The 256,239-nt window shown below is 38.6% G+C and overlaps 3 protein-coding genes and 1 non-coding gene across 8 annotated transcripts in view; 1 reads left to right on the forward strand and 3 right to left on the reverse strand.

Moving 5' to 3' along the window:
* The window catches only part of ABRACL (ABRA C-terminal like), a 14,265-nt gene extending 7,995 nt beyond the window's left edge, over positions 1–6,270 (reverse strand). The window contains exons 1-2 of the mRNA XM_007531492.3: positions 6,003–6,270; positions 1,053–1,118 (exon numbers count right to left, since the gene is read on the reverse strand). Of these exons, the coding sequence (XP_007531554.1) occupies positions 1,053–1,113 (61 nt within the window). The 5' untranslated portion in view covers positions 1,114–1,118; positions 6,003–6,270. The remainder of the gene's footprint in view (positions 1–1,052; positions 1,119–6,002) is intronic.
* A 29,942-nt stretch (positions 6,271–36,212) lies between these two features.
* On the forward strand, positions 36,213–124,067 carry REPS1 (RALBP1 associated Eps domain containing 1). 5 transcript variants are annotated; one of them, XM_007531493.3, is made up of 20 exons: positions 36,213–36,949; positions 70,834–70,957; positions 73,891–74,087; positions 74,252–74,405; positions 74,947–75,071; positions 75,613–75,775; positions 75,992–76,055; positions 77,855–78,009; positions 96,109–96,230; positions 99,459–99,539; positions 105,807–105,894; positions 107,667–107,768; positions 110,882–110,954; positions 113,306–113,424; positions 114,610–114,674; positions 117,922–118,107; positions 118,850–118,945; positions 120,245–120,393; positions 121,829–121,934; positions 123,802–124,067. In XM_007531493.3, exons 1-20 carry the CDS (start codon positions 36,797–36,799, stop codon positions 123,868–123,870), a joined length of 2,391 nt encoding a protein of 796 aa, XP_007531555.1. In that variant the 5' UTR covers positions 36,213–36,796; the 3' UTR covers positions 123,871–124,067. The 5 variants fall into 5 exon arrangements, with proteins under 5 accessions (XP_007531555.1, XP_007531556.1, XP_060046358.1 ...); XM_007531494.3 differs by having other exon boundaries at positions 110,885–110,954; XM_060190375.1 differs by having other exon boundaries at positions 99,462–99,539.
* A 2,620-nt stretch (positions 124,068–126,687) lies between these two features.
* ECT2L (epithelial cell transforming 2 like) lies at positions 126,688–243,013 on the reverse strand. The gene is made up of 22 exons (XM_060190376.1): positions 242,932–243,013; positions 223,595–223,717; positions 222,307–222,419; positions 192,072–192,234; positions 187,068–187,320; positions 181,559–181,727; positions 180,469–180,607; positions 174,239–174,407; positions 167,786–167,914; positions 166,583–166,675; positions 162,967–163,149; positions 160,206–160,309; positions 158,413–158,538; positions 154,330–154,413; positions 149,356–149,570; positions 148,341–148,488; positions 144,999–145,072; positions 144,744–144,900; positions 143,262–143,327; positions 142,922–143,010; positions 130,220–130,392; positions 126,688–127,498 (listed from the first exon to the last, which is right to left on the reverse strand). Exons 2-22 carry the CDS (start codon positions 223,694–223,696, stop codon positions 127,371–127,373), a joined length of 2,877 nt encoding a protein of 958 aa, XP_060046359.1. The 5' UTR covers positions 223,697–223,717; positions 242,932–243,013; the 3' UTR covers positions 126,688–127,370.
* Positions 243,014–246,425: 3,412 nt separating this feature from the next.
* Positions 246,426–255,782, reverse strand: LOC103121101 (uncharacterized). Its single transcript, XR_009549577.1, has 3 exons — positions 255,627–255,782; positions 252,661–252,683; positions 246,426–246,995 (listed from the first exon to the last, which is right to left on the reverse strand). It is a non-coding gene; the product is annotated as an uncharacterized LOC103121101 (transcript).
* Between the last annotated feature and the right edge of the window lie 457 nt (positions 255,783–256,239).

Here is a 256,239-nt window from a genome sequence, read left to right on the forward strand (position 1 = left end):
AGACCATACCAACACAAAACAAAACAAAATAAAATACCCTGCCTAAGGATAGCTTATTTTAGTTATATGAACCTGGTTACACAAAACTCAAGATTTTGGAAAAATAAAGTCAATTTAGTACAGTTTCAATATGAGTCCCTATCACTTAGAAATCTAAAATATTGACAAGATAAAATAGAAAAAAAGTTTAATGGTATAACAGGGGTGAGGAAATATATCACTCATTCAGTAGGGTGAACACCATGGTGTACATAGGGACTGAGTTCAGGCCCCAGCACCATACAAGAGCACCTAGATATCAGTGGTACTATGCTGCCTCTCCCTCTCTAATTCTATTTGTCTCTGTCTATCCATTGAAATGAAAAATAATATAAATATCAGCCCAGGAGCAATGAACTACAGCAGTAAGACACCTCATACCACCCCCAGTACTGGGGGTGAAAGCTGCATTTAATTTTTTTTAATAAAATAACATGACAAAAAATTGATTTAATCACTAGATTTTAAGGACAACCAAGTAGGTGGTGTATAGAATTTTCTTTCTATCAAAGATTAACAAAATAACTAAGCAATTCTTTGCATCAGAATCACAATAACCTAATGTCTTTTCTTCTCCATAAATCACTTCAAAGTTGAAGCAGTTCTCACCTCGGTCCGGGAATAGTACTGGACAGAAACCCCATTATAGGTTTATACAAAAAGTTGGCTATTCTTGGTAGTAAACTTGGGGGAAAATACTGTAGCTATGTTGGAATACTTTTTTTGAAGGGAGGGGTGTACAGATCAAATCCAATGCCTCATATATGTAAGATATGTGTTCTTTCTCTAAGTTACATCCCCAGTCCCTAGAATACTTACTCTTTAAAATTTATTATATTTTTATTAGTAATATAATAGTAATTTATAATATTACAAGATAACAAGAGTATAATTCTACCACCAAAGTTCTGTGTCCCCACTCCCCTTCAATGCTAACCACCATAGTTCTCCCAAGAAATATGGGATTACCATATATACATTTTTCTTTTTTTCAAGTTCATAAGAATACTTACTTTTTGAACCCAAACGGTGAATCTCTTCCACTAAGAGATTAACCTCATGATCCACATTCATTGCTTCTGAAGAAGAAAAAATACGTCTGTATTATAATTTCGATGATTCACTAAGCACATCTTATCAAAGTCAATAGTCTCCTTCTCTGATGGAACATTATGACCATTAATTTACCACATTCCTGTTTTTTTAAAACGCACTTCAAGCATAGTACTTCGGTACCTCCATCCCCCCACTATCTTTATAACACCTGGACTGATGCCATTCATATTTTACAGAATTGCACTCTATTTGAATGCTAACTCCATCTTCTCTGTCATGCTCTGCCTAGCACCCAAAATACAAAAGATGAATGACTCAGGACAAGTTCTCAGATAACTCCCCATCCAGAACAGGAAAACGATATGAAATAATCAGAAATGGCACAAGTAATCTTCGAGTGGTGGATCTAAGGCACAGAGGAGGAAGCTGCTGTTTATGTGCTCACCAAAGATATGATAGAGGTCAAGGAAAGGACTGGGAAAGCATATTCCATGCAGAGGGAAGGATGTATGCAAAAGGACAGAAGCATAGGAGAAAAAGCATACCACAGGTGAGGTTGATCATAAGCCAGTATTTAGATATACCCAGATAAATCAGGAGACTGTAGATGTGCAGGAAGGCAGATCTGGAGAAAGGCTGCATCACACACATGGTGAGTATCCTTCCAGGGACAGTGTGCAGTGCAAACTGACTACAGTGGAGAACTTGAGAGGACCATTTAATCCAGAACTAACAGCAAGCAGCTGAGACTTATTGCGGTTCAGTAAATGCTCTACAGACCAGGATCTCAATCCCCTGTACTGTACTTGGCTATCACTACATGAATCTACTGCATCTTTCTTTCACAAGACCTTCACTCTTAAATCTCCAACCTATATTCATGTTACTTTGACTACGAAAAAGCATGAAAGAGAAACGCCATAATGTTGTTCAGATGTGGATTGAATCTGGAACCTCTAAGACCTCAGCATACAAATTCTGTGTTCTAAGAGCCTAAATTATCTCCCCTGCTCTATTTCATTGTCTTGGGCTATTGCTTTGAGTCTAACTCTCACATATTCAGACTCAGCTTAGCTCTAACTTCCTCCAGGCAGCCTTCCCTGAAACATGGAAGGAGAGCTCCCCCAAGTGTGTTCCCATAGTATTGTGTGTCCTCTGCATTTCACTCAACTGCAATAACTAGTTTACAAGGTTTGAGCTCTTTGCTTCAGGCATCTGTCTGTAACGACTGCTGTTGGATCATGTCTGACACCCAAAGCAGAGGTTCAATAAATATGTTTGATGGATTAAATAAATAAGCAAAGGTATGAGAGGGTATTGGATTAAACCTGTGGGAGTTGCTGCTATAAAGCTGTTGATTCAAGTGAGGTAGAAAGAAGTTCTCAGAGGAAGAGCACTCAGCAACAAAAAGGGAAGGGGAATCTGTAAAGCACCTATTGAGAATGAAAGGAAATAGACACTAGCAAGAAAACCGGAAAGAGGTGGCAGATGTAGAAAAGAGTACCCCCACTGAAAGTCAAAGAAGTAAAGGAAGAAGAGACAATTATTAACAGCGAAAACAACATGGGGGTCAGAAAATATAGACAACTAGGCAGAAAGTTCATTGATTTAGTCTGTTTTCAAATCATGTTTTCCAGATCAAATAAGAGACTAAAAATGAGGCTTGCATGTATGGTGCGCTTTAGATAATGATTTGGAAGAAACCACCTACTCTCTGTGGATTGAAATTAATTCCTGGTAACTGTTTAAAACCCAGAGTGACATTTATGTTTGATTGATACTGATTGGGAACCCAGATTTTTGATCAGCTGATCACTAAAGGTACTGCAACATTATGTGTGAATATTATAAGCATATACTGAAATAAAACTCAAAATAATAGGTTAATTAATCTATGTAAAATCCTGTATCAAAAATCAGTGTCAAAGAAACAAACAAAAAAAAAAAAAAACCAAGTCAGGCTGTTAAGTGTGCAGAGACTCAAGTTCAAGGCCCTGGTTGCCACCTGCAGGGGGAAAGCTTCAAGAGTTGTGAAGCAGGGCTACAGGTGTCTCTGTCTCTTTCTCTCCCAACCTCAATTTCTCTCTCTATCCAATAATAAATAAAAATATTTAAAATAAAAAAACTATAGCATCCCAGAGGGATAGATAAAGAACAGGGAAGTTTCCAATGGAGGGAATGGGACATGGAACCCTACTGTTGGGAACCATATGGAATTATACCCCTGTTATCTTACAATCCTGTTAACCATTATTATTTATATATATATATATATATATATATATATATATATATGTCTCAAAGTTTTAGAGTTTTTGTTGTTATTGGTTTGTTTTTGCCTAGCACACATTCCCCATTCCAAAGCCATCAATCTAATTTTATTTTGAATTGAGCTTTTCCTTTCTACTCTAAATCCATTTGTCTTTTGGAAGAGCCCTGCACTGAACTCCAGTGGCAGTTCAGGCCAAAAAAGATGGTTTGGGGATAAGACAGACAAGCCCATCTGGAATAATGAATTTCAGCCCAGGATTTTGCCAGGACTATTAAAGACTCTCCTACTAGGAGAGTTTACAGACATTGATATAAATGACTACCAAGGAAGAGTCTGACAGGAATAAAGTTAACACAACACGTTGAGCCACAAAACTATGATAAAGCTTAAACCTGGACTTCCCAGTTACATTAATGATCCCATCTGTACTCCTATTGCTGGTTCTGATTGAGTTGCTGCTACTTACACTCTAGGAAACCTAGAACTATTTTCCTTTTTTTTTTTAACATTTATTTATTTATTCCCTTTTGTTGCCCTTGTTTTATTGTTGTAGTTATTGTTGTTGTTGTTGTTATTGATGTCGTTGTTGGCTAGGACAGAGAGAAACGGAGAGAGGAGGGGAAGACAGAGACGGGGAGAGAAAGACACCTGCAGACCTGCTTCACCGCCTGTGAAGCGACTCCCCTGTGGGGAGCCGGGGGCTCGAACCAGGATCCTTACGCCGGTCCACGTGCGCTTAACCCGCTGCGCTACCTCTCGACTCTCCCATTTTTCTAAAAATCAGTAAAAGACCTGCTTTTTTTTTTTTTAAGTATGTATGTGAAGTCTTTTGTGTTGTTCTATCAGGCACAATGAATAGCTGTCAGAGAAAGAGAGACTGGGAAGAGAAAAAAATTATCTAACAATTGAAACTGCCTTATGATGATTAAAATGTACACACTGTTATTGGAAGCATTAATGCAGATATAGAAGTGGGTCTGTGAGTATTGACAAATACAATTATCCCCCACGAGATAGAGGTAGCATGAAATGTATAAGGGGATTACATCTTCTCTTCATCTTTCATGCTCTGTGCTTTTCCTTCACTATAAAAAGATATCTCCTAATCAGTTTTCCACTACTTCCACCAACCACCAACAGCCCACAAATAAGAGCTGTTTTACTACATCATTCACTATGTTTTCCTTCTTTCCTACTAATTATGAAAAAATGCACTAAATAAAACTGAGTTACATGGAATATTTATACTGAATAAAGGAGAAAAGCTCCCTGCCTGAACCCTAATAAGTAGGAAAATAACACAAATGTGAACAATTGCTAACATACGTACTTTGGTTTCTTTGGTGCCAAAGGGGGAAATACTTATTGTAGCAGTCTTTGAGAGGTCCATGACATTATATGACAGAAGCCTGAGACTGCAGTGAGAAAGATCAAGAACAATGAACTGAGAGGCTATAAACAGATCCTGTTTAAAAGGGGAAAAAGAGCTCACCAATGTGAGGAGGAGGATGGGTGAGGCATGGCAGATGCTAGTGAGGTTCTAGTGACATTCTAATTGTGCATTGTGCTGTGAGAATCACAAAGAAAGTGGAATGTCTTCCAGTCATATGGTAAAATATCACACCATATATATATCTATATCTATATAACATGTAAAGACCCTCTTAGAGGGTTTTTGGTTTGGGTTTTGTTAAGTTTGGAAGCATTACATCGAGACTGTCTAATTCCCAAGGAATAAAACCTATTGGAGTGGGCGCGTTGGGGATCAGAAGCCAATTTTATGTCCTACGGCTAGTCACGTTTGTCCAACCCCCTTCGCAAACCCTGACTAGTGGCAGGCAGCTGGTGCAGGTCAAAGAATGACTGTGTTCCTTCCTGCTTCCGCGTGGGCACGCACACACACCATATTTGGTTATCTTCTCTCCAAGTTTGGGAGCTTGCCCAGAAGGGGCTAAGAGACCCTGTCCTCCTCAGATCACCATGCAGCCAAAGAGGAGAGGAGCGCCAACCTAGCCTCGCAGAGCAGGGCCACAGAGCGGCCTCTCCGGAGAGCTTCTACTCCTGAAAACCTTTGTCTCCACAACTCGCGCGCTCACCAACAGCCTGGGCGCCCCCGCGCAATGAGACAGAGGGCGGTCACCCCGCTTCAACCAAGCCCCTGGCTAGCTCGTTACTGCACCACCTCCTACACACAACCCTTAGCGCACAGAGCCACGCCCACCGCGGGTGCGGCTAGTCCGATGCAGAGACCACCGAGTAGTAGCTCAGGGGCGCGCCCCTCCGTCGAACCCAGTCACTTTCCGCCCAGTCCCCCTGAGCCTCCACCAAGAGCAAATCCGACACGTCGCACGGGTTCAAAATCACTCTGCTCGCTTTCCTGTCCATTCTCTCCCCCCACCCGGCCCGCAGGCCGTCACGTGAATCGATTGAGGAAGTCGGATGGTGGAGTGGGGGCAGAGGGGCGCGCCCACTGGGTTTCAGCACCTCACCCCCACCCCTCTCACCACCCCGCCCATAAAAATCTCCAGGCGCCTCAGCCCCCTCCCAGCCCTTGCTCTCCACCTGCAGTCCACGACTCCCCCGCCCAGTAGCCCCATCCAGCCTATGCCCGCGTCTAACCAGGGTGCTCACTCACCTCTCTGCCTTCTTTTCTTTTCCAGTGAAAACACCGGTGCAGCCCGGAGGCACTGATTATCCTCCTCTTAGCTTCCTGGCTGAACAAGGAAGTGGTGGAAGCAAAGAGAAGACTGATGGGGAGGTGGAGTGCCGTGGGGGCTGGGGTGCGGTGGGGGGAGAGTTAAGAGTTTCAGCTCTCAGAAGGGACCGCCCACACGCCCTGAGGCAAGCCTATGAGGAAGAATCTTGCCAGAGGAGATGCTGAATAAGGGGGCAGAGTCCAGATAGATGGCTGAGCGTCTGCTGCTTCTAGGAATACTTTCCAGAGTTTAGATTACTGCAGCTTTTCCACTGCGCCACCCGAAGCCAGTGACTCTCAACCCGCAGTTTCTGATTCTGCGAGCTGATTTACTGCCTGGGCCGTTGTTTCAACAGAAGAAATCAGGCGCCCCCAATGTGCAGGAGGATGCTGAAATATTTTATAAGGAACTAGATATTGGTTCTGAAGCCTGAGAGCAGGAGCTGTATACAGTAGGATGGTCTGATTGGCCAGCCAAAAAAAATGCACACTTGAAAAAAAAAATTCTGGGGACTGGGTGGTGGTGCACCTGGTTGAGCGCACACATTACAACGCACAAGGACCCAGGTTCGAGCCCCTGGTCCCCACTTGCAGGGGCGAAGCTTTGCGAGTGATGAAGCAGGGCTGCAGTTGTCTCTCTCTCTCTCTCCCCTCCCCTCGATTTCTGTTTCTAACAAATAAATATTTTTTAAAGTTAAAAAAAAATCTACTGAGATAATCATAGTCTTTAATCCTGCTTCAACTTTTTTTTTTAGATTGTATTTAGTTGTTATTAAATAGAGACAAAAATTGAGAAGGGTGAAGAGATGGAAAAAGGCAAAGAGATACCTGTAGCCCTGGGGCTTAAACCCGAGGCCTTGCGCACTGTAGTGTGTGCATTTAATCAGGTGCACCACTCACCACCTGGCCCCATTCCTGCTTCAATTTCAATATTGTTTTCCTCCCTCTTTTGTTCATTATTTCCTACATTTAACTGCAAAATTAAATAGTTACACTCCGTATGTCTTAGTCACTATTGTTTTAATCTGTGGGAGGAGGTGTTGTGAGAAGAATGGAATTAAGATCTGTTCAAACCCCAGACCATTCAACATCCCTTCCCAAACTGTATTCTATTAATATTATCTTTTTGTAGTTAACACCTATCACATTGAGCTTAATGTTGAATGAGTCTCAGTTCCCTACCACCAAAGATTACTCTTCCACTATGGATTGAAATGTTTGTTCTACCTGGAGTCCCACTAGAAAAGAATCCCTACTGAGAGAAGGGATTCAAAATATTCCTAGGACAGAGATTGCATGAATACAATTACCAATACCATTCCTTACAGCTGACTGGATTAAGAGTAATCATTTAACCCAAGAGAGGTTCATTATCATAGGTAATGACTTGGAATAAATATTGTAGTTCTCACCAAGCAGAAACTCTGGTAACCGGATAAGTCAATCAGAATCTCCTTTGGAAACTGAAAAAGGAGAATGCAAAGAACTGCCTGTCCCATACAATGGCCAAAGCTGAGAGGCAGTAGAGAAATGAGACTCTGGAAAACAGTAATCAGAAACCATGAGGATGACATAGTCTATGGGGGTTGGAACAAGCAGCAAAAACAGTAGACAGCAACTCTAAAAGATGAGGCCCAGCCATAGCACATCCAAATTCCTAAGGCTCCATGAGGCTTCATTCCCTTCCCAAACTGTGATATATTAACCTTTTATACCAAGCATGTGTGACTTTGGGCATGCCCCTTGATGTTATCTTTCATACGACCTAAGATTACTCCTTTAAATGGTTTGACTCCTGGGGGTCGGGCAGTAGTGCAATGGGTTAAGCGCACAAGGACCAGAGTGAGGATTCTGGTTTGAGCCCCAGCTCCCCACCTGCAGGGTTGGAGAGTCACTTCAGGGGAAGCAGCCCTGCAGATGTCTACCTTTCTCTCCCTCTCTCTGTCTTCCCCTCCTCTCTCAATTTCTTTCTGTCCTACCCAACAACAATAACAAGTGCAACAAAATGGGGGGAAATGACCTCCAGGAGCAGTGGATTGTAGTGCAGGCACCGAGCCCCAGTGTTTACCTTGGAGACAAAAAAAAAAAAAAAGTTGGATTTCTCTTGTCAGATGAGGTTTAACATAATTGAAAGGTCCTTTGAGCTTTGTTTCCCACTCAAAACTGAAGTTATATTTATATCTTTCAAAGTGTATGTACAGTATATACATATATAAGCATATATATATATATACATATACATACTTTGAAATACAGATATTTACAGGGTGGGGGTAGATAGCATAATGGTTATGCATACAGATTCTCATGCCTAAGGCTCTAAAGGCCCAGGTTCAATCCTTCACACCACCATAAACCAAAGCTAAGCAGTACTCTGGTAAAAATAAATGAAATAACTAAATTAAATTAAAATCAAAATTTACCTAGCAGGACCTAGCAATTTTGAGTCTTCATTCAAACAGTATCCATCTGAAGTGAATAACTGTCTAAAGTGCTCAGCAGCTTTATGTAACTAGTGACCACTGTGTTAGTCATTGTAACTATAAACATTTCTAGAAGACAGCATGACACATTGACTAATAACTTCATGTGCCTGCAGCCAGTAGGTTGAGAGCAAAACTTGCATGTATAAGGTCCCCAGTTTGATCCCTATACCACATATGTAAAAGTAATACTCTGGCTTTCTAGGTAATAAATAATTTTTTAATGAAATTTCAGCTGAACTTACTGGCATGCACCTATAGTCCCAGCTACTTGCCAATCAGGTGTCCACACTGAGTTTAGCATCAGTATGGTGACCTCCTGGGGCCAGGGGTCTATCAGGGTGTGTAAAATGGAGTGAACTGGCCCAGGTTGGAAGTGGAGCAGGTCAAAATTCCCATGCTGGTCAGCAAAAACAAATTTTCATATTAATGCAGCAAGAATTATAATAACATATTTAAAGGTCCATAGAAAACTGCCTCGTGGTCCGAGAGGTGGCGCAGTGATAAAACTTTGGACTCTCAAACATGAGGTCCCAAGTTCGATCCCCGGCAGCACATGTGCCAGCGTAACATCTGGTTCTTTCTCTCTCCTCCTATCTTTTTCATAAATAAATAAAATATTTTAAAAAAGAAAAGAAAACTGCCTCTATTGTAAGAAATAGGAAAAATATTTGCAAAGGAATATTATATTTTGGGTCCACATTGAGTTTACATAACATGTTACAGTGTGCAAGGGCCCAGCCCCCACTTACAGGGCGAAGCTTCACAAAAGGTGAAGCAATACTGCAGGTATCCCTCTCTCTTGCTCTCTATCTATCCTTTCCCTCTCAAATTCAGTGTCATAAAAAAAAATTATGTTTTTGCTTTATTTTACTTTTACTTTAACCACTGTACTGTTCAGCTCTGACTTATGATAGTTCTGGGGATTGAGTTTAGGAGTTCAGAGGCATGAAAGTCTTTTTGCATAACCTATTAAACTATCTCCTCAACCCAAGAACAATAATTCTATACTAAGTAAATTATCCAGTAGAAAAAATATTAAGATGCACCAAGAGATAGGGGAGTTTTTATAGCAGTGCTATTCATAATATTTCTTAACTAGAATTACCCAGGAGCCAATAATATTAGAATGAATAATAAATGATGGAATAGTCCAATAACGGAAAATTAGCCACCAAGAATAGCCTTCAACTGCATGCAACAATATAAATGAGTTACATACTCTGTATTCAATGAAGTGTACCTACTATTCCTTTTACATAAAGTTTTTAAAGGAGGTTAAATTAATCAGTGATGCTAGAAATAAGAATAGTGGTTGTTGGGAGGTGGTGAACAACAACAGACAGGACATGGGAGAGACCTTTGGGATGCTAATAATGTCTGCTTACTGATCTGTATACTGGAAAAATTGGTATTTTGTTTTGAGAATTAATTAAATGATTACTTATGGTTAAAACTTTGTCCCTGGTGCTATATAGTTTTCATATTTTATTTGTTTATTAAGGAAAAAGAGATAAAGAAGTAAAGATAAAGAAAGAAAAGCAAAAGCACTATTCAGCTCTGGCTTAATAACCAGGTATTGTTGGGAATGGAACATGGGAGTTCAGAGCCTCAGGCATGAAAGTTTACTTAAATGATATATTCTTTTTTAATATAACATTTTTAATAGAGAATAGAGGGTAATGACCAAACAAAATATTTTTCCAAGAATGTAAAAATTATTTAATAACAGGCAATTTAATTCTCTATTGGCAGTGGTTACTAAATTTTATCTCATTGTTTAAAATGAGATTTCTCATTTGGATTTGTCATCCTAGTTCAGACTAATTTCACTTGTGCTTTTATTAACATTGATAGCAGTAGTAATATTAGTGGTAATTCAGTATCACACAAAAAAGTAAAAGTAAAAATTATGCCTTCAGTAAATAGTGGAAATAAGGATTACATATACAGCTAGTGAAGTGTTTTCCAAGAATGCAGTTTTCTCACACAAATAGAAATCAATTTAATACAGCATTTTACTAGAACAAAGAAGAAAATTCACATAATTATCTCAACAAATGTAGAAAATTCATTAGTAAGTCCATTCATTTATAGTTAATAGACTTTTGAAGGGTGTTGTCAAGACCACTCGGTGGGGAAAGAATAGTGGTTGGTAGGCTAGTGAACATACACTAGAAAAAGAATTAATTACGTCTCTATCTCACATCTTATATAGAAAATTTTAAGTGGGTCAAAAATACGTGAATTTATCATTAGACTGCCTGTTATATATATAAGTGCATAAACCACAGAAATATTTTTCTCTGTTTCTCCCTCTCTATCTCCCCTCCCCTCTCAATTTCTCTCTGTCTCTATCTAATAATAATTAAATAAAAACTTAAAAAATATTTACCTAACCATAGGTAAATATTAAAAAAAAAAAAAAAGACTTTCCTGTCTGAGCCATGATCCTTCAAAGTTCCATGTGCAATCCACCCCCATCAGCCAGTGTTGAGCAGCACTCAACACACACACAAACCAGAACAGTTAATGAGAAATCACTTTTATGAGTCAGAGCACAGTGTCTATGTGCATGTTTTTACCTTGAGTACTGATTTCTAGTTACTGAAACATTTCCATCTACTTCCTTCTGAGAATGTTTCAGAGAGTTGTTGCAAAGTTAAGACTCTTGTCTCTTTCTGGATGCCCCAGACTTTCTAAATGACTTCTAAATATGCATACATTCAGATTCATTCTTTGTGTTATAAACTTCTGTGGGTTTTGAAAAACGTACTTTGTTAGGCTGGAAAGCATAGTGTTATTTATCCACCTTTAAGGTAATCTATGAATTAGGATCACCACCCTAAAAATTCTGTGTTTACTCTTCAATCCTACACTCTCTGACTCCCACCAAGAACCCCTGGCGATCTCTAGTCTGTTTACCATCTCTAAAGTTTTGGCTTTTACAACATCCATAGTCATACAGTATTTAGTCTTATAAAATTAGTCTTTATTTTATCTATGGGCATTTATGGTCCATCCATCTTAACATGGCTTGATAACTCATCTCTTTGGAGCACTGAGTACTACTGCATATTATAAATGGACATACTATAGTTTGTTTATTCCTTTACTTATTGAAGGAAATTCTGTTTACTTCCAGTTTGGGGAGATTGTAAATAAAAGTATGATAAACTTTCTGTATATTTTTTGCATGTTGATCTTTTGAAATTAGTTGGGTAAGTACTTAAGTTTACAGTTTCTCAGTTGCATGGTCAGACTATATATCACCAACAAGAAACTGCATACCATTTTTATAGATGGCCCTACCCTTTGTATTTCCATAAGCAACACTTGAGTATTACTAAGCACCACAAATAGCTGGTTGTAGGGAAATTGTGAGGGATGTGGTAGAGCCTGGCAGGGCTTGACATGAAGAGTGCATCTATCCTGTCAGTCTCTACCGAGAGGTTGAGCAAGAAAGGACAGGAGTAACCCCAAAGATTTGCCTCATCTTATCAGACTCCCTGCCTCACAAAGCACCCTGCATTTTTCTGCCTCCAGGAGCTTGGCATTCCTTAAAAAATTAAGCCAGCTGCCCCTGCTCCACCCTGCATTCCTGATAGTATGGCCTATCTATAATCATTGTTTTGCCTGAAAGATGCCCATCCATTCCATTCCTTTGAACTATCTTCTTTCTACCCTCAAGACCCTCCCTGCCTGCAGGGTATTATTAATCCTACCAGTTAAAACCCTCACAACAGTTGCTAAGGAAATTCTTTCCTTTCCAGCCCCTTTTGCCTTTCTCCTCCCCTTTCCTAGCCATTTCTGTTTCTGACTTGCCACTTCTGGGTCTGCCCTTTAAAAGCTTTGGCTTTCTGATATTACATTGCCTTGCCACCACAAGTCTGTTCCTGAGTCATCTCCCTTGCATAGTTGAATAAGTAGCAGCCCAGGCTGGCTCCGGTTGAGTTCTCTCCAACCCAGAGAGTACACGCCCAGGAAGAGGCAACCCCACACTAGCCTGGCAGCTTGTCTTACCATTTTAAGTCATTTCAACAAGTATGTGTTGGTTAAATTTTGTGCAATGGTAATCCATATTCAAAATATTAAAACCATAGGTGGATTTACAATTGAGTCATTTTTTATAGATGTTTTCCTCCACATAATGACTTTTTTTCAACCTCAAAATCACGACATCTCTTACACTCATCTCTATGGGTAGACCATATAGAATAGCATTGATTATTTACTTCAACATGGATTTAGGTCAACTAAATTTTAATGTGGACCATTTGTTATCTTTGAGAAGACAATAGTGAAATTCAACTGAGAAGGCTTTGTGGCCACAATAAGCACCTGAAGTGGCATGAACCACATTTACCATAGTGTCTTGAAAATGAAATCCATCTGGTTCCTGCAATTACTATTATATTCTCATTACTACTCTGACTGCTACTATTACAACTGCTATCACCACCTCTACCACTCAAGTCTATAGTTATTTCTTGAAAACTACACTCCTTCCGTTATTAAATTTTGAACTGTGCCGATCTTTTTCACCCAACCAGTCCTATGAAAAACCCTTCATATTCATTACATTTCTCCCAGCATGATTTTTTTTCTCAAAGGAACATGGTGAGATAGACATTTGCATAGGTAACCTAAATAGTTACAACTCACTGGCTTCCTATTATTTATTTTATTATTACTAATACCTTGCATTTGCTTAGAGCTTTAGATACTATACAGTGCTGACTTCACAGATATTCTTTCACTTGTTGCTTCTGAGAGCAGCTTTCTGAGATAGACAAGGCATGCTTGTTAGCTCAGATTTCATCCAAGTGAGGTAATCTGGTTCCAGTTACAAACAGGCATGGACAGATCTAGGGCTTGAGTATTTTCCCAACCCAAAGTTATTATTTTCTTCAGTAAACTGGGCACAAAATGAATTGTGAGATTAAATGATGACCACAAGTAGTCTGGGATATTCATTCTTTCTGGTCCCTCCACAACAGTTCCTGGGTAGCAGAGATCTTGAAAGACAGTTATGTTGAAACTTAGGTCTCTAAAAAAAAGAAAGAAATTGAAAGGAAAAAAGAAAAAGAAAGTATTTTTAAGGTATAAGTTTTCATGACCTAGGATTCAACATTTTCAGATATCACACCAAAAGTACAACCAAAAAAAATAGATTAACTCAATTTCTTCAGAGTTAAGAATGCGGTAGCGGGGCAGTAGTGCAGTGGGTTAAGCACAGGTGGTGCAAAGTGCAAGGACCAGCATAAGGATCCTAGTTCAAGCCCCTGGCTCCCCACCTGCAGGGGAGTCACTTCGCAAGTGGTGAATCAGGTCTGCTGGTGTCTATCTTTCTCTCTCCCTCTGTCTTCCCCTTTTCTCTCCATTTCTCTCAGTCCTATACAATAATGAGGGCAACAATAAAAAAAAAAGTTAAGAATGTTGGCACTAGCAAAAATGCCATTCCCTGTTAAAAGCAGAGTGGAAAGAAATCCTTAAAAATCATGTGTCATAAAGATCTATACCCGCAATATAAAAATAACTTCCCACTTAACTAATCCAAGTTTAAATCGGCAAAGAAAAAAAATCCTGTGGAGGCAGGGATATGGAGCAGCAGCAGCTGTTTCCCACCTCTCCTCTCCTAGGTAAACTAGGAATACCAAAGGAGACCACCTGGGACGGCAACAAGACAGGGAGACTTGAGGAACCCACCAAATCACAAGTGAGTGCAAACACATGTGGCTAATGGACAGAGAGGAGCCTAGGGAGAGATTAAGTGGCTGGTTATAGTCGGGCAGTTTACCAGTTGTGACACCACCTCCAGTCGGTATCACCAACAAAATGACATCTGAAGGGAGGAAAGGACTCCCCTAAGAATAACCAAATGTAACTGTGAGTCTCCATTGATACTGCCTTCAGAATCTGGGGCAGCAGCAGAGAGGCTCTTTGCTGACACCAGGGGACAGAGAACTAATGAGGAAATTCAGAAGATGTATACCTCAGTGGCTATAGGTGGGGCTGAGAGAGTCTCTTTGCATAACGGATGTATGATCTCTGCCTACCCTGCTTTATCTCTTGGACAGGAGTCAATGATTAAGCTAAGAAGCCTACTTATAGTTTAAAAGCCCTCATGCTCCCATAGCCCTACAGGGAAGAAAAAGCACAAAAGAGGTTTTTAAACCATTGAGCTCCAACTCAGGGATTAAAATAATATTGAAACAACTGTCAATTTCCACAACTGTGAACCCTTTAATTACCTTACTTAGACACAAGTCAATCCAGGCAAGACTTATCAGTAATTTCAAAAGTACTGAGAGAGGTTCAATAAGCTCAGAAGGTACCAAACAGAATTAACGCGGACTTAAAGACACTAAGACATATCCTATATAGAATGGGAAGGAATAAGAATAAAGAAAGGATCCTGAAGGGTGCAAGAAAAAACAGATTCACCTACAGAGGAAAACCCATAAGATTAGCAGCAGACTTCTCCATACAAACACCACAGGTCAGAAGAGAATGGCAAGTTATCTATTGGGTGCTCAATGAGAAAGGATTTCAACTAAGACTACTGTATCCTGCTAAACTGTCATTCAGACTAGATGGAGACATAAAAACCTTCTCAGACAAGCAACAGTTGAAGGAATCAACTACCACCAAGCCTGCCCTGAAAGAAGTTCTGAAAGATCTCCTAGAAACAGTCAGAACACTGTAAATAGGCCATATATCAGAACATCCAAAAACTCTACAAGAATGGCGTTATATCTTCACTCTTTGATATCAATAAATGTCAATGGCCTGAATTCACCTCTTAAAAGTCACAGAGTAGGAAGATGGATGAGAAAATACAACCCAACAATATGCTGTCTACAAGAAACCCAACTAACTCAACAAGACAAACACTGACTCAAAGTGAAAGGATGGAAAACTATCATACAAGCCAATGACCCACAAAAATGAGCAGGAACAGCTATTCTCATATCTGACATGATACACTTTAACATAGATAAGATTAAAAAAGATATGAAAGGACACTACTTAATGCTCAGAGGATCAGTCAATCAAGAGGACTTAACAATTATTAACATCTATGCACCCAATGAGAAGCCATCTAAATACATCAAACTTCTACTGAAAGAGCTACAGCAATACATTAATAGCAACACAGTCATAGTAGGGGACTTCAACACCCCACTCTCTCCACTTCACAGATCATCCAGGCAGAGAATCAATACAGACATAAGGGAGCTAAGTAAAGAGATAGATAAACTAGAACTATTGGACATTTTCAGAGTCATTCATCCCAAGAAACTGGAATACACATTCTACTCAAGTCCACATGGATCATTCTCAAGGATAGACCATATGTTAGGCCACAAAGACAGCATCAGAAATTCAAGAGCATTGAAATCATCCCAAGCATCTTCTCAGACCACAGTGGAATTAAACTAACAATTAACAATCAACAAAAGATTAGTAATAGTCCCAAAATGTGGAAGCTCAACAGTACACTTCTTAACAACCTTTGGGTCAAAGAGGAAATAAAGGAAGAAATCAAAATGTTTTGAGAGTTCAATGAAAATGAAGACACAAGCTATCAAAATATTTGGGACACAGCTAAGGCAGTACTGAGAGGGAAGTTCATAGCCATAGGAGCACACATTAGGAAACAAGAAAAAGCACAAATAAACAGCCTGGTTGCACATCTTAAAGACCTAGAAGTAGAAGAACAAAAGAACCCTAAAGCAAACAGAAGGACAGAAATCACTAAAGTTAGGGCAGAAATCAATAACATTGCAAATAAGAAAACCATACAAAAGATCAATGAAAGTAAATGTTGGTTCTTTGAAAGAGTGAACAAAATCAACAAACCTTTAGCCAGACTCACAAAACAAAAAGGGGAGAACACCCAAATAAATCAGATCATAAATGAAAGAGGAGATATCACAACAGACACCGCAGAAATTCTGCATATCATGGGAGGCTTCTATGAACAGTTATATGCCATCAAGCTAGAGAACCTGGAAGAAATGGACAATTTCCTAGATACCTATGAACTACCAAAACTAAGTAAAGAGGCAGTAGATAACATGAACAGGCCCATCACAGCTAATGAATTTGAAACAGTTAACAAAAACCTTCCCAAAAATAGAAGTCCTGGACCAGATGGTTTTACAAATGAATTCTACAAAACCTTCAAAGAAGAACTAATACCTCTACTTTGAAAAGTCTTCCAAAAGATTGAAGACACTGGAATACTCCCTTCCAGCTTCTATGAAGCCAGCGTCACTCTGATACCAAAAGCAGACAGGGACACAACCAAAAAAGAAAACTACAGATCAATATCTCTGATGAACATAGATGAGAAAATATTGAACAAAATTCTAGCCAACTGGATTCAGCAGTATATTAAAAAGATTGTTCATCATGACCAAGTGGGGTTTGTCCCAGGCATGCAAGGTTAGTTTAATATATGTAAATTAATCAATGTGATCTACCACATCAACAAAAGCAAGACCAAATACCACATGGTCATATCAACGTGTGCAGAGAAAGCCTTTGACAAAATACAACATCCCTTTATGATCAAAACACTACAAAAAATGGGAATAGATGGAAAATTCCTCAAGATAGTGGAGTCTGTACATAGCAAACCTACAGCCAACATCATACTCAATGGTGAAAAACTGGAAGCATTTCCCCTCAGATCAGGTACTAGACAGGGCTGCGCACTATCACCATTACTATTCAACATAGTGTTGGAAGTTCTTGCCATAGCAATCAGGCAGGAGCAAGGAATTAAAGGGATACAGATTGGAAGAGAAGAAGTCAAACTCTCCCTATTTGCAGATGGCATGATAGTATACGTAGAAAACCCTAAGGAACCCAGCAAGAAGCTTTTGTAAATCATGAGGCAATACAGTAAGGTGTCAGGCTAGAATATTAACATTCAAAAGTCAGTGCCATTCCTCTTTTTAAACACTAAGTTAGAAGAAGTAGAAAAGTAGAAATCTATTCCTTTTTATAGCAACAAAAACAATAAAATATCTAGGAATAAACCTAGCCAAAGAAGTGAAAGACTTGTGTACTGAAAATTATGAGTCACTGCTTAAGGAAATAGAAAAAGACACAAAGAAGTGGAAATATATTCCATGTTCATGGGTTGGAGGAGTTAACATCATCAAAATGAATATACTACCCAGAGCCATATGCAAATTTAATGCTATCCCCATCAAGAGCCCAAACACATTTTTTAGGAGAGTAGAACAAATGCTACAAATGTTTATCTGGAACCAGAAAAGACCTAGAATTGCCAAAACAATCTTGAGAAGAAAGAACAGAACTGGAGGCATCACACTTCCAGATCTCACATTGTATTATAGGGCCATTGTCATCGAAACTGCTTGGTACAGGAACATGAATAGACACACTGACCAGTGGAATAGAATTGAGAGCCCCGAAGTAAGCCCTCACACCTATGGACATCTAATCTTTGACAAAGGTGCATAGACTATTCAATGGGGAAAGCAGAGTTTCTTCAACAAATGGTGTTGGAAACAATGAGTTGAAACATGTAGAAGAATGAAACTGAATCACTATATTTCACCAAATACAAAAGTAAATTCCAAGTGGATCAAGGACTTGGATGTTGACCACAAACTAACAGATACTTAAAGGAAAATATTGGCAGAACTCTTTTCTGAATAAATTTGAAGGACATCTTGAATGAAATGAATCCAATTACAAAGAAGACTAAGGTAAGCATAAACCTATGGGACTATGTCAAATTAAAAAGCTTCTGCACAGCAAAAGAATCCACTACCCAAACCAAGAGACCCCTCACAGAATGGGAGAAGATCTTTATATGCCATACATCAGACAAAAGAGGCTAATAACCAGAATATATAAAGAGCTTGCGAACTCAACCACAAGAAAACAAACTACCCCATCCAAAAATGAGGAGAGGACATGGACAGAATTTTCACCACAGAAGAGATCCAAAAGGCTGAGAAACACATGAAAAAATGCTCCAAGTCTTTGATTATCAGAGAAACACAAATAAAGACAACAATGAGATACCAACCACTTCACTCCTGTGACAATGTCATACATTAGAAAAGGTAGCAGCAGTAAATGCTGGAGAGAATGTGGGGTCAAAGGAACCCTCCTACACTGCTCGTGGGAATGTAAGTTGGTAACTTGGATCCACCTGCATATCAGATTTCAGGCTCAGGCAAAAAACAAAAACAAAACAAAACAAAACAAAACAAAAAAGCACTAGTATAGCCACAGGGCCTTTGGAATATAACTAAAATATGCCTACTAGTTATCTACAAAACAGAGACCCCACTCCCCACTCTTTATCTGCACTATTCCACCCTTTAGGTCCATGATTGTTCAACAATTTATTTGATTTTGTATGTTAACTCTCTTTTCAACCACAAGGTTCCAGATGCTAGCATGATGCTAACCAGACTTCCTTGGACAGACAACCCCACCAATGTGTCCTGGAGCTCTGCTTCCCCAGAGCCCTTCCCCACTAGGGAAAGAGAAAGAGAAAGACAGGCTGGGAGTATGGATCAATGCCCATGTTCAGCGGGGAAGCAATTCCAGAAGCCAGACCTTCAACCTTCTGCATCCCACAAGGACCTTGGGTCCATACTCCCAGAGGGTTAAAGAATAGGAAAGCTATCAGGGGAGGGGAGGGGATGCAGAGTTTTGGTAGTGGAAATTGTGTAAAGTTGTATCCCTCTTATCCTATAGTTTAGTCAATGTTTCCTTTTTATAAATAATTTTTTTAAAGGATATAAAGCAGAGGGAGTCAGGCGGTAGCACAGCAGGTTAAGTGCAGGCAGTGCAAAGTGCAAGGACTGGCATCAGGATCCCAGTTTGAGCCCTTGGCTCCCCACCTGCAGGGGAGTTGCTTCACAAGCAGTGAAGCAGGTCTGCAGGTGTCTTTCTCTCCCCTCTCCTCCGCTCTCCATTTCTCTCTGTCCTACTCAACAATGACATCAATAACAACAGCAATAATAACTACAACAATAAGGCAACAAGGGCAACAAAATGAATAAACAAAAAAATATTTTTTTAAAAAGATATAAAGCAGAACAAATTGTTGAATAATCAGGAACCTAAAGGGGATAATATAGTAGATGAGATTTGAGGGAGGTCTCCATTTTGGAAAAAGTTAGTAGGTCTATTTTAGATATATTCCAACGGGCCCATGACTTTACTAATTTTTGCCTGAGCCCCACAGATAACATGCAGGTGGGCTAAAAGTATTGTCTGGGGAGATGGTATCAGAGTTGTGAATAGGACTAGAAAGCTGGATCAGGGAAGAGAGTAGTTCCCAAATATGGGAAAAGTATAGAAATGCCTTCAGTTGTAAATCAGATTGATCTCATCTGGGGCCATATTCAGCACAGGAGCCTGTGAAAACTCTGCATCCCTGTAGGTCTGAGCTCATATTCCATGGTCATAGCTAGGAACATTCTAGGCTGCACTCATTTCAGGACCCATCTTCCTCAAATGGCAGAGTATGTAGACCCAGCCTCCCTTCTAAGAATGGGGCAGTCCCCACCTTGTTGTTCCATATTGAGGGCAAGGTTGTAGAGACCCACAAAAGGGTCCACAATGTTGTTCCTGATGGAGATAACCAGTGGTGGTGGAGAAAGTGATCTGTTAAGAGGTCTAGGCCCATCATGTCTGTATGGGAATCCCAGGATTCCCTGGGCCCCAGATGATAGTGACCATGTTAGTGACCAAAAGAGCCATCATTAAAGTATGCTGGTCTCTTGCCCAACCCAGCTTTTGTTGTCCTTACTTTATCTGACAAGGTTAGCCTTAAAAGTGATTGAGGAAAGTGAAATAAGAAGTAGGTGAAGAGGGTATCAAGGTCCAAGTAGAAACTATTCGATTATTTAAATCTGTTGACTTTCACTCTGCCTTCCTCTCTGTTTCTCTATGTGAGGTTTTCAGCTTCTCTCAGACCACTCCAGAATCCTTAGGTCAGAATCCTTAGAGTCTCTATGGAAGAGAGCCTGTTAGAAAGGCAGACCCTCAGACTTCCTACAACAGTCAGCATTACATTAGAATCTGAGATGCCATGCTCAGAGTCATCTCGTACCTTCCTGTCAGGTTAATTTGCTGAAGCTGCAGCTTTAACCATACTACAGACCCACTCAAACCATTAGTGTCTTTCTAAGGTCAATTAAGTCAAACATATACTTTTCATCAGGCTTTTTAAAAAACTCCCACAACTTGGCCTGTACAGATTCCTGACCACCCCAATATTGTTTTTGAGAAACATGAATCGTGAAATTGAGTCTTAGTCTGCTCCTGTGTCTTGTCCAAAGTACAGTGTAGGGATGAAGTAGACACTCATTCTTGTTAAGTGAATGTTTAATTAGTGCTTTCTGTGTGTCCTGCATGCAACTTGTACCTTCTCTCCCAGGACTGATATCACCAAATTTCTACATTCCTGCCTCTGGTTTTAATGTTCCTGCTGTCTGACAAGTCTCCCCTTCTGCCATGTCTTTGTCTACGGAAATCCGGGGTCCAGCTTGAATGCCAGCTCTTGCATGTGTTACATAAAGTTGAGATGTCCCAGTTGTATAGTCTGGCTTCAGTCTTTTCTGTCTGTGTCCTTGGGGAAGAAAACGAACCTCTGTTTTCTAATCTGAAAAATTAGTGATACTAACATCAACTTGCAATGGTTATTGTAATGATTTTTTAAAAAAGAGAGAGACTTTTTTCCCTGCCACTGGGGTTATTACTAGGATTCAATTCCTGCATGAATCTTATCTGCTCTTGATGAAGGGTAAAAGGGACACAGAGTTGGAGATAAAAAGATACAGAAAAAGGCAGAATTTGGGAGTCGGGCTGTAGCGCAGCGGGTTAAGCGCAGGTGGCGCAAAGCACAAGGACCGGCAGAAGGATCCCGGTTCGAACCCCGGCTCCCCACCTGCAGGGGAGTCGCTTCACAGGCGGTGAAGCAGGTCTGCAGGTGTCTGTCTTTCTCTCCTCCTCTCTGTCTTCCCCTCCTCTCTCCATTTCTCTCTGTCCTATCCAACAACGACAACAACAATAATAACTACAACAATAAAACAACAAGGGCAACAAAAGGGAATAAATAAATAAAAATAAAATATTTAAAAAAAAAAAAAAAGAAAAAGGCAGAATTTTAAAGCATCATTCCTAATTGCAAAAAACATGTTTAGGGGAAATGAACTCAGGAAATATGACAAGCACAGCCTTGCTGCCTTCATTCTATTCCTCTCTGCCCCTAATGTGTCATCCCTCTTGGGAGTTTTCTGGCACATTGGGCTTCTTTTAGGACAGTTCTCATAACTCTTCAGCTTATGAAATGCAAACATCATCATCAACTTTGAAAGTCAATAAGTTCATTGAAGTTTAAGTTCTCCAACCATCTAGTAAATCCCCCACACTTCCTTTTGTTTTTGAAAATCCTCAGTGTATGTTCTCCTACCCTCTTCCAGTTCTAATTTCTCTAATCCAAATTATGTTTTATGTTGCATGGACATTCAACTATTTCCACCCAAGAGACATAGAAGAGCTCCGTTTCTTTTAATTCACTCATTCACCAAACTTCACAAATGTGAGGTATGTGATGAGTATCAGACTTAACCAATAGTTTACAAATGAAATAATAATCTCTGATACAATATGCAATTACCCAAAGTCTCTTTACACTCCTGCCTCTGGAATTGCTCACTGGCTCCTCTCCCAGGGCTCCAGCTTCCCATCTGTTTGCTTGGCACTATATACAAGCAAACAAGGTTCTCAGGATCCAGAGCCTCCAAGACCCTCCTTAATTACGCAGAGCAGTTTAACTTTCTAGTCCAAACTCAAAGGACTCATTAATGTGCATTGCTGAAAAGTGCACCTTCATCTCTGACTCTTGAGTTGCCGGAAAGATCTGCAAAAGCTTTAGATTTTTTCCTTTTTTTTTTTTTTTGTTCTTTCTCCACCACTAAAATCTAACAACAAAAGCAAGACTTAAGTGGTTCAGTTTCTCAGTGAGGTGAATGATGACAACTTTCTCAAGAATACAAAAGTTGCTATAGTCTATTGTTTTAAATATCATATTTAATTAGATTTATTTTGGAATTTGTCCCATAGTCGTTTTGCCTTAGATGACTGTAAAGTTCTTGAGAGTGGACAATGTCTTATTCATTTTGTATGCTTTGCAATGCTTGGCACCAAGCCTGGCAGAGAGTGGGCACTCACAATTTCTTAGTTTAATTGTTTGGTTGACTATCTAACCTCTTGACTCATCTCAGGGATATTTAAAATGAAAGCTTGGTTATGTAAACTAACTATCTTAGCAACTGTGAGCAGCATTATTATTATTTTTTTTACCATTCCACCAAAATTTAAACAACTTTTAGAGAAGTAGTATTAAAAAACTAATTTTATTGAGTGCATATAATTGCCAACATTTATATTTTAATTCCATTGTGTTTATCGTGAAACTTACATCTGTAATTTTGCACTCAGTATTAATGCCTCTAGATCATATTATATTGAAAGAAGCCACTAAATGATGTGAAAATTGGACTGAGGAGACAGCATATGGTTATGTAAAAGATTCTCGTAGTCGCCTCATTGGTTTCAAATTGGGTGCATGGTGATTTTAATTATATGCTTTCAGTGAATCTATACAATACTAAATAATTTTCATCACAATGAGTGAAATATAATAATTTAATGACATTTTATAATTTGTAGATCATTGTTTTAGGAGATATAAATAGTGTGTATAAAATTATTCCTCTTACAAAGTAAGTATTTCAGTCTCAAAGTTTACTAAAGTTTTCTTTTTTCTCCATAATTTTCTGCTATCAAGAAAATTATTTTCTTATGAAAAAAAATGAACACATTAGGACCTTGCCCTCAACATGGATCAACAATGGTAGAGAATGTTCCATCCTCTGAAGGAAGGCTGGACAACATACTTTATCTTCGACCTGAGGAAGATGGGTTCTGAAATTGGGGCATCTTGGAATATTCCTAAGTATGACCACAGAATGTGAGCTCAGACTTACATCAACAATGACAGGTGTTGGAGAGGTAGTGGAGAAAAGGGAACTCTGCTACACTGCTAGTGGGAATGCAAACTGCTACAGCCCCTTTAGAAGACTACAGGCAGTTCTTGAACAAACAAAAATGAAATTGTTATGATCCAGCAATACCACTCTTGGGTATTTATCCAATTGACACTGAAACACTAATTCAAAGGGACATCTGCACCCTATGTTCACAGCTGCATTATTCACAATGGCCGAAGAGTAGGAGCAGCCTAAAAGCCCATTACCTGATGACTGACTAAAGAAGTTGTGGGATATATATTCCATGAAATATTACTCTGTGATCAAAAAGACAATATTGTGTCATTTGGGACAAAATAGATGGAACTGGAGGTGATTATGCTTAGTAAAGAGGTAAAAGACAACTACTAGATGGTTTCACTCATATGGAATCTAGAAATCTGATTTACATGAAATCACCAAAAAAAAGTCCAAACCAAACAGAAGCAAGCAAACTGTAAGACTTATAAGAACTACGGTGGTTATCTTAGGAGGTTGAAGGGTAGGGATATGAAACTTTGGTGGTGGTGTGGTGTGGAACTATACATTGTAATATTATAATCTTGTAACCAACTATTAATAACAAAAAATATTTAGGGGCCGGGTGGTGGCACACCTGTTTGAGCGCATGTATTATAACGTGCAAGGACCTGGGTTCGAGCCCCTGGTCCCCACCTGCAGGGGGAACGCTTTACGAGTGGTGAAGCATGGCTGCAGGTGTCTCTTTGTCTCTCTCCCTCTCTGTCACCCCCCTCCCTCTTGATTTCTGGCTGTCTATATCTAATAAATAAAGATAATAATAAAAATATTTTAAAATAAATACGTAAAAGTGCTATTGCAGGAAATGTGGGGCTTGTCTATTCTGGAGCTATAGCAAGTAACATACAAGTAACTTGGAATTCTAAGTTGAAATCACTTTATCTTGGTAAAAACCAGATTTTGCTACTGGCCTAGCAAAAATCCACATTGAAGATTTTTGCTTTATGACAGGATAAGGGCCAGTAAGATGGCTCACCTAAGTAGGGTGCCTACAGTGCCATTCATGGCCCAGGTTTGAGTTCTCAGTACATCACATGGGAGTGCTAAGGCATCTGGAGAGGTTTTGGTGCTATAGTGTCTTCCCTTTCTTTATCTCTCTCTCTCTCTGTCTGAAAATGTTAGCTCAGAGCATTGAAATTGCACATGTGCACAGTTCAGCAACTCCAAAAATAAACAAACAAATAAATATCAGTATAAATTTGTTTTAAACAGTCCAAGAAAATAGTTAAACTTATATTCTGTCCTGAAACTTAGTTATGTTCTGATTTTAAAAATAATTCTAAAGGCACATTTTGAAAGACTGAAATGAATTTGTATTCCGAAATTCATAAATACAATGGTGACTAACAAGAGGTAGAATATAATTCTCCTTTCATTAAATGTAGATAGGTCAGTCACCCTGACTTACCTGTCATTAAAACAATGCATTGAAATGATGCTGCATAGTTTTTGTGTTGATCTCTTAGAACATTTGCTCTTCAGTTACTTATTCTCAAGCCATCTGTAAATTCCCAAAAAGAGACTGGCTCCTAGCACTGAAAGTGGCTCTATGCAGTGACTCCCCTTACCCCACTGAAAAAGGCAGCCTTGAGTAGTAAAGCCCTAGAGGTGACTAGCACTGAAAGTGGCTCTATGCAGTGACTCCCCTTACCCCACTGAAAAAGGCAGCCTTGAGTAGTAAATCCCTAGAGGTGACTAAATAAATAAATAAAATAAAAATGCTAAGCAAATGGAGAGTCACAAGATGGTCCAGGAGATAGTTCTAGAAATGCTCCCAGACAGCTAGCACTAACTCCTATCCTGCCCTTGTGAGTGAGTCATCTTGAACATCTAGTTCAGTCAAACTTTCAGATGACTCTACACATAAGATGCCACAAAAGATAAATACCTGCCTAACCAAGTCCTTCCAAAACAAATCCCTGATTCACAAAATGTTGTATGGGGTTCAATTTTGACAGTGACATGTTTTGAAATAATAGTTAAGCAAATTACCTTCCTAGATCAGTCTCTGTTCTAAGAAGCAGTCCCCTAGCCCCGAAGTTCTATTAGACCAGTGTAATGACTAATGGGGAATTGTGTTGGTGCATGAGAGGTTGAAGAAGAAAAATTGCAAGTGATTTCATGATAACACCCAGATGTTCTTTCTGAGACTCCAGATGGGACCAGCTATTTGACATTCCTCAACTGAGACATAGAAACAAAACCACACTAATCACCAAACAGGAATCAGAGGACAGCACAAGCACAAGCACACGATTTTCAATCCTTTTTCTATCACAATAAAAAAATCACAAGACCTGACCTCCTTTCTCCACTTTCATATGCCCCTGAGGCATCTGGAGAAGAGCAGATAAAAGAGGAAGAAAAATGAAAGGTTGAACAGTCAAATGAAAGAGACTGGATTACTTAAATGATTATACTTTAACAGAAAGATCCTGAGTTGTGATAACTGCCAGAATTAAGTTCAACTCCACACTGCTATGGTTGAAAATTATATTCATTAGAGAAAATTTAAAAGCTACATATGGTGTTTGATCCTACTATTCCTATGTACCTGTACTTAAGTAATTACTTTTTAAAAAGGAAAGTAGATTTTAAACCTTAAATGTTTGTTGGCTCTAACACTTAATGAATATGCCAAACTCTATTGGGTAGTATGCCAGCTCCCCCTGGCTTCTGCTTAACCAAGCACCGGTATGCCTGTATAGGGATTGGTTTGATCCCATTCAAAGCAGTCTATTTACATAAATCACTTTTATATTTACATAAAGCACCACACTCCCTCCAGGGCATTAGTGGTTCAGTGGTAGAATTCTCGCCTGCTCCGCCCCCTCTCCTAGTCACACCCTGATTTTCACCAGTCACTTTTCTCTCCACCCTCTCTACATCACATCCTGTTTACACCCTACTTGGAAAGTATATAAGCCTCAGGCTTTAAAAGTCTTTTGCATAGCCATTTTTCTGTCTCCTGAGCCCAAAATATTTTTCTGTCTTTCTATGCAAAAATGCTTCATGATGTGGTAATAGATAGCATAATGGTTATGCAAACAGACACTCATGCTTGAGGCTCCATCAAGTCCCAGGTTCAATCCCCTGCATCACCATAAGCCAGAGCTGAGCAGTGCTCTGGTTAAAAAAAAAATGCTTCATGATTTTTCTGACAATATGTGTGTATGTGTATGCTTATATCACCTATTTGATCTTGTAGAGGATAAATAATGTGTATGTATAATATACAGTAAGTACATACCTACAAAATATAAAACATGGCTCTATATTTGATATTGTATGCCTATCTTTTTATGTGTATTATAAACTGTGTTGAGCAGAATATTCACCAAAATGTTAGAGGTTGCCTGTGGACTGCAGGATTCCAAGCAAGTTTTTTTTTAATTCTTTTTTGTGTTACTTTGACATTTATAAAAATCAAAAGCCATAAATTCTGATTACCAATAGGTAACTATACTCCTTTCTAAATTCTACATCAATCAATTGAGAGGCATTCATTGAATACACAGAGTGTCCAACATGTAAATTAGATGTTTTATCCAACTCCAAATCTTCAAGGGTTCCACAGCTCATTCAATAACAACTTTTAATCCACATCATGTTGTCTTTCCATAGTATCAGTTTTAGTTTCATAGAATAAAAATGATTGTTCTGCATTTATAATTAAATTGTTTATGTAACATTCAGTCCAACTGTAGTGGTTATAAGCAGGACAGGTTGATATGTATTAACTAACTCAATAGGTATTGAAGTGTGTGGTTTAGGTTTAGGTTTAGGTCGGTTACCCCCAGGGAACACACTGAAATGGAGATCTAGGTACTTGAAGTCTACTTCTAGTACACCCCCAAGGACACGAAGAAAGTTCATTATTAGACAGAGTGGGAGAACTCAATGAAGTAACAATAGAGGCTTCCAGCAAGAGCTCTAAAGTGGAAATGGTCCTTCAAAATTATTCCAAAACAACCTTAGGCTCCCACATCTGCTGACTAGCTCCTGGATATGAGTTGTGCAGAAAGCAGAGGGATAGCCTTGGGTGATACTATGTCCTTCTCCTAAAGGCAATTCCTAGAGAGGAATTCAGCTGAAAAACAAGTGAGATTCCAACAGTCCAAGACAGCTGAATGGATGGGTGCCTCATCCCAGAGCTGGGAGGATGTACATAAACTGGGCAGCATACGACAACTATCACAGTCCATACTCAACACTCCTCAGATTCACTTGCTACATATAATATATTTACCCCTGTGAGAACAACACATCCTGGGTTCTTATGGGTCTCACTTTTTGGATCATTTTATAAGAGGAAGGCTAGGAGAAGGAACTATTGGTGCATTTGCCACAATTACAGCTTAGTTCAAGGCCTGGTTTAATACATATTGTCTCCTCACTCTAGACTCCTCTCACCCCCTCCCCCCAGCTAACATCTCAGCTATAGACCTTCATCTCTGAGTGGCCTGAGTCTCTTGTGACTAGGACCTTTTCAGATTGTGGTAGTTACATATGTCCATTTACCATCAAAATTGAGCAGTGTATCCCAGGATATATTGGATGGGAAACCCTTCCTGCCTCAACAGTGTAAAATAAACACTCTCCCTGCCCTCCTCCCATCTCACAGTTCCAATATCACTTTACTGAGGAACGCTTGATTGAGAGGACTTTTGTTGTCACAAGTATTTCCTCTTAATGAGCAGGTTCAGTGACCCATCAATGTGTTGTTTTGTTCTTTACTAATCTGTTGGGGAATCCCAAATCACAGGATAGGATTTGCAGATTTACCAGCTCTAATAGAAAGCCTCCTCAGAACAGTTTTCCCCCTCTGAGAACTAGGACCTGCAGATGTTTAAACCCTATCTGTCAGGCTGTGATGTGGAGAGATAGAGGAGATCCAGAGCAGAGAGGGAACACAATTCTTTATTCGCTGGCACCTCAGAGTTGGGTGAGAGCGCAGTGGTTCGGGCCACATGGAGCTAGCAAAAATGACCACCTCCTGCTATGCGCAGCACCCTTCCCTTGTGTCTATTCACTGAGGTGAAAAGCAGGCAAGAGAGAGAGGCGGAAGTAAGAGGGCTTTATAGAGCAAAAACCAGGAGTGATGAGTCGGGACAGGGTTGGTTGGGAAGGTACTCCGAGAATATTGTATTAACTCTCGTGGGAATTGGCAATAACCTGAGGGGACAACATGGCAGAACAGGCACTCCGAGAATATCATCTAACTCTCGTGGGAACTGGCAATAACCTGAGGGGACAAGATGGCAACTGTGACTGCATTTGCAAAATTTCCCAGCACCTATCAAGGAGGTAGCATGAAGACCAAACTTCTCCACTGGTTCCCTAAGGGCTAAGGCAAGTGAGGCCAGTCTTACTTTCACCTCTTGCTTCCCTGTCCCATGTAGTGGTATACAGGTTTGTTTCTTCTGAGTGTACATCATGTTCTCTAGACTATTCTTCCACAGAATACCCTCCCCACTATGGCCATACCACCCTGAACACACCCGATCTAGTCTGATGTTGGAAGCTAAGCAGGGTCGGGCCTGGTTAGTACTTGGATGGGAGCATACCCTCCCCAAATTAACCTATTTGTGATACCTTCAAAAAGATTTTTAAAAAGAAAAATAAAACATTCTAAAGGCCTGGGAGGTGGTACAGTGGATGAAGTTAAACTCTCAAGCATGCATTCCCGAGTTTGATTCCCGACAGTACATGTGCTAGAGTGATGCTCTTGTTTTCTCTCCACTACTCCACACCACTGCTGAATATATACATTTTAAAGCCATTCTATATACTCCAAGGCCACCTTCTGGATGGCATGGTCTGTGAGAGGTCTAGTGAGTGCCACGATCATGTGCCCACTTTTGCATGTCTGTTGCTTTAAAGTGTGTCTCTAGGGAGTTGGGCAGTGGTACAGAGGGTTAAGCTCATGTGGCACAAAGCGCAAGGATCCTGGTTTGAGCCTCCCGCTCCCCACCTGCAGGGGAGTTGCTTCACAGGCGGTGAAGCAGGTCTGCAGGTGTCTATCTTTCTCTCTCCCTCTCTGTCTTCCTCTTCTCTCTCCATTTCTCTCTGTCCTATACAACAACAACATCAATAACCACAACAATGTTAAACAACAAGGTCAACAAAAAGGAAAAAAAGTATTAAAAAATTTTAAAATAATAATAAATAAATAAAGTGTGCCTCTTAGTCTGAAGAATGTTATGCAAGTTGTGGTGATAAAAACACTCGTATCCCCTTAGATAGTAGAAAATCCTGTGAATAGGAAATGCAAACAAAAGCCCAGAATATATTCCATTAGGGTAAATCAACTTGTCATTATCAATTGCCAGATTAATCTCCTTGTGGGATGATGCTGTGTTGAGAACACAGTTTAGTACTGGCAGAAAGCTGGACTCAACAGTTGCTGGCAGGTTGGACATTAGCTGTGGTGAATGGAAACCTAAACTGTGGGCCCTGTGCATACCTTCCACTGAGGACGCAGTAGTTGTTCAGTTCTTGAATGCCTAAGTATTGGGGTGATGGAGGGTCATACAACTGGTCCGATCAGCTGATGACTCCTTCATTACAGATGCTTTCATATGGATGTGAACTCCAATATACCAAGATATTTATGTGTCATGTTTCTTCCCACATGCTCCCCACATCAGAGCTTCCTCATGCCTCCTCCATAATCTCTCAAATCTTTTCATCACATTCCAGCACTATCATTCTAACCATTTGTCACGTCTGAGGTTTTAATGTGAATTCTCTTTTAATATAATTTTTATTTATAAAAAGGAAACACTGACAAAAACCATAGAACAAGAGGAGTACATCTCCACACAATTCCCACCACCAGACCTCTGTATTCCATCCCCTCCCCTGATTGCTTTCCTATTCTTTTTTTAATATTTATTTATTCATTTATTCCCTTTTGTTGCCCTTGTTGTTTTATTGTTGTAGTTATTATTGTTGTTCTTATTGATGTCATCCTTGTTGGATAGGACAGAGAGAAATGGGGAGAGGAGGGGAAGACAGAAAGGGGAAGAGAAAGATAGACACCTGCAGACCTGCTTCACCGCCTGTGAAGCAACTTCCTGTAGGTGGGGAGCCAGGGCCTAGAACCAGGACCCTTATGCCTGTCCTTGTGCTTTGCAGCTTTCCTATTCTTTAACCTTCTGGGAGTATGGACCAAGGGACATTATCTGGCTTCTGTAATTGCTTCCCCATTGAACATGAGCATTGACAGGTCAATCCATAGCTTGTCTCTCTCTTTCCCTAGTGGGGTGGGGCTCTGGGGAAGCTGGGCTCCAGGACATATTGGTGGGGCCGTCAGCCCAGGGATGTCCAGTTGGCATCAAGGTAGCATCTGGAACCTGGGCTGAAAGCAGAGTTAACATATAAAGCCAAACAAATTGTTGACTAATCATGAACCTAAAGGCTCAAATAGTGCTGATGAAGATTTGAGGGTTTCTGTTTTGTATATAGTTAATAGACCTATTTTAGTTATATTCCAAAAGGCCCGTGAATATACTAGTGTTTTTGTTTATTTGTTTTGTGTTTCTGACCCTGATATCCAGGTGGACCCAAGTTATTGTCTGGGTAGATGATATCATGAATTCTTACTTTTATAACCTGTGAATGGCCAGATGTATTAACTCTCTCTTAATTGGGTGCCTCCTCACTAACACCTTTTATGGCCGTCCCCAAACTTAATTCCAAGTGTAACAGTTCTGTTCTGCAGAAGATACTGATAAGTGAGTAAAAAAAGGCAAGCCACAGGCATAGAGCATACTTGTAAATCACATATCTAATAATGTTTGCATCAGGAACACATAAAGGACTTTATGAAAGTCAACAAGCAGAAAAACTAGCAGTCCAAGTAAAAAATGAAATTTTTTTAAATAGGCACTTCACCTAAGAAAATATTCAGTTGACAAATATACACCTGAAAAAAAATTCTTCTTCATTTTATAAATTAAAACAAAAAATTTTTAATGTTGTCATTTGTGGTGGTTGGGGGGGGGTGAGACAGAGTAAAGCCATAGTGAAATACCATAAGCATGTTAGAATGATTCATGAGGATGTAGGAAAATTCAGATTCTAAAAATTATTATTTGGGGGAATGCAAAATTATACAGACATTTCAGAAAATAGTTTAGTAGTTTCTTTTAGTATCAAACATACATTCACCATATGACAAAATAATGCCACCTCTACATATTTACCGAAGGGGAAAAAATGAAAACTTGTATTTGCACAAAACCTATACATATATGTTTTGTTTAATAATCACCCCAAATTAGAAGCAATAAATTGTAGTTATTAACTATAGCAGAATACTATTTAGCAATAAAATAATGACTCCTATATAAGAAGGAATGGGGAAATTGTGGTTGCACTATGCTATATGAAGAAAATCTTTATTCAAAAGGGTACATACCATATGATCCCACTTATGTGACATTCTAGAAATGTCAAAAGTGTAAAAACAGAAAACATCGGTAATTGCTGTGGGCAAAAGGCTGAGCTGAGAAAGAAGAGATAGCACAAAGAAATCTGGACAGTTGCATGACTATGTGCACTCATTAAAAAAAAAAATCAGAGAACTGTATTCCAGAGGTAATGAATTTTAAATTTGTCTTTGAAACTAACTTAGAGGTTTCTATTTAAATGAAAGGTGGTACACTTGATATTTCCTGTACGCAGGCATCTTCAATTTTGTCAAACTCATTTATAAATCATCTACTTAGAGTAGCTTTGTCACTATAGTATTTCTTTTAAAATCAATATTGTCTTTAAAAAAAACCAGAGGACAAGCCTAGATATGACCTTAAAAGTCTCTAAATAAATTGGATTTTTGTTTTGTACACTGAAGTATAAATTTAAGTGACAAATACAGAGAAAAAGCTTCCACTTGAGAAAATATAAAACCTCCACACCAAATGACCCCACAGAGGGGTAGAGTGGGGTGGGAAGAAGCTCCCCTCTAAGGCTCCTAAAGCTATTGTCTGGGAAAGGGGATACTTATGTGTTTGTTTTGGCAAAGTCCCTCACAAATATGGGTGCTTCAGGAAAAAGGTCTATAGGCTAAGGAAGTGGTTACTAGTACTATGACTGTGTGTGTGTGTGTGTGTGTGTGTGTGTGTGTGTGTGTGTGTGTGTGTTGGTTTGCTTGTGTTTGTTGGTAAGCCCTTGGAGGATGAGATCTGAACAGTTCCTTTTAACATCCTTTTACCTCACCAGTGATCAATTCAATGATAGCATTTTGAGAGAGGAAGGACAATACATGAAGGAACTTAAAAATGTGTACAGACAGCTTCTCAAATTGAATAATCCCTGCAGATAAGATCATATAGTTCACTTTGTTGTTGGCACAAGATCTTCTTAAGTATATGCTTTGTTGTTGTTTTCATTTCAGGTAGAGACAGAAAGAGAAAGGGAAAATGCTAGAGTACAGCATCACTATGTGTGGAGTTTCTCATGGTATAGGAGTGTGACTTTGTGGTGTATTGACCTTGCTCATAGTAATGTGTGCACTGATTAGGTGAGCTATTTCCCAGCCCTCTAAGTTTAATTTTGAATATATGAAATATATCTCGGGATTGAGAAAGGAGAACCTAAAAGTTAAAATGAGCAGACTTAGTAAAGAGATGGGAGGTCCTTTAATAGCAAAAATATGAACTGAGAAGGAAGTTTCAGAATACCAGAACCTGCAAATGATGCATTCCTATAATCACTTTAGGTTGTTAAGGTGGAGTGGAGCTCCCTGGAACTAAGTGAGGCAACTAGATTAGAGGATTAATTAGGAAATTATTCATCATGTCACTTGTTCATTCATTCAGCAAATCATTTTTGATGAGCACTATGTGCCAAACACCAGTCATCAAAACTATTGCAAAAACCAAATATTCCCTGGTAAACACAGGGGAGGTAGCCAGAGCTCTTAACAGGGCTTGGGTAGTGATGCACCTGGTAAAGTGCTCATATTACCATGTATGAGGACCTGGGTTTAACCTCCTGTCCTCACCTGCAGAGGGGAAGCTTCACAAGTGGGAGAGCAGTGCCATAAGTCTCTCCACCCCACCCCACCCCCAGGGGAAAAAAAAAAGACTGCAAGGAGCACTGGAATTGTGCAGGCAGCAAGCCCCAATGATAACCCTGGGTGCAAGAAAAACCCACTATAAAATGGTGATTTTAGAGTTAAGGCCACTGGATTTGGGGAGGGGAAAGGACATAATGATTATGCAAAAGATTTTCATGCCTGAGAATCTAAGTTCCAAGTTGAATTCCCTTGCCACCATAAGCCAGAGCTAAGCAGTGCTGTAATAAAAATCATAAACAAATAAATAAACAGATGTTTTAGAAGACTGCTGGGTTTTGAATTCCAGGTTTTGTTACAGAAAAAACAAATGCAATTTAGAAACTATTTAGTCCAGGAATCAGTCGGTGGCACACCCGGTAGAGAACATGCATGAGGATACAGATTTAAGCTTCTGGTGCTCACTTGTAAGAAGCTTCCCATGCAGTTGATCAGTGCTGCAGGTGCCTCTTTTCTCAGTATATCTCTCTTTCTCTCACCTCTCTGTGTCTATAAGAAAATTGAAAAAGAAGAAAAATGACCACTTGGAGCTGTGAAGCTGCTGTGCAGCATCGAGCTCCAAAGATAATAACTCTAGTGGAAGAAAAAAAAAAAAAAACCTCTTTAGCCTATTTCTTTCTTCTTGTTTTTTTTTAATTTATTTCTTTATTGGGGAATTAATGTTTTACATTCAACAGTAAATACAATAGTTTGTACATGCATAACATTCCCCAGTTTCTTCTTGTCTTTTAAAATATTTATGTATTTATTGTGATATTGGGGATCAAACTAAGGACCTTGTGCTTTTGAATGTGACGCTCTAGTCACTGTGCCACCTTCCCAGGCTGCTATTTAGCCTATTTGTGCCTCAGTTTCCTCAGCTGTCAAATAAAAATACGAACAGTACTCACTTCATAGGGTTGTTGTAATTAATGTGGTAATTAGTATAATGTTTTAGGACAGTGCCAGAAATGCAGTAAGTACTCTATATAATTATTAGCTATTAAAATATAAACAGGTACAGACTTTAATATCATGCAGTGAAATGTGCCATGAAAACAATCCAGACAAGAGCTTGGTGGTAGGACTGTTTCAGAGCAGGTGCTAAGAGAAGAGCTCCCTGAGGAAGTCATTAACCAACAGGGATCTAAATGGGGTGAGAGACTAAGCCATGCAAAGTTTTGTGGAAGAGGATTTCCAAAGGCAAAACAAAAGCCTTGAAGGAGGAAAGACCTCCCTGACTTTAGAAATGTGGTACAAGGATGCTGAAGACAACTGTAAGTCAGTCTCCACCCTGTTTCTACCTAGATTGTTTACACCTATCGATTTACTGATTCACATTTTCCATTTCCACCTTTGGACAGAGACCACTGGTGAGGCTCTGATCACCTCAGGCAGGTGCTCTATAAGAGCCAAGTGAGCTGCCACTGTGACAAATTGAAAATTATATTCAGAGATGGGGTAACATGAGTTTAATGACATGCTGGACACATTAGAAAAAGGCTTAATTTAGAGTTCCTGGTCATTTATTTTTTAAAGGAAAATGATATATTAAACTATAGCTGTGAATATATTAATATCCTATTAAAGTCTGCAGTAATGAATGAAGAAATATTGACATTAAGTGACATGTGGAATACCCCCAGGAGAATTACAATTTCCCTTCCACATGAGCCATGGTAGATTTTGCTACCTAGGTGTTATATAAGTGCTTATACAGATTTTCAAGTGCTCTTTGGAGCATCAACAACAATAATAAATATAACAACAATAAAAACAAGGGCAACAAAAAGGAAATAAATAAATATTAAAAAAATAAGATAAAAGTCTAAGAATCTTCTCTCTCAGCAGCAGTTCTAATAGTGCAACTCTATGATTTTCCTTAAAAAAAAAAAAGAAGGAAATTAGGGGTAACAGGAGCTACTTCGTGTAGAGAACTGATGGTATAAATTTATAGAACGAAGTTCCTGATGACCAGAATGCCCAAATGCAAAGAATTGTTGCTAGTACTTCTCGGGAAAACACAACTTGGAATAAAAGTTAGTGTTATCTCAGTGTCAATGTCAATATGACGTTAACTATTGCAGATAATTGGGATATTCTCAGATCACCAGAGCACAAAGAAATAATGGATTTGCCTTCAGGAACATTTGACATTAAAAAGGTACAGGGACAGTAATAATAGCCAGAACCATGTTCCTTTGAATCACATGCTTATAAAATGTGCAGCGGCGGAAGCTTCAAAACAATCTACGTTCTCTTGATCTTAATGAGCTGCACACTGTTTTCCCGTTTGCCCCTGTTTTATGGAGGTCGCGGTCTGTCCACCTGGAGCTGAGGGCAGCGCGGCCATGCGCCGCAGGGCTCAGGCCGCCAGGGGGCGCTGCGGCCTCCTCTCCCAGGAGCGGCCGAGCCAGCCGGGTGGGTGTTTCTCTCTCCCTCTCGCGCTCTCTCCGCTCGGCCTCACATCCGGGTCTGGAGCGCGGCCGCCGCTGTCAGAGTTGGTGCGGGCGCGCCGGGGGCCGGGCCCGGCGCTGTAAATGGCGGCGGAGGGAGGCTTAGCGGCGGCCGCGCTGAACCTAGAGACCTCGCAACTTTAGACTCAGAGCCCCACAACTTTCTGGGAAGTGCTACCGCTCCAGGGGCGTGGACGGAAGGAGAAGCCGAGGCGGGAAGTCTTGGGGGCGAGGGGGAGGTGGGGAGGAAGCGGCCAGGAGCCGGGGAGCCTTGAACCCACGGCGGGGGCGGGGGCGGAGTCCGCCAGTTCGTCTGGCCGCCGCGGCCCCCAGCTTCCCTCCCCGTGGCCGCCGCTCCGAGAGTGCGCCGGGCCTCGCCAGCGGCGACGCGCCGACCTCCGCCGGCCGCTCGTCGCGCCCTCCGGGCCCCGCTGCTCGCTCGCGCCCCGTGCTCGGGAGGCCGGGGCTCCGGGCGCCGTCGGCGGCGACGCGCAGGCCGGGCCGGGCTCAGCCCTTGCGCTCCCGGGGTCTCGGGGCCGGGTCCCGAGTGTTGCCTGCGAGGCGGGGCGGCCGTGAGCTAGAGGCGAAGATGGAAGGCTTAACGCTGAGCGATGCGGAGCAGAAATACTACTCGGATCTCTTCTCCTACTGCGACATCGAGAGCACCAAGAAGGTGGCGGCCAACGGGCGGGTGCTGGAGCTGTTCCGGGCCGCGCAGCTGCCCAACGACGTGGTCCTGCAGGTAGCGCTGCCGCCCTGGCCTCTGACCGGCTCTGTGCTTCTGCCGGCCGCCGGGGGGGGGGGGCCGGGGGGGGAGCGCTTCCCGACGGCTCGGCCTCCGGCCGCTCAGCTTTGAGAGGTGGAAATGGGCGCCGCACCCCAAAGGGCCATCGGGGAGCAGGTCCTCCCGGGCTCCGCCGCTGCGGGCCGGGCTGCTGGTGCCGGGGCAGCCCGCACTCGCGCCGCGTTGGAGGGGGAGGGATCGCTCCTCGTAGACAAAAGTCGAGCACGGATGGATGCAGGGGGTGTCGGTCGGGGTCCGCTTGTTACGGGAGGGAGAGCCCGGGATTGCTCTCTCTCGGCTGCTCCGCAGAATCTCTGTTTTTCAGCCCTGGAAGAGCAAGTTCAGGTGAAGGATCATGGATTGTTAGTCGACTCTTCTTTGACCCCTAGATCCTGGTACTCGTAATAAAGTTACCACCAGTGTAGAGTAATTCGGTGGTGGTTGAATTAAGCGAGCAAATGCGATCAAGTGGGCTGTAGATTTTAGGAACCGAAGAGGCCGATTTTAGCAATAATTTCTATTCTTAGGGAAATTAAAAAATCTGAAGTCCTAGCTGGTAGTTTGCTCGCAGATACAACAACAACACGTGGCCCATGTAAACTGCATAGTTTTCCCATAGCTATTGGAGACCATTTGGTTGAACTTGTAGATTTAGGTTGGTAGAAAAGTACTCAGCAGCTGGAACTCAAATGTGCTTATTTGTCACTGTCTGTAGCATGAAAAGTGCAAAGAGAGTTATGTTTGCAAGTACACCCGTTTTTAAAATAGAAGACTTCCTAAAAATTCTTAGCTGATGTCTGTGGTGAGCATTAATGTTACTGCACAATGATTTGTAACTGGTAATGAGAGTCTGTCTTAAATAGCATATCAGGAGCACATTGTAAACTAAAACTGAATTTTTCCCTGTGATGTATTTACCTCAGAGAGCACTGAGCCAGTTTTGAGGCCTGTGCCTTTGACCTCACTTTGTTGTTAACTATTGTGTGACTTTGGGCTAGGAATAAGTGTGAAAACCTGAGAGTCAAGCTCCTTCTAACAAAAAGTTGTGGACAGTATAAAAATGTCCACATAGGCCTCTTTTAGTAGTCACCTGTGCATTGGCTATAGCTATGTTGAACGCATTTTATCTGTTTGCATGTACCTTACACTTTTTTTTTTAATCTTCAGAGGAAAAAGTTGGGTGTTTTACATACCATCAGCAGTCTCAAGTTCATGTTGCCAAAAAAGGACAAAGAGTAAATATTTTTGTTTTTGCCAACCACATACAGTTTCTGTTGTATCTTTGTTTCTCTGTTTTTATAACCTCTAAGAATGTGGACACTAGCCTGGAGGGATAGAGCACAGAACATTGCTGGAGGCACCTGGTACCTGCTGGACTCCTTCCCCCTACACCTATCAAACAGATAAATTTTAAAAACATTAAAATTTGGAGATTATTCTTTTTAAAAAAAATCATTTTATTTGTTATTGGGTTGAGACGGAAAGAAATTGAGATGGGGAAAGGGAGATAGAGGGGAAGAGACACCCGCAGCCCTGCTTGACCACTTGTGAAGCTTTCCCCCTGTAGGTGGGGACTAGGGGCTTGAACCTGGGTTCTTGTGTACTGTAATGCCTGTTCTTAACCAGGTGTGCCAGTGGCTGGCCCTAAGATTATTCTTATCTCAAAGGCAGACAACACAGTTTTTGTAGGGTGTTGAGCCCTGTTAAAGAATGGTGATGGCAGTGAGGGGTACTATGAACTCTGCTATGATTTAGAGTAAAAGTAATAGAAGGAAATCTGCTCCAGATGTACCCATTGATACTTCTCTTGGTAGAAATAATAAGCTATACCTTCAAGTCATTTGAGGACTAAAAATATATGGGGCTGGGGTGGAAATACTCTGAATTTAATTTTTAAAAAAATATATTTTGTTTCATTTTAATAAGAGATACAGAAAGGGAGACCAGAGCACTTCTCAGCTCTGGTTTATGGTGGTTGAATTTGGAACACTGGAGCCTCTGGCACAAAAGTCCTTTTTTTTTTTTTTTTCCATAATCATTATGTTATCTTCCTCACCTCTTGACTTTCTGACTTTTTAGTGACTCATGAAGAGTTTTTCACTTGAAATATATTCCTTAAGATTGGTATCAGTTAACTTTTGCTTGAAATGTTTTTTAAAAAAATATTTATTGCCCTTTTGTTGCCCTTGTTTTTTATTGTTACTGATGTCATTGTTGTTAGATAGGACCGAGAGAAATGGAGAGAGGAGGGGGAGAGAAAGATAGACACCTGCAGACCTGCTTCACCACTTGTGAAGCAACTTCTTTGCAAGTGGGGAGCCGGAGCCTCCAAGGGGGGGGCGGGGGAAGTGGACGACGACGACTCCAACCGGAATCTTTGAGTTTTGCCGCCACGTGCGCTGAACCCGCTGCGCTACTGCCCGACTCCTGCTTGAAATGTTTTTAATCCAAGCTGTTATTTTTATGTGTTCATCAATTTTATTAACAAAAAAAAAATCCCTTTCTCATAGAGTATAAATATCATAAATGTTAAGAAATAAGTTACAAGTTGAGAGCCATATAACTGAACCAGAACGCTTAGAATAAGTATACTAAATAGCATTGGGTGTTTTGAAGGCATTTTACTTAAAAATTGTCCAGAGGGGGGAAAAAAATTGTCCAGAGAACAAAAAAAAAAAAAGAGGCAAAAAGGGCATGACTTAATGAGGGTAAGGAGTTTGTGATTGCCTCAAAACAAGGCCTTTCATTGCTTCTGAATGCGAAATACTTGAGGCACTTCACAACAGTAAATTATCTTCTTATCAGTGAACAAATTGTGCAGCATTGAAGGGCATAAACAAGAGGAATAAAAGGCCATAGCTCACCTGGACCAATGCCTGCTCTGTCATGTGCACGACCCAGGTTGGAGACTGACCTTCACCTCATTGGAGGAATCTTTGAGTGCTATGTATCTCCTTTTGTGTGTCTTTATCTCAGCAAACTGAACTACAGCAGTGAACCCCCGGAAATGACAAAACAAAGCAAAACAAAAAAGGAGTAAGAAGCTCTCAACGACCTTATAAACTGTGGGCATATATATGTGTAACATAAAGCAGAATATGAATGCTACAGAATTATAAGGAAGGCATGGTCAGGAAAGGCCATTTAACTTATTTCACATGGATTTTACTGTGGAAGGAGGGCACTGGGTTCAAAATAACTTCCAGGCAGAGAGAAAACATGGCAGAAGAAAGTAATCTCGCTCTCCTTCTTAGTTTATTTTTTACTTATTTATTGGATAGAGGCAGAGAAATCGAGAGGGATGGGGAAGATAGCAAGTAAAAGAGAGAGAGAGACACCTGCAGCACTGCTTCACCACTTGTGAAGCTTTCCTCCTGCAGGTGGGGACTGAGGGCTTGAACCTAGGTCCTTGTGCTTTGTAACATGTGCTCAACCAGGTGCACCACCACCTGTCCCCTTTAAGATAGTAATCTCTTCAAGGACTAACCAATAGTTAAGTTTTCTTTAAGCTAGAGTATGTTTTGGGTATAAAGAAACAGAGTTTATTTAATAGAGACTGTTAGAAAAAACTAACAAGCAGAGATTTTTTTGTTTTTGTTTTACTTATTTTTATTTTTTATTAGTGATTTAATAATGATCAGAAAGATTGTGGGATAAGAGGGTTACAATTCTCTACAGTTCCCATCAGAATTCCACACCCCTCCATTAGAAGCCTCCCTGTTTTTTATCCCCCAGGGGTATGGACCAAAGATCTTTATGGGAAGCAGAAGGTGGAAGGTCTGGCTTCTGTAATTGTTTCCCCGCTGGACATGGGCATTGGCAGGTCAGTCCATACACCCAGCCTGTTTCTCTCTTTCCCTAAGTGGGACAGTGCTCTGGAGAGATGGGGTTCTAGGACACATTGTTAAGGTCATTTGCCCAGGGAAGTCAGGTTAGTGCCATGGTAGCATCTGCAACTTGGTGGCTGTGGCTTGGTGGGTTCCTGGAATGATCCTAGTCTTGTTGCGTTTTTACGTGATTGTCTTTGCTATTCCTGGTTGAGTCAGGACAGCCAAAGCTGCTGCTGCTCTTTTCAGAACCACCAAAAAAAATGCAGAGATTTCTCATTATAGATGACAGAGACACATTGAAAATTTTTTTACTTTGAATGGGGAAGAGAATAGAGACAGGCAAGGGGGCTTTTGCAGTGTTCTGGAATACTGGATATCCATACTAGATATCCAAACCAGGGGGCAGCAGTAAAATAGAAAAAGGGCTGGGTGTGTTACTGAAGGACTGCTATGCAAGGTGCATAGTCACTATGCAAGGTGCTTTGTGGCATAGTGTCTAGTTGAAGCCAGATTATCAAGACTAGGTGGAGAGTTTTGAACTAATTGTAAAGCTAACATGGAATTATAGGTGTAAAAGAAATGACAGGTAAACAGTGCTTTAGGAGACTTCTAGAAAGCAACTCGAAGGAAGTGAAGACAAATTGGGAACTGGTTCTTTTTTGCATTTATGAGGTAAGTAACAGGGTGCTGTTTCTTAAATGTGGATGTAGAGAGGCTGACTTTGTCCCTCAAAAGGGCATTTAGTACTCTTGTTTTAATTAGGACCCTAGGAGCACTTCTAGGGGATAGAGGTGTGAGATGCTACCGTATAGCCACCAAAGAGTAGAATAACTCCTGCAACAAAGACTTACCGGGCTTCCATTGTCTGTCATACAGAGACTGAGAAATCCTGTCCTGAATTTTTTTTTTAATTTTTTATTACTGATTTAATATTGGTTTACAAAATTATGAAGTAACTGGTATAATTCCGCACTATTCCCACCATCAGAGTTCTGTATTCTCATTCCCTCCATTGGAAACTGCAGTAGTTCTCGCAAGGTCACAGATATGGGTTGACTATTATTTCTGTAAATATATATATATTTGCCCATTTTCCAACTTTAGTGACACTAACATTAATAGTTTTTCTGATAACCCACTACCTTCGGACCAGCCCATTTGCCCATTTTCCTATTGTCCTGCCTTTTCTTGCTAAGTTATACTTAGCACCTGTTACAACTTCTGAGTGTCCTTCCTCTTTTCCTCTTTTCTCTCTGGGTCCTGATGGAATTAGAGTTTCAAGCTCTCTTGACCTGAGCTTTTGTGATGGCAGTAGGGCAGAAAGCTGAGGCTAGGGATACAAACGGAATTCCCTGGTGATATGTGGATGAGAGAAGAATAGCACAGGGATTATTATCTGGTGGATATACTACTCAAAAGTTAGAAAAGGGTGAGGAAGAGGGCCTGATTTTTAAAGAGATGTTGACTTTGATTACAGGTATTTTGAGAAGGCAACACAATGCTCCAGGAGATAGTAGAAATGAGTGGCGAAGTGTCTGAAGTGTCTGTCTTGAGTGTTGGTTCTTACAGTGTTTACATATTTAATCATCCATTTTCTCACCTGCTTGTCATAGGAGCAGAGGAGAGAGAGCTTCTTTTTCTCATAGATGTGTCAAGTCTTTCATGCATTAGTTTTCAGTGTTATTATCATCATTATTTTTTCGTTTTCTTTTTTAAAATTGTATTTTTGAGAGAGCTGTGAACGAGAGACACAAAGAGAAACACCACAGCACTGCTCAGCTCTGGCTTATGGTGGTGTTTGGGGGATTGAACCTGGGACTTTGAGAACCTCAAGCATTAAGAGTCTGTTTGCATAACCATTATGCTATCTCCCCTGTTCTTGTTGTATTATTATTATTTTTGTTGTTGTTTTAGCAGAGCACTGCTCAGCTCTGGCTTAGTGGCGTTGTAGGTGATTGAACCAGGGACCCCAGCCTCAGGCATGAAAGTCTTATGCTGTTTCACCTAATGTTTTCAGCATTTATTAAAAGTCATGAGACTGCTGAGTCATCTGGGGGAGGGGGATAAGTATAGTGAACAAAGAACAGGCCAGTGAACTGAAGGAAAGAGCTAGCATTTATTGAGTGCCTATTATGTTCTTCTTACTGAACGGATTATTTTTATGCAGGCACTCACTTTTGATCCATTACAGCCTACCTGTGAAATAGCTATATTTGTTGCTTTTTTATTAAGAACTTGATACAAGATAGATTAAGTACTTTTAATAATTTACTACTGTCTTATGCCACCTCTCATTTCTTTTTTTCTTTTATTATTCATGTGCTTCATTTGTCCATAGTTCTTGTGAAGCATAGAGTTTTAAAGATACTTGATTTTTTGAGTTGTATGTGAATTTTCTCTTTTTTTTATTGTAGTTATTGTTGGTGATACTGTCATTTTTGAATAGGACAGAGAGAAATGGAGAGAGGAGGGGAAGACAGGGGGAGAAAAAGACACCTGAAGACCTGCTTCACCGCCTGTGAAGCGACTACCCTGAAGGTGGGGAGTGTGGGGCTAGAACCCGGATCCTTACACCAGTCCTCACACTTTATGTCACGTGCGCTTAACCCACCGCACTACTGTCTGACTCCCCTGTGAATTTTCTCTGTAGTTTTATATGTGATAATGCCTTGAACAAAGCCACTTCAGAGAAGTAGGAAGATTCTTTCAGTTGGTCCCCTGAGCATACCGAGACAATTTTACATTACCTCAACTGTCAGACATCTTAAAGAATGTTCATTACACTTGTTTTTGAGTAGCATAGTAAAACCTGCTCTAACTTTAAGGGTTTGTTTTTGAAGACAGTATGTTAACAGGTAAAATAAACTAACACTTTATAGTATTGAGTATGAAGTTCCCTGGTGACATGCAGATGAGAGAATAGCACAGGGATTATTATCTGGTGGATATACTACTACTCACAGTTAGAAAAAGGTGAGTAAGAGGGCCTGATTTTTAAAGAGATGTTGAATTTGATCTCAGGTATTTTGAGAAGGCAACACAATGCTCCAGGAGAAAGGAGCAGGATTTAGAGAAGAAAAATGTGGCTCAGGGGATTTAATAAAGGAATATTGCTATCTGCTAAGCAAGAAAATACTGACTTAAATAACTTTTTTTTTCCAGTAGTAATTTTTTAATGGAAATATATGTTATTAGCCACACTAACTGATATGTTTCTAAGTTTTTACTTTAAACTTCAGTTTTGGGAAATGTTTCAAAATTGCATGTACACTTTGAATATACACTAAGTTGGTAACCTGGGTTCAAACCACGGATCACCTTGTGAGAGCTCCTGTAGGAGAGAGCTTCATGAAAGTTGCTGTGGTGTCTGTCTCCCCCTCTGTGTGTCTTTTTTGTTCCCACCCTTTATTTAGAGAAGGAAAGAAAAAAAATGGCAGACACTAAGCCCCAGTGATAACTCCGGTAGAAAAAATAGTTACAAACTTAATACAAGTAAAAGTCAGGTTTGATATACTGGGGTAGTAGTTTCTTTGTCTTTTAACTAACAATTTCTGAATCACTAAAATAATTGTAACAGACTTCAGAAATAGCCATGCCTAAATATACATACTCAGTTGAAAATTAGATTGTAGTTTTTCTCTAGTAAATAATATTTACTGTCAAATTTCTGTTTCCTATATTATGCTGTGCTGATTTTAATCTTTTTCTTTTTAGCTGACAGCCTACAGTTAATCTTAGTACTGGGTAACATGCTAAACATTTTGACAGAACTATGAAAGGGGTGTGATTGACTGGTATAAGGAGTATGAGAAACTTGAGAAGCAAATTGTGAGCCTACCTTTAAGCTAGCCTGTGACCTTGAATCTTTTATGTCTGTTTTTAGTTCTCACTACATTAAGTGATAGAATTGGATTTTTAAATTATTATTATAGTGTTGGCACGGACCATACTATTCAGCCATACCTTTAAAAAAAAGTAACACAGAGACATGAGATTAATCAGTCTGCTTTTTTGATATGAATCAGTTTCCTTTACATTCTCTCAGATTTGAAGGAAATCCCAAGACTGCTGAATAATGACGTGACAAAATAAAAAGAAAGGCCTTCTAAGTATCTGGTCAGAGACAGTGTGAATGTGTGTTAAGACTTGACATTTTGCATGTTTTCCATCATGTATATGTGCTTCATTTTTTAAAAAATTATCTTTATTTATTTATTGAATAGAGACAGCCAGAAATCGAGAGGGAAGGGGGTGATGGAGAGGGAGAGAAAAAGAGACACCTGTAGCCCTGCTTCACCACTTGTGAAGCTTTCCCCCTGCAGGTGGGGGTCAGGGGCTCAAACCTGGGTCCTTGTGCATTGTAACATGTGCACTCAACCAGGTGCGCCACCACCTGGTCCCATGTGTGCTTCCTTTTCTGTAGTCCTCCCAGGGACTATTTACCTCCCTTTTTAAAAAAAATTTAATTAATTAATTATTATTATTATTATTATTTTTGCCTCCAGGGTTATCTGGGGCTTGGTGCCTGCACTACAAATCCACTGCTCCTGGAAGCCATTTTTTTTCCTTTTGTTGCCCTTGTTGTTTTATCATTGTTATTATTATTGTTGTTATTACTGTTGTTGTTGTTGGATAGGACAGAGAGAAATGGAGGGTGGGAAGACAGAGGGGGAGAGAAAGATAGACACCTGTAGACTTGCTTCGGAGCTGGGGGCTCATGCCAGTCCTTGCACTTCAAGCCATGTGCACTTAACCTGCTGTGCTACCGCCAAGCCCCCCATTTCCCTTCTTTACTTACCTTTGTGTCAATAGAAAAAATTCAGTTCATCCTCTTCCATACTGTGTCTCAACTCATCCAGCCCCATGTCTCCTCCCTTGTCCCGTTCCCCCATCCCCAGCAGAGGCAGAAAGAGTGGAAGAGACACCATAGCACCAGAACTTCCTTCAGTGCTGTGGGGGCCTCGCTCAAGTCTGGGTGGCTCACTCGCTTGGCAAAGCAACACACTATCCAAGTGATCTGTTTAGCCAGCCCTTTTCCCAACTGTGTATTTCTTACCTGTGTGTCTACTTTCACACAGAACACTTCTGATTCTTCTCTGCAACACCATCTGGGTGTCCTATAATTTAAGTCATCTCTGATACTGTACAGAGATAACATCAGATCCCATAGATGAAGGACTCAGTTCTACTTCTTCTTCTAGTGTTTGCCCTTCTTCCATAGCCAGTCAACAGCGTCAGGTTGATTGAGCCTGATGTAAAGTTTCGAGACCTCCTTTGAATCTGGAGAGGTGGCAGTCGTTGACTTTGTGGGTCATAGTCTGTCTGGAGCCGCAGGGGCAATTCGGGTCGTCTCTGGCTCCCCAGCGATGGAACATAGCGGCGCACCGGCCATGGCCTGTTCGATAGCGATTGAGGAGGGCCCAATCATAACGTGCTAGGTCAAAGCCGGGTTGACGCTTGCACGGGTCTGTGATGAGGTGTTTGTTCTTTACCTCAGCTGACTGCCAGCTCTGTTTCCAAGAGACTGGAACAGAGAAGTTCAGTGTAGACGCAGGGGACCAGATTGGGTGACAAGACATCAAGCGTTGGACAGGGTGGGCGAAGATATCCGCGTATATTGGCAGGTCCGGTCGAGCGTAGACGTGGGAAATGAACTTAGATGATGCCGCATCCCGACGAATATCTGGCGGGGCAATGTTGCTAAGAACTGGCAGCCATGGAACCGGGGTGGAACGGATGGTTCCAGAAATTATCCTCATGGAGGAATGTAATTTGGAATCGACCAAGTGGATATGGGGGCTACGGAACCATACTGGGGCACAGTACTCTGCAGTGGAATAGCATAATGCCAGAGATGATGATCGCAGTGTGGAAGCGCTCGCGCCCCATGAGGAGCTGGCCAGTCTTGCAATGATGTTATTCCTCGTGCCCACCTTTGCTGCAGTTTTTATGAGATGTTCGTGAAATGACAGGGTGCGATCGAGAGTAACGCCAAGATAGACTGGCTGGGCTTCATGCCGGATTCTCGTATCGTCAAGCTGCACATTAAGCTCACACGAGGCCGAGGCATGGTGTAGATGGAAAACAGATGATACCGTTTTTGCAGTGCTAGGGATTAGTCTACAAGACTTCTACACACACAGTTCAGATACCAGTGAAGGCTCGGGCTGTCATCTGACCAACCATTTACCAAGGATGGGAGAGTTCACAATCTCTTCCTCAGGATTGAATAACTGGCTAGAACAGAATTCAGAGAGAGACACATATTTACTGACCCACTGTAAAAGGATATTATGTGGAATGCAGGTGAACTTCATGGGAAAGATGAGGAAGGCAAGATAGGTGGGAAGAGGTGTGGAGCTTTCCTCCACTGTCTTGGTAGCCATTCTTCAGTATCTCCCTATGTTCATCAGTTCATAAGCTCTACATACTTTGGGCACCGTTATGGAGGTTTTATCACATAGGCATGAACCATCATTAGCATGTTTAGCTCGTCTCAAGAGAAAGGGGGTATGTGGGAGGGAATGGCTACCTTTTAATCACAATGTGGTCTTTTTAGTAACCAGTCCTTGTCCAGGACCTCACCAAATGCCTCGCTAGGACAAAAGATACTCCTGTTACTCAGGGTATTTCAAGGGTTTAAGGAAATCTGTGTCAGGAAATGGGGTTAAAGATCAAATACTAGAATAAAAGATGTTTCTTGTGCTCTTATCAACCTGGAGATTAGGAAGGACAGAAATACAGTCATTGTGTTTGTTGACTTAGAGGTCATAAATAGTGAGTCAGTTTCATGGACTGATAGAAATGGAAGCCACACATGAGTGACTTGCGTGGTGGACCAGATGACATAGGGGCCCAGGAGCTGGAGACAGTGTTTCTAAATAGCTTTTAAAAGAAATGTGTAGACGTCTGGGAAGACAACCCCCATCAATGTGTCCTAGAGCCCCACCTCCCCGGGCCCCTACCCCCCTGGGAAAGAGACAGACAGACAGGCTGGGAGCATGGACCTACCTGCCAATATCCATGTTTAGCAGGGAAGCAGTAACAGAAGCCAGACCTTCTTTCCACCTTCTGCACCCCACAATGATCCTGTGTCCTTAATCCCAGAGGGATAAAGAACAGGAAAGCTTTCAAGGGAGAGATGGGATATGGATGGAGTTCTGGTGGTGGGAATTGTGTGAAATTGTACTCCTCTTATCCTATGGTCTTGTCAGTATTTCCATTTTATAAATAAAAACAATTTTAAAAATTGCATTTGAAAGGAAATATGTAGGTAGAATTTGGATGTATATGAGGACATAAAGGGAATAATTTTTGCTTCTTTTTTTGTGTAAGAAATACTGCATTGGGGGTTGAGTGGTGGCATATGTGGCTAAGCACACACATTACAGTGCTTAAGGACCCAGGTTCAAGTCCCTGGCCTCTTCCTGTAGGGGGGAAACTTTTTAAGTGGTGAAGCAATGTTGCATGTATCACTATCTCCCCATCACTCTCAATTTCTCTGTTTCTATACAAAATAAATAATTTTTTAAAAAAAAATATTGCAGCATTGTTTTAGTTATTAGGATTAGTAAAGAAAAGTTTGTTTATCTGTTTTTTTGATCTCTGGGGCTCAGTGCCTGCATGATTCCAACATTCCTCATTGAGTTTTGTTTTTTTCTTTCCTTTAGAGAAAAGACAGGAGGAAGAGAGATATAGATGGGGAGACACCATAGCACTGCTACACAGCTAATAAAACTTCTGCCCTGGTGCTCCCATATGGTTGTCCAGGGCTCAAACTCACTAGCTAGGAACGAGAAGTTCTTGAGAAAGCAGTACTAGTCAGGATCCTGACTACCCTGAGGTACAGTTCTTTGGTAAGAGAAGAGTCACTTCCTTAATTTTGAAAGGGGAGAGGAGGGGAAATACAAACAAACATGGATTTAGCAGAAAGTAGTTATAAACACTATATCTCTTTTTAATTTCTCTCATTAATTAATGTGCTGTGGTATAAAAATCTTGCTATATATGTTAAATTTATCTCAAGTATTTTCTTTTTGATACTGCTTTTATAAATTATGCTTCTATGAGCAGAGGTGTACTGTAGATCTCTTTGGATAGGTGTTTCTGTGTTCTTTGGGTAGACCTCTAATAGAGGGATTGTTGATTCATAGGGTAGATCCATTTCTGGCACTCTGAGGAACCTCCAGACTGTTTTCTGCAGTTTACATAAATCTCCCATTCCCATTAATGGTGTAGGAGTGTTCCTTTTTCTCCACATCTTCACCAGCACTTGTTGTTTGTCCTTTTCAGTGTATGATATTCTTACAAGTATGAAATGATATATCATTGTTGTCTTTGCATTTCTCTGGTAATCAGTGACCTTGAGCATTTGTTACATATCTGTTGGCCATCTGGATGTTGTCTTAGATGAAAATTGTATCCCATTCTCCCCATTTTTCTTTTCTTTTTTTTTTTCTCTCCAGGATTATCACTAGGGCTTGGTACCTGCACCAGTACTCCTGAAGACCATTTTTTCCATTTTGTTGCTCTTGTTATTGTTGTTTTTATTGTCTTATTGCTGTTGTTGTTGGGTGGGATAGAGAGAAATTGAGAGAGGAGGGGGAGAGAAAGATAGAAATCTGAAGACCTGCTTCACTATTTGTGAAGCAACCTTCCTGCAGGTGGGGAGCAGTGTTCAAACCCGGATCCTAGAGCTTCTCACCATGTGCGCTTAACCTACTGCACTACTGCCCTGCCCCCTCCCCATTTCTTAATTTGGGTTATTTATTTATTTGTTTAATTTAATTTAACAGATTAGTAGTTTCTCTTTCAATTTAGTTGACTGTTTTGGAGGGAAAGCATTCTCATAAATGCATTGCAGTAGGAAGAACATATCTTAGTCATGTCTACCCAGTCTCAAAAAGTTATTCACCAACTAATCCTTACATCTTACAATCTTGTCTCTGATTGTTCTCCCATGTCAGGTTTTTTTTTTTTCCCTTCTCCAATATGTTTCCTTTTGCATCTGCAGTACCCTTCCCCAGCTTCAGTGTTTCCACCCCACACTCCCCTCTTCAAAATGAGATTGAACTCTTACAAGCTTTGGAAATTTAATTTTGAATGACCTTATCTTGAGTCTTGTTTGCCTGCTTGTCCACCCCCCATTCCCTTTATAAGATTCATTCATTGAAAGAGAGAGAGAGAGAGACAGACCTCAACTCAGAGCCCCACTGGGGATCAACCTTGGGACCTTATGCATTCAAGTCCTATGCTCTGCCTCTGAATTACCCCCATATGAATTACCCCACTCACCCATTTATATGTGTTTTATACTGTATTGCTTTTCTGTTCATTCATGCCATTGCTTGCCTTACTTATGTTATCACTTAGTTGCTTTTTCAGTATATTGGCACTCCAACAATAGCATAAGCAAACTGAATTCAAAATTCAAGTTTAAATTCTTTTTTGACTTCATAATATCTAGAACAGTAAACACATGGTAGATGTTTAGAAAACATCACCAGTCTTTTAGAGCAAGCCAGTTACTTAGTATTTTTAATGTTTTTGCATTCATAGTCATTGATTGGGATTATAAACTAATGTAATTCTGGACTGCTCACTCATGAAAGTAAAAAGTGGGGGTAGTAAAAGTTGCAGTTTTAATATTCCATTGTCTAGCACTGTGGGTACTCTTTCTTTACCTCAATCAACATTCTGGGCATGAGAAGAGGAGGCAGCAAGAACAGAAAAAAAAATAACAACAACAACAGAGTTTGGAGCCTTTTTTTTGTTGGCTGAGGTTGCCAGTTTCTTCCTCCCATCCCCCAATTCAGAACCTCCTTCCCATTCCTTTTATAGTGACTATAAGGGGGAGGGGGGAATTAAAGTAGGACTTATGGCAACTAAGAAAATAAGTTATGGTAGAAATCTGGATATTTTGGCACTATAGCAAATAATTAAAGCACGACTTCTCTTGAGTTCCAGTATACACAGCAAGCAGAAAACCACAAATACATTTAGAAGAGGTACTAGGCACACTCACAGAATATCACACAGAGGTATCTTGGATTTTTGATACGTGTGTCATGTCAAAATTACAGATTCTTTTACTTGATATGGTAGGTATAAGGCTCACAGGAATAGAAGAAGTTGAGTCTTAGAATTCTTAAAAGTCTTCTGTGTTCTGTGCCTCTTAAAAAAAAAATTCTTGGGAGTCGGGCTGTAGCGCAGCGGGTTAAGCGCAGGTGGCGCAAAGCACAAGGACCGGCATAAGGATCCCGGTTCGAACCCGCGCTCCCCACCTGCAGGGGAGTCGCTTCACAGGCGGTGAAGCAGGTCTACAGGTGTCTATCTTTCTCTCCTCCTCTCTGTCTTCCCCTCCTCTCTCCATTTCTCTCTGTCCTATCCAACAACGACAACAACAATAATAACTACAACAATAAAACAACAAGGGCAACAAAAGGGAATAAATAAATAAAATAAATATTTTAAAAAAATTCTTAAGGGCTTAAGAATTAATAATGAGAGGAGAGTGAATCTATGGTTAGGCTTTTCTCTTTACTTCCCACAGTGCGGAACCCTGAGAGATCTTTTACTTCCCTATCATTATTTCTACCAAGTTCTCCTAAAACTTGATTCTGAAGAAAATCTAAATATAGCTGCCAAATGAAAATAACACTTATTTTACTAAGTTCAACATTAAATATGAAATGGCTCAACAATGACTTATAACTACCAAACTAATCTTTACGAAGCATTTCTGAACAGTGTCATATAATTTTTTTAGAAATCGACTTATGTGTTCTCTAGCAATTACAGAGAAACAAGTTTTAGGATGTAGGAAGTCCCTATTCTTCAGTAACAAAGCAGTTGGAGCTCTGCTAGTGCAAAAGTCAAAAAGGGCTGACTAGTTCAACTTTTCAGAGAAAATTTGAAAGACTTTGTAGACTTGAGAGAAAGAAAGGAGTCAAAGTTGACTCTGAACAAGAAAGTGTGACACATGAGGAAGATAGGATATAGAAACTTAGCTTCATTGTGAGCTAAAAGAAGAGATAATATCCACTAAGAAGCAATTCAGTGTCAATAACAAAGGGAGTTGGTAAAAAAAATTAAAAGATTTTAAAAAGAGGTACTAATTTTGGTGGCTAGGATAAATGTGAAATATAAGAATATCCTTTATAAAAGAAGGGAGGCTTGGGAGAAATTTGAAAGTTAGATTACTAGTTTAAGGAGAGTAGAGAAAGTAAAGACAATAGAGGTGAAATCTGAGCTTGTTATTTGAGTTTGTTATTTGACAGTAAGAGGAAAAAGAGAAATGGGGAGTTCGATGGGTGTGCAGGGTAAAACAGGTAATGCAGTAAGTAAAAAAGAAACACTATGTAGACAATAACTATAATACAGTATAATTCATAAGAACACAATGTCAATTTCAGTTGCCCATTAAGTACAAAAAGATCAACACAAATCAAGTATATATGAAACCATTTTTTACACATTTTTCAGGTTGTATTCAATGAATATTTTAAAATACACAGATGCTTCACCATCCCTTTGTATGAGTTGTATTCTTTGCAGTGACAGCTCAGTTAAATGCTACTGCAAAATGTTTAAGGCAAAATTTCTTCTAGTCATTATTTCTTCATTTTCTCATTCCTTTCCACTCCCCCCCTTCACTCCCTTTGTCTTCACCTGAGCACAGCTCTACACTGGTTTGTGGTGATACAGGGAATCAACCTGCAGTTTGACGCCTAAGGCATGGAAGCCTTTGCATAACCATTATGTTATATATAATACATCAGTTTTTCTCTTAACACTAAGTGGCTGTTTGTTAACTGTTACTTACTTTAAAATTTGTATTTTGCATTTAAAAAAAGAAGAAGAAAAGATAAATAAATGCCTAGGATGGGGCTTGGTGCTTGGCAGTACTGTATAGCTGATAGCTATTCCCATTAGTTCCTTAGTTATGTTACTTTTTAGAACACTCTAAATTTCACTGTTTGTTGGAGGTTGATAGTGTTACATTATATTTTATGTGTACATTAAGTACCAAGTTCATGTAAAAGCATTATTGTACAGGGATCATAATAAATTGTCAAGATAGAATAAGGAGGTCTTTAGCAAAGACAAAACCCTATACAAAACCCTAAAGTTATTTTGACATGCAGCTAAAAAAAAATCAAGTACTAATAAACAGGAAAGAACTGATGATGAGTCATTGTAAACTTCTGTTACATTCTTTTTGAATTGAGTAAAATGCCAGGGAGAAGATGATATATAATTTATCAGGTTTTTGTTTTCTTTTGTTTTTGTTTTTTGTTTTGCCACCAGTCTTATTGCTCAGTGCTTGCATGGTGAATCCACTGTTCCTGATGGCCACTTTCCCTTTTATTTTTTATTTGATAAACACAGAGAAAGATAGGGGGGAAAGAGACCTCTACAGTACTGCTCCACTGCTCCTGAAGCTTTCCCCTTGCCGGTGGGGAACCAGGCAGGTACTTAAACATGGGTCTTCAACACATCATAATGTGTGTGCTCTTTTTAAAAATTTTTTTCTATTTTCTATTTTTACTTTATTTTTTTTAATTTATTTTTTATTTAAGATAGGATAAATTAACAAAACCATAGGATAGGAGGGGTACAACTCCACACAATTCCCACCACCCAATCTCCATAACCCATCCCCTCCCCTGATAGTTTTCCCATTCTCTATCCCTCTGGGAGCATGGACACAGGGTCGTTGTGGGTTACAGAAGGTGGAAGGTCTGGCTTCTGTAATTGCTTCCCTGCTGAATATGGATGTTGACTAGTTGGTTCATATTCCCAATCTGCCTCCCTCTTTCCCTAGTAGGGTGGGGAAGCAGAGCTCCAGGACACATTGGTGGGGTCTTCAGTCCAGAGAAGCCTGGCTGGCATCCTGATGGCATCTGGAACCTGGGGGCTGAAAAGAGAGTTAACATACAAAGCCAAACAAATTGTTGAGCAATCATGGACCCAAAGGCTGGAATAGTGGAGAGGAAGTATGGGGGGGGGGGGGGTACTCACTGCAAACTCTAGTTTTTTAGGTATATGCTTTTAGGTATATATTTTGCACTAGTTTATGGATGTCTGTGAACATATGCTCTCTCTCACAGAAACTGGTGTATATCTAGGTTTTGGGGCTTTGTTAGAAAGTGAACCACCTGGGATGGAATTAGAGAATACTATGAAAGGAAAGGTCTCACCCGAGTAATGAAGCCGAAGGGTTGTCATTCCACACGTGAAGTCTCTAGACACAGTCTGAAGTGAAGCATGTTGAGGTGGCAATTGTTGTGTTGATTAGGTTGCGATTGGCAGATACAATATTATTTGATATGGATTGGGAGAGGCTTGTGGGAAAGTGGGCCCTATCCTAAGGTTCCAGGACTGGGGGAAATATAGGCTCTCTAGTGGAGATGTGAGGTTCCTGCTGTCTTAGGGTTCAAAAAGACATTCGATAGTTAATGTTATCATCACATTATTTGGTAATTGGGTTAACTTTGAAAAGTCCTTTTGTTAGGGTTTGCTGTACAGTACCCAGTATCTTGTGTATAGCTGTGCCACCGGTTGCTTCTGATCTACTTGGTCTAGGCTTTTGAGAGAGTCCGCGGATCAAATACACAGCCTATATATTAAAAAGATTCATTCTGTGTTTTAAAAACTTCGAGACATACAATTAATTTTCCACACTCATATTAATTAACTAGTGATTTATATGACTACACTTTACTAGGAGTGTACATAAACACCATTCCCACCACCAAAAGACTTTGTCCCACCCACCACCCCCACCCCCAACCCCACTGGCCCAGGAAGCCACATGTCCACCCTCCCCCTCACCACAGGGTTTTTACTTTGGTGGTCTACTTTCAATTTAGTCAGATCCTGCTTTTAGTTTGCCTTTCAGATCTTCTTTCTCAACTTCTGTTGATGAGTGGGATCATTCCATACTCATCTTTAACTTTCTGACTTAGCTCACTTAACATAATTCCTTCTAGCTCTGTCCAAGATGGGTCAGAGAAGGTGGGTTCACTGTTCTTGATAGCTGTATAGTATTCCATTGTGTATATATACCACAGTTTTCTCAGCTACTCATCTGTTGTTGGGCACCTGGGTTGCTTCCAGGTTTTAGCTATTATGAATTGTGCTGCTATGAACATAGGAGTACATACCTCTTTTTGGTTGGGTGTTATGGGTCCTTGCGGTATAACCCCAGGAGAGGAATTATTGGATCATATGGAAGGTCCACGTCTAGCCTTGTGAGAGTTCTTCAGCCTTGTGAGAGTTCTTCAGACTGCTCTCCAGAGAGGCTGGACCAATTTACATTCCCACCAGCAATGCAAAAGGGTTCCTCTGTCCCCACAGCCTCTCCAACATTTGTTGCTGCTATCTTTTTTGATGTATGCCATACTTATAGGAGTGAGGTTGTAACTCATTGTTGTCTTAATTTGCATTTCTCTGACAATCAGTGACCTGGAGCAGTTTTTCATATGTTTATTAGCCTTTTGGATCTCCTCTGAGGGGAATGTTTTGTTTATATCCTCTGCCCATTTTTGGATGGGGTCATTTGCTTTTTTGGTGCTAAGTTTGCTGAGCTCTTTGTATATTTTGGTGATTAGTTTCTTGTGTGATGTATGTCATGTGAAGATCTTCTCCCATTCTGTGAGGGGTCTCTTTGTTTGTTTAATAGTTTCTTTGGATGTGCAGAAGCTTTTCAGTTTGATGTAGTCCCATTGGTTTGTTTTTGTTTTAGACATCCTTGCAATTGGGTTTATTTTATCAAAGATGTCCTTGAGGTGTAGGTGGGAAAGTGTTTTACCAATGTTTTCCTCTAAGTATTTGATAGTTTCTGGTCTAACATCCAGGTCTTTGATCCATTTGGAGTTGGTTTTTGTTTCTGGTGAGATAAAGTGGTTCAATTTCATTCTTCTGCATGTTACAACCCAGTTTTCCCAGCACCATTTATTGAAGAGAGCCTCCTTCTTCCATTTAATCCTTTGGGCCCCCTTATCAAAGATTAGATGTCCATAGGTATGGGGGTTTAGTTCTGGGCTTTCAGTTCTGTTTCACTGGTCTGTGTGCCTATTTTTGTTCTAGTACCATGTTGTTTTGATGATGATGGCTTTATAATATAGTTTGAGATCTGGGAGTGTGATGCCTCCATTTCTGTTTCTTTTCCTCAAGATGGTTTTGGCTATTCTAGGTATTTTCGGGTTCGATATAAATGATTGTAGTGTTTGCTCTATTCTCTTAAAGAAGCTTGGTGGAACTTTGATGTTTATTGCATTAAATTCATATATGGCTCTGGGGAGAATATTCATTTTGATGATATTTATTCTTCCAATCCATGAGCATGGGATGTCTTTCCATTTCTTGGTATCCGTTTCTATTTCCTTGAGTAACGACTCATAGTTTTCAGTATACAAGTCTTTCACTTCTTTGGTCAGCTTTATTCCTAGGTATTTTATTGATTTTGCTGAAACAGTACATGGGAGTGATTTCTGGATATCTTCTTCAGATTTAGAGTTTGCATAAAGAAATGCCACTGATTTTTGTACATTGATTTTGAAGCCTGACACCTTGCTATATTGCCTAATAACTTCAAGTAGTTTCCTGCTGGATTCTTTAGGTTTTTCTATGTATACTATCATAGCAGATAGTGAGAGCTTGACTTCTTCCCTTCCAATCTGTATTCCTTTGATTACTTTCTCTTGCCTAATTGCTATGGCAAGAACTTCCACTACTATGTTGAAGAGTAATGGTGATAACGGACAGCCCTGTCTAATCCCCGATCTGAGGGAGAATGCTTTCAGTTTCTGTCCATTGAGTATGGTGTTGGCTGTAGATTTGCTATATATGGATTCCACTTTCTTGAGGAATTTCCCATTTATTCCCTTTTTTTGTAGGATTTTGAGCATGAATGGGTGTTGAATTTTGTCAAAGGCTTTCTCTGCTTCTATTGAGATAATCATGTGGTTTTTGGCTTTGCTTTTATTGATGTGGTGAATGACATTAATTGACTTACGGATGTTGAGCCAGCCTTGCATTCCTGGGATGAATCCCACTTGGTCATGATGAACAATTTTTTTGATGTGCTGCTGTATCCAGTTGGCCAAGATCTTGTTTAATATTTTGGCATCTGTGTTCATCAGAGATATTGGTCTGTAGTTTTCCAATTTTGTTGTGTCCCTATCTGGTTTTGGTATCAGGGTGATGTTGGCTTCATAGAAGGTGGGAGGAAGTATTTCTGTTTCTTCAAGCTTATGGAAAAGCTTAAGAAGTATGGGTACTAACTGTTACCTGAAAGTTTTGTAGAATTCGTGTGTGCTCTTTTTAAATTTTTTTTTCTATTTTCTATTTTTATTTTTTCGCTGGGGTTCGGTGCTTGCACTATGAATCCACTGCACCTGGAGGCCATTTTTTCCCATTTTGTTGCCCTTGTTGCCATTGATGTTGTTGTTGTTGTTGTTGGATAGGACAGAGAGAAATCTAGAGAGGAGGGGAGACAGGGAAGGAAGAGAAAGATACCTACAAACTTGCTTCACTGCTTGTGAAGTGATCCCCAAGCTGTTGGGGAGCCGGGGGCTGGAACTGGGATCCTTACACTGGTCCTTTGTGCTTCACACAATGTGCGCTAACCCACTTTGCTACTTCCCCACCCCCAATGTTTGTACTCTTTTTTTTTTTTTCCTCTCTGGGTCTCAGTGCCTGCACACAAATCCTCTGCTCCTGGAGGCCATTTTTCCCATTTTTGTTGCCCTTGTTGGTGTTATTTTTATTGTTGTTGTTGCTGGATAGGACAGAGAAATCGAGAGAGAAGGGGAAGACGAAAGGGAGAAAAAGACACCTGCAGACCTGCTTTACCACTTGTGATGCAAACCCCCCTTCAGGTGGGGAGCCAGGGGCTCCAAAGAGGATCCTTAATGCTGGTCCTTATGTTTTGCACTGTGTCAGCTTAACCTGCTGCACTACCGCCCAGCCCCCAATGTGTACTTTTATGGTGTACCACCACCTGCACCTATACTCACTTCTTTAGGGCTTATAATATTAGTTACATGAAAACATATGCTTTTTGTTCTTTTTGTTATTGTACTTGTTTTTTCTTTAAAAAGTTACTTGACTGGCTTGATGCTAAGGGCTGAATCTAGAGTTCACATATATGAAGCATAACCTCTAAAGATCACTGAGCTACATCCCTGGCTATCCACTACTCTTTTTGTTCTTCAGTTTATATTTATTTTGTAAGCTACAACTGGTTTCAGGACAAGTAGTGCTTTTTAGTCTGTGGATAAATTTTGTTCCTAAAATGTCAGTTATAAAATAAATATGGTATGCCAGATCACTTTCCTATTTTCTGTAATGGAACTCTTTCTATATAGAGAATAGTTGTCATTAAGGCATAAAAAATAATGAGATTTTTTTTCCTTCTACCAGAGTACTATAAAACTCTGGCATATGGTGGTGCAGGGGACTGAATCTGGAGCCTTGCATCCTCACACATGAGAGTCTTTTTGCATAATCATGCTCCCCTATGAGATACATTTTTAATAATAATAATCTTTTTATTATTAAAATATAGCATAAGGGAAGGACTTCCGGAGGCGGAGCTACGAGCAGCAGATCGCTTTCTCTCCTCCCCTCTCCTCTCCTCTCCTCTCCTCTCCTCTCCTCTCCTCTCCTCTCCTCTCCTCTCCTCTCCTCTCCCGGATCAACTAGGAATACCAAAAGAGACCACCCGGACCGAAACAAGGCAGGAGTAGAATGACCACAGAAACCCAGTAAATCACCCGTGAGTACAAACACGCGTGGCTGGTGACAGAGAGGAGAGAGGGGCCTAAGGAGAGACTAAGTGACTGCTAACAGTTCAACAGTTTGTCAGTGGAGACACCACCTCCAGTCTGCTCCACCAACAAGGGGACAGCTGAAGGGAGGAAAGGACTCCCCAGAGACTCACCAAGTGCAACTCTGAGTCTCCATTGCTACTACCCTCAGAATCTGGAGCAGCAACAGGGAGGGACACCAGGGTACAGAGATCAAACCGGGAAACTCAGGAGAACACCTATACCTCGGTGGCATAGCCGAGGGGCTGTGAAAGTCTCTTTGTATAACCACTGGATTATCTCTGCCACACCCTGCTTTATCTCTTGGTCAGGAGTCAGTGATTAAGCTAAGAAGCCTATTGATAGTTTAAAAGCCCTCAGGCTCCCATAGCCTACAGGGGAAAAAAAAAAAGGCTTTTACACCACTGAACTCCAACTCAGGGATTGAAAAAACTGTTAACTTATATAAAATGGTTAAAACAACAAGAAAAAATATTGGAGACTCGAACCAGGACAAGAGTCCAGCTAAAAGTCCTCCAGAGGGTGAAGCACAAAACAACGAGTTCAACATCCAAACATTAGCTAAGGAAATAATAACAGGAGTGAGTAAAGAATTTGAAAAAATTGTAATCAGAAATGCAGGAACAACAAATGAGAATATGGAAGAAAATTCTAATTATCTCATGGTTATTAGAGAGCTGAAAGCTGAAATCGCTGAGCTAAGAAGGCAACTAGCTGAACAAGCTAAAACAGTATCACAGCAGGGCAACAAAATAGATGAACTCCAGAAAGCAGTAGAGGGCAGAGTGAATAGAATCAATGAGGCTGAAGACAGAATTAGCAAGATTGAGGATGAATTAGAGACAACTAAAAAAGAAGTAAGAGATCTCAAAAAGAGATTAAGAGAGTCTGAAAACAACAACAGAGTCCTATGGGATGACTTCAAAAGAAACAATATACGCATTATTGGCTTACCAGAGGAAGAAAGAGAAGGGGAGGAAGAAAGCGTTCTCCAGGCCATAATAGCTGAAAATTTCTCTAGTCTAGACAACACCAAAGACATAAAGATTCAAGAAGCCCAGAGGGTCCCAAACAGAATTAACCCAGACCTAAAGACACCAAGACATGTCATACTTAGATTGGAAAGGAATAAGGATAAAGAAAGGATCCTCAAGGCTGCAAGAGAAAAACAAAGAGTCACCTACAAAGGAAAACCCATAAGATTAGCAGCAGACTTCTCCATACAAACACTACAGGCCAGAAGAGAATGGCAAGATATCTATCGAGTGTTCAATGAGAAAGGCTTTCAGCCAAGAATACTATATCCTGCTAGATTGTCATTCAGACTAGATGGAAGCATCAAAACCTTCTCAGACAAGCAACAGTTGAAGGAAGCAACCATCACCAAGCCTGCCCTGAAAGAAGTTCTGAAAGGTCTCCTATAAACAACCAGACCACCACAAATAGGACATATATCAAAACACTCTAAAACTCTACAAGAATGGCATTAAAATATCTTCAATCTTTGATATCAATAAATGTCAATGGCCTGAATTCACCTATTAAAAGACACAGAGTAGGAAGATGGATCAGAAAACACAACCCAACAATATGTTGTCTACAGGAAACTCACCTAACGCAACAAGACAAACACAGACTTAAAGTGAAAGGATGGAAAACTATCATTCAAGCCAATGGCCCACAAAAAAGGGCAGGAACAGCTATTCTCATATCTGACATGATAGACTTTAAAATAGATAAGATTAAAAAAGATAGGAATGGACACTACTTAATGCTCAGAGGATCAGTCAATCAAGAGGACTTAACAATTATTAGTATCTATGCACCCAATGAGAAGCCATCTAAATACATCAAACTTCTACTGAAAGAGCTACAGCAATATATTAACAGTAACACAATCATAGTAGGGGACTTCAACACCCACTATCTCAACTTGAAAGATCATCCAGGCAGAAAATCAGTAAAGACATAAGGGAGCTAAATGAAGAGATAGATAAACTAGAACTATTGGACATTTTCAGAGTCATTAATCCCAAGAAACTGGAATACACATTTTACTCAAATCCACATGGATCATTCTCAAGGATAGACCATATGTTAGGCCACAAAGACAGCATCAGCCTATTCAAGAGCACTGAAATCATCCCAAGCATCTTCTCAGACCACAGTGGAATTAAACTAACACTTAACAATCAACAAAAGATTAGTAACAGTCCCAAAATGTGGAAACTCAACAGTACACTTCTTAACAACTTCTGGGTCAAAAAGGAAATCAAAGAAGAAATCAAAATGTTTCGAGAGTTCAATGAAAATGAAGACACAAGCTATCAAAATATTTGGGACACAGCTAAAGCAGTCCTAAGAGGGAAGTTCATAGCTATACAAGCACACATTAGGAAACAAGAAAAGGCACAAATAAACAGCCTGATTGCACATCTCAAAGACCTAGAAGAAGAACAACAGAGGAATCCTAAAGCAACCAGAAGGACAGAAATTACTAAAGTAAGGGCAGAAATAAATAACATTAAGAATAGGAAAACCATACAAAAGATCAATGAAAGTAAATGTTGGTTCTTCGAAAGAGTAAACAAAATCGACAAACCTTTAGCCAGACTCACAAAACAAAATAGGGAGAAGACCCAAATAAATCGGATAGTAAATGAAAGAGGAGAAATCACAACAGACACTGCAGAAATTCAACATATCATGCGAGGCTTCTATGAACAACTATATGCCACCAAGCTAGAGAACCTGGAAGAAATGAATGATTTCCTAGATACCTACCAACTTCCAAAACTAAGTAAAGAGGAAGTGGATAACATGAACAGGCCCATCACAGCTAATGAAATTGAAACAGTTATCAAAAATCTCCCCAAAAATAAAAGTCCTGGACCAGATGGTTTTACAAATGAATTCTACAAAACATTCAAAGAAGAACTAATACCTCTACTTTTAAAAGTCTTCCAGAAGATTGAAGACACTGGAATACTCCCTGCCAGCTTCTATGAAGCCAACATCACTCTGATACCAAAAGCAGACAGGGACACAACCAAAAAAGGAAACTACAGACCAATATCTCTGATGAACATAGATGCGAAAATATTGAACAAAATTCTAGCCAACCGGATACAGCAGTATATCAAAAAAATTGTTCATCATGAGCGAGTGGGGTTTATCCCAGGCATGCAAGGTTGGTTTAATACACGTAAATCAATCAATGTGATCCACCACATCAACAATAGCAAGACCAAAAACCACATGGTCATATCAATAGATGCAGAGAAAGCCTTTGACAAAATACAACATCCCTTTATGATCAAAACACTACAAAAAATAGGAATAGACGGAAAATTCCTGAAGATAGTGGAGTCTATATATAGCAAACCTACAGCCAACATCATACTCAATGGTGAAAAACTGGAAGCATTTCCCCTCAGATCAGGTACTAGACAGGGCTGCCCACTATTACCATTACTATTCAACATAGTGTTGGAAGTTCTTGCCATAGCAATCAGGCAGGAGCAAGGAATTAAAGGCATACAGATTGGAAGAGAAGAAGTCAAACTCTCCTTATTTGCAGATGACATGATAGTATACATGGAAAAACCTAAGGAATCCAGCAAGAAGCTTTTGGAAATCATCAGGCAATACAGTAAGGTGTCAGGCTACAAAATTAACATTCAAAAGTCAGTGGCATTCCTCTATGCAAACACTAAGTTAGAAGAAATTGAAATCCAGAAATCAATTCCTTTTACTATAGCAACAAAAATAATAAAATATCTAGGAGTAAACCCAACCAAAGAAGTGAAAGACTTGTATACTGAAAATTATGAGTCACTACTCAAAGAAATTGAAAAAGACACAAAGAAGTGGAAAGACATTCCATGTTCATGGGTTGGAAGAATTAACATCATCAAAATGAATATATTACCCAGAGCCATCTACAAATTTAGTGCTATCCCCATCAAGATCCCAAGCACATTTTTTAGGAGAATAGAACAAATGCTACAAATGTTTATCTGGAACCAGAAAAGACCTAGAATTGCCAAAACAATCTTGAGAAAAAAGAACAGAACCGGAGGCATCACACTGCCAGATCTCAAACTGTATTATAGGGCCATTGTCATCAAAACTGCTTGGTACTGGAACATGAACAGACACACTGACCAGTGGAATAGAATTGAGAGCCCAGAAATGAGCCCCCACACCTATGGACATCTAATCTTTGACAAAGGGGCCCAGACTATTATATGGGGGAAGCAGAGTCTCTTCAACAAATGGTGTTGGAAACAATGGGTTGAAACATGCAGAAGAATGAAACTGAATCACTGTATTTCACCAAATACAAAAGTAAATTCCAAGTGGATCAAGGACTTGGATGTTAGACCACAAACTATCAGATACTTAGAGGAAAATATTGGCAGAACTTTTTTCCGGATAAATTTTAAAGACATTTTCAATGAAACGAATCCAATTACAAGGAAGACTAAGGCAAGTATAAACCTATGGGACTACATCAAATTAAAAAGCTTCTTCACAGCAAAAGAAACCACTATAGAAACCAAGAGACCCCTCACAGAATGGGAGAAGGTCTTTACATGCCATACATCAGATAAGAGTTTAATAACCAACATATATAAAGAGCTTGCCAGACTCAACAACAAGACAACAAATAACCCCATCCAAAAATGGGGGGAGGACTTGGACAGAATATTCACCACAGAAGAGATCCAAAAGGTCGAGAAACACATGAAAAAATGCTCCAAGTCTCTGATTGTCAGAGAAATGCAAATAAAGACAACAATGAGATATCACTTCACTCCTGTGAGAATGTCACACATCAGGAAAGGTAACAGCAGCAAATGCTGGAGAGGGTGTGGGGTCAAAGGAACCCTCCTGCACTGCTGGTGGGAATGTCAATTGGTCCAACCTCTGTGGAGAACAGTCTGGAGAACTCTCAGAAGGCTAGAAATGGACCTACCCTATGACCCTGCAATTCCCCTCCTGGGGATATATCCTAAGGAACCCAACACATCCATCCAAAAAGATCTGTGTACACATATGTTCTTGGCAGCACAATTTGTAATAGCCAAAACCTGGAAGCAACCCAGGTGTCCAACAAGAGATGAGTGGCTGAGCAAATTGTGGTATATATACACAATGGAATACTACTCAGATGTAAAAAATGGTGACTTCACCATTTTTAGCCAATCTTGGATGGACCTTGAAAAAATCATGTTGAGTGAAATAAGTCAGAAACAGAAGGATGAATATGGGATGATCTCACTCTCAGGCCGAAGTTGAAAAACAAGATCAGAAAAGAAAACACAAGTCGAACCTGAAATGGAATTGGAGTATTGCACCAAAGTAAAAGACTCTGGGGTGGGTGGGGAGAATACAGGTCCATGAAAAATGATGAATGAAATAGTGGGGGTTGTATTGTTAAATGGGAATCTGGGGGAATGTTATGCATGTAAAAAAAAAAAAAAAAAAGAAGAAGTAGAAACGCAAAGCAGAAATTGACTGAGTTTGGAGTATGGCACCAAAGTAAGAAAGCAGAAGTACACTAGGGTTTGCAGTGAGTACCTCCCTAATACTTCCTCTCTACTTTTCCAAGCTTTGGGTCCATGATTGCTCAACAATTTGTTTGGCTTTGTATGTTAACTCTCTTTTCAGTCACCAGGTTCCAGGTGTCATCAGGATGCCGGCCAGACTTCCCTGGATTGAAGACCCCACCAATATGTCCTGGAGCTCAGCTTCCCCAGAGACCCACCCTACTAGGGAAAGAGAGAGGCAGACTGGGAGTGTGGACCGACCAGTCAACGCCCATGTTCAGTGGGGAAGCAATTACAGAAGCCAGACCTTCTACCTTCTGCAACCCACAATGACCCTGGGTCCATGCTCCCAGAGGGATAGAGAATGGGAAAGCTATCGGGGGAGGGGGTGGGATATGGAGATTGGGTGGTGGGAATTGTGTGGAGTTGTACCCCTCCTACCCTATGGTTTTGTTAATTAATCCTTTCTTAAATAAAAAAAAAATTAAAAAAAAAAAAAGAAAAGGGAAAAGTGGCATGCCTGTAAAAAAAAATAAAAATAAAATAAAATATAGCATAAAATATGATAGAATTTTCACAAAGTAAAAATACTGATGCTTTAGTTTCACATCAGTTTGGAACTAGTTTTGTCAGGACATGGTTTAATAAGTGACTCAATTATCCCCACTTAATTTCCCAAGACAGTGAATTTTAATTAGTTATATTTTTGCTTACCATAACAATTCACACTTAAAATGCATCTGTGTCATTTTAAAGTGAGCACTTAGTTACTAATTTTACTTTTGCAAAAATAGATTTTTTTTTTAGTTAGATTATTTTCAGAGGATTGTTTTTTTTTTTTTTTGCCTCCAGGGTTATTGTTGGGGCTTGGTACCTGCACTACTAATCCACTGCTCCTGGAACCTTTTTTTTTTCCATTGTTGCTGCTGTTATTTTTGTCATTGTTGCTGCTGTTTGTGTTGGATAGGACAGAGAAATTTAAGAGGAGAAGACAGGGGGAGGAGAAACAGACACCTGCAGACCTGCTTCACCACTTACGAAATGACTTCCTACAGGTGGGGAGCCGGGGGCTCAAACCCGGATCCTTGCACCTGTCCTTGTGCTTCGTACTATGTGAGCTTAACCCTGTGCACTAATGCCTGGCCTTTGAGAGGAGTTTGTTTGTTTTTTGTTTTTGTTTTTTTGTAATTACAGGCTTGATAAGAAATTTACATTAAGCAAAATCATATTTGTACTAGAACACATTAGAAGCAGAAGCAGAATCCAGTCTATTTGCTTAGACTGAAACAACATGATTTACATATATTTGCATTGTGAGTAATTACTAAAACTTGATTCTTTGGGCTATCCTCCCAAAACTAGTAACTTTAAAAAATGATAACAAGGTAAAATTTTGTTTTGTTAATGGTTTAATAGGAGCTTCACACTGGTATATATTATACCAGGGGTTAAAGCCTGGGCCCCCACTCATGCAAGTCCTGCATTCTACCACTGAAACACTTCCCCACATCCCATATTATGATAGTTGATGATATGAATTTATCACTGGGCAAATAATACTTTATAAAACAATGCAGTGATTGAAAGCATGGGCTTCAATCCAAGCTCTGTTACTTGGCTGCATGTTCTAGAGCAAGATTACCAATGTGTCAATTTTCTCATCAATAAAACAATACCACATAAGGTTGTTAGAATGATTATATTAGTTAATATGTCACTAAATTTAAAACAGTATAAACACTTTGTATGTATGCCATTAATGTTAACAGTTATTAGAGTCATCATCATTGTCTATACTCACTATGCTTACCATGTTCTTCTTCTAGCGTTTGCCCTTCTTCCATAGCCAGTCAACAGCGTCAGGTTGAGCCTGATGTAAAGTTTCGAGACCTCCTTTGAATCTGGAGAGGTGGCAGTCGTTGACTATGTGGGTCATAGTCTGTCTGTCGCCGCAGGGGCAGTTCGGGTCGTCTCTTACCATGTAATAACTTGTAGTAGGCCATAGTCCAGCTTGGTGCATTTTCCTAATAGTGGAATAAATGGCAAAGAGTTCAGTGCACCGTATACACCAAAGAATTTTAGTGCTGAGTATACAGACATTTATTATGCAGCTTTAGATTCAATACTATCAGAACTTTATCATGTCCCACCACCAGTGTTCTGTATTCCCTCCATTAGAAGCTACAACAGTTCTCCTAAAGTTGCAGATAATGGGTTAGCGCTATTTCTACAACTATCTGTCTCTATTTATATATATTTGCCCTTTTTTTCCCCTGTGGTCCCATCTTCTTTTCTTTCCAAGTCATACATATACTTATTACTATATCCAAATGTCCCTTCTTTTTTCCTTTTCTCTCTCTGGGTCCTGATGAAATTGGAGTTCAGAGCCTTCTGGTCTTCTCCCTTTCTGGGAATATGGACCAAAATTCTTTATGGGGTATAGAAGGTGTTAGTAATGCAGAAGGTTGTAAGGCTTCTGTAATTTCTTTTGTGCTGGACATGGGCATTGGCACATGGTCTATCGATACCCCCAGCTGGTTTCTGTCTTTCCTTAATGGGGTAGGGCTCTGGAGAGGTGAGTTCCCAGGATACATTGGTGAGGCCTTCTGCCCACAGAAGTCAGGATGGAATCATAGTAGCATTTGCAACCTGGTGGCTGAAAGGCAGTAAAATATAAAGCAAGGTAAAGCAATAAAATTGAACAATAAACAGGGACCATTAAGTAGGAATAGAGCAGATGAGAATAAGGATCTTAGAGTAAAAAGAAGCTAGGAAGTCTATTTTAGGTATGTTCCGAGGGGCCCATGACTTTAGTAATTTTTGCTTGAGCTTGATAGCTAACATGGAGGTGAACTAAAAATATTGTCTGGGAAGATGGCGTCAGAGTTGAGAATAGGGCTAGAAAGCTGGTAGGGCAGAGAGTATCTCCCAAATTTGAAGAATATATATAAATGCAATTAACTGTTTACCACATGCATCTGACCTAAGGCCCATATATATTCGTTTTTAGCACAGTAGCCTGTGTAATCTCTGAGACTGTCAGTATGAGCTCACAGTGCAGGACCAGTCTTCCTCACTAGTGCTTCTTGGAACCTTACCTTTCTTTCCCTATCCCCCTAAGGAAAGTTAGAAATAGGCTGGTGATACGAATTGACCTACCAGTTCCCATGTCTAGCAGAGAAGCAGTCACAGAAGCCAGAACTCCCATGTTCTATATCCCAAGAAGAATTTTGGTCCATACTCCTAGATGGGTAAAAGATAGGGGAAATAGGGAGTCAGGTGGTAGTGTAGAGGGTTAAGTGCACATGGCACAAAGTACAAGGACTGGCATAAGGATCCCAGTTTGAACCCCTAGCTCCCCACCTGCAGGGGAGTCGCTTCACAGGTGCTGAAGTAGGTCTGCAGGTGTCTTATCTTTCTCTCCCCCTCTGTCTTCCCCTCCTCTCTCCATTTCTCTCTGTCTTATCTCACAATGATGACATCAATAACAACTAAAACAAGGGCAACAAAAGGGAAAATAAATAAAAATAAAATAAGTCTTAAAAAAAAAAGGGGAAGTAAACCAGAGGGCTCCATACCCCTATTCCACCAGGACCTAAAACTTTTGTCATCAGGAATATTGTTTTTATACCATCAATTGAAAGGGAAGCAAATTTGGAAAACACCAGAGGAAGCCAAGTATGATTTCACTTACCTGAGAGAGAAAAGGAAAAAAGGAAAGATAGTCAGAAGTAGTAATAGGTGTAGGAGTGGCTTAGAAAGAAAGTGAAAGCAGGACCATTGAAAAACTGGGGAAATATTTATATACATAGGTATGGATAGATATTTATACAGTCAGCCCACATCTGTGACCTTGGGAGAACTAGCACAGTTCCCAGTGGCAGGGATGGTGGCACAGAACTCTGGTGGTGGGAACCATATGGATTTTATACCCCTATTATCTTATAATTTTGTGAATCAATATTAAATCACTAAAAAATATAAATTGAAAAAATATGGTTGTGCATATGCCCTTTTTGATGTGTGTGTGTGTGTGTGTGTGTGTGTGTGTGTGTGTCCGTTGGATAAATTCCTAAAAGTGCAATTGCCAGGTCATGTGGTCATTTCTCCCATCCCCCCCAATCTGGGTTAAAAAGGGGCTCTGTGCCAACACTATGGATCCAGTGCTCCTGTTGGCTATTTTTTTCCACTTTTTTTCTATTTTATTTGATAAGTCAGAGAAAATTGAGGAATGGGGAAGGGAGAGAGAGAGAGAGAGATAGAGATGTCGAGAGAGCGAGTGCTAGCTCACCACTCGTGAATAGGGGCTCAAACCCCTAGTTCCTTGCACATGGTAATGTGTGCACTTAACCAGGTGTATCACCACCCAGACCAGTAATTTCATTTTATTTGCTTAAGGACTCTCCATACTGTCTTCAAAGGGCCTGCACCAGTTTGTATTCCTACCAGTGTATAGACTTTTTGTCTGGCTTCCTTTAATCCAGCATATATCTGGCGTGCTTTGTTTTATAAACAAAATTATATAATGTGTAATGATTGCTTATGGTATACCAAGTGGGCAGAACAAGTAGTTAAGGACAATTGTTACAACAAAATGCTTGCATACACTGCTAGGCTTTGTGATCTTCCTTGCTTAACTCTTCCCCCTTGCTTTCCTTATCATTCCCTAATCCTAACCTGCCTCTGTCCTTCTGGCCCTGTTAAATGTGCTTCTTACAGAAAGAAACAGGAACATCTTCTAGTGCACTTTAGTCACAAGACATAGTAACGTTTTCCTGTGCATGTTAACAAGGGTTGACATTTTATAACTATTGATATATGTTTTTGTTTGCAATTCTAGTAAGTGCTTTACTTAACATTACACCTTATAAATATGAATGCTCCTTAAGTGTTTTAAGGAAAAGATAATTAAAATACTCCTTCTGTAAGAATTTGTTCTTTTTGAGATAAAGATAAGGTATTTAGTGATTATTTTGCTTTAAGAGTATTTTATTTTTCCCAAAAGGTAGAATTATGACTTTAATCACTGAAATTTTAATTTTTTTATAAATCTTAGGAAAATTCAGGCAACCAAGGTTTGGGGGGGGTGCTAAACAGATTTTACTTGTACGTAAAGAAACATGCTCCATTTTTCTGTAAATAGCTATCACATTGATTAGCAGGCATTATCACAGAAACAAAATATTTTTAAAAGAGATCGCTGCATTTATATTTACAAAAAAAAATCCTAAACACAGACATGCATTTCTCTTTTATTAAGAGAACTTAAATTAAGGCAGTGACATTCTAGTAACGAACCATAGAAATTATTTCTGAGAGTATAGTCTTTGGTGACATTCTAAAACAGTGAAACTCTAAGTTAAAGCTTTATGTTTGCTTTGAAACCCATATTCACAGGCAATTGAGACCAACATAAACTGTCATCTACCGGGTTGAGTTCATCTGTCTAGGATATATTGTTCAGCCACTATCAACAATTCTGTGGAATAGGAATAGCAACACTAATGATTTACTTAAATAAATTATAAGTCTTCTCCTTAGGTTTTAGCAACAAGTTTGTGTCACAGAAAGATTTTTTTTTTTCTTAATTTACAGGCTTACCAGTTCTTACTTGCTTTCAGAGTACTTGTACTATATGCCTAGTACACATTGGCCCCAGCTTTTACAGTTATAATTTCATCTCATAACCAGAAAAACTCTTTTCTAGTCTCATACTTTTATTGCCAATATAGGAATAGTTATTGAATGACTATATCAGTGTAGACTTTTGTAAGTCTCCATACTTTATTTTCTTTTACTACTATTTTTTTTAAAGAGATTTATGTATTACAAGAGCAAGAGAAACCACAGCACACCCTGGTCATATGGGAGACCAGAGATCAAACCTGGAGTTTCAGGTTTGCAAAATATACCTCCCCAGTCACCAAAATCCCATGTTTAAAAATAGCAAAACAAACAAAATGTGTTCCTATCAAAGAAAATACTACTGTGACTCTGTAAAATACAGTTTGGAAAATAAAAGGGAAAACACCTTATGTGTATGATCGCTTTTAATTTTTTAAAAGTCGTTAAAATTGTGTATTCTGATCTTTTCCATTTAGTATGCTATTTTATGACTGCTACTTTAGATGAGTGTTTAATAGTCTCTTAGTTGTATAACACTGTTATGAAGAGGATTAGGTGGTATATTATTTCTTTAGGTAAATAAGAATAAATTGCTTATGGCCAGGCAGATAGTTCAGCAGACAGAATACAGATTTTGTAGAGGTGGCACATTTCATATGCCAGAGCAGTGAGTGCTCAGATTCTTCTGTCTCTTTTTATGAAATGAATAAACCTTTTTTTAAGAAAGAAAATTTTGTTACTTTAATGTAAAATCACTTGTATAAGGATTTTTAGTAAGTAGATGAATGAGATAACCTTATAGTAAGGTCACCACCTTTTTATTCTGAATCATATAAACCTGAATCTTAAGGAAGTTGCTTTTCATTGAAGACATATGTCAGCTATACATTTTGTTGCCATTATAAATAGAAGCTAGTTGTTTATTTGAACAGAGAATTATAGCCATAAGCCATTAATATTAACATTGTTTTTGTTTTGTTTTGCTTTTTTTATAGATTATGGAGCTTTGTGGTGCAACAAGACTTGGTTATTTTGGAAGAAGTCAGTTCTACATTGCTTTGAAGCTTGTAGCTGTAGCCCAGTCTGGTTTCCCTTTAAGAGTGGAAAGTATAAATACAGGTAGGTATGGAATATATTCATAACCAAAATGAAAATAGACTTCTAATCACAAATAAAGTAAAGTCAGTAGAATTGTTGAATTTTTCTGATGTTATAGTGCACAACCTTTAATAGTTTCATGATCTTAATATCATGCTTTTTTTAAATTTGTGAATTCCAGAAAAGTATATCTTAGACACTTTATGGCTTTATATATTTGCTATGTGTTAAATGATATTAATAGCTGTTAAAGTGGCAGTTTTTTAAAATTTACTAAAAATACTTTGAAATACATTTATCAGGGTAAATGCAGAATTCTAGTGACATCTTCATCTGTACCTTCTGTATTTTCTCCTTTTCTACAAACTTAATGCAAAGCTGCATATTCTTTGTGTTTTCTTGTTTTTTTTTGGGGGGGAAACTATGAAAAATACGAAATTTGAAATTAGAAAGTGTTAATCAAAACTTTCTGATAAAATATTAAAATACTGACAAACTAAAACCTAAATAATTACACATATCTAGTCTTCTTGTGTCACCTAGTATAGTTTTTCTGTACTTGGAATCCTGCTGATGGAGAAGTAGGTAGAGATTCTATAGACATGGGCACTTAAATACAGAATAGGGTGTCGAGCAGTAGCTCAGCGGGTTAAGCACACATGGTGCAAAGCACAAAGACGGGCGTAAGGATCCCAGTTCGAGCCCCCGGCTCCCCACCTGCAGGGAGGTCGCTTCGCAAGCGGTGAAACAGATCTGCATGTGTCTAATCTTTATCTCTCCCTCTCTGTTTTTCCCTCCTCTCTCCATTTCTCTCTGTCCTATCTAACAATGATGACATCAATAATAACAGCAATAATAATAACTACAGCAATGTTAAAAAAAAAAAACAAGGGCAACAAAAGGGAAGAAAATAGCCTCCAGAAGCAATGGATTCACAGTGTAGGCACTGAGCCCCAGCAATAACCCTGAAGGCAAAATAAAATAAAATAAAAAATAATGTGGTTTTCATAGGGAAAGTAGAAAAGAGAAAATTTGAAGATTTCTGTAGCTTTAGAATTCTTATATTTCTAGAACCACTTCTGTCTATTGAGTCATGTGCAAGTTTTCACTGTGGACTTTTAGGTTACCACATATTTTTAGAGTTGAGAGTTTACGTTGTATTCAGAATATTAAACATAAATACATAATGTGCTTAATATTTCCTTAGTGTAGAAATCCTAAACAAAACTGCGGGTAATCACCTATTGAAGGGAAATAAATACTTTCTTCTGAAATTGATTTTGCTATTGTATTCTAGTCTTTTATTTTTCTCTCTTCAAAATTGGATATAGAATATCTTCCTGAATTGTCTGAGTCAGACTAAAGTGGATAGGTATCTCCACTTTATATACCTTGTTCTGTGTCCTCAATGAGTAAACAGTACAAAATTTTATGTATTTCTTCCATAAAATTGTCTGAATTAGCCCAAATCTCAAGCTTATTGACTTAGTCTGTGCTTTACTTAGAACTCTGACATCTGGGAGTCTATATGACTAAACTACATAGGCTTTAGGGTCAGACCAATCTCAGTTCAGATCCTAATTGTCAGTGAACATGACATCTTAAGTCTCACTTTTTTTAACCTGTATAATAGAAACTTTGCAGGATTTATATGATTAACAGTATGAAATAAATTGCAACCATAGGATCTGATATTTTTTCCCTTCTTTTTTCTTTTTGTAACTTCTTGTGATTTAATACTGATTTACAACATTATGAGTTAACAGGGGTATAAGACTACACCATTCTCACCACCAGAGCTCTATGTCCCCTTTCCTTCCTCTGAAAACTACAGTAGTTCTCCCAAGGTCACAGATAGAGGTTGACTATCATTTCTGTAACTATATTTATGTACATTACCCCCCCCCCCCCTTTTTTCTATGATCCTGCCTTCTCCTCCTTTCTAAGTCACAAGTATACCTGTTACTATTTCCAGACATCCTCCTTTTCTCCTCTTCTCTCTCCGGGTCCTGATGAAATTGGAGTTCAGAGCCCACTGGTGATCTCCCCATAACACTTCTCCCTTTCTGGGTGTATGGACCAAAATTCCTTATGGGGTGCAGAAATCCTGACTTCTGTTATTCCTTCTCTGCTGGACATGAGTTTTGGCAAACAGTCTGTCGATAGCCCCAGCCGGTTTCTATCTTTCCCTAGTGGGGAGGGACTCTGGAGAGGTGAGGATCCAGGATACGTTGGTGAGGCCTTCTGCCTACAGAATTCAGGATGGAATCATAGTAGCATCTGCAACCTGGTGGCTAAAAAGCAGTAAGACATAAAGCAAGATTAAAGCAATAAAATTGAGCAATAAACAGGGACCATTAAGTAGGAATAGAGCAGATGAGAATAAGGATCTTAGAGTGAAAAGAAGCTAGGAAGTCTATTTTAGGTATGTTCCAAGAGGCCCATGACTTTAGTAATTTTTGCTTGAGCTTGATAGCTAACATGGAGGTGAACTAAAAATATTGTCTGGGAAGATGGCATCAGAGTTGAGAATAGGGCTAGAAAGCTGGTAGGGCAGAGAGTATCTCCCAAAGTTGAAGAATATATATAAATGCAATTAACTGTTTACCACATCCATCTGACATAGGACCCATATATATTCATATTTAGCACGGGAACCTGTGTAATCTCTGAGTCTAGGCTGCACTCATTTCAGGATCAATCTTCCTCGAGAGGCAGAGTAGGATAGCTTAGCCTTCCTTTGGAGAGTGGGGCAGTGCTGCTCTATATTGGGGGCAGCATCCTGGAGAGGCCCACAAGAGGGCTTATGATGATGTTCCTGATGGAAGTGACCAGTGATCAAGGAGAGGAGGAATCTAGTAGAAGTCTAAACCCATATTATCTATGTGGGAATCTGACATTTATTGGGCATGTATTACAACTATTGTCATTTTCCTTGTTTTTGTGCTTAATAGTAAAGGATCTTCCTCTGCCAAGATTTGTTGCTTCAAAGAATGAACAGGAGTCTCGCCCTGCAACCTCATATTCTTCAGACTCTGAAAATCAAGGATCTTACTCGGGTGTAATTCCTCCACCACCTGGCAGGGGACAGGTGAAAAAGGGATCCGTAAGCCATGATACTGTCCAGGCTCGTACATCTACAGATCAACAGGTATTTATGCATGTCAATGTAGCCTTTATAGATCTATACCGCAAACATTTATTTATATATTTTAGTAATGGAAACGTTACCTTAAAACTTACATTTTAGTATGAGCGTTTAACCAGGTGCACTATCCCAAAACTTATATTTTAAAAATAATGATTTTCTTCTAGGAACCTGCATCTCCAGTAGTTTCTCCACAGCAGTCCCCACCAACTTCTCCACACACATGGAGGAAGCACAGTCGCCATCCCAGTGGAGGAAATAGTGAAAGGTCACATGCAGGACCTGGGCCATTTTGGTCTCCTTTTGGTGAAGCACAATCAGGTATTTAGAAACTCTTAAGAAATAATAGCTGTATTTGTTAAGGATTATAAATCCAAAAGTCTTTTTTAAAGTTGCCTTTAAGACAGTGTTCAATTTTTAAGTAGAAACAAAAGCCAGCCTTGAAATTTTGTGAGCTGTATCACATTGAACAATAGTGTGTGCACTTAATAATATCTGTGACACTTAGATAAAACTTGAAGCATACATCTTAGGTGTATTGGATTCTCTTGAAGTACAATTCCTAAAATAAAAGTCAAATTAAATTAAAAGTAAAAGTACATTTTCTAAAATATTAAGTATATGTTGAATTTCATTATTGACAAGGAATGCACAATACTAGTTAAATGACTTAAAGAAAATAAAACGTTTTAATTGACAGGAAGTACTTCATTTTGGAAATTGTTAATGTCTCTCCATGGTTACAGCTTGAAAGAACATTTGTATGAGTATAATGATTTTTTGTTGTTGTTTTAATAATAAACCTGGTAGCAGTTTCTTTTTCTTCTTCAGAAGTGAGTTAGTTTGCTCATTCTGCTTGCAGGTTCTTCTGCAGGTGATGCTGTTTGGTCAGGGCACTCTCCACCTCCACCTCAAGAAAACTGGGTCAGTTTTGCAGATACTCCACCAACCAGTACTCTTTTAACCATGCATCCTGCTTCTGTCCAGGTGTGACATTTTATTGGTATTGCATTTTTATTTGCTTCATTCAGAGTACTGCTGCAATCATTTTTTTATATTTTGCTGTTGCAAATTATGTAAATGTAAGTTCGTGCTTTTTTTTTTTTTTTAATCTGCTCTTTGCCTCCCTCTTCCCTTTTTTTTTAAAGTCTCTTCTCATTGTAATGGTCCACTTAAAGTTTTGGCTGATTTCCTGTCTAATACATTTGAAATTAAATATGTTTCTGCATCTAGGAATATATTTGTTTGGCTTTTTTAGCACATTTTTCATAACTTTCTGTTGCTTACATATATTGCTGTCATCCTATACATTTATATAATCATTATGCAAAGCCTAAAGCCTTTGATAAATAACCTGATAATAACAGAAATGTGATTTGATGATGTGTTTGTGAAAATGTGTTTGTTTCTTATATCTTAAATATCCACAAAAGTAAGTTATATTTTCAAAGTCAAGTAACCTAGCAGTCTTGATCCATATTTATTATATAGGTAAATTCTGTACTGAGGAAAAAATGTTTTGTTACAGGACCAGACAACTGTACGAACTGTAGCATCAGCTACAACTGCCAATGAAATTCGTAGGCAATCCAGTAGTTATGATGATCCTTGGAAAATAACAGATGAACAGAGACAGTATTATGTAAATCAATTTAAAACCATTCAGCCTGATCTAAATGGATTTATTCCAGGTGAGTTGAAGAAATGGTTTTATTGGTCAGTTATAAAAGATAATTCTTAAATTATTTGTCTAGAAAGACAACCACTGGGGACTAAAAACATGGCATATATAGATGTTAAAGTTACCTTTTTTCCCCAGTTGAAAAGTCTTAAGTCTCTACCCCACATTTTGTTAGTGAATCTGTAAGTTGAGAATAACATTAAACAACACTGTTTTAATATTACAGGATCTTCAGCTAAAGAGTTTTTTACAAAATCAAAACTTCCTATTCTTGAACTTTCTCATATTTGGTAAGTGTAATATATCATTAGTTTGGTTTTGTGGGTGGTTTCAAAATATACTATTGGGCTGGGAAAAAAAACATTATGGTTACACAAAAATTTTTCATGCCTGAGGTTCTTAGATCCCAGGTTCATTCCCCAGCACCACCATAAGCCAGAGTTGAGCAGTGCTCTGGTGTCTCCCTCGCTCTCTCCCTCTCCCTCTTCTCTCTCTCTATCTCTCCTGTTAAAAAAAATATATTTAAAATTAGGAAAACTATTTTAGAGTAACTTTTTAAAGAATGTCTCCACTCAGTTTCTCTCATTCTTTAGAAAAGAAGTAAATTATACCAGTACACAAGTGTTTAAAAAAAATACTAAGCTTTGTCAGTTTGGCTAGATTTTTTATTTTATTTTATTTTGATAGGACAAAGAGAAATTTAGAGGGAAGGGGGTATAGAGAGGGAGAGAGACACATACCTATAGCACTGCTTTGCCACTGGTGAAGCTTTTCCCCTGCAGTTGAGGGGACTGGGTGGGGGGGGATTGAAACCAGCTCCTTTAATACTTAATCAAGTGCCCCCACTGCCCAGCCCCTAGTTATCTATTACTTACACAGAAGTACAGTTCTTGAAGGGAAAATGATTATGCTCATTCTATTTGGTTTTTAACAAGTTAGTAAGTCCTATGCCTCAGGTCCTATCTTGAGAGTTTTAATACCTAAAACTGGGGCAGAGGTGGGGTGGGATGGGGCTGTCAGGAACTAGCAAAAACAAAATGGAAGATGACAGCAGGATGGTACCACTGTTAATGTCAAGTCTTGTAGTTCTGTTAGATGCTTTGAAATGTATACATGGAGGCATTTGATAACAACAAAAGCAAAGTTTCTAAAAGTTTTGGTGATTTATTGAATAAGCTAACTATATTGACTCTACAAATGTGTACAGGTTAAAGGTATGAGGGTCTGGGTGGTGGCGCACTTGGTTGAGCACACGCTACAATGCACTAGGACCTGGATTCGAGCCCCCAGTCCCCACCTGCAAGGGGAAAGCCTCACAAATGGTGAAGCAGTGTTGCAGATGTCTCTCTGACTCCCTCTCTGTCTCCCCCTACCATCTCAATTTCTGGCTGTCTCTATCCAATAAATAAAGTTAATTAAATTTTTTTTAAAAGGTATGTGTATAGCTATTTTTTCAACATTTAAATATTTCAGAATTTCAGACCTACAGAAAACTTATTAAAAGTTTGCCTTAAATATATATATATAGGTTCATTATTTAAATTCTACGATTAACGGGTTGCTGTATTTGCTTTATTACATGTCTTATCTGTGGGATTTTATTTATTTGTTTATTTTTGTGGAATCAGAGCCTCATGAATGCACAACACACTGTGGGCTATTTTTCCATTTGGAGAGAAAGTCAGAGAGCAACACCACAGCAGCAGAGCATCCTTCATTACTATACCACCTCTCATGTGCTGCCAGGGCACAAATTTGGGCTTCATGAATAAAAATGTAGACACCCTACCTTGTGAACTATATCACCAGCCCATCCCTCCTCCCTCCAAAAAAAAAAAAAATCACTTTATTGAGGCAGTAGTGGTTTATAGGACAGTTATGACACACAGATAATAGTTCTTAAGTAATAGGTGTCTGTGTGTCAACCTTTTTATCATCATATACTATATACTGATGCCCTTTCCCAAACCCTACCTTATGGGATTTTTTTCAAAAGTTATTTGTCCTTTTTTTCTGGGAAAGTTTTTCTTTTGGGGACATAAAGGGATTCCTTGCAGAATATGGCTGTATTCATAAGTTTGTTTTCTAGGGAACTCTCAGACTTTGACAAAGATGGAGCATTGACACTGGATGAGTTTTGTGCTGCTTTTCATCTGGTAGTTGCTAGGAAGAATGGCTATGATTTACCAGAAAAACTCCCTGAAAGCTTAATGCCTAAGCTGATTGATTTGGAAGACTCAGCAGGTAAGGTTAGGAGCCAGACAGACCTGATTGTGTGCCTTGGTAAATGTAGTACTTGGCTTTTAGTGAAAAGGCAGGAGAGATGTTGAAACTTAGCTTAAGTGCTTAGATATTTCATCAACATATAGATGGGCCATCAGAATAGGATTTACCCTGTCTGCATGGGACAAGCTTCATGAGCTGTGAAGCAGTGCTGTGCACATGTTCCTCTTTCTCTTTTCCTCTCACCCTCTCACCCTCTCAGTTTCTCTCTATCAAGAAAAGCAAAAAAAAAAAAAAAAGAAAAGAAAAATAAACAGGATAAGATTTATAAACTATAGTGGAATTAATGGTTTGAAATAAAGAATATGTGCCACTGCTTCATTTTATACTGTGCCAGGTGGTGGCACACCTAATTGAGTGCTCTTGATACAGTGCTCAAGGATACAGATTCTAGGCCACAGTCCCCACCGCTAGGGGGAAAGCTTTGTGAGTGGTGAAGCAAGGCTGCAGGTGTCTCTCTGTCTCTCTCCCTATCACTCCCTTCCTTCTCAGTTTCTGTCTCTATCCAACAAATAAAGATAATTTTAAAAAATTCCTTTAAAAAGTTACTTTTGTGGAATTTGAAGAGCATTTTGGTGTCTTTTTTATTTGGCAACCTTTAATTGCATCAAAATCATCTGAAGGTTTTCGTTCTCAGCATCTTTCCATGCATCTTAATTTGTTTAAGGGAAATGACTAATTTATCATTTCACATTTGAAACCCTTTAAAAAGCTATGCATGTCTTCAGAACTCTACAGAAATCTAAAGATGTGGTTAGTGCTACTTTGTTATCCTGTTAATAAGGATGCTTTTATAAATGTTCACTGGTAGTTCTTTTTTTTTTTCTAGAAAAAAAGAATATAAGGAATAAAAAATGAGTTCATTTTTGTGGAACTCATAAATAAAAGCAAATTTAATAATGATTCTTAAATGAGGCTAAGCTAAACTAGTGCCTTCCATTTTCTTGCCTAAGTTCTCTTCAGTGTTAAAAGGAATTTGATTTTCAAATAGGAATTTTTATACTATATAGTCCCTTTTAACCCAGAAATGCATACACTTCAATACTATTGCCTAAATTTATACCAATGCAATCCTGTGCATGTTAACTGCTATCACAAAGAGAATAGTTTCTTTGGAGTTAAGAATCTGAATGTGTTTCTAGTTTTATGGATTATTGCGTGGCTTTGGGAAAGTTCTAATCCTTTGTTTATTGTGATTTTTCTTCTGTCTCTCCACTTGAAATGTGAACCCAGTGCCACTCACATTTAAGGACTTGATTTCGATGTTGACCTTTTATCACTTGTGGGTTGATTTAAAATTTTAGTGATAATGAGTAATTTTGGAAACATTATCCTTTGAAGGTTCTAGGATTTTTCTGATCATTTAGTTATTTGTTTGTTTCTAGTTAGCCTGTAACTTGAGCTGAAAGCTAAGTATTTTTGTTAAATAATTTTGCCTCAAAGTATTTTGATCCTAATTAACAAGTAAACAAAATGAACCTCTCAGTTTATTTGGTGCTAGTAAAGAAGAAGCAAGTTGTAGTAGCTACAGGCTTCTTTTATCATTGATTTTTAAATTGGGCCTTGTAGGTAATCCTTTAAAAATTGGTAGGATACTAATACAAGAAAATAAGCTTATTCTATTGTATGTCATTTCTAGAGACTTGTATGTTATCTTTTGCATTCATAATGGTGAATATTGCTTCTTGTATGTAGCCAGTGAACTTTTTTTCTTCCTTTCTTTCTTTTCAAATTAAACTGAAAAGCTGATTTTTTGGTAAACTTGATCTACTCCCTGGATTTAAGGTTCTTTCCTAAATATTTGTCTTTTTATACCTATACAATATGTTGATTAAAACACACCTGTATTTTTGCCTTCATATTTCTTTATACTGTTGCTCTAATTTTAACTTTAAAGGTCTCAATGGTTCATATGGTTTATCTTGTTCAAAATAATTTGGACTTCTGATCAAATTTTATTTTGAACACTCGGCTACACAATGTTAGATTCAAATCTGTTTTGCCTACTTGCAAGTGATAAATTTATAGTTCTCTTAATTTTGGACTAGGAAAACTGATTTTCTTTCTCTTACTTGTCCTAAGGCTTAGATGACAAAGTTCATTCTTGTGTATGTGATGCTAGGACCTCACACATGCATGATTTTACTGCTCTCAGGCTGAGATTTATTTATTTATTCATTTATCTATTTATTTATTCTTTTTCCATTTCAGATAGACACATAGAGACAGATGGAAAGGGAAAAATACCATAGCACCAGAACTTCCTCCTAGCATAATGGTTTCCCATGTCATACCAGATCTTGAACCTGGGTCCTTCTGCTGCAGCATGACAAACTGCATTCTCTGCCATTTGAGCTATCCTGGCTCCCTATAATATCCTCTGTATTGTGACACTGTGAAAACCGTCCGATCCAAGAGCATTTTATACATAGCTGTCCACTTATAAGTTTACAGTTAGGGCGACTTGGAGGTAGCTGCTGGTGTGAGCTCCAGCAAACAATGGCTTGTGATGTAGTATTCACTGGATAGGGTAGGATACTGGGCCGTCAGCAGGAGGGTGAATAAGGGGTCCTAAGTATGAGGAGATCAAAGAAACAGGAACACTCCCTTCCACCTTCTATGAACCTGATACACCCTGACACCAAAAGCAGATAGGGACACAACAAAAAAGGAAAACCATAGGCCAATATCTCTGATGAACATAGATGTCAAAATATTAAACAAGATCCTGGCCGACCAGATAAAGCAGTATATCAAAAAGATTGTTCATCACGACCAAGTAGGATTTATCCCAGGAATGCAAGGCTGGTTCAACATACATAAGTCAATCAGTGTCATTCACCACATCAATAAAAGTAAAACGAAAAACCACATGATTATCTCAATAGAAGCAGAGAAAGCCTTTGACAAAAATCCAATACCCATTCATGCTCAAAACACTACAAAAAATGGGAATAGATGGGAAATTCCTTAAGATAGTGGAGTCCATATATAGCAAACCTACAGCCAACATTATACTCAATATACAGAAGCTGAAAGCATTCCTCCTCAGATTGGGGACTAGACAGGGCTGTCCGTTATCACCATTATTCTTCAATATAGTATTGGAAGTTCTTGCCACAGCAATCAGGCAAAAGAAAGAAATCAAAGGAATACAGACTGGAAGGGAAGAAATCAAGCTCTCACTATTTGCAGATGATATCATAGTAAACATAGAAAAACCTAAAGAATTCAGCAGAAAACTACTGGAAGTCATTAGGCAATATAGCAAGGTGTCAGGCTACAAAATCAGTGTACAAAAATCAGTGGCATTTCTTTATGCAAACACTAAATCTGAAGAAGAAGACATCCAGAAATCACTCCCATTCACTGTTGCAGCAAAATCAACAAAATACCTAGGAGTAAAGCTGACCAAAGAAGTGAAAGACTTGTATACTAAAAACCATGAGTCATTATTCAAGGAAATAGAAACTGATACCAAGAAATGGAAAGACATCCCATGCTCATGGACTGGAAGAATTAATATCATCAAAATGAATATTCTCCCCAGAGCCATATATGAATTTAACGCAATACCCATCAAAGTTCCGCCAAGCTTCTTTAAGAGAATAGAGCAAAAATTACAGTCATTGATCTGGAACCAGGAAACACGTAGAATTGCTGAAACAATCTTGAGGAAAAGAAACAGAAATGGAGGCATCACACTCCCAGATCTCAAACTATATTATAAGGCCATCATCATTAAAACAGCCTGGTACTAGAACAAAAATAGGCACACAGACCAGTGGAATAGAGTTGAAAGCCCAGAACTAAACCCCCACACCTATGGACATCAGATCTTTGATAAGGGGTCCAAGGGCCCAATGTATTAAATGGAGGAAGGAGGCTCTCTTCAATAAATGGTGCTGGGAAAACTGGGTTGAAACATGCAGAAGAATGAAATTGAACCACCTTATCTCACCAGAAACAAAAATCAACTCCAAATGGATCAGGGACCTGTATGTTAGACCAGAAACTATCAAATACTTAGAGGAAAACGTTGGTAAAACACTTTCCCGTAAACCTCAAGGACATCTTTGATGAAACAAACCCAATTGCAAGAATGTCTAAAGCAGAAACAAACCAATGGGACTACATCAAATTGAAAAGCTTCTGCACAGCCAAAGAAACTATCACACAAAGAGAACTCCTCACAGAATGGGAGAAGATCTTCACATGACATATATCAGACAAGAGGCTAATCACCAAAATATACAAAGAGCTCAGCAAACTTAGCACCAAAAAAGCAAATGACCCCATCCAAAAATGGGAAGAGAATATGAACAAAACATTTACTACAGAAAAGCTCCAAAAGGCTAAGGAACGCATGAAAAATAGCTCCAGGTCGCTGATTGTCAGAGAAATGCAAATAAAGACAACATTGAGATACCTCCTCACTCCTGTGAGAATAGCATACATCAAAAAGGATAGCAGCAACAAATGCTGGAGAGGCTGTGGGGACAGAAGAACCCTTTTGCACTGCTGGTAGGAATGTAAATTGATCCAGGCTCTGTGGAGAGCAATCAGGAGAACTCTCACAAGGCTCGACATGGACCTTCCATATGACCAAGTAATTAATTCCTCTCCTGGGGATATACCCCAAGGACTCCATAACACCCAACCAAAAAGATATGTGTACATCTATGTTCATAGCAGCACAATTTGTAATATCTAAAACCTGGAAGCAACCCAGGTGCCCAACAACAGATGAGTGGCTGAGAAAGCTGTGGTATATATACACAATGGGATACTATGCAGCTATTAAGAACAATGAATCCACCTTCTCTGACCGATCTTGGACAGAGCTAGAAGGAATTATATTTAGTGAGCTAAGTCAGAAAGATAAAAGATGAGTATGGGATGATCCCACTCATCCACAGAAGTCGAGAAAGAATAACAGAAAGGGAACCTCAAATCAGGATCTGACTAAATTTGTAGTAGGGCACCAAAGTAAAAACCCTGGGTTGAGGGTGAGGGTGGATGCTCAGCTCATGGGGTTGGGGGGGGGGGGTAGAAGAGGGGGAATGCAATGGGGCACAGTGTTTTGGTGGTGGGAATGGTGTTTATGTACACTTCTATTTATTTGTAGTCATATAAATCACTAAGTAATATTAGAGGAGAAAAACTTATTGAATGTATCAAACATTTTAAAGCACAGACTGAGTCTTTTTACTACATAGGCTGAATCTTTGATATGTTGACTCTCTTAAAACCTTAGTCCAGGGAGAACAGAAGCCACCAGTGGCATAGCTATATACAAATAATGTCAAAGGACATAAAATATGGTGATGGTGTGTATGATACAGCAAATCCTAACAAAGGGATTTTTCAAAGTTAACCCAATTGCCAAACAATGAGATTATAGCAATAACTATCTATTGTCTTATTAAACCCTAAGACAGCAGGAACCTCCTGCTTCCTCTATAGAGCCTATATTTCCCCCAGTCCTGGAAACTCTATGATAGGGCTCACTTTCCTGCATGCTTCTCTCAAGTCACAACAAATTATATTGCATCTGCTGATCCCAACCTAATCAATGCAACGATTACCACCTCAGCATGCTTCATTTCAGACTGTGTACAGATACGTCAGGCATGGAATGCCAACCATTCACCCTCATTACTTGGGTGACACTTTTCCTTTCATGGTATTCTCAAATTCAATTCCAGGCAGTTCACTTCCTAACAAAGTCCCAAAACCTAGATATAGACCAGGTCCCGTGAGATAGAGCATATGTTCACATGTATCCATAAATTAGGACAAAATATATACCTGAAAGCAAAAGTACACAATAGTCTGCAGTGAGTCAGTATCATGTTCATAATGAAATAGTGTCTACTTAGACTTAGATAACCTCCTCACCTACTTCCTATTACAGTTCTCACTCCAAAGCTAACCTTATCAAAGCAAGGACTGCAAAAGCTGAATAAGGGCAAGAGACTAGCATACTTTAACGATGACTCTTCAGTCACTATCAGGTCATTCCATCAGCTGCAGCCCTAATCGGGGAGTCCTGAGATTCCCAAACAGGCATGATGGGCCTATAACTCAAATCCCTCTCTCCATTGTTACCAGTCATTTCTATCAGAAACAACAAAATAGACCCCTTTGTGGACCCCCATAGGACTTTACCCTCAACTTGGATCAACAGTGGTAGAGAATGTTCCATCCTCCAAAAGGAGGTTGGACAATATACTCTATGCTACACCTGTGGAAGATGGGTCAATATTGGGGCAGCATGGAGTGTTCCTACTCATGACCACAGAATGTGAGCTCAGATCTAGTGGGATGCAGAGGTCACACTGGCTCCTAAGCTAATTATGGGCCCCAAATCACATCAAATCTATAGGGTGTACAGTCAACAATATTTACACCCCTTTCCCATATTAGGGAGCAACTCTCTTCCCTGATCCATCTTTCTGGTTCTTTTTCCAGCCATGACATCATCTCCCCAAACAATAACTTGGATCCACTGGCCTATCAGATTTCAGGCTCAGGGGCAAAAAGAAAAAGGGAAAAAAAAACCCAAAAACTAGTATATCAGTAGGCCCTTTGTAGTTTAACTGAAATATGCCTACTAGCTATCTACAAAATAGAGAACCCCCCCCCCCAACTCTTCATCTGCACTATTCCAGCCCTTACGTCCATGATTGGTCGACAATTTATTTGGATTTGTATGTTAACTCTCTTGTCAACCACCAGGTTCCAGATGCTAGCATGATGCCGACCAGACTTCCCTGGATAGACAACCCCACCAATGTGTCCTGGAGCTCTGCTTCCCCATAACTCTTCCCAACTAGAGAAAGAGACAGTCTGGGAGTATGGATCGACCTGCCAATGCCCATGTTCAGTGGGGAAGCAATTACAGAAGCCAGACCTTCCACCTTCTGCATCTCACAATGACCTTGGGTCCATACTCCCAGAGGGTTAAAGAATAGGATAGCTATCAGGAGAGGGGATGGGATGCAGAGTTTTGGTAGTGGAAATTGTGTGAAGTTGTACCTCTCTTATCCTGTGGTTTTGTCAATGTTTCCTTTCTATAATAAAAAAATTTTTAAAAAAGGAAGTTTACAGTTAAAGGGGAGATACTCAAAACATTTCCGTTTGGCCTTATAATGTATCATAAGTGCCCTTTCTGTGGAGCCTTTCTGCTTTATAGGCTAAGATAATTTCTCTGATCTCAGAGCATCTCCTACATGCTTTTTATTATGTCACATATTATGTCCTGTTGTTACTACCACTGTGCTCTGAAATCCAAGTATCATATTCATTGTTGTATCTGTAGGACCTAGCAGTTAGCTTGCCTTGTCCTAACTTGTTCAGTAAATAATTACTAATGCTCAATGTATGCCATTTTTAAAATAGGTACTTCTTTCTTTGAAAATATAGTTGTTTGTGATATTTCAGCATACTAAAAAATTAGCAAAGCAAGTATTCTATTTTTACAATTTAACTCATACTGTATTGTGAATGTTGGTTACTTACGTCATTTTTTGCATAGCAGGTTACATTTCCTACAGTCATGGAAATGTGGAGTACATCTATATATTTTTCAATATAATTTGAAAAGCTTTACATAGCTAAATAGCAGATAAAATAGAGCAACTAAAGGTCATATGTACAAGTGCCTGTGTGGACCTTAATTAAAATACTAACATTTAGCTTCAGCACTGAATTTGGCAGGAAGATGGAAATAAAGCATATAGAAGCTCCTCTGCTGCAGCAGATGAAATTGGATTCTAGAAAAAAAATTTTTTTTTTTCCTTTAATGATGAGAGAAAGCTATACACAGAGAGAGCTACCAGAGCACTGTTCAGCTCTGGCTTATGGTGGTGCCAAGGATGGAACCTGGACCTTTGTAGCCTCAGGCATGAACTCTTTTGCATAGCTATTTTGCTGTCTCCACAGTCCAAATGTTCATCTTCTAAAAATGATAGCAAAAAAAAAAAAAAAGATTAAGGTGAGCTGGCCTGCTGCAATACGGTATCTTAAAGGGAAAGAAAGAGAAAAGAACAAGACGATGATATAATCCCTAAAGTCAGTTTCCAAAGAATCTTTACCTCTGTAGTGCAGTTGCTATTTTGTTTATGGGGTTTTTTGTTTGTTTGTTTGTTTTTGGCAAATCTTCAACTAGGCTAGAGTATCCTTGATAGGAAGTAACTGGATCAGTTTTGTTCATATTTCAATACCTAACACATTGAGAACATAAGGGCAGGCATAGCATTTTTGAAATGACAAAGGGATTGAGCTATTTATTTATTTATTTATTTATGCTGGGCTAGCGTGGGGGTGCCTCTTTTCAGGCACGTACTCTCTGGGTTGGAGAGAACTCAACCCGAGCCAGCCTGGACTGCTACTCACTCAGCAACATGAGAGAGATAACTCAGGAACAGACTCGTGGTGGCGAGGCAATGCAATATCTTTATTGATCAGAGAGCCAAGGCTTTTAAAAGGCATACTCGGAAGTGGCAAGTCGGAAACGGAAATGGCTAGGAAAGGGGCGGAGAAAGGCAAAAGGCAACTGTTGCGAGGGTTTTAACTGGTAGGATTAATACTACCCTGCAGGCAGTGAGGGTCTTGAGGGTAGAAAGAAGATAGATCAATGGAATGGGTGGGGATCTTTTAGGCAAAACATTGATTATGTAGATAGGCCATAGTATCAGGAATGTAGGATGCTTTGTGAGGCTCCTCACAATTTCCTGACCTCTCTCCCTTTCTTTTTATCTAATGGCCATAGTATCAGGAATGCAAGGTGCTTTGTGAGGCAGGGAGTCTAATAGACGGGGCAAACCTTTGGGGTTACTCCTGTCCCTCTTTGCTCAACTTCTCAGTAGAGAGAGAGACTGACAGGATGGACACACTCCTCAAGTCAAGCCCTGCCAAGTTTAACCACATCCTCTTAATTTCCCAACATATTTATTGATTGATTTTCCCACCAGGATATCAGTAGGGCTCACCTGCACTATCCTGGCAGTGATTGTTTTTCATTTTTCTTTTGATAGAGGTAAAAGAGAGACAGAGAGAAAGAGAGACAATTGCAGCACTGCTCCACCTCTTGTGATTCCTCCTTTGCAGGCAGAGGCTTAAACCTAGGTTCTTGCTCATGTGCACTGTACCCCTGCTCCTTGTTTTATTAAACTTTATAGTCTTCACACCACCACACTGCTCACAGGAGCACCTCAGTAAAATCTGGTTGAGTTGTTCAAAAGGAGAAAGAAACTTGCTCCCTCTTCTATGTTCAGTAATTACTTTTACACAGTGAATGTATTTATTTCATTGTTCTTGACAGAATGCATAACTTTTATCCACAAAGTCCTAGAGCTATTAGTATGAGTATTTTGAGAATCAGAGACTTTTTAATAGTTTACCAAGAGTCCATACTGAACACTAACTTGATATAAATTAAACACTGTTAAGTTTAATTTCCCATATACAGAAAGTTTTAACACATAGAAGTCTGTAAGTAATGCATGCAAGGTTAACTACTTTCATACAAGTCACATCCTTGATTTTTTTCATTATGATGTTGAACTTGTTTATACTTCATCACATACAAAGTTGTCATATTCTTTATTATATATGTATATATTTATGTTCTAATGGACAAGCCTTAATGTAACTAGTCTCAGTATTGATAACTTTTGTGTTAAATTTCTGACCTTACCATGAAAATAGTGCTGTAGTGAAGATAGTCAGAATTGTCTCAGGACTGTAGCGTATGACTTGCATGTAACTGGTTCAGAATTTGATCTTTGGCAGCACCAGTAGCCAGAACTAAGTGATACTGTGGTCAAAAAAATGAAATCTTTGTTACTGAAAATTTACTCTCTAAAGGCTTTTAGATGCAGAGGAAAAAAATAATAAAGATGTGTACTAATACTTATTTTTCCTCTAAAATTATTTTTCCCCTCCACACACCTACATTTAAAAAAATTTTTTTTTGCCTCCAGGGTTATTTTTGGGGCTCAATGCCTATACTACGAATCCACTGTTCTGAAGGCTATTTTTTCCCTTTTGTTGCCCTTATTTATAGTTGTTGTTATTACTATTGTTGTTGTTATTAGTTTTTGTTGGATAGGACAGGGAGAAATTGACAGAGGAGGGGAAGACAGAGGGGGAGAGAAAGATAAGACACCTACAGACCTGCTTCAACTGCTTGTGAAGCGACCCCCCTGCAGGTGGGGAGCTGTTGGCTCATACTGGATCCTTTGTGCCAGTCCTTGCGCTTAACCTGTTGAACTACCGTCAGGCCCCCCACGCCTACATTTTTAACACTAATATAATATCTCTCAAGCTAGTTGGACATTGTTGCTGATACAGTGGTACTGTTGCAGAAATTGGCAGAGGTAAAACATTTTATCTAACTACCCCCCAAAATTAGAATTTACATTCCTGGCAAAAACATTGACAGAGAAGGCTAGGTGATACAATAAAGAGCTAAAGATGTCATTAAAGGTGCTTTTAAAACCACTGTGGTATAAATATCAGAGGGTTAATAAGAGTCTTTGTGAATAATTGATGATACCCTTAATAATTTTTGCAGAATTGGACTTTTTTTCTTTACACTTGTGCTGTGAAAGTGAAAAATGAAGTGCAGGCTATCTGCCTTATTTTAGGAAGAGAATTCCATGGGAGAATGAAAACAGTCTCAATCAATCCAAATAGAAATGGGGACATTGTCTTCTTTTATATTTATATGTAGGCTCTCAGTAAATCTTAATCAGCTGAATTCATGCTTTCATTAATTTTATGACCATATTATTAACTCCCAAACTTAACATCTTAATATTCTTAGTTTTCTTTGTACTCATTTTCACTTACCACTGGCTATTGGTGGGGCCAGGGATTGAACCTGGGACCACTCCACATACAAGTAAAAAATAGTTACAAGATTACAAGATAGTAGGAGTACAACTCTGCACTATGCCCACCACCAGAGTTGTGGATTCCCAATCCCTCCATTGGAAGCTACAGCTATTCTCCCAAGGTTGCAGATACGTGTCAACTATTATTTCTACAACCTCTGTATATATTTGGCCTTTTTTCTTCCTTAGGGTCCCATTTTCTCTTCCTTTCCAAGTCACACATAAACCTACTATTACATCCTAATGACCCTTCCTTTTTCCTCCTCTCTGTCTCTCTCTCTCTCCCTCTCTCTCTCTGGTTTCTGATGGTGTTGGAGTTCAGAGCCATCTGGTCATCTTCCCCCTATTGCTTCTCCCCTACTGGAAGTATTGATCAGAACTATTTAGGGGGTGCAGAAGATAGGAGTTCTGGCTTCTGTAATTGCTTCTTTGCTGGACATAGTTGGTTAGCAGGTCGATCTAGTAGGGCTCTAGAGAGGTGAAGTTCTAGGACACGTTGGTGAGGTCATCTGCCCTGGGAAGTCAGGATGGAATCATGATAGCATCTGCAACTTAGTGACTGAAAGGCAGCAAGATACAAAGCAGAACAAAATGATTAATAAGCAGGAACAGAACAGATGAGAATAAGGATCTTAGGGTAAAAGGAATCTAGGAAGATCATTCTAGGCATCTTCCTAGTGACCTACTACTATTGTAGTTTTTTGCTTGAGTTTGATAGGTAACAGAGTTGGACAAAAATATTGTCTGAGAAGATGGTGTCAGTAGAGAAAAGGGCTAGAAAGTAGGAATAGGGCAGAGAGTAGCTCCTATTCTTGCGAAAAACAAACAAACAAATAAACTGAATAAACTTATTCTTTACCTCCATCCACATGATCCAGGACCTGTATTATATATTTATATTTAGCACAAGAGCTTATGTAACCTCTGATTCCCTGTTGGTCTGAACTCGAAGTTCATGGCTACATCTGGGAACATTGCAGGGTGTACTCATTTCAGGACCAGTCTTCCATGAGTGGCAGGACAGGATGACCTAGCCTCCATTCAGAGACTGGAGTAGTTCCCACCATTGCTGCTTTATACTGAGGGCAGGGTCCTGGGAAGGCCCACAAGAGGGCTTATGATGGCATTCTTGAAGGAAGTGACCACTGATGGTGAAGAGAAGGATCCATTAGAGGTCTAGGCTCATCGTATCTGTGTGGGAATCCAAGGATTCCCTAGCTAGGGCCCAACAAGATGGAGTAGTGTGATAATTGACCCAAAAGGCCATTAGTAAGTAAGCCAGTCTCTTGCCCTTATCCAACATTTGTAGTCCTCTCTTTGACATTCTTAGAGTTTCTCCTAGTTTAAGCATTGAGTGTCATTTGTTGCTCCCAATCAGAATTAGGTTTTTGGGATCTCTCTTCTTTGGGGCTTTCTGTTAGATTGCTAAGCTAGATAGTTTTGTGATCCATTAGAGAGTTATGATGACTTCATTAGGCACTATACTAGGATTCCAGATTTATTAGGTCTAAGTTTTATCACAGAGAGCCCTTTTAATGACTTTTTATTTTATTAATCACTTTTACTTTGAGTTCTATATTTGCCCTTTGTTTATGGATACATGTACAACTGTACCCCAGTCCCCTAAATTTTAGCCTGCATCTAGTCTCTGTAACTTTGTTGGATGATGTGCCATATAAATGGATCTAGGTAGTCCCATGTGTTAGGAAAGATCTCACCAGATTTGAGGAGTTGGGAGGTTGATATCTATGGCAACAGTCCAAAATAAGAATTCAGTAGCAGCATAACGTGGGATGGCATCACTAGTATCACTGATTTGGTTGAGGTCAGCAGAGGTATTATAGCGGTAAGGTATCAGAGAAGAAATACCAAGAAGTATGGGCATAGTCCTAGAGATTCCAGGACTAGGAGAAATGAAGATCTTAAAGAGAATGCAAAAGGTTTCTTGTAGTCTTAGAGTTTAAAATAGCAATAATGAATTATTATTATAACCAGGTTAATTGAGGGTTTCTTTTCTCCAAATATCCAATGGTCAGTGTGTACAGTAATATACTTGACCTCACTGCACTTTGTGCCCTTTAGTGGTATCAGAAAATCTGTATTTTAGATACTGACAGGGCCAAATAGCTTTGATCTCTCTGGCCTAAAGTTGTAGTTAACTTAGATGTTTTAAAAGATATATATATATTTGCTTCCAGGGTTGTCTCTAGGGCTTGGTGCCTGCACTCTAAATCCACTGCCCCCTGGAGGCTGTTTTTCCACTTTTGTTGTCCTTGCTGTTTATCATTGTTGTTATTGTTGTTGGATAGGACAGAGAAAAATGGAGAGAGGAGGGAAAAGGGGGGGAGGAGAGAAAGACACCTGCAGACCTGCTTCACTGCTTGTGAAGCAACCCCCCTGTAGATGGGGAGCCGGGGGCTCCAACCGAGATCCTTGCATCGGTCCTTGCACTTCACACCATTTGTGCTTGCTTAAGCCTCTGCGCTACTACCCAACCCCCCAGATATATTTTTAGAGCTTACAGTTTGAGCATCTTACAAATCAGAAACATTAAATATTAGGCTAAATATTTATGCTTAGCCAAGCTCGTATCTTTAATAATTATCTGTGATTGCTTTTGCACTATAACAACAGTAATTACAGAGATCATGTAACTTGAAAAGCCTAAAATATTTACTATTTTGACTCTTTGTAGAAAAAGGTTGCTGTTCTCTAACGTGAACAAAATTTTCATGTATTTCAGGGTTGTGCATACTCAGTAGAGTGCATAGTTAACCATGCTCAGGGACTTGGGTTCAAGCCCCCAGGCCCCTCCTGTAGTAGGGGAAGCCACACAGTGGAATAGTGCTTCAAGTGTCTTTCTCCCCATTTCTATCTCTATAAGAAAAAGGGTTGGGGTATCACCTCAGTGGATTCCTCATACAGCCAAGGGATAACCCTGAGAGTAAAAAAATAAATAAATAAAAATAAAGGGGGGAGGGGTAGGATGGAGAGACAGCTTAATAGTTGTGCAAAAGACTTTCTTGCATGAGCTTCTGAGGTCCCAGGTTCAATCCTCCACACCACCTAAACCAAAGCTGAGTAGTGCACTAGTCTCCCTCTATATGTATGTATGAATCTATGTATTTATGTATCTATCAACCTCTCTCACTCATTAAAAAGTAGACAATTTCTTTAAAAGAAAGAAAATATATCTTCATGTATTTCATACCCTTACAATATAAGAAGGCTTCATATAGTAAAAACGAAAGACAGGTTTCAGCTAACTGGATTTCTTTGATACTACACAAAAACTCAACAAATGATCTTTACTTCAAGGTTAGTTACAGTATGAAAGCTGAAGCCATGTTAATGAATTTTTACACTGTTTAACTGAAACCATTGGTTTGTCTTGCGCTTTGAATAAACTGAATGAATCCTTTACCCATGTATAGTTTTGCAACATAATACATTGATCCTTTCCTATATATCAATTCATTGAGTTATCGATCTTTGAAAACATTAGGACTTTTATTTAAAAATTCACTGCCGAATGTAAAACATTAATTTGACAGCTGTATTTATTGTCCAATGTAAAACTTTAATTCCCCAATAAATTAAATAAAATAAAAATTCACAAAAATAATGTCAATATATTTTATTTATTTTTATTAGTGATTTAATATTGATTTACAGAATTAAGAGACAAAAGGGATATAATTCCACACTGTTTCCCCTACCAGAGTTCTGTGTCCCCATTCCCTTTGTTGGAAACTGCGGTAGTTCTCCCAAGGTCACAGATAGTGGTTGACTATTATTTCTATAACTATTTATATTTATATATATTTGCACCCCCCTTTTTTTTTTTCTGTGATTCTGCCTGATAATAGTTTGGTGCCACTGCCTGATTTTTGCTGTTAAGTCATCACTTTTACTCATCTTTGCATGTATACCATCTGTGTAATTTTACTAGTCTTGGGAATTCCCAGAAGTCTAAGATTCAGTTTGAAACTGCCTGTACTAGCTTAATTATGGAGTGTGACTATTTGGGAGAATACAATTCCTATTCTCAGCGTCCACATGCTGAATCTGCTGCAACTTCATACCAGAGGCTTAAAGAGGTTCCTAGAATGAATTCTAAATCATATTTACCCTGAAGGGATGTAGAATACAATCTCACCCTAAATTTACTGATAGAAAATGTCATGAGAATAGAAGTCTAGGCAGCCAAACTAGTTACCTAGTTAGCTGAGGTTGACAGTTGAAATTTAAGTAGTAGACTTTAAATAAGCTCTTTTGAAAATTAATTCTCCTATAACTAATATTTTGTTTTTCTTTATTACTGCTTTATGAATCTCTTAAAGATGCCTCTACACTCATCATTCTCTTGACAGTTTCAATAAGCTGTCAAATTTATAGTCATTATCCTACTTTTATTAAATTCCTTCCCCTTTGTTAGCAAGGGGGAAAGTCCATAATTTAAAGTTTCAGTGCATTTTATTAATAATTAACAATGTTTTACAGAATAGGGTGAAGAGAACTTTGTAAAACTTTTTTTTTCCAAAATGAAGAACACAAAATGAAATTAATTAAGTATCTGAATGCCTAGTATGTATTGGGTTCTATGCTAGACACTAGGATGTTAAGGGTTTGCTTTTGAATAGATTGTTTAGGAATCTGAAGTGAAGTAGTACATTTAATGGCAAATGACTTTCTGATGAGAAACTTGGGTGCTGTTTTATTTGACTTGCCCATCGTTAAACATAGTAAGAGAGTGGCAGATATTAGAATCATATATTATGCATATTCTAAACATAAATACTCCCTGTTAAGTTGGCAGTTAATGGGATTTTTCAGCCTGTGGTTATTTTCAGAGCTGTTAAAAAAACTTGAAAGATTGAATTAAAATTCCATCTTTTTTTTTTTTGATCCATTTGCCATGAGAGTACTCACTGGCATAGCTTGTAGCTGCAGTATTTATTCAGAGATAATTCACAGATTATAACCCTACATCTGAAAAATTTTGATAAATTCTGGTCACTGTATACATTTCTGTTAAATTAGGACTAGAGACAAAGTGTTTAAAAATAACTCCAAGAACAGTTTTTCTGTTTTATTTTACATTGAAAATCATTCCTCTTTGCTTCATTCTCAAAGAGCATGTTTATATAAAGTTAAATGAGTTCATCAGTGAGCTGCACTTTTTTTTTTCTAAATGGGAAAATATAATTTAAAAGATGATTTTAGGGCTGGGTGGTGGCACTCGTTACCACTCCACAAGGACATGGGTTCAAGCCCCTAGTCCTCACCTATGGAGGAGGGGGCTTTCAGAAGCAGGGAAGTAGTGCTGCAGGTGTCTGTGTCTCCCCTTTCCTTCTCAATATCTCTTTGTTCTATCAAATTTAATATATGTGGTTTTTTTTAAAATACTATCAACTCATGTTTAATTAGTTGAAAATATAAGATGGTACCATGTGTTATTTTTAAAAAATGTAAAATTGTAATCATGGGTTTGTAGCTACCTCACTTTAGTCTGTATGTGTGAATCTAATGATAGAAATTCATTTCTTCTGAGCTCATTGACTTTACTTTTTGCCCAGGTCTGGGTAGTCTTCCTGTCCTTTTGTCATATGCTGCTTTCTTGTTACCATGGGAAGTTTATAGAAAAAAATGTAAGTGACTTAGTATAAACCTGTGGTCCCCAACGTATATTCCAAGAGAATACTGATTTGAAGAAAGGTTGAGGAGTAATTTTTTTTTTATTTAAGAAAGGATTAATTAACGAAACCATAGGGTAGGAGGGGTACAACTTCACACAATTCCCACCACCCAATCTCCATATTCCACCCCCTCCCCTGATAGCTTTCCCATTCTCTATCCCTCTGGGAGCATGGACCCAGGGTCATTGTGGGTTGCAGAAGGTAGAAGGTCTGGCTTCTGTAATTGCTTCCCCACTGAACATGGGCGTTGACTGATTGGTCCATACTCCCAGTCTGCCTCCCTCTTTCCCTAGTAGGGTGGGTCTCTGGGAAAGCTGAGCTCCAGGACACATTGGTGGGGTCTTCAATCCAGGGAAGCCTGGCCAGCATCCTGATGGCATCTGGAACCTGGTGACTGAAAAGAGAGTTAACATACAAAGCCAAACAAATTGTTGAGCAATCATGGATCCAAAGCTTAGAATAGTGGATAGGAAGGGTTAGGGAGGTACTCACTGCAAACTCTAGTGTACTTCTGCTTTCAGGTTTATATTTTGCAGTAGTTTATAGATACGTGTGAAGATACGCTCTCTCTCACAGAAACTGGTGTATATCTAGGTTTTGGGACTTTGTTAGAAAGCCTGAGATGAAATTAGAGTATACTATGAAAGGAAAGGTTGCACCTGAGTAATGAAGCTGAAGGGTTGTCATTCCACACGTGAAGTCTCTGGACACAGTCTGAAGTGAAGCATGTTGAGGTGGCAATCGTTGTGTTGGTTAGGTTGTGATCGGCGGATGCAATATTATTTGATATGGATTGGGAGAGGCATACGGGAAAGTGGGCCAACTATCGATTGTCTTTTTGAACCCTAAAACAGCAGGAACCTCACATCTCCACTATAGAGCCCCTACTTCCCCCAGTTGAGGAGTAATTTAAACAGTCTGTTTGCTTTAGGACATTACAAGTCTTAGACCTAAAAATAAAAATGTACGGAGGAGGGGCTGGGGAAACCGCATAATGGTTATGCAAAAGAGTCCCATGCCTGAGGCTCTTGAGGTCCCAGGTTCATCCCCAGCACTACTATAACTCATAGTTCAGGTATTAAAAAAAAAAAAAAAAGTATGTGGAAATCTTCCAACAGTTACCCCCAAATTTATTTGAATAGGAAGCCTATTTTTTTTCTGAGCACCTGGTACACTTGCACATCTCTATCCCTGTTACCAAAAAATGATTCAAAACAAGTTTCTTTTTGCATTATTTATATGCCACTTTTCTGTGTATTCCTAACTAGATTTTAATTTTGGGTACAGCTGTGTTTTTTAATAGACAACAAGTATCAGAAAAAACTATCTGGTTGTTAAAAGGTTTATTTTGGGAAAATAAGGAGAGGAAATTCAGATTATAATTTACACCTAGTGAAAAAAATATCCTAAACTAAGACACATTGTTTATAGAGAATTTCTCTATTTTTAAATTGCAGACGTTGGGGATCAGCCAGGTGAGGTAGGTTATTCAGGCTCTCCTGCAGAAGCACCTCCAAGCAAGTCACCATCAATGCCATCACTAAACCAGACTTGGCCTGAGCTGAATCAGAGCAGTGAGGTTAGCAAAGCTTCCCTTTTCTTTCTTTAATTTGAACTTTTTTAAGGTAAGAAGTTCCAAATAGTAATTTCAGTATATAGGTTGTCTATCATGATGCATATTTGAGAGAACATATCAGATATGACCGTGATAAATGTTTATATTTCTGTGACTGAGGTTTCAAAGTACTTTTTCCTTTATCATTGGTTTCTACCACTCATTCCAACTAAAACATGTGAATTCAATATTGCAGATGCATGAAGCTAGTAATTGATAAGGTAAAATGTCTTAGCCAAAACATCTCTAAGCCAGTGAGGGAGAAGAGCTAAGATTAAACAGAACTTCTCTGATGATCAGTTTACTACCCCTCCCACTTGTTACAGTGCCTACTCATTCTTGTAAGCAAGGGACAACTTAGTCTATTGATACTAATTTTCCTTTATTTAATGTAAAATGGAACCTTTTAACCTTGATTTAATGTAATGATGTGTCACATAAGATTAACCGCAACATGCAAAACGGAATTTGAAGTAAATAAAAACCGCATCTTTTACTTCACTATATAAGCAATATAAATAGGAGCACTCTCATTTGAATAAGGGAAAAAGATCTGAACTCTGTTTCTCCAAATCAACCCTGAAGTCCCTCTTTTAAACCTTAATGTTCTGTAGAACTTGGTTTGAAAACCACTGTTGTATGTTCTAGCTTGTGAGAATATTCTTTATGAACAGTTACTTTTTTTCTTACCTTTAAATAATGCTACAGATGCAAAAGTTTGTTGAATTTCAGGGGGGGTATCTAAACTTCTGTGCATTCTGTGGTCTTTTTAAAGCCAAAAAAGTACTGAATCAAAGAAACACTAGTTAATTTTGAGTAGTTAAAAAACAGTAATTAGCAGATTGAGTTTAAAGTAGTTTTGCCTTTTGAGACTAATAACAGACATCTGTGTCTAAGATGTAAAATCATACCATCAGGTGTAAAACCATTTTTACTATATGAACTTTTCTCAAGGGAGGAAGTAAGCTTAGAGGTTTTATGGAGTAGAATGTCAGTGTTCTTGAAACCATTGTTTTTACTGCATTTATTCATTTATCATTTTTTAAGCAGTGTCCTCTCAAAGAGCATTATTTTCCATTGATACCATTTCATAAATAAAGCAACTCTTCCTAAAACCTCAATTCTAATTTCTATAATCTATGCTCATTTAAAATACACTCACATTTTACCATTAAGACTAAGAGAAGTAGTTTCCAAATTCTGATTTCCATAATTATATTTTCCTCAAGCATTGGTAGCAGTTGTTATTGTTATTATTTTAGTGTTTGGTAGTAAAGTCATGAATGTCATAATTGCTTTATAATAATTTAGAAATCAAAATACTAATAAAAATTGGACTAGTTTTTGAGATATTTTAACATTTCTAAAGATGTATTCAGATGACATGGAATTTAAATTATATTTAATTTTCTCCTAGAAGCACTAGTATTCTTTGAACAAATATTTCTTCAACTTGTGTAAATATGAATGAGGTACTGTAGGGGATAACAAATAGTAGCAGTGAAAGTAATCCCTGTGATGAACATGTTTCATATGCTTGCTCCATTCAAAAATCACTTTACAAACTAGACCTTTAAGTCCTTACAAGCAAGCTTGTGACATAGTTAGTATTAAATTCACATTACAGATGTTAGAACTGAAACTCAGAAAGGTTAAATAATCTGCCTAAGGCTGTGCAGTATAAGTAGGATTTCAGTGGCCTGGTTCTGGAGCCCATCCTCTTAACCATCATACTAAAGTTAAAAAAGAAGAGTGTCTTTCTTCTCTCCAAATACCTTACATAGAGTCTTATAAAACCAACTTGGACTTCGTGCCACCAAATTGGTGCTTAGATTTTTTTTTTTTTAATTTGTGAAACTTCTAAACTTTTCTCCAGTTAATTAGAATTTAAAAAATTTCTTCTGAGCCATGCAACAGTAATTATTAAAATAATCATTTTAAGAAATACAAAAAGCCATTTTCCTGAATTAATATCCCATAATAAAAATTAATTATTTTAATTTTTATTTTGAAGCTAATCTATAAAATTTCATCATTGTGCCATTTTAGGGGTTATTTTTTACAAGTTATTCATTAATATTTTCTACATGTTCTAAAATCGAATATCACAATTTTAAATAGTAAGTTGAACTTTGAAGCATAAAAATGTATACTTTTCCATACTAAGCTGTAAGAGGGTTTTGTTTAATGGGGTAGGTGTGTCTGTGTGTAAACATTTGTATGTATATATTGTGTATGTGTAGATGTTTTTCCCTCTTCAGAGAATAACTGAAATTTGAATTATATTTTAGTGGTTATTTAATACAATTTTGATATAAAAATCCTATGCTATTTTATTGACAGGCTCTCCAAACCAAATGGAATATACTAAAATTAGTATTGTCCTGTCATTCCACTTATTTTAAGAGGCATGATATTTGTGTACATCTTTTGGAAAGAAGAATTTTAATATCAAATACATCTCCTATATATAACACATACTCAGATGCTTAATTTGCTCTCATATGGCTGCATTCTGATTTTTCTACTGCAACAGCATGGGGTGGAACGTGGGTGCCTGATTGGCAGTTCTGTCTTGTGGTCTGGCATAGTCCTATTTGTAGTGCTGATTGGAGGGGTCAACTTGCTACAAATTGACATAAGCTCAGCATATATTAGTTCCAGAATTCTTTGCATTTTGTCTCAGTTATCTTTTATTAAATATCTATACGTATGTATAAAATATGTGCACAAACATAATAGAATCATCTTTCAGGGGTCGCACTGGCAAGTCTCCCTGACTTGCTTTGTTTGATAAAAAATTTTGATCAACCATGTCAGTACACTGATATTTGAATTTTAAAAGGGTTTGAAGTTTTTTTTTCTGTAGTCAAGATAACCCTTTTTAAATTTTTACTCTTATCACCATTTGTCACTCTTCGTATATAATGTTGTGATTTTAATTTTATAAGACTTTGAATCTCTTCCATAGAGATTCCAGTAGCTTATTATACATTTGATTATGAATCTTACAAGATGGCCCAACATAGTTAAGTATAAAAGTGTTTATGGAAAAAGAGAAATTACAGAATTTTGTCACATCTGTGAAACACAACTTGCAGTGCAACCTCTGAATAACTGCTAAATCTTCTCCAGTGACCTTTTACTCCATCTTTCTCATCATGCTGACTTGTCTCTCCTCTGTCTGTTCAGCAGTGGGAGACATTTAGTGAACGCTCTTCAAGCTCACAAACTCTGACCCAATTTGATTCTAACATTGCACCAGCTGATCCTGTAAGTCAATCACTTAGCTTGCTTGTTTGAAATTAATTTTATTAACCCAAATTTCCATCCATTATGGTTTTTAGCTGATATGCATGATTTGGTGGAGTGCTTAGAGGGAAATGGTGGCAGGCTTTTCAATTTTTTGTGTGCTTAATGGCGGGAAGAAAAATTTACCATTCTTTATATTTTCTAGTTATTTTGGTGGTAGAAAACTGTATGTTTTAAAATCTGCTACATGTTCTCTCAGAAGCATTTTGTGATAGTTAAGTTGACCTTGTCATTTGCTAATTAAGTGTATGTCTAATAAACATATACTACTTATTTCAGTGTAATAGCGACTAGTAAGTATTGTTTTTTGTATGCTCACACATCATGTAGTGTGTAGATGTATGTAAATATACAGTGTCATCTTTTAACAGTACAGATGGTACAACTTTGACTTAACTGATTTAGTGTGTTGAATTCTGTTAAAGAGAATCAATCACATTCAGTAAACTATACAGTTGTTGGTCAAAGATTCCCAGTTGTGCAAAGGAGCCTCTGTCTTGTCTTACTGTGATTCATTGTGTTGCTTGGAAAATGCTACAAAGTTCACATTTTGATTTAAAAATCAGTTTTGTACCTATAAAATTAATTTCCTGTATGCCTCACCTGTCCCTCAAGTTATTTAAAAACTTCCAAACTTTAGCTATTAATCATTCATGGTTCACACCTGCTTTTTCTTTTCTTTTCTTTTTTCTTTCATTGAAAGGTTATGCTAATAAACACCCTTTTAAAAAGAAAGAAGTGGGAAGGGAAGAAAAGAGTAGTTTTTTTTTTTTTTCAATGAGTGAAGTGGAAATAAATACAAAATGACACAGAGATTCTTCTAGATATTTTGCGTCAAAGACAGACAGCATTTATTGATTAAGTGTAATAATGGTCTTGTTTCTTAATGTGAATTTAGATGTGGCATTTAAAGATATTTGTATATCTTTAACAGTTTTAATTAGTGGATCTTTAGTTTGTCATACTATTAAAGTATTTGAAATACAGAGGATGCTATTGTATTTGAATTCCAACAGATAATTTATGAAAGTGTTATGGATCTTTTAGTCTTCTATAGTCAGTTATTCAGGGTCACTTAATATGTAGAGTATCTTTGTCTTTTGCTTTCGATAATTTCAGGAGTGTAAATTTCCTAATCTCTGAAGAATAAAAGAGAAACCAAAAGACAATATTTAAAACTTATATGCTGTAATGTTTCTTGAGTAGTGAAAAGTGTTGTAAACTAAAGCAACTTTTGCTTTAGTTTTTAAGTTTCATTTCTCCATTAGAATCATGGTAGCGTACCTGGTCGAGTGCACATATTACAATATGCAAGGATCTGGATTCCAGCCCCTGGTCTCCACCTGCAGGGGAAAAACTTTACAAGTGGTGAAACAGTATTTCAGGTGTCTCTCTGTCTCTCTCCCTCTCTATTAACCACCCCCCTTCCCTCTCAATTTCTGTCTCTATTCAGTAAATAAAGAATAAAAATTTAAAAAATAAAGTTAATTTTATCTCAAGTACTTACTAAATTATTTTATTGGAAAGGAAGGTTGATACAGCAATAAAGAAACTAACTTTTCTGTAACCCTTGAGAGTAAAAATAATTATTCATAATATTAAGGATCTTTGTCAGGTCAGGAATGAACATAACATGAAAATACAGAACTAAAGAAACAAAATAAATTGCTTCATGAGTGGCAGGGAAATGTTTGACTTAATAGCAGTGTTCCTGAAAATAATATCTAAATTTATAAACTCCAACTCTAGTGTTGAAATTGATATGGCTCAGTACTTTCTTTTTCTAGCATGGCAGGAATTTGTAGAAGAGTAATAAATGATGAATTAAACTTGAATTTAGGCCTTTAGGTCTTGGATGAAAGTTTGAGTTGGCAGAAGTGGATAAGAGCATTCCAAGCAGAGAGAAAACCATGAACAAGATCAATTCATTTTGCTGAGAGTAAAAGTAGATATATATGTATGAGAGAATGATAGAGACTAAAGGATGTGGTTGAAATCAGACAGGAAAGGTCTATATGCTAGACCAAAGAACTAAACTGAATCTCAGAGACGCCAGGAAAAAAAAAGAAATACCATGGCAAGATAGGGGTGGGAGGGAAGATGGGGCTATCATCAGACAACAAGGTAAAGGATTAATGGGATCAGTAGAGAGCAATGATAAATCACAAAAGTTAAGGGATGCACTTCTAAGGCAGGATTGGATTTTGACAGGATAACAGGGTTTAAGACATGTGTGAGCATGATTGCCAGTTAAGTGCTAAATTGCATAAAATTATGTACAAATGAGTTATTGGCAGTAAATTCTCTTTTTAATATTTATTTTCTTTTGTTAATTCTCTTTTTAATATTTATTTTCTTTTGTTGCCCTTGTTTTTTTATTGTTGTAGTTATTGTTGTTGTTATTGATGTCATCGTTGTTGGATAGGACAGAGAGAAATGGAGAGAGGAAGGGAAGACAGAGAGGGGAAGAGAAAGACACCTGCAGACCTGCTTTACTGCCTGTGAAGCAACTCCCCTGCAGGTGAGGAGCCGGGGGCTCAAACTGGGATCCTTACTTTGCGCTTTGTCCTTGTGCTTTGCGCCCCTTGCACTTTACACCACGTACGCTTAACCTGTTGCGCTACCGCCTGACTCCCATTAGTAGTTTTTTTTTTTTAATTTTTGTTTTATTTATTGAATAGAGACAGAAATTGAGAGAGAAGAGAGCGATAAGGATAGAAAAAGAGACAATACCTGCAGCACTACATCACCACATACGAAGTTCCCCCCTAAAGCTGGGCATGGGCTTGAACCCAAGTCCTTGCACACTAGTGTGTACTTTCAATTAGGTCTGCCACTGCCTGACCCCTGGCAGTGAGATGGTTGTTGGGATTTTTTTGTTTGTTTGTTTGTTTGTTTGTTTTGTTTTGTTTTAGGATTTAGGTGGTTTGAATAGGTAAAAGTAGGAAATGGGCAGAGCTTATCAGTAAGTCTTCATACTTTTTTTTTCTCATTTTTAAACTTATGATTGCTAATTTAAAGCAGAGAAAGTATTGTTTTGGTGCCCTGTGACTAAGACTAAAGGTTTCATAAGCATTTATGATTGTTTTTCATTTGAATATTGAAATATTATAGTTGAAGTCAAATCTATGTCTTGCTGTACCTCATGGCTACAAATGAAACTTCTGATAGCTATATCTAGTCATCTGAGTTCCCAAGTTCAATCCCTAGTACCGTAAACCAGAGCTGAGCAGTGCTCTGGTAAACAAAAATAAAAACAAAGAAAAAAGTTCATGAAGAAATTGTCTTCTCCCAACTGCAGAATCCACTAGACTAAGGCAGTTTAGTTTTATGACAGCCAATAGTAGTATGACTAAAGTATGTTATACAAATTTAGAACAGAAGTATTTAAAGAATGAGTAGAGCATTCGTGATTTTCTGTCCTTCGAGTCATTATTATGACTTCTATTTATATTACTAGAAATATGTGAAAAGCTGTTTATTTCAAACTTTATAAAATCTTTATAGGGACAAGATGGTGGTACACCCAGTGAAGCAAACATGTTACCAAGGTGAAGGACCCAGGTCCAAACCCCTATCCTCACCTTAAAGGGGGAAGCTTTATGAGCATTGGGACATTGCTGAAGTGTCTATCTAACCTCTTTCTCTCCCTTTCAATCTGCCTCCCTCTATTTAAAAAAAATAAAAAATAAAAAGAAACCTTTATAGGGAGTTGGGCAGTAGCTCAGCAGGTTAAGCGCACAGGGCGTGAAGCGCAGGGACCAGCACAAGGATCCCGGTTCCAGCCCCCAGCTCCCCACCTGCAGTGGAGTTGCTTCACAAGCAGTGAAGCAGGTCTACAGGTGTTTGTCTCTCTCCCCTTCTCTATCTTCCCCTCCTCTCTCCATTTCTCTCTGTCCTATCCAACAACAATGACATCAATAATAATACTAACTACAGCAGTAAACAACAAGGGCAACAAAAGGGACTATTATTTAAAAAACCTTTATAAATCTGATCTTATACACTCAGGATATACTTTAGCTGAATATTATGAATTAAAGCATCTAACAAGTTTCTCTTGCTTTTTTGCCCTAGTTTGAGTTTGTTTGGGGTTTGGAGTAGAGCTTATTTTCTTACGAATTTTCACTTCCTTCTTATTTGACCTTATTAAATTTTGATTCTTATAGCCATTATTCCTGCTATTAAAAATATTATCTAAAATGTTTATTCCTGTAACCACATTTAAAATCATGTAACTTAATATCTTAAGTCTAATGTTTTTTTTTTCTGAAAGTGTTACATGATGTGGGAAATCTAAATTTTCATACATCTATAATATTCATTTTTATAATTTTAGAGTTGTAGAGAAATACTGGTTCAGATTGGTTCAATGATACATGAACCCTGTCTAGAATCTTATTGATGCAAGAACAGGAAATTACTGTGAATTGATCTGACAGTGTAATTGTAATACTTGATTCGTTAGAAATTGTTTGAATTTAGAGTTGCAAAGTAAGCCAAGAAGAGCTGTCAAACAAAGAGTATGCTAGAACTTTCTGTAACAGAGACTTCTTGGAAAATAATGTCACCAGAATAATATTCAACTTAAAACTGAAAGGCATTCTCTTTTTACTTTAATTTAATTAATTTATTATTGGATAGAGACAGAGAGAAATTGAGAAGGGAGAGGGAAAGAAACATCTGTAGCCCTGTTTCACCACTCACGTAGCTTTACCCCTGCAGGTAGAGACTGGAGGGCTTGAACCCAGGTCTTTGCTCATTGTAATACGTGCGCTTAACCAGGTGTACCACCACCTGCCCCCTTGACAGGTCATTTGCTTTCACACTAGATTCTGAGCTTAATTCATGACTAGATAATGTTAAATTTTTTTTGATAATGTGAAATTTAAATATATCAGGTTTAGTCTTTAGCTCTTAGAAAGCATGGAACTAACTGCTCATAGAAGGGGCTGAACCCCTGAAGTAATTGTTTTCACCTGGCCTCTTGGAATTTTAGTCAGATGTCTGATTCAGTTCCTCCCATGGGAGTTTCAGTTCCCAGAGAAAGATAACTATGTATTGTGGTGCATCATTCTCTTTTCTTTCTCCAAGAAGCTTCTGTTTGTCTTTTATCTACTCTTCCTTGTCTTTGCACTTCTACCAGTTCTTTATTCATAATTAGAATTGGCACTCATGAAGTTTCAGAATATCAGATTTACTACAATCATGAGAAAGGTTTTAAGTAAGTGTTAGAGTGGAGATCTCGCTCTTTCTCTCTTCCCCTCTTTTTTTATTTCTTTCAAAGTGCCTTTTCTCTTTCTCTTGTTATCCCTCTCTCACCCTATATCTAAAAGAAAATAGAAATCTCCAGGAACAGCCATGTAGGCATGCAGGTACTGAGCCCCAGCAGCAACCCAGGTGCTCCACCTCCCAAAAAAAGAAGGGGGTGGGGAAGCCTTTGTAGGTATTTTATGCTAAATATTAAATACCTCTATAGAACTAAGGTATAGAAAATATCTTTATGTGGAGCCAGGTGGTGGCACACCTGGTTGAGCTCACGTTACAATGTGCAAAGACCTGGTTTCAAGCCCTCCAGTCTCCACCTGCAGGAGGAATTCTTTGCAAGTGGTGAATCAGTGCCGCAGGTGTCTCTGTTTCTCTTCCTGTCACCTCCTTCCCTCTTGATTTCTAGCTGTCTCTATCCAATAAATAAATAAAAGTGAATTATCTCATTTAATCTTGGGACTGTTCATTGCAATCTCAGTGGTTTCAGTTTGTATAATTTCACCAGATCATTTCACACTTGCCTTCAAATATTGTTTAAAGCTGTATTGTTGCAAGATTCTTTTTTTTTTTAATAGATTTTGCTTTTAATATGCTAGAATTTATATACTTTACAGAGTCTTACCATTATTCTAATCCCTGGCTAGGGGACATCTTTTGAGTTTTTTGATTTTATATATATATTACAGAATTACATGTCATAGGGGTTTGAAGATTCTTTTTTCACCTAAATCTCTTTAGACACTCAAAAGTTAAGTGTACTTTATATAAAACTAAGTCAGATTACTAGGTAGGTATAATGAGCTTGATTTTTTTTTAAGTATAACACAAATAATTTTTATGTTTGCCTTAGTATGACTGAGAAAGTATTTCAAAGTTTTTCAAAGTATTGTTTTGATTTTCTCAAAATATCAACTCAGCATTTTTAAATACAAATTCTGTATTTCCTCTTACTGTTTTTAGGACACTGCTATTGTTCATCCAGTTCCCATTCGCATGACTCCAAGCAAAATTCACATGCAGGAAATGGAACTTAAAAGAACTGGCAGTGGTAAGAAAGCTGTTCCTGGGTTGTGTTTTAGTTTAATGCTCAACTAAAAATAAGTAAACTTGGTAGTAAACTAAAACATGCTAAGTATTATGTCAGTGCATATTTCTTTCATAGTTGCAGATCTTAGCAGTACTTTCTAAAGTCTACAATATATGTCTATATACTTGTATATTTTTAACTTGTAGTGTTTTTAAAATATTTTATTTATTCTGTTACTGGATAGAGACAGAGAAATTGAGAAGATAGGGGGTATAGAGAGGAAGAGACACAAAAAGACACCTACTTTACCACTTGTGAAGCTTTCCCCTAGTGGGTGGGAACAAGGACTTGAACCTGGGTCCTTGTGCACTGAAAAGCGTGTACTTAACCGGGTAAGTACACACCGCCTGACCCCTAACTTGTAGTTTTAAAAAGAAAATTAGGGCTGGGGAAATAACTCAGTTGGGAAGAATGCTGCTTTGTTATGTGTGTGACCCAGGTTCATGCCCAGCTCCTACCACACTGAAGGAGGCTTCAGTGCTGTGGTCACCTTCACTCTCTCTGCTTCTCTGCCTTCTTTGTATTTATCTAAAAATAAACATATGAAAAATAAGTCAATGTATTTAAATCATAAAGCTTTCAAAAAAGGATATTTAGAAAATGTGACTTTTCTATACCCAGTGGTAATATCTTGTCAATTGTACATATAAAGTAAGTTCAAATTTTAATAGAAGAGGTGCATTATCAAAATAAATTTTTGCTTTGATAATGTGTTTTCCTGAAACTCTTGTTATCTCATTTCAGATTAAACTTTTTAGTTAGGGCTTTTCAAAAGTAGATTCATGCTTATATGGTTTACCATCATACAAATTATTTTACAACCATTTGTGTGGTACTGTAAGGAGTATTTTAATGCAAAGTGACCTCATTCTAGAGTCTTTCCTATTGTGACAGAAAAAAAAATTCTATATAAACAAACCTAGATTTTCTTTCATTAAGATTAATATTTTGGGGGCAAGACAGTGGCACACCTGGTTACCTATTCACTTTACAGTGCACAAGGACCCAGGTTCAAGCCCCCAGTCCCTATCTGCAGGGGGAAAGCTTCACAGATGGTGAAGCAGTGTTGCAGGTGTCTCTGTCTCTTCCACTTTCTATCTTGCCCTCCTCTCTCAATTTCTGTCTCTATCCAATAATAAATAAATTAAATAAATAGAAATTTTTTTAAAGATTAATATTTGGGGGCCAACATGACAGCTCAGCTGGATAATGCACCTGCTTTTGTCATGTTCATGAAGCAGATTCAAGCCCTACTCTTACCACAGTGGCATAGGCTTAAGTGTTATAGTGTCTTTTCTTCCCTTCCTTTATCTCTCTGTTTCTGTCTATAAAAGTTGACCTGGAGCAGCAAAGTCCTGATTATATCAAATACTATTTTGTGGGGCCAGTGAGATGGTTCACCTGTTGGAGTGTATGCCTTACTGTGCATACAACACAGTTCAAACCCCTAACACATCACATGGGATATCTCTGGCTGTTTTTTTGTCTGAAAATAAATGTCAACCCAGAGCACTGAAATTGCACATGAACAAGGCCCAGGAAACAAAAGAATAGTACTAATAACATTTTGTATGATATCCTGTGGATTTGCCTGCTACTTTTTTGAGATATCTTAATGGTGAGGAAAGTGACTTAGTAGGTAGTACCTATCTAAATGAAGTCTTATTTTGTACTCTGTGGTTTGTGAATTTATTAATATATATCTTATTTTTTACCTATTAATTTTGTACTAGATCATACTAATCCCACTAGCCCATTACTTGTGAAAACTTCTGACCTTTCAGAAGAAAATAAAATAAATTCATCGGTGAAGTTTGCTTCTGCAAATACTGTAGGTAAGTAAAAAAAAATAGCATTATATATCCCATTTGGAGTTTATCAAGTCTGGATTTAGAGTCTGAATATGAGCAAGGTAAATGTATAGCAATTTCATATGTTTACTGAATGGAGAATAGTCAGTCTTTTTAAATCTGCTACCCTCAATATGTATAATGGTCACCATTGACCTAAGCCTGCTTTAGGATTGACCTGTTTGTCATCCTTTTCATTGAGTCAGATATAATGCATTAGCTTTTTCCTGTTTGTTTCTTATTTCACAAAAAGATGTGTATCTATTAGTTCAGCTAGTTAGTTAAGTACTATGTGACATACTGTATTCTGCAAAGAAAAGACTCAGCAGTAAACAAAACAGAAAAAAAATTTTTCATCCCAGTGAACACATAAGTAGATGTGAAGCTATATTCCCAAAATTTATGTAGAATAATAAATCAATAAAATTTTAAACTAAAAGACATTTTTTAATCCATCTGGAGCCAACAGGTTTACATTCTATAAGGTAGAAAAGAGAAAAAGAAGCAAGCTTAGTTCATATCTTGGGAAGTAATTAACAACACCCTTGATAAAAATAAAGCTGGGAAACAGTGAGAAAGGGTGATATTTTAAATAGCATAAGGAAGTACCAAAAAGATCCCATTTGAATTTAAGTAAAGAAGAGGTATTTGGAAAAAAGAAAAGAAAAGGTGTTTGGTTTTCTAAATGCATGAAGGAAGCACACTTCAGGCAGAGGGAGCAACAAACTTCTGTTGTTGCTGCTGCCAAGGCTTCACCACTCCAGAACTACTTTTTCAGATAGAAAGACAGAAGCAGTAGGGAAATGCTACAACCTTGAAGCTTCCTCCAGTGTAGTGGGGAACTGGACTTAGGTTTGAGTCCTATACACGACAGTGCAGGTTTGGGGTTGTTTTTTTTTGGACCAGCTCTGGCACTGGAGGTTGAACCTGGGAGCTCAGAGCCTCAGCCTCTGCTGTCTCCCCTGCCCACTATCAGATAAAATTTAAAGGTAGAACTAGTTAGTAAATTCTGGTAGACAGTAGTACAATAGTAACCAGGGAGTAATGCAAGACTTGCTTTTCATTGAGTGAGATGAAAAGCCATTAGAATGTTTTAATTCTTTGTTGTTGTTTGTTTTTAGAGACAGAGGGAAAGATTGAGTTATAGAAACCATAACACCAGTGCTTTCTTCAATGTGCTGGGGGCTAGGTTCAGACCTGGGTCATACATTTGCCAAAGCAGCAAACTACCCAAGTGAGCTAGTGGTCAGATTCTGACTTTCTTTTGTAACACCACAGGATTTGTTTACCTATGTGACAAAAAATTTTGAAAGAGGTTCCAAGGGAGACTTAAAGGACTTAGGCCTGAGAAACTGGGTGCAAAGGATAGAAGTCAGTTTGTTTGGGGAAAAAAAATAGGAATTTAGCTGTGGACCACTTAGCTTTGTGGTGCCAGTTAGAACTTCCAGATGGAGATAGATTAGTCTGGTCATCACTCCTGTACCAATTATATGATTCAGCAATTTGATAAGGATAAAAACAATATTAAGTGAAATAAAATCAAATAACCCATTCCTTCAATTAATAATTCTTAAAAGTATATAATATATAATAAAATAGTGCTTCTTAAAGTTATTCCTAGAGAGTATGTTTTAACTTTCCTGTCATGGCTAGGACTTCATTGCTCCAAGTTAACTTTTTCAGATAGAGAGGCAAGGAGGGAAAGACCCACAGCAGTGATGATTCCTCCAGTACATGGGGCCTGGGTTTGAACCTGGGTCACACACATACAAAGTAGGCTTACTATCCTGGTGAACTATTTTGACATTCCTGGTTTACCATTTTTTGTGTGTCAAAACTGCTAGTAAATTCGGAATTCTCTAAGTATTTGAGAAAATTTAAAGTGATATTTCCTTATGAGAAAAATTGGCATTTGGTTAGATATCTCACCTGAAAGCATACCTGGTTTGTTGTGCTTGAAAGCCAGGCTCAAGCACTAGCCCTCGTGGCAATGGGGAAAAGTTTGGTGTTGTGGTGTCTCTCTCTTTTTGTCTTTCTCTTACTGTCTGAAGAAGTTGACCCAGAGCAATGAAGCCCTGGCAACAGTAATGGGTGGAGAGGAGATTGATTGTGATCCTCTAGCTAATTAATCTAATTTTATTATTATGTAAGCACAATTTTAGTTGCAAATTTTCTCTTGTTTTCCAGATCAATTTAAAATTATACACCCAATACCAAAACTCCTGTACTGTCACACCAAATGGAACGCTTTACCTGTACCATCCCATCCCTTCATTTCCTTTGATTAATTCTGGTTTTTCCTTTCTTCTTCTTTCTTGTTTATTATTATTATTATTATTTTACTAGAGCAATACTCAGCTCTGGTGTATGGCAGTGCAGGGGTTGAACCTGGAACTTTAGAGCCTTAGGCATGAGAGTCTGTGTAACCATTATATCATCTACCTCTGCCCTATTTCTTTTAAAAATGACTTTTTTATTATAAAATTAATTTTAATTTATTTAAGCAAAAATAAAATTTATAATTGAGGGTCTGGCAATAGTGCACCTGGTTGAGTGTACATATTATAGTGTACAAGGACTCTTTTTAAACCCCCAGCCCCCACCTGCATGGAGGAAACTTCACAAGTGGTGAAACACTGCTACAGATGTCTCTCCCTCTCATCTCTCCCTTCCCTCTCAATTTCTGTTTCTATCCAAAGTAAATAAAAAATAATAAAATTTATATCTCACTATTCTACAAATAACCATGAATAACATTCGTCAGCCCTAATCCTCACTCTATACATATTAATTTCTATATAAAATAAAAATGTTATGTGTGTACTGTGTTGCAACCTTCAACCCTGTAACTGGTTTTTAATATTTAAATTAAAATTTTAGGTTATAGATTTCTTTGTAAAACACTGTTAAATAAACATGCCATAATTTGAGTCATAATAAATTCTTCATAGTGAATAACACTAGGTTGAAATGTCAGCCTTCAAGCAGTTTTTTTAATAATCTCATTTGAAACACTATTTCAGTTATTTGTGAAATTTGGGGTAGATGAATAAAAAGTAAAATGATTATTGTTAAATAAAACATATTTTATTATGCAGCAGATGGTTACAGTAGTTCAGACTCTTTTACCTCGGATCCAGAACAGATTGGGAACAATGTAACTCGTCAAAGGTTAGTATTTCTGTTGATAAAAGCTTAGAATATCTTGTTGCATTTCAGTATTTAAAGTAATAATTAGACACTTTTTTTTTCTATTAAGATCTTTAGATTTCTGAAGGGAGTTAGGTCTCATCTGTAAAATTGAAGTGATTTTTTAAATTATTTTCAGCTTTAATAGGACAAGGAATGGAATTCTTATCTTCATGACATGCAGGGGACATTTTAAAGAGACTGATACAGTGTTTTTTTTAGCAGAAATAGTTTATTATAGTCCTTTTATAGGTAAACAATGGAAATTTTTAGGTATGCAAATATGCAAATTTTCTTTTAATTTTTTTCCTTTTTTTAATATTTATGTATTCCCTTTTGTTGCCCTTGTTGTTTTGTTATAGTTGTTGTTGTTATTGATGTCGTTGTTGTTGGATAGGACAGAGTAAAATGGAGGACGAGAAGACGGGGAGAAAAAGACACCTGCAGACCTGATTCACCACTTGTGAAGTCACTCCCCTGCAGTTGGGGCAGCTGGGAGCTCCAACTGGATCCTAGTCCTTGCGCTTTGCACCACGTGCACTTAACCTGCTGCGCTACTGCCTGACTCCCTAATTTTTTTTTAATTGCCACCAGGGATATTGCTGGGTCTCCTGTCGGCCATTATTTACTCCCTCCCCCCTTTCTATTTTATTCAATAGAACAGAGAGAAATTGAGAGGCAAGGTGGAGATAGAGAGGGAAAGAGAAAGACACCTACTGACATGCTTCAAAATTAGTGAAGTGTCCCTGCTGCAGGTGGGGAGTGGGAGCTTGAACTTAGGTCCTTGCGTGGGTCCTTAACCAGGTGCACCACTGCTCAGTCCCCTGCAGATTTTCTTTTATAGACTTATTCTGCATTCTAAAATGCAGTGGCATACCCAGTTGAACACACATGATACCATGTGCAAGGACCTAGGTTCGAGCCCCTCCTCCCTACTTACAGTGGGCAAGTTTCACAAGTGGTGAATCAGGTCTTCAGGTTTCTCTCTTTCTCTATATAAATCTCCGTTCTCCTCTCAATTTCTCTCTGTCTTGTGAAAAAGAAAAATAGAAAGAAAGAAAAAAAAAAAGGCCACCAGAAGTGGTGGATTCCTAGTGCAAGCAGCAGCCTCAGCGATAACCTTGGTAAAAGGAAGGGAGAACCATCCTCAGCCAGGAAGTAAACTGGTAGAGCACTTACATCACTTTGTACAAGGCTGTAGGTTTGAGCAACCAGCCAACTTAAGGGGATGCTTCACAAGTGGTGAAGCAGTGCTGTGACATCTCATTCTATCAATATAGCTATCCCTCTCGTTATTCACCCTCTATCTAAAAAAGACTATCTGAGAAGGAGTGGTGGAATCTTGCAGGTATAAAACCTAATCAAAAGTCCTGGTATTACATTAAATTAAAAAATAAAGTAATATCAATAAATGATAAAAATGTCATCCAGAAGCATAGACCAGTGTTGGGAATATCTACCCATTTTGAGGGTCTGCTTTACTTAGAACCTTTCTGGTACAATCTAAAAAAAATAATATATATAGGCTAGAGTGAAAAATAGTAGTGGATTTATTTATAAGAGTTTCCCCACTAAAAACTGTGAGACTCTCTTTCTCCTCACTTTTTATATCTAGTATGTATCATTTTGCCACACATTTAGAAGACTTTTAAAAAGCTAGTCAAACAGTCTCTGGAGCTCGTATTACCATGTCAAAAGACTGCTGCTTCATAATATTCTTTCTGTATTTGAGTTCTGAGTCATCTTGAATTTTATTCTGCTTTTAATCCTTATAAGTAAGGATCAGATTACCAGAGTCCAGGAAACTCTTCAGAACATGGAAGACTGGTAGCAAACAGATGACTTTTTATAATGGGTCAAACCTTTAACCTCAAGTAGCTGAACCAGATTCTGTCTCAACTTTGTAAACTCCAAATTTTAAATATGTTGAGAGTTAACCATAATTGCAAGTAGAGTTTTTCCTTTGTGTAGCTTTTCAGGCTAATAGTACTTTGAGTAGTAAGCATTACTCTGCCTTTGAAATCTATCTTAAATTAACTGGCATTTATACCTTTCATTTCACATCATTTAAATTTTGATAAGTGTGTAAAAATATTTATAAAACACTTTTTAAGTGGAAAGCATATTTCATAAAACTATTTGCAAATATATATATTATTTGCCATTTTGCCACTTAATTTAGTAGACATCATAGATAGTACTTTTACTTTTATATCTGCTTGAGAAAATAATACACACTGTTATGATATTTACTGCTTTAACAAGTTTGAATGCAAAAAAAAAAAAATTCAGTGTTAGTAGCATGACTAATTGTAATGGGTTGAATTTTGCAGGTCTCATTCAGGAACCTCACCTGATCACACTGCGCCGCCACCTCCCCCTCCTAGACCGCAGCCCTCTCATTCTCGATCATCATCTTTAGATATGAATCGGACCTTTTCAGTCACCACAGGTAGGGATTAGAAAACCATTAAATATGCTATTATTTAATTTTAAAATTAAATATAAATATTTTATTTCCTTTTAAGATTTTTGATATCTAATGAAAAAAAATTGAATTATAAAGTTGTCAAGTGAGATTCTTTTTAATTTTTTTATTGTCTTTATTTATTGGATAGAGACAGCCAGAAATTGAGAGGAAAAGAGACAGAGAGACATCTGGAACACTGCATCACCACTTGTAAAGCTTTCTCCCTGCAGGTGAGGATCAGGGGCTCAAACCCCGGTCCATGTGTATTGTAACATGTGCACTCAACCAGGTATACCACTACCCAGCCCCCAAAAAAAGACCTTTTAATGACTGTTTAAAATATATTTGATGGGGCCTGGCAATGGTGCACCTAGCTGAGCACTATGTGCAAGGACCCAGTTTCAAGCCCCTATTTCATGAGCAGTGAAACAGATCTATAGATCTCTTTCTCTTTTCCTCTCTGTGTCCTCCTCCCCTCTCAACTTCTCTCTGTCCTTCCAAATAAAATATAAAGGAAAAACAACATGGCTGCTGAGAGTGGTAGATTCATAGTGCCAGTGCCAGAACCAACCCACAGCGTTAATACTGGTGGCCATAAGAAAGAAAGAAAAAATATATTTGAGCACAGATTACAAAGATAGAAGCCTCAAAGCTGTCATAAGAAGATTTTAAGAATGTTGTGGAGAAATCAAGAAGGAAATACCAACAAGTCTTAGTTTAACTGAATATGGAGAGGAAACAAAATAACAGTTCAAGGTTTAAATTTTATATAGCTGGCAGTACTGATGTTGATTGTATAAGTAGGACAGAATATGATGATGTTCTGTTTGAACATTATGAATTATGAATGGGGAGGAATAAAGAAGACATTCCACTATAGGTTTGGAAGGTAAGGAAAAGCCAGAGATATGGAAAGAAAAACAAGAATGTAGTTTTATGAAAACAGGAGCTGGTCAGAAGTACCTTATGTAATAGTACAAAAGAAATATTAAGATCCTTGAAAAACTGAGATGTAGCCATTAGGTCATATCAAGACAGCTTTTACACGATGACTTATGCCTTACTTTTCACACATTCTCAGAAATCTTTATCACTTGATCACATTCACTAGCTTATTACTAGTGAGGTAATTACACCTTTACTAAAAATACTTGTGTATTCACATAGGACAACAACAGGCTGGAGTTGTTGCCCATCCTCCTGCAGTGCCTCCAAGACCACAGCCGTCACAGGTAATTCTTCAACATATTCATCCTTAAACATTACTTATTGTCACTGTCATCAATTTGCTAGGGACTCGACTTTTTTTTAAAACTTTTATTAGTGACTTAATAGAGATTAGCAAGATTGTAAGATAATAGGTACAGTTCCACACAGTTCCCCCCACCAGAGTTCTGTGTCCCATCCCCTCTATTGGAAGCTTCCTATTCTTTATCTGTCTGGGAGTATGGACCAAAATTCTTTATAGGGTGCAGAAGGTAGAAAGTCTGGCTTCGGGGTTGGGCGGTGGTGCAGTGGGTTAAGCACATGTGGCGCAAAGCACAAGGACCAACGTAGGGATTCCAGTTCGAGCCCCCAGCTCCCCACCTGCAGGGGAGTCGCTTCACAAGTGGTGAAGCAGGTCTGCAGGTGTCTCTCTTTCTCTCCCCCTCTCTGTCTTCCCCTCCTCTCTCCATTTCTCTCTGTCCTATCCAACAACGAACAATGTCAGCAATGGCAATAATAATAACCACAAGGAGGCTACAACAAGGGCAACAAAAGGGGGAAAAAATGGCCTCCAGGAGTGGTGGATTCATGGTATAGGCACCGAGCCCAGCAATAACCCTGGAGGGAGGGAAAAAAAAAAAGTCTGGCTTCTCTAATTGCTTGTCTGCTGCATGTGGATGTTGCCAGGTCAATCCATACCCCCAGTCAGTTTCTATGTTCCCCTAGTGGGGTAGTAGGGTCCTGGAGAGGTGAGGTTCTGGGACACTTCAGTGGGGCTGTCTGCCCAGAGAACTAAGTGTGGCATCATGGTAGCATCTGCAACTTGGTGGCTGAAAGGTGGTAAATATATGTAGAAAATCATTCAATAAACAGGAATCCAGAGGTAGGAAGAGAGCAAATGAAACTAGGAATCTTCATGTGGAAAGAAGCTAAAAACTCTACTTTAGGTATGTTCAATGTGGCCATGACTTACAGTAGTTTTTATCTGAACCCGATAGCTAACATGCAGGTAGACTAAAAGTATTTATTGTCTGGGAAGATGGTGTCAGAGTTGAGAATATGAGTAGCAAGCTGGATTAAGGCAGAAAGTACCTCCCAAATTGAGAGTGGTATATAAATGCAAAATATTTATATTTATATACCACTAGCTGTTAACCCCATTGATCTGAGCTAAGGCCCATATATATTTATTTATTTATATTTAGCACAGAGAGAAGGGACTTGATTCTATTCTAGGATTATTTTTGAAGAACAGGAATTACCTGATTTCCATTTGTTTTTGTTTTTTGTCTGTTTTTAACCAGAGCACAACTCAGCTCTGGTTTATGATGACGGGAGGGGTGGAATCTAGAACTTCAGAACCTCAGGCAGGAAAGCTTTTTTGCGTAACCATTATGCTATATCCTCCACCCCTAATTTTCACTCTTAAAGAACATTTGTGGGAGTTGGGCGGTAGCACAGCAGATTAAGTGCATGTGGCACAAAGCGCAAGGACCAGCATAAGGATCCCAGTTTGAGCCCCCGGCTCCCCACCTGCAGGAGAGTCACTTCAGCAGCGGTGAAGCAGGTCTGCAGGTATCTATCTTTCTCTCTCCCCCTCTCTGTCTTCTCCTCCTCTCTCCATTTCTCTCTGTCCTATCCAACAATGACGACATCAATAACAATAATAACGACAACAACAATAAAAACAAGGGCAACAAAAAGGAAATAAATATTTTTTTTAAAGATGTGCTCTTATTAAAAAAAACATTTCTGGGAATTTATGTCTTTAGATAAAAAATACAGTAATGATATGAAGGTATTTTTGTTTTTTAAAGAAACTTAAAAGTTGATAATGTAGGACAGAGGAGGATTTAGTGGAAACAATAATAATTTTGAGAGATAAGAGGTATCCATTTATGCCTTGGATCTAGCAGTAACTCCGTGACCTCATGCATCTCTCTGAATGTTATTGCATCAGCAAAGGAAGTATTAGATGACATCTGCATCCTTGCCAGGTCAGACTTGTTTTGATCTGCAGAAAACTGTTATTCTCCAGGACTGATTTTGGACTACAGCTGTTAGTTTTATACAATTAAATGTTTTTGCCACAGCGAGTTTGGTTTGCTTTTCTGAATTAGAATCTCCATATGAAATCAGTTATTTGCAGTGGAAATTTTAATATTCTAGTACTTGTTTTAATTAAAACATACTTTTATTGCTATTTAATTGTGAAACCCAAAGAGCTAATCACTGAATTCAAAGGAGACAAATCTGTCAACAGCAATTATTAAGAAAAAAAAAAAACTGCTATGGTAGACATAGGGTATCCCTCACTTTTTCAAAAGTTTACATATTCCACTTGACTTTTGTGGCAAATGATATTACCTACATTGATACTTGCTTATCAGGTCATGCCACTTTTACTATGCATTAGTGTGATTTTAGGTTTTATGTATTGGTGTGATTTGGTAGGTTATTTGGGGGGGGGGTCTGGAAACTAAATTTTTCTTCTATATAAAATTTCCAATTTTCTCAAATCACACCTTTTTATCCTGTAATGAAGTCATAGAACATACTCTACTTTCTGATAGCTAAGATTTCAGATACCTAGATTTATAAAATATTTCAACAAAACCTTACTAAGCAGTAAAATGAGAGATAAGATTGAAAGAGGGTAAGTAAAATGAGGAAAGTGCTACAGTAATAATCACTAAAAAGAAGGAACCCTAAAGAGTAGGAATGACATCCACAAAGTCATAAAGATATGAGTTAGTGTTGAAGTAATCTTCAAAATAAAATAAGTTGTGGCTTGGGAGATGATGCAAATAAAGGACCAACAGAGGGGCAGGGTGGCGGCTCACTTAGTTAAGCACACACATTACCATGTGCAAGAACCTGGGTTCAAGCCCCAACTCCCTACCTGCAGAGGGAGAGCTTCACAATGTTGAAGAAAATTCTGCATGTCTCTACCTCCTCTCTTAATTTCTCCCTGTCCTATCAAATAAAGAAAAGAACCAACACATGGTCAGAACCTTTCCTCTCCTTTGATGTTCTCTATACCGTTAGAATTTTGTTAAAGTATCTTTTTTATACTGGAAGAAACTCATCTAATTTTTCTCAGTGTCTCAGCATTTCAGTTGTATCTTTTTAGAACAAATTGTTGCTATAACCCAACTCCTGGAATCTACAGATAATAAAACTGACTTTGTATTTTCAAAGAAAAAGAAAGCTATTCTGTGACACTGACATCCCAATAAAATGTTCACTCCTTTATTCTAATTCATTTTTCAGACTTCTGGTCCCATTGTGCATCGCCCAGTAGATGCTGATGGCCTAATGACTCACACCAGTACCTCACCTCAGCAGATACCAGAACAACCAAATTTTGCAGATTTCAGCCAATTTGAAGTATTTGCTGCATCAAATGTAAATGAAGAACAAGATGATGAAGCTGAGAAGCATTCAGAGGTCTTGCCGGTCAGTTTTCAAGGTCTTGTCTAATTTTATGCTAGGAATCTTCCTACATTATGCTCTGTAAACAGAGGAATCCTTAAAAGAGGAAGTAGTGGAGGAGACATTAATAAGTAAAATATCTTTTACTACTGTTTTTAGAACGTTTATATTAGATCAGTGTTTCTTAATTTTGTCTTTTTGTATTTTGTTGATCCTCAAACACCTGTTGATTATAATATAATACTTATTAAAATCAGAAGAGGGTAGGGCATAGCTGTCATGTGAAGACAGAAATCCTGCCATCTGGTCTTGGCTAAAACTCTGCTCTTGGGTTTGTATCTTAATACTAAGCTTCTGATTGTATGATTTGATAAAAGTTCCTATGCAGTAGGAGACTTTTTAGCTCTAAAGGCAGACAGACCAACAAGACCAGCATCACTTGAAGAAGGTAGCGGTAAACCTGAGGGAAAGTATAGACCATCTGGTAGATGTATCCCTCCCCCACCCCCAGCCACAAGCATCTCACAGTGTTGCAGCTGCTTGTTCAATCCTCCTCTGCTTCCTCAGATTTATTACTTTCCCTTCTCTGTTGTTCAGTAGTAGAGAATTGTCATTTACAACGGTTTCTCAAATTCCCTGTCTTCATCTTGAATTTATCTTCAGAATGAATATTTTTGTAACAGTTTATTATGATTTGCCACATAAACATATTTATGCATAATTGTATGTTACTTATATATAATTAACAAATCATATTCATCTATAGGTTGAAAAACCTTCAGATCCTGCAAGCTCTCTTAGAGTTGCCAAAACTGATAGTAAAATTGAAGAAAAAACAGCTGCTAGTACTCCTGCCAATGTGGTATGCCAGTCTTTAATTGAACATTGTGCACATGAAAAAATTTATCTGAGTGGCCAGGAAATAGCCCCTTCAGTAATGCAAGTACCTTGCTGTACATGAGGCCCTTGTTCAAACTAAGCACCATGAGTGGTGAAGCAAGGCTGCAGGTGTCTGTCTCTTTCCCTCTGTATATTTATAAATATCCAGTGGTTGTTCTAAGACAATATGTAAAAGGCAATGGGATGGGTTAAATTAACTTTCTAATATTTTGTCAGCTTTAAAATCACACAAAGTAAAAATGATCTAAAATAGTCTTTTTTTAAAGGAAAGTTCTGCTTTTATTTTTATTTCATTTTTTTATTTATTTGGATAGAGACAGAGAGAAATTGAGAGTAGAGAGGGAGAGAGACAGAAAGACACCTGTAGCCTTGCTTCACCACTCGTGAAGCTTCCCCCCTGCAGGTGGGGGATCAAAAGCTTGAACCTTGCAGGTCAGATGCTTTGTCCACTGTATAACCTTCCAGGCTGCCCATAAAATGTTTATTGTGAATTTTATTTTTGTTAGCTGATAGCAACAAACTTAAAATAGTACTAAAGTAAAACAGTTGACTCTTAAGAGTTAAGTAATTATATCTTTAATAAGGAAATAAATAGTTCTGTTCATTAAAATGGTGTTCTAGTGCTTTTAAGGAGAAATCTGCTGGTTTATTTAATGGATGCATATTTCTAGATATTCCTTCTTTATTCATTGAAGCAGTATATATTTATTATGAATCTGTTAAAATCATGACTATTATAGTCTTGAGAAATATTCAGACTTCGAGCTTATGTCCTCTTTTAAAAAATAAATATATATTTATATTTTATATTATAATTATATTACATTCACAATCATGATGTCAATTAGGAACATCCTTTCCCATTATAATTTTTTTTTATTGTTGTAGTTATTGTTGTCGTTGTTGTGGATAGGACAGAGAGAAATGGAGAGAGGAGGGGAAGACAGAGAGGGGGAGAGACAGACAGACACCTGCAGACCTGCTTCACCGCCTGGGAAGCGACTCCCCTGCAGGTGGGGAGCCGGGGGCTCGAACCGGGATCTTTCCGCCGGTCCTTGTGCTTTGCGCCACGTGCGCTTAACCCGCTGCGCTACCGCCCGGCTCCCTCCCATTATAATTTTAACTGTTGACCACAAATTGTCTTAAAGTAGGAAAAGTAATTTTTAATTTTCAGACAACAAGCAGTTTTAAGAAAATGATGTTGCAAAGTGCTGAGTATCTTCAAAAATAATCACTCTTAATGGAAAATACTGTTTTATAGAGCAAAGGCACAACACCTCTTGCTCCACCACCTAAGCCTGTTCGAAGAAGATTAAAATCAGAAGATGAATTGAGGCCAGATGTTGATGAACATACGCAAAAGACAGGTGTTTTAGCTGCTGTTCTTGCATCACAACCTTCTATTCCTAGGTAATCAAAGCTTCCCCTGAATGTGTTTAATTACTAGGAACAAGACAAAAGCAATTGAAAAAAAGCATACTGAAAGAAATTATTGTCAGAGTACTTCTATAGTTGAGCAGAAGTTCTTAATTATTCTTGTTTGAAAGCTTTCTTATTTATGACTAGGTAGAGTATTTTCTCACTTTTTCTGACTCTATTATTAAGTTCAGTTTTAATCCCTAATACAAACTCTCAAGCGAACTTTAAAATTTAGCATTGTTGGTTAGCTATTCTGGACCAGGAATTGGCAGCTTCAGACGTGTGTGTTATATTCAGCAAACAGCCTGTTTTTTATGAGCTTAAGAATGACTTTTAATGACTAAAAGCTAGGTAATTTTTGCACTTATAAATAAATGCCATAAGCCAAGGGGTTTCACTGGCCAACCTTTGAACTACTGCTATTCTGTCGACTTATTTATAATTTTATGCCATAGCATTCCTTACTATGAGATGACTAAAAGCTAGGTAATTTTTGCACTTATAAATAAATGCCATAAGCCAAGGGGTTTCACTGGCCAACCTTTGAACTACTGCTATTCTGTCGACTTATTTATAATTTTATGCCATAGCATTCCTTACTATGAGAGATGGCATATAATCTATAAATATGGACAACAGTCTCATGTAACTGCTTCTAATACTGACATATGGATATGGGAGGCTGTGCCCAAAAATGTAGAGCTGAACTTCTGTTTGGAAATGGATAGAAAATGATTAGGATCTGTCATTTTGAATATAAGAAAAGGCTTCCACACCCGGCAACTGAATAGTATAGAAATCTGCCCCTGATGCCAGGGTGGCTAATGTCATATTTCTTCCCCTGCTTTCCTACAAAACTCAATTTCAGTTGAAAGGTATATAATTAATGTGTTGCTGCCTAGGAAGCAGGCAGTTGGCTTTAGTTTTTTGCTGGCATGACTCCCTCTGTTTGACCTGTGAGGCAGCTGGCTCCTTTTTACTATTCACCCTTCTCTTCTCTTGGTGACTATTTCTTAAATCATTTGTTTCAATAAGCTTCCTATAACTTAAAAAGAGGGGGGGATGACTTTTAATTTAAAAGAAAGAAACAAAAACATGAGAATATACATCATACATATAGATAGATATCCTACAAAGCCTAAAATATTTGCTACTATCTAGCCATTAAAAAAAAAAATTGGGGATGCTTGCTTTAAGTGAACTTAAACTCAGAGAATTCTACAGAAGAGTACTTATTAAAACAATAGCAGCCACAATGAAGCTTAGATACTTTTTGGTTGACCAGCAAATGAAGCTGAACTGTGCTAATAAAGCAATAGATAGCCCCCTCTACCTTCTGGATTTAGAAATAGAGAGAATGGAGAGAATTCAAAAATAAAATGAAAATATTATGTGTTTTCTTTTTGTGCCCACTTTATCCTCACAGATCTGTTGGGAAAGATAAGAAAGCAATTCAGGCATCTATTAGACGTAATAAGGAAACCAACACAGTTTTGGCCAGACTGAATAGTGAATTACAGCAACAATTAAAGGTAATGTGGCCCCTGGGTCTTTATTTTGCAAATTCCCATGAATTCATAGTGTTTCAGAGTTGAATCAGAATTTGGTAATGATACAGGTTTTAATGATATTCCAACCCATGAGCATAGAATAACTTTCCATTTTCTTGAATATTTTATTTCCTTTTATAGAAACTGATAAATATCAATGTACAGGCCTTTCGCCTCCTTTGCTACATTTATTCCTAGATAGCTCTTTTTGATATTATTACAAATGGGCTTGTTTTCTTGATTTCTTCTTCTATTACTTTACTGCTTATTACATTAGAGGAATACCTCTGATTTTTATATATTGATTTTTGTACCCTGTCATTTTACTATTTTTAAAGTTTGATTCATAAAAGAATATTAAATCTTGTCAAAAGCTTTCTTGTTACCTGTTTAAATAACCGTGTAATATATATTTTTAATTTTTCTAGTGATATGGTAGATTATATTAATTGACACAATTATATTGAACTATCCTTGCATCCCTAGGATAAATCCTGCTTGGTACATGGTGTAAAATTTTTAAACTTGAATCTGGTTTGGTAAGATTTTGTTCAGGAATTTAGCATCTATATTCATTAGGGATATTAATTACCTCTTCTTCCTCCTCCTCCTCTCCTTCTTTTCTAATGTCTGTCTTTATCAACTTTTAATGTCAGAGTGATGTTGACTTCATAATTGTATCAGTATTATCTGTACCTTCAATTTTTTTTTGTTGTTGTTAGCTTGAAAAACTACAGATTCATCCTTGAATTTTTGTTGAGAACATCTGCTCCTGGAATTTTATTTCTGGAGAATTTTTTTCCATTGTTTAAATTTGCTTCATTCTAATTGGTTTGATCATGTTTTGTAATTCCTTCTGATTCAATCTTGTGAAGTTGTATAAATCTTAAGAATGTATCCACCTTCTATATTTCCCTGCTTAGTGGTATATAGTTGTCCATAGAAATCACTCCTGATTCTTTGAATTTCCTCAGGATTCATTCTGATTTCATCCCTTTCATTTATAGTCCTGTTTATTAGAATCTTCCGTCTTTTTTTTGTGAGTCTGGCTAAGAGTTTATAGGTTTTATTGAAGAAGCAGCTCTCAGTTTCATTTATCTTATGCTTGTACTTTGCTTAATTGTAATTATTACTTTCGTCCTACTTACTTTGGGTTTTTATTGATATTTTTCTATATTTTTCAATTGTGAAGTTTTATTATTTATTTGAGGCTTTTCTTCCTGAAGTGGACCTGTATTATGAATTTCCCTCTTAGTACTGCTTTTGCTGTGCCCCATATATCTTGGTAGCAGGCTGCTGGCATCTTTATCATTACCTATCTCTCACCCTATTTTTTTGTCTTTATTACCATCATCATCATAACAACATGACACTATCAATTTAAGTGAGAAATTTGGTGACTGAAAAAATAGTGCTCAAAATCAACAATGTTTAGAATTGTCATTGCAAAGTACATAGTTTGTTATGTTACTGAAACTCAAAGTGAGTTATGACCAGACAGATAGATGTACTTACCTAGGGAAAGAACCTATTGAATAAGTTGTTATTCAATATCTTGTTACTACAGGGGAGGGCTTTATAAATAAGTCATGCATCATATATATCAAATAGCCACCACTTGCAGATATTTACTTTTCTAATAGATAAAAACTTTTATTATCCTAATTTGTATAAGGATTGTTAGTTCTAATACTGTATTAATATTGCATAATATAAAGTAACTTTCTAAAATTAACTATCCTTTTCAGAATACAAACAGCTAGCTATCCCTTCATCTTTTCAACAAATTTAAATTGTTGTTAGGTATGTCTTCATTTTCAACATAACTTGGCCTTTGTATCTGTTTCAGGATGTTCTTGAAGAGAGAATTTCCCTGGAAGTTCAACTGGAACAACTTCGACCATTTTCTCACCTATAAGCCAACTGCCGTTAACTGTGAACATGCCCATTTTTAAGCAGTTTTGGGTTCATAGCCAGTTTGGAAGCCCAGACGTTCAGCTTACTGCTTAGTTCTACATTAAATTTTATGATTCTCTTTTGCCCTCTATGTTCACCACTGTATTTAAGTACCTTTTATTTTTTAATTTCAACAATAAAAGGGTCAGGATGACTTTTTTTTTTGAGAGTATGTTGTGTTTGTTGGTACAGCCACCCTTGCTACTCCATAACATCTAGAATACATAGTACTCATTCATTAATACTCCTATAACCAAAACTCCACACTGATTTTTAACTTACCAAATAGGCTTCTCATTTACTATTTCAGAAGACAAAGTGTTTGTTTTAAATTTAGTATTTCACGTAACACATCTTTGTTTTGTGTAAGTCTTTAAAATTAGTCTCCTATTTAATTTTTTATTAGAAATATCTGTGTTGGATAAAGCATTCTTTATTTTAACCTTGAGCTCTGTAGGAATCAGCATTCTTTAGAATGGTAGTGTCTTCATAGTTTTCCATGTCAACTTGAAGGTCAGATTTTACATTTCCCCTGTGAAAATATCACTAGTTTTATCATTGACTTAAATTTTTATGTAAAAGGTTAACTCATCAGTCATGCAAACTTATGAAATAGTTATTTATGAAGACATACCTTTCTAAATTGCTCTCTAAAAACACAGGCAAAGTGTTGAAACCAGTGCACCATGAGTATTGTCCACTTGCAAATATCAATTTTTTTTTATTTCATGAGAGAGACCCAAGTACCACTCTACAGATGATGTACCAAGGATCAAACCTAAGTTCTTATGCATGCAAATACTGTTTTGTGCCTACTGAGCCACCTCCCTAGCTAAAGCCTCCACTTTTCTATGACTTACACATTAAACTCACAGTTAAGTTTGTACCTACTTGATCTATAAATTTACTTTTTTCAAGTCATTTTTTTCCTGAGGATATTAATTATCCATAGACTAAATGGGAATTTCTTGCTAACCTTAAACTACTTGTTGCTCACTAGTTTGTCTTATAGAAAAACTTTTCCTATTAACAATTATTCTGAAATAGGCCCAGTTCAGAATGAACTACTGTCATAGGGATTGTTTCACATAACATTTGCATTTTGTCACATTTGTACATTGACATTCATTGCTAACCTCAGCTCCTTTGAATGATTTATTCAGGGAGCATATAGTTTAAACTGTATAGATTTATCTTCAAAGAACTAAAAGTATGATTTTAAACTGTTGGGTTGATAGAAAAGTCATGATGTAGTTTTCTGTTTTTCTATACAGAAATGTATCATGACTGTTCCAACAACGCAAAGTAAAATAGCACAATATTTTAATTTTTAAAAGAATTTAAAGTTTTTAATAAATAGAAGAAAGGGGTTTGGAGATCACCACATGGAAGCATCATACATACCACTAAAAGGAAGCTTCATGAATGATGGCATGGTGCTGTGATATCTCTCCTCTGTGCCTGTGTCTGTTTCTCTGTCCCTGAGATTGTAAAGGAGGAAATTGTCCACTGACAGCTGTGGCACTATGCAGGTATGACCCCCTCAGCAATTTAAAAAAAAAAAAATTAGGACTCTTGATATATGAAAGAAAGTGTCAACATGATACAGGGAGAGAATGAAGCCAGAGCACTACTCTGGTACATTGTAAAATTGCTGAGGATTAAACTGGGAACCTCAGGTATTTAAGTCCAGTACTCTACCAGTTGAGCTATTTCTGTAACTATATGATATAATCTTTTTGTTTAATTAACAAAAATAAATGAGTTAGAAGGAATTTGGATTGATATCTCAGCAGTTAAGGTACTTAATGCCCTGGGTTCAGTCCTCAGCACCATAAAGAACTTAATGAATGGTAGAATGGTACTTTGATGTCTGTCTCTCTCCTCTCTGACCCAGTCTTTCCCTGTCTCCTATTTATCGTCCCATATTATATACAGAGTAGAAAATTTAAGCCAGGGACTAAAAGGGATTTGTATTTTTATTGTTGAAAAAAGTTTTTTATAGTTCATAATCATAGACTACTAGTAGATTTCATTATCATAGAACAAGAAGGAAAAAGGGAACTAACAACCAAAAAATTCCAAGCTCAATAAAAGCTTTGGTGTTGGTGTTGTTTTTGTTGGTGGTGGTGTTTATTTTGGTATGAATGGGGCTTCATTGCACCAGGCCAACTTTTTTCAGATAGAGGACGAGAGAGAGAGACCACAGCACTGAAGCTTCATTCTGGGCAGTGAGGACCATGCTCTAACTTTGGTCATGTACATGACACGGGAGCTGTCTTGCCAACCCTAAGTTTTTTCTCACTTTTAAAAGCTATATATATATATATATATATATATATATATATATATATATATATATATATATGTCATAACTAACAGGTTATGACATCAATTAAATAAAATTCTTAAAATCCCAGAATACTACTTAACATCTATTGTTCTTCTCTGTTATAAGAATTGTTCTGATTTCATCACTTCTACTCATCTAAATACTATTTCAAGTGTTTCCACTAATCTTGGATTTATAAGATTTATTTTTCCTTATTCTAACTGAACAACATTATTAATTTTTTAAACTTACTTGGAAGGTTCAAGAACCAAATTTTATGGGGTCCAAGAGATAGCTCCCACACCTATTACCGTGTGCAAAGCCCTGGCCTCAAATCCTTGTACAACATGGAACAACACCAAGGGAACTTCACTAATGGTAAAGATGTCTCTCCTGTCCCCTTCTTTCAGAAGATAGAGAGAGGGTTAGAAGATGGGCTGGAGAGTTAGATCAGCAGTAATACATATACCCTGAGCCCTGGCTTTATTCTCTGGCACCACATTTTAAATTTTTTCTTAGTTTTGCAACTAGAGAACAAGAAAATATTTTTAATACTTTATAGTAGTACATTTTTTAATGTCATTTAAAAGAATACATCCATACTAAGAATCTGTGTGACAAGTTCTTACTATAAATTGCCATTTATATTCCTAATACAATTTTTATAAAAATAATTATAATTTTTAATTACTAGTAAGTCACCAAGTTAAAATTAGTTTATTTCTCTAGACTGGTCATTTAAGAAATGCTTCATGTTTATTTTTTTATTGGATAACAAAACATAACTTTAAATTTATAATGTACTTTTTCTGACTTCAATTTTGTCAAATAATATTACCTACAAAAATACTGGGTTTTCAGAATAGTCATGACAAATACTTGCATAGAAAAACAAAGATATATCATGACTTTTATGACAACCCAATAACTGCCAAAAGAAGTAATTTAAAATTCAAAATGTTTGTACCGTACATTTCACATAATGAACCAAAGTTTAAAAGTTAAAGTGAACTTTATATCTCATCTTAGTTTACCATCCCATCAACCATGACAAATCATTCTTCTTACATCTCCTGGAACAGAAAGTACATATTGTTTGTCTCTTTGCCAGGGAGAGTTGGCACCTGGTTTCACTTCCCCATACTACTTTTGATTGTACTGTGGAGTACTGACAGCCATAGGAATTTATCATCCTCAACCTCTGTAGCACAAATCCATTCACATTTTGGACCTTGTAGAATAAATGCATTCTTGATATCTGTAAAAACATTAGAGATACACTAGTAAGCTTTTGCAGTGGACAGTTAAAAATTCCTTTTTCTTATTTTTTCTTAATTCAAAAATTGACCAAGTCATCTTTAAAATATTTTTGAGGAGCTACAAGATAACTCACCCAGTAGAATACATGTCTTAATGTGGTGCAGCCCTAACTTTAAGCCCCAGCACTACAAGGGAGGTCCATCTCTCCTTTGTCTTACCTCTCTAGAATAAAAGGAGAAAATTGATCCAGAGAAGGTCACACAGCAGTAGTAATGCATATGTAAGAGGTCCCAGCGCCACTTTTAACAATATATAAGCATATCCACATGTGTGTATGTATGTGCACACTTTTAAAACCAAAAAGGGATTCAAATACAAACACACCATAAAATATTAACTTCCTAAAAATCAAATGTGACCTAAAATGTATTTTTTTTGTTTTTGACTCCAGGGTTTTTGTTGGGCCTCACTGCCTGCACTACGAATCCACTGCTCCTGTGGCCATTTTTTCAATAGAACTGAAAGAAATTGAGAGGGGAGAAGGAAAGAGAAAGATAGGCACCTTGCAGACCAGCTTCACCATTTAAATGACCCCCCTGCAGGTGGGGAGCCAAGGGCTCCAACCGAGATCCTTGAACTTCATACTATGTGCATTTAACCCAGTGCACCACCGCCTGGCCCCCTAAAATGTCTGTACAATTAATTGCGAATCACTATCTTAAAGATTAGGCATAAAATGTTCTTTTAACTCCTTGGCTGCTCCAGAAAAAACTGGAGTCAATAAAGTTCCCTCATAAGAGACTGATTACTGTTTGCTTTATTTATTTTTATGAGAGAGACCAAAAATATCACTCCGTTCTAGAGCTTACGGCATGCAAATCCTGTCCTCTTAACACACTGAGCCATCTCCCTGTCTCACTAAAAGTTTTATATATTTTTTTTATTTATTTATAAAAAGGAAACTTTTTTAAAGAATTTATTTGTTCATGAGAAAGATAGGAGGAGAGAAAGAACCAGACATCACTCTGGTACATGTGCTGCTGGGGATCAAACTCAGGGCCTCATGGTTGAGAATCCAATGCTTTATCCACTGCCACTTCCTGGACCATTCCCACTAAAGGTTTTTACAAATAATTATTGCAGGTGGAGGTACTGAGAACTATAACACTTATGAAAGCCAGTGATACAGTAAACCAGCTACTTTATTGGGTTATGTAAATTTAATTTTATTAGTGACTTAATCCACAAAATTATGAGATAACAATAGAATTCTGTACCCTTCCCACCACCAGAGTTCTGTATCTCCTCTCCCTCTTTTGGAAACTACAGCAGCTCTTGAGAGGTTACAGATATGGGTAGACTATCGTTTCTATAACTGTCTGTCTCTATATATAATTGCCTTTTTTTCCTATGGCCCTTTGCCCTCTCTTCCTTTCTGAGTCACAACTACACCTATTACTGTTTCCAATGTCTTTCCTTTTTTCCCTCTTCTTTCTCCAGGTCCTGATAAAATTGGAGTTCAGAGCCCTCTGGTCATCTTCCCCTATCATTTCTCCCCCTCCAGGAATATGAACCAAAATTCTTTTTGGGGTGCAGAAGGTGGGAGTTCTGGCTTCTGTAATTGCTTCTCTTTTTATTTTTTAAATTATCTTTATTGGATAGAGACAGCCAGAAATCAAGAGGGAGGGAGGGGGTGAGAGAGGGAAAGGACAGACATCTGCAAAACTACTTCACCACTTGGAAAGCTTTTCTTCACCACTTGCAAAGCAGATGGGGATGGTGAGCTCGAACCTGGGTTCCTTGCGCATTGTAACGTGCGCTCAACCAGGTGCACCACCACCTGGCCTCTTCTGTAATTGCTTCTCTGTTGGACATAGGTGTTAACAGATCAGTCCATACCCAAGCTCATAACAGTTTCTTAGACATAGGACATAGTTGATGAAAGAACTAAATGGAGACATAACACTCATTTTTAACTATCCCCTAACTCCATGCAGTTTTTTTTAGATTTTCTGGACTAACAAATACAGAAAGGATATGGGGCTGCTTTTAAACTTAGAAGGTCAAGTGTAAGATAATAACTAAAATAATTGGATTTAAGTAGGAATTTTTGTTTAACAAATGAGATTCTTACTGACATCACTATAAATTGAGTCCAAGTTACTAAACATTCTTTGCAAATGTATTGATTCCTCTACAGGACTCCAAAATTCAATATGAATTTAACAGTATATTCAGACTTGTAATATTTACTGAGTCTGTTAAGAATGAGAAAGTACTAAATAAAAAAAAATTAAGTTATAATGTCTACAGGCAGTAAAGAGAAGTGACTAAGGACTGTTAGAGTCAGACCTCTTAAAATTGTAGAAACTTTTCCTAATATCTAAGGTAATCTGATAATACCAGCAATCTTTTTTCCTTGTATCTCAGAGGTAAATGAAAGTTTACAAAGTATAGTTCCAGTCCCTTTCCTACTTTTATTTATTTAATTTTTATTATTATTTACTCGGGCATGACTGGGGATTTGCACCTGCATGATTCCACTGCTCCTGGCAGACTCTTCTCAAGCAGCCCTCCACTGTTTGGGAAGTTTCCTCCATGCAGGTGCTCAACCCTGGGAAAATGCTCAACTGGGTAAGCTTACCTCCCACCACCCAACTTTCTACTTTAACTAATTTAGTTTACTAATGTCATTTCTTGGAACAAACAGCATACATACATTTGGAATCTGGAATATCCTCAATGAGTAACCTATGAAGGGCCATTGACGCAATAAACTGGTAGGTTGTTTTTGAAGTTCTTTCAAATGGAACGTGAGATGTGACCCGACTAGAAATAAGTAACACATCGTTGAAGAGGAAAAGACTGAGATCACAAGTATGTTCATAAAGCCTGTATTAAGATGAAGAGAAGGTAGTTTTAGAAGGGGCACACAAGCATGCACATGTGCTTAGTAACTCAACCCACCAATATTACTTTAATGACTGATCAGTTGATCATTTTGTCCCACCACAGACCTTTTGAACAGCTTAGTGAAGTTCTCAGTATAAACTGTCCAGTGTGAATAATGATTCCTCTGTCAAATCAGTACTGTGGTTAACACTAAAGGTTCCTGGTGGAATGGTTTGAATAATCAGTGTGGGGAAAATGAATGATCTTTCCCTTCACTAAGACATGAACAATATTAAAACCTATTAAGCTGTTGTCATATTTGGCATATTGTGTTTTATGTATAAGGCAACTGGGATTTTGTTTGTCTTGTTTCAACATCAAAGTTAACAGGAAGAGAAAAATTAAAAGAACCAGTTTGGTACATGGTAAGGTTTTAGTAGAGAGAAAGCAGGGAGAATAAAGAGAAATAGGCAGGAAATAGAGAAATTTCTCATTTTGATTGAAGGAAAACTAATAGGTAAACGTAGGTATTGGGCTGTCAGAAAAATTATGATGAATTTTTGCATAGAAAAATTAACATCGTGACTTTTTATTATCTTTATTTGATAGAGACAGTCAGAAATTGAGAGGAAAGGGGGTGATAGGGAGGGAGAGTGACAGACACCTGCTGTACTGCTTCACCACTCGCAAAGCTTTCCCTCTGCAGGTGGGGAACAGGGGCTTGAACCTGGGTCCTTGAGCATTATAACACGTGCGCTCAACCAGGTGCTTTACCACCTGGCCCCCATCATGACTTTTCCAACAACACAATACTACATCAGGGTAAAAGATTAGAATCAAGTAGTTCTTTATTTCAGAGATTGCTACGAAAAAATTCACCATCCTTTCATGATTTAAAATTTTTTAAAAAATTTTTAATGAAGATTGAAGAAACATTCCTTAATCTAGTAAAGTCTGTGCAACAAACCTATGGGCAACATCATTCTCACTGCCAAGAGATTAAAAGGACCTCCACTTAATAAAATCAGGTACAAGATAGGGCTGTCCCCTATCACTGCTGCTGTTATTCAACATTCTCTTGAAAGTTCGAGGCACAGCAAGTAGGCAAGAAAAGGAAATAAAAAGGAATCCAAATTGGAAGTGAAGTAAAACTATGACTATTTGTAGATGACATGGTAATAAACATAGTATATCCAAAAGAAAAAAAAATATCCAAAAGAATCTAGTAGAAGACTGGAAATTTTTAGGCACTATAGTAAGAGGACAAATTACAAAATTAATCTATAAAACTCATCAGCATTCCTTTGTGTGAATGATAAAGTAGAAGAAGAAATCAGAAATTAATCCCATTAATAATAGCAGGGGCTGTGCAATGGGCCACCTGGTTGGTTGTACATGTTACAATGCACAAGGATCCAGGTACAAGCAGCTGGCCCCCACCTGCAGTAGGGAACTTTCAGGAGCAAAGCTTTGTTGCAGTTGTCTCTTCCTCTATAACTCCCCTATCCCTCTCGGTTTCTGTATTCTAAATGAAAAAAATTAAACATTAAAATTAGTTTTAAAAAACAATAGCAGCAAAAAGTATTAAGTAGAAATAAACAAGGAAGGTAAAAGACAAGTACACTGAAATTTATGAGCCACTACTAAAGGAAATAGACAAGTCTTTCCCGGATCAACTAGGAATACCAAAGGAGACCACCTGGGACTGAAACAAGACAGGACTAGAATGACTACAGGAACCCACCAAAGCACCGGTGAGTCCAAACACAGACAGAGAGGAGCCTAGGGAGAGACTAAGTGGCTGGTAACAGTCTGACATGAACCCTTTAATAACCTTACTTAGACACAAGTCAATCCAGGAAATAGTAATCAGTAATTTGAAAAGTACTAGGAGAGGGAACTCATATAAAATGGGTAAACCAATAAGAAGAAATATTGGAGAAACTAACCAGGACAACAGTCCAGCTAAAAGCTCCCCAAAGGGTGAAACACAAAATAACGAGTTCAACATCCAAACATTACCTAAGGAAATAATCACAGGAGTGAGTAAAGAGTTTGGAAGAATTGTAATCAGAAATACAGGAACAACAAATGAGACTCTGGAAGAAAACACTATCTCAAGGTTATTAGAGAGTTGAAAGCTGAAATAGCTGAGCTAAGAACACAACTAGCTGAACAAGTTAAAACAGTATCAGAACAGGGAAACAAAATAGATGAACTCCAGAAAACAGTAGAGGGCAGAGAGAATAGAATCAATGAGGCTGAAGACAGAATTAGCAAGATCGAGGACGAATTAGAGACAACTAAAAAAGAAGTAAGAGGTCTCAAAAAGAGATTAAGAGATGCTGAAAACAACAGAGACCTATGGGAGGACTTCAAAAGAAACAATATACGCATTATTGGCTTACCAGAGGACGAAACAGAGGGAGAGGAAGAAAGGATTCTTCAGGCCATAATAGCTGAAAATTTCTCTAGTCTAGACAACACCAAAGACATAAAGATTCAAGAAGCACAGAGGGTCCCAAACAGAATTAACCCAGACTTAAAGACACCAAGACACATCATTTTTACAATGGAAAGGAATAAGGATAAAGAAAGGATCCTGAAGGCTGCAAGAGAAAAACAAAGAGTCACCTACAGAGGAAAACCCATAAGATTAGCAGCAGACTTCTCCACACAAACACTACAGGCCAAAAGAGAATGGCAAGATATCTATCGAGTGCTCAACGAGAAAGGCTTTCAACCAAGAATACTGTATCCTGCTAGACTGTCATTCAGAATAGATGGAGGCATCAAAACCTCAGACAAGCAACAGTTGAAGGAAACAACTATCACCAAGCCTGCCCTGAAAGAAGTTCTGAAAGGTCTTCTATAAACAGTCAGACCATCATAAATAGGACATATATCAGAACACTCTAAAACTCTACAAGAATGGCGTTAAACTATCTTCAATCTTTGATATCAATAAATGTCAATGGCCTGAATTCACCTATTAAAAGACACAGAGTAGGAAGATGGATCAGAAAATACAACCCAACAATATGCTGTCTACAGGAAACACACCTAACTCAACAAGACAAACACAGACTTAAAGTGAAAGGATGGAAAACTACCATACAAGTCAATGGCCCACAAAAATGGGCAGGAACAGCTATTCTCATATCTGACATGATAGACTTTAAAATAGATAAGATTGAAAAAGATAGGAATGGACACTACTTAATGCTCAGAGGATCAGTCAATCAAGAGGACTTAACAATTATTAACATCTATGTACCCAATGAGAAGCCATCTAAATACATCAAATGTCTACTCAAAGAGCTACAGCAATATATTAACAGCAACACAGTCATAGTAGGGGACTTCAACACCCCACTCTCTCCATTTGACAGATCATCCAGGCAGAAAATCAATACAGACATAAGGGAGCTAAATGAAGAGATAGATAAATTAGAACTATTGGACATTTTCAGAGTCATTCATCCCAAGAAACTGGAATACACATTTCACTCAAATCCACATGGGTCATTCTCAAGGATAGACCATATGTTAGGCCACAAAGACAGCATCAGCAAATTCAAGAGCACTGAAATCATCCCAAGCATCTTCTCAGACCACAATGGAATTAAACTAACACTTAACAATCAACAAAAGATTAGTAACAGTTCCAAAATGTGGAAGCTCAACAGTACACTTCTTAACAACTTCTGGGTCAAAGAGGAAATCAAGGAAGAAATCAAAATGTTTCGATAGTCCAATGAAAATGAAGACACAAGCTATCAAAATATTTGGGACACAGCTAAGGCAGTACTGAGAGGGAAGTTCATAGCTATACAAGCACACATTAGGAAACAAGAAAAAGCACAAATAAACAGCCTGATTGCACATCTTAAAGACCTAGAAGAAGAAGAACAAAGGAACCCTAAAGCAACCAGAAGGACAGAAATCACTAAAGTTAGGGCAGAAATAAATAACATTGAGAATAAGAAAAACATACAAAAGATCAACAAAAGTAAATGTTGCTTATTCGAAAGAGTGAACAAAATCGACAAACCTTTAGCCAGACTCACAAAACAAAAAAGGGAGAAGACAGAAATAAATCGGATAGTAAATGAAAGAGGAGATATCACAACAGACACCACAGAAATTCAACATATCATGCGAGGCTTCTATGAACAACTATATGCCACCAAGCTAGAGAACCGGGAAGAAATGGACGATTTCCTAGATACCTACCAACTTCCAAAACTAAGTAAAAAGGAAGTGGACTTGGACAGAATATTCACCACAAAAGAGATCCAAAAGGTTGAGAAACACATGAAAAAATGCTCCAAGTCTCTGATTGTCAGAGAAATGCAAATAAAGACAGCAATGAGATACCACTTCACTCCTGTGAGAATGTCATACATCAGAAAAGGTAACAGCAGCAAATGCTGGAGAGGGTGTGGGGTCAAAGGAACCCTCCTACACTGCTGGTGGGAATGTCAATTGGTCCAACCTTTGTGGAGAACAGTCTGGTGTTGGTATGCTTTAAAAACCCCTTCTGTTTCATTTGGTTTAAATCCCCACTGCTTAACACTGCATTCTATTTACATAACCACTTCATTCTATTTACATAACCTCTGTTAACAAGCACCACCTTCCCTCCAGGGCATTGGTGGTTTAGTGGTAGAATTCTCACCTGCTCCGCCCCCTCTCCTTGTCATACCCTGATTTTCACCAGTCACTTTTCTCTCCACCCTCTCTGCGTCACATCCTGTTCCCACCCTACTGGGCTAGTATATTTATAAAGACAAGATTGTTTATAGTTAGTTTAGTTTAGCTTAGCTTGGTATAGATTGCGCTGCATCCTGCATGAATAAAGAGATACTGCATACAACCCAGCCATGCGTCCCAGGTCGTCTGTCTCCCATCAGCGAAGCTCAGCCCGACATATGGCGCCCGAACAAGGGACTGAAATAAGCCCTGAAACATGGACCGGCATCAATGTGGGACCTAACCCACCCATCGCCCAGATAAGTAAACTTGGCTACCCATCCACCATGGGTTGCCTTTCTACTTATGAAGAGGTTTGCCAAAGCCTCTACTGTTTCATTATGAGACAGTTTCTCTGTCTCTGGAACATTTTACTCTGGGCCACACTTCAGTTCCCTGACCGGGAACTTTGGTTTCTTATGATCGGGATCATAGAGCTTGGGAGATGCACGGAGATTTCTCCTTGGGCTTTCTGGATTCTCTCTCTCATGTTTCCCAAGGAAAAGGACTACATTTTGCTCCAGGCCACAATTTGGTTCTTTATGACCGTGATCATAGACCTTGGGATATGCACGGAGATTTCCACTGGCACTTTCTGGACTTCTTCTCACATGTTTCCCATGGAGAAGGACTACTCTAATTTGAGGAGCATTCTCCAGTACCGTGGCAGTCCCCAAGAATGGAGACACGTGGTTAGTTCTACTCTCCTGATTGGATTCTTTCTTCAATGGGAAGACACTTTTAAAAATGGGTGCCTGAAGCAATCCAGCAGGAACAGTCAGAAGCACCCTAAATGGAATTTCGAGGAGCTTTTTGGACTAGGACGCCCTCCAGGAACTCATGATACTACATGGTGAGATCTGCATAATCTGGTTCAAGTTGCATTTCGTAAGAGAGTGATTTGAATGTCTAAATTTTTGCTTGACATTGACTTAAAAAAAAAAAAATGCTGGACACAGCCATGATTTCTAGAGACATCCAGAAACAATCCAAAAAATTGTTTTTTCCTCTTTTGATTAATTTTTTACATCTTGGCATAAATCTGAAACGTTTAATCCTGGAAACTGTATGAGTTATGGGCGGGGCAGATAGTGGAATGATTATGTTAATTATTCTCATGCCTGAGGCTTTTAACCGTGATTCTTCTGTTTACCTTTCCACATTTTATTGAGTTTAAACTGTTTAAACAACCTTAAAATCATACTAGAAAGGACTTCCAATTATAATGGAGTTATCAATTATAGTAAACTTCTAATCTGCTACAAGTTTTGTTTGACAAGTAAGTGAATTTCAGCTGTCAAGTCTTCACATGAAAAAGCATCTACTCAAATGGAATTCCCAGAAATCCATTTGGACCCCTGTTCTCTGACATCGCCCACAAGATGGAATGACTACAACACACCCCCCGGAAACCAATGATGTGACCTGGCACGACCTGAAGAAACAGATTCACAGACTCCAAAGCTCACTCTCTACAGAAAAGCAGAATTCTGGTGGCCGACATTCCCCATCGAGACAGACATACAGCGTTTCATCCTCTGGCATTTTCTTCCATGGCCATCTACTTTGGACTGACACTTCCATCGGACATACTGGTACACGCTGCTGTGTTTCTCAAAGACTAACTTCAGCCAATTGCCTTGAGACTTTATAGACCATGTCCCCTCACCTGCAGGCTCTGTCCCAGAGGCAGAAAAACTCCCCCTCCTTAGGTTATGCCCACAGAGGCAGGAAACGCCCTTTGAGGCAAGAGATGCCCCCAGAGGCATGAAGTGCTCCCAGAGGCAAGAAATGCCCTTTCGCCTGCTAGGCCTTGCCCTTTGAGGTAAGAAACATTCCCCTTGGCATCACACTGGTTATTGCTGCTCGCCTATTTTGTTTTCCATGTCTTATGCCAGTTCTTTTGAAAACGCCTGTATGATATAGGTTTCTGTTCACCCCACAATCCTGATACTATGGCCATTAGTTAAAAAGAAAGGGGGAATTGTTGGTATGCTTTAAAAACCCCTTCTGTTTCATTTGGTTTAAATCCCCCCTGCTTAACACTGCATTCTATTTACATAACCACTTCATTCTATTTACATAACCTCTGTTAACAAGCACCACCTTCCCTCCAGGGCATTGGTGGTTTAGTGGTAGAATTCTTACCTGCTCCGCCCCCTCTCCTTGTTATACCCTGATTTTCACCAGTCACTTTTCTCTCCACCCTCTCTGCGTCACATCCTGTTCCCACCCTACTGGGCTAATATATTTATAAAGACAAGATTGTTTGTAGTTAGTTAGTTTAGTTTAGCTTAGCTTGGTATAGATTGCGCTGCGTCCTGCATGAATAAAGAGATACTGCATACAACCCAGCTATGAGTCCCTGGTCATCTGTCTTCCGTCAATGAAGCTCAGCCCGACAGTCTGGAGAACTCTCATAAGGCTAGAAATGGACCTACCCTATGATCCTGCAATTTCTCTCCTGGTGATATATCCTAAGGAACCCAACATATCCATCCAAAAATATCTGTGTACACATATATTCTTGGCAGCACAATTTGTAATAGCCAAAACCTGGAAGCAACCCAGGTGTCCAACAACAAATGAGTGGCTGAGCAAGTTGTGGTATATATACACAATGGAATACTACTCAGCTGTTAAAAATGGTGACCACCGTTTTCGGCTGATCTTGGATAGACCTTGAAAAAATCATGTTGAGTGAAATAAGTCAGAAACAGGGATGAATATGGGATGATCTCACTCTCAGGCAGAAGTTGAAAAACAAAATCAGAAAAAAAAAAAAAGAAGAAGAAGTAGAACCTGAAATGGAATTGGTGTATCACACCAAAGTAAAAGACTCTGGGGTGGGTGGGTGGGGAGAATACAGGTTCAGGAATGATTCAGAGGACTTAGTGGGGGTTGTATTGTTATATGGGAAACTGGGGAATGTTATGCATGTACAAAGTATTGTACTTACTGTTGAATGTAAAACATTAATTCCCTGATTAAAAAAAAAGTGAAAAAAAAAGGAAATAGAAGACAAAAGAAGTAGAAGGATATTCCATATTCATGGAATTGGAAGAATCAGCATTATTAAAATCACCATCCAACCCAGAGCAATATGTAAATATAATGCAATACTTACCAAAATCCCACTGAACTTATTACAGTTATTATTATTAACCAGTGCACTGCTCAAATCTGGTTTATGGTGATACTGGGGACTGAGTTTGGACCTCTGCTACGACAGGCATGAAAGTGTTGCAAAAAATGTTATGCTATTTCCCTGGCCAGTCCCCACTAAATATCTCTAAGTGGGTAGAGCAAAAGCTAGGGAGTAGACAGCATGATGGTTATGCAAAGGGACTTTCATGCCTGAGGCCACAAATTCCCAGTTTCAGTCCCCCACAACACCATAAGCAAAGCTTGATCAGTGCTCTGGTAATAAACAAGAAGTTTATCTGGAACCAGAAAGTGCCCAGAAATGCCAAAGAAATACTGGAAGAAAAAAAAAAAGCAAGTGCAACACTTCCTGACTTCCACCTAGATTTCATTAGACTAGAATAAAATAGATATAGAGATTAATGGAATAGAGTTGAGACCCCAGGGAATCAGCCCTCATACCTATAAGTAGTTAACTTATGACAAGGGGCTCAAAACATTAAATGGATTAAAAGGAACCCTTTCAATAAATGTGCTGGGGAATTCCTATAAACCTGCAGAAGAATGAGACAGAACCATCATATATCCCCACTTATAAACATCAACTCCAAATGGATCACAGACAGATGTTAATAAGAAACCATATGCAAGTGGATCCAAGTTGTCTGGGGAGATGATGTCATGGCTGGAAAAAAGGACCAGAAAGCTGGATCAGGGAAGAGAGTAGCTCCCTAATATGTGAATGGTGCATAATATTATTGACTGTAAGTAAACCCCATTGATTTGATGTGATCTGGGACCCATATTCAGCTTAGGAGCCTATGTGACCTCTGCATCCCTATATATCTGAGCTCACATTCTATGGTCATGAGTAGGAACATTCCAAGCTGCCCCAATTTCAGGGCCCATCTTCCTCAGGTGTAGCATGGAGTATGTTGTACAGCCTCCCTTCAGAGGATGGAACATTCTCTACCGTTGTTGATCCAAGTCGAGGGCAAGATCCTATGGGGGTCCACAAAGGGGTCTGTTTTGTTCTTCCTGATACAGATGACTGGTAATAATGGAGAGCGGGATTTATTCGAGGTCTAAGCCCATCATGTCTGTTTGGGATCTCAGGACTCCCCGACTAGGGCCCCAGCTGATGGGGTGGCCTGATAGTGACTAAAGAGTCATCGTTAAAGTATACCAGTCTCTTGCCCTTATTCAGCTTTTGCAGTCCTTGCTGCATATTAGATTTCAGTCTCAGGGGGTGGTGGTGGTGGGGGAAACTAGTATAGCCACAGGCCCTTTAGAATATAACTAAAATATGCTTACTAGCTATCTACAAAATGGAGACCCTCCCCAACTCATCTTCACTACTCTAGCCTTTAGGTTCATGATTAGTCAACAACTTGTTTGGTTTTATATGTTAACTCTCTTTTCAACCACCAGGTTCCAGATGCTACCATGATGCCAACCAGACTTCCCTGGACAGACGGCCCCACCAATGTGTCCTGGAGCTCCACTTCCTCAGAACCCCGCCCCACTAGGGAAAGAAAGAGGCAGACTGGGAGTATGGATCAACCTGTCAATGCCCATGTTCAGCGGGGAGGCAATTACAGAAGCCAGACCTTCCACCTTCTGCATCCCACAGTGACCTTGGGTCCATACTCCAAGAGGGTTAAAGAATAGGAAAACTATCAGGGGAGGGGACAGGATATGGAGTTCTGGTTGTGGTAATTGTGTGGAGTTGTACCCCTCTTATCCTATGGTTTTGTCATTGTTTCCTTTTTATAAATAAATAATAAAAAATAAGAAACCATAAAATATATAAGAAAATATGGCAGACACTTTACATAGTTTTCTTCAGAAATATTTTTGGAAACTTATGTTCAACAGCATGGAAAACAAAAGCAAAAGTAAGAATGAGACTACATCAAACTGAAAAGTTTCTGCACAGCAAAAAACTATTACCAAAACAAAAAGATACTCCTGGGACAAAAGTTAAAATGCTATACATTAAAGAAACAATAATAAATATATAAAAAGCTCATAAAATTCAGCAAAAAAAATATGAGGAGGGGACATGAAAATCTTCATCAAAGAAGGTATTAGGAAGGTCAATATTTCAAAAATCACTATCACAGAAATATAATTAAAGACAATGAGATAAAGCCTCAGTGATAACCCTGAAAGCAGGGGGAAAAAAAGGAAATACCACTTCACAGTAGTGAGAATGTCATCATATATTACATATATTAGAAAAGATAGAAACAGGGCTAGGGAGACAGCATAACGTCTCATGCCTGAGGTCCTAAGTTCCCCAGGTTCAATCACCAACAGCATCACCAAAAGCCAGAGCTGAGCAATGTTCTCATTTTCCCTCTCTCTCTCTCTCTCTCTCTCTCTCTCTCTCCCTCTCCCTCTCTCCTCTCCTCTCCTCTCCTCTCCTCTCTCCTCTCTCCTCTCTCTTTTTTACACTCACACACATATTAAAATATTTTTTAAAAAAGGACAAGCAGGCAGGCATGTTAACTGGAGCTTTGAGTTGAGGACACTTGTAATCTGAGGACAACTGTGAGGGAAAGATTAATGCAGAAATATTTTTGTTTTGATCTGATTGTGAAAGTGCTATTTAAATTATGTATATGAAAGTTTTGTCTATAAAAGAGATATTCAAAACCCTTTACTATGTTTAAGCCCCAAAGAACAATTTTCATTCAAAGACAAAATAAAATACTAAAACTGGGGGAAAAAAAAAAAAGCTCCACATATGCAAAAGCAAATCATTTCATGTTGACATAATAGAGCAACCGAGGTAGAAACTACTTCAGTTTTAGAAAGCCATTCTGCTATTCATTCAAAAGAGCCAGCCCTAAGGATAGAGCTATCTCCCTGAACTTGGATAGTATTTCTCAGTTTAGTCACAAATAAATTCAATGACTCAGCAAAATAAAATAGGTTCACTATACCATTATAGTAGTGTTATAGTCTACCCTACCCACTCAAGAGTTTAAGTACCCAATTCCATAAATATAACTTTATGGGCTGGAAGACAGTTCACCCAGTAAAGCACACATTATTATCATTTGTAAGGACCCGTGTTTACATACCTGACCACCACATGAAGCAACATGCATAAGAGGTAGCTCTAAGAATGGCGAAGCAGTGTTGTGGTACCTCTCCTCTCCCTCTCTCTCTCCATCTCTTATTTCTCTCTTACTTTCTCTTACCCACTCACTATCTTTAAAAAAATTTTTTTTAATTAACCTGAGGTTCTACCTCACACCAGTGAAAATGGCCTACATCAACAAAACAGCATGACAGGTATTGGCAAGGTTGTGGAGTAAAACAGACTCTATTGGTGGGAATGCACTATTGGTGGGAATGCAAGTTGGTACAACCCATTTGAAAACTGTCTGGAGAGTCCTTATTAAATAGGAAAACCAGTAGATGGGAATGAAAGGGTAACCACCTTGGTTTGTGGCAGGCCTCCACTCCCAAATTCCTATAGGCTGCCCAGTTTTTGGCAGGCTTCCACTTGCACATTCACTTGCCCTTGACTTACTGCCAGACGCTTAGTTCCTGCCACTTTCACTTCTGTCCAGTCTGCTTGCACTATGAATCCTGAACATGCCCTTTTGCAAAACCAGTAAGTAGCCTGAGCCAAAGGATGGTTAGTTCAGACTGGCTAGTAATAAAGCATACTCCTTGTTTTTGGCCCAAATCCAAGCTGTAACACTTAAACAAATAAGCATGGAATTACCTTATGATCAGCAAGACCGCTCTTAGACCTGTATCCAGAAGATATGAAAATCTTAATTCAGAGGGACATATATACCCCTGTGTTCATAGCTGCATTATTCACAATAGGCAAAGAGTTGAAGCAGCCTAGATGCCCATTAACAGATAACTAGCTGAAGAAGTTATGGGCCAAACATTATGTATTGCACTTTCATAAAGCATACTTGTTTGGATATTCAAGAAGATCTTATGAGTTGGGAGGCATCACAAATGTCTGTAACTTTACTACCATGCTTTTTAGTTTATGTACTGATTATACTTGTTATATATTGTATCATTTTTGCAGCTTATTTTGCGCTACAATGGCAAAGATCAATTCTAGCAAGGCCTAGAAAATTTACTAACAGGCTTTAACTGAAGAAAGAAAAACAGCCAACATTGTTCTGAATGGGCAAACCAGCTTATAGTTTGTGGAAATTAGTACCTTGCCAATTTTTGTTCTTATATTACTGAGAGCACTGTGCAAACAACATATAATGACACCTCAATATAGTGATGGTCTTATGGTACGACCTTTTGATGCAGAACTCAGTAACTAGTTGAGGATAATAAACTAGTCTTTTATAGTTGAAAGAATTATAGTGTGATGTCCCACAATACTTAATTTTCCTCTCCAGAGAAAAGCAATCAACATTCAGAATTCATACTTCATTGAAATCATGACAGACAACATATTTACTCCCATTCTGTTTATTAGCTGCCTGGAATGTGAGTAAAGTCTAAAGTACTTTACATTATCTCAGAGATGTGTGTATAACTTTGCAATTCAGTACAGACCTGATGTATATCTAGTGTGTCAGACCGAATGCAGATACAAGATGAATAAGTAGGATGGTTAAATGTTTACCTTAATGAGAGACATGTTTCCACATCACAGCAGTGAAGTTGGGCTACATCTTGGACCATAATCAGGTATCTATTTACTTCAGACAGAGTCTATAGGGCCACAAATAAAATTCGTTTTTAGAAAATAAAAAGTTCCATTGCTACTGATCAATTTTATATGCCAGGATATGTAAGTATTGAGTATAACTCAGGTTAAGTTATGAAAATGCAGATTTTTCATTACTTATGAGTTCATCTTTATAAAAACCAAAGAATTGACAATGAAAATTATATCCATATCTGTTTTCTCCTTTTGCCAATGACAATATTGTATGAGATACAGCAAATGTCAGGATACATACAGGGCACCCCCAGATGATTCTCTGTAGATCTGACACCTGACCCTTCACATTGGTGTTTTTCTTCATCTAGAAAACAATTATTTTAGTCAGATTTGATGCTGAGAAACTGTGACAACAAAATTTCTGCAGATCAACATTTCTTCAATAAAGCTACACTAGAATTGGGAGGGGGAAAAGTTAAAAAATTGTATACATAAAAAAATATTTTAAATTATGTTATGCTACTTGATATAGGACTCAGTACTCGTTAAACATATAAAATCTTCATTTTCTGTACATAATGTTTTAAAACAAACAGGCTAATAACTATTGAAAAAGCACTTTTCTGGGGTCTTTTTTTAGAAGAAATATGGACTTTAATGAAGACGGCTTCCCTTTGGTATAAGTGAGACCCATGATGACAGGATGACAGCCCAACACACTAGAAGCCAATGACACCGGGCCTAGATAGAGTGCTGCCCTGTGACCTCAGGTCTCTGTCCCCACCTACTAGGACCCTGCCTTCCAACCCAACCACAGAAAGCCCAAGGTGTTCGCCCAGCTCCCCGCCACTCCCTGGAGTCTCTCTCATAGAAAAGATAATGGCTTCCTCAATTGAGTACACATGTTACTATACACATTCCCATGTGCATGGAGGAGGCGTTACAAGCAGTGCTCCAGGTGTGTCTCTTTCTCTCTCCCTCTATCCTCTATCTCTCCCTCTATCCTTATTGATTTTTCTCTATCTCTAGCAAATAAATAAATGAAATATGTTTAAAATCATCTTTTGGACAGTGTGTTAGTTTATGGGCACAATGTAGTATGCACATCGTAGTAATGCTTTTTTTTTTTTTTTGTAATAACAGTACTGTACTGCAAGATGCTGAATTATTCCAGGGAGTAAGGCAGGAAAACTAATGTATACATTTAAAAGTTCTTCCAGAGAGAATGCAAGACCGTAGAGAAAATGGGCAATAAATAAATAAATTATATATTTATATAGTTATAGAAAAAATAGTCAACCCATATCTGTCACCTTAGGAGAACTATTGCAGTCTCCAGTGGAGGGAATGGGGACACACAATTCTGATGGTAGAAATGGTGTGGAATTATACCCCTTTTATCTTATAATTTTATAAATCAATATTAAATCACTAATAAAAAAATAAAACAAAAAATAAAAATTCTTCCAGAAACAAAAGATTTTATAGATTATCCTTTTATATACCTGAAAAATGAATTTGAATATTCCATTCCTTGATTTTTCAGCTAATAAAGGTCTTGTTGTACCAATACAATATCTGAAAGCATCCTATCTCGTTTGACTTTGAATAAATGCTTTTTGTGTGCCAAGCCACTGAATACAATGACTTCACACTAAAGGAAGAAAGATTTTGAAGAAAAGAATGTCACAGGAGCATAAAGTATTTCAAGTTCTTAGAGTGAGAGTACCACAAAAGCATTACTATTTTAAAAGAACACAAACTCTAATCAGCAACAAACCTTATCTATATAACCTTTATATCTCTTTATCTGTTCAATTGCAGTGGTCAAGTCTCCACGGTCAACATGTTCTGCAGGAGTATGGAGCCTCAGAGCATAGAGAAGATTAATATATTCATCAAATCGTCGTGATGGATATAAAAGCAGCTCCTGCAGGCTGTATGAGGCATAGAAAAGGAAAGCCTCATTTCTTTCTGAAAGTCAAAGAGTACTCTGACTTTTGGGTGCCCCACTACACTCTTTCTCAAAGCATACCTCAGCATTTTGGTAGCAATAGTCTTATCGTGCCTCTTCAGAAAAGCTCGGAATGTTGGTGTCATTTCTCTGCACTGAAAGATAAGAACATTAGTGAGCTTAATTGTGGGTTACCTAGTAGAGTGCACATATTATCACATGCAAGGACCACGGTTCAAGCCCCAGGTCCTCAACTGCATCAGGGAAGCTTAATGAGCAGTAAAGATGTGAAGATGTACTACAGGTGCCCCCCTCTCTCTCTCTCTCTCTCTCCATATATATATATATATATATATATATATATATATATATATATATCCTCCCTAATAAGGGGGGGGGGAGTAGGCACTGGGGTTGGTGTATTTGTCATGCAGACAACAAGCTCCAGCAATAACCTAGGTGACAATAAAGTTTTTCTGTTTTTTTGTTTTTGTTTTTTAGATAGGACAGAAAGAAAGGGAGAGAGGAAGGAAGACAGAGCAGGGGAGAGAAAGACAGACACCTGCAGACCTGCTTCACTGCCTCTGAAGCGATTCCCCTGCAGGTGGGGAGCCGGGGACTCAAACCAGGATCCTTATGCCAGTCCTTGTGCTTTGCACCAATGCGTTTAACCCACTGTGCAACCGCCCGACTCCCAATAAAGATTTTTTTTAAGTAATGAAAAAAAAGAGATGAGAGCATTATATACTAACAACTTCCTCTATAAGAATATTGTGAGGTCTTCTACTGGGCAAGCATGATTTATGAAATACCCAAAGCAAAAGGGTCACATCTACATTGAATCAAAAGATTATCAGTACTATTGGTGATTACTAATAGACTATATTAACCTTAGACCTAGTTCCATTCATTGAATTTAATTAACATAGACAAATTAAAGCAGATAACTTTTTAGCCAGGAAGACTTGGATTAAGATCTGAATTGTAATTTAATTCTACACAATCTTGCCAGTTTACTTAATTTCTCTAAGTCTCTGTTTTCTGGTATATATTTTACCTAACTCTTGAAGTGAGAGGGAATAAATAATATCCATGAAGTACTTATAATATTGTGTTATTTATTTATTTGTTTATTTATTTATTTTAGCAGAGTAGTGCTCAGTTCTGGCTTATGGTGGTGCAGGAGATTGATCCCAGGAGTTCAAAGCCTCAAGCATGAGAGTCTTTTTGCATAGCCATTATGCTATCTTCCTTGACAGTAAATGCTATTTTCTTATGGTGAGAGACTATTAATGGCAACTAATATTAACTGTAATACATGTTAATCATATTTTCCACAGGAACATTATGAAGGTGCTCCACTACACTTAATAGCTGTCTTCTTTTCATTATGGGGGTGGCATTGATTTATGACAGTGTAAAAGTCTCATGTGTATAACCTTATACTTCAACATCTGTATATATACATTATGATCACCAAAAAAGTCGAGATTCCATCAACCACTATCAGTCGACACTCTTTAATTATTTTACTTACATCCTATTTGATGTTTTAAATTGTATCCCTTAATCACCATAGAAATGTAGGAAGTTATTATTTCATTAGAAATAAGCCTAGAGGGATAAAGAATAGGGAACCTTCTATTGAAAGGGATGGGATATAGAACTCAGGAGCTGGGAATTGTATGGAATTGTACTCCTCTTATCCTACAATCTTGTCAATCATTATTGAGTCAATGAAAGAAAGAAAAAGAAAGAAAAAAAGAAAGAAAGGAAGGAAGGAAGGAAGGAAGGAAGGAAGGAAGGAAGGAAGGAAGAAAGAAAAGAAAAGAAAAGAAAAGAAAAGAAGTCTAAAAGATGCCAGTATGGACTGGCAGGTGGTGCTCCCAGTAGAGCGCATGCATTGCCATGCTCAAGGACCAATGTTTGAGGTCATAGGCTCCACATGCACACTATGAGTACTGAAATAGTGTTGCAAGGATCTCTCTCCCTCTCTATCTCTCCTCCCTCTCAACTTCTCTGTCTCTATCCAAAACCAGAAAATATATACATAGTAATAAGGCATACTGAGAGTGGTAGGTTCATAGTAAGTTCCAGCAATAACCCTGATGGCAAAAATATAATATATATATATATGTTAATGTCTAGAAATCAAATATTCACTGATATAATATTTATAGCTAATATCTATTTAAAAACATACATGTACATTCCATACTAATGAAATAGATGTCATTATTACCCAAAACTATAAAAATTCTGGCACTAATTTCATTCTTACAAATATGACACTTTGCTCCAATTATTGTCCTCAAAAATCAGTTCTTTGAGACTCTGAAAGGAAGTCCTAGGGACCTGTGAGGCCTCAGAACAATTTTCAACTTCAACACCCTGCTCTGTAGTGCTCCTCCAAATATGTGTGGGGAATAGACACTGCTGGACAACTCAAATGTGTGAAAGTTGGTTTGTTCACACAAAGGCTGGGCCTCAGTGCAGACTGCTAAACATGGCCAAACTAAGCACTGCAGACACCGGCAAAGGTGTGCCACCATGTTTTAAGGTATAGGAAGGAGGAGGGATCTTATTACCAGCAGAAGAGATCCCATCAAAAGCAGCAAGTGATGCAGAAGAGGGTTTATTAGATCTGTTGAAATATTTATGGTATAAGTCACAACAGGGAAAATAATTTAAAATGAATTCTCCATGCAATGTAAGAATTCCTTGTTTCATTAAGATTTCACAGAGTATTCTTACTGCAATAAAGATGGGTTGTTGGGCGGTGGTGCATCCAGAAGAGAGCATGTGTTATGACCGAGGTTCAAGGCCCTGGTCCCAGGGGGTGGAAGAGTCTTCAGAGGTGTCTCTCCTTTCTCTCTCTCTGCGTATCACCCTTTACCAAGAACAGAAAAAAAAAAAAAAAAACTGCTGGGAGCAATGAAGTTGAGCAGGCCTTGTGACCCAGCAATAAATTAATTAAGTAAATAAAATATAAGTACCAACAAACACGGGTTCTTAGTTCCTTTTCTCTAGAAGAGAGCTAAATTGTCAAGGCCAAACAGAACTGTAGTGGCAGAGGGGATTCAGAGCTCAGGAACTTCTGTCTACCTAATTTAAACATTTTCCTGTAACTGAGCCACAGGGTCCTGGTGCAGATGAATGTCTGGCAATTTGTATGAAGATTGTTTCAGTGAATCCACCAGGTTCTGAGCCCTGCTCTTTGTCAAACATTGTGATAGTCCCCAGTGACCAAAATTTAATATACCAGGTCCCTCTCTTAAGTTCACAGGAAACTGGAGGAGATCTAGAAGCTAAGAGGAGGGAAGAATCCATTCCTTTTAATTCTAGTCATTTGGGTTGCACACAATACTTCCTTTCAAGCTCGGAAGGTCAAATAAACACCTGGACAGTAACTCAATCATTTACCTTCTCAATTGTTTTCAGAACAACAGGGTAATTGTTGAAGAAATTTGTATATGTGTTCAGCTGTCTTCCAAACTTTATGAATATTTCCCCCACACAGTGGGCTGGACCCCATTCCTGTAGTCTGTCTCTCAGGTCATCTAAAAACTGCCTACAAATAAGAAAAGCAAAGCACAAAATGTTGACAAATGACAGCCTATAAGCTTAACAAATAAATTAGTTATCATCAGTACAGCCTGTTCCAGCCTAGTCATTTACAATATATTTTTGTCAACTGCATTTCTCCTCACACCAAACTGGGCAGATCTGACAGAAAAAGGAAAGCTAAAGAAATGAGGAAGTGGGCTGATGATGGTTGAACCCACTTACTTCATCACCTTAATTCCTTGAGTCAGAAGCCCACTGGACTCCAGTGAGTAGCTATAGGCCTGTGAAGGTTTCTCACAATGCTCAGAGTGCTCAGCTTTCTTCAAAAGCAGAATGCTGTAAACTGTATTCAGCCCACTTCCCTGTGGATCTAAGGTAATCAATGCCCCATTCATTGAAGGCCTGGAATACACCAGGAGGTCTTGTTCAACCTCTTCATTTTGTAGGATTTGTGACCAGTGGAGGGTAAAGAACTTGTTTCATGTTACCTAGAGAGCTAGCACCCAAAAAAGCACAAGATCAGTGTATCCTACTTATCATGGATGAATCAACTAAACACTGGTCAAGAATGGCTTCATATAGCTCTCTTTCAATTGTCTTTTGTATGAAACTCCTATTGAATAACTGAATACAGAATCCCCCAGGTGTTGATCCCCTATCCCGGCACCATGGATTTAAGGTGAAAAAGGGGTAAATCCCAAAAAGGCATCACCGTTGATGGCAAGAATCCTCTCTTCTGTGATATGATCAGGGCTTCCAATGGAAAATAAAATTACTGAGTCTCAGCAAAGTCAGTTTTTCAAACACAAAGTGTGGGTTCCCTCCATGACGTTATGGCTAGATTAAAACCAACAACATAGGTAGGATTTACCTGTTGAGATTTAAAATCTGCAAAATGTCAGAGAAAATGATCTGGACATTCAGAGCACTCAGAATCGCTCTGTTTGAGGACAAAGCTGCTTTCAGCGGTGTAACATAAACATCTCTCATAATGGTCAGCATCTGCACATACTTTCTCTCACTCTGTAAGAGTTCGCCAACAATTCTTGCTCGCTTTTCAGCTGAGTCCATCTGAAGCTTTCTTTCCTATAGAAAAGCATAAGGAACTCATAGGGGAGGCACAATGACAGCTTCAATAAGCCTAAAAGTCTGAGTAAGTAGAGGAATAAAGGTACTGGATCAGGGCTGAAGGAAATTTTAACAGGAGACTATGGAGGGCCCTTTGTTCCAATATCACCAAGTGAATCTTCGTATCAGGCAAGTCTGAAGCTGGAATAAAACAGGACTTTTAGTCTTAGGTACTGAGCTGGGCAGATCAAGACTTTAATTTTCTCCATATATCCATCTGAATATGTATTCAGCATCAATCGTTGTTGGCTATAGTCAGAATCTCTCATCCTTCCTCCCCTCCCCCCAAAAAAAGAGAATATATATTCTTTTCAAGTTCACATGGAACATTCTCAAGGATAGACCATGTGTTGAGACACAAAGATAGTCTTAATATAAATACCTGAATATTGAAATGATAAAAAGTAGCTTTTCTGACCATGAGGCAGTGAGGTTAGAAATCAACTACAAGGGAGTGGGGCAGTAGCGCAGCGGGTTAAGCACACGTGGTGCAAAGCGCAAGGACTGGGTAAGGACCCCGGTTCGAGCCCCCGGCTCCCCACCTGCAGGGGAGTCGCTTCACAGGTGGTGAAGCAGGTCTGCAGGTGTCTGTCTTTCTCTCCCCCTCTCTGTCTTCCCCTCCTCTCTCCATTTCTCTCTGTCCTATCCAACAACAATGACATCAGTAATGACTGCAACAATAAAACAGCAAGGGCAACAAAAGGGAATAAATAAATATTTTTAAAAAAAAAGAAATCAACTACAAAAAGAAACAAAGAAATATAACCAAACTATGGAGACTGAACAAAACACTTCTGAATAATACCTGGGTCACTAAGAAAATGAAAAGAGAAATCTAAAATTACTTGGAGAACATGAAAATGAAAAGGCCAACTGCCAGACCCTATGGGATGCAGCAAAGGCTGACCTAGGAGGGAAGTTTATAGCAACATAGGCCCACATTAACAAACAGTGAAGATCTTATTTTGTTTGTTTGTTTTTTTAGTGCAGAGGGGAAATCATAAACTAATATAAACAAATTTCACACCCGTTGGTATGTGCACTAAGTTTGTGTACAAATAAATTAATTTTCATTACTAGGACTAGGTACTTACCAAAAGTTATAAGCATCCTTTTTAAATTTTTTAAACTCTATTTATTGGATGGAGACAACCAGAAATTGAGAGGGAAGGAGGTGACAGAGAAGGAAAGAGACAGAGAGACACCTGAAACACTGCTTCTCCACTCACAAAACTTGCAGATGGAGACCACGGGCTCTAACTTGGGTCCCTGCACATTGTAACATGTGTGCTCAACCAAGTGTGCCACCACTCAGCCCCCTAAAGTAAGCATCTTTACAATAAAAATGATTATAGCACTTAAAGGTTTAGTTGAAAGTTCATTTACTTGAGACTAGAACTACTAATACTCTAGAAAAAAAAGACAATTTCAGGGCTGGGTGGTGACACATCTGGTTGAGCACACATGTTACAATTTTCATAGACCCAGGTTCAAGCCCACAGTCCTCACCTTCGGGGGGGGGGGAAGTTTTGCTAATGGTGAAGCAGTGCTGCAGGTGTCTGTCTGTCTGTCTCTCTTTCTCTCCCTCTCTCTCTCCCCCTACCTACCATCTTGATTTCTGGTTGTCTCTATCCAACAAGTAAATAGAGATTAAAAAAAGAAAGCTTTTTCTTTTAAAAACATTCTCTTTTCTGTCCAGTCTTCTTTGGACCATACTGCCCCAAATTAAATATGACTATAATAAGTGTAATGAGATTATCACCCAAAACAAATCAATCATCATATCATAAACTGAAATTTAAACACAAAAGTAGTTTAATGGACAGGCAAGTTGTACAGTATGCTTACTTACTCATGTACACACGTTCAACTTCAGACTTCACCTTACTGAAGGAAGCTTCGGTGCTTTGGTATGTTTCCCTCTGTCTCTCTGTCTGTACTTCTGTCTCTGTCTTTCAACATAAAAACATTACCTGGAGTAATGAGGTCCCAGTGATGACAATAAATAAGTAGTCTAAAAGAAAAGTCACTCTTTCTGTAATACTGCAAACTACTCTTGGTTATTTAAGTGCTATCTTTCAAACATATAGTCTATAAACATTAGACACACTTAATCAGTCTTTTTAATATATGTGCATCCCAGATACTAAACCAGCACTTAACTTGCAATCCACATTAGTATATAAAATATGGCTTAAATATGTATGTATTTATTAATGAGAGAGCAGAAACTGGAGCATCACTCTGGCATATGCAGTGCTGAGAACTGAAGTCCGAACTTGACACTTGTAGTTCCAGTACTCCAGTATAATTTTTTATACTTCTGCATCTCCTAGTATAACTTTTTAAGATTGGTGCTAATATTTATAATGATTTTGACTTAAGGTTTCATTTGTCAAATCTTCCGCTGTTGCCTTAAAACTGCTATTACTTAAAGCCATCATTGGTCCTACTACTACTCATCAGTTGGCATGTTCACTGAGGATACCCTCCTCTTCTTTGACTCCTGGGGATGTATTTGGGAGTGAGTGAGCACCTGAGTCCATGAGGCCCACACAGCACCCTCTGCTGTAGGTGGACTCATACAGTATGTTGTGAGCTTGGAAAGAGCATGTGGCCAAGTTTCGGGCAGTAGGATCTAAGGGGTTGTTTTTTTTTTTTTTTACTCCTTGTCATTTTATCTTAGCAAATTCATTAAAATTTATTTATTTATTTATTTATTTATTTTTCCCAGTATTCTTTTGCTGTGGGTCAACTGTTACAGATAGAAGCAGAGAGAGAGAAGGAAATATACAGCAATTTTGAATTTCCCCGTGTGGTAGGATTCATGCTTAAGCTGGGGTCCTGCTCATGGCAAAGCAGATGCATTATTCAGATGAGCTCTCTCACCGATCCTGCACTTCTCTTCTATCAAGCTGATCTCTCAGTTGTCTCAGAGGTGTGAATGACTCAAGCCTCTAGAGAGGTCTTGACTTCCATTCAATGAATGAATCTTTTGCAAAGGAAAGAAAATATATGTGTGGGATTAGCACACATATTACAGTGCACAAGGACCAGGTTGAAGCCCAATCTGCAGGTGGGAAGCTTCACATGCGGTGAAGCACTGCTGCAGGTGTCTCTTTGTCTCTATCCTTCTATACTGCCCTTCCATCCCAGTTTCTCTCTTTCTCTTTCCAATAAATAAATAAATAAATAAAAACATTTTTTAAATAAAATATTAAGGAAAAATTATAAAAGGTAGTTGTAAAAAATATAAAATAAAATTAAAAGGTAGTTGTTTCCTCAGAAAAGAGCTGTGCTAAGCAGAGGGGTTTTTGTTTATTTCCCCCACAGTGATGGCTGGACAGACAGGTATGATGTGACAGATGGGTATCAGCAAGAAGCCATTAGTGGAATCACTATCAAGCTTCAGTCCCCAGACATCAAGTGGTTTGATGATTATTATCTGAATCTCCGGCCAGAGACCAACCTCCGGAATCCTTGGTTCCAGAAATTTTGGCAGCATCATTTCCAGTGTCGGCTGAAAGGGTTTGCACAGGAGAACAGCAAATACAAGACCTATGACTTGGTGGGTTTTTGAAGAGATCCTGGTCTTCTCTGTTGCTTTCTCAGTTGATCCTTCACTCACACACTCTTCCCCCCCCCCCTCTTTTATTTTATTTTTTATTTTTTAACCAGAGCACTGTTCAGCTCTGGCTTATGGTGGTGGAGGAGATTGAACCTGGGACTTTGGAGCCTCAGGCATGAGAGTCTGTTTGCATAACCATTATGCTATCTACCCTCCACCACCACCACCCCTTTTAACTCTAGTTCCTAGACTACAAGTCATGGCTACTTACCTCTGTTTGCCAGGATGCTGAGAATGAAATGTGATAACAAACAGCATGTGTTGAAGAAATGCAAAACTTTTGCACTGGACATTATGACAGGACAGGACCAAGCCTCTGCTATCTACCTTTGCTGCACCAAAGACAATTATTAAGGTTATACTGATTATACTCAACATTGGAAGTCAGACTATAAATTGAATCAGTGAGAAGTTCAAGTTTTATAGCCTGTGTCACTTCCTCAAATGCCTTCCTGGTATCACATTAGAAAAATCATAAAGCAGCATAGAAGGGCTTCTTGGTCCTAAGATATTAGACCTCCATTGTCTTAGCTCAATTTCTTTTAAATTCAAGATATATATATATATATATATATATATATATATATATATATATATGCCAGCTAACTCCCCCATTTATATTTGTATTTTTTCTTTAAAAAAAAAAAAAAAAAACTTTGATGGAAAAAGAAAAGCTAACCAGAAAAAAGACTGGAGAGTTTGCGGACCAGAGGTGGTTCAGTGCATAAAGTGGTCTCTCAAACACGACTAAGTCCAATTCCCAATGGCACATGTAGCAGCATGATGGTCTGCACCTCTCTCCCCTCCCTCAGTAAATAAATTAATCAGTAAATAAATATTTTTAAAGGCTGAAAGGGGGCTGGGAAGATAGCATAGTGTCTACCCAGAAGACACTCATGCCTGAGGCTCCAAGGTCTTGGGTTCAATCCCTAGCACCATCATAAACCAGAGCTGAGCAGTGCTCTGGTATTTCTGTGTCTGTATCTTTCATTAAGGTAAAATAAGTAAAACAAATGTTTTTAGAACTACGTAAGGGTTTTTGTTGGTCAGAAGCAAAACAGAAAAAATTTTATGTAATAATTGGCTTACCAGATTAATGAGGACCTCAAAATTTGGACTACTTTTGCTGAGACTTGACTTCATGTCCTGAAGACTGTCTTCTACATTTCTTTCCTGAGGATTAAATACAGACTCAGTGACTTGGAGGCTGGCCTTGGGAATCTATAAATGCCCTGTCTGTGCAAAGCCCACAGGAACTTTTCAGTAGCTATCAGGCTTCAGTCCCAACCTCAGCTTTCTCTGGACACAATGAATTATTCACTCAACAAATTTGATGCCCCTCTAGAACTAAACATGAAAAACAAATCTTTAGGGGGCTAGGCAGTGGTGCACCGAGTTAGGCGCATATAGTACAAAGCTCAAGAACCTGTGCAACGACCTGCACAAAGATCACAATTAGAGCCCCTGGCTCCTCACTTGCGGCGGGGCAATCTCTTCACAGGCGATGAAGCAGGTCTACAGGTGTCTTATCTTTATCTCTTCCTCTCTATCTTCCCCTCCCCTCTATCCAAAAATTTGGGGAGAAAAATGGCCACAGGAGCAGTGGATTCATAGTGCAGGCACCGAGCCAGTGACTAACCCTGGAAGTAATTAATTAATCTTTAGAATCCCAGGAACACATTGCTTGAGAAACTGAAGAGGTAGCTCCCTTCTTCCTTAGGAACCAGGGATGTGTTATGTACTGCAATTAATAGTCCCTCGCAGGCTTAAGGAAACACATGCATTCTGAGTAACAAGTTTGTAACTCAGCTTTGTTCAGTCACTTGTCAGCTGAGGGCAAATAAGTTATCTTACTTCTCAGATACCAGAAGAAAAACCACACAATGCTTTATAAAAGTTACCTCCTGTAAGCTGGTGAAACAGTGTCAGAAACTATTCTAGACTGGTTTCACATTAATTTATTTTAATAGGTATTTAATGTTTAATATTTTTTAGATAAAGACAGAGAAGCAAAGAGAGCTAGTAAACAAGATAACATCACTGAAGCTTATTTCAGTGCTTTGGGGCCTGGACTAGAAGCTGGGTTGTGCACAGGGCAAAGCAGCACATTATCTAAGTGAGCTATTTCACTGGTCGTTTATTGATTTTCACGAGAGCAGAGAGAGCAATTCAAACATTGCTCAGCTTTTGGATTGGTGTCAGGGATTAAACCTGCAGTCTCTGAGACCCCAGGCTTGCAAATTCTATGATCTATCTGACTGAACAATATCTCCTAGGTCTTACTTCCTCTTACTTAGATATAGCTTACTCAGGGCCAGAGAAATATCTCCTTTGTGATGCACACAGCTCATATTTGGACCTCAGCACAATATGAGAGAATGCTATGGCATGTCTTCCTTTCTCTGGCTCTGTCTGAATGAAAAGCAGCATGCATGAGTCCCAGTTCTGTGATAATAAATAAATAAATAAACACAGCTTATTCTTTTCTTCACCTTAACCTAATTGTTTGTAGCTTCTATAAAAATCACCACTTTAAACTTTATATCCCCCAGGGGCCAGACAGTGGCTCACCATGAGTGAGGATTCAAGCTTGAAGCCTAGGGCAAAAGATGGGATCACCTGCAGAAGAAGCTTCAAAAGTAGCAAAACAGTGCTTCACTGCCTCCCCTTCTCTCTGACTCTCTCTCTTTTTATCCTAACCCTACAGAGGAAAGAAAAAAATGGCCACCAGAAGCAGTTATTGCAGGCACTGAACAGCAACAACAACTTTGGTGGCAAAGTGTGTGTGTGTGTGTGTGTGTATGTGTGTGTGTGTGTGTGTGTAGAGACAGAGAGAGAGAGAGAGAGAGAGAGAGAGAGAGAGAGCTTTCCTTTGGAAGCATGCCTATATCTGCCATGTACATGATCCAGCCTTAAACCTGGCTCCTACATTGGGGGTGGGGTGTGTAGTAGGGAAAGCCTGGGTGTTGTGGTGTATTTTCCTTTCTTTCTCCATCCCTCTCCTCCCTACGTCTTCTAAAATCTTAGATTTGAATTGTAGTAAGATATATAAAATGTTGAAAATGTCTTTTCTGTATAAAAGTTTACCACTTATGGAGGCTACAAAGAAAAAATAAAATGCATGTACAAAAATAATGTATCTAAAAGGAATATCCAAACGATCATTCTTTTAGGCATCAGAGATTCAAAAAATGACTTTTCCCAGTAGTGACATTTTTTAAAATGTAAACTTATATACTTCAGTGATAAAAGCACCTTCATTTCTCTTCATATATTTTTTCAAGTTTTCTGACTTCAAAGAGACATTTCCAGAGGGGGCTGTATGTCCAGCATCAGAACAAAATTCCACCTTTAGGAATAAAGGTGAATGAAAAACCCCTAATCAGGTATCCAAAGAGTCAGAAATGACACAGACATTGAAAGGACTTTGGAAGAAACTGAAGCTGTGTAGTATTGTTATATGTTTACTGTCTTTAATGAAGCAAGGAAAAATGAGTGACACTGAAATCTAGATAGTATTTCTCAAAGGCTTTCAGAGGCAGAAGGAAAGATGAACACCACCTCCTCTACCATTTTGGGAGAATACTCACAAGAGTCAGAAACCACAGTTATAAAGAATAAGTCTCTGAGAAGCAGAAAAAGAAACTGGATTAACACCTGTTTTGGAAGATGGAGCCAGATAGCATAATGATTATGCAAACAGATTTTCATGCCTGAGGCTCCAAAGTTCCAGGTTCAATCCCCTACATCACCATAAGCCAGAGCTGAGCAGTGCTCTGGTGTAAACAAAACAAAACAAAACCACTTGTTTTGGTGATATCTTCCTCCACTCAATCAAGATACAACATTTATTTATGTGTAGGTCTCATCTACCTTGAAAGCAAGGGTTATACTTTATTTTGCATGTAGACTCAAGTTAATACTTAGTTTCTATAGGTATATAGGGAACTGAGTACGAAGATTAGGATTTAAAGAGATCTATGACAATGAATGTGTCAGCTTGAATGGATAACAGACAACCAAATCTTTTGCTCCCAAAATTGATATGTAGGTGTGGCACAATTTCTACTAAAATTCCTGCATAATTTTTGGGGGATCAGGCAGTAGTGCGCCTAATTGACTGCACACATAACCGTGCACAGAAACCCAGGTTCACACCCCTCTTCCCCACCTGAAGGACAATGGAATCTTCACAAGTAGTGAAGCAGTATTGCACATGTCTCTTTTTTTCTCTCTCCTTATCTATCTCCTCGTCCTCAATATCTTTCTATATTAGCAAATACAAGAATGAATGAAAAAAATCCGCCTTTTTTTTTGTAGGTATAGACAAAAAAATCTATAATTTACAGGGAAAGGGAATGAAATTAAAATAATTTTGGAAAAGAATATAATGGGGGGATTTAGTCTAACTGGGTTATTTGGTTTGTCTCAGGTAACCTGCCACTGACCAAATGGCAAATAGGAAGGTAGTAATATTCAATAACTTCTCATGACTCAAATGTTGTTACTCAGGTCAACATGGGACAGTTTATACTTTTGAGTGGCTTAAATGTAACTCATATTATAAATATACCAAGCAGCCTTCTCCATAATAATTCCTCAAAAATTTCTTAAAAGAAATGGTCAAGGGGGAAGGAGTTTTTCAGGTTCTGGTACAAGATGGTAGAGAAGGGTCTAGGCTGGAAGTGAAAGTGTTTTGCAGAAAACTGAGAAGTTTTACACATGTATCAACAACTGTATTTACTGTAAACCATCAATCCCCCCAACAAAAAATACATGTAAAAAATGGTCAGCTGGGGAGCCAGACGGTTAAGCGTACATGGCGCAAAGCGCAAGGGCCCGCGTAAAGATCCCGGTTCAAGCCCCTGACTACCCACCTGCGGGGGAGTCGCTTCACAGGTGGTGAAGCAAGTCTTCAGGTATCTGTCTTTCTCTCCCCCTCTCTGTCTTCTCCTCTCTCCATTTCTCGCTGTCCTATCCAACAACAATGACAGCAATAACAATAAGAACTACAACATGACGATAAACAACAAGGGCAACAAAGGGGGAAAATATTTTAAATGGTCAGCTGAAAACTTTTCAGGTAAAATTGTAATTACTGTTTATGAATATCATAACTATATATATAACTTTACAATGAAGCAAACAGCACAAAAATATCAATAACTTTACCTTCATGAATAAGTTGAAAGTTGACTTTGGGTCATATTTTCTTAGAATAACACTTCCTTCAAAGTCTTTGCTCTTTTTACCACATTTCCTCAGCAGAAAACATGACAAAAATTCCAGAGGTGTGTCCTAAAAAATACACACACGCACATGCACACACACACACACACACACACACACACCTATTTAAAACATCCCTCTGCAACACTAGCTGACAAAAGCACAGCATAAAAAGGAATCTATTTCTAGTAGACTTTTAATTTTCTTCTTGATTAGCCTGTAAGTCCAGAAAACACTATTATCATACTATGGTGCATGAATGGGATGTTCTAGTTGAATTTGGTTCACAACTTATTGTCACAGTCACATTAGGATGCCATGACCTTAGGGAAAGGTGTCGAGGTCTTTGGAACCAAAATGTTCACACTGATCTTTTGGGAAGATAAAAGAAGGGAACTAGAGGAAATCTCTTTCAGAGAAAATAAGAACTGGGAGCCTACTTGATCAAAATTATAGGGGAAAACATCCTGAAAAGCTCCAAAATTTTGCTCTCTTTCAAATTACAGATTTGACTACTGTCAAATTATATCAAACAAGCTTATATCAATAACTAGGTGAGAATATGTACACTGAACACCAAACACATTTTGTAATCCTTTGAGCTTTGGGGGAATAGCAGAGGATCTTTCAAGGATCCAGCATCATTCCTATAAACATCTGGAATTATTTCTTCAGTAAAGGTCATCTGGAGTTCTATAGTTATATTACTATCTTAAGAGTTGGCTAAGTACTATGCCACCCAGTCTTCAGAGATTGAAGTCTTAGCTAACTGCTGCTCCTTAGATACCTTATCCCTAGAGTCAGTTAACCCTGAAGATACCTGGTTCTTTCTGGAAATGCCAAATAGAAATCAGAGTGGTTTAGGAAGTGGTGCAGTAGATGAAGTGCTCCATGAATTCCTGAGTTTGAGCCTCTCCTCACATGTGCCAGAGCAATGCTCTTATTTTCTCTCTAACTCTCATTAATCAATAAATATTTTTTTAAAAGAAAGAGGGCAAGAGCAGATAGCATAATAGTTATGCAAAAAGACTCTCCTGCCTGAGGTTCAGGTCCTAGGTTCAATCCCCCACACCACCATAAACCAGAGCTGAGCATTTCTCTGGCAGAAAAAATAAAAAGAAAAAGAAAGAAAGAAAGAAAGAAAGAAAGAAAGAAAGAAAGAAAGAAAGAGAGAAAGAAAGAAACCAGAGCAGATATATATTAGATAGAGAGCTAAAAGTTTACATTTGTCTGTTTTGTGTACATCTGAGTCCATAATCTCTCAAAGGAAGTTTTTACAAATTGACAAAATTTCTCTGAAGAAGTGTACTGCCAAAGGAAAAAAATGTTATTAAATTACTGAATATTCATTAATAATAAATAAAGGCATATATATGCAAATGAAAACAATGTATTTAATTATCAGGCTTTTCTTAGTTTCCTTTCTTAAAAGAAACACTTGGGAGTCGGGCTGCAGCGCAGCGGGTTAAGCGCAGGTGGCGCAAAGCACAAGGGCCGGCATAAGGATCCCGGTTTGTACCCCGGCTCCCCACCTGCAGGGGAGTCGCTTCACAGGCGGTGAAGCAGGTCTGCAGGTGTCTATCTTTCTCTCCTCCTGTCTGTCTTCCCCTCCTCTCTCCATTTCTCTCTGTCCTATCCAACAACGACAACAACAATAATAACTACAACAATAAAAAACAAGGGCAACAAAAGGGAATAAGTAAATAAAATAAATATTAAAAAAAAGAAACACTTACAGAATTTTCTTTTGAAAGCTCCAATAATCCATCTGCCAGAGTTTGTGTGATGTCTTGGTTATTAATAATGCTAGCCATATTCATGCTGTCAAACATAAACTGTCCTGCAAACATTGAGATTATATGGTTTATAATTAATGTATAGAAGATATATAATGAAAAACTCAGTTTTCATATTTTCATGAGTGAAAATACAAATAAGAATAAAATTTCTATTAAGTCAGGAGGATTATCACCCATGATAAAATATAAATATGAGTATTAGCAAAAGCAATCAAATTTGCAGAACATAAAAATGTACCCACTCACCCTGGAATAGCTGATACTGAGTGAAAGTGGGTCAACAAGGACAGAATACAGGAAAATGAACCTATGACATTTAAATTTTATTTTATTATTTTTTATTATTATTTGCCACCAAGGTTATGACTGGGGCTCAATATCCTCATGGTAGTTTCTGCACAGCAAAAGAAACTACTATCCAAACCAAGAGACCACACACAGAATGGAAGAAGATCTTTACATGCCATACATCAGACAAGAGGCTAATAACAAAAATATATAAAAAGCTTGCCAATCTCAACAACAAGAAAACAAATAACCCCATGCAAAAATGGGGAGAGGACATGGACAGAATATTCACCACAAAAGAGATCCAAAAAGCGGTGAAACACATGAAAAATTCTCCAAGTCTTTAACTGTCAGAGAAATGCAAATAAAGACAACAATGAGATACCACTTCACTCCTGTGAGAATGTCATACATCAGAAAAGGTAATAGCAGCAAATGCTGGAGAGGGTGTGGGGTCAAAGGAACACTCCTCCACTGCTGGTGGGAATGTCAATTGGTCCAACCTCTGTGGAGAACAGTCTGGAGAACTCTCAGAAGGCTAGAAATGGACCTACCCTATGACCCTGCAATTCCTCTCCCGGGGATATACCCTAAGGAACCCAACACATCCATCCAAAAAGATCTGTGTACACATATGTTCTTGGCAGCACAATTTGTAATAGCCAAAACCTGGAAGCAACCCTGGTGTCCAACAACAGATGAGTGGCTGAGCAAATTGTGATATATATACACAATGGAATACTACTCAGCTATAAAAAAGTGACTTCACCGTATTCAGCCAATCTTGGATGGACCTTGAAAAATTCATGTTAAGTGAAATAGGTCAGAAACAGAAGGATGAATAAGGGGTGATCTCACTCTCAGGCAGAAGTTGAAAAACAAGATCAGAAGAGAAAGCACAAGTAGAACCTGAACTGGAATTGGCATGTTGCACCAAAGTAAAAGACTCTGGGGTGGGTGGGTAGGGGTTGATACAGGTCCAAAAAGGATGACAGAGAACATAATGGGGGTTGTATTGTCATATGGAAAACTGGGAAATGTTATGCATGTACAAACTATTGTATTTACTGTCAAATGTAAAACATTAATTCCTTAATAAAGAAATTTTTTTTAAAAAGGATCCAGGTTAGAGCCCCTGGGTCCCCACCTGCAGGAAGGTTGTTTTACAAGTGGTAAAGCTGGTTTCTCCCCCTTTCTATCTCCCCTCCTCTCTTGATTTCCCTCCTCTCTCGATTTCTCTCTGTCCTATCCAACATTAACAACAAGGGCAACAAAATGGGAAAAAATGGCCTCCTTGCAGGCACTGAGCCCCAGAGATAACCCTGGAAGGGAAAAAAAAAAATATATATATATATATATATCCTAATGGTGATTCCACTGTTCCCAGCAGCCATTTTTTCTTTCTTTTTCTTTCTCTTTCTTTCTTTCTTTCTTTCTCTCTTTCTTTCTTTCTTTCTTTCTTTCCTCTTGTTGTCCTTTATCTTTTTTTCTCCCCCTTTCTTTCCTGCTATAGACAGAGCAAAATAGCAAAGAAAAAGAGACACCTGCACACTTCTCCATTACTTGTGAAATTTCCCTCCTGCAGATGAAGTTTGGGGCCTTGAACCTAGGTCCTCACATATGTGTGAAATCAACTGGTGCACCACTGTCAGACCCCCAATTCTTGGCCCCTCAAAAATTCCCCCACACTATCCTATGGTTAGGCTAAAATACATAAATATTTTAAGACCACTAGAAATGACATTCAATTGTATATAAGTGGGCATCTTCTATATTTTTTAATATTTTGAACAACATACAATGTTAAGAAACTAATTTTCTTCCATTGGGCTTCTCCTGGCTTCCATATGTCTCCTGAAATATTTCTATTTTGAAAAAGCTGTATTTTATGCTTTTGTCTCTACCATCTAGCAATCTAAGAAAAAAAAAAAAAAACAGGGAAAATACCCCCCCCATGTTTGTAGTCTCATTGCTTTTTTTTTTCTTTTGCCTCCAGGGTTTGATGCCAGCACGAATCCACTGCTTCTGGCAGCCATTTTTTCTTTTTCTGTCTTATTTTTTTTCTGAGAGGGGAGGGAAGGGGAAGATAAAGAGGGAAAGAGAAAGAAAGACACCTGCAGACCTGCTTTGCCACTTGTAAAGCTTCTCCCCTGCAGGTGGGATGCCGGAGGCTCGAACCCAGCTCCTTATATAGATCCTTTCACTTAGTGCCATGTGTGCTTAACGGGGTGTGCTACCACCTGACCCCCTCAATTCTTAAATAGTTATTGGCCACCTAATAAATGTACTAGAGTGATTAGTATACGAAACCAGCAAGAAAATTCCTGGTTTTATTAGTGCCTTTCCTAAACTTGTATTTATTCCGCATATAAAACGAACCTTACACAGGAGAAGACACGGGAGTTCTTACCTATCATCCTGCCACTAATGTTCTTTCGTAGCTCCTTGAAGAGAGGGCTTAACTGTTTCCTCACTGATTTCAAGGTGTCCTCCAGGAAGTCGGTGAAGCTGGACCATGTCAGCAGCTTTGATTCACTGAAGTAGATGGAAGGGGGAGCTCTCTCCCACTGTTGTCCCAGCCAGTCACTAAGAACTGACATAAATTTTCTCTTTTTATTGTGACAGACTAGAGCTCAGATGAAAGTATTCTACTTCTCATTTAAAGTCCAACAAAACTTAGATGTGTTATGTCAGGCAGATTATCCTACCTCACTGGAGGGCTAAGATAAGTTTCCAGAAGTTTGCTTGCCAAGGTAAAATTAGAAACTGAAAAGTACACAATGAATAATATCCAATGCTATCTCCTCTTTAATAGATAAGGCTAGCATAGTATATTTGAAATTAAAAAATGAATAGCTTATTGAAAGTTTCCCAAGCATGTTCCTTCCCAAAGTCTTGAGAGGCCCTTGGCATTTTGGAATGGAAACACAAACTTTACATACTTTCTCTCAAAAAAATCTGGTTTGATCAATTTTCTAGACATAATTTTAGAGAAGTAAATGACTAGTGTAACTATAGCAAAGAAATCCATTTCTTTTGTTGTTCAACCAATGGTGCTACATTTTAATCCTGAATTTGCAGCTTTTGTATCTCAACAAAACTTTGTTTTCTGATGTATTTTACCTTTGGCTGTTTATTCTCTCGAGGAATGCTATAAAATGTGAGTAAGCTTCTTTGTTAACTCTTAAAGCCGCAATTCATTTTCCAAGTGAAACCAGACTGATTGTATTTTACTAAGAAAAGGCATTCTTTATACCCATTGGTTCTCTAGGTCAACAACTGTATATTCTTGTTTAACTGTTAAAAAATGTTTTTTTTTTAGCAGCTATTGGATTCTCAAACATGAAGTCCTAAATTCTAGCCACAGCATCACATGTGTTAGAATAATTCTCAGGTTCTCTTTCTCACTAACAAAACAATGAATTTAAAAGAATGAGCATTAAAAAGATATTTTTCCATTCTCCCTGGTCTAGGCTTTTAAGAGAGTCAACATATCAAAGACTTAGCCTATGTATTAAAACGATAGTCTGTGCTTTAAAAAGTTTGAGACATTCAATCAGTTTTTCCCCTCTCATGGGACTGTGTCCCATCCCATCCCCTCCTTTTGTGGTGGGAATGGTGTTTATCTACACTCCTATTAATTTTTAGTCATATAAATCACTATTTAATTAATATGAGAGGGGAGGATTGATTGAATGTCTCAAACTTTTTAATGCAAAGACTGTCTTTTTAATACATAGGCTGAATCTTTGATATGTTGACTCTCTTAAAAGCTTAGACCTAGGAAGAACAGAAACAATTGGTGCCTTCTTAAACCCTAAGACAGCAGGAACCTCCCACTTCCTCCTTAGAGGCTCTATTTCCCCCAGTCCTGGAACCTCTATGGTGGGGCTCACTTTCCTGCATGCTTCTCTCAAATCATACCAAATGATATTGCATCTGCTGATCCCAACATAATCAACACAACGAGTACCACCTTAGCATGCTTCACTTCAGACTGTGTCCAGAGATGTCAGGCTTGGAATGTCAACCCTTCACCCTCATTACTCAGGTGAGACCTCTCCTTTCATAGGATTCTCTAATTCCATTCCAGGTGGTTCACTTCCTAACAAAATCCCAAAACCTAGATATAGACCATGTCCCATGAGATAGAGCATATGTTCACATGTATCCATAAATTAGAGCAAAATATATACCTGAAAGCAAAAGTACACAATAGTCTGCAGTATAAAGTTCATAATGAAATAGTGTCTACTTAGACTTAGATACACTCCTCACCTACTTCCTTTTACAGTTCTCTCACTCACTCTAAAGCTAACATTATCAAAGCAAGGACTGCAAAATCTGAATAAGGGCAAGAGACTGGCATACTTTAATGATGACTCTTTAGTCACTATCAGGCTACCCCATCAGCTGGGGCCCTATTCAGGGAGTCCTGGGATTCCCAAACAGACATGATGGGCCTAGACCTCAAATAAATCTCTGTCCATTGTTACTGGTCATCTATATTAGGAACAACACAGTAGACCCCTTTGTGGGCCCCTCATAAGACTTTGCCCTCAACTTGGGTCAACAACGGTAGAGAATGTGCTATCCTCCGAAAGGAGGCTGGACAACATACTCTATGCAACACCTGAGGATAATGGGTCAATATTGGGGCAGCTTGGAATGTTCCTACTCATGACCACAGAATGTGAGCTCAAAACAGGGATGCAGAGGTCACATAGGCTCCTAATCTGAACATGGGCCGCAGACCAAATCAAATTGATGGGGTTTACAGTCAACAATATTTATACCCCTTTTCCATATTACGGAGCTACTCTCTTCCCTGATGCAGATTTCTGTTCCTTTTCCAGCCGTGACATCATCTCCCCAGACAATAACTTGTATCTGTCCACCTACATATCAAATTTCATGGTCAGGGAAAAGAAAAAAAAAACTATATAGCCACAGCCCCTTTGGAATATAACTAAAATATGCCTACTAGCTATCTACAAAATGGAGGACTCACCAACTCTTCATCTGCACTATTCCAACCTTTAAGTCCATGATTGGTCAACAATTTGTTTGGCTTTATATGTTAACTCTCTTTTCAGCCACCAGGTTCCAGATGCTACCATGATGCCAACCAGACTTCCCTGGATAGACAACCCCACCAGTGTGTCCTGGAGCTCCATTTCCCCAAAGCCCCACCCCACTAGGGAAAGAGACAGTCTGGGAGTATGGATCGACCTGTCAATGCTCATGTTCAGCAGGGAAGCAATTATAGAAGCCAGACCTTCCACCTTCTGCGTCCCACAATGACCTTGGGTCCATACTCCCAGAGGGTTAAAGAATAGGAAAGCCATCAGAAGAGGGGATCCGATACGGAGTCCTAGTGGTGGGAATTGTGTGGAGTTGTACCCCTCTTATCCTATGGTTTGGTCAATGTTTCCTTTTTATAAAAAAAAAAAGAGAGAGAGAGAGAGAGAGAGAGAGAGAAAAGATATTTTTCCATGGAAACTGGGATTTTTGAGATTTGAGAAGTGATTTCAGTAAGTAACCTCCCTGTTTAATTCCCCCCTCTATGGGAGGGGTTGAGTGAAACCAATGGTTTCCTCTTTTTTCTTTTTAAATAGAGTTTTCTTTTTTAATATTTTTGATAATATCTTAAAGATATATGCTGGAGTAAATCCTAAATTAAACTATGAATTTGGGCAACTAGTATATGTCAACAGAGTTTGAATGTGAAAAGTGATGAGTAACTAAAGAGTCTATCTGGCACACTTCCATCATTTGCTCTCAATTTTTCTCTCTACTTGAAATTTCTTTATATAAACTTATCCCTAAGGGTAAGATGTTTTCAGCGCTGATTTTAACAGTGATGGTTTGAAGTAAGCATTGCAGTAAACAATCCCCTTTCTCTGACAGGCTGACAGAGGCCAGTCTGGCAAAGGCCAGACCTATATTATTAGCTGTATTTTGTCTTTTGGTGGTCTTGGAGTGAATGTTACTGGGCATGGTGGCAAATCTTCATATATACTTACTGTGTTGGTAAGAGCCAGTTGTAATCCCAGTGGGGGCAGTAAACAAGGTACCAGTTAGCTGTGACAGCTGAGAAAGAACTTCTAGTCCTGCTTCTGCATAGTGAAAAAATACTTTAATTAGTTTACTGAGATTTTTTTCCATGGAGCAGTTAATACTAAGAAGCACTAAACTGGCCACGAAAAGTCACTAACAGCCTTATCTTCAAGTCAAATCCCACATGAATTAATCTGTGAACACTACAATTCACCCAGGAGTGCTGAAGTCCACACACTTGATTTATGAAGACAGTACAATAGGGCAGAAAAGGAGAACATGGACTCTGATATGGAGCTTATTTTCAAATTTGGAATACAATACTTAGTTCAAAGACAAAATGTGCATCTATTTACTAAAATAGTCTGACAAAAAGGAGGAACTTCATTGCAACATAATAGTTTTAAAACCATGAAACACAGAGAATAGCTTTAAAATGAAGGATTGTAGACATAGCACAATAGCTACGCAGTTCTGAGGTCTCAGATTCAGTCTTGAGCACCACTATAAACCAGAGCTGAGCTGAGCTCTGGTAGGAAAGAGAGATAGAGAGAGAGGGGGGGGGGAGAGGGAGAGAAGAAGAAGAAGAAGAAGAGGAGGAGGAGGAGGAGGAGGAGGTGGAGGAGGAGGGGAGGGGAGGGGAGGGGGGGAGAGGAGAGGAGAGGAGAGGAGAGGAGGGGAGGGGAGGGGAGGGGAGGGGAGGGGAGGGGAGGGGAGGGGAGGGGAGGGGAGGGGAGAGGAGAGAGGCGTTGATTTATAATCGTGACTAAGGTCACACAGTTAAAGTGCACAAAAGGGATTCAGCTCTAAGTCCTTGGCCCAAGTTCATTCAGGGCTCAAAATACAGTCTATGTTTTCTTAGATTGGTCAATTATGACTCCTATTATAGTCAGACATTTCCCTCTGTATTGTAAAGGCTAATTTCACTCTACTTCCCAGAAGAAAGAGAAGCAAAGGCTAAAGGCTAGTTCTTGCCATGAGTCAGTCTGTTTCAACAAAGGCTGCTTACTTTCTTATATTATTGATCTACCCTACAGTATCTTAGAATATGAAGTATAAAGAGAATAAAGAAATAAAGCAAAATCTCACCAAATCATTTGACTTGAGGGCATTTCACAAACCCACAAAATATTCTAAAACAGACATGAACATAATCTTCTAAGACTAACCTGATGCTCCAAGTGGTACAAAGAGGTCCACATGACCCCCTTCCTCCTCAGTGGCCACATAGCTTCCTAATTTCTCCCAGAAGTCTCTCACTTCAGGTCTTAATAAATTTTTAATACCAATTTTATAGTCTAAGAAAAGAATCAAAATGCTGCATCAGTAGGCAGAGCATGATCAGAAACCCAGCAGTTAGTAAAAATTAAAACCGTAATTCAAATAACCAATATCTGTTTGTAAAATCTGTTGTGTGGTGCGGGGTGGTGGCACACTCAATGGATCACATGTTACCATGCTCAAGGACCTAGGTTTAATTCCCTGGTCCCCACCTGTATGAAGGAAGCTTTAAGAGTGTTGAGGTAGTACTACAGGTGTCTATCTGACTCTCCTTTTCTTAAAAATTTCTTTATTGGGGAATTAATGTTTTACATTCAACAGTAAATACAATAGTTTGAACATGCATAAAATTTCCTAGTTTTCCATATAACAGTGCAACCCCCACTAGGTCCTCTGTCATCCTTCTTTAATCTGTACTCTCCCCACCCACCCACCCCAGTCTTTTACTTTGGTGCAATATGCCAATTCCAGTTCAGGTTCTACTTGTGTTTTCTTTTCTGATCTTGTTTTTCAACTTCTGCCTGAGAGTGAGATCATCCCATACTCATCTTTCTTTTTCTGACTTATGTCACTTAACATGAATTTTTGAAGGTCCATCCAAAATTGGCTAAAAATGGTAAAGTCACCATTTTTATAGCTGAGTAGTATTCCATTGTGTATATATAACACAACTTGCTCAGCCCTGACTCTCCTTCTTTATCTCTCCTTCCCTGTACATTTTTGTCTCTATCCAGTAAATAAATTTTAAAAATTTTAAGTTTAAAATCTATAGGGGATTTCTGCCTCAGCATTGCATCACAGCCACAAAATGTACCATTGGGCTTCAACTTGGCCACAATCCCCTTCATGTTCTAGGTTTATTTGGCACTGCACACTTAGGTTTAGAGCACTGTGTCTCTTCACTCCACAACCAGCAGTATGAGATACCTGGTTCACAGTAGAGTGTAAGGTGGAAGGCCAATCAAACAACGAACTTTGCCATAAGGTTACACAATAGAAATATTTCCCATAATTGTCAGTAAAAACAAGTAACTCAGAGCAGAAGTAAGGTTCCCAAAGCTGATAGGTATCGCTGAAATGCTTCCTGGAAATTTTGTGCAACAAGTCAGCTAATCTTCATGTGTGTACCCACTTCTAAGAGGTTTCTGAGAACTCTGCATTCCTAAACCCCAGTAATGAAATAAAAACAAGGCCAGGCACAAGAATCTTAACTGTTCACTCCTCCTCATCAAGAGGCCTAGCTACAGACTGGAAAAATTTCTTTAAATGACTGGAGTAAATAAAGGTAGCTCAATTGTTAGAGGATCTGCCTTGCTATGCACATAACCTAAGTTCAAGCCCTGGTACCACACAAGAATACTGTGGTGCCAGAGAAAGCTTTGATGTCTCTCCCTCTCTCCTATCTCTGTCTCTGCCTTTTCAAGTTGACCCAATGCAGTAAACTTGTGCATGTACAAAGCCCTAGAGATGACCAAATAAATAATTTGAATTGCTTCACTGTCATCAAATTAACAACCTTATGCATGAAAGAGTATAAAGACAGAGAATGTTTGCAAATCATATAGCTGATAAGGGGTTAATATGTAGACTATATGAAGAACATCTACATCTCAGTAACAAAAGTCAAATAACTCAGTAAGAAAATATGCAAGTAGTAGTTGGAAGACAGGTCACTCAGTAGAGCACACTCTTTACCATGTTCTTGGGCTCTACTCCTCAGCTACATGGGAATGGCATACAGAAAGAAAGTTTCATGAGTGGTAGAGCAATGTTGTTGTGTCCTCCTTGTCTCTAAGTCTCTCTCTATATACCTATCTCTCACACTTTAGCTGGAAAAAAGGGGGGGAGAGATCTCCAGGCCTGAAAAGTGATTCAGTTAATAAAGTACTGAACTCAGAAGCATAAAGTCCCAAATTTGATCCCCAGTATCCCATGTGCCAGAGTGATGCTCTGGTTCTCTCTCTATCTTGTGTTAATTAATAGATAAATAATAGAAAGAAAATTTTGAGGGCTTATTACATAATGGAATTGTATGTATGTGTTGATGTTCTAAAGCATTAACCCACTCAATAAAAAATTTATATAAATAAATTTAAAAGAAGAAAGAGGAGGAGGAAGAGAAGGAGAAGAAGTAGGAGCGCTCCAGCAAAGCTCTGATGGAAAGGGGAAAATAATTTGAACAGTTGTCTTCATAAAGAAGAGATTAAAATGGCCAAGTATAGATACTTCACATGATGAATCACCAGAGAAATGAAAATCAAAGTTATGAGGGATAGCACTTCACATTCATTAGGATTACCACTATCAAAAAATAAATTAATACATAAAGTAAAATTGGGTTACAAAGAAACTGGAACTGTGATGCACTGTTGATAGGATTATAAAATAGTATAGTCACTACAGAAAATAGTAGGGAGATTCCTAAAACATTCATAATACAATGATCATACAGTGCATGAATTTAACTTCTGGATATATAATCAAAGAAATTAAAAATAGTGGCTATGGAGTAGTAGCAGCTACACTTTTCTCTCCCCAATCACTAGGAAAAGTTACAAAAATCACCTGTAGGTTCAACAATTTATGACTGGGATCTATTAAAGTACTCACTGAGCCACAGGTGAGTACAAACACATGTGGCTTGTGAGCAGAAAAGGGCTGAGGGAGAGATACCTGGGACTAAAAACCTTACTTAGAATGGCTAGTGCCATTCTGGGAGTTCACAGCTGAGACATGTTACTTCTGAGTCTGAGTTTTACCAACAAAAAGACTGTTTAAAATAGGGGAAACAATCACCTAAAACTCACTAATTTACAACAGTGTGCTCTAAAGTCACCATTGCTTTTGCTCCTTAAAGACTGGAACAGCAGTAGGGAAACCCTATATTGACACCAAGAGCACAGAACTGGCTGGGTGACTCAGGATAAAATCTACCCTCCCAGTGATCCAGAGGTGTGGCTGTGTAGTAAGAGCCTTTTCACATTGCTCTCTGATAGACTGGAAAGAATGGCAAAGAATCACTTGAGGACACAGTATAATTGGGGTTTCTTTGGGGACTCACTATGCCATGCAACACTGCTCAGCTCTGGCTGGCAAGTGGAGCAAGAGATTGGGCCTGGGACTTTGGACCCTTGGGCACAGGAGTCTCTTTTCATAACCATTGTGCTATCTGTCCTCCAACCTGCTTTATCTCTTGGTCACGAGTGAGTGATTAAGCTAAAAACTCTACTTATAGTTAAAAAGCCCTCTGATTGACTGAAGCTCACAGAGCCCAAAAGGAAGATAAATCACTGTCAACATAATAAGGGTTTAACAGCCACTGTGCTTCACCGCAGAGATTGAGATAAAACAAAAACAACTGTTAATATTTGCAACTGTGAACTCTTAAATACCTTATTAGACACAAGTTAACCCAGGCAAGTGTGGTCACTGGATTGAAAAGTAGTGAGGGTAGGACCCTTCAAGACTATAGAAACTATACTCAGCATAAAAAAGGTACTGTCTGGCTGTTCCAATCATCCACTTCTCTCTTCAGTTTGAACATAAGAAACCCTACCTCCCATCTTCCAAAAGCAGCTGTATCAACATTAGACTAACAGCTCCACCTATTCCTGAAACACACCAAAGGCAACCAGCTTCAGAGTTTCAAGAACCAACTGACCAGAAACTACCTCACACCATATATAAACAGCAACACCCAGGAAATTTGTGTAAACTTCATAACAAAATGATTATCATGGTAAAAAAAAAAAAAAAAAAGAAAGAAAGAGAGAAAGAAAAATTAGAGAAATAAACCAGGAAAAAAGCCCAGAAAAAAGTATAAAATAGGGGGGTCGGGCGGTAGCGCAGTGGGTTAAGCGCACATGGTGCAAAGCGCAAGGACCAGAGGAAGTATCCCGGGTCAAGCCCCCGGCTCCCCACCTGCAGGGGAGCCACTTCACAGGTGGTGAAACAGGTCTGCAGGTGTCTAACTTTCTCTCCCCCTCTCTGTCTTCCCCTCCTCTCTCCATTTCTCTCTGTCCTATCCAACAACAATGACATCAATAACAACGATAATAATAAGCACAACAATGGTAAAACAACCAGGGTAAAAAAAAGGGAAAAAATGGCCTCCAGGAGCAGTGGATTCATGGTGCAGGTACTGAGCCCTGGCAATAACCTGAGAGGCAAAAAAAAGTACAAAACAGATAGAAACAAGAATGAAGACAACATTCCAAACACTAATTGGTGGAATAATCACAGAAGAAGGAAAGCTTTTGAAGGTAATGTCATCAGAAATGGGGAACTGACAAATGAGACTTTGAAAGAAAACACTTTCAGAAGGTAATTAGAGAGCTGAAAGCTGAAATAGCTGAGTTAAGAGCACAATTAGCTGAACAAGCTAATACAGTACCTGAAGAGGGTAACAAAATAGTTGAGCTACAGGAAATAGCTGAGGGGAGTGAGAACAGAATAACCAAGGCAGAAAACAGAATTAGCAAGATTTAGGATGAATTAGAGAAAACTAAGAAAGAAGTAAGAGAATTGAAAAAGAGACTAAAAGATACTGATAATAGCAACAGAGACATATGGGATGACCTCAAAAGAAGTAATATATGCAGGGATCAGGTGGTAGTGCAGCAGGTTAAGCACACATGGCAGCAAGAGCAGGGACCAGTATAAGAAACCCGGTTCAAGTCCCCAGTTCGAGCCCCTGGCTCCCCACCTGCAGGCGAGTCCCTTCACAAGTAGTGAAGCAGGTTTGCAGGTATCTATCTTTCTCTCCCCTTCTCTGTCTTCCCCTCCTCTCTCCTATCCAACAATAACATCAACAACAACAACAATAATAACTACAACAACAATAAAAATCATGGGCAACAAAAGGGAAAATTTTTTTTAAAAAAAGAAGTAATATATGCATTATTAGCTTACCAGAAGAAGAAATAGAGGGAGGGGAAGAAGGTATTCTACAAGACATAATAGCAGAGAACTTCCATACTCTAAACAACATAAAGTTTGAAGAAACCCAGAAAAGTCCCACACAGAACAAATCCAGACCTAAAGACAATAATACACATCATATTAGAATGAAAAGAAATAAAAATAAAGAAAGGATTCTAAAGGCTGCATAAGAAAACCAAAGAATCATAAACAGTGGAAAACCCATAAGATTATTAGCAGATTTTCCCACACAAACTCTAAAGAAATTAAAAGTATGATCTGCACACCCATATTTATAACAGCATGATTCACTGAACCTACACAAAATGTAGGTCCAGTCTAATTCTTTGTCAGCTAACAAATGAATAAGATGCGGTACATAACAATGTGGAATGTTAATCAGTTTTTCACTTTTTCCCTCAGAGCACTATATTTTTGTGGCTTATGGTTCTGTGGGTTAATTTAACCTGAGACTTCAGAACCTCCAGCATACAAGTCTTCTGCATAACCATTATGCTATTTCCCTCATGTTATTCAGTCTTGAAAAAGGAAGAACCTGTCAGATAGTACAAAATAGATGGATATTGAGGACATTATGTTACATGAAATAAGTCAGTCACAAAAAGTCAAATACTGATTCTGCTTACATGGGATAGCAAAGTATTCAAACTCAGTGAAAAAAAAAGTAGGGGTCCACTTCACAGTGTGGAAGCAGGTCGGCAGGTATCTATCTTTCTCTTTCCCTATCTTCCCCTTTCATCTCAATTTTTTCTCTGTCCTATCCAATAAAATGGAAAAAATGGCCTCCAGGAGCAGTGGATTCCTAGTGCCAGCACCAAGCCCCACTGATAACCCTGGAGGCGAAAGAAAGGAAGGAAGGAAGGAAGGAAGGAAGGAAGGAAGGAAGGAAGGAAGGAAGGAAGGAAGGGAGGATGGAAGGAAGGAAGGAAGGAAGGAAGGAAGGAAGGAAGGAAGGAGGAAAGAAAGAGAAAGGAAGGAAGGAAGGGAGAAAAAAGGTAGAAAGGGAAAGAAAGAAAGAAAAAACACAAAAAATGTAGGGGCTAGGAGGATGTGGGGAGGGGAGTTACTTAATAGTGTGGTTGGTTGTGTGTGTTAAGTTGATTAAACTACAAGTACCCAAATATTTTGTCATATATTATACCAAGTCATGTCTGTGAGATTGGTTTGGTATTATATTAATATTTGCATAAGCAAACAGTCTGAAGCAGACTGCCCTCTCCATCCTGGGGGCCTTGTCCAATCAGTCAAATGATTGAAGAATTCCATCTGTTTCACTAATTTGAGGTGAGATGTTAATCTTCTTAGGAAACTGAAAATTAAATAGTATTCTGAATGTCACATATGTGGACAATCATGACATCAATGCAAAGTGAATTGAAATTTCCAATCCTCAGTCTTACCTTGGAGTAAATTGATTTCTCTGTTGTCACCATCACTAAATATTCCTATACTCTGTGCCTTTTGCCCATCCAGAGCTTTTTCTACGAGATACAGCAAGCTCTCCAAAGTTGTGCCACTATGTTCATACACCACAGAAATAACACCTGCATTAACGCTGTCCACCACCATCTAGAAAATGAGATCAAAGGCTTAAGAACCAAAGCCCTTTTCGGGTGAGGGGAAGAGTTCAGATCCTGAACCACGATGGCAGAGGTGGGCCTAGTGGGGGTTGAGCTGTTATGTGGAAAACTGAGAAATATTACACATGTACAAACTACTGTATTTTACTGTTGTCTGTAAGCCTTTAATCCCCTAAGAAAAAGAAAAAGAACCATAGCCCATTTCTTCAGAATATTTGTTAATAAAATAAGTATATTAAATACAGCATATTTTGTAGGTTATAGAGACTTTTTTTCCAGATATTATGAATGGAAGAAAGTAGTTCTTGGGGCTGAATAGTGATGCACCTGGCTGTGTGCACATATTACAATGCACAAAGATCTGGGTTCAAGCTTCCATCCCCACCTTCAGGGGGAAAGCTTTGTGAGTGTTGAAGCAATGTTGCAGGTTTGTGTCTGTCTCTGTCCCTATCTTCCCCTAACCACTGGATTTCTGGCTGTCTCTATATTCAATAAATAAAAGTATTAAAATAAGAAAAGGAGTAGGGCACCAAAGTAAAAACCCTGTGGTGAGGGGTAGACATGCAGCTTCCTGGGCCAGTGGGGGGGAGGTGGGAGGGATGGGTCACAGTCTTTTGGTGGTGGGAATGGTGTTTATGTACACTCCTAGTAAAATGTAGACATATAAATCACTAGTTAATTAATTTGAGAGGGGTAAAATTAATTGTATGTCTCAAAGTTTTTCAAAACACAAACTGAATCTTTTTAATATATAGGCTGTGTATTTGATATGCGGACTCTCTCAAAAGCCTAGACCAAGTAGATCAGAAGCATCCAATAGCACAGCTATATACAAGATACTGGGTACTGTACATCAAACCATAACAAAAGGACTTTCCAAAGTTAACCCAATTACCAAATAATGTGATGATAACATTAACTATCAATTGTCTTTTTGAACCCTAAGACAGCAGGAACCTCACATCTCCACTATAGAGCCCCTACTTCCCCCAGTCCTGGAACCCTTGGATAGGGCCCACTTTCCCTATGTCTCTCCCAATCCATATCAAATAATATTGCATCCGCCGATCACAACCTAACCAACAAAATGATTGCCACCTCAACATGCTTCACCTCAGACTGTGTCCAGAGACTTCACGTGTGGAATGACAACCCTTCAGCTTCATTACTCGGGTGAGACCTTTCCTTTCATAGTATACTCTAATTTCATCTCAGGTGGTTCACTTTCTAACAAAGTCCCAAAACCTAGATAAACACCAGTTTCTGTGAGAGAGAGCATATCTTCACACGTATCTATAAACTACTGCAAAATATATACCTGAAAGCAGAAGTACACTAGAGTTTGCCGTGAGTACCTCCCTAACACTTCCTCTCCACTATTCCAACCTTTGGGTCCATGATTGCTCAACAATTTGTTTGGCTTTGTATGTTAACTCTCTTTTCAGTCACCAGGTTCCAGATGCCATCAGGATGCTGGCCAGGCTTCCCTGGATTGAAGACCCCACCAATGTGTCCTGGAGCTCAGCTTCCCCAGAGACACACCCTACTAGGGAAAGAGAGAGGCAGACTGGGAGTATGGACCGACCAGTCAACGCCCATGTTCAGTGGGGAAGCAATTACAGAAGCCAGACCTTCTACCTTCTGCAACCCACAATGACCCTGGGTCCATGCTCCCAGAGGGATGGAGAATGGGAAAGCTATCAGGGGAGGGGGTGGGATATGGAGATTGGGTGGTGGGAATTGTGTGGAGTTGTACCCCTCCTACCCTATGGTTTTATTAATCCTTTCTTAAATAAAAATAAATAAATAAAAATAAAGAAAAGGAAAATAGTTTTCCTTCACTGATTTATTTTTAAGTTATCTTATTTCTTTTCTAATCGGGTACAGAATGAAAATCAAATGACCTGTAGCTACATCATCCTGAGATAGATACTATTAAAAGGTTATTTTCTCCTAGTCTTTTAATATTTGAACACACACATAAAGAAAAATTCATTCAACTTTAAGAAAAATAATAAAGCTGAGGTCATACAACTTGTGCAACATACTTCTTAAATACATTTAAAGTTTTTTCTTAATTATGAACATTTGGATGATTAATATTTATTGATAAATGTTTCTCATTTATATAAACATTAAAACTACTTTTGCATATCTATAGCCTAATAAACTTTCTTTTTGTAAGACTTATTTCATTTATTACATATGAGAGAGTTTCACACAGGAAAGGGCTTTTTTTTTTAAGAAAGGGCTTTTTAGACAAGCAACAGCTGAAGGAATTCATTATCTCTAAACTTGGCTAACAATAAATACTAAAGATCTCACACAAAAAGAAAATATAGGTTGATCTCACTTATAGTGGACACAGTAAAGATAATAAGCAAAGTCCCACAAATACTATGAACTCAGGTCAACAATGAGTTATTGGGAGTGTGGGTATGTGTGTGTGTGTGTGTGGGGGAGTGTTATAGGGGTTAAGGTTGTCCAGAGGACCTTGGTGGAAGAATACTGGTGCTCTGGTGGGGGTGTCAGTTGATAATGCAGTTACAAGAGATGATAAATTGTACCTGTAAAACATTTATAGGTTTATAAATCAAGATCATCTCAAAAAAAGTGAAACCAATTATTTTAAAAATGCATAATGGGATTAGGCAGTGTTGCTCCAAGTAAAGCACACAGATTCCCTTACACACAGACCGAAGTTCAAGCCCCTTGTCCCCATCTGCAAGGTGGAAGCTTCAAAAGTAGTGAAGCAGTATTGCAAGGGGTCTCTCTTTCTCCCTCTTCATCACCCCCTCACCCCTCAATTTCTCTCTGTTTCAAATAAGAAAGAAAGAGGGAGATAGGAAGAAAAAAATGGCCACAGAGAATGGTGGATTAGTCATGCAGGTAGCTAGTCCCACTGATAACCCAGGTAGTAATCATAAATAAATAAATATTTTTCTAAGTAGGCTTATGAATATAAAGCTCTTAATGTCATGCCTTACATATGGGTATTAATGTATATATATGTACACCTATATATACATGTAATATATATATACAAAGTCACATTTAATACATGTTTCTTCTGTCTTCTTTGTACTTCTATTTTCTTATCATTCACATTAAAATATTTTAGGGGGGTCAGGAGATAGCTCATCCAGTAGAGGTCACACTTTACCATGCTTAAGGACCCGGGTTCAAGTTCTCAATACCACATGGGAGCACCATGCACAGGGAAAGCATCACACCTTGTGATACACAGTGCTGTATTTCTCTCTCATCTCACTCTATCTCTCTCTATTGGGGGAGAGGAAGAAGTTCACCAGAAATTGTGAAATTGTATAAGGATTACTATCCCAGAGGCAAAAAAAAAAAAGTTTTTTCTGTAATGAAATTATACCTTTTTTTCTTTATTGTGGGGATTAATAGTTTACAGTCAACAGTGAAATACAGTAGATTGTACATACATGACATTTCTCAGCTTTTCACATAACAATCCAACACCTACTAGGTTCTACTCTGCTACCATGTTCAAGGACCTGAACCCTCCCCTCCACCTCAGAGTCTCTTACTTTGGTGCAATTCACCAAACCCAGTCCAAGTTCTGCTTTGTGTTTTCTTATTTTTAAACATTATTATTAGTGATTTAATAATTATCAACAAGACTGTGGGATAAGAAGGGTATAGTTCTATACAATTCCCACCACCAGAGTGCCATATCTCCTCCCCTCCAATGAAACTGTATCTTAATTCATTTTTAAAATATTAATGACACCCTTATTAAATAGATAATAAAATAGGGTTTCTCACAATCTTCTTTTGAAAGATGATAGTTATATGGTATTACTAAATTCTTTGGTAATTTCAAAGATGTTTTAAAATAATTCACATTTCATATATATTTTTATTACTGTTTTAATAGTGATTTACAAGATTATAAGATAATAGGGTTATAATTTCATACTGTTTCTACCACCAAAGATCTGTGCCCTCACCCCCTCCAAAGGTAACCACCATAGTTCTCCCAAGATCATAGATATGCATTGACTTAATGTATTTTTTTTCTTTTTTCAAGTTTATGTATTTCATTTCTCTATATTCCACTTATGAGTGAAATCACGCCATAGTTGTCCTTTACTTCCTTCCTTACTTCACTAATCATTCACTAATCACTACCAGTTTCACCTAATTAGTCCCAAAGGACGTTGTAGGTTTTTGTTTGTTTGTTTGTTTGTTTTTTTACTGCCAAGTAAAAAAACTCGATTATGTCCCATGACTTTTAAAATTTATTTATAAGACTCAAATTAGTGTTTTTTATTCCACTTTTAAAGGGTTTCCCATGCCCAGCTCTATCTAAGTACTTTTCATAGGTTTTACCTCTGATATTTTAAACTTTGAATTAGGAAAATAAAAAGGCAAGAACAGAGAAGCACCTGGGCCATTTGGTCACAGACAGCTGACCCCACATGAAAGCTACTGCTCATTCTTAGTCAATTCTTTTTTGGAAAAATATTTTTTAACTTCGTTTATTTAATTTGATAGGACGGAGAGAAATTGAGAATTTGATAGTACAGAGAGAAATTGAGAGGGGGATAGAGAGGGAGAGATAGACCTGCAGCATTGCTTCACTGCTTGTGAAGCTTCTCTCCTGCAGGTAGGGACTTGGGCTCAAACCCAGGTCCTTGTTCATTGTAGCATGTGTGATCAACCAGATGCGTCACTGCTCAGTCTTCCTTTTATTTACTTCTAAGGTCCAGGCTTCATTTCCTTTTGAAGCCATACCTACACCTATTACAACTTGGAAATGCCCTTCCTTTTTTCCTCTTCCCTCTCAGATAAAGGAAACAGCACCCAGCTTTGTCAGGTGTTCTCCAGATTCTCTTCCCTCTACATGATGGGGCAAAACAATGGTTCCTGGTCACAAAAGTTCCAGGTCCTTCTGAACTGAGGTTCAGGGCCCTCTGGTTATTTTTCCCTAACTTTCCTTCTCTGGGAGTATGAACCAAAATTATTTTGGGGGTGTAGAAAAAGGTGTGAAGTCGAGTTACTGTAATTGCTTCTCCGCTGGACATAAGCTTTGGCAGGTTGATCCTTACCACCAGCCTGTTTTTATCTTTTCCTTGTGGGGTAGGGCTCTGGAGAAGTGCATTTCCAGGACACATTAGTGAGTCTGTCTCTTCAGGGAAGTCATGATGGGATCATAGTAGCATCTGCAACTTGCTGAGTATGTGTGTGTGTGTGTGTGTATGTGTGTGTGTGTGTGTGTGTGTGTGTGTGTATTACAAATCACCTTATTCTTTCTGAGTTAAGTATAACAAATTCTGTAAGGGCTAGACATTGGAGTAAAGTAGTATCAAATCAGGAAAAACATGTTACCATGTATAAGGACCTGGGGAAGCTTCATAAACATTAAAGCAAGTAGAAGGTGTCTCTCTTTTACCTTCTCTATCTCCCTCCCTCCCCCCCTTCCCTCTCAATTTCTCCCTGTCTCTATTTAAAAAAAAAAAAAAAGAGGGAAAAAATAGCTGTTGGGAGTGGTGGATACATTATGTACCCACCAAGTCCCAGCAATATCCCAGGGAAAGAAAGAAAGAAAGAAAGAAAGAAAGAAAGAAAGAAAGAAAGGAAGGAAGGAAGGAAGAAGGAAGATCCTATATACCTACTAGATGCAAGACAATTTGAGTCTTGATTATTTTTTAAAAGTAATTTAAACTTGCGATTATCTTTATTACTTTTTATTTTGAAATTGTCTTTGAGTTCCTACTTAAATCAGACCTTTCTTTCTTTCTTTTTTTTTAAAAGAGTAATTATTTCATATACACAGTGCCCAAAACAACAACAACAACAAAAAAAGGTGAAGTGGGCTTAAGAAAAGGGCTGGCCTCACAAAATACTGTTTCTCCTCCCCTTTCTAACTCTCTCTCTCTCTCTTAAAAAAAAAGGAAGGAAGGAGGGAAGGAAAGAAGGAGGTGTGGGGGGAAGAAAGGACAGCCAGAAGCAGTATAGTTATTTAGGTACTGAGTTCCTGGTGGCAAAATAAAACAAAACAAACACCTTCTCTGTACCTCATATGCAGGAATCCTAGATGAAATTAAAATGAAGCGTAGTTGGCATACATATGAAGAACTATTATCATTTTTATGAACTTCACACCAATTTTTCTTTGACATTAAAGGGTAGGAGTGGTATCCAGAAATGTTGCTTCTATAGAAGAAAAGGAAGAATGACAGAGTTTACATTTTCTTTCAATTTGCTTTGAATACTTCTATGCTCTCTGGGCATCAGTTATCTTGACAAGGCAGGTGGTCTCTGTACCTCAGTCTTTCTGGTTTTATCTTGTCTTTTTGGTTTTGAAAGACAACAACAATCATCTTGAGATGTGGGGCCAAAGCTGCCTTCCAGATCTCTACTTTTCTAATTGTGAGATGTCAAGAAGGTCTTGTAACTTAATTTTTAGGTATACTTAAATGCAGCAGCCTACTTAGAGGTTTAAAATGACAATTTGAAAAGGAATAGCAAAGAGACTTTTAATTTCCTTAACCATCTGGGCATCAAGGTTCTCAGAGCAATGTTTCTAACTCCTTACATAGTTACATGACTATTTAGATAGATACACTTAGTCATTACAAATTAATTCTGGGAAAATGCTATTTTTTTGCCTACTTTAAAAAAATTATACTCCACCCCACAATATTGTCATTTTGCAAGATTAAGAATATTTGAGGTACCAACTTGGAATGTTATATATGCCTCTTATGAAAACATGTTAAGGGGCTGGGTGGTAGCATATCTGGTAGAGTACAAACATTACAGTGGTCAAGGGACCAGGTTCAATCTCCTGTCCCCACCCATTGGGGGGAACTTCATGACTGGTGAAAAAGTGTTCTTTTCTCTCTCCCTCTGTTTTCCCTACCCCTCTCAATTTCTCTGTGCTTCTATCCAATAAATATGTTATTAATTAATAAAATATTTTAAAAGAAAACATATTAAAGACCATTGTTACCAAAGATTTCTATAGAATTATTTCTACTGCTAGCCTGTAAGATATGAGCTATATAGTTGTACAAGACCCCTTAATGTTAGCAAAGCATTTCAGAATGAATTCTTGGTATTGTAGGATGTTCTTGAGCCTTAAGCAGATGGAGATTTGCTTACCTCTTGGGTAAAACTTCTAAGGATGCCAGAACAAACTGTTTTTCCAAAGCGTCATGTAATCCTACTCGATCCCTCACAGTCTGGGAGAGACGTGACTGGCATTCAGATTTTGACAATCTAGAGCATCCTGTTCCACTCACCCAAGGGGGTCGAACTTTGAATAATTGCTCTGAAAAACAAACAGTAGCAGTCTCAGCTGTTTACCTCATGCTTCTCCTGGCCAAGGCTATACAGATAAAGGCATCCAAAACAAAGCTGTCCCATGGCAATATTCCAAATGCCAATAATTACAGCCATTTATTTATTCATTTGTTTATTTATTTTACAAACTCTGGATTTCTTATACTTTCAGCACTATAGCTAAGTTACTGGTCATTTCTGGTCAAGATACAAAACTCGGAGAACAGACATTTCTTGTTTTGTAGAAACCTGACTTCCCTGGACAGATGACCTCACCAGTGTGTCCTGGAACCCCACCTCTCCAGAGCTCTGCCCCACTAAGGAAAAACATAAACAGTCTGGGATTATGGATCAACCTGTCAGTGCCCACATCCAGCAGAGAAGCAACTATAGAAGTTAGATCTTCCACCTTCTGCAACCCATAATGATCCTGGGTCCATGCTCCCAGAGGGACAAAAAATAGGAAAGCTTCCAATGGAAAGGATGGATGCAGAACTCTGGTGGTGGGAATTATGTGGAATTGTATCCCTCTTATCCTATGGATTTGTCGTCCATTATTAAATCAATTTTTAAAAAAGAAACCAGTCAATTTATAGGTTTTACATCTTTTTCTGACATTTTACAGTGAAGCAGGTCTGCAGGTATCTTTCTCTCCCCCTCTCTGTCTTCCTCTCCTCTCTTGATGTCTCTCTGTCCTATCCAGCAACAGCAATAACAATAACAACAAGGGCAACAAAATGGAGAGAAAATTCCTCTAGGAGCAGTGAATTTGTTTTTTTTTAATTTTTAATATTTATTTATTCCCTTTTGTTGCCCTTGTTGTTTTATCGTTGTAGTTATTATCAATGTCATTGTTGTTGGATAGGACAGAGAGAAATGGAGAGAGGAGGGGAAGACAGAGAAGAGGAGAGAAAGATAGACACCTGCAGACCTGCTTCACCGCCTGTGAAGTGACTCCACTGCAGGTGGGGAGCCGGGGGCTCAAACTGGGATCCTTTCACCGGTCCTTGCGTTTGGTGCCACCTGCACTTAACCTGCTGCGCTACCGCCTGACTCCCCTCGGAGCAGTGAATTTGTAATGCAAGCGCCAAGCCCCAGCAATAACCCTGGAGACAAAAAAAAATTATTTTTTAAGTTCAAATGTGTTCTTTTTAGTACTCTGATACACTTTTTCCTACTTCCATACCTTTTTTCATTTTTCTTCCTTATCAACTCTAATTCTGTCAAATGTGTTATATGCTTTTGTCAGTGTTCATACTTTTCCTTTCTTCTTTGTTGCTAGTCTTACAGTAGATCTTAGACAGCAGTGCAGATACTAATAATTTAGATACTAATACATATATATTTCACCTAAAATCTTTCTTTTCCTACCAGTTAGCTTGAAATAAATGGGCAAACACACAAAAAAAGAATTTGTCCTGAATTTGGAGAATGTCCTACATAACGTTGCAAAACGCATTATTCTCATTATGGAAATTTGCATGCAAATTCAGTTGTTTCACCTATGGACATCTAATCTCTGACAAAGGTGTCCAGACTATTAAATGGGAAAAGAGAGTCTCTTCAAAAAATAATGTTAGAAAAATTGGGTTGAAACATGCAGAAGAATGAAACTTAACCACCATATTTCACCAAAAACAAATCAAGGACTTGGATGTTAGACCAGAAACTATAAAATATTTAGCAGAAAAATATTGACAGAATACTTTTTCATATAAATTGTATAAGCATCTTCAATTATATGAACCCAGTAAAAAGAAGACTAAAATAAAAATAAACCAGTGGACTACACCAAATACAAAGCTCTGCACAGCAAAAGAAACCACTAACCAAAGAGACCCCTCACAGAATGGGAGAAGATCTTTACATACCATACATCAGACAAGAGGCTAGTAATCAAAATATATAAAGAGCTTGCCAAACTCAGCAATAAGGAAACAAATAGCACCATCCAAAAATGGAGAGAAGATATGAACAGAATATTCACCAAAGAAGAGATCCAAAAAAGCCAACAGACACATGAAAAAATGCTCTAAGTCACTGACTCTTAGAGAAAGGCAAATAAAGATAACAATGAGATACCACTTCACTCCTGTGAGAATGTCATATATTAGAAAATGTAGCATCAACAAATGCTGGAGAGGTTGTAGGGACAAAGAACCCTCCTGCACTGCTGGTGGGAATGTAAATTGGTCCAACCAAGAAGCAACCCAGGTGCCCAACAACAGTGAGAGGCTGAGTAAGTTGTGGTATATATACATGACGGGACATTACTCAGCTATTAAAAATAGTGATTTTACTTTCTTCTTCTCATCTTGGATGGAGCTTGAAGAAATCATATTAACTGAGATAAGTCAGAAACAGAAGGATGAATATGGGATGATCTCACTAATAGACAGAAGTTGAAAAATTAGATCAGAAGAGAAAACACTAAGCAGAACTTGGAGTGGAGTTGGTGTATTGCACAAGAGTAAAAGACTCAGGGGGGGCTCAGATCCTGGAACCTAATGGCAGAGGACCTAGTGGGGGTGGTATTGTTATGTGGAAAACTGGGAAATGTCATGCATATACAAACAACTGTATTTACGGTTGACTGTAAAACATTAACCCCCCAATAAATAAATAAAAAGAAGAAGAAGAAGAAGGAAGAGGAGGAGAGGGAAAAGGAGGAGGAGAAGGAGGAGATACCACAAAGGAGGAGGAGAAAAAGAAGAAGGAGGAGGAGAAGGAGGAGGAGGAGGAGGAGAAAGAGAAAAATACTACAATGCCACCTTCCCTGGGCTGACAACCTCAACAATGTGTCCTGGAACCCCACCTCTCCAGAGCCCTACCCAACCAGAAAAAGATAGAAACAGGCTGGGGGTATGGATCAATCTATCAATGTCCATGTCCAGTGAAGAAACAATTACAGAAGCAGACCTCCCACCTTCTACATCCCATAGAGATCTTTGGTCCACACTTCCAGAGAAACAAGAATAGGGAATCTTCCACTGGAGGAGGAATATGGCACTCTGGTGGTGGGAATTGTAATTATACCCCTCTTATGTCACAATTTTGTTAACCATTGTTAAATCACTAATAATAATTTTAAAAAGAAGTTGAAGGGGGCTGGGAGGTAGCAGTGTTAAGTTAAGCACACATGGCGCAAAACGCAAGGACCGGCATAACTATCACACAAACAAAGAGACCCCTCACAGAATGGGAGAAGATCTTCATATGCCATACATCAGACAAGAGACTAGTCACCAAAATATACAAAGAGCTCAGCAAACCAAAAATCAAATGACCCCATCCATAAATGGGCAGAGGATATGAACAAACATTCACCTCAGAGGAGATCCAAAAGGCTAACAAACATATGAAAAACTGCTCCAGGTCACTGATTGTCAGAGAAATGCAAATAAAGACAACATTGAGATACCACTTCAGCCCTGTGAGAATGGCATACATCAAAAAGGACAGCAGCAACAAATGCTAGAGAGGCTGTGGGGACAGAGGAACCCTTCTGCACTGCTGGTGGGAATGTAAATTGGTCCAATCTCTGTGGAAAGCAATCTAGAGAACTCTCACAAGGCTAGACATGGACTTTCCATATGACCCAGTAATTCCTCTCCTGGGGATATACCCCAAGGACTCCCTAACACCTAACCAAAAAGATATGTGCACACCTATGTTCATAGCAGCACAATTCATAATAGCTAAAACCTGGAAGCAACTCAGGTGCCCAACAACAGATGAGTGGCTGAGAAAGCTGTGGTATATATACACAATGGGATACTATGCAGCTGTTAAGAACAATGAATCCACCTTCTCTGACCCATCTTGGACGGAGCTAGAAGGAATTATGTTTAGTGAGCTAAGTCAGAAAGATAAAGATGAGTATGGGATGATCCCACTCATCAACAGAAGTTGAGAAAGAATAACAGAAAGGGAAACTCAAAGCAGGAGTTGACTGAATTTGGAGTAGGGCACCAAAGAAAAAAAACTGGGTGGAAAGTGAGGGTGAATGTTCAACTTCATGGGGTGGGGGGTGGGGGGGGAGGGGATGGGACACAGTCTTTTGGTGGTGGGAATGGTGTTTATGTACACTCCTATCAATTCGTAGTCATGTAAGTCACTATTTAATTAATATGAGAGGAGAAAAATTGATTATCTCAAACTTTTAACTAAAAAAAGAAAAAAAAAAGAAAGTGAATTCACCAATTTTTGATAGCTGAATAGTATTCCATTGTGTATAGATACCACAACTTACTCAGCCAATCATTTGTTGTTGGACACCTGGATTGCTTCCAGGTTTTGGCTATTATACATTTTTTTTTCTTTATTGGGGACATTAATAGTTTACAGTCAACACCAAGATACAATAGTTTGTACATGTGCAACATTTCTCAGTTTTCCACATAACAATTAAACCTCCCCTAGGTCCTCCTCTGCCATCATGTTCCAGGACCTGAACTCTCCCCACTCCCACCCCAGAGTTTTACTTTGTTACAATAACCAAACCCAATCCAAGTTCTGCTTTGTGTTTCCTTATTTTTCAACATTTTATTTTATTTTATTTTATTTTATTTTATTTTGCCTCCAGAGTTATTGCTAGGCTCGATGTCTGCACTACGAATCTACTGCTCCTGGAAGCCATTTTTTCCCTTTTGTTGCTATTGTTGTTTATCGTTGTTGTTACTATTATTGTTGCTGTTGCTGCCACTGTTGTTGGATAGAACAGAGAGAAATTGAGAGAGGAGGGAAAGACAGAGAGGGGGAGAGAAAGAAACCTGCAGGCTTCACAGCTCATGAAGTGACTCCCCTGCAGGTGGGGAGCCAGCACCATTTATTGAAGAGAACCTCCTTCTTCCATTTAATACTTTGGGCCCCCTTATCAAAGATTAGATGTCCATAGGTGTGAGGGGTGAATTCACTTTCTTTCCCTCATCTTGGATGTTGGATGGAGTTTGAAGAAATCATGTTAAGTGAGATAAGCCAGAAAAAGAAGGTTAAATATGGTATGATCCCACCCATAGACAGAAGTTGAAAAATAAGAACAGAAGAGAATACACAAATCTAAACCTGGACTGGAGTTGGTTTATTGCACCAAAGTAAAAGACTCTGGGGTTGGGAGGGAGTGTTCAGGTCCTGGAACATACTGTTAGAGGAGGACCTAAAGAGGGTTGAGTTGTTATGTGGAAAACTGAGAAAAGTTACATATGTATGAACTACTGTATTTTACTGTTCACTCTAAACCATTAATCCTCCAAGAAAGAAAAAAATAAATTGTTTCTATAATGCATGGCTAACATATGAAGTTATATAGCATAAATACATATATACTCACTCTTCTGTAGGGCAATTTTCTCCCAAATTATTTTTCTTAGACACTTTTCTCTTTGTCTTTCCTGTAACTCCTCATCTTCAGTTTTGGGCTCATTCAGGGTCCCATAAGTGGCAGCTGCTTCCCGTGGAGTTAGCCAATCTAAGTTGGACACACAAGCAATGTAATGGTACTTCCAAGCACCATACTCATTATCATTGGGAGTGTAAGGCAGAAACCATCCAAACCTAATGCATTTGGGCATCCATAAGCAGTCCTTCAAAAAAAAAAAAAAAAAAAAAAGAAAAGAGGATGAGAAATTTGGAAATCTTTGAAGGACAGTGTCCTAGAAATGTTTAAAACTGGAGAAATAGCTCACCAGAGAGGTAAAAATCACATGTAAGAATCTAGCTTTTAAAAAAAAAAAAGCAGTGTTTTCACGTACACAAAAACTTTTATTGTAATAAGATTTCTCTTTTTTTTTTTTAATTGCCACCAGGTATATAGATGGGCCTTGGTGCTTTCACAATGAGTCCACTGTTTTCAATAGCCATTTTATCCATTTCCCCTTTCTTTTTACTTGATAAGACAGAGAGAAAGTGAGGGAGGAGAGGGAGGTAGAGAGGAAAAGAGAAAGAGAGACAACTGAAGCACTGCTTCTCTGCTACAGTTGCAGACCTAAGGTTTGAACCCAGGTCCTGTGTGCTCAACCAGGTATGCCACTGCCCATCCCCTATGACGAGATTTCTGATGCAGTTGATCTGCCATCTAAACTTGACTCTGAGGGGGAAATGAGTAGAAGGTTCTCTTTGGTGTACTGGCACAGAAACTCTGGTGATAGGAGTGGTGAGTTGTATACACACATACACACATATGGTCTATCAGAAACTTCATGACTTTTCCAACAACCCAACAGATATGAAACTTACTCCTAAAATTTTACAATATTAAAACCCATATTAAATTAATTTTTAAAATAGGGGATAAAAATATACTTGCAGTTTTTTTAATTGACTGAAAAGTAAAAAGCATACCTTCCACAGGAAAAATTTTTTTTTCCTCCAGGGTAATCACTAGGGCTGCACTACGAATTCACTGCTCCTGTTGCCTTTTTTTTTTTTTCATTTTAAAAAACTTTTTAATTATCTTTATTTATTGGATAAAAACCACAAGAAATTGAGAGGGAAGGAGGAGAGAGAGAGATACCTGCAGCCCTGCTTCACCACTCGCAAAACTTTCTCCCTGCAGGTGGGGGTCAGGGGCTTGAACCTTTCCAGTCCTATCACACTGTAACATGTCCCTCAACCAGGTGCGCCACCACCTGGGCCCCCATTTTTTCTTTTTCTTTTTTCTTTTCTTTTTTTTTTTGGATAGGACAGAGAGAAATTGAGAGGGGAGGGGAAAATAGATACCTTCAGACCTGCTTCACCACTTGTGAAGATATCTCCTGCAGGTGGGGAGATGAGGACTAAAACGAGATCCTTGCATGGGTTCTTAAGCTTTCTACTATGTGGCTTAACCCAGTGCATCACCACCCGGCTCTCTGGAAAACATTATTTGATGAATATTTACTAGTCATCTTTGTACATTTAACCAATGCACCCATAGCATTTGGTTCCCTTAACCCTAGATTCTAAGAATTCTGTTTGTAGCAGTGAAGCAGTAGTTTGTTTCAGATCAACTTTTACCATTGAGAACAAGGCTTTATTATGTTTTCCTTTTCTTTCTTTGAGGTTCCAGGGCATTATGCATACAAAATTCTACTGCTTCTGTAGTGGACTTATTTTTTAACCTTTATAATTTTTTATTACATATGAGAGAAAAATTGATATGAGGCAAGAGAAGAAGAAGGAAAGAGAGCACCACCCCAGTACATGCAGTGCCAGGGACTATACCAGGAACCTTAGGTATGAAAGCCCAATGCTCTACCAGTTGAGCTATTTCCCCAGATGTGACTAATGTTTTCCTTTCAGATGGAAGGGAGATACCACACTTTTCTACCATCAAATGTTGTACTATTCTCATGTGGTGTCCATACTCAAACCTCATTCATGATAAGATGATGGCTTTACCAGCTGAGCTATACCTCAACCCTAAGAACAACTCTGAGTCATATCAAATTTGATCTGTGTGATGAGTTTTGAACAGAAAGATTCATATAGTTCAAACTAGCAAGATATCTAGATAAAATATTATAAAGTATAGTATTAGAAGACATTACAGATTGACCAGTAACATAAAGACTTACACAACCAAGACAAAGAGTAGAAATAAACCAGAGTGATAATCCTAATATTTTGTTTTTGTTTTCTGATATTTAACTCTTCCAAAGTAAAGCTTAGGTTGAGGAAACAGTGCAGAATATTATGACTAAAAAGGCTTAGAAGCAATGGAGAATTTGAGGCATTCTCACAGGAGAGAGGAGACAACCGAAATTCCAAGTCTACTGAGGGGAAAAGTATTAGTAATCACACCAGATTTTAAACTATCTTAAGATTGAAATGAACTATGAAATAATCCATTCTCTGATAGAATATTAGTGATCTGGTTTTTGTTTGCTTGATCTTATGAATGTTGCTTCTCTTTATTTTTTTCTTTTTATGTATTTGTATATTTATAAAAACATAAATACTAAATATTAAATGTATTTATATATTCTGTAAAAATTTAGTGATTTATTAATAATTGACAAGATTGTGGTATAAGAGGGCCCTCTTATCCTATGGCTTTGTCAATGCTTCCTGTTTATAAATAAAAAGATTTTAAAAAGAGGGGTTCAATTTCGTATAGTTCCCACCACCAAAGTTCCATATCCCTGCCCCTCCATTCAGAATTTTCCTGATCTTTATCCTTTAGGAGTATGGACCAAAGATCTTTATGGGATGTAGAAAGTAGGAGGTCTGGCTTCATTTGCTTCTCTGTGGGACTTGGATGTTGACCGTTGATCCATATCCCCAGCCTACTTCCATCTTTCCCTAAAGCTCTGGAGAGGTGGGGTTCCAGGACACATAGGTCAGGTCATCTGCCTAGGGGAGTTAGGTTGGCATCACAGTAGCATCTGTAACTTGTTGGCTGAAGAGCATTAAGATACAAGATTTATGTTATCTAAATAGCTTGGTGGAGTAATTTGGAGCCAATAATTGCTTCTAAATTAATGCTGCTGGGGTCAACTAGGAATACCAAAGGAGATCACCTGGGATCTCGACAAGGCAGGACTAGAACGACTTTAGGAACCCACCAAATCACTGGTGAGTGCAAACACATGTGGCTCATAGACAGAGATGAGCCCAAGGAAAGATTGAGCAGCTGGTAACAGTCTGGCAGTTTACCAGTTGAGGCACCACCTCCAGTCTTTTTTACCAACAAAAAGACAGCTGAATGGAGGAGAAGACTCCCCTAAGACTCACCAAATGCAACTGTGAGTCTCCGTTTCTACTGCCCTCAGAGGCTGGAGCAGCAGAGAAGGCCCTTTGCTGACATCTGGGAACAGAGAACTGACCAGGAAACTCAGGAGAAGATGTACACTCTGGTGTACATGCTGTATCCATAAGTTAGGGGAAAATATATACTTTAAAGTGAAAGTGCACAGTAGTCTACAGTGACTCAATTAAGTGCAGCAAGCAAGTAGGAAGACCTGAAAAATGACACCATAAAATACTTAATCAAATCGTTTCTACTTAGACCTAGATACCCTCCTCAACTACTCCCTATTTCACTTTCCTCAATTACTCTAAGTCCAACTGTGCCAGATAAAGTAAGGACTACAGAGGCTAGATAAGGGCAAGAGACTGACATACTTTAATGATAGCCCTTTTGATCACTACCAGGCCACCCCATCATCAGGGCCCTAGTCATGGAGTCCTGGGATTCCCACATAGATATGATGGACCTAGACCTCTAACAGATCCCTCTCTCAACCATCACTGGTCATCTCCATCAGGAACATCATAAACCCTCTTGTGGGCCTCTACAGGACATTGCCCTCAATGCGTAACAACAATGGTAGGGACTGCCCCATTCTCTGAAGAGAGACTGGGTCAACATGTTCTTCCACTAGAGGAAGTCTGGTCCTGAAATGAATGCAGCCTAGAATGTTCCTAGCTATGACCAAAGAATGAGAGTTCAGACTGACAGGGATGCAGAAGTTACACATACTCCTGTGCTGAATATGGGCCCCAGATCAGACTGATAGATGGAGTTTACAGTTAACTGTATTTACGTATTTTTCCCATATTTGGGAGCTACTCTCTTCCCTGGTTCAGCTTTCTAGTCCTATTTCCAACTCTGACACTAATCCTCAGACAATACTCCTAGCCCACCTGCATGTTAGCTGTTGGACTCAGTCAAAAATTAGTAAAGTCATGGGCCTTTTGGAATATACTTAAATAGACATCCTAGCTCCTTCCAACAGGAAAACCCCAATTCTCATCTCCTATATTCTTACCTTTAGGTTCCTAATTATTAAAAATTTTGTTCTGATATATATAGTTTTGTTTGTTTTTGTTTTACCAGAGCACTGCTCAGCTCTGGCTCATGGTGGTGTGGGGGATTGAACCTGGAACTTAGGAGCCTTGGGTATGTGAGTCTCTTTGCCTAACCAATATGCTATCTACCCTCCACCTTTCTGCTTTATATCTTAATAATTTTCAGTCACCAAGTTGCAGATGCAGCCATGGTGCCAACCTGACTCCCCTGTGCAGATGACCTCACCAATGTGTCCTGCAACCCCACTTCTCCAGAGCCCTACCCCACTAGGGAAAGATAGAAGCAGGCTGGGGATATTTATCAACCTGTCAACACCCACGTCCAGCAGAGAAGCAATTACAGAAGTTAAACCTCCTACCTTTTGCACCCTATAATGTTCCTGAGTCCATATTCCTTGAGGAATAAAAAATAAGAAAGCTTCCAATGGAGGGGATGGGATCAGAACTCTGGTGGTGAGAACTATACCTCTCTTATCCTACAGTCTTTTCAATCATTATTAAATAAATAAATAAATAAATAAATAAATAAATAAATAAATAAAACCTGTTCAGTAAGAAACTTCCAGGGCCAGCTGACTTGTGCAGCTACACACAGATCTTTTGGATTCAGAAAGGAAAAGATATACAGAGAAATGAAGCGTGGTAACACTGTAGAGAAATCCACTTTGGTCACTTGGATCCTTTCTGAAAACCAATCCTGGACAAACCTGAAAAAAGACATAGAAGTTTATTTCAGAACATTAGCAGCTACAGCTGACTAACACTACAGTATAAATATTGGTCACTATTCTTTCTCAAGTATTTTACTTATAAAAAAGAATATAATCCTAAATAACATAAAGACTAGATTTTTTTTTTTGGAAGTACTATTTCTATTCTCATTAGCCCATTCTACAGGGGAAAATGAATGATCAAATATCTAGACTCCATATGGAGAAAGAATCTAAAATAAACCTATCTATGGTGTAATAACAATATTGCCATACTACCTTTATAAGCTCATACTTTTTCCCAATACTGCATATCTAACCAATTAGTATAACTAGATTTAAATTGAATTGTAGTCCTCATCTCCTTTCCATGCTAGAGAAATAAACAGAAGGAGGAAGTAGTAGATCCAAGTTATGCTTAAAGTAAACCTCAATTATATATATGTTTTATATTTTTCTTAGTCTCTGCCACTACCAAGATACATTCAAGTATAATGAATTATAATCAATTATAATGAATTACAAGCAAGAAGGAAGAAAAATTCTTCAGTCATGTAAGAAAAAAAAAGTCACTACGGTGAGCAGCAGAACTAGTTTGCAGTAATAACATCGTGGCTCATTGCATTTTACTGCAAAGTAAGAAATCCATGAAGAGAAATAACAACATGTAGGGAGACAATGAACAAACTGTTCTTTGCTCATTTGTTGTGACAAGGATGTCTCCATTTAAATAATTCATAATAATGCTTTGCAGCATGCTCCTGAAGGTACAATGTGTACTTGGCAAAAATAACAAGGCTTAGTAAAATGAGACTTGAACTTAATTCTTTGCTCTGAAATTCTGATAAGAAGTAAAAAAGAAACTGTTTAAATTTAAATGAAAATGACTGGGAAACCAGCATGAACAGGTGGCTCAAAGAGGGCAAGTAGAATTACCAGGGGTCCTTTTTTTTTTTTTAATTGGATGTGTAACCCCTCTGTTTCATTTAATGACACCACACACACACACACACACACACACACACACACACACTTTATGTCATGGTGAGTATCTATTTAGTGGATTTTCACATGGATGTCACACAGAATAATGACTGGTATTTAATGGGCTAAAGTCTTTAGTGAATGAGAAAGCAAAGTTGGGTGTAGGTTATGAAATTAAGAAGGATGATTGAAGAGGTACAAAGATATATGTGTTTTTTAATTATAGGTGGGACCAAATAGGCTCAAATCCCTGGTCCGCACCTGCAGGGAGGCTATTTCATGAGCAGTGGAGCTGGTCGGCAGGTATCTACTTTCTCTGTTCTTCCCTATCTCCCCTTTCCCACTCAATTTTTCTCTGTCTCCCTCAAAACTAAAATAAATAATATAAAAAATTTATATGTGTATCCTAATTTAGACACAGTAATATGGGTACAAAAAAGTAGAAAAAAATAGAAAATAGAGCCATGGAAATGTCTTAGTGGAGTGCTTGCCTTGAGTGACAGAGTCCCTGCTTTATCTTGACACCACACAGTAGCAAGAAAAACAAAAACAAATACAGTATCATAAGTGGTGGCATGGTGCTTTGGTCTCTGTTCCATAAAAATAAAAGAAACTTTTGATATTTTTTTTTACAGTAAGGAGGTGGGCACTAAAATTAACTTAAAATAGACCAAAGATAAGGATATTTGACCAGAAGCTATAAAATACATAGAGGAATACATTGGTGAAACATTTCAGGACCTTAACATTAACGATGTATTTGGAGACTCCACCCCACGGGCAAGGGAAACATAAACGAGAATGAACAAATGGGACTATATCAAATGAAAAAGCTTCTAGACATCAAAAGAAAATTCTGGACTTCTGGAGGCGGGGCTACGAGCAGCAGCAGATGTGTTTCTCTCCTCTCCTCATCTCTACCAGATCAACTAGGAATACTAAAGGATACCACCTGGGACCAAAACAAGACAGCACTAGAACAACTTCAGGAACCCACCAAATCACCAGTGAGTGCAAACATGTGTGGCTGGTGGACAGAGAGGAGCCTAGGGAGAGATTAAGTGGCTGGTAATAGTCCAGCAGTTTATCACTTCAGACACCACCTCCAGTCTGTTTCACCAACAAGGGGACAGCTGAAGGGAGGAGCAGACTCCTCTGAGACTCACCAAGTACAACTCTGAGTCTCCATTGCTACTGCCCTCAGAATCTGGAGCAGCGACAGGGAGGCCCTGTGCTGACACCAGGGGACAGAGAACTAACCAGGAAACTCAGGAGAAGATCTATACCTCAGTGGCATAGCAGTGGGGCTGTGAAAGTCTCTTTGCACAACCACTGGATTATCTCTGCCACATCCTGCTTTATCTCTTGGTCAGGAGTCAGTGATTAAGCTAAGAAGCCTACTTATAGTTTAAAAGCCCTCAGGCTCCCATAGTCTACAGAAAAAAAAAAGAGGTTTTTAAACCACTGAGCTCCAACTCAAGGATTAAAATACTATTGAAACAAGTGTTAACTTCTACCACTGTGAACCCTTTAATTACTTTACTTAGACACAAGTCAATCCAGGCAATAGTGATCAATAATTTGAAAAGTAATGAGAGAGGGACCTCATAACATAATATATAAAATGGTTAAACCAACAAGAAGAAATAATGGAGAAACAAACCAGGACAAGAGTCCAGCTAAAAGCCCACCAAAGGGTGAAGCACAAAATAATGAGATCAACATCCAGACACTAGATAAGGAAGTAATCACAGGAGTGAGTAAAGAGTTTGAAAGAATTGTCATCAGAAATGCAGAAACAACTAATGAGACTCTGGAAGAAAACACTAATTATCTCAAGGTTATTTGAGAACTGAAAGCTGAAATAGCTGAGCTAAGAACACAACAAGCCCAACACAGCTAATAAAATTGAAACAGTTATCAAAAACCTTCCCGATAACAAGAGTTCCGGAGGCGGAGCTACGAGCAGCAGATCGCTTTCTCTCCTCTCCTCTCCTCTCCCGGATCAACTAGGAATACCAAAGGAGACCACCCAGACCGAAACAAGACAGGACTAGAATGACCACAGAAACCCAGTAAATCACCCGTGAGTACAAACACGCGTGGCTGGTGACAGAGAGGAGAGAGGGGCCTAAGGAGAGATTAAGTGACTGCTAACAGTTCGACAGTTTGTCAGTGGAGACACCACCTCCAGTCTGCTCCACCAACAAGGGGACAGCTGAAGGGAGGAAAGGACTCCCCAGAGACTCACCAAGTACAACTCTGAGTCTCCATTGCTACTACCCTCAGAATCTGGAGCAGCAACAGGGAGGGACACCAGGGCACAGAGATCTAACCGGGAAACTCGGGAGAAGACCTATACCTCGGTGGCATAGCTGAAGGGCTGTGAAAGTCTCTTTGCATAACCACTGGATTATCTCTGCCACAACCTGCTTTATCTCTTGGTCAGGAGTCATTGATTAAGCCAAGAAGCCTATTGATAGTTTAAAAGCCCTCAGGCTACCATAGCCTACAGGGGAAAAAAAAAAAGGCTTTTACACCACTGAACTCCAACTCAGGGATTGAAAAAACTGTTAACTTATATAAAATGGTTAAAACAACAAGAAAAAATAATGGAGACTCGAACCAGGACAAGAGTCCAGCTAAAAGTCCTCCAGAGGGCGAAGCACAAAACAACGAGTTCAACATCCAAACATTAGCTAAGGAAATAATAACAGGAGTGAGTAAAGAATTTGAAAAAATTGTAATCAGAACTGCAGGAACAACAAATGAGAATATGGAAGAAAATTCTAATAATCGCATGGTTATTAGAGAGCTGAAAGCTGAAATTGCTGAGCTAAGAAGGCAACTGGCTGAACAAGCTAAAACAGTATCAGAGCAGGGCAACAAAATAGATGAACTCAAGAAAGCAGTAGAGGGCAGAGAGAATAGAATCAATGAGGCTGAAGACATAATTAGCAAGATTGAGGATGAATTAGAGACAACTAAAAAAGAAGTAAGAGATCTCAAAAAGAGATTAAGAGATGCTGAAAACAACAACAGAGTCCTATGGGATGACTTCAAAAGAAACAATATACGCATTATTGGCTTACCAGAGGAAGAAAGAGAAGGGGAGGAAGAAAGCATTCTCCAGGCCATAATAGCTGAAAATTTCTCTAGTCTAGACAACACCAAAGACATAAAGATTCAAGAAGCCCAGAGGGTCCCAAACAGAATTAACCCAGACCTAAAGACACCAAGACATGTCATACTTAGATTGGAAAGGAATAAGGATAAAGAAAGGATCCTCAAGGCTGCAAGAGAAAAACAAAGAGTCACCTACAAAGGAAAACCCATAAGATTAGCAGCGGACTTCTCCATACAAACACTACAGGCCAGAAGAGAATGGCAAGATATCTATCGAGTGCTCAATGAGAAAGGCTTTCAGCCAAGAATACTATATCCTGCTAGATTGTCATTCAGACTAGATGGAAGCATCAAAACCTTCTCAGACAAGCAACAGTTGAAGGAAGCAACCATCACCAAGCCTGCCTTGAAAGAAGTTCTGAAAGGTTTCCTATAAACAACCAGACCACCACAAATAGAACATATATCAAAACACTCTAAAACTCTACAAGAATGGCGTTAAAATATCTTCAATCTTTGATATCAATAAATGTGAATGGCCTGAATTCACCTATTAAAAGACACAGAGTAGGAAGATGGATCAGAAAACACAACCCAACAATATGTTGTCTACAGGAAACTCACCTAACGCAACAAGACAAACACAGACTTAAAGTGAAAGGATGGAAAACTATCATTCAAGCCAATGGCCCACAAAAAAGGGCAGGAACAGCTATTCTCATATCTGACATGATAGACTTTAAAATACATAAGATTAAAAAAGATAGGAATGGACATTACTTAATGCTCAGAGGATCAGTCAATCAAGAGGACTTAACAATTATTAATATCTATGCACCCTATGAGAAGCCATCTAAATACATCAAACTTCTACTGAAAGAGCTACAGCAATATATTAACAGTAACACAATCATAGTAGGGGACTTCAACACCCCACTATCTCAACTTGACAGATCATCCAGGCAGAAAATCAGTAAAGACATAAGGGAGCTAAATGAAGAGATAGATAAACTAGAACTATTGGACATTTTCAGAGTCATTCATCCCAAGAAACTGGAATACACATTTTACTCAAATCCACATGGATCATTCTCAAGGATAGACCATATGTTAGGCCACAAAGACAGCATCAGCCTATTCAAGAGCACTGAAATCATCCCAAGCATCTTCTCAGACCACAGTGGAATTAAACTAACACTTAACAATCAACAAAAGATTAGTAACAGTCCCAAAATGTGGAAGCTCAACAGTACACTTCTTAACAACTTCTGGGTCAAAGAGGAAATCAAGGAAGAAATCAAAATGTTTCGAGAGTTCAATGAAAATGAAGACACAAGCTATCAAAATATTTGGGACACAGCTAAAGCAGTCCTAAGAGGGAAGTTCATAGCTATACAAGCACACATTAGGAAACAAGAAAAGGCACAAATAAACAGCCTGATTGCACATCTTAAAGACCTAGAAGAAACAACAAAGGAACCCTAAAGCAACCAGAAGGACAGAAATTACTAAAGTTAGGGCAGAAATAAATAACATTGAGAATAGGAAAACCATACAAAAGATCAATGAAAGTAAATGTTGGTTCTTAGAAAGAGTAAACAAAATCGACAAACCTTTAGCCAGACTCACAAAACAAAAAAGGGAGAAGACCCAAATAAATCGGATAGTAAATGAAAGAGGAGATATCACAACAGACACTGCAGAAATTCAACATATCATGCGAGGCTTCTATGAACAACTATATGCCACCAAGTTAGAGAACCTAGAAGAAATGAATGATTTCCTAGATACCTACCAACTTCCAAAACTAAGTAAAGAGGAAGTGGATAACATGAACAGGCCCATCACAGCTAATGAAATTGAAACAGTTATCAAAAATCTTCCCAAAAATAAAAGTCCTGGACCAGATGGTTTTACAAATGAATTCTACAAAACTTTCAAAGAAGAACTAATACCTCTACTTTTAAAAGTCTTCCAGAAGATTGAAGACACTGGAATACTCCCTGCCAGCTTCTATGAAGCCAACATCACCCTGATACCAAAAGCAGACAGGGACACAACCAAAAAATAAAACTACAGACCAATATCTCTGATGAACATAGATGCGAAAATATTGAACAAAATTCTAGCCAACCGGATACAGCAGTATATCAAAAAGATTGTCCATCATGACCAAGTGGGGTTTATCCCAGGCATGCAACGTTGGTTTAATATACGTAAATCAATCAATGTGATCCACCACATCAACAAAAGCAAGACCAAAAACCACATGGTCATATCAATAGATGCAGAGAAAGCCTTTGACAAAATACAACATCCCTTTATGATCAAAACACTACAAAAAATAGGAATAGATGGAAAATTCCTGAAGATAGTGGAGTCTATATATAGCAAACCTACAGCCAACATCATACTCAATGGTGAAAAACTGGAAGCATTTCCCCTCAGATCAGGTACTAGACAGGGCTGCCCACTATCACCATTACTATTCAACATAGTGTTAGAAGTTCTTGCCATAGCAATCAGGCAGGAGCAAGGAATTGAAGGAATACAGATTGGAAGAGAAGAAGTCAAACTCTCCTTATTTGCAGATGACATGATAGTATACATGGAAAAACCTAAGGAATCTAGCAAGAAGTTTTTGGAAATCATCAGGCAATACAGTAATGTGTCAGGTTATAAAATTAACATTCAAAAGTCAGTGGCATTCCTCTATGCAAACACTAAGTTAGAAGAAATTGAAATCCAGAAATCAGTTCCTTTTTCTATAGCAACAAAAACAATAAAATATCTAGGAATAAACCTAACCAAAGAAGTGAAAGACTTGTATACTGAAAATTATGAGTCACTACTCAAAGAAATTGAAAAAGACACAAAGAAATAGAAAGATATTCCATGCTCATGGGTTGGAAGAATTAACATCATCAAAATGAATATATTACCCAGAGCCATCTACAAATTTAATGCTATCCCCATCAAGATCCCAAGCACATTTTTTAGGAGAATAGAACAAATGCTACAAATGTTTATCTGGAACCACAAAAGACCTAGAATTGCCAAAACAATCTTGAGAAAAAAGAACAGAACCGGAGGCATCACACTGCCAGATCTCAAACTATATTATAGGGCCATTGTCATCAAAACTGCTTGGTACTGGAACATGAACAGACACACTGACCAGTGGAATAGAATTGAGAGCCCAGAAATGAGGCCCCACACCTATGGACATCTAATCTTTGACAAAGGGGCCCAGACTATTACATGGGGAAAGCAGAGTCTCTTCAACAAATGGTGTTGGAAACAATGGGTTGAAACATGCAGAAGAATGAAGCTGAATCACTGTATTTCACCAAATACAAAAGTAAATTCCAAGTGGATCAAGGACTTGGATGTTAGACCAGAAACTATCAGATACTTAGAGGAAAATATTGGAAGAACTTTTTTCCGCATAAATTTTAAAGACATTTTCAATGAAACGAATCCAATTACTAGGAAGACTAAGGCAAGTATAAACCTATGGGACTACATCAAATTAAAAAGCTTCTTCACAGCAAAAGAAACCACTACCCAAATCAAGAGACCCCTCACAGAATGGGAGAAGATCTTTACATGCCATACATCAGATAAGAGTTTAATAACCAACATATATAAAGAGCTTACCAGACTCAACAACAAGACAACAAATAACCCCATCCAAAAATGGGGGGAGGAATTGGACAGAATATTCACCACAGAAGAGATCCAAAAGGCCGAGAAACACATGAAAAAATGCTCCAAGTCTCTGATTGTCAGAGAAATGCAAATCAAGACAACAATGAGATATCACTTCACTCCTGTGAGAATGTCACACATCAGAAAAGGTAACAGCAGCAAATGCTGGAGAGGGTGTGGGGTCAAAGGAACCCTCCTGCACTGCTGGTGGGAATGTCAATTGGTCCAACCTCTGTGGAGAACAGTCTGGAGAACTCTCAGAAGGCTAGAAATGGACCTACCCTATGACCCTGCAATTCCCCTCCTGGGGATATATCCTAAGGAACCCAACACATCCATCCAAAAAGATCTGTGTACACATATGTTCTTGGCAGCACAATTTGTAATAGCCAAAACCTGGAAGCAACCCAGGTGTCCAACAACAGATGAGTGGCTGAGCAAGTTGTGGTATATATACACAATGGAATACTACTCAGCTGTAAAAAATGGTGACTTCACCGTTTTCAGCCGATCTTGGATCGGACCTTGAAAAAATTATGTTGAGTGAAATAAGTCAGAAACAGAAGGATGAATATGGGATGATCTCACTCTCAGGCCGAAGTTGAAAAACAAGATTAGAATAGAAAACACAAGTTGAACCTGAAATGGAATTGGAGTATTACACCAAAGTAAAAGACTCTGGGGTGGGTGGGTGGGTGGGGAGAATACAGGTCCATGAAAAATGATGAATGAAATAGTGGGGGTTGTATTGCTAAATGGGAATCTGGGGAATGTTATGCATGTAAAAAAAAAAAGAAGTAGAAACGCAAAGCAGAAATTGACTGAGTTTAGAGTATGGTACCAAAGTAAGAAAGCAGAAGTATACTAGAGTTTGCAGTGAGTACCTCCCTAATACTTCCTCTCCACTTTTCCAAGCTTTGGGTCCATGATTGCTCAACAATTTGTTTGGCTTTGTATGTTAACTCTCTTTTTAGTCACCAGGTTCCAGGTGTCATCAGGATGCCGGCCAGACTTCCCTGGATTGAAGACACCACCAATGTGTCCTGGAGCTCAGCTTCCCCAGAGACCCATCCTACTAGGGAAAGAGAGAGGCAGACTGGGAGTATGGACCGACCAGTCAACGCCCATGTTCAGCGAGGAAGCAATTACAGAAGTCAGACCTTCTACCTTCTGCAACCCTCAATGACCCTGGGTCCATGCTCCCAGAGGGATAGAGAATGGGAAAGCTATCGGGGGAGGGGGTGGGATATGGAGATTGGGTGGTGGGAAAAAAAAAAAAAAAAAAAACCTTCCCAAGAATAAAAGTCCTGGATCAGATATTTTGACAAATGAATTCTACAAAACTTTCAAAGAAGAACTAATACCTCTACTTTTAAAAGTCTTCCAGAAGATTGAAGACACTGGAATACTCCCTTCCACCTTCTATGAAGCCAAGATCACTTTGATACCAAAAGCAGACAGGGACACAACCAAAAAAGAAAACTACAGACCAATATCTCTGATGAACATAGATGAGAAAATATTGAAAAAAAATCTAGCCAACTGGATACAGCAGTATATTAAAAAAATTATTCATCATGACCAAGTGGGGTTTATCCCAGGCATGCAAAGTTGGTTTATTATACATAAATCAATCAACGTGATCCACCACATCAACAAAAGCAAGACCAAAAACTACATGGTCATAATCAATAGATGCAGAGAAAGCCTTTGACAAAATACAACATCCCTTTATGATCAAAACACTACCAAAAATGGGAATAAATGGGAAATTCCTCAAAATGGTGGAGTCTATATATATAGAAAACCTACAGCCAACATCATACTCAATGGTGAAAAACTAAAAGCATTTCCCCTCAGATCAGGAACTAGACAGGGCTGCCCAATATCACCATTACTATTAAACATAGTGTTAGAAGTTCTTGCCATAGCAATCAGGCAGGAGCAAGGAATTAAAGAGATACAGATTGGAAGAGAAGAAGTTAAACTTTTCCTATTTGCAGATGACATGATAGTATACATAGAAAACCCTAAGGGATCCAGCAAGAAGCTTTTGGATATCATCAGGCAATACAGTAAGGTGTCAGGCTACAAAATTAACATTCAAAAGTCAGTAGCATTCCTATATGCAAACACTAAGTTAGAAGTTGTTGAAATCTTGAAATCAATTCCTTTTACTATAGCAACAAAAACAATAAAATATCTAGGAATAAACCTAACCAAAGAGGTGAAAGACTTATATGCTTAAAATTATGAGTCACTACTCAAGGAAATTGAAAAAGACACAAAGAAGTGGAAAGATATTCCATGTTCATGGGTTGGAAGAATTAACATCACCAAAATGAATATACTACCCAGAGCCATATACAAATTTAGTGCTATCCCCATCAAGACCCCCAACAACACTTTTTAAGGAGAATAGAACAAATGCTCCAAATGTTTATCTGGAACCAGAAAAGACCTAGAATTGCCAAAACAATCTTGAGAAGAAAGAATTCCCAGACACTCCCAGATCTCAAACTGTATTATAGGGCCATTGTCATCAAAAGTGCTTGGTACTGGAACATGAATAGACACACTGACCAGTGGAATAGAATTGAGAGCCCAGAAGTAAGCTCCCACACCTATGGACATCTAATCTTTGACAAAGGTGCCCATACTATTAAATGGGGAAAGCAGAGTCTCTTCAGCAAATGGTGTTGGAATAAATGGGTTGAAACATGCAGAAGAATGAAACTGAACCACTATATTTCACCAAATACAAAAGTAAATTCCAAGTGGATCAAGGACTTGAATGTTAGACCACAATCAGATACTTAGAGGAAAATACTGGTGGAACTCTTTTTTGCATAAATTTTAAAGGCATCTTCAATGAAATGAATACAGTTACAATGAATCCTAAGCAAGTATAAACCTATGGGACTACATCAAATCAAAAAGCTTCTGCAAACCTAAAGAAACTACTACCCAAACCAAGAGACCCCTCACAGAATGGGAGAAGGTCTTTACATGCCATCCATCAGACAAGAGGCTAATAACCAACATATATAAAGAGCTTGCTAAACTCAACAAAAAGACAACAAATAACACCCTCCAAAAATGAGAGGATATGGACAAAATATTCACCACAGAAGAGATCCAAAAGGCTGAGAAACACATGATAAAATGTGCAAGTCTCTGAATGTCAGAGAAATGCAAATAAAGACAACAATGAGATACCACTTCACTCCTGTGAGAATGTCATACATCAGAAAAGGTAACAGCAACAAATGCTGGAGAGGTTGTGGCGTCAAAGGAACCCTCCTGCTCTGCTGGTGAGAATGTCAATTGGTCCAACCTCTATGGAGAACAGTCTGGGGAACTCTTAGAAGACTAGAAATGAACCTACCCTATGACCCTGCAATTCCTCTCCTAGGGATATAGCCTAAGGAACCCAACACACCCATCCAGAAAGATCTGTGTACACATATGTTCTTGGCAGCACAATTTGTAATAGCCAAAACCTAGAAGCAACCCAGGTGTCCAACAACAGATGAGTGGCTGAGCAAGTTGTGGTATATATACACAATGGAATACTACTCAGCTATAAAAAAATGGTGATTTCACAATTTTCAGCCAATTTTGGATGGATCTTGAAAAATTCATGTTAAATGAAATAAGTCAGAAACAGAAGGATGAATATGGGATGATCTCACTCTCAGACAGAAGATGAAAAACAAGATCAGAAAAGAAAACACAAGTAGAACCTGAACTGGAATTGGTATATTACACCAAAGTAAAAGACTCTGGGGTGGGTGGGAGGGGAGAAAACAGATCCAAGAAGGATGACAGATGACCTAGTGGGGGTTGTATTTTTATATGGAAAACTGGGAAATGTTATGCATGTACAAACTATTGTATTTACTGTCAAATGTAAAATACTAATTCCCCAATAAAGAAATTTTTAAAAAAGAAAATTCAATAAAGATAAACAGGAAACCCAACAAATAGGAAAAGATATTTGTACACCACACTTCAGACAAGCCGTTGATATCAAACATCTATAAAGAACTCATACAGCTCAACAAGAAGAAAAGGAGCAGCTCAATAAAGAAAGTGGGCAGAAGATATGAGTAAACAGTTCTCTAAAGAAGAGACATGGCCCACAGACATATATAGAAATGCTCCAATTCACTCATCACCAGAGAAATGCAAATTAAGACCACATTGAAATTCCACCTCACACCTGTGAGAATGGGCTCCATCAATAAAAGAAAAGAAGTGTTACAGAGAGGAATTATACCACACTGCTAGTGGAAATGCAAATTGGTGAAGCCATTATGGAGAATCCTTCAACAAATGCAAATGTAAATACCTATGACCCAGCAATTTCACTACTAGGTATAGACCCAAAAGATATATTAAGACCAATTCTAAGGCATATGTGCACCCCATGTTTATAGCAGCTTTATTCACAATAGCAAAAACTTGAAAACAACCAAAATGCCTTTCAATAGATGGATAACAATGTTATGGACATATACTCAATGGAATATTATTCAGTAATAAAAAAGATGATATTGTATCATTTGTGATGAGGTGGATGCAATTGGCGGTCATTATGCTTAGTGAAGCAAGTAAGGAGGTGAAGGGCAACTACAGAATGGTTTCACTTATATGTGAAATATAGAGAATTAACAGGGCCAAGTGGTAAGTGCACATTCTACAGTGCGTAAAGGCCAAAGTTCAAGCTTCCAGTCCCCTCCCCACCTGCAGGGAGAAAGCTTTGAGGGTGGTGAAGCAAGTCTATAGGTGTCTCTCTTTCTCCATCTCTATCTCCCCCTACCCTCTATCTTTCTCTCCCCCCCCCGTATTCCCCTCTTCTCTTGATTTCTCTCTGTCCTATCCAACAGAAAGAAAGAAAGAGATAGAGAGAAAGGAAAAAAGATAGATAGAAAAAGAGAAAGAAAGAAAGATAGAAAAAGAGAAAGAAAGAGAGAGAGAGAGAAAGAAGAAAAATGGCCTCTAGGAGCAGTGGATTCATGATATAGGCGCTGAGCCCCAGCGATAACCCTAGAGGGAAGAAGGAAGGAAGGAAGGAAGGAAGGAAGGAAGGAAGGAAGGAAGGAAGGAAGGAAGGAAGGGAAGGGAAGGAGGGAGAAAAGAATGAATATTTGTTTAGCTATCCAGTAATAATAAAGAAAGAGAGAATCAAAGCATCACTATAGCATATTCAATGCCAGGATTGGAACTCAAAATTTCATGCTTGTAACTTGGATGCTCTATCCACTGTGCCATCTGTCTGGCCACACTTATGTCCTTTACACTTAGTGTGTTCTATAGTGTAAAGCACTGTTTTGTATTTCCATTCTTTCTTATCTTCAATGTAATCCTCTTTTGGATTCACTCAGCATTTAAAACCTACTTCCTTAACTGTACTGCAAGCCCCACAGAAGAAGACAAGAGTGGCTGTTTATTGCTCTGTCTACAGCACCAAATATGGCATTTGAAACTTGGCAGTGGTTAAGGAAATGTACATAAATTATTCAGTCTGCCACCCTGCTCTAGCTTCTGAGAAATGAAAAAAAAAAAAAGTCGCAAAATATTTATAGTGGTGCTATATTGTGTTGTCAAATATCCAGAGGGAGGTGTGGACATTTCTCTTTTCCTATTTAAGACAACCTCCATTCTACTAAAATATGAACTGCAGAGGGCAGGGATCTTTTACACTTTATTTGGTGTTGATATCATATACATCCAAAGCTGTGCCTGATATATAGCAGTCACTGGTTATATAAATATATATTGACTGTTAAATTAATAAACTTAAGCTTATGCCACCCAATATTTACTCCCCTTTCAATTCCTATTTGGTGGTTCATACGGTTCTAGAGAAAACAACTCCACTCCTGGCTCCAAAAAGCACTTGATAGAGGACAAGAGAATTCACATGGTTCTCTATCTTGGCCACAGGAGTGGGCACTGACCTAAATTATTCTAATCAGGAAGAAACCTTAAAAAAGAGACTCTTTTTCCTTCTGGACATAACTATGAAAATATAACAATGACTGCCAAAAGCAGAGCAGAGAGACAGAAGATGCAAGTCATTGGTTTTATTACTGAACTTAGAGCAGCTTCAATTACAGACAAATCCACCTCTCTATTGTTCAATTTTATAAGGATAAAATCTTTCTCTTATTATTTGCAAACATTCTATAACCACAAAGCAGAGTTAAAAATAAAAGATAAAACAAGTACCTGTTGGTAAGCTTCTTTATTTATTTATTTTATTTATTTATTCCCTTTTGTTGCCCTTGTTGTTTTATTGTTGTAGTTATTATTGTTGTTGCCGTTGTTGGATAGGACAGAGAGAAATGGAGAGAGGAGGGGAAGACAGAGAGGAGGAGAGAAAGATAGACACCTGCAGACCTGCTTCACCGCCTGTGAAGCGACTCCCCTGCAGGTGGGGAGCAGAGGTTCGAACCGGGATCCTTATGCCAGTCCTTGTGCTTTGCGCCACCTGTGCTTAACCCGCTGTGCTACAGCCCGACTCCCTGTTGGTATGCTTCTAATTCTGCTTCTAAGACCTTCTGTTTTGATCATCACGTTAGGTTCGCTTGCATTACTTAATGCTGTGGTCTATTTACATAATTACTGCTTTACTGGACACCCATGCTGCCTACAGGGCATTGGTTTAATCCCCACTGTTTCGAGCTCTTTTCCACTCTTCCCCCTCTCCTAGTCACATCCTGTTTTCCACCCTACCACTTCCTTCCTGGAAACTATAAAGACAGATTCTTTTCTCAATAAACATTGCACTGCTTCCCAGCTCAGCCATGAGTCCCTGGTCATCTCTCCCTCCCGTGAAGCTAGCCCGGCAGTACCTATGGAATCTGAACAAATAATTTGTAACACTGCAAAAGGAAGAAAAGGAATGGAACACTCCTCTGGTCTGTGACCCTGCCTCCAAGTAAGCAAAGAATCAAGAGGTGGAACAGGCCTTGGGGAATTCAGGTCACCCAGAGTTGGCATCTTACACTTGGCTGTGTGTGAAATCATCTTGAGCATGCAGTAAAAACAGCTGCCTTAGATCCATTCCAGGTGTGTTCATCCAAAAGCTCAATGGGTGAGTCCCATAGTCTGTTTTTTCACAAGCTCCATTTGATTCACCTTCCTAATACTGATCAATTTGACTTTCCGCTGGTAAAAGCAGTTTAGGGACTGGGCAGTGATATACTCTGTAGAGTACACATATTATCAAGGAGCTAGGTTCAAGACCCCAGTCCCCACCTGCAGGAGGGAAGCTTTTCAAGCAGTCTCTCTCTCTCTCTCCCTCTCTCTCCCCCTCCCTCTCCCCCTCTCCCCTACCCCCTCCCCCTCTCCCCTTCCCTCTCTCTTATCTTTATTCATTTATTGGATAGAGATAGCCAGAAATTGAGAAGGAAGGAGATGATAGAGAGGGAGAGAGACAGAGGGACATCTGCAGTGCTATTTCACCACTTGTGAAGCTTTTCCCCCTGAAGGTGGGGAACAGGGCTCAAACCCAGGTGCTCACACATTGTATACAACATGTATGCACCAGGTGCACCACCACCCAGTCCCATGTATCTCTCTTTCTCTCCCCCCATCTCACTTTCCTTTCAATTTATCTGTCTCTATCAAATAAAGAAATAAAATGTTATTTAATAACAGTTTAATAGACTCTTATGCAGACCAAACACAATATATATATATATATATGCATCCATACATACAGACATACTCACATAGGGTGTCTGAGGACTATGTATAGCTGCTTTCTGGGACTCAGTTGTTACTACTTAGACTCTGTATGGGGGTGTAATGGGCTGTATCCTAGGTTTAAAGGACATACTTTGCTTTTTGCTCTCTCAAATCCAGTTATCAGCTAGATTCTGGAGAGTCAATATGATCAGGGAAGTGACTACTAGGTAAATAGACACTTAAAATCAGTGTTTAAACTTTTTGTCTTCCTTTTACTTTTCTTAAAGAATAAGCACAAGTATTCAGCTTCAGGGTTAGTAAACTCAAGAGCCCATTGATGTCATCAAGGACCAAGGACTTTCCATGTTTTCACTTTGCCTCCTCAGCAGTTTGTTTTGCTCCCCGGACTTGTCCCTTGAGGTGGTTCTCAAAGAATTAAGTACTATGAGCATCCATACGCAACAGAGAACATAGGTTAAGAGAGTGGATGATGGCAAGCCCTTCTTGAAGTTCCTTTTTAAGTTTGAAAGTGAAGAAAATTTCCCCCAAAAGTTCTCCAGCAGTCGCTGACATATTTCTCTACAGGCAGAATTAGTACCTACACACCATTTCCTGAGCCAGACATATCTAACCCTAACTCACCCATAGTAAGTGATCAATCACCTCTGAAGGACATACTTGGAAGAAAACAGGGTTGGGCTGTAATCAGTAATGCTTAGTCTTCTAAACAAAAATTAAAAAGGAGACATCTCTAGCTGTCTAAGTTTCTAATCTACCCAACCTTATAGATGCCTACCCCTTTTAGAACTCATTTACCCGAGTCCTTGCTCCTCTTCACACTTGAGATAATACTTGTGGGTATTCCTTATGAATAAAATTGGCTTTAATTAGTGTAGTGTACATCTTAACTCATTTTCTTCCTTCCTTCCTTCCTTTCTTTTTTTCTTTCTTTCTTTTTTCCTCCAGGGTTATTACTAGGGGCTGGGGGCTCAGTGCCTGTACTACAAATCCACTGTTCCTGTGGCATATATCAGAGAGAAATTGAAAGAGGAGGGGAAGATAGAGAAGGGGAGAGAAAGATAAACACCTGCAGGCCTGCTTCACTGCTTGTGAAGCAACCTCCTTGCAGGTGAGGAGCCAGGGGCTTGAATGGGCACCTTGAGTGGGTCCTTGCTCTTGATACTATGTGCACTTAACCAACATGCACAGACACCCAACTCATTTTTTTTATTCAAATGTAAATACTTCATATGCAAATATTATCCATGTCCCTTTCCAGATTAGCTTTAGAATCAGTTTCTCAGGTCCCACAAGAAAAATTTTTCTGGGGAATTATACTGGAGTTAAGCTGGACTTAAAATTAATTTGGAGACAACCTGTCACCTTTAAACAGGACACATCTATTTACCCAGTATTCTTAATTTGAGGTTTTTGTTTCCTATCTCTGAACATAAATTTATAATTTGTTTCATAAGAATCTTACAGTTATTGGTTTTTAATTTTATGTGACAGACAGGAAAGTAGAATTGAGAGAAGCAGGAAGAAAAAGAACATGGTAACATTTTTTGAAGCTATGAATCTAGCCTGGCTTGAAGCTACACAAATCTCAAGTCTTTCAATTGTCATTTTTTCTTACATTGGTTTGAATCCCATTTCTCTTATTTGCACTTGAGAGCATTCTGTCCATGACATGAAAAGAATACATTAGAAAGGGTAGGAGAAAAGTTGACAAGCATTCACCAAATGTAAGGTGAAGGCTTTCTATTACTGCTACTAAAACTTGCTACATTTCCATCTCACATATAGGTGGCCACTTCCACTCTTACTCTACATATTCTTTTTTCTTTATCTCTTTTTTTTAACTTTTTATTATCTTTACTAGACAGACACAGCCAGAAACCAAGATGGTAGGGAGAGATAGAGAAGGAAAGAGAAAGAGAGACACCTGCAGCACTAATTCACCACTCGAAAACCTTTCCCCCTGCAGGCAGGGATAGGAGCTTGAACCTGGATACTAGCTCATTGTAACATGCATGCTCAACCAGGTGCACAACCACCCAGCCCCTTACTCTACATACTCTCATGGACACCTCCAAAAGAGATTTGTTAAGTACAGAATGTTTTCTTAAGAATTTGTCTCTGTGAATCTAAGTTTAACACACCAGGTAGAATAACACCCAGTCGATCTAGAAGCTAATGTCATGTAAGTCATAGATGGTCATTAGTATTATTATCAGGGCTGAAGCCATGAGGAATCTGTGCAACCAACAACTTATTAAGAGGGGGAAAATTAATTGTATGTCTCGAAGTTTTTAAAACACAGACTGAGTCTTCTTAATATATAGGCTGTGTATTTGATATATGGACTCTCTCAAAAGCCTAGACCAAGTAGATCAGAAACAACCAGTGGTACTGCTATATAAGATACTGGGTACTATACAGCAAACTCTAACAAAAGGACTTTTCAAAGTTAACCCAATTACCAAATAATGTGATGATAACAATAACTACCCATTGTCTTTTTGAACCCTAAGACAGCAGGAACCTCACATCTCCACTATAGAGCCTATATTTCCCCCAGTCCTGGAACCTTAGGATAGGGCCCACTTTCCCACATGCCTCTCCCAATCCATATCAAATAATATTGCATCAGCTGATCGCAACCTAATCAACACAATGATTGCCACCTCAACATGCTTCAGCTCAGACTGTGTCCAGAGACTTCAGGTGTGGAATGACAACCCTTCAGCTTCATTACTCAGGTGAGACCTTTCCTTTCATAGTATTCTCTAAATCCATCCCAGGTGATCACTTTCTAACAAAGTCCCAAAACCTAGATATACACCAGGTTCTGTGAGAAAGAGCATATGTTCACAGGTATCCATAAACTAGTACAAAATATATACCTGAAAGTGTTGGTATGCTTCTAATTCTGCTTCTAAAAACCTCTTCTGTTTCATTTGGTTTAATCCCCCCTGCTTAACACTATTCTATTTACATAACTAAGCACCAGCATGCCTGCATGGCATTGGTTTAATCCCCACTGGTTCATGATGTCTTTTTGCTCCGCCCCCTCTTATAGTACAACCTGATTTGCACCAGTCACTTTTCGCTCCACCCTCTCTGCATCACATCTTGTTTCTGTCCTACTTGGCGAGTATAGATAGGATTGTGTTTTTAGTTTAGTTTAGTTTTTAATTTAGTTTAGCTTAGTTTGGCCATAGATTGTGCTGCGTCCTGCATGAATAAAGACATACTGCGTACAACCCAGCCATGAGTCCCTGGTCGCCTGTCTCCGACCGCGAAGCCAGCCCTACATGAAAGCAGAAGTACACTAGAATTTGCAGTGAGTACCTCCCTAACACTTCCTCTCCACTATTCCAACCTTTGGGTCCATGATTGCTCAACAGTTTGTTTGGCTTTGTATGTTAACTCTCTTTTCAGCCACCAGGTTCCAGATGCCATCAGGATACTAGCCAGGCTTCCCTGGACTGAAGACCCCACCAATGTATCCTGGAGCTCTGCTTCCCCAGAGACACACCCTACTAGGGAAAGAGAGAGGCAGACTGGGAGTATGGACCGACCAGTCGACGTCCATGTTCAGCGGGGAAGCAATTACAGAAGCCAGACCTTCCACCTTCTGCAACCCACAATGACCCTGGGTCCATGCTCCCAGAGGGATAGAGAATGGGAAAGCTATCAGGGGAGGGGATGGGATATGGAGATTGGGTGGTGGGAATTGTGTGGAGTTGTACCCCTTCTACCCTATGGTTTTGTTAATTTTTCCTTTCTTAAATAAAAAATAAATTTAAAAAAAAAGAAGAAGAAGTGCCCTCCAGAGCTTGAAGGAGTCATGTTAAGTGAGATCATCCAGAAAGAGAAGGATGAATATGGGATGATCTCCCTGATGGACAGAAGTTGAAAAATAACAACAGAAAGCAAAAACATAAAGCAGCACTTTAAAAAAATTATTTCTGCTTTTATTTGATGTTTCATATATATATATATATTATATATATATATCAAGATTCTTTTTTTTAATATTTATTTTATTTTTATTTATTCCCTTTTGTTGCCCTTGCTGCTTTTCTTGTTGTAGTTATTATTGTTGTTGTCGTTGTTGGATAGGACAGAGAGAAATGGAGAGAGGAGGGGAAGACAGAGAGGAGGAGAGAAAGATAGACACCTGCAGACCTGCTTCACCGCCTGTGAAGCGACTCCCCTGCAGATGGGGAGCCGGGGCTCGAACAGGGATCCTTATGCTGGTCCTTGTGCTTTGTGCCACCTGCGCTTAACCCGCTGCGCTACAGCCCGACTCCCATATATCAAGATTCTTAACACCAATGCAAAGCAGAACTTGAACTGGGTTTGGTGTATTGAACTGAAGTAAAGAATTGGGGGGGGGGGCAAGGGGAGAAAGGGTTTTTAGGTCTTAGAGCATGATGGTGGAGGAGGACTGAGGCTGGAGGGGAACCGAGTGTTTTACAGAAATTTTGTACATGTACCAACAACTATACTTACTATAAACTATTAATTCCTCTAATAAATAAAAATTATAAAAGTTCCATAAAAGTTCCATCCAATATACTCCATGGAATATTAGCCTACAATCAAAAAAGATAATAGTGTGTTCTTTGGGACAAAATGGATAGAACTAGAGGTAATTCTGCTCAGCAAAGTAAGTAAAGAGATGAAAGGCAACTACCAGATGGTTTCACTCATATGTGGAATCTAGAGAACTGATACACATGAACTTGCAAACAAACAAAAACCAGAAGCAAACAAACTGTTTCTAAGACTTTGTGAGGAGTATGATGGTTATCTTTGGGAGGTATGAAGCTGTGATCCTAGAATTTTGGTGGTGGGTGCAGTGTGGAACTATGACCTATAATCTTGCAACCTTGTAAATCATTGTTAACCACGAATTAAAAAAATAAAAAATAAAAGAGGTGCCATCCACATAGATGACTGTGTAAAATAGCACCCCCTGGAGTTATGTGACATGGAAATCCTAGTACTATTAATGTTCACAATTTGAGATTCCATTACAGAGGTCTTCAATAATGAAAAAATTTAAATTAAACAAAGTAGTAGTAGCCTCTTATGTTAAATGAATTGTACTAGCTTGGGGAAAAAAAACTTTCCCCTACAGAACTACTAAATGAAAATATTTTTCTTCCTTTTTTCTTTTTCCAGAGCATTGTTCAATTCTAGTTGATGGTGGTGCAGAGGATTGAACCTGGGACTTCGGAGCCTCAGGCATGAGAGACTCCTTGCATAACCATTATACTATCTTCCCCACCCCTTTTTTCTTTTCTTTCAATTTTTTTTTCCTTCCTTTTTGTGGAGCAAGATCTTTCCTTGCACGAGCATGATTTCAACACTCTCTCACTGCTTTTTCTTTCAGAGAGAGAGGCAGAGAAATAAGAAGAGAGGGGCTGGATTGTGGCACACCTAATTAAGTGTACACTTTACAATGTGCAAGGACCCAGGTTCAAGCCCCCAGTCCTCACTGCAGAAGGAAAACTTCATGAGTGGTGAAGCAGGTCTGTAGGTGTCTCCCTGTCTCTCTCCCTTTCTGTACCCCCTTCCTCTCAATTTCTGGTTGTCTACCAAATAAACAAAGACAATAAAAGAATTTTTTAAAAAGAGAGAAACTATATAGCACCTGGTTGCATAGCACATCCTATATGGTGTAGGGACTTGAACCTGGGCCACACATTGAAAGGTATGTGTCCTAACTAGTGATCTATCTCTCATAGCCCCCATTTTTTCTGATTATTTTTTGTTATTGTTGTAATAAGGCATATTTTACACATCTTAATTCATTCAATAAGCATTTATCAAGTGGCTACTAGGTACTAGTATTACTCTCAGTGTTTCACAAAAAGCATCACTACAAAAGTCCTTGCCCTCATGGAGCTATAATCTAGTGAAATAGGCAAACAATAAAAAATACACAGATGTCATATGTGGCATAACAATAGCTGGTGGTCCCCACCTGCAGGGGGAAAGCTTTACAAGTGGTGAAGCAGGGCTGTAGGTGTCTGTCTCTGTCTCTCTCCCTCTCTATCCCCCCCCCTTCTCTTGATTTCTGGCTGTCTCTATCCAATAAATAAATAAATAAATAAATAAATAAATAAATAAATAGATGGTGCTAAGTCCCTTAGAGAGAAGTTAAACAGTATAAAAGAAATGTAGCAACACCTATGAAAATGGCAAGAACTTTCAAGTGCAAGGAATTTGCCAATGGCCTTCACACCGATTCACTCTTTCTGTCCCTATGCCCGCACTCCCAAAAAACAGTTCTACCTTTTTTGTTTGTTCACTTTATGTAATTTTTTTATGTGGTGCCAGGGAATGAATCCAGGGCCTTGTGGACAGACAATACAACTTGCTGATTTGTCTAGGCCAACTTTGTCCTTCCTTATTTTAAAAAAGAAGGAAGAACGGTAGAGAGAGGGGAGAGACATGACAGCACCACTCTGCCACTCTAGGTAGCACGTCAGTCTCAGATTCTATACTCCTATTTTCCTATTAAATTAATTAATTAAAAATTTTTAAAAGAAGTTTTAAGGGGTGGTGGTATACCTGGTAAAGTGCATGCATCACCATGCTCTAAAACAGGGAGGGACTCAATACCCTGGTCCCCACTTACAGGAAGAAGCTTCATGATTGGTGAAGCAGTGCTATAGGTGTCTCTCTCCATCTCTCTCTACCTTCCCCTTCCTCTCAATTTCTCTATGTATCTATCAAAAGAAACAAACAAAAAAAGAGCGAAATTATAATAAGAAAAAAAAGGAAAACACAAAGCTGAACTTGGACTGGAGTTGGTGTATTGCACCAAAGTTAAAGACTCTGGGTTGGGAAGGAGTGTTCAGGTCCTAGAGCATGATGGCAGAGGAGGACCTAGTGGAGGTTGTTTTGTGAAAAACTGAGAAGTGTTACACATGTACAAACTATTGTATTTTACTGTCAATTGTAAACCATTAATCTCCCAATAAAGAAAAAAGGAGAAGGAGGAGGAAGAGAAGCAGAAGGAGGAGGCCCACTGAGAAGTGTATTGTCTCTGTGAACTTTTACACCAGATTTCCTCAGAGACTGCAACTGGGACAGATACCATCAACTGAGCCCTCCTCGGTGCTTTTTGGAAAGAGCCTGGTATACTAAAGTGGGAGTGGAAGGGTGTTTTCTCTTAACGTTAGCCAGTATTTTTCACCCTATAACCCTATTTCCAGTCAGTCAGGATAAAGACAAGTGGTGAGAGCTAATCTTTCATTATTAGAGCTCTCTCTTCCTCAACTCCCCCCCCACACACACACACTCTTGCTCTCCATCTCTTGGGAATGCAGTTGCCCAACCCACCAGGGAGAGCTACAAGTTTGAACATATCTCCAGCCCTGAAATGAATGGCCTTTGTATCAGGTTTTACCTGCTGCTAGGCAGAGGCAATTGGAAACCGGTCCTACCAGCGTGACTAGGTAACTGATTCAGGCTCCTCCTAGGTTTCTCCTGTTGTGAACAACACAAACAACTTAGTTTGCTCTAAGGAGTCACAGGATCACAGGACAGATCAGCCTGGTCAAGTGACAGGCAGACACAACTGGAAACCATTAGTGATGTGTAGACACAAGCATGCCCCACCCACACTGAAGGAAGCTTCAACGGTGTTTCTTTCTCTCCCTCTCCCTCCCCTCCTCCCCTTTCCTTTCACTCTCTCCCCTTCCCCTCCTACTCCTTTTTCCCTCTCTTCTCCTCTCCTCCCTCTCTCCTCCTCCTTCTCCCTCTTCTTTTATCTCTCTCTGGAAAAATTTAGTTTGAAGTGGCTAAAACCCTAGAAATGACCATTAAAAAGGTTTCAGAGCTGGTTGGTGGCATACCTGGTAGAGTGCACATATTACAATATGCAAAGACCCAGGTTCAAGCCTGCAGTCCCCACCTGCAGTGGGGAAGTTTCAAGAGTGGTAAAGCTATATTATAAGTGTCTCTTTTTCTCTTACTTTATTTCCTCTTTCCCTCTCAATTTTTCTCTGCCCTATGAAATTTTTAAAAATTAATAAAAAAAAGTATTAGATATCATAAATTTCCATTTAAAAAGTCTCCACGCTTAAAATATGGTATATTAGAACAGAAAAGAAGAACTTGAGTTATCTTAATATATCTCAGAAATTAAGATGCATCTAAAGAAAATTGGGACACAAATTTTTTTTTCATTGTCAGGACTTCCCCACTCTCGGCTGACTTAGTTGCTTTTTTTTTTATTATAGTGTATTCATTTTTGGATAGAGTCAGAGAAATTGAGAGGGAAGAGGCAGATAGGGAAGAAGAAAGAGACACATGCAGCACTGCTTCACTGTTTATGAAGCTTCCCACCTTACAGGTAGGGGCCGGGGGCTTGCAGCCAGATCCTGTGCAATGTGACATGTGTGCTCTAGTTTGTGTGTCACTGCCTGGCACCTTTAGGTTGGTTTTTGCAGACAGAAAGATATGGAGAAAGACAGAAGGGAAGACACCACAGCACCAAAGTTTCCTCCAATGCCATGACACAATGGGGGCTTGAACCTTCATCAGGCACATGGTATAGTAGGCACCCTTTGAAGTGAGCTATCTCACCAGCTGACAACATTTTTCACCGATCCTTTCTCTGTGGAGAACAGTCTGGAGAACTCTCAGAAGGCTAGAAATGGACCTACCCTATGACCCTGCAATTCCCCTCCTGGGGATATATCCTAAGGAACCCAACACATCCATCCAAAAAGATCTGTGTACACATATGTTCTCGGCAGCACAATTTGTAATAGCCAAAACCTGGAAGCAACCCAGGTGTCCAACAACAGATGAGTGGCTGAGCAAGTTGTGGTATATATACACAATGGAATACTACTCAGCTGTAAAAAATGGTGACTTCACCGTTTTCAGCTGATCTTGGATGGACCTTGAAAAAATCATGTTGAGTGAAATAAGTCAGAAACAGAAGGATGAATACGGGATGATCTCACTCTCAGGCCGAAGTTGAAAAACAAGATTAGAAAAGAAAACACAAGTTGAACCTGAAATGGAATTGGAGTATTACACCAAAGTAAAAGACTCTGGGGTGGGTAGGTGGGTGGGGAGAATACAGGTCCATGAAAAATGATGAATGAAATAGTGGGGGTTGTATTGTTAAATGGGAATCTGGGGAATGTTATGCATGTAAAAAAAAAAAAAAAAGAAGAAGTAGAAACGCAAAGCAGAAATTGACTGAGTTTGTAGTATGGCACCAAAGTAAGAAAGCAGAAGTACACTAGAGTTTGCAGTGAGTACCCTCCCTAACACTTCCTCTCCACTATTCCAACCTTTGGGTCCATGATTGCTCAACAATTTGTTTGGCTTTGTATGTTAACTCTCTTTTCAGCCACCAGGTTCCAGATGCCATCAGGATACTAGCCAGGCTTCCCTGGATTGAAGACCCCACCAATATGTCCTGGAGCTCAGCTTCCCCAGAGACCCACCCTACTAGGGAAAGAGAGAGGCAGACTGGGAGTATGGACCGACCAGTCAACGCCCATGTTCAGCGAGGAAGCAATTACAGAAGCCAGACCTTCTACCTTCTGCAACCCTCAATGACCCTGGGTCCATGCTCCCAGAGGGATAGAGAATGGGAAAGCTACTGGGGAGGGGGTGGGATATGGAGATTGGGTGGTGGGAATTGTGTGGAATTGTACCCCTCCTACCCTATGGTTTTGTTAATTAATCCTTTCTTAAATAAAAAAAAAAATTTAAACATAAAAAAAAAGTTCAGATTAAGAGACAAGTGGTGGCACACCTGGTTGACTGCACATAGTACAGCACACAAAGACGCAAGTTCAAGCTCCCCGCTCCCCACCTACATGGCAGAAGCTTCACAAGTGATGAAGCAGGCTATAGGTGTCTCTCTCCTTCTCTATTTCCCTCCCCCTCTCAATTTCTGTCTCTAACGAATAGTTAAATGTTTTTTAAAAATAATAAAAATTTAAATTAAGTAACAGGATTAATAGCAACAACCCTGGAGGTTAAAAAAGAAAAAAAGGAGTCACAGCCTAACAAAGCTAAGCACTTTCACTAAACAACTGAGTTCTTGATCCTTCTCCCATAGGAAGAATAATTCATGTACTAGAAAAAAAGATACAATTTTCATTGACAAAAGGTTAGCTCTAGGAAGTCCAGCGGTAGCGCAGCGGGTTAAGCGCAGGTGGCGCAGAGCTCAAGGACCGGCATAAGAATCCTGGTTCAAGCCCCCGGCTCCCCACTTGTAGGGGAGTCGCTTCACAAGCGGTGAAGCAGGTCTGCAGGTTTCTATCTTTCTCTCCTCCTCTCTGTCTTCCCCTCCTCTCTCCATTTCTCTCAGTCCTGTCCAACAACGATGACATCAATAACAACAAAAATAATTATAACAATAAAACAACAAGGGCAACAAAAGGGAATAAATATTAAAAAATAATAATAATAATAAAAAATTAAAGTTAGCTCTAATGTTGATGAACCTGAAAATACACCACAAAGACTCTAATGACCTCCAGTGGTAACAACAAAAATTACTTGGTTTACGGTTCATGAGACTAATACACTATGCACCATAGAGGGAATATGGATGTGAAGTTTGCGCTATTATTTTCTTATCTTGAAAACTACAAAATTGAAATAAGAGTACAGTAATCTTAGACAATGATTACCACAAAAAGTTCCCTTCTGTCTGGTTTTGAAACATTGATTATAGAGCTTATACTTGTCTGAGGCCTCCCATTGCAGTCTGTTTCAACACAGCCAGCAAGATGTCTGTCTCCCTCCAGTAACTGCAGAAGAGATGGTCCATTAACAATCTACTATGTACACATGAATGTATGGATGCAAAAGAAAACTAGCCAATGGAAAAGGTGATAAGATGGAGAGATGAAATGACTGATGGAAAGTGGCACACAGAAAAAAAAAATGGATATTGCAAATTAAAATAAGTCAATTTGGTCTTGCACAACTCTCAGATACTTTTTGGTATTATCTACTTAAGTGATTCAATGCTCAGTATTTTACCCTAATTTCACCAGCAGATTTAGGGAAATGAAACCTAGCTCTATTGTGTAGAATATCTTAGGGAGGAACAAAGATGGAAAGAAAGCAGGAGAAACAGCAAGAAGCTAAGATCCCTGGCAGGATGAAGGGAAAAGTAACAACACAAGAGGCAAACTATCTGGGCCTGGGTCTTCTAGCCACTATCCATCTCCGTGAGACTTTTTTTTTTATAAAATAAAAATACTGACAAGACAATAGGATAAGAGGGGTACAATTCCACATAATTCCCACCACCAGAGTTCTGTATCCCATCCCCTTCCTTGAAAGCTTTCCTACTCACTATCCCTCTGGGAGCATGGACCCAGGATCATTATGGAGTGCAGAAGGTAGAAGGTCTGGCTTCTGCAATTGCTTCTACTCTTGAGACTTTAAAAGCAGTAGGTAGATGGCAGAATGACTTGGATAAAAGTCCCCATTCTCATATTGCACAATATTGTGAAATAAACTTTTCCCTTCGTAGAAACTATGAAAGTGCATAAATGTGTTATAACTCAGAGGTATCATGCAGATGGACAGATTCATGCTCTATTCCAAAGACAATTAGTAGCCAGCCTACAGTTTCAATAAACACACCAAGCCTCAATATGAAGTCTATGATCCAAACCATTTCACACAGTTTCTAATTAAGCTTCCGTTCTCTATTCTCTATAAAATATTCACTCACTGGAGAAAAGATAATGTTCCAGAAACATGAATTTATTATTGGCCTGAGGCTACCAGAAATCTCCAGACAGACAAGGTGATGTACTTAGGGATGAAGCTGGGGAAACCATGCTTACAAGTATCTGTTACCAGTCTAACTGGATTCTTTTTCCAGGTCCAGGCATGCTGGAGGACTCTCTAGAATACTTTGGTCATACCACACATATGAAGATCTTCATGTCACCAAGAAGATTCCATTTGTAACATTCATCTGACAAGTTAACAGGCTGCCAGTTCCTGTAATAACTGATGTGTGATATTTGCTATGCTAATTAGCAAAGTACCTGGCAGTAACTGAAACACTGTGACCTTTGCTAGCTAATCACCCTTGGAGTATTAATTCCTGATCACAACAGTAGCTGCTCCTGGGTATAATTTCAACTAACAAATTCAAATGTCACACTGTGGCTGCGGGAGTATTTACAATAAATTACAAATATAATAAGAGAAAAAAGAAAAATAAGAACAAGAACCCCAGTGTCAGTGACCAAAGTCATCTAAGTTTTGCCTATATTTCTTTTTTTCACTTCGTCTATTTTTATTTATTTATTTATTTATTTATTTTTACTTTTACTATTGATTTAATATTGATTTACAAAATTACAAGATAGCAAGAGTACAACTCTGCACCATGCCCATCACCAGAGCTGTGTCCCCATTCCCTCCACTGGAAGCTACAGCAATTCTCCTAAGGTTGCAGATGGGTTTTTTTCTTTGTTTGTTTTTTGCCTCCAGGGTTACTGGAGGGGCTCAGTTCCTGCACTAAGAATCCACTGCTCCTGGAGGTCATCCTTTCCCTTTTGTTGCCCTTGTTGTTGCATAGGACAGAGAGAAATGGAGAGTGGAGGGGAAGAGAGAGGGGGGAGAGAAAGATAGATACCTGCAGACCTGCTTCACCACTTGTGAAGCAAACCCCCCCACCCCCCGCAGGTGGGGAGCCAGGGGCTCGAACTAGGATCTTTTACGCCAGTCCTTGTACTTTGTGCCATGTGAGCTTAACCCAATGAGCTACCACCCGGCCCCCACAGATATGGTTTAACTATTAGTTCTATAACTACCTGTCTATATTTGTATATATTTGCTCATTTTTTTTCTATGGTCCCACTTTATCTTCCTTTCCAAGTCATATACCTATTACTACATCCAAATGTCCCTCCCTTTTTCCTCTTTTCTCTCTGGGTCCTGATGGAGTATGTGTTCAGAGCCCATGAGTCATCTTCCCCTTGTCATTTCTCCCCCACTGGGAATATGGACCAAAATTCTTTTTGGGTTGCAGAAGGTGGGAGTTCTAGCTTCTGTAATTGTACCTCCGCTGGATATGGGTATTAGTCTTGCCTGTATTTCTTAATGCTGCTAATACTGACACTTCTCACATAGTTTTCAAATCTAAGGCAAACTAATCAGACAGTGGGTAAAACATAAGAGGGTAATGTTATTTAACATATGTAAAAATAAAATATTTTTTCTCACGGTTATCACTCAGGGCTTAGTGCCTGTACAACTCTACCACTCCTGGTGGCCATTTTCTTCATAGAGGGTGAAGGACAGAGAAAGGAAGAGACAGAGAGAAGGATGGACACCAGCAGCTAACTGCACACTCATGAAACTTCCCTCCTGCAGGTGGAGGTCAAGGGCTTGAATCCACTTCTTATTTATTTATTTATTTTAATCTACTTCTTGATGCATGGTAACAAAAGTGCTTTACTCAGTGAGCCACTACTCAGTTCCAAAAAAGAAATTCTTTGAAGGCAACAGTGAGGATCATGTATATGAAACCTTCTGTTCCTCACTCTATAAAGGAGATGGACAAAAGCAGGAGCCGGCTGCTGTAAATGAGCCCTGTGACAAGATGGTGCCAGCAGCAGTTGGAGCAGAGGATACCTCGCCTAGAAAATGGAGGAGGAATACTCATGAAGACTAATCTTTCTTAGTTCTAATCATAAAGGGGCGATCAGATTTGAGAAAAAAAATCTATGAAACTGGAAAAACTAGGTTTTTTATTTGTTTGTTTTTACCAGAGCGCTGCTCATTTCTAATTAATGGTAGTGTGGGGGATTGAACCTGGGACTTTGGAGCCTCAGGCATGAGAGTAACTTTGTATAACTATTATGCTATCTACCCACCACCCCAAGTTTTTTTTTTTTTAATAGGCTATGTAACATGTTTATGTTGATGTGGTAGCAGGGGAAAGAAAGCCAGCCATCTTGAAATTCTATTTAAGCCTACCTAACATGAGTCTAATGTTGTTTCTCAATAGAAGTACCATCAGTTTGCCATTTCTCCTATGCCATCCTTATTGTTTTATTTTTAAAAAAATTTTAATTATCTTTATTTATTTATTTATTGGATAGATACAGTCAGAAATTGAGAGATGGGGGAGACACAGAGAGACAGAGACAAAGGGACACCTGCAGCCCGCTTCACCATTCTCAAAGCTTTCCCCCTGCTATGACATCCTTCTAATAAACTCACTCTTTATATCTTCATCTGGAAATTATTATTTCAATTACATGGGGAGAACCCACAGCTAGTTCTTACATATACAGTGTGCCTACCTATGTACCTAACATCTACCTGAATTATCTTATGTGATACTAAAAGAAAATTTAATATACTAAGAGAATATGAAAAAGTCACTAGCTAAAGCTATTTATAAGCTCTGCATATAAAAAAAAAGAGCCCTTAAAGGTTATATAACATTTTCCTGTATTTTACTTTCTTTAGGAATCAGTAATAATTGCATCATTAGGCAATATTTACCTTAACTGTGATTTAGTGCATCGTAAAAAAATCGTGAATAAGAATTCTTGACGCTGCTTGTTAGTCCAGAGGTCAAACCAATGACTTATAAGAGCAACTCTTTCCTGAAAGAGCTGTGAGAGGGGGAGAGAAAAGATTTTCTTTTGTAGTTTAATCTATAATATATTGCTAAGCAATCCATAACAACTTACCAACTATACCACTAATATTTGCATAGTTCATTATAGTTCACAGAACATTTTCACCTATGTAGATAAAGTCTCTCCTTTTAGTGTAAACTGCTTTCATCAAGGTTTCCAGGCAAGCCCAAGCTTGCTGGGTGGGCTGGTGAGAAAGGATGGTGGAAGGCGGAGGACAGGATATAATTTCAGAGGGGCCCAATGAGAACTTCTTTGGAAAACAAAGAGGTTATGAATCCTGGCTCCAGCTTCTGCCTAAGCTTAACATGGTCTGGGGAAACAGATTCCAAACATTTCATCTTGAAAATAATCAAGCTACACTTGTTTAATTGGAAAACAGGGCCATTTGGAGGATGATTTTGCTAACTCATGGGCTTTTAATCTTCATAGCACCCACCTCACTGAAAGTTCATAAATATTGTTAAGCAACTGTGGTTAAGCACATCAACCAGGAAGACACACACCAAGGACTAGCATTCTCCCTCTTCCCACCTCAAACCTGAAATTCAGTCCAGCTTTGCTCAACTGCATCAAAAAACTCACTGTTTAGATTGCTTAAGTCAGACTTGCCCCTGAGCATAGCCAGTTTTTCTTCCCTTGTGAACAACTTGGAGCTCTGAGGTCGAAGTAGAACTTCTCCACTGAGGCTTCTCAGAGCTGCCTAGGCCAAGTAATGCCTACTTTATCTGTTATCTTGCAGAGGAGGAAGCATTCCCATGCCATGTGGGGGCAGAAAGTTGGCACAGGAAAGATGATCAAAGAAATATTCAAATACACATTATCACTCTCCACATCAAAACACTACAAAAGCATATCCTCTTTCATCCCCCACTATTGCAGCCAACATGTGCACTGGAAGCTTCTGTTTTATCTCTACAGGTACACGATACAGGGAAGGCAGGTCTTGAGCCTCTGAAAGGTAGGAGTTGGGGACTGGAGCAAGAAGAGACCATCTTTGGGGCAGACAACTATAGACTTAATTTTGTTTAAAGTTACTGAAAAATTAAACTCCACTTTCAAACAGAATTATATAAACCTTGTTGACAGTATGTTACAATAAAACTAACCTTACAAATTAAACTTTATTTATTCTAGCATATGCAACTCACCTGTCTATTTAATGACTTGTTGCAAAAAGGAGTCCAGGCACTGAATCTTGTATGGAAACTCTCCATTTCCAGGGTTTTCCTTGAAGAATCGCCAGCTGACATTTCATCAAATTTCTTACACGCCTACATAGATTCATTTCAACAGAAATTTAACTAAGGTCACTGAAAAATATACATTACATCAATGATATCTTTATAGGAATTATAGAAAAATCATTTATATGTTTATATGTATATAGGTATCTATAGCCAGTTATATAGATATAATGATACGTACATGCAAGATAATCCACGCAAATATGCACAGAGAGGTTATGAACTTCAAATCATTGCAATTTATTCTCTCTCCCTTTCTGCTGATAGCCTGACACTAAACCAGGGTTGTATTTTTACTTCACCAGGTAAATGCCTCTGAAGTTAGATGGAATCTTTAAATCCGGGGGCACTTCCTCCCTGGAAAGCAATAATCTAAAAGGTTCACAAGGGCACTCTACCTGCCTATCTTTTGAAGATGCAAGTGAAAGAGAGAGAAAAAAAGTTAAGCCAATGTACCAGTTATCAATCACTGTATAACAATTTACCTAATCAATACTTAATAATACATCCTTATTATCTCAAAATTTCTGGGTCAGAAATGCAGAAACAGCTAAGTATATATCTACATTAGTCTACTTAAGACTACCATAACAAAACACCAGCCTGGGTATTTTAAACAACAGAAATTAACTTTCTTAAAGTTCTAGAAGTAAGAAGTCCAAGATCTAAGGTGCTGTCAGAGTTAGTTTCTATTCTAGTAAGAACTCTCTTTTTGGCTTGCAGGTGGCCTGTTTGATTTGCTCACAAAGTCTTTATCCAATGCATTCAAATAGAAAGGGAATGAGTAAGAAGGGAGAAAGGAAGAGAGAAACCCAGTGTCTCTTCCTGTCTTCTTCTTTTCTTATGGACACCAGTCCTATTAAATTAAAGCCCTACCTTATACCTTCATTTAACTTTTAGTTTCTCTTTATAACTCCTGTCTTCATATATAGTCACACTGGGAGTAGAGCTTCACATCTGAGTGGGAGAGAGCACAATTCAGTCTAACAACAGGTCCCTCTGCTTCAAGGCCTCTCATGAGGCTGTAATCAAGGTGTTTGTCAGGCAGTCTGATCTCATCTGTAGGATTTAAAGCTTATTTATGTGGTTGTTGGCAGGGTTCAGTTTCTCAACAGCTGTTCAGTTTAGGCTTCAGTTGTCACTGGTTATTGGTTGGAGACCTCTCTTGCTTCCTTGTAACATAGGTCTCTCCTTAGGGCATTCACATGGCATCCAGCTTCAAGGGTAAGCAAATGAAAGATCAGCATATACCACATAAAAGCCACAGTCTCTTTACAGTCCAACCTCAGAAGAGTCATCCTATCTCCATTCTGTTGATTAAAAGCAAGTCACTAGGTTCAGCCCATACTCAAGGGGAGAGGGTTATTATGCAAAGCATGAATGAAATACAACTAAACATAGTTGAAATCATCTCCTTTCTATTCTACGTGCAGCACACTCCAGTCAGTCTATAGAACTGTGAAAAAAACAGTGATTCTTGTTTCAAGCTATTAAATTTGGGAATAGTTTATTAGCCACAGTAGACTGACAGAGTGATGTGTTGGGGAGTATCCAGAACTCTCACATTCAACTGGCCTAAGTGTAAATTGTTATAAGTACTTTAAAAAAAAGTGTTTGGCATTATTTCCTCAAGTTGAACATACACTTACACTTGACCTAACAGAAAAATATACATATGTGAACCAAATATATTTACAAGAATACTCACAGCTACATCAGATAGCTCCAAACTAGAGACAAGACAAGCATCCATCAAAAAATCAGATGGAGAGGGGCTGGATGGTAGCACAGCGGGTTAAGTGCACATGGTGCAAAACACAAGGACCAGCATAAGGATCCTGGTTCAAGCCCGCAGCTCCTCACCTGTAGGGGGGTTGCTTCGCAAGAGGTGAAGCGGGTCTGCAGGTGTCTTTCTCTCTTCATCTCTGTCTTCCCCTCCTCTCTTGATTTCTCTTTGTCCTATCCACCACCACCAACAACAGCTATAACAGCAACAACAGCCACAACAAGGGCAACAACAAGAGCAACAAAATGGGAAAAATAGCCTCAGTGCTGGCACCAAGCCCCAGCAATAAGCCTCCAGCCTAGAGGCAAAAAAAAAAAAAAAAAAAAAAAAAAACAGACGGATAAATATATTGTCATATATTGATGCAATGGAATGTCACAAATCAATGAACAATCTGCTACTAACAAAAAGCATGAATGAATCACATACAAAACACTTCAAAAAAAAGAAGCAAACACAAAATATGCATTTTTGTATGGCTTTATTTCTACAAAGTTTTACACAACAGAGTTAGAAGTTAGGATAGCAGTTACCCTTGGAGAAGACAAAGAGGGCAGCATTAGGCTGAAACATGAAAGGAAATTCAGGGATGCTGAAACTGATGCAGTGGTGTGAGTCCAACTGAATTCACCTCACAATTCATTGTGATTTGCATATTTGTATGCCTTCTATTTTAATCAAGAGATATATTTAAAAGGTAACATTTCCAGTGACATCAAACACTATTAAATATCCAGAAAAGATTTTAAAAATAATTTTAGAGAGAAAGTTCACTGGGTTAGCTGCATGCCTGAGTTTGAGCCCTGGTACTACAAGACAAGTGGTTTGGTATTAGAGGGTATACTGGTGCTATAGGGTCTTCTCTGTTTTACTGTACAAAATTATTATTCAAATGTGGTCAGGAAATAAAGGTTTTCTCAGACATATAAAAACCAGTGGAACATGTCACCATCAAACCTGCTTTGCTATAATGAAAGGAGTCCCATAAGAAAAAAAAATTAAGGGGGGGGGGGTCAGGGAATGCCTAGACTGTGGTGCACCTGGTGGAGCACTATGTTACAATGTGTAAGGACCTGGGTTCAAGCCCCAAGTACCCAAGAGGTGCTAGGTGGTGACACATCCAGTAGAACACATATTACAGTGCACAGGAATCTGGTTCAAGCCCTTTGATCCGTACCTGCAAGGGGGGAAAGCTTCATAAGCAGTGAAATAGTGCTGTAGGTGTCTCTCTTTTCCTCTTTATCTACCCCTTCCCTCTCAATTTCTCTGACTTTATCACACCATCTCCCAAGACTTAACCAGGGAAAAAAAAGATAGCTTGAACAGGCCAATAATAAGTACAAAATTCAAATCAAGTCTCCCATAAACAAAAGCCCAATTTGGAAAGTTTCATTAATAAATTATACAAAACTTTCAGACAGCTGTCAAATCATCCTACTCAGCCTCTACCAAAAAAAAAAAAAAAAAACTTTTATGCCTGCGACTTCAAGTTCTAAGGTTCAGTGTCCTGCACCACAAGAAACCAAGAGCTAAGTCTCTCTGTCATTAAAAGGAAATATATACTTTTTGGGCCCAGGTGGTGGTGCACCTGGTTAAGTGCTCACATTACAGAGCACAAAGATCTGGGTTTGAGCACCCGGTCCCCACCTACAGGGGAAAAGCTTCATGAGTGGTGAAATAGGGCTGCAGGTATCTCTCTGTCTCTCTCCCTCTATCTCCCCCCTCAATTTCTCTCCATCTCTAATAAATAAAAAGATCTAAAGTATATATATATATGTATATACTTTTAAAAATATATTTAAAAACAGAACTATAGACCAGTAACTTTCATGGACACTGACATAAAACTCCTCACAAAATTCGGACGAATCAGATCCAATACATAAAAGTAATCTATAAAGACCAAAGGAGATTTCAGAGGTACAGAGATGTTTCAACATAAGCAAATCAATCAGTATACTATACCATATGAAAAAAATGGAAGATTTAAAAAAAATCATGATCACATCAATAGATTCATTATTCACTATAACCAAAAATGGAATCAACAGGCGCCCAGATAAAGAAATTATAGGAGCTGGGTGGTGGCATGCCTGGCTAAGCATACAGAATATGAAGTGCAAGGATCTGAGCTGAAGATTCTGCCTCCCTTCCTGCAGGGAAGACACTTCACAAGCAGTGAAGCAAATCTGCAGGTGTCTTTATTTCTCCCTCTCTATCTCACCCTCTTCTCACAATTTCTCTGTCTTATCCAATAAAATGGGAAAAATGACCACCAGGAGCAGTGGATTCATAGTTTCAACACCAAACCCCAGACAAAACCCTGAAGAAGCTAAATAAATAAAAAAATATAGAACATATACTCAGCTGAATACTACTCTTGTTGTTAAGAGGATTATATTGTGTTATTTGAAAAAATAGATGAAATTGAAGGTGATTGTGCTAGGTGAAATATGTAAAGCAAAAGACATATATTCCAAGACACATGAACTTGCAGGATACCAGACACAGCGCATGTATTATCATGAGCAAAGTCCCAAGAATTATCATGAGCAAAGACCCAGGTTCAAGCTTCCAGTCCCCATCTGCAGCGGGGGTAATTCACAAGTGGTAGAACAGTGCTCTCATTTTCACTGTATCTCTCTCCATCTCTCATTTGCATTCTCTCTGTGTCAAAAAAGGAGAATAAAAAAAGAAAAGAGGGAAAAGGTGGAGGAGGAGATGGAGAAAATGATGGAGGAGAACAAAGGGGGGGGAAAGTCCCCTGGTGGAGTCATCATGCAGACACCAAGCCCCAGCAATAACCCTGGTGGCAACAAAAAAGTAATAATAATAATAAAATGCATGGACTTGGAAAAATAGAAATAGCCAAACTGGCCAGGCTATATATAGCATAGTAGTTACGCAAAAAAAAAAAAAAAATTTCAAGCACCAGACTCTGAGGTCCCAGGTTGAAACCCTAGCACCACCATAAGCCAAATCCACGGTAGTACACTGATAAAAACAAGCAACAAAACCCAGACTGTTTCTTAGGCTGTGGAAACCGTGGTTATCAGATGCCTGGATAGGGAAAAGAAAGTGAGAATAGGTGAAGGGCTCTATTTGGTGTGGTGGCACAAGAACTTCAGTTGTTGGAGTGGTAAGCTGTATTCACACATGCACAGGTGTGAAACTATCTAAAATGTTATAAGATTGTGACTTCTGGGAGGCATAGCCATGGAACAACTGAGACCAAATGACCTCTCCTCCCAAAACAACAAATAAATACAAGAATAAAGACCTACCTGAAGTCATAATCTACAGCCGAAAGTTCTGCAGCCTCAAGTGGGTGCTCACGTGCAGTTAGAGCGAAAAGGGGCATGGGTGTGGGTTGAAGAACAGCCAAAAAGTCAAATCAGAGCTCTGGGTGGTGCAGGCACTAAGCTGTGCCATTTTGGTGATTTCACTTTAAGTGCAGCAAGCAAGTAACATTGTTCCTAGTGCCAGAAGAAAAGAGACAGGGGCTTAAAACCTCTCAATCTTTGACTCAGGGAGGCTTTAGCCTTCTAAATTCAAGGCATGGACACAATACAAAACAGGGCATTTGTGACCACAAGACAGCCCAAAGCAACCACTCCCCCACCCCATGCCACACACCACAGATTGTACAAAAAAGGGAAACCTAGAGATTACAATAGCACCACCTGCTGGCCATCAATAACAGCACAAAAAATGCACAGAGAAATAGAACTAGTCAACTATGACATATCAGCCAGACAGAAATGAAACAGAGGAAATCCAAGGAATTGCAAATTTAGAGAGACTCTAAGAGACAGACTACAGAAAGCTCATTATGAGGACTCTCCAGAAATTAAGCAAGAATTAAAAGAGCATGTTACTATAGAATTAAAATGCATGAGAGAGGAACTTATAACAGAGATCTCTAAGATCATCAAATCTTGAAAGAAGAACTTCAGTCAGAACTAGAGGGAGTAAAAGACACTCTAACTGCAACCCATGCCCAGGCAGAAGGCTTAGTAAGTAGATATACACATTCGGAAGAAATAATCTCCAATACAGAGGATATGGCTCTTTCAATTCAAAGATGTGGAAGAGGAATAGTTTAGAAAGATGGAAGCAACTCTCTGTGAAACTGCAGACTCCATCAAAAGATTAAATTTAAGAGTGATACATATATCTGGAGAGGAGGACAAGGCCAAAGACCTGGAGTCCATTTTCAGAGCAATTGTAGCTGAGAACTTCTCTCACTTAGGAAACCATTGGAACAAAGAGGGAATTCCAGCCACGAATATTGTATCCTGCAAAATTATCCTTCAAATATGAAGGAGAAATAAAGGTTTTTATTTTCTCTTTTACAACTAAATTTTAAAAAATTAAAAATAAAATGTTATAATATTGTAAACTAATATTAAATAAAATATTTTCTGGAAAAAAAGCAAAACTAATTCAAAATATTAGTGTGTTACATGGTATGTGTTATAGATGAAAAGTTCATCTATAAAGACAGTTATGAAAATTTAAAGGACAAAATATAACCAAGACAATCTGAAAAAACAATAGAAGAAAATACATTTCTAGATATCAAGACTTACTATAAAGCTCTGGTAATAATATGACAAGACACTATTTGGGAACATACAGGTAAACTAAAGAACAAAGGGAAAAAGAAAAAATAGACTAATGTGCATGTGGGCAGATATTAGATGACAAGTCACAGAAAAAGCAATAGATTGGGGAGCTACGAGCAGCAGATCGCTTTCTCTCCTCTCCTCTCCTCTCCCAGATCAACTAGGAATACCAAAGGAGACCACCCGGGACTGAAACAAGACAGGACTAGAATGACCACAGGAACCCAGTAAATCACCCGTGAGTACAAACACATGTGGCTGGTGACAGAGAGGAGAGAGGAGCCTAAGGAGAGATTAAGTGACTGCTAACAGTTCAGCAGTTTATCAGTGGAGACACCACCTCCAGTCTGCTCCACCAACAAGGGGACAGCTTAAGGGAGGAGAGGACTCCCCAGAGACTCACCAAGTGCAACTCTGAGTCTCCACTGCTACTACCCTCAGAATCCGGAGCAGCGACAGGGAGGGACACCGGGGGACAGAGATCTAACCAGGAAACTCAAGAGAAGACCTATGCCTCGGTGGCATAGCTGAGGGGCTGTGAAAGTCTCTTTGCATAACCACTGGATTATCTCTGCCACACCCTGTTTTATCTCTTGGTCAGGAGTCAGTGATTAAGCTAAGAAGTCTATTGATAGTTTAAAAGCCCTCAGCTCCCATAGCTTACAGGGAAGAAAAAAAAAAAAAAGAGGCTTTTAAACCACTGAGCTCCAACTCAGGGATTGAAAAAAACTGTTAACTTCCACCACTGTGAACCTTTTAATTAACTTACTTAGAAACAAGTCAATCCAGGCAATAGTGATTAATAATTTGAAAAGTACTGATAAAGGGAACTCATAACATAATATATAAAATGGTTAAAACAACAAGAAAAAATATTGGCGAATCGAACCAGGACAAGAGTCCAGCTAAAAGTCCTCCAGAGGGTGAAGCACAAAATAACGAGTTCAACATCCAAACATTAGCTAAGGAAATAATAACAGGAGTGAGTAAAGAATTTGAAAAAATTGTAATCAGAAATACAGGAACAACAAATGAGACTCTGGAAGAAAATTCTAATTAGCTCATGGTTATTAGAGAGCTGAAAGCTGAAATCGCTGAGCTAAGAATGCAACTAGCTGAACAAGCTAAAACAGTATCAGAGCAAGGCAACAAAATAGATGAACTCCAGAAAACAGTAGAAGGAAGAGAGAATCAAATCTATGAGGCTGAAGACAGAATTAGCAAGGTTGAGGATGAATTAGAGACAACTAAAAAAGAAGTAAGAGATCTCAAAAAGAGATTAAGAGATGCTGAAAACAACAACAGAGTCTTATGGGATGACTTCAAAAGAAACAATATACACATTATTGGCATACCGGAGGAAGAAAGAGAAGGAGAGGAAGAAAGCATTTTCCAGGCCATAGTAGCTGAAAATTTCTCTAGTCTAGACAACATCAAAGACATAAAGATTCAAGAAGCCCAGAGGGTCCCAAACAGAATTAATCCAGACCTAAAGACACCAAGACATATCATACTTAGAATGGAAAAGAATAAGGATAAAGAAAGGATCCTCAAGGCTGCAAGAGAAAAACAAAGAGTCACCTACAAAGGAAAACCCATAAGATTAGCAGCAGACTTCTCCATGCAAACACTACAGACCAGAAGAGAATGGCAAGATATCTATCAAGTGCTCAACAAGAAAGGCTTTCAGCCAAGAATACTATATCCTGCTAGACTGTCATTCAGACTAGATGGAAGCATCAACACCTTCTCAGACAAGCAAAAGTTGAAGAAAGCAACAACCATCACCAAGCCTGCCCTGAAAGAAGTTCTGAAAGGACTCTTATAAACAACCAGACCACCACAAATAGGACATATATCAAAACACTCTAAAACTCTACAAGAATGGCGTTAAAATATCTTCACTCTTTGATATCAATAAATGTCAATGGCCTGAATTCACCTATTAAAAGACACAGAGTAGGAAGATGGATCAGAAAACACAACCCAACAATATGCTGTCTACAGGAAACCCACCTAACTCAACAAGACAAACACAGACTTAAAGTGAAAGGATGGAAAACTATCAAACAAGCCAATGGCCCACAAAAAAAAGGGCAGGAACAGCTATTCTCATATCTGACATGATAGACTTTAAAATAGATAAGATTAAAAAAGATAGGAATGGACACTACTTAATGCTCAGAGGATCAGTCAATCAAGAGGACTTAACAATTATTAACATCTATGCACCCAATGAGAAGTCATCTAAATACATCAAACTTCTACTGAAAGAGCTACAGCAATATATTAACAGTAACACAATCATAGTAGGGGATTTCAACATCCCACTCTCTCAACTTGACAGATCATCCAAGCAGAAAATCAATACAGACATAAGGGAGCTAAATGAAGAGATAGATAAACTAGAACTATTGCACATTTTCAGAGTCATTCATCCCAAGAAACTGGAATACACATTTTACTCAAATCCACATGGGTCATTCTCAAGGATAGACCATATGTTAGGCCAGAAAGACAGCATCAGCAAATTCAAGAGCATTGAAATCATCCCAAGAATCTTCTCAGACCACAGTGGAATTAAAATAACACTTAACAATCAACAAAAGATTAGTAACAGTCCCAAAATGTGGAAGCTCAACAGTACACTTCTTAACAACTTCTGGGTCAAAGAGGAAATCAAGGAAGAAATCAAAATGTTTCGAGAGTCCAATGAAAACGAAGACACAAGCTATCAAAATATTTGGGACACAGCTAAAGCAGTCCTAAGAGGGAAGTTCATAGCTATACAAGCACACATAAGGAAACAAGAAAAAGCACAAATAAACAGCCTGAAGACATCTTAAAGGCCTAGAAGAAGAAGAACAAAGGAATCCTAAAGCAACCAGAAGGACAGAAATCACTAAAGTTAGGGCAGAAATAAATAACATTGAGAATAGGAAAACCATACAAAAGATCAATGAAAGTAAATGTTGGTTCTTCAAAAGAGTAAACAAAATCGACAAACCTTTAGCAAGACTAACAAAAAAAAAAGGGAGACGACCCAAATAAATCGGATAGTAAATGAAAGAGGAGATATCACAACAGACACTGCAGAAATTCAACATATCATGCAAGGCTTCTATGAACAACTTTATGTCATCAAGCTAGAGAACCTGGAAGAAATGGATGATTTCCTAGATACCTACCAACTTCCAAAACTAAGTAAAGAGGAAGTGGATAACATGAACAGGCCCATCACAGCTAATGAAATTGAAACAGTTATCAAAAATCTCCCCAAAAATAAAAGTCCTGGACCAGATGATTTTACAAATGAATTCTACAAAACCTTCAAAGAAGAACTAATACCTCTACTTTTAAAAGTCTTCCAGAAGATTGAAGACACTGGAATACTCCCTGCCAGCTTCTATGAAGCCAACATCACCCTGATACCAAAAGCAGACAGGGACACAACCAAAAAAGAAAACTACAGACCAATATCTCTGATGAACATAGATGAGAAAATATTGAACAAAATTCTAGCTAACCGGATACAGCAGTATATCAAAAAGATTGTCCATCATGACCAAGTGGGGTTTATCCCAGGCATGCAAGGTTGGTTTAATATACGTAAATCAATCAATGTGATCCACCACATCAACAAAAGCAAGACCAAAAATCACATGGTCATATCAATAGATGCAGGGAAAGCCTTTGACAAAATACAACATCCCTTTATGATCAAAACACTACAAAAAATGGGAATAGATGGAAAATTCCTGAAGATAGTGGAGTCTATATAAAGCAAACCTACAGCCAACATCATACTCAATGGTGAAAAACTGGAAGCATTTCCACTCAGATCAGGTACTAGACAGGGCTGCCCACTATCACCATTACTATTATATTAATTATACTATGTTTAGTGTTGGAAGTTCTTGCCATAGCAATCAGGCAGGAGCAAGGAATTAAAGGGATACAGATTGGAAGAGAAGAAGTCAAACTCTCCTTATTTGCAGATGACATGAGAGTATACATGGAAAAACCTAAGGAATCCAGGAAGAAGCTTTTGGAAATCATCAGGCAATACAGTAAGGTGTCAGGCTACAAAATTAACATTCAAAAGTCAGTGGCATTCCTCTATGCAAACACTAAGTTAGAAGAAATTGAAATCCAGAAATCAATTCCTTTCACTATAGCAACAAAAACAATAAAATATCTAGGAGTAAACCTAACCAAAGAAGTGAAAGACTTGTATACTGAAAATTATGAGTCACTACTCAAGGAAATTGAAAAAGACACAAAGAAGTGGAAAGATATTCCATGTTCATGGGTTGGGAGAATTAACATCATCAAAATGAATATATTACCCAGAGCCATCTACAAATTTAATGCTATCCCCATCAAGATCCCAAGCACATTTTTTAGGAGAATAGAAAAAATGCTACAAATGTTTATCTGGAACCAGAAAAGACCTAGAATTGACAAAACAATCTTGAGAATAAAGAACAGAACCGGAGGCATCACACTCCCAGATCTCAAACTGTATTATAGGGCCATTGTCATCAAAACTGCTTGGTACTGGAACATGAATAGACACACTGACCAGTGGAATAGAATCGAGAGTCCAGAAATGAGCCCCCACACCTATGGACATCTAATCTTTGACAAAGGAGCCCAGACTATTACATGGGGAAAGCAGAGTCTCTTCAACAAATGGTGTTGGAAACAATGGGTTGAAACATGCAGAAGAATGAAACTGAACCACTGTATTTCACCAAATACAAAAGTAAATTCCAAGTGGATCAAGGACTTGGATGTTAGACCACAAACTATCAAATACTTAGCGGAAAATATTGGCAGAACTCTTTTCCGCATAAATTTTAAAGACATTTTCAATGAAACGAATCCAATTACAAAGAAGACTAAAGCAAGTATAAACCTATGGGACTACATCAAATTAAAAAGCTTCTGTACAGCAAAAGAAATCACTACCCAAACCAAGAGACCCCTCACAGAATGGGAGAAGATCTTTACATGCCATATATCAGACAAGAGTTTAATAACCAACATATATAAAGAGCTTGCTAGACTCAACAAGACAACAAATAACCCCATCCAAAAATGAGGGGAGGACTTGGACAGAATATTCACCACAGAAGAGATCCAAAAGGCCAAGAAACACATGGAAAAATGCTCCAAGTCTCTGATTGTCAGAGAAATGCAAATAAAGACAATGAGATATCACTTCACTCCTGTGAGAATGTCATACATCAGAAAAGGTAACAGCAGCAAATGCTGGAGAGGGTGTGGGGTCAAAGGAACCCTCCTGCACTGCTGGTGGGAATGTCAATTGGTCCAACCTCTGTGGAGAACAGTCTGGAGAACTCTCAGAGGCTAGAAGTAGACCTACCCTATGACCCTGCATTTCCTCTCCTAGGGATATAGCCTAAGGAACCCAACACATCCATCCAAAAAGATCTGTGTACACATATGTTCTCGGCAGCACAATTTGTAATAGCCAAAACCTAGAAGCAACCCAGGTGTCCAACAACAGATGAGTGGCTGAACAAGCTGTGGTATATATACACAATGGAATACTACTCAGCTGTAAAAAATGGTGACTTCACCGTTTTCAGCTGATCTTGGATGGACCTTGAAAAAAATCATGTTGAGTGAACTAAGTCAGAAATAGAAGGATGAATATGGGATGATCTCACTCTCAGGCAGAAGTTGAAAAACAAGATCAGAAAAGAAAACACAAGTAGAACCTGAAATGGAATTGGCATATTGCACCAAAGTAAAAGACTCTGGGGTGGGTGGGTGGGTAGAATACAGATCCATGAAGGATGATAAATGACATAGTGGGGGTTGTATTGTTAAATGGGAAACTGGGGAATGTTGTGCATGTGCAAACTATTGTATTTACTGTTGAATGTAAAACATTAATTCCTCAATAAAGAATTTAAAAAAAAAAGCAATAGATTGTTTTCATTTACAGGATAGAGAAAATCTGTTTTATGAAAAGAGAGAAAAAGAAATTGGTCCCTTTTCTCACACTATACATATACACTCATATTGAAAGATTTTATCTATATAAAACCAGATACATATGGTTGGTGAATCCCCAAGAGAGAAAAAAATAAGACAACATATGTCGTCAGAAACAAATTTTGGATCTATCTAAGGAGAAAACAATCGTTACAGAAGCTTTATCTGTCTAAGGAGATTTCTCCATTACTGGAAATAATAGAACACAAATCAGACAAGCACTTGTCAGTGAAATCCTGGAGCCACTGTTGTTGAGCGCGATGTTGTTGTGCACGGGCCATGGAGAAGAGAGAGGGGGTCCAGAGCGAAGAGGAAACACAAATCTTTATTCGCGCTGGCACCTCAGAGTTGGGTGCTAGAGAAGCAGGTTGAGCCACGTGGAGGTAGCGAAAATGGCCGCCTCACGCAGTAACCTTTCCTGCATCTGAACACAGGAGTGAAGCGCTGGGAAGAGAACGAGGTGTGAAAAACGAAGGGTTTTTATAGGCGTAGCTTTCACGAGATTGGGAAGGGGGAGGAGTAACCATAGCACTCCAGGATAGGATTATAACTCTCGTAAGAATGGGAGGGGGGAGGAGTGACCAAAGCACTCCAGATATTGCGGGGATATAGACAATGTCCTGAGGGCATAACATGACGGAACAGGCACTCCAAGAATGTCCCAACTCTCACGGGAACTAGTAGCCTGAGGGGAAAACATGGCAGATGTGAACGCATCTGCACAATTTCCCAGCAAACCACAATTTTAATTGTATTAGTGATTTACTATTTATTTACAAAATTACATGTCAAAAGGGGTATAATTCCACTCCATTCCTACCAACAGGGTTCTGAATCTTCAGTCTCCCCATTGTAAGCCACCACAGTTCCCCTAAGGCTGTAGACATGGGCTAACCATCAGCTCTACAATTATCTCTCTACATTTATACATAATCTGGCATTGCATTTTTAAGCAACCCTCTGTGATCATATATTGCAATCAGAGAGAACAGTGCAGCCTGGAGGAGTTGAAGATGCTTTAATGGAAAATCAGAAGAATGTGAGAAGAAGATAAACATTTTTTTTGGTAGCTCCTTCACTTTTACCATGCTTCCATAAGACAGCATATTTCAAAAATGAATATACTGGGAACGCATGTATAATTTGGATTTTTTTAAATTTCTTTATTGGGGGATTAATGTTTTACATTCGACAGTGAATACAATAGTTTGTACATAAATAACACTTCTCAGTTTTCCACATAACAATACAACCCCCACTAGGTCCTCTGTCATCCTTTTTGGACTTGTACTCTCCCTGCTACCCACCCCAGAGTCTTTTACTTTGGTGCAATATGGAATAATTTTTAAAATATAGAAAGGAAACATGACTTAATAAACATAGGATTTAAGTACCTGGTTGGTCCCCTCCCCAACTAAAACTTCACAACTAACTCAATTTTTGAGTCTCAGTTTTCTTGTGTGTAAAGCAAGGTTGTCGTGTTTCTTGGCAAACTGCAGTACAAGAATGTGTTATTCTGACAAAACATCATGCCTCCTTCCAAATCAACATTAAATCAAAACAAATTCTTAGTTTCATAAGATATCCAGCTGTTGTTGTATAAAATCACTCCAAGGACCAACATAAGGGACTTTTATTTAGCAAGTTCTCAAAATTGTTATTATCTTTTGTGTTAAGAGAGTATTGAGTTACACAATGAGGATAGTATTAGAACACAATAGTCATTTTCTCTACTGAGAGTATATCATATTTTAATATTATCAACTTAAAATTAGCACTTAATGTTGCTATGATAATAACTCCTAAATTTATTTAATTTCAAGTGCTGCCTATGGTGACCTTGGCAAGGTCAGACCAAATGAGTTCACAGGCCATATAACGCTCATGAATAAGATGTTCCTCAACTCTGCTCTAAGCTGTCAACTTTGATGACTAGTCAATGGGATGTCAGCAATCACTACTTCTTTAAATGGGAGTGGGGCTAGGGATGAGTCTGAGGGGTTGTCCTGGATTTGGTCCCCAGTTTTGTATGTGCCAGAGTGATTTATTTTATGTATTACACATGAGAGTTTTACATGAGCTAGGGAGAAGAGACAAACCAGGAATCTTCCCAGATCATTTTTGCTTATCACTCACTTTTCTAATTGAAGTTTTACTGAAACACAGATAATTACATTCACTTATGGACTATCCATGGTTGCTTTTATTTATACAACAGAATCAAGTAACTACGAGTGAGAACATATGGTCCACAAAGCCAAAAATATTTATACTTTGCATAAAAAGTTTTGCAATCCCCACATTAGAAGAAAGACTAGCCCATAGATGAGGTGAGGGGACACACAAGGATATGAGTACTAGGAAGTTGGCATCATCGTAAGGAATTTTGGAAGCTGCTTACAATATTCCTAAAGTATTTACTGAATGGTTAAATAAATAATTGCTTGTTTGTATCACATTTCCAAATTTAAGCATCAAAAAGCAAGTTATCAGGGCAGGGCAGTGGTGCATCCAGTTGAACACACTTTTTTTTTTTTTTTGCCTCCAGGGTGACTGCTGGGACTTGGTGCCTGCACCACAAATCCACTGCTCCTGGAGACCATTTTTTCCCTTTTGTTGCCCCTGGTTGTTTTATCGTTGTAGTTATTATTATTGCTGTTATTGATGTCATTGTTGTTGGATAGGACAGAGAGAAATGGAGAGAGGAGGGGAAGACAGAGAGGGAGACAAAAATATAGACACCTGCAGACCTGCTTCACTGCTTGTGAAGTGACTCCTCAGCAGGTGGGGAGCCGGGGGCTCCAACCCAGATCCTTACGCTGGTCCTTGTGCCTTGCACCACATGTGCTTAACTGGCTGCGCTACCGCCCGACCCCCTAAACACACATTTTACTAAGTACAAGGACCTGAGTTCAAGCCCCCAGTCCCCACCTACAGGGGCAACTCTTCATAAGTAGTGAAGCACTCCTGCAAGTTCCTCATCCCACTTCAGTCTCAATTTCTCTCTGTCCTATCAAATACAATTTAAAAAGAAATACGTCAAAATGTATGAAATGCAGTAAGAGCATTTTAGTAATGTGTACTTTGTGAAACAAGAAGTCTCATACATACAATACAGTTTCACTTTACACTACAAAGAATTAAAAAAAGAAAAGCAGGTGAAGCTGAATTCGTTGAGGAGAGGCAGTAACAAGGACTAGAGCTGAAATAAATAAAATAAAAACTTAGAAACAACTAAAAGATAAATTAAATGAAGAGCTGAGTCTCTGAAAAGTTTAACAAAATTGATAAATGTTTAGACTCACCAAGAGAATGAGAGGGCATAAACATATGAAATCAGAGATGAAAAAGCAAATATTATAACATTATGGAAATACAATCATAGGACAGTGTAGTAAATCTTACTTAACATCACTGACAGGTTTTCAGAGACTTTAAGTGAAATGATTATACAAAACCTTATTCAAGTTTTTGAATAAGGCTGTTTTGTTCAACATTAACTAGTTTAACTCATTAGCATTATAATATCATACTGAAACACCATCAAAAGAAACGTGTTATTTGAGCACTTGCTGTATGATGAATGGTAAACTGGGAAATCTAGTTTAAATGGATAAATGCCATATGGCATGCCCAAAAGGAAGGAACCTAGAAAATATTGAGGAAAGTGAAACTTGGTCTGAGTGTAGTAAATTGCACCAATGCAAAGAACTCAGAGGAAGGAATGGAAGGAAGTGAGTGGGTGGAAAGGATGCCAGGCAGGGGTCATGGTGCCTGATGGTGGAAATGGACCTAAATTGGAGGTGAGAGTGTTTTGCAGATACCTATCCCAGGGAGACAAGAAATCGTACCCATTAGTCCACCCCTTCCCTAATAAAATGATAAAAAGAAAATAGTTGGGAACCTAGTTTTGCTGTTAGCTTAAAATCAATTTCTAGGGAGTTGGGCAGTAGCACCAACGGGTTAAGCGCACGTGGTGCAAAGCATAAGGACCAGAGTGAGGATTCGAGCCCTGGGCTCCCCACCTGCAAAGGAGTCCCTTCACAGACGGTGAAGTATCTATCTTTCTCTCCCTCTCTGTCTTCCCCTCCTCTCTCCATTTCTCTGTCCTATCCAACAACGACGACATCAACAACAAAAACTACAACAACAGCAACAAAAAAAAAAAAGGGAGTCGGCAGTAGCGCAACAGGTTAAGCGCACTTGGTGCAAAGCCCAAGGGCCGGCTTAAGGATCCTGGTTGGAGCTCCAGGCTCCCCACCTGCAGGGGAGTAGCTTCACAGGCAGTGAAGCAGGTCTGCAGGTGTCTATCTTTCTCTCCCCTTCTCTGTCTTCCCCTCTTCTCTCCATTTCTCTCTGTCCTATCCAACAACGACATCAACAACAACAATTATAACTACAACAATAAAACAACAAGGGTAACAAAAAGGAAAATAAATATTTAAAAAAAAACAAGGGCAACAAAAAAGAAATAAATAAGTATTTTTAAAAAATCAGTTTCTAAGACCCTATCCAGAATATTAAGCAATGATTTATTATACTTTGGCACTTTATAATTCACACACAAATTGTATAGTGATTCATTTATCTTATTATATAAAATTTAATTCTTAAATAAGCCTTTCCAGAGGATTCTTCTAAATATTGTATAAAAAATGGAGTGCCAGAAAAGTGAGATTAATTAAAGAATAATTTAAGTGGAGGAGATAATACAATGGCGATGCACACCACCATAAACCAGAATTGAGTAGTGCTATCAGTTCTCTTTCTTTCTGTATCTCTCTCTTGTTAAAATAAAAACAAAAATAAAATAAAAACAAATATTAATAAATAGATAAGTAAAGATGATTCTAGTTAAATACCCTATATTCAGGGCATATAAAACATGACTTATTCTGAACATTAATCAGCGAGCAATGTTGATTAAATGGATATGCAAATAATGGATAATAAAGGTGTGTACATGTTTTGAGAAATCTGTAGAATATGCCAAACTTGTGAGCTACAGTTATATATTAGTCAAATCAGAGAGGAAAGAGAGACAGACACTAAAACACAGCTCCACCATCCATGGAGTTTCCTTTGGTGCTGTCGTTGTAATTCCCAAGCAGTTCTAAGGATCAAACTCAGGGCTGTGAGTACCCATTTATTGGGGAAACTGACGATCCTTCCTAGCCGACTGAATCCACATGGATCCCAGTCACTTTCAAAGCCAGCAACCTGACGCTGTTGACTGGCTACGGAAGAAGGGCAAACGCTAGAAGAAGAAAAAGGGCCTCACAGATTCAAAGGAGGTCTCGAAACTTTACATCAGGCTCAACCTGACGCTGTTGACTGGCTACGGGAGAAGGGCAAACGCTAGAAGAATAAGGGCCTCACACAGGGTAAAGCCTGCATTCTACCTGCCTGTGACAATTGTCTTGTTTTTAGCCATTATCCCCCCCCATCAGGGCTATCACTGAGACTCCATACCTGCATGATTTTATTGATCCTGATGATTTTTTTTTTGTAGAGGGTGAGAAAGAGGAGAGCAACATAAAGGAGATATTTGCTGCATTGCTCCACCACTTCCTGTTTCTGTCTTCTGTGCAAGTATATGTATGTGTATGTGGCAGCCGACTGGATCACGGAACCGTGTACTCTACCTGCTGAGTTTCCACCCAGCACCTAGAGCATGATTTTTTTTTTTTGCCTCCAGGGTAATTGCCGGGGCTCAGTGCCTGCACCACGAATCCACTGCTCCTGGAGACCATTTTTTCCCCTGAACTTTAAACATCAAGATACTCTGTTCATTTATTGCAAAATTTATTAATAAGTATATCATGAGTAATTTTAAAATGGTTTTAACTATTTGTCCCATTCATCAAACCACAGCATATTAATTCATAAGAGTCATGAAGTTGGGGGACAGAATAGTGACACACCCAATAGAGCACACACATTACAAAGTGCAAGGACCCAATTTCAAGCTCCTGTTCCCCATCTGCAGGAGGGAAGCTTTCACAAGTATTACAGATGTCTCTTTCCCCCTTCTCTATCTCCCCTTCCCTCTCAATTTCACTTTATCCTATCAAATAAAAAATGTTCTTTAAGTTGGTGTATTGCACCAAAATAAAAGACTCTGGGGAGGAGGGAGAGGGCTCAGGTCCTAGAACATGATGGTAGAGGAAGACCTAGTGGCAGTTGAATTGTTATGTGGAAAACTGAGAAATGTTATGCATGTACAGACTACTGTATTACTGTCGACTGTAAATGATTAATCTCCCAATAAAGAAATTTTAAAAATGTTCTTTAAGCATTAAGAAAACTAATTGTGCAGTTTTAACCATGAACTACATGCTTGGGAGCCTCTATATCTCCTTCATTAACTCCCCAAACTCCTCCACATCTTTGGTCTCCATTGTAGGAGGCGGGTAAATATTTACTGCCCCGGAGACAGGGTGTTATTATAAAAGTTTGCAATCCTATGAAAGTCAGTTTTTTTTTTTACAAAGTCCTCCGTAAGTTGACTTCCTTTCTACCCCCAAAATGAGACTTCTGGAATTCAGAACTACTTGCCAAAGCACCACTCCCTCCTAATCCTACAGAAAGATCCTTTTTCCCCAAAGCCCCTTCAGTCATTTGGATAAGCAAGCTGTTGCTCTTATTCTTCAAGGTCATGGAGGAGGGAGCCCAGAGCCCTGTCTCTGCGTTGTTTAGTGTCTTCTAATGCGACAAGGTGAAACCAGACCAGCCTGGGCATTGTGCCATTGCTGCCGCAAGTAAAATATGAGTGTCCCAGAAGTCCCAGGCTTTACCTCCGGGATGTGGTGGACAGACTGGACCCGCAAGGTAGCCTCTTCTTTGGACTGCGAACACCGAGTAAAACCTCCAGGCTGCAACCAGGGGAGAGGGGTGGGGCAAGTTGTGCGCGTCTCCATAGTAATAAATAGGCTGACTCTACAGCACCGCTGGTCAACGCCCACCCCTGGACTGTGGACACGGAGGTAGCCGCTAGACCTCCAGAGCTGCCCCGCTGGAGTGCGCAGCAGCCAGGGATGGAATCAGGTAGGTTGACGTGCCCGCTCCTTAGCCTCCCTCCAGAGATTGCGGTGGGATCTCGGGAGTCGCTGCAAGTTACAGTTACTTTTGCTCTTTAGAGGAACAGAGCAAAAGGAGCTGACCGCAAAAAGAGCCATGAACACTGAAACCAATGTCTACTTGACTCAAAGTTAACAATGTTAAGGTCTCGTGATAGAAGAGATGGGATCCGATACCCTCAGCAAACCCTCAGAATATTTAATACTTAATTGCCAATTTTTGCATTGTACAGGAGGCACCAAAACCATTAATAAGAATAAATATAAGAATACCCTTCCTATTTTCCAATGATTCTGGCTAAAATGCCATTAAGTCAGCGAACAATTACCGCTATAGAAAGATGTTCACAATATGAAAAGCAGGCCAGAAAACCATATATATGCAGTCTGATCTAATTATTCGAAATGAAACGATTTTCAGAAGTCTTGAAATACGCACCTTTCTTAAATGGTTCACTCAGACAATGGTGGTGTTTTTTTTTTTTAGTGATGTACAGTTGAAGTTTCCTACAAATAATTTGCAACACTTAATAATAAATGTCATACTCAATTCGGCAGGAAGTTCAGTGAGTGGCTAGAGCTTTGGACTCCTAGTTCCATCCCTACATTGCATGTATCAGAGTGATGCGCTGGCGTACTCTCTCTTGTTCTCTTTCTGTAATGTATTTATTTACTTACGTATATATACTAAATGTAAATTATATCCTCAGAAAGTTTATTTTAACTCAAGTAATTCATTTCCTTCCTGTTGCACTTAGCATATTTAAAGTCATGTGAAAGAATGAAAATTAGATAAAACTTGTTACCTGGACCTATAGGAGGTTCCTTTAGAAAAAAGACAAATGAGCCAAATGAATAAGCAAGGTCAAAAGGCTGCTGTGTCATTAATCCACAGGAAACAGCTTTTGTTTTACTCTATCTCAGACCACTCCAAGAAAAACATTCACATGGCAAAATTTCCTTTTGCTCTGTCAGACCCTAGAGTGCTATATTTCTCCCTCAAAATCTTACTCTCAGCTCAACAGAAAACTTTCCAAGGTCACATTTAATGTTGATTTTCTTTTTTTTTTTTTTTTAGTTGAAAATATTATGCTTTTCTTTTCTCTTTTGAGTCTCCTTGAATCATCACCATTAAAAAAGAGAACTTGGTTTATTTTCACATTAAACATCTTTAAAGTCATGTATAGTACTAAGAGTTGCATTTTAAATTTTGTGTTGTTGTTATTGCCCATAAATTGGTTTTGACATTGGTTTGATAATGACCTTAATAGAGAGATCATTGGATTTATAATTATACATTTTTTCTTTTTTCATCACTGGGGTTTCACTTTACCAGGCTGGCTTTTGCAGACAGAGAAACAAAGGAAATAATACCATACCGCAAACATAAGCTTCAACATTTGTGGGGGCCAGTTTGAACCTGGGACAAGCACATGACCAAGTACTCCTACTGTGTAAGGGAGCTATCTTGCTTGTTGCAGACTGTACACTTTAAAGCAGATTTTCTATAGGGGTGTCAATATAAACCTCTAAAATCCTTGAGAAATAGAAAAAGGATAAAAATAATTGAATGGAGTAAGAATGTTCTCATTTTTAATATGAATGGCAAAAGTCAAATATATGTGGTATTTATTAGGTTGCAGAAAATTTAGTGACATTAGCTGGACATATATTTAGTGACTGGTTAAACTTTCAACATTTTTTGAACTCAAAACAAACAGTTACCAAAAATCAATATTTAAAAATACATATTCAGTGGATCCCCATCATATCCAATTTCAATGCTAGAGTGGCCTGGAAATAAGGAGAAATAAGTATAAACAACTTCCATGGGGTAAAAGCAATTGGATAGATAAACAAAATGTGATACATTGATGCAGCGGAGGGGGTTAAATTGTTATGTGGAAAACTGAGAAATGTTACACATGTATAAACTATTGTATTTTACTGTTGACTGTAAACCATTAATCCCTCAAATTAAAAAAAAAATTGGTCATGAGAAGGAACTAAGTACCAATGTATGCTTTAACATTAATAAATTTTTCCCTTTTGTTGCCCTTGTTGTTTTTTATTGTTTTTGTAATTATTGTTGTTGTTATTGATGTCATCATTGTTAGATAGGACAGAGAGAAATAGAGGAGGGGAAGACACAGAGAAGGATAGAACCCTGAAGACCTGCTTCACCACCTGTGAAGCGATTCCCCGGCAGGTGGGGAGCTGGGGCTTGAACCGGTATCCTTATGCCTGTCCTTTAAGCCCTTGGCACCACATGTGCTTAACCCTCTGCGCTACAGCCTGACCCCCAACATTAATAAATCTTGAAAACATAGTAAGTAAAGGAACTCAGTCACAAAAGACTGCTTATTGTCTACTTCCACATAAAGGACAAAGTCTAATGCAGACAAATCAATAGAAATAGTAGAGTACTGGCTGCCAAGAGCTGGTGTGTTCAGGAGATGGGAAGTACTGCTAGAGGGTTTCTCTCAGGGGTGAGTGATGAAAATGTGCTAGAATTACAGTGATGGGTGCTTAACTCTCTAAGTCTACTAGAAATAACTAAATTATACACTTTAAAAGGGTAAGCTTTCTGGTGTACAAATTGTTACCTCAATAATAACTACTTGTAAAGGGTGATGAAGCTAATGTTTAATATTATTGGTGTCAGCCATTGGGCTAAGTATCTTGTAGATACATTCTAACGTCCTCATAAACAATATGATTAATGATCTGGTCATTAATCTCATTTTCTAAAAACAAAAAATAAACTCAAAGAAACTGAACAAATTACATAAACACAAAAAATAAAGGAAAGAGAATGGGAATTCAAATCTAGCACAGGTGAGAGCTTTGGTCTTATCCTTATACAAAGAGTTAACAAATGGGTACAAACTTGCAGGAAAGTTTTGAAAATTTGAATTTCAGAAACACAGTCTACTTTTGAGGAACAAATATTTGCATCCCCAGATTGATGGCTACTGGTTTCTTCAAAACAGACAACAGAAGATTGGGGAGAGAACCTGGGAGCACTCCTGCTTTGCCATCCACATTGCCCCAGTATAAGCTTGGTGCCTACCACCACAAAAGCAGCTGTGGTGCTATGATTGCATTCTCTCTCGCTCTCCCCCTCCCCCTTCTTTCTCTTCCCTCTTTCTCTGGAGGAGGCAATTTAAAGCAGAAAATCTCTGACAACAACAATTATAGACAAAAGAAACTAATTTAAAACAGTCACTTTATTAAAAATAGCAAATTTCACAGAGATTAAATTTATTTTGTTATCACTGGCCATTTGGGAAGCACAACAGTGTATGTACTGATTGTCTCATGTAAACTGAAGCAGGGCTGCCACAAAAAGCCTGTGCATCATCAACTTAACATCAATACTGGGATAAGTCTGGTGAGCTCAGGAAGGGTAAATCTTCAGCCCTAGCAATAACATTTAGCACAATGCATTTCAAGTATAACCCCATAAGGCAATAATATAAAGCATAGCAGCACAACCTTTGTATCACATTTCCTGATTAAACCTTCAATAAGGCTTAGTCCTCTGGTTAGGGTGAATTACAGCAAGCCAAATTTACTAAAAGCAGAATGTGGAAACAATCATTGCACTTGAACTTTAATTATTTTAAATCCTTATTTTTAGAAGATGATTCTCCTACTGGATTTAGCTGGGAAAGTAAATAACGCTGCTTTTCTTCAAACTGCCAGAAAGCAACTGCATTTCATTTTAGCTGGCAGAAGTATTTGGAACATCTTGTGCATCAGCCAAGTGGAGCTTCTGTCTGAATTTATCAGTCAAGAAAAAAATTGCATTCTGTAATGAGAACTTCTATCAAATCGCATTTAAGAGTTATGAGACAACAGTATTTTAAAAAGGAAAAGTGCCTGTGTTGCTACTAACATGCACTCACACAATGTCTAAGTGTAGTGAAGTACTCTTATGCCTGAGACTTCAAAGACCCAGGTTCAATCTCCCTCATAAGCCAGAGCTGAGCAGTGATCTGGTGAACAATAAGTAAAAATGAAAATAATATAAAAGTAGTAAAGCAGCTCTACTTCAAACATTTTTAAAGTATCACTGAATCAAAACTGTATTACATGTAGAGCACAGAATTATTTGAATGCATCAAAAATAATTTTCATAGTAGGAAGTTAATAGACACAAGTATAAAACTTGATTAGAGCAAATATAAAAACTTACATTAAAATGTTTTCATTTGAGAAGACAACACAATTTTATCATCTTTGAGAAAACAAATTCCTTGTGAAAGTAAAAAAAAATTAAAAAGTTACATCTTTCAAACTTTTCTATAATTTTCTAATTTATTTTTCAAGACTGGATGTAGGATGAGATTTCTGCATACTCACTTCCCTGACATCATCAGTGTTTTTCATTTTCCTTTTTCATTCATATTATTTACTTGTTCCCAACTTTTGGAGACCCTGTTTAAGCAGTGACACTGAGCATAATATGACAGCGGTTGTGAAAATGTACAGTTATAAGCACTGCCATCAAAGACATTCTGGTCCAACCAGAAGACTGAAATGTAAAAATAAATTGATAATGAGGCAGGGGTAGGTAGTATAATGGTTATGCAAAGAGACTCTCATGCCTGAGACTCCAAAGTCCCAAGTTTAATCCCTGCACCACCATCAGCCAGAGCTGAGCAGGGCTCTGGTTAAAAATAAAAAATAAATAAATAAAAAAAACTAACTTGAGGTACAGAAAACATTTTATGGAAGTAGTCAATTTTAGTGTTATTTGATAAGAAAAAGGGGGAGGCCAAAGGAACTCTAGGTAAGGTCTACAACCTCAACAAATTCACTAATATGAGTCTGAATACAATGCACTCTTAAGGATCCAGAGAACCAGCTTTGTGGGAATGGAATTATAACAGTATGTGTAAATTGTGATCATATTATTGAAGTCCTGGGGTCAGGGAGATATCATAATGATTATGTAAAACTACTTTCATGCCTGAGGATTAGAGATCTATTTCAATCTCTGGTACCACCACAGCCAGAGTTGAGAGTGTACTGATTAAGGCTAGAAATAGACCTTCCTTATTCAGTAATGCTTCTCCTAGGGATGTATTCTAAGGAGTCAAACACACCCGTCCAAAAAGATATGTGTACACCTATGTTCATAGCAGCACAATTCATAATAGCCAAAACCTGGAAGCAACCCAGGTGACCAACAACATGGCTGAGAAATTTGTGGTATATATACACCATGGAATACTAGTTAGCTATTAAGAATAATGAACCCACCTTCTTTGACTCATTTTGGATGGTGCTAGAAGGAATTATGTTAAGTGAGATAAGTCAGAAAGAAGAAGACGAGTATGGGATGATTCCACTCATCAAGAGAAGTTGAGAAAAAAGAACAGAAAGGAAAATGCAAAGCAGAATTTGACTGAGTTTGGAGTATTGCACCAAAGTAAGAAATGCTGGGGGGAAGGGGGAGGGTAACTTTCAGCTTCACTATAGGGGGTAGAGACAAACACCTTGGGTGGAGAGAATGGTGTTAACATCTACTCCTATTAAATTATAGTCTTTTTAAAAATTTTTTTATTGGGAGATTAATGGTTTACTAAATTATAGTCTTATAAATCATTAATCAATATGAGGGGGGAAAACATTGAATGTCTCAAAGTCTTTGATACACAGACTTCAGTTCTAAGTATATATTCCTTCAATATAAGTACTCAAGGTTTCAAATTAGTAATCTAGTCAAATTTTAACATTGGGCTTAAATTGTTAATGCATTTCTAATACTGACCTTTTTTTTTGAAATATTAAATCACCTACAGCCTTAGACCAGGAAGACCAGAAGCAACTGATCTTGTCAGTATGAAAGATATAGTTATTTTTAAATAGCATTAAGTGATATAAATCTTTGTAAAGTTTTTTATGGCACAGTAAATCCTAACCATGGGATTTTCAAAGTAAACAAATTCCCAAATAACTTGGTTATAACAGTAACTATCTATTGCCTTCTTAAACTCTAACATAATAGGAACCTCCCCCATTCTCTATAAAACCCATATTTCTCCCAGTCCCCGAACCTCTGAGGCTCTGCTCATTTTCCTTCATGCTTCTCTCAATCCATACCATTTGATACTGCATCTGCTGAGCTCAACCAAATTAATGCAATCAGTACCACCTCAACATGTTTCACTTTAGACTGTATTCAGAGATGCCAGGCAGGGGATGTCAACCCTTCAGCTCCATGACTCTGGTGAGACCTTTCCTAGGTCATAGGTCTCCTTAATTACATTTCAGGTGGCTCACTTCCTAACAAAGCCACAGAACCTAGATATAGAACAGGGCCCATGAGATAGGGCACATGTGCACATGTTGTATCCACAAGTTAGAGGAAAATATATACCTTAAAGTAAAAATGCACAATAGTTTGCAGTGACTCAATAAGTGCTGCAAGAAAGACCTAAAATAATAATTTTTAAAAAGACACCATAAAGTACTTAATCAAATAGTTTCTACTTAGACCTAAATACCCCCAACTATTCCCTATTTCATTTTCTTCAATCACTCTAAGTCCAACCGTGTCAGATAAAGTAAGGACTACAAAGATAAGGGCTAGATAAGGGCAAGAGACCGGCATACTTCAATGATGACTCTCTTGGTCACAATCCAGGGCCCTAGTCAGGGAATCCTGGGATTCCCACAAAGATATAATGGACCTAGACCCCCAACAGATCTCTCTCTCTCTCCACCATCACTGGTCATCTCCATCAGGAACAAGATCATAAACCCTCTTGTGGGGGCCTCTACAGGACATTGCCCTCAATGCAGAACAACAATGGTAGGGACTGCCCCATTCTCTGAAGGGAAACTGGGTCAACATGTTCTTCCACTAGAGGAAGTCTGGTCCTGAAATGAGTGCAGCCTAGAATGTTCCTAGCTATGGCCATGGAATGTGAGCTCAGACCTACAGGTATGCAGAGTTTTCATAGGCTCCTGTGCTAAATATGAACAGACATGGGCCCCAGATCAGATCAATTGGGTCCACAGTTAACAGTATTTATATACTTTTCCCATATTTGGAAACTACTCTTCCCTGATACAGTTCTCTAGTGCTATTCCCAACTCTGATACCATCTCCCCAGACAATACCTTTAGTCCATCTGCATGTTAGCTGTTGGGCTCAGACAAAAATTAGTAAATCACTGGCTCCTTGGAATATACCTAAAATAGACTTCCTAGCTCTTTCCAAAATGGAGACCCCAAATCTCATATGTTATATTCTTATCTTTAAGTTCCTGATTACTAAACAATTTGTTCTGCTTTATATCGTAATGCCTTTCAGCCACCAAGTTGCAATTGCTACCATGAGGCCAACCTGTCTTTCCTGGACAGACAACCTCACCAATGTGTCCTAGAACCCTACCTCTCCAGAGCCCTCCCCCACTAGAGGAAGATAGAAACAGGCTGAGAGTATGGATTGATCTGCCAACGCCCATATCCACTGGAGAAACAATTACAGAAGTCAGATCTCCCACCTTTTACAACCCATAAAGATCTTTTGTCTATACTCCCAGAGGGATAAAGAATAGGGAAGCTTCCAAAGGAGGGGATGGGATACAGAACTCTGGTGGTAGTAATTGTATGGAATTGTACCCCTCTTATCTTACAATCTTGTCAATCATTATTAAGTCAATAAAATCAATAAAATTTATCCTATCCAAAATTTTTAAATGAATCTTAATAACACCTTATTCTCTTAATGTGTAATGTGCAGTAAAATACTACCTACTTCCACAGGGAGGAAGAAATGAATAAAGTAAAACCTTCATATAATATCTAGCAAATTGTACATATCCATATAGAAGACAATCTATTAAGTTCTACTACTGGATTTGTATATAACTCTTTATTTCTTCCTGCTATTACTGACTAGTTCCACAATAAGAGTATGGTATAGTAGTAATAGTAACTTGTACAATGCAATTTATACACATATATTCTCTAATTCAGAAAATTTTCATATATGCATCATCACATTTAGTAACTACCCATATTGCAGAGATGTTAAAGCAATGTCCCAAATTACATTATTACCAAAATGTGAAAACAAATTTCAAAAATTAAATGTCTTGACTCTACAACCAGTACCCTAGCATCTCATTATGTGACACAAAGGAATGTCTTACCTCTTAAATGTAATCAGGTGTTTATTATTGCTACGTATCTCACACTGTGCTTATCACTGTGTTCAAAATACATTTTTAAAGTATATACATTTCAAAATATATTTTTAAAAGTCTATAACTGAATTTTGAGGGGAAGACAGAGAGTGAAAGAGAAAGACAGACACCTAAAGACATGCTTCACTGCTTGCAAAGCGACCTCCTTACAGGTGGGGAGCTGGGGGCTGGACAGGGTATCCATGTGCTTCTTAACTATGTACACTTAAGTGGTGCACTACCACCCGGCCCCCCACCTGAAATATGTTTTTTTAATATATTTTTTTAATTTTTTATATTTATTTATTTTCCCTTTTGTTACCCTTGTTGTTTTTTATTGTTGTCGTAGTTATTATTGTTGTTGTTGTTGATGTCATAGTTGTTGGATAGGACAGAGAAATAGAGAGAGGAGGGGGAGAGGGGGAGAGAAAGATAGACACCTGCAGACCTGCTTCACTGCCTGTGAAGTGACTCCCCTGCAAGTGGGTCCTGGGGGGCTTGAACCAGGATCTTTATGCTGATCCTTGTGCTTGGTGACACGTGCGCTTAACCCTCTGTGCTACTGCCCGACTCCCCATCTGAAATATTCTATGTAATACCATTAAGTACATTATGTCTGTATAGTCGGGTGTCATTAAATATCAAGTAAAGACTCAAATTTGTTTTTTTTCTTTTCTTTCTCTTTTTTTTTTTTTTTTTTTTTTTGCCTCCAAGGTTATCACTGAGGCTTGGTACCTGGACTATGAATCCACTGCTCCTGGTGGTCTTTTTTTTTTTCTAGATAAGGCAGAGAGAAACTGAGAGGAGGGGGGGAAGGGAAGATAGAGATAGAAAGAGAAAGATAGACACCTGCAGATCTGCTTCTCCCTGCAGGTGGGGAGCCGGAGGCTCAAACCTGGATCCTTGAGTGGGTCATGGAGTTCCAAACTATGTGCGCTTAACCCCATATGCCACCACCCAGACCCCTCAAATTTATTTAAATGGAAAATATAGTCTTGTCCTCACTTACCTTGATTAAAAACATTCAATATGTTGTTGCAAAAATGTAAAAGCCAAAGAAAGAAAAACTAAGCAAATCAGAAACAAAACATGCATACATGCAAAACAACAAGGAAATCCCCTTTTGGAAATCAAAGAGATGCACCATTAAACATGTAAGCATCTTTGTTCACTTAATTGGTATTATTTGCCAGAAATTAAAATTGAAAACTTTTTCTTGTCAATAAAAGACAAAGGATACATGGAAGAGTTCAATTCTTCTAACTGTAAGACAAAGAAACATAAAATTTTAATTTTTACAAAAAAAAATACCATAAGTAAATTAATTTAACCCAGAGCCTCACACTTGCACAGCATATGACTTAATGCTTAACTATCTCCCTAGTATCATTTTACCGTTTTAAAAATTAATTTCACTAAGTTTCCTTTAGATGAAAAGGCAGGATCCCAGGCAGGACTCAGTAGGTAAAGTGTGCAGCTATATGGGAGTGCAACGGGCAGAACCAAAGGAACTTTATGAATGGTACAGTGGTACTTTATGTCTCTCCCTCACCCTCAATTTTCCTCCTGCCTTCTCTCCCTTACCCATCTAAAATAAATAAATAAACATTTTTAAAAGGGCCAGGAAACAATTTAATAGCATAATACATTTATTATGTGGCACTGAGTTATTCATCAGCACCACAGTAGACATAAAGAAAAGAGGGGTCTGAAATTAGTGCAGCCTAGAATGTTCCATGAAAAAGGTCGCCATGGAAAGTGACCTCAGATAGACAGGGATGTAGAGGTTACACAGGTTCCTGTGCTAAATATGAGTAGACATGGGCCCTACGTCAGATTGATGAGGGTTACAGTTAATAGTATGTATATACTTTCCCCATATTTGGGAGTGACTCTCTCCCCTGATCCAGCTTTCTAGTTCTATTCCCAACTCTGACACTACCTTTCCAGACAATATTTTTAGCCAACTTGCTGCTACATGTGGGGCTCAGGCAAAAATCAGGTAATAAGCCCCTTAGAATATACCTAAAATAGACTTCCTAGCTTCTTCTAACATAAAGACCCCAAATCTCATCTGCTATATTCTTACATTTAGGTTCCTGATTATTAAACAATTTGTTCTGCTTTATATCTTAATGCTTTTCAGCCACCAAGTTGCAGATGCTACCATGACACCAACCCAACTTCTCTGGGCAGACGACTTCACCAATGTTTCCTGGGACCCCACCTCCCCAGAGCCCTATACCAGTTGGGAAACATAAAAATAGGCTGGAGGTATGGATCAACCTGTCGACATCTATGTCCAGTGGAGAAACAATTAGAGAAGCCAGACAATCCATCTTCTACACCCCATAAAAATCTTTGGTCCATACTCCCAGGGGGATAAAGACAAGGGACCCTTCCAGTGGGAAGAAGGATATATGGAACTCTGCTGGTAGGAATTGTATGGAATTGTACCCCTCTTAACAAACAATTTTGCTGATCATTATTAAATCAATAATAAAAATAAAATAAAATAAAATAAAATAAAGTAGGGGCTAGGGACCAGGCAGAGGCACATCTGGTTAAGCGCACACATTACAGTGTGCAAAGACCCAGGTTCAAGCCTCCTTGTCCCCACCTGGAAAGCTTCACAAGTGGTGAAATAGGGCTGCAGGAGTCTCTCTGTCTCTTTCCCTCTCTATCTACACCCCTTCCCTCTCAATTTCTGTCTCTATCCAATAATATATAAGTAATAATAATTAAAAAAAGAGGGGGCATGCACAAAGGGCTGGGTTCCAGCCCCTCTCTTCTCTCCTTACCTGCAGGGGGGAAGCTTCATGAGCAGTGAAGTAGGTCTGTAGGTATCTATATCTTTCTCTCTCCTTCTCTATCTCTCCCTCCCCTCTCAATTTCTCTCGGTCCTAATTTAAAAAAAAAAAAAAAAAAAAGACCACTGGCAGTGGTGGATTTGCCATGCAGGCACAGAGCCCCAGCAATAACTCTGGTGGCAACAGAAAAAAAATACTAATAAAGTTAAAAAGCTAAATTCTAAAGAAAAAATTTCCAAACTCACTTGTATAAGATACTTATAAAGAAGTCATTACATATTAAATATGTATAAAGTAGTGGCATTATGCATTAAAGAAGAATATGAGGATTAAAGCATATATATCATTGCTCCCACCACTAAAGTTAAAAGGCATTTTTTAAAAGAAGATATTTACAAGACTGAATGATATATAAAATAAAAAGCATTGAGAGTACAGGTGCAAAAAGTATGACAGAGGCCCTAGTGAGGGGTTGTATTGTTATGTGGAAAACTGAGAAATATTATGCATGTACAAACTAATATTGTATTTACTGTGGAATGTAAAACATTAATCCAATAAAGAAATTTAAAAAATAAAATAAATAAAATAAAAAGCATAGGTTTAAAAATTTTAAAGGTTATACAGTTTCCCTCATAATTGTTCTTTCTCTAGTGACAGAGAGGAGCAACATAAATCAATATTTTTGTTATTCATGACTATATAATATGAAACTAAAATATAATTCATTGTATTTGTTTCATTCCCCAAAGAAAGTCAAAGACGAAGAAAATTTAATTAACACTTCTCAGCAAAAAAAAAAAAAAAACTTATATGTGCTATTGGGAGCTGAATTGTGTACACCCCAAATTCATGTTTTCAGTCCTAAACCCTAGTACACTAGCTGTATTTACAGATAACAAACAATTAAACTTGAAGAAAAATACAATAAAATAATTATAAGGATAATTTTATTGGGGTTGGAGAGGTGCTTGGTAGTAGAGCAACTAACTCCATACACACTTGAAGCTCTGGGTTTGAACCCTGGTACCATGTGAGAGAGAAACAAAAACAAAAGAAATAGCGTACCATAGACAGTGCAGCAATGCTCTGGTGCTTCTCATTAAAAAAAAAAAAAAGTGGATCAAGGAGGTGACTCCACCATAGTAGAGCATATGCCTCACATCCATGAAGCCCTGGGTTTGTGCCCCTGAACCACATGGAAAAAGAATGTTTTTTAAAAGAATAAAGAAGATGAGGTAGATAGCATAATGGTTATGCAAAATGGCTCTCATGCCTGAGGCTCCAAAGTCCCAGGTTCAATCCCCCACACCACCATAAGCCAGAGCTAAATAGTGCTTTGGTTAAAAAAAAAAGAAAAGAAAAAAAAAGAGTAAAGAAAAAGAACTATACTCACATCAGAGAGAAGCCTATCCAGATTAGAATCACTGGCTGTTTTTCTCTTATCCTCAGGAAGTTCTTCCAATTCCCCATAGAGCTCCAAATTCAACCGAGCTAATTTCTCCTGCATTCCCCGAACGTGCTCCATCTGTTCGATGGAACATTCATTTCCTTGGGGAAACATTCCAAAACATTAATAAAGTTGCAATATTGTATTACAATAACACAAAGTTGTATTACAATAGTTCAAATTCTCTATATGAGGTAAACTTCTAAACTCTAGGTCCTCTAAGAAATTGCTTTTTCTCTCTTGTGTAAATTACGTTGTTTCTACTACATATTTTCTTTGCATAATTAAAATCTAATTTCTGACAAGGAAGACAACAATGATTGTAGGCATTAGTCAAAGATAAATAAATCATACCTTTGATAGAGAAAATGACAATATATAGAAGCAACACCATCTTCTAATCATATCTATTTTGACACCTGCCATTTGAATTGAGTAGCCCAACGTTTTATAATAATTTGAGTGAAATAAAAAGTCCTAAGAGAATTTTAATCATGAGACATTTTCTCAGCCAAATATATATTCTTCCTTAAGAAGTACAAATAAGAGGAGTTGGGCG

This window comes from Erinaceus europaeus, chromosome 4, assembly GCF_950295315.1.
Source record: "Erinaceus europaeus chromosome 4, mEriEur2.1, whole genome shotgun sequence".
Lineage (NCBI taxonomy): Eukaryota > Metazoa > Chordata > Mammalia > Eulipotyphla > Erinaceidae > Erinaceus > Erinaceus europaeus.

Bases quoted from the DNA above. Each gene is read 5' to 3' on its own strand.
- REPS1 (XM_007531493.3), top strand. From the start codon at position 36,797: ATGGAAGGCTTAACGCTGAGCGATGCGGAGCAGAAATACTACTCGGAT. The intron at 120,394-121,828 runs GTAATCAAAGCT...TTATCCTCACAG, and splicing joins TCACAACCTTCTATTCCTAG to ATCTGTTGGGAAAGATAAGA. The intron at 121,935-123,801 runs GTAATGTGGCCC...TATCTGTTTCAG, and splicing joins AATTACAGCAACAATTAAAG to GATGTTCTTGAAGAGAGAAT.
- ECT2L (XM_060190376.1), bottom strand. From the start codon at position 223,696: ATGTCAGCTGGCGATTCTTCAAGGAAAACCCTGGAAATGGAGAGTTTC. The intron at 166,676-167,785 runs GTTAGTCTTAGA...TTCACTATGCAG, and splicing joins TGTACCACTTGGAGCATCAG to AAGCAGGACTAGAAGTTCTT. The intron at 144,901-144,998 runs GTATGCTTTGAG...TGCCTCATACAG, and splicing joins ATTGCTACCAAAATGCTGAG to CCTGCAGGAGCTGCTTTTAT.